General features: G+C 43.7%; 11 protein-coding genes across 13 annotated transcripts; 6 read left to right on the top strand and 5 right to left on the bottom strand.

Annotated features, from left to right (window-relative positions):
* Positions 1–30271: 30271 nt before the first annotated feature.
* On the top strand, positions 30272–55670 carry slc39a6 (solute carrier family 39 member 6). The gene is made up of 12 exons (XM_041841495.2): positions 30272–30409; positions 37657–37873; positions 38834–39503; positions 39720–39876; positions 41627–41761; positions 42067–42236; positions 42555–42746; positions 45882–45966; positions 46510–46911; positions 48214–48294; positions 48843–49033; positions 53986–55670. The coding sequence occupies exons 2-12, from the start codon at positions 37662–37664 to the stop codon at positions 54136–54138; spliced, it is 2448 nt and encodes an 815-aa protein (XP_041697429.2). The 5' UTR covers positions 30272–30409; positions 37657–37661; the 3' UTR covers positions 54139–55670.
* A 17139-nt stretch (positions 55671–72809) lies between these two features.
* crfb16 (cytokine receptor family member B16) lies at positions 72810–87498 on the bottom strand. 2 transcript variants are annotated; one of them, XM_041841498.2, is made up of 7 exons: positions 87046–87498; positions 84579–84702; positions 83466–83656; positions 80607–80725; positions 79509–79662; positions 73466–73617; positions 72810–73126 (listed from the first exon to the last, which is right to left on the bottom strand). In XM_041841498.2, the coding sequence occupies exons 1-7, from the start codon at positions 87107–87109 to the stop codon at positions 73001–73003; spliced, it is 930 nt and encodes a 309-aa protein (XP_041697432.1). In that variant the 5' UTR covers positions 87110–87498; the 3' UTR covers positions 72810–73000. The 2 variants fall into 2 exon arrangements, with proteins under 2 accessions (XP_041697432.1, XP_041697433.1); XM_041841499.2 differs by lacking the exons at positions 72810–73126; positions 73466–73617 and adding an exon at positions 74309–75207.
* Positions 87499–114919: 27421 nt separating this feature from the next.
* Positions 114920–118436, top strand: cldn15la (claudin 15-like a). The gene is made up of 5 exons (XM_041841122.2): positions 114920–115420; positions 116759–116923; positions 117374–117455; positions 117658–117771; positions 118085–118436. The coding sequence occupies exons 1-5, from the start codon at positions 115204–115206 to the stop codon at positions 118167–118169; spliced, it is 663 nt and encodes a 220-aa protein (XP_041697056.2). The 5' UTR covers positions 114920–115203; the 3' UTR covers positions 118170–118436.
* Positions 118437–134166: 15730 nt separating this feature from the next.
* Positions 134167–157724, top strand: saga (S-antigen; retina and pineal gland (arrestin) a). 2 transcript variants are annotated; one of them, XM_041841124.2, is made up of 16 exons: positions 134168–134298; positions 134754–134834; positions 135413–135473; positions 139051–139095; positions 139375–139574; positions 139763–139822; positions 140014–140081; positions 140782–140917; positions 142971–143055; positions 143504–143576; positions 145399–145536; positions 155932–156009; positions 156124–156138; positions 156296–156348; positions 156518–156527; positions 157077–157724. In XM_041841124.2, exons 2-16 carry the CDS (start codon positions 134787–134789, stop codon positions 157183–157185), a joined length of 1179 nt encoding a protein of 392 aa, XP_041697058.2. In that variant the 5' UTR covers positions 134168–134298; positions 134754–134786; the 3' UTR covers positions 157186–157724. The 2 variants fall into 2 exon arrangements, with proteins under 2 accessions (XP_041697059.2, XP_041697058.2); XM_041841125.2 differs by lacking the exon at positions 156124–156138 and having other exon boundaries at positions 134167–134298.
* Positions 157725–183788: 26064 nt separating this feature from the next.
* Positions 183789–186178, bottom strand: LOC121534546 (collagen alpha-1(X) chain). The gene is given in 4 exon segments (XM_045206108.1): positions 183789–184401; positions 184404–184888; positions 185041–185121; positions 185902–186178. Coding segments are annotated over 4 exon segments (1284 nt in total). The 3' UTR covers positions 183789–183960.
* Positions 186179–192556: 6378 nt separating this feature from the next.
* On the top strand, positions 192557–197602 carry proca (protein C (inactivator of coagulation factors Va and VIIIa), a). The gene is made up of 10 exons (XM_041841500.1): positions 192557–192660; positions 192982–193031; positions 193214–193297; positions 193947–194104; positions 194201–194225; positions 194484–194594; positions 194895–195035; positions 196052–196170; positions 196524–196641; positions 196915–197602. The coding sequence occupies exons 3-10, from the start codon at positions 193228–193230 to the stop codon at positions 197481–197483; spliced, it is 1311 nt and encodes a 436-aa protein (XP_041697434.1). The 5' UTR covers positions 192557–192660; positions 192982–193031; positions 193214–193227; the 3' UTR covers positions 197484–197602.
* Positions 197603–202381: 4779 nt separating this feature from the next.
* Positions 202382–204793, bottom strand: dusp28 (dual specificity phosphatase 28). Its single transcript, XM_041841127.2, has 2 exons — positions 203983–204793; positions 202382–202767 (listed from the first exon to the last, which is right to left on the bottom strand). The coding sequence occupies exons 1-2, from the start codon at positions 204340–204342 to the stop codon at positions 202651–202653; spliced, it is 477 nt and encodes a 158-aa protein (XP_041697061.2). The 5' UTR covers positions 204343–204793; the 3' UTR covers positions 202382–202650.
* Positions 204794–208658: 3865 nt separating this feature from the next.
* On the top strand, positions 208659–249738 carry wdr33 (WD repeat domain 33). The gene is made up of 23 exons (XM_041841502.2): positions 208659–208828; positions 211836–212063; positions 214813–214881; positions 215111–215215; positions 220158–220253; positions 220489–220640; positions 225307–225404; positions 230547–230673; positions 231120–231274; positions 231617–231695; positions 232014–232124; positions 235711–235805; positions 237027–237113; positions 237310–237449; positions 237592–237696; positions 238597–239388; positions 239721–239781; positions 243461–243785; positions 244311–244403; positions 245097–245257; positions 245419–245514; positions 245915–246115; positions 248241–249738. The coding sequence occupies exons 2-23, from the start codon at positions 211860–211862 to the stop codon at positions 248354–248356; spliced, it is 3468 nt and encodes a 1155-aa protein (XP_041697436.1). The 5' UTR covers positions 208659–208828; positions 211836–211859; the 3' UTR covers positions 248357–249738.
* A 646-nt stretch (positions 249739–250384) lies between these two features.
* sft2d3 (SFT2 domain containing 3) lies at positions 250385–252431 on the bottom strand. The gene has a single exon (XM_041841501.2). The coding sequence runs from the start codon at positions 251368–251370 to the stop codon at positions 250693–250695; it is 678 nt and encodes a 225-aa protein (XP_041697435.1). The 5' UTR covers positions 251371–252431; the 3' UTR covers positions 250385–250692.
* Positions 252432–265174: 12743 nt separating this feature from the next.
* On the bottom strand, positions 265175–277253 carry LOC121534891. The gene is made up of 2 exons (XM_041841503.2): positions 277137–277253; positions 265175–266132 (listed from the first exon to the last, which is right to left on the bottom strand). The coding sequence occupies exon 2, from the start codon at positions 266002–266004 to the stop codon at positions 265339–265341; it is 666 nt and encodes a 221-aa protein (XP_041697437.1). The 5' UTR covers positions 266005–266132; positions 277137–277253; the 3' UTR covers positions 265175–265338.
* On the top strand, positions 272562–274435 carry si:ch1073-184j22.2 (dual specificity protein phosphatase 18). The gene is made up of 2 exons (XM_041841504.2): positions 272562–272724; positions 273662–274435. Exon 2 carries the CDS (start codon positions 273668–273670, stop codon positions 274250–274252), a length of 585 nt encoding a protein of 194 aa, XP_041697438.1. The 5' UTR covers positions 272562–272724; positions 273662–273667; the 3' UTR covers positions 274253–274435.
* Positions 277254–287899: the final 10646 nt, after the last annotated feature.

Raw genomic sequence — 287899 nt, 5'->3', positions numbered from 1 at the left:
TTTGCAGTAGGGGAGTTAACCCTAAGTGCTTTGGACTATTTTAGAGATGCGGAATATTTGGTATCTTGTACCCAGATGAAGTTTAGAGTTTCACGTGTTATTAGTTGTATGAATGGGATACGCATGGTAACATCGTCCAACGAAATGCTTACTTTCAGGTTCCTTCTCGACAATGCAACAACAATAAGAAATAAGAAAAGATAAGAATACGAACAGAAAGTAAATAGAATAGAATAATACATTTTAGCATAAGGATAACACGGGAAGGCACAATTTATAGTCCTATATTTACACATGTATTGGGGAAGGGGGGATGGGGTGATGAGGGGCAAGTGTATAAATTGAGCTGTAGAATAAGAGTCTGGTAGCAGCAGTTGTGATGTGTGTGTAGCATGAATGTATACGTGTGTGTGTGTATGTCTGTGTGGGTGCGCGTGCATGAGTGAGTGCATGTGTGCTAAGGTGCAGACAACCAGAGCAGGTGGTCAGGCCAGTTCATGTGTTCAGCAGTCTGATGGCTTGTAGATAGAAACCGTATCGGAGCCTGTTGGTATCAGATCTCATGCGCCGATACCGTCTGCATGATGATAGGTCATTGATGCTGCTGCGTGCCTTCCTCAGGTACCGTTTTGAGTAGATGTCCTGGATGGGTGGGAGCACAGTCCCAGTGATGTACTGGGCTGTCTTCACCACCCACTGAAGGGCCTTGCGGTCATGGACGGAGCGATTCCCGTACCAGGCAGTGATGGTCAAGATGCTCTCGATGGTGCAGTGGTAGTATTTGGAGAGGACCTGGGGCGGCATGCCGAATTTCTTCAGCCACCTTAGGAAGTAGAGACGCTGTTGAGCACTCTTGACAAGAGTGGTGGTGTTGTTGGTCCATGACAAATCCTTGGTGATGTGGACGCCGAGGAGCTTAAAACCTGTGACTCTTTCTACTGCAGTCCCGTTGATGCGGATCGGAGCATGTTCCCTCCTCTGCTTCCTGAAGTCAACAATCAACACCTTTGTTCTGCTGACGTTGAGGGAGAGGTTGTTGTCATGACACCCCAATGCCAGTTCACTTGCCTCCTCCCTATAGGCTGACTCGTTGTTGTTGGTTATCAGGCCTACAACCGTGGTGTCGTCAGCAAACTTGATGGAGTTGGTGTCGTGCAAAGCCACGCAGTCGAGGGTGAACAGCGAGTAGAGCAGAGGAATGAGGACACACCCCTGGGGGGCCCCTGTGTTAAGAGTCAGTGGAGGAGGTGTTGTTGCCGATCACAGCCTGTGGTCTGCCCGTCAGGAAGTCCAAGATCCAGTTGCAGAGGGTGGTGTCCAGACCCAGGGCTCTGAGCTTGGAGGGAACAATAGCATTGAATGCTGAACTTTAGTCAATAAACAGCATTCTCACATAGGTGTTCCTCTTGTCCAGATGTGTTACGGCCGTGTGAATAGCGATGGAAATGACATCTTCCATGGATCTGTTGGAGCTGTAGGCTTACCTGGTTAAATAAAGGTAGGCATGGGAATAGAGCACTAATGTGTAAAACCACAGGTCTACAACCTTTTGCGTGTGGAGTACCAATTATAATTGATCCTACCATTTCTACCGGTCCGCGTGCCAGTTATGATTTATTGCAGAAATGCTAGCACTACACTTTGCAGTAGAGGAGTTAACCCTTAGTGCTTGGGAGTTGTAGAGATTGTCGTTATTTGGTAGTTAGACCCTTCATTTTATTACTTTTGAAGTGATATGGTTGTATAGTGCTATAGTAATGCTTCTACTAGATGTATAAGCAATAAAGTTAACTTGCTTAATCTGCCTTTCAACATCCTAGTGCTCTTCTCAGATAGTCAACTGATATTGAGAGATTTGTTGGTTAGAAATCAGGGGCGTTTCTAGGATTTGAAGACATTGGGGGCTTAACCCAAAGCCAGTAGGGGGTCCGGGTGCATTCTCCCCCGGCAAAAAAAAGAAGGAACTTCAACAGCTAAATGCATGAATTTGGTGCACTTTGAGATGAACATTGAGAGATTAGAACATTAAGAGATTAGATCGTTTTCAGGTAACTTGCACCTTCCCACCTGCCACAGCAGACACTGCCAGTACTCAATTACGATTGCTACTGTGGGTCTCTCTACTCTGGAACACTCACATCTACAGTGTATTGCCAAAAAGCACTCAACAACTTCAAACATAGACTCTGACCTGTCCATTGAGCCAAACTGTCCAATAAGCCTCCTCTGCCTCTCTCCATTGCTTTATCCGTGTCGTCTGTTGCTGTCTCTCTTGTCTGCCCTCTTCTGTTGCTGTCTCTTGTGTACCCTCCTCTCTCGTCTTGTCCTAGTTGTAAAAAGTGTAAAAGTAAACAATTGTTTTAATAGTAATTTCACAGGCTTTTTCACCTCACCTGCAAATTCTTTGTAAACCATGTTTTACTTTTCCACTATCGGTATTTCACCTCCTCAAATAAATAAAACTAACTAGAATCTATAGAGCAGCTTGAAGTGATACAGTCTACTGTTATAAAATCCACCTCTGTTCTCTCTCCATCTGCCCTCTTCTGTCCCTTTTTCTGTGTCTTGTCTGTTGCCGTCTCAGGTTATTGTTTGTTACTGTCTCCTTTGTCTATCCTCTTCTGTTATGGCCTGTTCTGTTCTCCTGGTGTCTCTCTCCATCATATTCTATTCTTCTGTTGCTGTCTCTGTGTCTTGTCTGGTGTGTCTCTCTCCATCACCTATTCTTCTGTTGCTGTCTCTGTGCCTTGTCTGGTGTCTCTCTCCATCATCTACTCTTCTGTTGCTGTCTCTGTGTCTTGTCTGGTGTCTCTCTCCATCATCTACTCTTCTGTTGCTGTCTCTGTGTCTTGTCTGGTGTCTCTCTCCATCATCTACTCTTCTGTTGCTGTCTCTGTGTCTTGTCTGGTGTCTCTCTCCATCATCTACTCTTCTGTTGCTGTCTCTGTGTCTTGTCTGGTGTCTCTCTCCATCATCTACTCTTCTGTTGCTGTCTCTGTGTCTTGTCTCATGTGTCTTTAGTTTTACAATCCAAAACGGTCAAGGGGATACTGGGGTAGCTAAACTTGTTTTGGGCCTGTGTCTGGGTCACCTAAATCATCTTCTTCGCCTACCATTTTCCCTAGCTGCTGCTGTTCTCATTGGTCCTCCTCCTTGGCTAATCTGAAAGGTAGCAAGGTAGAGGTGCAACATGTCATTAGTTTGTTTTAAAGGGTTACTGTACTTCCTGCTTTGGCCTCGTTTTAGATTTGGTTAATTAAGAAATGCTAGCGGCCATGACTGAATTCAAACGTGAGTTGGTTTCGGGGTGTGGCTTGATGTGGGTATCTCGTGTGTGTGTTCCCATGTGGGAAGAGTTAGACAAATTATTTAGCTAATTAGCTTCAGCCGGCTGGTGTGCGACCTGACTTTGACTTTGGATAGCCTATCTCCGGGGCTAGTTAGGGACCGTCAATAAATGACACAATGTAAATTAGACAATATTTTCATGTTGCACACCTTTTAGGTTTCTCATTAAATGCTTTAAATATTTGTATATTCATTTCTACAATTTATAGTTGGTTTGAGGTTTTGAAGTCATTGAAATTTGGAGCTATTGGAATGTTAACATATTATCCCATATACATTGTGTAATTTACTACTGATGGTCCCTAACTAGCCCCATAGGGATATCCAAAGTCAACCCAAATTTACCACAGGCATTACGATCGGGTCGCTTGCAGCTGCACTCCGAATTGCTGATTCTTGTGTGCTGCCAGCGGTGGTCATGTGGGCAGGATTGAAATAAACCCAACCTTAATTTACGTTGTGATGCGGTCACAACCACAAATCAACCAAAAATAAAAATCTGTTTTGGACGAGACTGACTTTATGATCAAAATTATCCTATTTACACTTTGTAGTCAATTTTGACACTAGAATAAATGTTTCTGACTCATGTCGATGCCACATAGGCTGTTTTCTAAATGAGAAGTTCGTTTTTAGGGGCAGTTGCTCTTTAAAGTTACTGTATACTGACACGACCAGGGCAACCCAACTGTAAAGAAAAATTCAAGTGCCTGCATAACAGCGCAACACAACTGCAAACATGACAGATAAGAAACTACATAGCCCCTAGGCTATATGAATATAAAGAGACATGAGCCCAATAAATTGACCTGTAGAATGGAATAAGTTGTATGACCTCTATAACCACGTTTCCATCCAATCATTTCATGCGGATTAATTACCTAACACATGAAAAAAGTCACGACCGGGCTGATGGAAACAGGAAATGCCGGTACAGTTTTATAAATGCCAACAGACAACGTTTGTTAGACATGGTGGGATCTTTTTGTGTCAGTAAAATGTATTATGCGAAAAATGGCGGTGGAAAAGCTTTTACGCGCATATATTGATATAATAACCATCATATCGAAGTAAACCTGTAGTCACACGATGATATGTTGTGTGGTCATCCCAGTATGACTCAGGAAAGCATGCAAAAATAGACAAAGTAAGTAGCTAAGTGAAAAAAACAAAAGCCCAATTAAATAATTTCACCAATTTAATAATGGGTAGTTATTTATTTAATTATTATTATATATATTTTTACAAATAGTTACATAGCCTATATGGAAATAACAGACATGAGCCAACCATATTTACCTGCAGAATGGAATAGGTTATAAGACCTTAAAGCGGCAATCAGCAGTAGAAACAATAGCAAAGCGGCCTCCCCACCCCTGGTTCTGTAAAAAGTTCATAGACAGAGATATGGATGCAAGGACTGACCATCCATTATATCAACATTATAGTTTTAACCACGTTTTGAGGCTATATTGTGTTTGTTTTCATTTTCTTTGTTTACAAACACTGGAGTAAAACAAGCTTATATTTTGGGTTCTGATGGGGTACCACTGTTGAACTAAGCTCATGAGGCATTTATAAGTAATATTCTATAAGAATCAATGGTTACATATCATTACTTTATACTGTAAATCCAAAAATGGAGGTAGCAACAGCTGATTGCCCCTTTATTTTTAAACCGGATTCAATATAATATTGGAGTGAAATTCAGCTTCAGTCCTCAGGGTGTCACTGGGTTACTGTCAGAAGATAATGCTTCAGTCAGAAAAACGTTCTCTCCTCTCTTCGGTCTCAGCAAGCTAGCCAGCCAGTAGATACCGAAGTGGCTAGCCAGCCAATAAACACTTCCTAATATCATGCCTTATATTAATATCCTTAGCTTGCCCATTCACTAAATATACTGTTAAATAACTCTGACTGACACCGAATAGCTTAAGAATGCTGAGCGCTAACGCTAGCTTATTAGCATTAGCCAACCCTTATGCTGAGGGACACTAGCTTGTTAGCTACCACCAACCATGCACAAACCTGTGGCTAACTCTTCTGCTACTGCTGCTGCTGCTGCAATTTGACTTTCTGGCTATTCTGCCCTCTCCACATCATTCACTGCTTCCTCAACCTGCTCAACCTGGTCGCTTCCCCCCCCCCACTCTTTTGGAAGAAGTTCCTAATATCCAGACTCTGATTGAGTGACAGGCGTTTTGCTGAGTGACGATGACATTGTAGGGGTGGGGAGGGGTCAAGGGACGTGAGCGGTCCACCACGTTGTGAAATATTGACCAATCACAGCAGGCACCCTGTCACTCCAGGGGCTTCTTGCAGTGCCTGCTGGTGCCTAGCACAGTAAATTGTATTGTTTATTTTTGTCATAAAAACGTGTCATTAAAACATTATTTTTTAAATACTGAATAGTGCAAGTGATGTGTGTTTATGGAAACTCCTATCAGACTGAACTGTTAAAAAAAGGAAAAAAAATAAGGTTCGGGCTGGATCAAAAACATGGCCTAATGATGCCACTGGTAGAAATGATTTCCTACAATATCAAGATTCAAGGCAGTTTTGCTAGATTCATAACAGTTTTATGGGTCCTTATGTGTGGGCCATGGGAGCAAAAGGAAGCGCAATCTTTACAAACCCTCATCCTATTGGGTGTGAGTTCACAGTTTGCAGTGAATGTCAATATGTCAAGATAATAGATGACAGCAAAGTGAACACTTATAGGCTACTCCAATATGTGAATAGACCTAAGCAGAGAGCTGATTACTGAGTCTGTTTGATTACTGTAATCAATTCAATTGAGACTAAGCAATATGATGTTTAGCCTCACGCTTCATGCTCTTAGTGGTTGTGGAAGTTGGCCCGATACTGCTGTTAACTTTGTGCATCACCGACTCTAACTGTAATGACCCAACCGTGTTTTAATAAGTAAATAACAGCCCCAAACATAAAATTAAAATGAACTGTAAAAGTTAATCAACTATAACAAAACATAAAATACTGAAGGCCTACATAAATGATTAATGAATCAATTTAATCTGCCCATTAAAATCGTTGGCTCATAAATGTGTCATTAGAGGCAAAATTACCTAGATACGACATTGGCACAAAAATATATTGTACAAGGTAAGAAAATGATGACACTCTGGCTACTAGGGTAAAAGTAGGACAAGTTACCAATGCTCTGTACATAGTGTTACTTTTGTTACATTAAATATTTCACATACTAAAATATTAAATTTGAAGCATAGGAATATGATCATTTGAATGGAGTCTAGTTATGCTGTTTTATCAACTACTGAGAGGGAAATCTCAATGAGGCGAAAAAAAGATGAACCGCAATCTTTATAGCAAGCCGGAGCTGACAAAATTCCCAGAGCGTATCTTTTATAATAAAGATAATTCAACTTTGGGGGCTTCAAATCGTAATAATTCCCCCGGGGTCCTTCAGCGTGTATAAAGGAATAACTGTTACAGGAGTGGGTCGCAGTTCCGGTGCGACCCACTAGGTGTCATCCTCCGACAACCATAGGCACCTCTTCACTCACAGTTGGGACTAATTATCTGCCTATTGGTGTCACCTGTGGCTATCTGATTCACCTGTGTATTTATGCCCTCACTTCCCTGTGTTCCCTTGCTCAGTTTTCTCTGCTAGTTCCTTGATGTCAAACTGTACGTGTCGGATCATGTGACGGAGTTACAGGTACACGAGAAGTGTTCTCCCTGTGTCATTGTGTTTTTCCAGTCAGTTAGTATTTCGTATTGTTTGTTGTCAGCCTGTTTTTTGGAGACCTATGTGCTCCTCATTTGTTTTCATGTATAGTCCGTTGTTTTGTTTTGTATCCTGGTCTTTAGACCATCAGTAAATATCCTTGTTTCACCATCCTTGTCTACTGTCTATCCTGCACCGCACCTGGGTCACACCTCACACCAACCCTTACAAATAACATTTTCTCCGTCGGTTACTGCTCCCCTGCAATTCTAATTGCTACCCGGTCAAACATCCGTCGGCCAAATTCAATTACAACCTGAAACCAGATTTCCTGGACCCGGTTCCAAATAGAAAAGCATTCTACTGTACTTGTGCTATGAAAATGCACAATTGGATTCATTTAACCATTGAAACAATGTTTATCATGATGACCCTCCCATCAGCAGGTTGGCATTTATTGTCATGAATCTTGCCCTGGAGGCAGCTCTGCAGAGTGGTCACTAGCTGGCACTGACACAAAGTCATAACTCTAACCCTAACCTTAAATTAACATCAAAAAGCTCATTTTAGATTTAATGAATTTACAGCCACCTTTGACTTTGCAACTGGCCAATCTAGCGGATATCACTCAGTTCTGCCTCCAGGGAATGATTTATGATAAAACGTCAACCTGCCTCCCATCACCCCAGCAAAGAAAATAGCTTTTATGTTATTGAGCACAGGAAGAAAAATCACATTTTAATGTAACACCAGACAGCTGGTTGCCAGTTTTGAACACAGCCCCTGTCTTTCTCTATTGTGACTGACAAAGGGGCTCGTTGCTCATCCTAACAGAGTTGAGGTCAAACCCAGTGTGGCTAAGCCCCAGTCTGCATGTTTGCCTTGTATTAGCCTTAATCCTCCCCACAGACGGATTCATCCAGCATGACCAGTCATTCAATATCTCATAGCATCGCAAAAATATATAAAATCGATGACCCGCTTTGGTGTATCAGGTAAACAAGAAGGAAATTGAAAGTGTACGAGACACACACATGGAGATAACAGACATTTGGCAAGGGATGTCAAATTGATGCCATTTCTAGTTGAAATCTGAGAAATATTTTATATAGTGTTATCAGTGAGTGATAATTAATTGATATAGCATTTTACTACCAACTCAAAGCACTTTAAATAGTAAGGGGGAAACTCACCTCATCCACCACCAATGTGTGGCACCTGGGTAATGCACAGCAATAATCTTAGTGCCAGAACACTAACCAAACATCAGCTATCAGGTGGAATATGCCAATTAGGAATGAGGGGGATGATTAGGTGGCCATGATGGAATGGGGCCAGGGTGTGAATTTAGCCATGACACCGGGGGTAGATCAGCTTTAATATTGCAGATAGATTGTGGCTTCCATCAATGTAATTGTCTGCATAATTTCCAAGCCCCCATATGTATATATACAGTACCAGTCAAAAGTTTGGACACACCTACTCATTCAAGGGTTTTTCTTTATTTTTACTATTTTCTACATTGTAGAATAATAGTGAAGACATCAAAACTATGGAATCATGTAGCAACCAAAAAAGTGTTGAATCAAAATATATTTTATATTTGAGATTCTTCAAATAGCCACCCTTTGCCTTCATGACAGCTTTGCAGACTCTTGGCTTTCTCTCAACCAGCTTCACCTGGAATGCTTTTCCAACAGTCTTGAAGAAGTTCCCACATATGCTGAGCACTTGTTGGCTGCTTTTCCTTCACTCTGTGGTCCGACTCATCCCAAACCATCTCAATTTGGTTGAGGTCGGGGGATAGTGGAGGCCAGGTCATCTGATGCAGCATTACATCACTCTCCTTCTTGGTAAAATAGCCCTTAAACAGCCTGGAGGTGTGTTGGGTCACTGTCCTGTTGAAAGGGGTGTTGCTGTTTATATTCAGAACCACATTCCTGTGAAGATTAGAGAGGATCTCATGTTAAATACTGTTGAAGTAATATGGCTACAGGTTCATCTGCCTCACCTAAAGCCAATTCTGGTGGGAAGCTGCTATAGACCACCAAGTGCTAACAGTCAGTATCTGGATAACATTTATGAAATGCTTGATAATGTATGTGATATCAATAGAGAGGTATACTTTCTGGATGATTTAAATATTGACTGGCTTTCATCAGGCTGCCCACTCAAGAGAAAGCTTCAAACTGTAACCAGTGCCTGCAACCTGGTTCAGGTTATCAGTCAACCTACCAGGGTAGTTACAAACAGTACAGGAATTAAATCATCAACATGTATTGATCATATCTTTACTAATGCTGCAGAGATTTGTTTGAAAGCAGTATCCAAATCCATTGGATGTAGTGGTCACAATATAGTAGCCATATCTACGAAAACCAAAGTTCCAAAGGCTGGGCCTAATATTGTGTATAAGAGGTCATACAATACGTTTTGTAGTGATTCCTATGTTGTTGATGTAAAGAATATATGTTGGTCCGTGGAGTGTAATGAGGAGCAAATAGACACTGCACTTGACACATTTATGAAATTGCTTATTCCAGTTACTAATAAGCATGCACCCATTAGGAAAATGACTGTAAAAACGGTTAAATCCCTGTGGATTGATGAGGAATTAAACAATTGTATGGTTGAGAGGAATGAGGCAAAAGGAATGGCAAATAAGTCTGGCTGCACAACCGATTGGCAAGCATATTGCAAATTGAGAAATCATGTGACTAAACTGAATAAAAAGAAGAAGAAACACTATGAAACAAGGACAAATGACATAGCTTTGGAGCACCTTAAATGAAATTTTGGGGAAAAGGCAAACTCAGCTCCATCATTCATTGAATCAGATGGCTCATTCATCACAAAACCAACTGATTTTGCCAACTACTTTAATAATTTTTTCATTGGCAAAATAAGCAACCTTAGGCATGATATGCCAGCAACAATTGCTGACACTACACATCCAAGTATATCTGACCAAATTATTAAAGACAAGCATTGTAATTTTGAATTCCGTAAAGTGAGTGTGGAAGAGGTGAAACAATTATTGTTGTCTATTAACAATGACAAGCCACCGGGGTCTGACAACTTGGATGGAAAATTACTGAGGATAATAGCGGACGATATTGCCACTCCTATTTGCCACGTTTCCAATTTAAGCATACTAGAATGTACAGTTGAAGTCGGAAGTTTACATACACTTAGGTTGAGTCATTAAAACTTGTTTTTCAACCACTCCACACATTTCTTGTTAACAAACTATATTTTGGGGAAGTCGGTTAGGACATCTACTTTGTGCATGACACAAGTAATTTTTCCAGCAATTGTTTACAGACAGATTATTTCACTTATAAGTCACTGTATCACAATTCCAGTGGGTCAGAAGTTTACATACACTAAGTTGACTGTGCCTTTAAACAGCTTGGAAAATTCCAGAAAATGATGTAATGGCTTTAGAAGCTTCTGATAGGCTAATTGACATCATTTGAGTCAATTGGAGGTGTACCTGTGGATGTATTTCAAGGCCTACCTTCAAATTCAGTGCCTCTTTGCTTGACATCATGGGAAAATCAAAAGAAATCAGCCAAGACCTCAGACAAAGAATTGTAGACATCCACAAGTCTGGTTCATCCTTGGGAGCAATCTCCAAACACCTGAAGGTACCATGTTCATCTGTACAAACAATAGTACGCAAGTATAAACACCATGGGACCACGCAGCCATCATACCGCTCAGGAAGGAGACGCATTCTGTCTCCTAGAGATGAACGTACTTTGGTGCGAAAAGTGCATATCAATCCCAGAACAACAGCAAAGGACCTTGTGAAGATGCTGGAGGAAATAGGTACAAAAGTATCTATATCCACAGTAAAATGAGTCCTATGTCGACATAACCTGAAAGGCCGCTCAGCAAGGAAGAAGCCACTGCTCCAAAACCACCATAAAAAAACCAGACTACAGTTTGCAACTGCACATGGGGACAAAGATCTTACTTTTTGGAGAAATGGTCTGATGAAACAAAAATAGAACTGTTTGGCCATAATGACCATCGTTATGTTTGTAGGAAAAAGGGGGTTGCTTGCAAGCCGAAGAACACCATCCCAACCGTGAAGCACGGGGTGTCACGATCGTTGAGAGACGGGTCAGACCAAGGTGCAGCGTGGTATGCAAACATGTTTATTAAACTCAATAAACATAACAAGAAACAACGTAACGTGAAGTCCTCAGGCTAAACACATACAAGCCTAACACAGAACAAGATCCCACAACTAAGATAGGCAAACAGGCTACTTAAGTATGATCCCCAATCAGAGACAACGAGTGACAGCTGCCTCTGATTGGGAATCACACCCGGCCAAACCTAGAATTACACATCTAGATCCTAAGCATAGAAATTCTAACATAGATCCTCACGCCCTGACCAAACCAACTAAAGACAACAGGCTTCTCAAGGCCAGGGCGTGACACGGGGGTGGCAGCATCATGCTGTGGGGGTGCTTTGCTGCATGAGGGACTGGTGCACTTCACAAAATAGATTTAGAAATTATGTGGATATATTAAAGCGTATTGAATCTCAAGACATCAGTCAAGACATCAGTCAGGAAGTTAAAGCTTGGTCGCAAATGGGTCTTCCAAATGGAAGCATACTTCCAAAGTTGTGGCAAAATGGCTTCAGGACAACAAAGTCAAAGTATTGGAGTGGCCATCACAAAGCCCTGACCTCAATCCTATAGAACATTTGTGGGCAGAACTGAAAAAGCGTGTGCGAGCAAGGAGGCCTACAAACCTGACTCCGTTACACCAGCTCTGTCAGTAGGAATGGGCCAAAATTCACCCAACTTATTGTGGGATGCTTGTGGAAGGCTACCCGAAATGTTTGACCCAAGTTAAACAATTTAAAGGCAATGCTACCAAATACTAATTGAGTGTATGTAAACTTCTGACCCACTAGGAATGTGATTAAATAAATAAAAGCTGAAATAAATAATTCTCTCTACTATTATTCTGACATTTCACATTCTTAAAATAAAGTGGTGACCCTTACTGACCTAAGACAGGGAATTTTTACTAGGATTAAATGTCAGGAATTGTGAAAAACTGAGTTTAAATGTATTTGGCTAAGGTGTATGTAAACTTCCGACTTCAACTGTATAACTAGGATTGCCATTGCATTACATTACTTTTTTTGTCAAGCAATTATTATTTTAGCAAACAATTATTGTGATTCATCCTATATTGTCCCTAACATCCTTACCCCCTTGCAACAGATGTGGGATACACACACACACACACACAGATACTCTTACACACTCAACCCCTTTCCCCCACAATCAACCATAAGCTCAGATGCTCAACGGTTGTTACATCCATTTTTACATTTACATTTTAGTCATTTAGCAGACGCTCTTATCCAGAGCGACTTACAGTTAGTGAGTGCATACATCATTTTTTATTTTTCATACCCCCATGGGAATCGAACCCACAACCCTGGCGTTGCAAACGCCATGCTCTACCAACTGAGCTACATCCCTGCCGGCCATTCCCTCCCCTACCCTGGACGACGCTGGGCCAATTGTGCGCCGCCCCATGGGTCTCCCGGTCACGGCCGGCTACGACAGAGCCTGGATTCAAACCAGGATCTCTAGTGGCACAGCTAGCACTGCGATGCAGTGCCTTAGACCACTGCGCCACTCGGACCCAACTGCGCATCCCAGAGCCCAACTCAAGAAAGGACCTGATTTACGAATGCATATACAGTTACAGTTGTTTGAGAAAGCATGCAAGTTTGAGCAAAAACTGGCAAAAATGTGAGATTTGATGAACCAATGTTAAGTCCTAGGTGATGGAGATCAGATCAAATCAAATCAAATGTTATTGGCCACATGCGCCGAATACAACACGTGCAGACATTACAGTGAAATGCTTACATACAGCCCTTAACCAACAGTGCATTTATTTTTAATAAAAAAGCAAAATAAAACAACAACAAAAAAGTGTTGAGAAAAAAAGAGCAGAAGTAAAATAAAATAACAGTAGGGAGGCTATATATACAGGGGGGTACCGGTACAGAGTCAATGTGCGGGGGCACCGGCTAGTTGAGGTAGTTGAAGTAATATGTACATGTGGGTAGAGTTAAAGTGACTATGCATAAATAATTAACAGAGTAGCAGCAGCGTAAAAAGATGGGGTGGGGGGGCAATGCAAATAGTCCGGGTAGCCATGATTAGCTGTTCAGGAGTCTTATGGCTTGGGGGTAGAAGCTGTTGAGAAGTCTTTTGGACCTAGACTTGGCACTCCGGTACTGCTTGCCGTGCGGTAGCAGAGAGAACAGTCTATGACTAGGGTGGCTGGAGTCTTTGACAATTTTGAGGGCCTTCCTCTGACACGGCCTGGTATAGAGGTCCTGGATGGCAGGAAGCTTGGCCCCAGTGATGTACTGGGCCGTACGCACTACCCTCTGTAGTGCCTTGCGGTCGGAGGCCAAGCAGTTGCCATACCAGGCGGTGATGCAACCAGTCAGGATGCTCTCGATGGTGCAGCTGTAGAATTTTTTGAGGATCTGAGGACCCATGCCAAATCTTTTCAGTCTCCTGAGGGGGAATAGGCTTTGTCGTGCCCTCTTCACGACTGTCTTGGTGTGTTTGGACCATGATAGTTCGTTGGTGATGTGGACACCAAGGAACTTAAAGCTCTCAACCTGTTCCACTACAGCCCCGTCGATGAGAATGGGGGCATGCTCAGTCCTCTTTTTTTTCCTGTAGTCCACAATCATCTCCTTTGTCTTGGTCACGTTGAGGGAGAGGTTGTTATCCTGGCACCACACGGCCAGGTCTCTGACCTCCTCCCTATAGGCTGTCTCATCGTTGTCGGTGATCAGGCCTACCACTGTTGTGTCGTCGGCAAACTTAATATGATGGTGTTGGAGTCGTGCCTGGCCATGCAGTCATGGGTGAATAGGGAGTACAGGAGGGGACTGAGCACGCACCCCTGAGGGGCCCCCGTGTTGAGGATCAGTGTGGCAGATGTGTTGTTACCTACCCTTACCACCTGGGGGTGGCCCGTCAGGAAGTCCAGGATCCAGTTGCAGAGGGAGGTGTTTAGTCCCAGGATCCTTAGCTTAGTGATGAGCTTTGAGGGCACTATGGTGTTGAATGTTGAGCTGTAGTCAATGAATAGCATTCTCACGTAGGTGTTCCTCTTGTCCAGGTGGGAAAGGGCAGTGTGGAGTGCAATAGAGATTGCATCATCTGTGAATCTGTTGGAGGGGTATGCAAGTTGGAGTGGGTCTAGGGTTTCTGGGATAATGGTGTTGATATGAGCCATGACCAGCCTTTCAAAGCACGTCATGGCTACAGACGTCAGTGCTACGGGTCGGTAGTCATTTAGGCAGGTTATCTTAGTGTCTTTGGGCACGGGGACTATGGTGGTCTGCTTGAAACATGTTGGTATTACAGACTCAGTCAGGGACATGTTGAAAATGTCAGTGAAGACACTTGCCAGTTGGTCAGCACATGCTCGGAGTACACGTCCTGGTAATCCGTCTGGCCCTGCGGCCTTGTGAATGTTGACCTGCTTAAAAGTCTTACTCACATCGGCTACAGAGAGCGTGATCACATAGTCATCTGGAACAGCTGGTGATCTCATGCATGCTTCAGTGTTGCTTGCCTCGAAGCGAGAATAGAAGTGGTTTAGCTCGTCTGGTAGGCTTGTGTCACTGGGAAACTCGCCGCTGTGCTTCCCTTTGTAGTCTGTAATAGTTTTCAAGCCCTGCCACATCCGACGAGCGTCAGAGCTGGTGTATTACGATTCAATCTTAGTCCTGTATTGACTCTTTGCCTGTTTGATGGTTCGTCGGAGGGCATAGCGGGATTTCTTATAAGCGTCCGGGTTAGAGTCCCGCTCCTTGAAAGCGGCAGCTCTACCCTTTAGCTCAGTGCGGATGTTTCCTGTAATCCATGGCTTCTGGTTGGGGTATGTACGTACGGTCACTGTGGGGACGACATCATCGATGCACTTATTGATGAAGCCAGTGACTGATGTGGTGTACTCCTCAATGCTATCTGAAGAATCCCGGAACATGTTACAGTCTGTGCTAGCAAAACAGTCCTGTAGTTTAGCATCTGCGTCATCTGACCACTTTTTTATTAACCGAGTCACTGGTGCTTCCTACTTTAGTTTTTGCTTATAAGCAGGAATCAGGAGGATATAGTTATGGTCAGATTTGCCAAATGGAGGGCGAGGGAGAGCTTTGAAATGCGTCTCTGTGTTTGGAGTAAAGGTGGTCTAGAGTTTTTTTTCCTCTGGTTGCACATTTAACATGCTGGTAGAAATTAGGTAGAACGGATTTAAGTTTCCCTGCATTAAAGTCCCCGGCCACTAGGAGCGCTGCCTCTGGATGAGCGTTTTCCTGTTGACTTATGGCCTTATACAGCTCATTCAGTGCAATCTTAATGCCAGCATTGGTTTGTGGTGGTAAATAGACAGCTATGAAAAATATAGATGAAAACTCTCTTGGTAAATAGTGTGGTCTACAGCTTATCATAAGATACTCTACCTCAGGCGAGCAAAACCTCGAGACTTCCTTAGTATTTGATTTTGTGCACCAGCTGTTGTTTACAAATATACACAGACCGCCACCCCTTGTCTTACCGGAGTCAGCCGTTCTATCCTGCCGATGTAGCGTATAGCCCGTAGCTGTATGTTATCCATGTCGTCGTTCAGCCACGACTCGGTGAAACATAAGATATTACAGTTTTTAAATGTCCCGTTGGTAGGATAACCGTAATCTTAGGTCATCCAATTTATTTTCCAATGATTGAAGATTGGCTAATAGGATTGATGGGAGCGGCAGTTTACTCGCTCGCCGTCGGATCCTTACAAAGCACCCCGACCTACGTCCACGATATCTCCGTCTCTTCCTCATGCGAATGACAGGGATTTGGGCCTTGTCGGGTGTCTGTAGGATATCCTTCGCGGCCGCCTCGTTGAAGAAAAATTATTTGTCCAATACGAGGTGAGTAATCGCTGTCCTGATATACAGAAGCTCTTTTTGGTTATAAGAGACGATGGCAGAAACATAATGTACAAAATAAATTACAAATAACGCGGAAAAAGTACAATTGGTTAGAGGGCTGTAAAACGGCAGCCATCTTCTCCGGCGCCTCCTTATCCCTGAAACACACACACACTCTGGTCCCCCTTTGTGACCATTTTCCCCAGCATCTCTGTGCAGTCAGACATTTGATTATTTTGTGCCACCAGGGCCACAATAATATGCCTCCTCTCTGATTGTCCGAGTGTGACCCCCTCCCCATGGGTTACAGCAGCCAGTGTTGCCAGCACTGCCACTACCTGGGTGGGGGTACCCCACCGGAATCCCCACCGGCTAGGTAAAAGATCATCAAGGTTCTCATTAGCAGCTTTGAGAATTACCTTGTATATTATGCTCTCCCATCAGGGGGCTCTGGCTTTGTAGGACCAACCCTGCAGGCTCAGAATCTTGAGGGGGCGATGCTGCTCTAGTAGGTCTCTGACCGCATTTATCTTTCTGTTTTGGCTGCATATAGGCAACTTACAGCAGGCCCATAAAACAGATAAGGACTTCTCTTTGGTGTATGGGTCGCTCAGGTGGGTGTATAGGGTGGGGACTGTTCCATCATGATTGGACAATAAAAAAATTAAACAATTGATGTATACTTTATTTAAAAATGTATATACTTTATTTTAAAATGTATATCCCTCGTCTGCACAAAATTGAAAGCTCTCTTTCACAACCCCTGCTCACAGACACACATTGGTTCTGGGATATGCAACCATTTCATTTCTCACTCACTTAACGCCACACTTTTCCAAACAAAAAAACACACACCACACCTTCCATCACAATACATCCACACATACCCACAGACTGTGCCTTCTATGTCTTCTGTTTGGTGTGTTTTTATCTCCACCATGTTGATTGAGTACTTTTGTGTTCCAATTAGTTATATTTGAAGATGTATTATTTTGCTAGTTATCCTTTCTTCTAATGCCATCAAATTGAATACTAATTATTTTACATCATTCCCTATCTTGAAAGGTACAGTTTAGTTGTACTATATTTTATTTAACAATTAGTTTATTTTATCTATTTTTATTAATTACAATCCTTACCATGGCTAGTATTGGGTGTTCCATTATTCGACTCCTCTATAAGAACTTTGTAATTTTTTGAATAGCCATGGAGTGGTCTTTGTGTCTCGGAACATTTGGTTGTCAATATACAGTTTATCGACTACGAGAGCTACACGCTTCCCTTTTCATCTATTCTCCTTGAAGATTGGGTACAGAACTTAGCGCCGTTCTGCAATCTCCCTCGGGAACTGATCATTCATGCCTATTTTCGTGGCAACGAGTCTTTTACCTAGGCTTTTAACCATTACTTTATCCTTAAAGAAATCAAATGTGGCAACGATTGGATGCTCATATCTCTGTCTTCTTTGTGTACACGTTCAAGTTGGATTTTATCGACAGCATCGAGTGGGATTTGAAGCGCTGGGTTGAAAGAATTCCTTCACTACATTTTCGGGTACTTCTCTTTCTTGGATACCCGTATGTACTAGATTTTCTCTCATAGCTCTAGTCTGTATGTCTAGTAAGGCTTCTCTCAGAAAGATGTTCTCCTTTTTAAGTTCATTAACGTCCGTTTCTATCTTAGTGACTGTCCCTTTTTAGCTTTTTTGTTTCTTTCTCCATTATCGTAGCTTTTCTAGCCTTATGATTTGTTTTGTGTTATTATCCAGATTGAATGTTATTACCCACCAGTATATGAAGTGCTAATATTTTGCACCACTGTGTTCAGTATGCCATCTTGTGAGGTGTGTTCACTCTTTCCATGACAGACTGACCAGCCAATGTTACCAAATAATTTGGTAGCCATCTATTCCACCCTTGTCTGGAAAAAAATCCATGACTAAAAATAGAATTGTCAATATAGCTAACTCAGTCTCTGTTTGTGTGTTGATAGCAATGATGAATGTGTATAAATCATCTATGGTTGGTTAGTTGGTTCTCAGCCAGTCTCAGCTGGCTAGCAATTTTGCTGCCAATTTTGTGATGCTAGTTAGCTAACAGCAAGCTGACAATATTGAAATGTTCATGTTCGGTATGCTTAGTTAGCCAGTCTACTAGAGATCATACAATTAGTGGGATGGTTAAATTGTGTATTGTTGTGTATTTTGTTGTAGGTGGTACAGAATCTGATTCCACCAACATGCGCTTCCAACACCTAGCTCTGCACAAGGTGAAGTTGGCCAAAATATTTACAAGCTGACAGATAAGTTAGCTCAATTTACAGTAAGCATGGCATAAACATGAATTGGGTAGTGTTTGTGTTATGGGGTTACAGGTGGTTAGAGGTAGCCTGAGGACCACAGAGAACCTTCCAGACCATCTAATCAATTTAGTCTACCCCTCTTCTCTTTTTACCTTTTCTTTGGGTAAAACTCAGGTTATCTGGAGTCATTCCACAGTGCCCTGCTGAAAATAACCCCAAAGAGGGGGCATTTTGGGTACACAAGCATGCTGGAGCGGACACACTTTGCAGTTATAGAGCACAACAAGATTGTAGGACAGAAACCAGCAAGGGACACTGAAAGGTATAAAATCAAAACTACAACAGTAATGACACAACCACCTCATTCTTCTCTCTGCAGATTCCCAAAACACAATACAAAAGACATGTCCTCAATCTCCCATACACAACCATTCATACTGTGTAATAACGGCATTCCTAAGACTTTTCACACCTTATTTAGCCCCCCCAGCCCATTCACTTTGTTGACCGATCTTTCCTCTCAAAAACAGCTCCCAATGTCCCCTCATTGTCCCTAAACAATACGCTAGCTGGGCCCATTTGGTTGTTACCTTTACCAACAAAGGCATGTTGCTCTATGTCCCTTCCACAAAAAGTGTAAAATGCTAACACCACAACCATGTCTTTCCAGGAGACGTGCAGTACCAGCAAATCTTCTGCAAGAGCACCAAACAGTTGGTGTTTCAGAAGCCCTACACCACTTTTGGCAGTATTATCCAGCTGGCCGCTCACCGCAGACAGGACAAGCCCATCGCCATTAGCACAAAGAGCCTCAGATTCCCCAGCCCACCATGCCGAGAGTGTGCAAAGTTGTCATCAAGGCAAAGGGTGGCTATTTGAAGAATCTCAAATATAAAATATATTTTCATTTGTTTAACACTTTTGGTTACTACATGATTGCATATGTGTTATTTCATAGTTTTGATGTCTTCACTATTATTCTAGAATGTAAAAAATAGTGAAAATAAAGAAAAACCCTTAAATGAGTAGGTGTGTCCAAACATTTGACTGGTACTGTATATTTCGTTTGCAAGTGCTACTGAATAAGCTCAAGTTCAACTGAAATGCACCAATTACGCATGATACACATCATTATTTTAGCCTATAAATCCATTCCAAATCTTTATCTGCCATGCACGTTCCGCTCTGCCATACGATACATGACACTGGGGCGGCATATGTTGATCTTGCCTAGGGCGGCAGAACTGCTAGGACCGGGCCTGTCCCCAATGTCAGAGTTGCTTCTACGTCCCTGCGCCAGGCATCCACATTCTATTCTGATGTCTCGGCGACATCTTCCCAGTGTGCAAACGCTTTCCATACTACAGATTCCCAACACATTTTAATATGTCGGCCAAAGGTGTGCTTGTTTACTGGGTACCTCTTACAGCTCCTCCAGCCCGGGTTGCTCCCACACTCCTCTGACTCGGGACTCCTGATGGTCCCCAAGACCTGGGTTCGCAACATGGGCGACAGGGCCACAGAGTTTTCTTATATATTCTCTTTGACAGGGTCTTTGCCTCTGCCGACTCGTCTCAGGCTGCTGTTGTTTAGAAAAGCTTTTAGGGGCTGTTTCCTGGACTCAATGGAGCAAACAATCTGGGAGAATCTCAGTTGCATACTCCTCGCGTCCTCTCTCCTAGATTCCTTCTCAAACCCCATTGGAGGAGGTCAGAGGGGTGGGACCTCTGGCTTTTATCGTCAAATGGGTTTTGAGAAGGAGGGGAGGAGAGAGGATGCGAAGAGTCTGCAGATGAGATCCCCCCCATGGCCAGCTTTATAGATAAGATAACATCTTAATAATTCATTTCCCTTTTCAAATAGCAGTCAAATTGAGTGACGTTGTCAACAAACAGAAATATTGCTAATATCTCTTCTGCTTCCTCACATGTCCCCTCTGCTGACCCAAGCTCAAGTATGTTGAGAGATACAGTGGGGAAAAAAGTATTTAGTCAGCCACCAATTGTGCAAGTTCTCCCACTTAAAAAGATGAGAGAGGCCTGTAATTTTCATCATAGGTACACGTCAACTATGACAGACAAATTGAGACAAAGATTTCCAGAAAATCACATTTTAATGAATTTTAATGAATGTATTTGCAAATTATGGTGGAAAATAAGTATTTGGTCAATAACAAAAGTTTCTCAATACTTTGTTGGCAATGACACAGGTCAAATGTTTTCTGTAAGTCTTCACAAGGTTTTCACACACTGTTGCTGGTATTTTGGCCCATTCCTCCATGCAGATCTCCTCTAGAGCAGTGATGTTTTGGGGCTGTCGCTGGGCAACACGGACTTTCAACTCCTTCCAAAGATTTTCTATGGGGTTGAGATCTGGAGACTGGCTAGGCCACTCCAGGACCTTGAAATGCTTCTTACGAAGCCACTCCTTACAGGCCTCTCTCATCTTTTTAAGTGGGAGAACTTGCACAATTGGTGGCTGACTAAATACTTTTTCCCCCCACTGTAAATGGGAGAGGCTATGGACACGTCCTAATGTGCCCTTCCCAGCTACATTTACATTACATTTTAGTCATTTAGCAGACACTCTTATCCAAAGCGACTTACAGTTAGTGAGTGCATACATTATTTATTTTTATTTTTTCATACTGGCCCCCCGTGGGAATTGAACCCACAACCCTGGCGTTGCAAACGCCATGCTCTACCAAGTAGCTAGCTAGTTAATGCTGGCTAGCTGGCAACAACAGCATGGCGCTAGTTAAAACTTGTAAAGGAAAGTGATGTTTATTAACACTGAACTAAAATATAATCGCAACATGTAAAGTTTTGGTCCCATGTTTCATGAGCTGAAAAAAAAAATCCCTGAAATGTTCCATACGCTCTAAAAGCTTATTTCTCTAAAATGTTGTGCACAAATTTGTTTCCATCCCTGTTAGTGAGGATTTCTCAAGTTGAGGGAGCATGCAATTGGCATGCTGACTGCAGGATTGTCCATCAGAGCTATTGCCAGAGAATTGAATGTTCATTTCTTTACCATAAGCTGCCTCCAACTACGTTTTACAGAACTTGGCAGTATGTCCAACCGGCCTCTCAACCGCAGACCACGTGTAACCATGCCAGCCCAGGACCTCCACATCTGGCTTCTTCACCTGCGGGATCGTCTCATGCAATAATCTTTGAAATTGTTGCATGTTGCATTTATATTTTTGTTCAGATGGGTGAGGGAGAAATAACTTGTAGTATTAGTCACCATTTGGATGTCACCGTGACATGCCAATTAGCTAACATAACAAGGTTGTATCAAAGTGCTTCCCACTGTTTTGCTACACTGGGCAGCTGTATCACGTCGCTGGTGGTAGCTAACATGGCCAATGTGTTCCATCCAATGATGTACAGTGTATATAAACCTCGGATTGCTGATTCTATGTATTGGCCATTGATAGGCTTTGAAGCCATAGGTCGGCCATATTGGCACTCCCCAGTAGGAGCAGTATGCCATAGAAATAAATGGAATGTTTCAAGGAAAGATATATATATATATATATTATTATTTTATGTTTAGCTCGTAATATAATTTCAAAGTATGCATTAAGGTGTCTGTAATAGAAAACATGTGGCAAAAACGAATGCAGACATTAATACATTCATTTCTATAGCTTCCAAAATATTTTTTACAATGGTGGGGGAGTGCCAAGATGGAGGCATAGTGGCTTCAACACAGCGCCCCCAAATAGTCATCTAGTGTATAGATAAATCACTGGTTCCATCCCACTTCATTATATTTTGAGTAGGATAGCAGCATAAATGAGAAATAGCTTGTAATATTGGTAGTATCCATCTGGATGTCACCGTGATACAGTCTACTGCTCAATGGCGAGAGTTGGCGCTGCAAGCCGGAAACACAAGAACACAGGGCACAGTGTGTCCTTCGTTCCTGCTTGCCGACTAAAGGGTGAGCATTGCTGTCCTGCAGCAAGGAGAGGGAAGTAGCTAGAAAGTGTAGCCGACCCCAATATCAAACCAGGGTGACAGCTAAAGCACATTTCTTGTTGTGATTTTCACAGAAAATGTACAACTATGGCATTGACATCAATAAAAAATATTTTAAACAATTACTCCAATAAAATCTGAATGATTCTGAACACTCTCCCAGTCTCAAGTCCCATCTTTGGCAGACACATTTCTAATTCTCTTTGAAGTTTCTAGCCACAAGCATAAACTAGCTAGTTGGGGAGGGCTCATTAGGATGACTTACTGACTGAACCGAATCCGTTCTTCCCTCTCCCCTATTTGACCTAGATAGTTTGTGTGTATGTATTGATTTGTAGGCTAGGTTTGCCTTTTTTTTATGTATGTAGTTCTGTCCTTGAGCTGTTCTTGTCTAATAATGTTCTGTATTATGTCATGTTTCATGTTTTGTGTGGACCCCAGGAAGAGTATCTGCTGCTTTTGCAACAGCTAATGGGGATCCAATAAAATACCAAACTCTTGCTGTGTGACATACATCATACATTTTGAGAAGGTTGCAACTGTGGCCCGCAATTCGGGGCGTTCCTGCATATGGGCGTCCCTGCATTGGCAGGAACCTCTCGTTATACCTCTATTCGTCCAATTTTTAAGTTAGGACAGGCATGAGGCGGGGGCACTCCAGTACAGTAGGTGGCGTTAATGCATAATAACGCTGGATGCCAGCTGCCGATAAACCCCACAGAAGACGGGCGGAGGCGAAAACGGTAGCTAGCTAGCTGTACACTGGTAGACACTGTCCTTCGCCACCGCCTGTCAGGCACTGTTTTCCTGCAGTTCTGTTAACGACGGCGAGGGCAGGCAGGAGCGAATGACACTGGGTGCTAGCTTAGCCAGCTAGTCCTAAGGAGGACACCGGTACAGAGCAGGCTGGAGCGACACTGTGTGCTAGCTAGCAAGCACTCGGTGTCGCTAACTATCATGCTAGGTAGTACTCTGTGTTGCCCCAGCCTCCCGCCTGCTGTGCTAGCGGGAGGCGGGAACGACCGGTAGGCAGTGTCCTTCGGCCCCGCATGTCGGGCACGTCTTTCTCCGGTACACAGGAGGCGACACCGGGAGCTAGCTGCAGGAATGCCCACATGCAGGAACGCCCAGAATTGCGGGCTGCAGTTGCACACAGGTTCATGTCCTAACGGTCCAGGAGCAGAAACTACAGATCACATCCTCCTTCACTGTCAAATTTATGAACATCAAAGGCAAACGCTCAGAAGAATGATCACATCCCTGGGAATAAGCTTCACCCTCTCCAATTTACTCAAAACCCGCCCAGAACACACTGTAATCCATTTAGCAATAATTTCCTTCCTCCAGTCATGTAGACTAGAGTGCAGAATCTAGAACACCTCCAGTCTCATCACACTCCAGCCCGGTAGGTGGCGGTAATGCACCTAATACTGGTATGCACACCGCCATGAAGGAGAAGGGAAAGCAGAAGTTGCACCCTATAGGCCCTTTTCACGATGACGTCATCTAACTTCCGCCTTTCCGCGTAGCAGGTTAACTTCACTTCCGTTCGCCCGTAACCTGAGACTTCTCAACGAAAATACAACTGTTGACCACTAACTAGCAAGCTAGCTACTTGAAGAAATTCCAAAAGGTACGTTTAAGTTAAATTAGTAAAGTTAAGAGTAATAATGTTTACGTATATGCAATGGTTTGTAACTTGCTAACGTTATTGTTAATTCATAATTGTTCACTGCCTTAGTTACTTAAAAGTGGGCTAACGTTAGCTAACAACAACTTAGTACCAGATACCGATAACGTTACAAGGTAGCGTTACATTGCTGCCTGGCTGTAATGTAACAAGTTTACTTAGCTAGCTATCTAACCCTTTGTTAGGCAGTTAGTTTATTCATGAATGTATAGTAACTCACCTATTCAAATACTGTTGTGCATGATAGCTAGATAAATATTGATTCCTGGTCAAAGCTGAATGTTAATTTAGCTGTTTCTTTTCTCTCGGTGTCTGTATCGCAACAGTATCCCATCCAACACCGAAGCATGGCACAATCTTCGAGAAGATGCTATTGCAGTGTACCATTTTGTTCAAACAACAAACAGAAATTCCCGTATCTGAGTTTTCACGATTTCCCTGTTGATGGAGAAATACGTGCCCGTTGGGTGAGGGCGATCAGGAGAGATGAGGGACCAAGTTTTAAGATTCTTCGTGGGAGCACCTTTTTGTTTGCAGTCAGCACTTTCCCCCTGAGGATAGATACACATCGGCCAGTGGACGGATCCGTATTAAACAGGGATCAGTGCCGTCTAGATTCCACTGGAATGATTGGGGTAAGGATAGGTAGACAGCGTTAAACGTAATACTACTGTAATCCAATAATATATTACTTGTACAAAATGTTTAATAATTTAATCCTGATGCAATATAGCTGCTACATTTTGTCATTTTAGGGACTGAAAAGTGATTACCAAAATGTATCATGACAAGCATATGGTTAATTTCACACATATAGGAGGCGGCTCACAGGCGCAGCATTAGCCATTAATACATTACTGACTCTTATCTTACGGTCGATACAAACAGCAGTAATATTAAAAAGAGGCTGCAAAACAGAAACTCGTCAGCTCATAACCTTCGCTAGCATAGGGCTAATTTAAGCTAAATAAAGATAAACACGTACCTTCATAATCAAACAGGTAACCTTCAACGAAGAACTTGTAGCCTTTATCAAGCTTCGATCTTGAAGTAAGGGACCACTTGTCAGCAAGTCGTTCTACGTCGTTAAGTCGTATTGGTGGCAGATGTGAAAGGGACTGGGTGAACTCCATAATGATGTGCTACTAGCTAAGCGTTCCTAAGCGACACCGGATGTAAACATAACCTGCATCGCGGCAGAACGGAAGTTGTCTGACGTCACGTGAAAAGGGCCTATTGCACGGAGGCAGTAGGTGGCAGTCCCGTATTTGATGGCAATGCCTATCATCAAACTCAGAAGGGCAGGAGCGATCTGACCCTGAGCTCGGGGAGAAGTGAGGGAGAAGCTGACAGCTGTGGCTAGCGATCAATCGTTGATAAACAAACAAACAAACTTTACTCATTGTGGCGGCGGTTCAGCACAGCTGTTTGAAGGGGCGCGAGAGGTCTATGGAGGCAGATAATGAAGTTTGAGGAGAGCAACATAGTTTTCAACGCTAGCGGCAGTTCGGAGGTAGAAAGTGCCGAGGAAGGGCAAGATAAGACGCAAGGGGAGCATGGAGGTGAGGAGGAGCATAAAGTGATTCTGAAGTTTAGGGAGGAAGGGGGAGTTGGGGCGATGAGTCCGATAAGGTTGACAGCTGTGGTAAAAGAGTTGATTGGGGAAGTTGTCAATGCAAAAGTGTTAAAATATTTGAGCTTGTTGGTGTTCTGTAAGGACATGGCGCAGAGGGAAAAAGCTCTCAGAGTGAAGCAAATAGGGAAGTGTAAGGTGGTGTCGAGCAGCTGGATTGATCAAGCAGGGAAGCAGTGGATTAAAGGGGTGATAACAGGAGTGCCTGTGAGTGTTAGCACTAAAGAGGTAAGGGACAATTTGAGAGGAGGTGGAGTTAGGGTAGATAGCCCGTCTATTGTTTTACACTTCAAGGATATTAGTTATTAGTTATTATGTGAGGGCTTACGTACCGAAACCTTTAAGATGTTATAACTGCCAGAGGTTTGGGCATGTGGCAACAGCCTGTAAAGAGAAAAAGAGGTGTGCCAGGTGTGGAGGAGAGCATGAGTATGGGAAGTGTGGAGATGATGTACAACCAAAGTGCTGCAGCTGTGGGGGTGCTCATAGTGTGGCTATAGTGGGTGTGAGGCTATGAAGCAGGCAGTGGAGGTGCAACAAGTGAGAGGGGAGAGAAGGCAGTGAGGGTGGTCCAGGTCCAGGGAGATACAGGTTCGAGGGAGAGATGGGTAGGAGCATCTAGACCGGGGATTATAGGGCAGGTGGCCGGCGATATGGTATACATAGATAAGAGAAAGCTGGTGACGTTCATAGCAGGAGCTATCAATAGCACTGCTAAAGTAGAGTCTAAAACAGAGAGGATTCAGCTAATAGTGAAAGCTGCTGGGAGACATCTGAGTATGACAGGGTTGACATGGGAAGAGGTTCAAGATTACCTCAATAAGCCGAGGGTGGAGTCATGTATTACTGGATGGATGGAAATTGCCAAGTGATGGAACATCTGATAGAAAAGAAAGATCTGGTGTGCCTGAATGATGGCCGAGGGACCAGGATTGATGTAGCCACAGGGAAAGAGTCTGCCTCGGACCTCACTCTGGTATCTAGTGTGATGGCAGGAATCTGTGAGTGGGAGGTATGGGAGGAGTCGACAGTAGGGAGTGATCATTACCCCATAGTATGTACAGTAGGCCGGAGGGAGGAGGAGGTGTTAGTGGAGTAGGCAGGTGGGTGTTTGGAAGGGCAAAGTGGGATCAGTTTCAGGAGCTGAGAGAGCAGGTGATGGCTCGGGTGGATATGAGAGGGGATGTGGATAGTTTGAATAACTGGGTGAGAACAGCGTTAGTGGGGGCAGCTACTGAGGCTACACCTAAGAGTTCAGGGAGGAGGAGGAGGAGGAGGAAAGCACTCCCATTGTGGACGGAGGAGTGTGGGGCAATGGTGAGGAGTAGGAACAGGGCATTTAGAGTACTGAAAAGGACGCATAACTTCCAACATCTGATTCAGTATAAGCAGGCCCTGGTGAGAACTATCCGTCAGGCAAAGAGGTCATGTTGGTGTCGGTTCTGTGACACCACTGGAAGGGCGACACCTGTGGGAGAAGTGTGGGGGATCATTAAGAGGATGAGTGGAGTCAGATGGGAGTGGGATTATTCAGTGTTGACGAGTGAAAAGGATGTGGCAGTAACAGATGAGATGATGGCCAAAGTGTTTGTCCAAGTGCATAGCTCGGCAAATTTGTCAGAGGGGGAGAGAGAGAATGAGAGAGGAGCATCCTGGAGTGCTGGATAATATAATAATATAATATGCCATTTAGCAGACGCTTTTATCCAAAGCGACTTACAGTCATAGGAGGGAGGATGTAAATTATTCATTGAATGGACCATTTACCATGGCAGAGATGAAAAGGGCAATAGGTAAGGCTGGGTTAACTTCACCTGGGAAAGATGAGGTGTGCTATGTTATGTTGGCCCATCTTAGTGATGAGTCACTGGATAAGGTATTGGTATTGTACAACAGAGTGTGGGAGGAGGGGAAACTACCAAGCAGTTGTGGTACCTATCCGGAAGCCAGGGAAGGACCCAACGAGGCCAACACGCTATCGGCCAATAGATTTAACATCACATGTATGTAAGATTATTGAACGAATGATTATGGAGAGGCTAACTTACTTCCTGGAGAGCAGGGGCTAGTATCGCCACATCAGAGTGGGTTCAGGAAGGGTAGGGGAACTATGGACCCAGTGCTCTGCTTAGAAGGCTCAGGTGAACAAGGAGACTGTTGTAGCTGTCTTTTTTTGATGTGGAGAAGGCATATGATATGATGTGGAATGAGGGGTTGTTAATCAAGCTTGATATTATGGGGGTAGGAGGAAGAACGTACAACTGGATAAAGGATTTCCTGTTTGGAAGGTCTATCCAGGTGAGGGTGGGGAAGTCTCTATCAGGCAGCTACCTGGTGGATAACGGTAAACCACAGGGGAGCGTGATTAGTCCTCTGTTGTTCTCAATCATGATCAATGATGTTTACTCTCAGGTACAGGCGGATATTGGGAGGTCGTTATTTGCAGATGATGGGGCCTTATGGAAGAGGGGAAGAAATGTGCCATACATAGTCAGGAAGGTACAGGAAGCAATTGATGAGGTAGAGCGGTGGGCATTAATGTGGGGATTCAGGTTCTCTGTAGAGAAAACTCAGTGTTCTTTACCAGGAGGAAGGTGGGAGATGAGGTATGCTTGAGGTTATATGGGAGAAACTTGGAGAGGGTGGGGGCCTTCATGTTCCTTGGTGTATACTTTGACACTAGACTGACCTGGGCAGAAGTGTAAGAAGGTGCTAAATGTGATGCGCTGTCATTTAGCAGACGCTCTTATCCAGAGCGACTTACAAATTGGTGCATTCAATTTAGGATAGCCAGTGGGACAACCATCATTTTTTATTTTTAATGGGGGGGTGGGATTACTGTTATACTATTCCAGGTATTCCTTAAAGAGGTAGGGTTTCAAGTGTCTCAGGAAGGTGGTCAGTGACTCCGCTGTCCTGGCGTCGTGGGGGAGCTTGTTCCACCATTGGGGTGCCAGAGCAGCGAATAGCTTTGACTGGGCTGAGCGGGAACTGTGCTTCTGTAGAGGTAGGGGGGCTAGCAGGCCAGAGGTGGATGAACGTAGTGCCCTCGTTTGGGTGTAGGATCAGAGCCTGAAGGTAAGGAGGTGCCGTTCCCCTCACAGCTCCGTAGGCAAGCACCATGGTTTTGTAGTAGATGTGAGCTTCAACTGGAAGCCAGTGGAGTGTGCGGAGGAGCGGGGTGACATGAGAGAACTTGGGAAGGTTGAACACCAGACGGGCTGCAGCGTTCTGGATAAGTTGTAGGGGTTTAATGGCACAGGCAGGGAGCCCAGCCAACAGCGAGTTGCAGTAATCCAGACGGGAGATGACAAGTGCCTGGATTAGGACCTGTGTCGCTTCCTGTGTAAGGTAGGGTCGTATTCTGCAAATGTTGTAGAGCATGAACCTGCAGGATCGGGTCACCGCTTTGATGTTAGCGGAGAACGACAGGGTGTTGTCCAGGGTCACGCCAAGGTTCTTTGCACTCTGGGAGGAGGACACAATGGAGTTGTCAACCGTGATGGCGAGATCATGGAGCGGGCAGTCCTTCCCCGGGAAGAAGAGCAGCTCCGTCTTGCCATGGTTCAGCTTGAGGTGGTGATCCAACATCCACATTGATATGTCTGCCAGACATGCAGAGATGCGATTCACCACCTGGTTATCAGGCAGTATAGCATATGGTTCGGCAGCCCGGACATCATTGGAAAGGCTAGATGTCATACAGGGGCAAGGACTCAGAATATTTAGTGGGGCATTTCGGTCTCCAGTGGCTGCACTACAGGTGGAGATGAGGGATATGCCATTGCAGATTAGGAGACAGCAGCTGGCAATGAATTATTGGGTCAACCTACAAGGACATGGGGTGTCTCATCCTGCACATGGGATTTTACAGGCATGTTGGGAACATGAGCGAAGACAGAACAATAGCTTTGGGTGGGTGGGTAATACCCAGGTGAAGGAAATGGGACTGTATGGAAGGGAGATTAGTCCAAAGGTAGCTATTCCTGTAAATCCACAATGGCTACTCCCGCCTCCAGTAATTGATCTAGAAGTGTTGGAGCGACTACAGAAAGATAGGGTGTTTATCCATCTGATTTGTTTAAGAGATGTCTGGATACTATGTATCAGGATTTTGTGGCCATTTACACAGATGGCTCAAAAAATCCAAGGACAGGAATGTGGGGTGGAAGTCAGGAAACTTATTACAGATCATCTGGCTGTATATACGAAGGAGCTGATGGCCATACTGTTGGCCTTGCAGTGGGTGGAGGAAGTTAAACAAGACAGAGTAGTTATTTGCTCTGATTCATGTGCAGTGTCAATGAGTCTCCAGTCCTTTAGCACACGTAGCAGACAAGACCTGCTTTATGAGGTGCTACAAACCCATGGCAGGATTAAACAGATGGGTATACAGATAAGATTTACTTAGTTTAAAGAGTGTATTGAGCAGAACGTCATTAGATACAGTCTCAAATATTTTGTTATCTTTTTTTAAGAGCAGGATTTAGTTTCTCCCTGTCTCTGGCCCACACTCCAGTACAATAGGTGGCGGTAATGCACCATAACGTTGGATGCCAACCGCCGATAAACCCCACCGAAAAATAAGAAACCCTATTGCACATTTTGGCCACCAGGCGTCTCCTTATAGCCTCTTTCCCGAGATAAATACTCTCGTCAGCACTATTCAGTACCACACGCTTCACTCGAACGAAGGGTTGGAAGAAAACGTATCCTACAAGCTCTACGGTTGTCAGGTAGGAGATACCTTGTGCTATGTTTAGCAAGATTTTAACACATGTATCAAGCGGCGGAGCATGCCGCCCGCCTTGCGTTTTTGTTTAGTTTCCGGTCTATGCTGCTTGACGTTTTCTGCACACGGCACCGTAGTTGTTGCTAGTGCAGAGTGCATAAATTCAGCTCCTGGCGCTCTCTTTTGATAGTAAACTCGGTGTATTTCGTCTCCGAGATGAATGTGGTCGTTACAAAAGACCATTTGATTGTTTTTCATTTGCTCACGATTGCCTATCATTTACACCCTGACTAGGCCGTGGCAAGGCCCGCGAGCAACCACCATATGATCTTCCTTCGAAATGCTGCATCTCTTGATAAACGATAAAGAAATATCTAGCTAATTCTGGGTACTTGCATGTTGGCTGTTGTGATAGGTGACTTGTCGTGGTCACGACTCATTGTCCCCCTCAAACTAGTAGTATGGATCTGTCGCGGTTCGTATGTACGTAGCTAGCTAATCTCAGACCCCACTGGCCCAATTTTGACCAAACGGGTGAATGATGCGTCTTGTCATGGTTGGTGCAATCCGATTTCTTTGTGACGTCCCTACCCTAAACCCCTACCTAAACTATATTAAATTTAAACCTGGATCGTATAGGGACGTACCAAGGATCCTGAATAGCAAGGACCATATTGTCATAGAGATCCAATAGTATGTGAATGTGGATCCGCAATTCGGGGCGTTCTTGCATGTTTTCATTCCTGCATCTGCAGGAACGCCCCCCATCCAGCATCCCATTGTTTATTACATGAACGTCTCCCCAAGCGGGGACGAAGGACATTGTCTACCGGTGTCCTAGCTTGCTAGTTATCGGTGTCGCTCCCGCCTGCTGTCCCAGCAATGCCCGACAGGCGGGGTAAAGGACACTGCCTACAGGTGTCCTAGCTAGCTATCCCGCCTGCTGTGTACCGGAGTCCTAGCTAGCTAGCACACGTTTTCCTTCGCTCCAGCCTGCCGAACACCTGACCTTGCTGTCGTTAACAGACCTGCAGGAAAGCGGTGGCCGACAGGCGGGGAGAAGGACAATGTCTATCGGTGTCCTAGCTAGCTACCATTTTCGCCTCCGCCCCTTCTTCTGTGGGGTTTATTGTTGGTTGGCATCCAACGTTATGTTCATTACCGCCACCTACTGTACTGGAGCGCCCCCGCCACTTGCCTGTGAACCGGAGTCCTAGCTTAAAAATTGACCAGTAGAAGTATAAAGGGGTTGCATAATTTCTGGGGGACAACATGTTTACTGTTGCCTTGTTTTCCTATTGTTTTGAAATGGCAATGCATAATTTAGCCAGCTAGCTAATTAGCTAATGGCACAGATGAAATCATCATCTTTGTTAATGGCTTGTTGTAGCTAGCTAAGTCTGAACTAGCTCACCTGATTCACCTTGGGGTTGTCGACCATTCAAGGACATTCATAGACTTGTCCCGAAGCCACTCCTGCGTTGTCCTGTTGGAAGGTGAACCTTCACCCCAGTCTGAGGTCCTAACCTGCTCCAGAGCGCTCTTCATCAAGGATCTCTCTGTACTTTGCTCTGTTAATCTTTGCCTTGATCCTGACTAATCTCAGAGTCCCTGCAACTGAAAAGCATCCCCACAGCATGATGCTGCCACCACCATGCTTCACCGTAGGGATGGTGCCAGGTTTCATCCAGATGTGACGCTTGGCATTCAGGCCAAAGAGTTCAATCTTGGTTTCTTCAGACCAGAGAATCTTGTTTCTCATGGTCTGATAGTCTTTAGGTTTGCCTTTTGGCAAACTCCAAGCGGGCTGTCACGTGCCTTTTGCTGAGGAGTGGCTTCCATCTGGCCACTCTACCATAAAGGCCTGATTGGTGGAATGCTGCTGAGATGGTTGTCCTTCTGGAAGCTTCTCCCATCGGCTCAGAGGAACTCTAGAGCGCTGTCAGACTGACCATCGGGTTCTTGGTCACCTCCCTGACCAAGGCCCTTCTCCCCCGATTGTTCAGTTTAGCCGGGCGGCCAGCTCTAGGAAGAGTGTTGGTGGTTCCAAACTTCTTCCATTTAAGAATGATGGCAGCCACTGTGTTCTTGGGCACCTTCAATGCTGCAGAATTGTTTTTGTACCCTTCCCCAGATATGTGCCTCGACACAATCCTTTCTCGGAGCTCAACGGACAATTCCTTCTACCTCATGGCTTGGTTTTTGCTCTGACATGCACTGTCAACTGAGGGGACCTTTATATTGACAGGTGTGTGCCTTTCCAAATCATGTCCAATCAATTGAATTTACCACAGGTGGGCTCCAATCAAGTTGTAGAAAAATCTCAAGGATGATCAATGGAAACAGGATGCACCTGAGATCAATTTCAAGTCTCATAGCAAAGGGTCTGAATAATCAAATCAAATCTAATTGTATTGGCCACATGCGCCGAATACAACAGGTGCAGACATTACAGTGAAATGCTTACTTACAGCCCTTAACCAACAGTGCATTTATTTTTTTATAGAAAAGTAAAATAAAACAACAACAAAAGTGTTGAGGAAAAAAAGAGCAGAAGTAAAATAAAATAACAGTAGGGAGGCTATATATACAGGGGGGTATCGGTGCAGAGTCAATGTGCGGGGGCACCGGCTAGTTGAGGTAGTTGAAGGAATATGTACATGTGGGTAGAGTTAAAGTGACTGCATAAATAATTAACAGAGTAGCAGCAGCGTAAAAAGATGGGGTGGGGGGGCAGTGCAAATAGTCCGGGTAGCCATGATTAGCTGTTCAGGAGTCTTATTGCTTGGGGGTAGAAGCTGTTGAGAAGTCTTTTGGACCTAGACTTGGCACTCCGGTACCGCTTGCCGTGCGGTAGCAGAGAGAACAGTCTATGACTAAGGTGGCTGCAGTCTTTGACAATTTTGAGGGCCTTCCTCTGACACCACCTGGTATAGATAAGGTATTTCTGTTTTATTTTTAATACATTTACAAACATTTCTAAAACCCAGTTTTCGCTTTGTCATAATGGGGTATTGTATGTAGATACTTTTTTATTTAATCAATTTTAGAATAAGGCAGTAACGTAACAAAAAGTCAAGGGGTCTGAATACTTTCCGAAGGCACTGTAATCTGTGTCCAGGAAACGGCCTCTGTGTGTGTGGTTTATTCCTTTCAATAAAGGTCTGGATTAGTTAGACCATTCCCGGTGAACAAGCAAACCATTAGGCAACTGCAGTTTTAATAGTTTCAATGTAATGGTCTCTAATGGTCTTGAATGGTAAAAGTCCCAAACACACAATGACCATGTTTACATTCTGGATAGTAGCTCATATATCCCGCTTAAGGTCTTATTCGGGATAGGTTGTTTACATTAATCTTTGATATCCCGCTCACGAGTATCCCTGTAGCCATGAATAAATAGAATATTCCTAATTTAAAATTCATATGGGTTAAATTGAATAGTAACTGAAATATGGACACTGACTGTAGGCCTAGAACCTCTCACATGTAGTACAATATAATATTAACTCCTGCAGAATTATGCATTTCTTGCAGTAAAATCATACAACTAATGTTAATTTTGTCTCAACAGGAGTGGAGAAATATAATTTATTTCAGCATCTCTTGAGAAAATGCGAACGCGCCTGTAATGTGTTATCTTTGACACTGTGTAATGCAAGCGGACAGGATTTTAACCACATTAAATATGTACAGATGACGAATTGAAGTCTTCATAATTTTCTCAGCTTTTCATCTACTTAAAACCGGTCAAACTGATACCATTTTGCACAGGACCAATCTTTCCAGTGTTTTGGAGTTGCGTTTTCTCCCCGGTCCCTAAACGAAACCGACAACTTTACCGGTGTTAACTACACATAACAAAAATATGAACGCAACATGTAAAGTGTTGGTCCCATGTTTCATGAGCTAAAAATAACATCCCAGAAATGTTCCATTCACACAAAAAGCTTATTTCTCTCAAATTTTGTGCACAGATGTTTACATCCCTGTTTGTGAGCATTTCTCCATTCCCAAGATAATCCATTCACCTGACAGGTGTGGCATATCAAGAAGCTGATTAAACATCATGATCATTACACAGGTGCACCTTGTGCTGGAGACAATAAAAGGCCACTCTAAAATGTGCGGTTTTCTCACACAACACAATGCCACAGATGTCTGAAGTTTTGAGGGAGCCTGCAATTGGCATGCTGATTGCAGGAATGTCCACCAGAGTTGTTGCCAGATAATTTAATGTTCATTTCTTCACCATAAGCCAACTCAAATGTCTTTTATAGAATTTGGCAGTACGTCCAACCGGCCTCACAACCACAGACCACATGTATGGCGTCCTGTGGGCGAGTACCCTATGGTGACGGTCTGGTTATGGTATGGGCAGGCATAAGCTACGGACAACGAAATACCGTGACGAGATCCATTTCTTTTAAGGTATCTATGACCAACAGATGCATATCTGTCTTCCCAGTCATGTGAAATCCATAGATTAGGGCCTAATGAATTTATTTCAATTGACTGATTTCCTCATATGAACTGTAACTCAGTAAAGTCCTTGACATTCTTGCATGGTGCGTTTATTTTTGTACAGTATAGATGACTAATTCTGTCAATTTAAGGGTGTTTTCACATTTGGTCCCTTTTACCTAACTTTTTGTGCAGTGTGAACACGCCAAAGGAGCTCAGAACCCTCAAAAGAGCCCCCGAACCGAACAGAGACCATTCCCTTTTTAGGACGATGTGAATGCAAAGCTCCCCAGGTTCGCTTGTCATTATTCCCGCACCACGCACTAGACTACTGCAACACTGTTTCCCCTGCCATAAACCCTCACATTAGTGCCACAAAAGAAAGATGATGATGATGATGATGTGCTGGTTCATGGAAGAAAATGTATGCTGTTTTTGGATCTTGATTAGCGATTGTCAAGGACGCACAGAAATTCCCAAATGTGTGGCGTTTTTAGTTCAGATTGTTTGTAATATGTGATCTATAGGCTAAGAGAGCTTCACAAGCTGTTTATTGATTGTGGGGTTTGAATAGTGTGAGAAGACAAATATATTTGGTGAAAATCACAACATATGGTACGAAATCTATTCTAGCTCTTAAAGGGGCAGTAGCCTACCTTGGGTGTAATTTTTTAAATTTTTATTACAGCATTATTTATTTGGCATTTATTCTATTGCTATTTATTCTGTTACCAATCAAATGTACATGTTAATAGTATCTTCTGATTACAATTATGTCTCAGATTTTAACTAAATTAAATATATTTGCTTCCTAAATGTAAGTAGTTATATCTAGCTGTCCGATAACACATTCTGATTGAATGCTTGTCCTGCACTTTGTAAAAAGCCAGAGTGCGTGTTGGGAAAAGATCTTGGTTCCTTTCTAAACATAGCGATGTGAATGCAAAGAGGATTCGGTCCACAAAATAGTTGAAGTGAATTGGCAAAAGAGTTGAATCCTCATTCAAAGGCAAGGGCAGTGTGAATATAAAGACAAGTATTGTGATTTTTTTTTTCTTCCCTGGAGTTCTTTTTAAAGAGGACTATATGTGAAAACACCCTGAGACATTATTCTGGTGAGCACTGCTTTATTTATTCTTCTGGGGCAACAAGTTATGACAGAAGAGAAGCTACATCTATCTATCTATCTATAGTTGACAAACTAATGGCCTACCAAATGTCAGAAACTTGTCTAAATTATGGGTGAAAGGAGACACTAGGCTATACGGTCCACTATGGAGTATCAGCAAAATGAATTATGGTGGATCGAACTGCGGTAGCCTACATTTTGAAGGGATTTGTTTGACGATCAGATGAAAACATCATCACACAACACCCATGATATGCGAAACTGAGCCTGCCCAGACCGCGAAAAACAACAGTAAACGGGATAAGATGTTTACATGCCACAGTATCCCGTCTAATTTCAGCATATCCCAGGCATTTTATCCGGGTTTTTCATAACCGGGATACAAGCTTTGTGGGGTTATTGTAAACAGGATATGATGTTTATATGCGTCAACTCAAAAACAGAATACTTGAGTATTCCGAATAATAACGGGATATTGGTGCGCATGCAAACTTGGTCAGAGTATAGTGTGGGATATTCAACTCTTACCCTACGAGATCCAGAGCCTGCTGGTTTTCTGTGCTATCTGATAATTAATTGCACACACCTGGTGTCCCACGTCTAAATCAGTCCCTGATTAGAGGGGAACACTGGATCTGCGCGGCACCTTCAGCATTCAGATGCTTGTAAAACGGCTTTCACAATGTCGAATCATAGGCTTTATTAGTTGTGTCAACCAATGTAATTTGCTGGATCATTTTTACCAAATGAGCTGTAGAAAATTGTTTTACTGGAGTGGTATAGCCTAACGGAGTGGACACCACATCCAACTGCTGATTGGGTTTTCAATCCTATAGATTTGATTTAGATTGTTCAGGTTCACCATAAGAAATAGTTTTGGTAGTTTTGCTTTGAACAGTCCTTTTGTATTTGTCATTTTTGGGGTAATTTCATAAAGGACAGCAATCATCTTTGTGAACTGCTTATTGTTGCATTGGTCGGAGAGCTACATACATTTCCAAACGGTCTAAACCATTTGCTTTTGAGATGGGGGGGGTAAAATCCAAAGCTGCATTATATTAATTGGCTAAGTAAATGCCATGCTAATTTCTAAAGATAAATATTGTCAGTATTGGCTCAAAACATTTTTATCTGCAAAAATGACAAGTTAATCAGTGGGTGATGGGGATTTCAGATAAAAGTGGGGGGGACAAAAAACATAAATTGCCCCCACCCCTAATCTGATAGTGGAGTGGTAAATGCTCAGTTTGCCCTATGGCTCAGCTCAGGTGCCTACACACACCATTGACATTGACACTCACGCATTCACTTAAACTCACACTACTGTGTGTTGACATTGATATGGTATGCACAAAGACTAAGATTTCTTGTGTGGGCTTTTGAATACAAAGTCTCAATAGTCTTCTGTATCATATCCTTTTCACACTACTAAGCCAAGCCGAACCGAACACTGCCAAATCAAGCTGTATTGAGATGGCCGGCAAGCCTGGTTATGCATCCACCATAGTTTCTCTATGAACCCTGCTGAAAAGGAAATATTTGAACCTGCATAGTTTGGATCAGCAGAACTACCGAAACTGCTTGCATTTGCAAAACTATTTTGAGCAATCAACTGACCTATGACCATGTTGTTCTATTTGATTCACTTTTCCATGTAGAGGGAATGGCAATGAGGAGGAACAGGAGGTGGCTAGCAGCAGCCCTGGCAATGCTGGGTCTTGCTATGTGTTGGCCCTGCTCTACTGGGGACACTGGTCCAGAGTGCACTCGTGTCACTGGGGAGACTGGTAAAAGTGGCAGTGAGTATCTGTCCACTATCGACACCCAGATGGCAGAACAGACCCAGCGGCAGCACCTGGAAGCTCTGTTTGACAGGTAAATCCTTAAGGTGGAACTCCAGTCTCCTTTTCACCTCATGTAAACACCTGATTTACTTAACAAAAGGCACATCTCAATAGGTGGTCCAGGTAAGTTATGACATCAAATATACAATTTTATTCGCCACATGCTTCGTAAACAACAGGTGTAGACTAACAGTGAAATGCCTACTTACGGGCCCTTCCCAACAATCCAGAGAGAGAAAATGGAGAAATAATAGAGAACTTTTGCCACACACGGAGGATCTATGACTATAGCCTGTTGCCGCTTTGACTTATGATTGGCCAACAACAACAAGGTACACGTGCCACACTACTCTACGTGCCACTCTCTAGCAAGAGCAGTAGCAGCATACATTATACAATTTCTCTCTCTCTCTACTGCAGCAGTCGCGTTCGGATCTGTATGGGCCCTCCCGGACAACTCAGTTAAAATTACACAAACCCAAAACCCGTGACAATCAGATCCGACCCAGAACCGTGACATTATTTAGAATTCTGGATCCGGCTCGGGTTCAGGTCTCGGGTATTTGGGTACAGGTGGATCCGTGAAGACCTGTAGTTCAGTTCTTGGTTCTCTATTGCTCCTCTATTGTTCCTTTTTAAGCAAGGGGAAGGTCAATGACATCACGGATTTCCATCAGACCGACTCCTTGAATGCCCTACTCCTTGAAGTTTGCAGTTGTCTAAAAAAAACACTTTTGCTCAAAACATATTTTTCTAGTCTATATGCACACCTTGAGCGTGTTCAATAGGGTATTACATTTACATTTTAGTCATTTAGCAGACGCTCTTATCCAGAGCGACTTACAGTTAGTGAGCGCATACATTTTCCCCCAGCAAAAGGTTTGAAAGGCCCTTAATTTTTTATTCACGTTCTGAATGTGTGAACCTGTGTACAAAGGTGATGAGAATCAGATGCATTACGCCTAAATATAAATTCTTTGAAAATGTACAGGTACGGGGAGAATGGCACCATTTCGCTGGCAGGCCTGAAGCGTCTATTGGAAAACGTGGGACTCGACCGAATACGGAAAGTCATGGTGCAACACCATGAACAACCCGACGAGGATGGAGCAGAGGGGTATCGGCGTGGACACCACAACCACCACCGTAACCACCAACACGAGGACGACCATAATGGCACACACCGTCAAAAGCACTCCCACCCCCCACCCATTGAGCCCAAGAAGGTTCCCCAGACCCCCAAGGTGCCCAAAGTAGAGGACCCCACCCCGGGGAAGAAAGTGGAGAATTTGGATGCCCACCATAACCTCTATGTGAAGAAAACCGCATCGCAGGAGATTAGCACCACCACTGCGTACACCACCAATGTCCTAGTGAAGTCCGAGGCAGTGCGCAGTCGGCGGGAAGCGGACTCTGACTCAGCCCACACTGCTAGTCTGACCACTGTCACACAGGACAGCAACTCTCTGGTCACTGAGAACCAAACCCAGCCAATCATGGTCAGGCAGGAGGGCTCGGATGACCAGCACTTAGATGACCATGACCACGATAATGACCATAATGATCACAACCATGATCATGAACACAGTCATGATGACCACAGCCATGGTCAGGACAGCCTCCACAACCAGAGTCAAGATCACATACAGGAGAAAGCAGAGGTATGATTTGGGCAGCAATGTGGCATTCGGGGTGTTTGACATACTAGTCCAACATTTGTCATTGTCCTATACAAATGTTTGTCCCATATTTAGGTGTCTAATGTGCTTGTACTCAATTTTGTCTTCCAGTTATTTAATTTGTGCTTGCTTCATATTTATTTGGTCACACGCACGCAATTTTTGTTTCATAATCTGTATCATCGTTGTATATTTTAGTGTATGAATGCCTCCAGTATCCTGTCGTCCCATGGGATGGCCAAAGGGGCCCTGTCTCTCAGTGACTTCAGCTACCTCTGTCCTGCCCTTCTCAACCAGATCGACGCCAAGTCCTGCATACTGCACGGCAACCAACCACCCCAGCATGTTGACAAAGGTATGACTATGGCTCTTTTTGCAATTGTCTGAACAATCGGACCTCTCCTCACCTCTTCATTTCATTGCACTGATCTGAAAGAACTGACCAGGGCCCGGTTTCCCAAAAGCATCTTAAGGCTAAGTTCATTGTTAGAACCTTCATAGGAGCATCGTTAAATATCCAAGCTGTTTCCCATAACCATCGTTATTAATGTTGCACTTGAAAACGCTCGTAATCTAACGCGTGCCTCAGACCACTCATAGAACAGCTAACTGCGTCGTTAGATATTTTTTTTTGCCCTCCCGCGTCACTTAATACACAGAAGAGCTCCGCTAAACATAATCACATGGTTGATCCGTCTCTCTGTGACCGCCGATAATTTCAGAACAAAGTTGACTACAAATACGAAGTTGACAATGTCTTTGCAATTAATACAGACAAGCAACATATAAAAAGATGCTTCAAATGGAAACCGAGATTACTGCATTAAAATCTAAACAGTTAGGCTATAGGTGTTTACAATAGAGTTCAATTTTGCTACATGTAGGCCACTGTCTGTAATTTCTCTCAATATATTTAATGATGTGTAGCCTAACGTGCGCAATGATGTGCCAAATCGGTGATTTAGTGAATTTCTATTGGGTAAGCATTAGAATAAGCCGCCTCTATATTTCCAGCCATAGGTTGTACTATCTCTCTAGGAGCTGATCCATCGTCAGTATTGTGAAATAATTCTAATGTTAAGGTAAGATTTGAATGGAGAAAGCTGATATGAGAGCAGAGCTCCCTTTTTTCTTTCGATCCTATCAGTATCGACACATGCTCCAACAATGCACTTAGTGACCGTTCTCTCTGTGTGATTTTTGGGAAATGCATGTTGCATCTTCGGCCGTTCCACCGCTATTGGGAAGACGGGCCCAGGTCAAAGCCAGCCTTACTATGAGCTTCCGCTGTATTGATTTCACTTGTCAGGTCTTTTCCAATCAGTGCTGTTGAAGGGGAGGAGATGAGCAGAGGATGGATTTTGAAACAATATCGACAGAGCCTGTATCTCCTCTCACAGAAAGTGTAGTCACCTTACACTGTCTAGTCAGCAAGTCGTACAAAAATGGGATCCACTTGCTAATCTAGTGGGAGTCTCTGATGGGTGCTTTGGAATATATAATATGATACATGTGCTCGCACAATGCAATAATTGTTTGAAGTGCCAATGTTTCGGTCGACCAACCTTTGTCAGAACAAAAGGGAAACTGTGCGAGCAAGCAGTGTGCTGGAACCTCTTCTTTTGAGCCTCTTGATTTCCAGTATCCTCGGTTTATTAATTATTATGTAATTATAGCTGCTTTGATTGAATTTCATGGCAAGTCAATTGGACACTCAAGTACCAATCAAGTGGTCGAGGTCTCTTGACTTTGACCTTGAGTTTCACGTGTGTTTTGGTACATTTCGATCGATATTAACTGCAAGGTTGATAATAGTGCATACTGTAATCCACACATGCTCCATTTTCTGGTCTGAAGAGTATGGTTCCTCATATGTCTCTTCTATTGGCTTGCTTTTAAAGGCACAATCTGTGACTTTAATATCCAGTCAAAGTGCTTCCCATGTACTTGTTTAATGAAGTCCGATTGTGCCTGGACAATAATGCCATTTTGAAGAAGATGTCACTCACTACAGCATAATGTAAAGACAATTATTAAAGCTATTAAGCATATTCATTTTAGTAATGCCTTATATGCATTGATCACGTTTATTTGATCCCTTCCAGTTCACAAGCATCATAATACCCATTTCCATGGTCATCACAACCATGACCATCACAACCATGACCATCACAACCATGATCACACTCAGGAGGATCACCAAGTGAATGAAAACAAGAAAGTATGCTCAATTCAAGCAGGTAAGAACCACTGTATTGTTTTGTACCAGGTTCATTTTCAGTATTATGTCCTCCCTTTTATTCTGCCTCCATTTATGTGGTAGATACGATAAATCTATTAGTTATCATGAAATGTTTTTCACTGTGCTAATTTAAATCCATTACACCAGTTTGTCTATTATACATTGGGGGACATTTTGCTTGAGCAAATAGCAGTGAGCTAAAATGTCAAAGTTTCACTTGCATCAATGAACCTTTTAATCCAAAACGGATCTGTTTGTATACATGTGCATGTGTTTGAACGTGTGTGTGTGTGTGTGTTCAAGCGTGGGCCGGCGGCTTTGTCTCCATCACCATCATCAGCCTGCTGTCCTTGGCGGGCGTGGTGCTCATCCCATTGATGAACCGCGTCTTCTTCAAGTTCCTGCTCAGTTTCCTGGTGGCGCTAGCCGTGGGCACGCTGAGCGGAGACGCCTTTCTGCACCTCATACCCCACGTGAGTCACACTAGATGACTGCTTTGGACCACTACTTATTAGGGAAGGACATGGGGGTTGTTTCTGAAAGCTAAACATGAAGTTTGGTCATTGTGACTGGCCAGTTAATCATGCTGAGCTGGACTTAAGTCAAGATCGCCATGATTGGGTGCATTAGTTTTAGCTTGCCTTCACTTTAGGACCAATTTGAATGGTCTGTACAAAAACTGCCCACCCGTTGCACTGGCGAGCGAAAACAAATGCACCTATTGGTTCTTATACGCCTTGCTTCACTCACACTCACTCGTAAATTCCCATCTCCTCCTCCTCCCCCACCAGTCTCAGGGGGGCCACCACCACCGTCAGCACTCTGTGAACAAGACGTCAGGGCACGGTCTCCACGGGGAGGAGGAAGAGGACCATAACCTGGACGGGGTGTGGAAGGGGCTGACGGCCCTGGGCGGAGTCTACTTCATGTTCCTCATCGAGCACTTCCTCACGCTGGGCAAAATGTACAAGGACAAACAGAAGGTCAGTGGGGGTGGGTGGGGTGGGGGGGGTCATCGAGGGTTTGCTTCTATTGTGTCTAATGTAGTTTTAGTCTTTGTGTTATATATTTGCTGAAATGTTTATTCATTTTTGATAATTCAGTATGGAAGCATAGGTGTGAATGCATTTGTAATGCAAAAATGAAAGATAAAAAAAATATATTGTATAGTTACAGGGTATTTCCCCTATATTCATTTAAACTCAATTTTTCACAATTCCTGACATTTAATCCTAGTAAAAATGCCCCGTCTTAGGTCAGTTAGGATCACTACTTTATTTAAGAATGTGAAATGTCAGAATAATAGTAGAGAGAATTCTTTATTTCAACTTCCATTTCTTTATCACATTCCCAGTGGGTCAGAAGTTTACATACACTCAATTAGTATTTGGTAGCATTGCCTTTAAATTGTTTAACTTGGGTCAAACGTTTCGGGTAGCCTTCCACAAGCTTCCCACAATAAGTTGGGTGAATTTTGGCCCATTCCTCCTGACAGAGATGGTGTAACTGAGTCAGGTTTGTAGGCCTCCTTGCTCGCACACGCTTTTTCAGTTCTGCCCACAAATGTTCTATAGGATTGAGGTCAGGGCTTTGTGATGGCCACTCCAATACCTTGACTTTGTTGTCCTTAAGCCATTTTGCCACAACTTTGGAAGTATGCTTGGGGTCATTGTCCATTTGGAAGCCCCATTTGCGACCAAGCTTTAACTTCCTGACTGATGTCTTGAGATGTTGCTTCAATATATCCACATAATTTTCCTTTCTCATGATGCCATCTATTTTGTGAAGTGCACCAGTCTCTCCTGCAGCAAAGCACCCCCACAGCATGATGCTGCCACCCCTGTGCTTCACGGTTGGGATGGTGTTCTTCGGCTTGCAAGCAACCCCCTTTTTCCTCCAAACATAACGATGGTCATTATGGCCAAACAGTTATATTTTTGTTTCATCAGACCAGAGGACATTTCTCCAAAAAGTACGATCTTTGTCCCCATGTGCAGTTGCAAACCGTAGTCTGGTTTTTTTATGGCGGTTTTGGAGCAGTGGCTTCTTCCTTGCTGAGCGGCCTTTCAGGTTATGTCGATATAGGACTCGTTTTACTGTGGATATAGCTACTTTTGTACCTGTTTCCTCCAGCATCTTCACAAGGTCCTTTGCTGTTGTTCTGGGATTAATTTGCGCTTTTCCCACCAAAGTACGTTAATCTCTAGGAGACAGAACGCGTCTCCTTCCTGAGCGGTATGACGGCTGCGTGGTCCCATGGGGTTTATACTTGCGTACTATTGTTTGTACAGATGAACGTGGTACCTTCAGGCATTTGGAAATTGCTCCCAAGGATGAACCAGACTTGTGGAGGTCTATAATATAATTTAATTTTTATTTTCCCATGATGTCAATGAAAGAGGCACTGCATTTGAAGGTAGGCCTTGAAATACATCCACAGGTACACCTCCAATTGACTCACATTATGTCAATTAGCCTATCAGAAGCATCTAAAGCCATGACATCATTTTCTGGAATTTTCCAAGCTGTTTAAAGGCACAGTCAGCTTAGTGTATGTAAACTTCTGACCCACTGGAATTGTGATACAGTGAATTATAAGTGAAAGAATCTGTCTGTAAACAATTGTTGGAATAATTACTTGTCATTCACAAAGTAGATGTCCTAACCAACTTGCCGAAACTATAGTTTGTTAACAAGAAATTTGTGGAGTGGTTGAAAAACAAGTTTTAATGACTCCAACCTAAGTTTATGTAAACTTCCGACTTCAACTGTGTGTGTGTGTGTGTGTGTGTGTGTATATATATATATATTATATAAGAGAGAGATATCTCTATCTCAATCAAACATTAGGAACACCTTCCTAATATTGAGTTGCACCCCCCATTTAGCCCTCAGGACAGCCTCAATTCGTCGGGCCGTGGACTCTACAAGGTGTCGGAAGTGTTCCACAGGGATGCTGGTCCATGTTAACTCCAATGCTTCCCACAGTTGTGTGAAGTTGTTTGGATGTCCTTTGGTTGTTGGACCATTCTTGATACACACTGGAAACTGTTGAGCGTGACAAACCCAGCAGCGTTGCAGTTCTTGACCCAAACCGGTGTGCCTGGCACCTACTACCATACCCCGTTCAAGGGCACTTAAATATTTTGTCTTGCCCATTCACCCTCTGAATGGCACACATACACAATCCATGTCTCAATTGTCTCAAGGCTTTCAAAATATTCTTGAACCTGTCTCCTCCCCTTCATCTACACGGATTGAAGTGGATTCAACAAGTGACATCAGTATGGGATCCTAGCTTTCACCTGGTCAGTGTCATGGAAAGGTGTTCTTAATGTGTTGTACACTCAGTGTGTGTGGGGGGGGGGTGTGTGTATGTGTTTTAACTATAGGTGAAAGCTATTATCCCTTATTGATGTCTCTAATTAAATGCACTTCAATCAGTGTAGATGAAGGGGAGGAGACAGGTTAAAGAAGGATTTTTAAGCCTTTAGACAATTGAGACATGATTGTGTATGTGTGCCATTCAGAGGGTGAATTGCTAAAACAAAAGATTTAAGTGCCTTTGAACGGGGTATCGTAGAGGCTGTTCTAAGGGCAAAAGGGGGGAGACGGTGCAACTCAATATTAGATAGGTGTTCTTAATATTTTGTACGCTCTCTCTCTGTGTGTGTGTGTGTGTGTGTGTGTGTGTGTGTGTGTGTGTGTGTGTGTGTGTGTGTGTGTGTGTGTGTGTGTGTGTGTGTGTGTGTGTGTGTGTGTGTGTGTGTGTGTGTGTGTGTGTGTGTGTGTGTGTGTGCAGTATTTCTGCCAAGACGCACTTTTAAATAGATAGTCGATTCAATGACTGGAAGTCTACAGCTAGCATGTCGTTGTGCTTATGCTAGTAGCAATGCCCCCACCCTTTCCACAACTGCTGAAAACAATCCTAGGGGAAATACTGTTCCAGCTACATGCTTCCATCATTCAGCATCTTGTATTTGTATTTCTGCTTTTGATTTCATGCATGTTGTGATCTGCAGAATTGGTTTACGGATAGCAATGAGCATTTACATAAATGTGATGTTTATCTTTGTTCTTTCCACTCAAATATTAATCTCATATTAACCAAACAACAGGTGAAGAAATATGACCAGAATGATGACAAGGTGGATCCTGAGAAACTACAGGCGCTGGAGGAGAACGACCTAAAGCCAACTGAAGGTCAATCATTGAGGGTTGTGGAGACATTTAACAAACAATGTGACAACATTCACTCTGTCTCAGTGCGTCAAAACACAGATGCAGAGACCAACAGTTTGACTTCCTAGTTTTTATCATCTTAACATTTATTGATAATGCGTGCAACCAACTTTTACTTACTTTATTTTTATGACGTCTATTTGACAGGGATAATGTACGTTAATCAGCATTTCTGTAATGCATCTGCCAGATTTAGCTCAAAGGCTAATTTTCACCAGTAAGACATTGTGTCATTGCGTCAGAACCCAGACGAAAATACCAAAGGTTTAATATTTAAATGACCATGTGTTGTGGGTTAGCAATTACCTTCGGAGCACATTGATGCTAGTGTTTGTGTGAGTTTGAATCCGACCGATGCCATTTCTAAAACACACTGTCCTCCTAACTTTGTTTCTCTCACTGTCTCTGTCCAATAAACATGAAAAATACAGAAAGGAGTGAGAATAAAAAAACACACACAAACAATTAACCCTGCCTTCTGTCGTGTCCAAATCCCCCCCAAAGACGTGAATACTAACGGCGGTGGCAACTTCGGCGACCACCACAGCGACGGGCTCCACCGGGGCAGCGAGGAAGAGGAGGTAATGCTGGCGCCCGCCACCTTGCCCGAGGGCTACGCATCCATGTCGGGCTCGGCGGCTGCCGCAATGGCCTACACAGCAGGGGACTGTGAGAACAAGTGCCACTCCCACTTCCACGACACGGTGGGCGAGGCGGACAACCTGCACCACCACCACCACGAATACCACCACATTCTGCACCACCACCACTCTCAGAACCACCATCCACACAGCCACTCGCACTCGTACTCGGAGCAACACTTCCAGCAGGCGGGCGTGGCCACGCTGGCCTGGATGGTTATCATGGGCGATGGTCTGCACAACTTCAGTGACGGTCTGGCCATTGGTGCGTTCAAGTTTGAACTTTCCCTCAATACAAGGGGAAAGCGTCTGTTTGATGATAGTGTGATAATGCTGTTTTAATGTTTTATTTTCAGGCATTTGAGGATGAGAGAAATTAGTTTCAGCTATCATAGAACATTATTTTAGTAAAGGGAAAAGGGGATACCTAGTCAGTTGCACAACTGAATGCATTCAACCTAAATGTCTTCCACATTTAACCCAATCCCTCTGAATCAGAGAGGTGCGGGGGGCTGCCTTAATCCACGTCCACATCATCGGCGCCCAGGGAGCAGTTGTTGAGGGTTAACTGCCTTGCTCAAGGGCAGAACGGCAGATTTTTCCACCTTGCCGGCTCGTGGATTCGAAGCAGCGACCTTTCGGTGACTGGCCAAACGCTCTTAACCCCTAGGCTACCTGCCACCCGTAGTAGTACTAGTCATGACTATACATGAGGATGTAGGAGAAATGAGTTTGAACCTACATTGATACAATTTTAGTCATTTAGCAGACGCTCTTATCCAGAGCGACTTACAGTTAGTGAGTGCATACATTTTTCATACTGGCCCCCCGTGGGAATCGAACCGTATTCTTAGGTTCGACATACTCTTAGGTTTGAACACCTTTTAACCATGGCTTAAGTGTTTGTTCAACAATGAGAAACGTCACTCCTTTTGTATCTGCTGTTTTGTCAAGATCTGATATGAACTGTATTACGTCTAGTTTATCACTGTTGAACAGCCATCACTAGCCGTCTACCAGGTGATGCACACTCACACACACACACAACACAACACACACACCTCATACTCATAAACACGCACGTAGACGCACACACTTGCATACACACTCACACAGCCAACGCTGCTGTCCCATGCAATAGAGACATTGAACCATTGGTCACTTCCCGTTTCACACTGTATTTAAATACTGTATCCCCCGACGTAGCTCATCATAGTATTTCTACCACTGTACATTGTATTTTAGTTACACTGTTTATACACACCGCATATTTATTTATACACTGGATTCTTGACATGGCTTACTCTATCTTGTGTAGATGCGTATAGATTGCATTTGATTACTGCTACAGTAATTGCCCCGCCGTTCTTGATTTCATGTCTTTTTTTCGTATATTTTAATTTTTAGGAGCTATTAACATAAGCATTTCGCTGCACCCGCCAAAACACCTGCTAAACTGTACGCGACCAATAAACGTTGATTTTGATTGATGTTATTAAACTCAATCTTTATGACCCATGATGAAGGGTTGTACGGTTATTTAATGTTTCTTTATGACTTATGACAGGGGCAGCGTTCACGGAAGGACTGTCCAGTGGCCTCAGTACGTCGGTAGCCGTGTTCTGCCATGAACTGCCGCACGAGCTGGGTAAGATGAAACAGCCTAACCAATACTTACAGCTATCACTTTAACCTGAGGTGGACACCTTTGATGTTGAATGAACACCCCCTCTTTTTTAACAGTAGCTGTCAAAACTGCTTTCAAAGGTGTGTTTTTCCCCAATTGCATCAAAATGACTGGGCTTATTCATGTTTCTCTCCCTGTGGCAGTAGGACTTGCAATTTGAAAGCGCCTTGAGGAATGTTTTTTTTCTCTCATCGAACGCAAAACAAAAGCTGACCAATATAAAAGTTTACAACTATGGGATTGTCTGATTTTGCTCTTCGTAAAAGTAAATGTGGACAGCTTTAGCATCTTGAAAGTGCGCCTAGGCAGAAATATTTGTTCATGTTCCATATTTTTGGGGTTTGGCAACAATTGAACGTTGGTGCAGTGCCACTGCTTAAGGAATATCGAAAAAGCACTGCCTAGGCCCTCCCCCAGTGCACTGCTCTCATTGAATTGCTGCATTTTTTTGTATCCAACTTTTCTCTGGTCCGTGTGTCCTAAAGCCATGCATCCTTCCTCCCCCATAGGTGACTTTGCTGTGCTGCTGAAGGCCGGCATGACAGTGCGGCAGGCCATTCTTTACAACGTGCTGTCTGCCATGATGGCATACCTGGGCATGATCACGGGCATCCTCATCGGGCACTACGCTGACAACATCTGCATGTGGATCTTCGCCCTCACCGCCGGGCTCTTCATGTATGTCGCCCTGGTGGACATGGTAAGTCCATGATTTTAACATTATTAACGTACATGTCTGTGTACTCGCAGGTTCTTGAAAGGACATTGTAATGAAGATGGTGTAGCCTTGTAAATGAAAGCATTATTGGCCATACTTTTTCAATGTTTTGCACAGGCCATGTTAATATTCAGTAGGGGTGTAACGGTACACATATTCGTACCGAACCGTTCATACAGGGACCTCTGTACATAAATTTAGTTTTTTATAAAAACATTAGGCCTACGCTGCGTTGTATGCCTCTTGAGTAAATAGGATCTGAAAAAACATTTCTGGCTATTCCGTTAAAACAACTAGAGCCTATGCTCACGTTGTAATCAAAATTCTGATCTTAATTGCTGCGTTTAAAACGGTCCTTTTGTGAGGCGCAGCCGGGAACTAGTTACAGTGGTGGAAAAAGTACCTAACTGTCATACTTGAGTAAAAGTAAAGATACCTTAATAGAAAATGACTCAAGTGAAAGTCACCCAGTAAAATACTATACTTGAGTAAAATTCTAAAAGTATTTGGTTTTAAATATACTTAAGTATCAAAATGAATCATTTCAAATTCCTTAAATTAAGCAAACCAGACGGCACAGTTTTTATTTATTTACGGATAGCCAGGGGTACACTCCAACACTCAGACATCATTTACAAACGAAGCATTTATGTTTAGTGAGTCCGCCAGATCAGAGGAAGTAGGGATGACTAGGGATGTTATATTGATAAGTGCTTGAATTGGAAAATGTTCTGTCCTGCTAAGCTTTACAAATGTAACGAGTACTTTCTGAGTGTCAGGGAAAATGTATGGAGTAAAAAGTACATTATTTTCTTTAGGAAAGTAGTGAAGTAAAAGTTGTCAAATATAAATAGTAAAGTACAGATACCCCCAAAAACTACTTAAGTAGTACTTTAAATGTATTTTTACTTAAGTACTTTACACCACTGACTAGTCATGTACGATGGTGAGTGGTGGGGTCGATAAACCTGGAGGATTCTCCATCCTCGTTGAAATCTCCAGTTTGGGAACGATTTGGCTTCCCAGTAGATTACAACGGCGATGGACAGAGTATGTTGCCACTGCTCAACGAGAGTAGCCTATTCAGCAGCCAACACCTCACGTTTCCACATTACTACCACCGGAGCAAAACGGAAAAGGGCGGAAAAAAAGAAACTTTGTCTCCCCTCTGCATTCAAGCAGCCCTTCGCAGCTGATTCTCAACGGGCCAAAGATATTACAAGAGCGATAGGTATGTTTATAACCGCGGATATGCGCCCATTCTTAGGTGGTTGAGAAGAATAGTGGGTTTCAGCACCTCGTGAAAGTTCTTGAGCAACGTAACAAACTTTGCCCTCTCGTACCCATTTCAGCGAACCGGTAGGACCCGCTATATACTGCATAAACAAGCTAAAGCCGACGTTGTCAATGAATTGGCCAATGCACCCTGTGTTGAGCTTACTACAGATGGATGGACCTCCAGGGCTAGCGTGCTACTTGCAGTGCCTTTGGAAAGTTTTCAGACCCATTGACTTTACCACATTTTGTTATGTTACAGCCTTATTCTAAAATGGATTTAAAATAATAATAATAATCTCAGCAATCTACACACAATACCCCATAATGACAAAGCGAAAACAGTTTTTTAGAAAGTTTAGCAAATTTATAAAAAATTAAAAACATAAATAACTTATTACATAAGTATTCAGACCCTTTGCTATGAAACTTGAAATTGAGCTCAGGTGCATCCTGTTTCCACTGATCATCCTTTAGATGTTTCTACAACTTGATTGGAGTCCACCTGTGGTAAATTCAATTGATTGGACATGGTTTAGAAAGGCACACACCTGTCTATATAAGGTCCCCTCAGTTGACAGTGCATGTCAGAGCAAGAACCAAGCGATGAGGTCAAAGGAATTGTCCATAGACCTCCGAGACAGGATTATGTCGAGGCACAGATCTGGGGAAGGGTCCAAAACATTTCTGCAGTATTGAAGGTCCCCAAGAACACAGTGGCCTCCATCATTCTTAAATGGAAGAAGTTTGGAACCATCAAGACTCTTCCTATAGATGGCTGCCTGGCCAAACTGAGCAATCGGGGGAGAAGGGCCTTGGTCAGGGAGGTGACCAAAAACCAGATGGTCACTCTGGCAGAGCTCCAGAGTTCCTCTGTGGAGATGGGAGAACCTTCCAGAAGGACAACCATCTCTGCAGCACTCCACCAATCATGCCTTTATGGTAGAGTGGCCAGACGGAAGCCACTCCTCAGGAAAAGGCACATGACCGCTCACTGGGAGTTTGCCAAAAGGCACCTAAAGACTCTCAGAGCATGAGAAGCAAGATTCTCTGGTCTGATGAAACCAAGATTGAACTCTTTGGCCTGAATGCCAAGCGTCCCATCTGGAGGAAACCTGGCACCATCCCTACGGTGAAGCATGGTGGTAGCATCATGCTGTGGGGATGTTTTTCAGCGGCAGGGACTGGGAGACTAGTCAGGATCGAGGGAAAGCTGAACGGAGCAAAGTACAGAGAGATCCTTGATGAAAACCTGCTCCAGAGTGCTCCGGACCTCATACTGGGATGAAGGTTCACCTTCCAACAGGATAATGACCCTAAGCACACAGCCAAGACAACGCAGGAGTGTCTTCGGGACAAGTCTCTGAATGTCCTTGAGTGGTCCAGCCAGAGCCTGGACTTGAACCAGATGGAACATCTCTGGAGAGACCTGAAAATAGCTGTGCAGCGACGCTCCCCATCCAACCTGAGCTTGAGAGGATCTGCAGAGAAGAATGGAAGAAACTCCCCAAATACAGTTGTGCCAAGCTTGTAGCGTCATACCCAAGAAGACTCAATGCTGTAATCGCTGCCAAAGGTGCTTCAAGAAAGTACTGAGTAAAGGGTCTGAATACTTATGTAAATGTGATATTTCAGCTTTTAAAAAATTTTATAAATTAGGAAAATGTCTAAACCTGTTTTTGCTTTGTCATTATGGGGTATTGTTTTGTAGATGATGAGGGGAAAAAACTGTTTATAAAATTTTTGATTAAGGCTGTAACGTAACAAAATGTGGAAAAAGTCAAAGGGGTCTGAATACTTTCCAAAGGCACTGCAAGTGACATCAAATTACATCACATTATACCCGAGGGGGCATATTTTTCTCTTTCTAAGAAAACATTTTAGAATAGGCCTATACAATGTCTGCGCCATGTTTAGATATTGATTTCACACACATTGCACTTTGTTTCAGTGTTGTTGAGTAATCGTGTGTTTTTCATTTAAGAAAATACAAAGTGTTGGTATACCTGATTGTTCCCTCATCAGGCATTATGATAATGCATGGAATCAGGAATACCAACACTTTGCATTTTCTTAAATGAACAAAAATATAGTACAGTAACTGTTGACATTTCCTTTTCGCGCTAAACGGAAACCATGACCCCAAAACCGCAATGCGTACCGCCCCATGGGTTTGGTGAACCGTTACACCCCTAATATTCAGGCCATACAACAGTGTTTTTAGCAGCAGTCAGTTGTCCTCCAACCAACAGAGCAACATTGAGTTTGTTTACCAACAGTCAGCACCATCTGTTATGCTGGTGCAGCTGGACTTGTCAAAAATACCCATCCCACGAAGTCAAACAGAATTGTACTTTTGCTTAGCTTTTTGCTTATCTTGCTGATAAGTGGCCCTCTGAACCATATGGCCTCTTCACACACACACACACACACACACACACACACACACACACACACACACACACACACACACACACAGTGAGAGAAGCAAGTAGGGACTGGAGCTGTCACAGGCAGCTGACTGTTGTACAACCCAGCTAAGTCCCCTCAAGTCTGACCTCTTGTGGCCATGTTAAATGTATGCGATGTCTTCCAAAGCTACAGTGCCTTCGGAAAGTATTCAGACCCCTTTGACTTTTTCCACATTTTGTTACGTTACAGCCTTATTCTAAAATGGATCAAATGTGTTTTTTCCCTCAGCAATCGACACACAATAACCCAAAATGGCACAGCGAAAGCAGGCTTTTAGGAACTTTTGCAAATGTATTAAAAATAAAAAACTGATACCTTATTTACATAATTATTCAGACCCTTTGCTATGAGACTCCAAATTGAGCTCAGGTGCATCCTGTTTCCATTGATCATCCTTGAGATGTTTTTACAACTTGATTGGCGTTCACCTGTGGTAAATTCAATTGATTGGACATGATTTGGAAAGGCACACACCTGTCTATATAAGGTCCCACAGTTGACAGTGCATGTCAGAGCAAAATCTCTGGAGAGACCTGAAAATAGCTTTGCAGCGATGCTCCCCATCCAACCTGACAGAGCTTGAGAGGATCTGCAGAGAAGAATGGGAAAGTCTCCCCAAATACAGGTGTGCCAAGCTTGTAGCGTCATACCCAAGAAAACTCTAGGCTTTAATTGCTGCCAAAGGTGCTTCAAGAAAATACTGAGTAAAGGGTCTGAATACTTATGTAAATGTAATATTTCAGTTTTTGGTTTGTCATTATGGGGTATTGATTGATGAGGGAAAAAAACAATTTAATCCATTTTAGAATAAGGCTGTAATGTGACAATGTGGAAAAAGTCAATTTACATTTACAAGCGGCTGAGTGGCATTTCAAAATATTTCAAAAATACGGATCTCTTGTGATATGGATATTACACGTCAATATCGCAATTTCGATATCAATTCGATAAATCGTGTAGCCCTACCATCATGCATTTTAAAAGCATAGGGTTGGTGTAATTATTGGATGGAGAGCGTTTCCACCGTTGTTAAATCCATTAAAGAAAGTGTAAAATTGCATACTTAGGGGAAGGGCGGAGAATGGGGATGCAGGATTTGCATGTTTACTTGATTCTATGCCTTGAATTAGAAGCTGCTTTCCCAGATAACTTCCATTCAGTACAAACCAGTGTTTGACGTTTCACAGGTCCCGGAGATGCTCCACAACGATGCTGGGGACCATGGCTTCAGCCATTGCGGCTTCTTCCTGCTCCAGAACGCAGGCATCCTTTTGGGCTTCTGCATCATGCTGCTCATCGCCATCTTTGAACACAAAATCCAACTGGAAATAGACCTCTAAACGGTTGGATCTCAAACCTGGTCTCCAAGGACCCCTGTGTTTGCAGGTTTGAATCCAAACCGAACTTGGTACTGGGAGAAGGAATAGATGAATCGAACATGGTTAGTTGATTAGAACAGAATGTAGCCTTCAGTTTGATTGTAAGCCCACATGCACAGGCATCCTTGGAAGACCAGCAGTGTTGAGAAACACTCCTCGAACTGACAGGACCAAGCGCCGTGTGTCTCAGCTGCCAAGTGGCCACATCACGAGTCAGCCATTACTGTGTCTTTACCTCTCATCTCCTCTCCTCCAAGAAGTGAAAAATAATAATGGTAATGATTAGTGTGAACATTTCTTTTTGGTCAAGATTCACCTGTTGCAAAATGTCAATTGGCATGTATTCTGTATGTGTGTTATGTTTGTCAAACCTTTTGGTGTTGCATAGCTGTCTGTCTTCCCTCAGTGTGCTTCATGTTTTATTTCTGGTCAAGATTTACAGTAAAAAAAAAAAAAATAGAGGACCACGTTTTGTTGACGGGATGTTTGGAAAAAACAAGCTTTATTTGTGGGCGTCAGAACAAGGGCCAATCCTTTTTATTTGGTTTATTTCAAACCCTTATGTCACATTCCTGAGACAAGTGAAAGCTCATTGATTGGGGAGGGCAATTGGGCAAGGAGGCTTCATGCCCAATTTCTGGGCACTGTTGCACAAGTTGTGACTTTAAACATTATAAATCTGCCAGTCGCCTTGAGCTTGTTTTAATCCCAACCTAACCCACCTCCTTGGTAACAGTGCACCACATCTTTAACTGCCCAATCAAAACTAATCAAGCCAATTTAAGGGCAGTTAATTTCACTATGCCTCTGGAATTGTATGCATAGTGTTATGCTCGGTGGGGGGAAAGAACTTAATCGGTCTTTGAAGTCTGTTACACTGTCCTCACAGAGGAAACTTGGTTGTAAATGTGTTGTAAATTATCCTTGATTTGAAGAGACTGCAGAGCTATTGCAGAGGTACTGTATCTGACAATTAACACTCTGTTGAGCATTTCCTCCCCATGAAAATAGTCTATTAGAGAAAAAAGGCTCCAAATCTCTATCCCGAAGTTTGTTCATTTAGCCAGTGTCAGTAGGATATCCAGTCATGGGACTAGATAGATACATATCTATCACAGATTGTGATTTGGAGGCCTTTTTTCGATCTGATACATGAATGAATTTTATCTTCACTAAGTTATTATAGTGGTAACTCAAAGGTCCTATGATGAATGTGTGATCTATGTGTTCAGAATGAAGCCACTCAAAGTGGTATTATGTTTTTAAGTTATCGTGCCAATATCTCATCTCGCTGTGTTTGAAAAGATAGCCAAACCTTTGTGGTCAGGAAAAATTCATGTTTTCATGTGTTTCACACACTGTTTAGGAAGAAGTACATCATGAAGGGAACCATTTTTGTATGCCATTATTTGACTGTTGTGTACTTCAGGCAGCTTTGGATGTAATATGTGTTACTTTACATTCCAGAAGAAAATAAAAGTTATTGCCTACCACCTCTTTGGCCTCACTGGATAAGTAGAGTATGACTGCACCCACAAGAATGTAACGTCAACATTGAAAAGCCTTTCGATCTGGAAGTTAAAGGTAGTTATGCTGCTAATCTGACATTGAAATCAATTGACAGAGCACCACTGAATAGGGTTGGGCAGTATTCAGATTTTCATACTGTTTCTGTACCATACCGGGTTATACGGTATTACCAGAAGTGCACACAAGGACTTGGGGGGGACTGCACAAAACAATTTAGGCAACAGGGATCTTGATCCAGGGGGGGGATTGAATGTCTGCTGTAACCAAGAAGCTTGATCTTGACACTTAGTTAGCAAACCAAATGCATTAACTGGAGCCCTGAGCTGGATATCATTTATTTGACACATCTTAGATTTCTTTGATTTTATAATTATACTTTAATCGCCCAAGCCTATCACTGAACATTGCTTCCAGAGGAAATTTGTTTATGAGTTTAGTCATTTAACTACTACCTCTTGGTGACCACTGGATGGCAGTCTAAATCCATTTACCGGTAGCAGATTAATTATTACTGAAACAGGATATAAGTGGGAAATATAAAGATCCACTCCATTTAAAAAATTGGAGGCCCCTTACACCTGATGCAAAAAAATCTAACAAAATGTATAGCGCATAGAATTAAAAAGGTATTGTCGGACATTATTCATTCTAATCAGACAAGTTTTTACATGGACGATACATTGGAGATAATATAAGGCAAGTACTGGAAACAATAGAACACTATGAAAAATCTGGGAAACCAGGCCTGCTATGCATTAGCTGACTTTGAAAAGGCGTTTGATAAAGCACGACTGGGGTTTATAAAAATACAAATTTTACATTTCCTTGTAGTTTACCAATAAACTGGTCTGATGGTGATGTGGATATACTCGGAATACATATCCCAAAATAAATAAATGATCTCACTCCAATACATTTTAATAGAAAGTTAGCAAAAATAGATAAGATCTTGCTACCATGGAAAGGTAAATACCTGTCTATTTGTGGAGAAATCACCCTGATTAACTCTTTAGTATTATCCCAGTTTACCTATTTGCTTATGGTCTTGCCTACGCCTAGCGAACAGTTGTTTAAATTATATGAGAAAAACATATTCCATTTTATTTGGAACGGCAAGCCAGACAAAATTAAACGGGCCTATTTATATAATGAATATGAATTCGGAGGACATAAATGATTAAATATTAAAGCATTTGACCTATCACTAAAAGCTTCAGTCACACAAAAAGTTATACTTAAATCCAAACTGGTTCTCTAGCAAATTAGTAAGATTGTCTCACCCCATGTTCAAGAATGGCCTTTTTCCCTTTATTCAGATTACAAACTCTCACTTTAAGTTATTTGAAAAGGAAATAATCTCCCAAATATCACTATTTCTAAAACAAGCCATAGAAAGTTGGTTGCAATTTCAATTTAATCCTCCAGAAACGACAGAACAAATAATGCAACAAATATTTTGGTTATTATTTTTTGAAAAAATGTTTTAAAAAGGTATCATCTTCATAAATTATATCATAGGTAGAACTGGTGGAGTTATGTCGCACATGCAGCTAACAAAAACATATGGAAATGTCTGCTCTACCCAAAATTACAACCAAATAATTGCATCATTACCGCAAAAATGGAAGAGGAAAGTGGAAGTGGGAAAAAGTAAGGAACTTGTCTGTCGGCCCTGCATTAAAGACCATAATTGGTTAAAGAAAATTGTGATAAATAAGAAAGTATACCAGTTTCATTTAAGGACCAAAGGATTGACAGCCGTCCCATATAGATTGCAAAATAGTTGGGAAGAGATTTTTGACGTATCGATTCCATGACAAATGGTTTATGAACTGATACGCAAAACGACACCGGATTCAAAACTTAGAATTTTTCAATTTAAATTATTATACAAAATTCTTGCAACCAATATAATGTTATTTATATGGGGGATACAACCTTCCCAGCTCTGCAGATTTTGCTGTGAAGAGACAGAATCATTAGATCATTTGTTTTGGTACTGTCCATTTATAGCTTTGTTTTTAGTCACAGGTTCAGGAATGGCTGAAGGATTGCAATATTTACCTGGAGCTAAGCCTGCAGATAGCACTACTCGGTGATCTGAAAAGTCATAGTCAATCGATCTATAATATAATAATACTTTTAGCAAAAATGTTTATTTTCAATTTACAATCTGTAGAAACAATGAGAATAGAAGGGTTCAGAACTTTTATGAAACATCACAGTACAGTTGAGAAATATATGGCAAGTAGAAATCCAATATGGATGGTGTTAAGAGATAGATGGGAGGGGTTGAATGGAGCTGAAGGTTGGGACTAATAACAACTAATAACAACAAAATAACTAATGTAAATCATACTGTGTCCATAATAAGTATATAGGTTGAGAACTTTTGTGAAAGAGAACAGTTTGGGGGATATGGCATGTAGAGGCAAACCGGATGGTTTGAAAATGATCAGAGAGGTTGAGGGTAGAGGAAGTTCAGGAGTAAAAACAAACAAAATAGAATTATTGTAAAATTGACTGTGTCCATTAAATGTATATAGTATGTATAAGCTGGAAGTAGAGGCCTAAGTGGGTTGGAAAGTAATAAAGGAAAATACATTTTTAAAAAGGATATGTGTATATACAGTGGGGAGAACAAGTATTTGATACACTGCCGATTTTGCAGGTTTTCCTACTTACAAAGCATGTAGAGTGTAATTTCTTATCATAGGTGAGAGACGGAATCTAAAACAAAAATCCAGAAAATCACATTGTATGATTTTTAAGTAATTAATTTGCTTTTTATTGCATGACATAAGTATTTGATCACCTACCAACCAGTAAGAATTCCGGGTCTCACAGACCTGTTAGTTTTTCTTTAAGAAGCCCTCCTGTTCTCCACTCATTACCTGTATTAACTGCACCTGTTTGAACTCATTACCTGTATAAAAGACACCTGTCCACACACTCAATCAAACAGACTCCAACCTCTCCACAATGGCCAAGACCAGAGAGCTGTGTAAGGACATCAGGGATAAAATTGTAGACCTGCACAAGGCTGGGATGGGCTACAGAACAATAGGCAAGCAGCTTGGTGAGAAGGCAACAACTGTTGGCGCAATTATTAGAAAATGGAAGAAGTTCAAGATGACGGTCAATCACCCTCGATCTGGGGCTCCATGCAAGATCTCACCTCGTGGGACATCAATGATCATGAGGAAGGTGAGGGATCAGCCCAGAACTACACGGCAGGACCTGGTCAATGACCTGAAGAGAGCTGGGACCACAGTCTCAAAGAAAACCATTAGTAACACACTACGCCGTCATGGATTAAAATCGTGCAGCGAACGCAAGGTCCCCCTGCTCAAGCCAGCGCATGTCCAGGCCCGTCTGAAGTTTGCCAATGACCATCTGGATGATCCAGAGGAGGAATGGGAGAAGGTCATGTGGTCTGATGAGATAAAAATAGAGCTTTTTGGTCTAAACTCCACTCGCCGTGTTTGGAGGAAGAAGAAGGATGAGTACAACCCCAAGAACACCATCCCAACCGTGAAGCATGGAGGTGGAAACATCATTCTTTGGGGATGCTTTTCTGCAAAGGGGACAGGATGACTGCACCGTATTGAGGGGAGGATGCAAGCCGCCCCCTTTTTCTCCAAACATAACGATGGTCATTATGGCCAAACAGTTCTATTTTTGTTTCATCAGACCAGAGGACATTTCTCCAAAAAGTACGATCTTTGTCCCCATGTGCAGTTGCAAACCGTAGTTATGGCGGTTTTGGAGCAGTGGCTTCTTCCTTGCTGGGCGGCCTTTCAGGTTATGTCGATATAGGACTCGTTTTACTGTGGATATAAGTACTTTTGTACCTGTTTCCTCCAGCATCTTCACAAGGTCCTTTGCTGTTGTTCTGGGATTGATTTGCACTTTTCGCAACAAAGTACGTTAATCTCTAGGAGACAGAATGCGTCTCCTTCCTGAGCGGTATGACGGCTGCGTGGTCCCATGGTGTTTATACTTGCGTACTATTGTTTGTACAGATGAACGTGGTACCTTCAGGCGTTTAGAAATTGCTCCTATGGATGAACTAGACTTGTGGAGGTCTACCATTTTTTTCTGAGGTCTTGGCTGATTTCTTTTGAGTTTGAAGGTAGGCCTTGAAATACATCCACAGGTACACCTCCAATTGACTCAAATGATGTCAATTAGCCTATCAGAAGCTTCTAAAGCAATGACATAATTTTCTGGAATTTTCCAAGCTGTTTAAAGGCACAGTCAACTTAGTGTATGTAAACTTCTGACCCACTGGAATTGTGATACAGTGAATTATAAGTGAAATAATCTGTCCATAAACAATTGTTGGAAAAATGACTTGTGTCATGCACAAAGTAGATGTCCTAACCGACTTGCCAAAACTATAGTTTGTTAACAAGAAATTTGTGGAGTGGTTAAAAAACGAGTTTTAATTACCCCAACCTAAGTGTATGTAAACTTCCGACTTCAACTGTATTTGTCCTTGAGCAATATAGATGGTGTTGTCATTCGTTAACATACATTGCGGAAAATTCTGAGTTCTCTAAGGCTCTACAGACGGAAAAAACAATCGGACCTCCTTGACATAGCATTATTCTTTCTTCATAAACTGGGCTGACTTGAAGGTTCATGGATACAAACTAATGCATCCAAGCGGGATACTGTATGTGGTGACCCAAAACAGTCAGGCGTTTACTTCATATTTTACCCCCATGGAGTGCCCGTTTGGGCAGAAGTCTCTGGGACCAAGACTAGCTAGCTAGCTAGCTAACGTTACCTTACCTTCACAACCAAGAAGAGGACATGGAGGAACAGCTTAGGTAAGAGTCCTTTTTGTCTTGTAATTTCACATTTAGAAGGTGCATTGAAACAATTAGCTAACATGTTTATATAATTTCTAGCATAGCCAACTAGCTAGCAAGCTATATGAATGATGAAATTAAATTAGCTACTCTCGAGCGGATCACTATGGCAGCTAGCTATGGCTATTTTTAAGAAAAAGCAAGACCCTATCTGGGAAGCATATCCAACTGCTCGAGCATTCTACTCAATACATTGTCAATGAGCGCTGATTTAATCAAAAGTGCATTACAGTGGCTTGGACATACAATGACATTGCAAAAGGAGGCAAATAATTAGTATGAAACCCTTTTGTCATCATTTTGATGACGCCAGATTGATTTTAGATGCAGTATAACTGTCACGCCCTGACTCAGGGGACTCTTATGTGTTGAGTCAGGGTGTGTATATTCTTTGTTGTGTATTTTCTATGTTGTTTTTCTAGTAGGTGTATATCTATGTTGGCCGGTGTGGTTCCCAATCAGAGGCAGCTGTCGCTCGTTGTCTCTGATTGGGGATCGTACTTAGGCAGCCTATTGGCACTAGTGTGTCGTGGGATCTTGTTCCGTGTAAGGTATGTTGTGTGTGCGCTACCTTGGACTTCACGTTTCGTTTGTTGTTTTGTCGTGGTGTTTATCAGTAAATAAACATGTACGTATATCACGCTGCGCCTTGGTCTGACCCGTCATTAAACGAACGTGACAATAACGTTATCTAGGCTAGTTAAGATTGAGAGGAGACCACAGAACATTTTGTCAAAAATAGCTAGCTAGCAATGCTAAGGTTAACTGTTAGCTAGCTAGCTATTTTTGACGAAATTTTCTAACTAATGACGACATGATAATGATGGCAAAGTTGTTTCCTACTAAACATTTGCCTCTTTAGCAATGTCCTCATATTTCCAGGCCACTATAGTGTTATTTATACAAAACAGTCGTTAGCCTCTATCTGTCACGACTTTTGGGCACCACTATGGCGCCGCCAGCAGAGTGCGGCTTGAGAATGCATGAATGATATGCAACCTATGAATAGCAACATTTGTTTTGCATTTGTCTATTTTACCGAGCTCTCTGACTGTGTATGTGTCTGTCTGTATGCCAGCCAGCCAGCCTGTCTGTCTGTCTTGGAGTTCCAGATGTGGCTGGAGGAGTGGTGGTGGCCATAGGAGGGCACATTTAATACTGGAGCACATGTATAAGCTCATTGTCATGAAGTTAATCTATAACAGCTGATACAAGTATCCAATTGTAGGTACTACTACAGTGCTAGCTAGCAAGTACATGTACATATGGATTTAGAGTACTATTTCATTAATGTACAGGGTTCACTTTGACCCAAGACAACAATCCAGACTAAGAATTTGCAAAAGGTAAGATCAGAATGAATACTAGTATTATATGCAGAGTGGACCTGATCCTAGATCAACACTTCTACTCTGATGGCGAATTCTCTCTCTCCCTCATCCTATCTATAACTTCAGGTTGACCCCCTGGTCTATGATTAGTAGATGTGGGTGAGTGGACATACAGATCTGGGACTAGTTTAGCAACAGCAGCTCTTCTCAACTATTGGCAAGGATTTATTTGACATCCAATCACCATGAGAGATGCTTTGTTCTGCATTCAACACTTTTATTGCAGGAGAGATGAGCAATTATCAGATCCCCCTGCTTTCGTTCACCTCTTGGTGCAGTCTGATGACCATCTCTGCAGCCAGGAAGAAGTCCGCCAGCCGAAGTAGGAGCCAAGTTCATCGCCATGCAACACTCTACTGACTGAGGTAGACTATGCTTTGAGTAGCGACTGACTGACAGGCAGGCAAAGACACACACTCACATTTGACTTGACCTTATATTGACAGCACTCTACTCACATATACCCCTCTCCCTTCCCCTCCCATTCATCTCCCGAGTGGCGCAGCGGTCTAAGGCACTGCATCTCAGTGCTTGAGGCGTTACTACAGACCCCCTGGTTCGGTTCCAGGCTGTATCCCAACTGGCCGTGATTGGGAGTCCCATAGGGCGGCGCACAGCGTCGTCCGGGTTTGGCCGGTGTAGGCCATCATTGTAAATAAGAATTTGTTCTTAACTGACTTGCCTAGTTAAATAAAGGTTAAATAAATAAAAAAAATTACATCTCCCGTCTCCACCCTAAGTGCCACGTGGTCTCCCATCTTGGTTTAGCTCCTCATAGTGGCCTCAGCTGGACCCCACAGCATTGCCTCTTGGTTTAGCCAGGTGAATCAAGAGCTTCACCCCGGCCCGGCCTGGCTTTGGCTTCCAGGTGTGTCACAGTTACAATCCCCTTTGCTTCCACCCAACTCAATTATCTACTAAGGGCTTCACATTCTTCTTGAGGCGCTCCTATTACTTTCTAAATTAAATGTTATCATGGTCGGAAGACTTACAAAAGTGAATGATTATATTCCCTCAGGGGACAGTACAAGAGACTGTAAGGGGGCTGTTGCCTGATTAGATTTTACATAAGTTATTTTTGGAATAAATTATTTTCTATATTCGTTGACAGTGCGTCTTTCAACAAAGGTTCACCTTCCAACAGGACAATGACCCTAAGCACACAGCCAAGACAAGGCAGGAGTGGCTTCGGGACAAGTCTCTGAATGTCCTTGAGTGGCCCAGCCAGATCCTGGACTTGAACCCGATTGAACATCTCTGGAGAGACCTGAAAATAGCTGTGCAGCGACGCTCAGGGTCATTGTCCTGTTGGAAGGTGATCCTTCGCCCAAGTCTGAGGTCCTAGGTGCTCTGGAGCAGGTTTTCATCAAGGATCTCTCTGTACTTTACTCTGTTCATCTTCCCCTCGATCCTGACTAGTCTCCCAGTTCCTTCCGCTGAAAAACATCCCCACAGCATGATGCTGCCACCACCATGCTTCACTGTATGGATTGTGCCAGGTTTCCTCCAGACGTGATGCTTGGCATTCAGGCCAAAGAGTTCAATATTGGTTTCATCAGACCAGAGAATCTTGTTTCTCATGCTCTGAGAGTACTTTAGTTGCCTTTTGGCAAACTCCAAGTGGGCTGTCATGTGCCTTTTACTGATGAGTGGCTATCCGTCTTGCCACTCTATCATAAAGGCCTGATTGGTGGAGTGCTGCAGAGATGGTTGTCCTTCTGGAAGGTTCTCCCATCTCCACAGAGGAACTCTAGAGCTCTGTCAGACTGACCATCGGGTTCTTGGTCACCTCCCTGACCAAGGCCCTTCTCCCCAGATTGTTCAGTTTGGCCGGGCGGCCAGCTCTAGGAAGAGTATTGGTGTTTCCAAACTTCTTCCATTTAAGAATGATGGAGGCCACTGTGTTCTTGGGCACCTTCAATGCTGCAGAATATTTTTGGTACCCTTCCCCAGATCTGTGCCTCGACACAATCCTGTCTCGGAGCTCTACGGACAATTCCTTCGACTTCATGGCTTGGTTTTTGCTCTGACATGCACTGTCAACTGTGGGACCTTATATAGACAGGTGTGTGCCTTTCCAAATCATGTCCAATCAATTGAATTTACCACAGGTGGACTCCAATCAAGTTGTAGAAACATTTCAAGGATGATCAATGGAAACAGGATGCACCTGAGCTCAATTTCGAGTCTCATAGCAAAGGGTTTGAATACTTATGTAAATAAGGTATTTCTGTTTTGTATTTGTTATCCATTTGCAAACATTTCTAAAAACCTGTTTTCGCTTTGTTATTATGAGGTATTGTGTGTAGATTGATGAGGAAAAAATTGCATTTAATCAATTTTAGAATAAGGCTGTAACGTAACAATGTGGAAAAAGGGAAGGGGTCTGAATACTTTCCTAATACACAGTATTTTGTTTTCCAACCCTCAGGAGACTATCAGAAGGGAGTGGTCAACTCCAGCAGCTCCTCTAGGTGCTCCAGCAGACCTGTGTTTTAGATCCTGCTGAAACGGTTCACTATCAGCTAGGTGAGGAAGCTCTCCCATGGAAGGAAGGACTGTTGTGGCATAAAAATGGCTGAAAGTTGCCTGGGTAGCGCCTCCTTTCTCCAAAAAGTTTAATTTTCCCCTGAAAATCTTAGTGTATTAAACCGACAACTATGGACAAGACTGTTTAAGGCAAACCATGTTTTCCTGTCATCCAGAATCTGCAATCTATTCAGGTATTAAGATGGGATCCTCCTCAGCCCCACTTTGGGTACGCTATTTTACAGTTTGCTCATTTCTGGCACTCTCCCTGCATATTTGTTATTTGCCACTACTTTATCATGCATGCACTTTTCATATTATATGTATCCTAATTTATGCGTGCAGAAATTGACGGGATTCTGTTATCTGGCCCGGGTTACCCTGGTGGGAGGAGTTTGCACCGGTTGAAAAGTGATTGCATTCGTATTGGGACCGCCTCCCGGGCGTGAGCCAGGTGCCCCGTTCAAAGCCCATGGCATGAGAGAGGGGAAGATCAGTGAGAAAGTCAATACACAGGTGGGACCATGGCCGTTGTGGAACTGGTAAAGGCTGTAACTTACCCGCTGGAGATCCGGGCTCTCTGCAACGACTCGAATGCCGTCGTCATCAGGGGGAGTGGGTAGCGGTTCTTAACCGTGATGTCGTTGAGCGCCCGGTAATCAATGCACGGCCGTTGCCCACCATCCTTTTTCCCCATGAAGAAGAAGCCTGTGCCCGCGGGTGAGGTTGAAGGGCGGATGTGACCCTCGACGAGTGCCTCGTCGATATACTCCCTCATGGCCAGCATCTTCGGCCGGGACAAGGAAAACAATCGCCCTCGTGTGGGCATGGCGCCCGGCAGGAGATCGATAGTGCAGTCGTATGGCCTGTGAGGAGGTAGACCCTTGGCACGCCTCTTACTAAACACCTCCCCCAGATCCCAATACTCCTGGGGAACGCCTGCCAGGTCTGGGCCAGTGACGGAGTCTGTAGCCGTCGTCTTCCCGGTGGCAACCGCTAGTGCGGTAGGCGGTTCGGAGTGCGGGACCTGGGGAAGAGGTGAGGACTGGTAGGTGGTCTGGGACGGTGGTTTGGGCTGATGCGTGGTCGGTTGAGACCGGAACAGAACGGGGGCAGATCCCTCTCCAGGATGAGCCGCCCCGTGGACCAGTCTATCCGGGGATTGTGGGGGACACTCCGGAGAGTCCACAATGAAAAACTGGATATCCTCCCATAGCCACCCGGACACGCACGGGGACAGTGCGCCGGGTGATGAAGCCCGACCCCAATGGCCGGCCGTCCAGGCCCATGACCGGAACCGGCTCGGAGAGGGAGAGTAACGGAACGCTCCACCCTTGGGACAGACCCATGTCCAGCAGGTTTCCCGCGATCCCAGAATCCACCCGACGCAAAGTGTGGGCCCACTTAACCCTAACGGGAGAAATATCCGGGAGTCTCTGGAGTTGGAGTTTTGGTTCCGGCTCGCTAGCACCCCTCCCAATGCTAGCGAGCCCTCCCGTTTCCCGGCTTCTCCGGGCATGAGTCGCATTGGTGACCTGCCTGGCCGCAGAACAGGCAACGTCCCTGGTGCAGATGCCTCTGCCTCCCCATCCTGGACAAGCGCGCCGCACCCAGCTGCATAGCCTCCTCCTGAGGCGTCTCCTCCCTGAATCGGCGGAAAGCCTCCGTGCTGATATTGGGAAGCGGAGGCGCGCCTTGCGTCATCCCTCTCTCGTGCGCCCTCTCACGACACCGATTGTCTACCTGCACCGAGAGGTCGACGAGGCCGTCCAGTCACTCAGGCAGCTCCCTGAAGGAGAGTTCGTCCTTCATCCCCTCCGACAGCCCCTGCGCGTAAAGGACGACCAGGGCGGCCTCCTCCCATCCTACCTCTCGAGCCCGGGTCCGGAACTCCACGGAGTAGTCCGCCACCGAACGGTCACCCTGCCTCCCGGCCTCGTGCCCCGACACCACCCGAGAGGTGTCGAACACCTTGTGTAACTCCCGGGTGAATTGGTAGGAATCAGAGCACGCCGGAGTTTGGCTCTCCCACTCCGCGGTAGCCCAGGAAGGGGCCCAACCCGTCAACAGAGTGATGATGTAGGCCACCCGGCCCTGCTCCGTAGGGAAGGAGGAGGGTTGTAGGCTGAATACCAGGGAACACTGGGTGAGGAATTCCCTGAAGCCCTCTGGACGTCCGTCATACCTCTCCGGAGGTGGTAGGTACCTGCGATGTCACAGGCGAGACTGGAGACGCCGCTGCCGCGGCTTCCTCTCCGCCAGCTGCCTGAGCTGGTTGGGTGTCCACCCGGCTCTGCACGGCGATCGTCAGCTGGCGGAGATTCTCGGTGAACTGCTGCAGGCTGCGATCATATTGCTTCAGCATAGCACCCTGCGTTGCCAATGCGCTCCGATACTGTGCTGCCTCCATTGGGTCCATATTGGCTCAGTTTTCTGTAAGGGTTGGTGTGAGGTGTGACCATGGTGTGGTACAGGATAGACAGTAGCCAGTAGGCAGAGATGGTGAAACAAGGATCTTTACTGGTGGTCCCGAAGCCAGGATACACAACAACGGACTTAACACAATAAAAGAAAGGTGGAGCAAATAAGTCTCCTAAAACAGGCTGACAGCCAAAATACGAAAGAGTAACTATGACATACTTCTCAGATCAGACACTGATTAGTACTGCTGAGCATAGAGAAACTAGCAGAGAAAACTGAGCAAAGGAACACAGGGAAGTAAGGGCATAAATACACAGGTGAACAGGTAGACACAGGTGACACCAATAGGATGATGATTAGTCCAGACTGTGAGTAAGGAGGTGCCTAAAGTTATCGGAGGATGACACCTAGTGGGTCGCTCCGGAACTGCGACCCCCTCCTGTAACATAAAGGGTTAATCCTTAGGGAGAAATCCCGACCATCCAGCAGACCCATTCTGGTGAAATTTGTTATTGAACAAGACAAAGACAAAGAAAACAAAACAACAATACATTTGGAGTAACTGTCAACCATTACCAACATATAGCTTTTCCTTTTACAGGCAGGCATGTGAAGAAAAGCAATACACATATCACTTGATGTGGGGAAAACTTCAATCCGTTTGGAGTAACTGTCAACCATTACCAACATATATTTGTTCCTTTTACAGGCAGGCATGTGAAGAAAATCAATTTCATATTTACCAAAGGGCCCCAGGGGACTTGTAATTCCCGCTTTGGACACATGACTCACATCGTGATTCATGCGTCCAAAAACAACACTGCCTAATGGTAAAATAGACTAGAGACAGGTGTCCTTCATTCAGGGGCAGCGCTCTCTCTCTGTCCTTCTCGTGGTCCGAAACACACATAGGACTATTGCTAAATGATAAACTTCTTCCTAATTCTTTTTGTTTATATTTGAAAAAAACAATGTTTCCTGTCTTTCTAGTGAGGGTGTTCAGGCCTCACCAGGAAGTCAGAACAGAGGTCAGAGGTCATTCAACCCCATTAAGTGAGTGTGTTTCCCTGTACCTCAGACATTATTTAAAGATATTTCAAACGTTCTGTGTACCAGGTTTACATTGGGTTTTTCAGTACATTTCTTATCAAGAGAATTTACATGTGTGCAACCAAAACTCTGGCAATAGAAACTCCAGAAAATTTCATTTGAGTACAGCATCCTTTCTAACCCGTGAAAAACCCACTAAATCAAAAATAAAAAGACCCCAGAGTATTAACCACAAACAAATATTCAATAATAATAATATGCCATTTAGCAGACGCTTTTGTGCATACATTTTTACGTATGGGTGGTCCCGGGGATCGAACCCACTACCCTGGCGTTACAAGCGCCATGCTCTACCAATTGAGCTACAGAGGACCACACAGGTAGGTTGTGTGTGGGTGCTGGCATGTGTGTGGAAAAAATCGTAGGGTAAACACAAACAAAATGGCCAGGCCTTACTTAATTTGGGAGCTCCCTTAACAGCTGGATCCGGGTACCTTTAACTGCTCTCCCAAGGCACTTGCCTTATGAAGCCTTTAAAAGGGAGAGATATAGAATCATTGATAAACATGTTAAAAAAAACTTGGTAGCGGACATTCCATCAGTCGTATACAGAATTATACTTCAGACACATCAGATGATACGGTGCCGTAAAGCTGAATTAGGCACCTTCTAAAGTAAATGATGGTTTATCAGCTCAATATTCGGTACTTAAAACATTTACTTGGATCTATTTCATTCTGGACACAATTCCACCTAATGGGAAAATGTTGTTGTTTTAGATGACATTAGCTTCTTACTCAAATCACTGGTGCTACCCAAACTATAGAATGTATTAATAATAATTGGAAATTATTCAATTATTCATTCCTCTGTCCCATATTCCCCCACTGTCTCTCTTACCCCCACTGTGTCCCTTACAGCCAGTTTGAGTACAGTGTGTACTGGCGGCTATCTATTGTTCCACAGGAAGCTTATCTCTTAACCCAAACACCAGATGGCTTAAACACGAGAGTAGTGAACCAGACCTTGAAGAGTGAGCGGCCTCTAATTTAAGTCGCAATGCTCAATCCCTCTGTCTTAAATCTTCAAATTACTAAAATATTGCATTATTGGATTGCTATCTGAAAGCCAATTACCATTCACTTTGTTACTTTCACTAGTCTCCATATCTGTTTCCCTCAACTTGGACTTCCTTCCCAATATGAATACCTAAAGCACTACTGCTTAAATACACGGATCACTCTCAAACAACATTCTACTTTCCCCCCTATTGCAAGGTTTAAAAAAACATGATAACTCTCTCTATATTGGAAGGCATTCTTTTCATCTTACTATACCTTCAAAAGTTACTCTATATTTATTTCAAATTTCTGTCGGATATTCACTTTCTGCTTCAATATTTATTAAATGTTTATTATTTTAAGATTCATATGTAATGCTTTGGAGGGATCAATATGTATTAACTGGGTTGCACTGTCTATCAGTCCCATGTAGATGGCATGCTCTGTCCATAATACGTCTCTACCTAGTACGTTAAACGGTTGAATAGGTGAATACAGAAAATCATTGGTTCTATTTAACAGGGTATGTGCTTATTTTAGAATGTATTTCCAGGGTGGAGGAAATCTGATAAGTTTTATTGGTTAGGGGTAAATCAAGTCCCATACAATGCTTTAACCTCATTTTCACAAAATGATCCATAAAGGGACCACTCTGAACAGACGGTCTTATCCAGAGCGACTTACAGTTAGTGAGTGCATATATTTTTTCATACTGGTCCCCCGTGGGAATCAAACCCACAACCCTGGCGTTGCAAGCGCCATGCTCTACCAACTGAGCTACACGGGACCACTTACATACATCTACCTGTGGGTGTGCAAGTTGTATATTATTATTATTATTTATATTGTTACTTCATCAGCTCTCTAGTAACCCATTATACAAATGTTATGTTACTTTATCTCTAGTAACCCATTATACATTTGTGCTACATCACAAATTCCTCCTCTACACCAGTGTTCTATTCATACAGGAGTTTAAATATTCACTAGTGTTCTATTTAACAGCATATTCGGAAATAGTCCTTTCTCCTTTCATATCTCCATACAGAATCCCTTTATAACGTTAGAAATCTTTAGGTTTTCACCTCCACACCGCAGCAACAATCACAGCGCAGCAGCCCGAGAGGTACACATATCTTTCAATGGCTTCTCCTGTCAGTGCCCACTACCTGTAGATCAATGGGAGGTGGTGGACAGAACTCCTAGATAACGTTATAGATCTAAAAACTCAGCTCACACAGAACTGGTTGGGGTATTCATTATTTTCCCTATATAAATATACCTAGTTATTCACACCCACAGCACTCCATGTGCATCTATGCACCATATATATCTTCAACGGTTCTAGCCTCCCAGAGACTGGTCCCAGACCACATAGACAGGTCAGAAATGTCTATAGACCGCTACTTCCTATATATATATAAAACAACACCGTGTTCAATAACACCATGTGCTATTATTAGTAGTCCCAGACTACGATGGGTGGTGGTGGACGGAACGACCAGATAACGTTATAGATGGAAAAACTCTCTCACACAGAACTGGAAAACTCGGCTCATACAGAACTGGAAATCTCAGCTCACATTCACACTGGAGCTAGTCCCCTGACAGCTCTCATTCACTCAGTACATTATAGCTAAATTTCTATCTCTTATTATCCCATTTTCTATCAGCTTGTTATCCATATTTCAATCAGCTTATTATCCAAATTTCAATCTTATTAGTAATCATTTCAATCAATTTATTATCAAAATGTCAATCAGCTTAATGTGTCATATCTTTTTATCCATATTTTAATGTTGTTATCCAAATTTCAATCAGTTTAATATCCACATTTCAATCCAAATGTACTAATTTCAATCCATTTATTATCCAAATTTCAATCAGTTTAATATCTCACAATCACATCCACATTCACTTTGTAATATTCCCAAACATATTACCCCATGTGCATCTTCAACAATTCTACAATTCTCTTCTTCAATACAGTGGCTTGCGAAAGTATTCACCCCCCTTGGCATTTTTCCTATTTTGTAGCCTTACAACCTGGAATTAAAATGGATTTTTGGGGGGGTTGTATCATTTGATATACACAACATGCCTACCACTTTGAAGATGATTTTTTTTTATTGTGAAACAAACAAGAAATAATACAAAAAAACTGAAAACTTGAACGTGCATAACTATTCAACCCCCCACCCCCAAAGTCAATACTTTGTAGAGCCACCTTTTGCAGCAATTACAGCTGGAAGTCTCTTGGGGTATGTCTCTATAAGCTTGGCACATCTAGTAACTGGGATTTTTGCACATTCTTCAAGGCAAAACTGCTCCAGCTCCTTCAAGTTGGATGGGTTCCGTTGGTGTACAGCAATCTTTAAGTCATACCACAGATTCTCAATTGGATTGAGGTTTGGGCTTTGACTAGGCCATTCCAAGACATTTAAATGTTTCCCCTTAAACCACTCGAGCGTTGCTTTAGCAGTATACTTAGGTGAACCTCCGTCCCAGTCTCAAATCTCTGGAAGACTGAAACAGGTTTCCCTCAAGAATTTCCCTGTATTTAGTGCCATTCATCATTCCTTCAATTCTGACCAGTTTCCCAGTCCCTGCCGATGAAAAACATCCCCACAGCATGATGCTGCTACCACCATGCTTCACTGTGGGGATGGTGTTCTCGGGGTGATGAGAGGTGTTGGGTTTGCGCCAGACATAGCGTTTTCCTTGATGGCCAAAAAGCTCAATTTTAGTCTCATCTGACCAGAGTACCTTCTTCCATATCTTTGGGTAGTCTCCCACATGGCTTTTGGCGAACACCAGATGTGTTTGCTTCTTTTTTTCTTTAAGCAATGGCTTTTTTCTGATCACTCTTCTGTAAAGCCCAGCTCTGTGGAGTGTACGGCTTAAAGTGTTCCTATGGACAGATACTCCAATCTCCGCTGTGGAGCTTTGCAGCTCCTTCAGGGTTATCTTTGGTCTCTTTGTTGCCTCTCTGATTAATGCCCTCCTTGCCTGGTCCGTGAGTTTTGGTGGGCGGCCCTCTCTTGGCAGGTTTGTTGTGGTGCCATATTCTTTCAATTTTTTAAATAATGGATTGAATGGTGCTCCGTGGGCTGTTCAAAGTTTCTGATTTTTTTTATAACCCAACCCTGATCTGTACTTCTCCACAACTTTGTCCCTGACCTGTTTGGAGAGCTCCTTGTTCTTCATGGTGCTGCTTGCTTGGTGGTGTTGCAGACTCTGGGGCCTTTCAGAACAGGTGTATACAGTGAGGGAAAAAAGTATTTGATCCCCTGCTGATTTTGTACGTTTGCCCACTGACAAAGACATGATCAGTCTATAATTTTAATGGTAGGTTTATTTGAACAGTGAGAGACAGAATAACAACAAAAAAATACAGAAAAACGCATGTCAAAAGTGTTATAAATTGATTTGCATTTTAATGAGGGAAATAAGTATTTGACCCCTCTGCAAAACATGACTTAGTACTTGGTGGCAAAACCCTTGTTGGCAATCACAGAGGTCAGACGTTTCTTGTAGTTGGCCACCAGGTTTGCGCACATCTCAGGAGGGATTTTGTCCCACTCCTCTTTGCAGATCTTCTCCAAGTCATTAAGGTTTCGAGCCTGACTTTTGGCAACTCAAACCTTCAGCTCCCTCCACAGATTTTCTATGGGATTAAGGTCTGGAGACTGGCTAGGCCACTCCAGGACCTTAATGTGCTTCTTCTTGAGCCACTCCTTTGTTGCCTTGGCCGTGTGTTTTGGGTCATTGTCATGCTAGAATACCCATCCACGACCCATTTTCAATGCCCTGGCTGAGGGAAGGAGGTTCTCACCCAAGAACATATTGATTGAACATTTTGATTGTGTCCACAATTGACTGGATGGGTTTTTGAATAACATAATATATTATTCTGTATAACAGAATATATCTCTTTCTGTTCATCTTGTTGTTCATGTTCTCAGTCATTAGTTTTCTCATGGCTGCTCAGTTCTCTCGGCTGCTCAGTTAAAAGGATGGCATTGATTGGCTCACAAAGCTCATCTTGAAGATAGATCTTGACTCTTGTGAGTGGCCAATCAAGGAGCTACAGATAGCAGGAACCGGGAAAAGAGAGCGATTACAATTGCATTTTGGTCTCCTTTGAAAGCAATATGTCTACAGGCAATGGACTCATGCTCAACTGTGCCTTGCATGGAGAGAGAGAGAGAGAGAGAGAGAGAGAGAGAGAGAGAGAGAGAGAGAGAGAGAGAGAGAGAGAGAGAGAGAGAGAGAGAGAGAGAGAGAGAGAGAGAGAGAGAGAGAGAGAGAGAGAGAGAGAGAGAGAGAGAGAGAGAGAGAGAGAGAGAGAGAGAGAGAGAGAGAGAGAGAGAGAGAGAGAGAGAATAAATAAATTATACCCAATGATTGTAGGACTGACACTCACCAGTGCAGTGGGCTGTGGCTCCTTGCGGAAATAGGCGTAGCAGGCCTCTGGCCTACAGTGGGTTACTGACCAAGAGAGAAAAAACACCAGGCCTGCCAATATCACCACGATAACAGTCACTGTAGTGGGCTTCAGCCAGGTAGGTCCAGGACCTTTGAACACAGTGACAATATTTGTGTTACTGTTATAGTAGAGAAGTATACAGCCTTAATGTAGCATAAGAGCACAATACAGTGCATTCTGAAAGTATTCAGACCCCTTGAATATTTCCACATTTGTGACCCGTTTCAGGAAACTAGGCATAGGTCGCAAGTCACAACTTTTTTTGTCAGTGGAATGTCTGGTAGAAGCAGTATGATAAGGAGATGAATAGAATTCTGCCGTTTGATTACAAATGCAGAGGGAGTCGAAAAGAGAACACAGAAGTATGAAAAAAATAAATGTATGCACTCACTAACTGTAAAGTCGCTCTGGATAAGAGCGTCTGCTAAATGACTAAAATGTAAAATGTAAATGTAAGGCTGATGATTCTTATGGCATTGCACACGATCAGTGTGAACCAGAGTGACTTGACACAACGGGCCAAGCAAGCTGTACAAACAAAACGGAAACGACACAGGACGTCTTATTTAATGAAAGGGGTTGCAGTCTGCCGTGAAGCGTTCATCCATGTATACGGGTAAGAGTCTAGTACAGTTTCAGATACTATGCCATTTCGCATTGCTAGTTATAGCCTAATGTTAGCTAGCTAACTAGCTAACATTGAACCTATTTGGTTAACTTTAGCTAGCTATGACAATCGGTTTGTATTGCTAGTACTCTATGGATTGGGATTATGGTTAATTGTTTAGCTAGCTAGCTAGTAGCTACAGAACAAGTTAAAGCGTACTGTTAGCTAGCTAGCTGATGTTAGATGGCTGGCTTGCAAGCTAACATTATGTGTATGATCTGTGTGTAGTGATATCTCAGAATGCCATTTCACATTGCTAGTTATAGCCTAATGTTAACTAGCTAACAGTGAACTTATTTGGTTAACTTTAGCTAGCTATGACAATCGGTTTGTATTGCTAGTACTCTATGGATTTGGATTATGGTTCATCGTTTAGCTAGCTAGCTAGTTAGCTACATGTCTAAACAAAAGACCCCAAGTTAAAGCTTACTGTTAGCTAGCTAGCTGACCACCCATCAAGTTAACCAGGTGTGTCTGACGGTGATTACGGCTATCTATTGTATAATAATGCTAAAACATTTGTATCTGGAATTTGTCTTTCAGCATCAGTAGTACACACCTGACTCTCCTCCACCAGTCCTACAAGGAGAATGGTCTAATGCCTCCCATCAAAAAGAGAGTTGGCCCAAGCAAGCACAGGTTACACCTGAAGCATGAGGACATGCAGCGAGTTGTGAACTTCATCAACAACTACGCAGAGGATAATGCAATAGTATTACCAGGACGCCACCCAGGACACAAATACTTTGGTGGAAAGCTCAGATCAAGCAGTACCAGCACTTCAGGTGAATATCATTTTCATTGCATTATATCCTGGGAGGTGAATTGATGTTGTGCAAGGTTGTAATGTCTTCTAATTTTTGTTGTTGTTATTTCCTGTTTTACAGCTTCGATGCTTTGGAGCCTGGTGTTGTCGCCAAGGAGCGTTCAGACTCAGTCGGGACCAGGTTTCAGCTGCTGCGCAACGCTGACATCCTTCCTCCCATAGATGGTCTGCCTGTACAAGCACCACCTGTACAAACGTATCATTTTGAGAAGATCAGGGAGTTTTGCGATGAAGAGGCTATGGACATCACATGCCCTGCACCAAAGTCAAGGGCAGGACAGAAACAGGCTCTCCGAATATAGATTCCCTTGTTAATGTGTGGTTTGGACGGACCAGTCATCAGCACTATCTGCAGTGCCTCTATTCAAATGACTCTCTCCTAACACATACGTTGCTGCTAATATTATTATTATTTTTATCCTGCTACTCAGCCACTTTACCCTTGATTGTATGCATATAACTACCTCATCTATCACTGAAATCATTATTGATATTGTTCTTGTATATTATTTTATTTATATTGACACTATCTATTTCTGATATTGCTACTATGCAAGTAACCATTTTGCTGTACCGTTTACACCTTCTGTAGAGACCCATCCACTTAGCAAGATGTGGCTGGGGGTTATAGCATTTCTTCCACATGACCCATCAATTTAGACAAGTGTGTCTGGGTAAGCGTATTTATACAATATTTGTATCTGTTTACCTGGAATTTGTCCTTATGGTAGGCTACTACTTTTACCACTTTTAGTCTAAATCTTTACTACACTACTCACTGTTCAGCACATTACCTCACATGTGAATCCTTAAACAAATGGGTGGGGCTGGCTCAAGAGGGTGTGAACAATGCTGAATGGGTGTAGACAAAGGAGAGCTCTCAAGTAGGTTCCAAAACATTCAAAGGCCATTTTCTCAAAAGTGAGTTTACAAGTTTATCAACTTTCAAAGCAGAATTACTTTCCCATTGTTCCTCAAAAATGCAGTGTATGATATACCATTTTGTAGCTCTGACTCTCAACTTTTATCCAATGTAAAAAATACAATTTCAAATTTTGCTACATAAGACTGACTTGAGCCGGCAGTCACATTTTGTTACTTTACAGCCTTATTCTAAAATGGATTAAAAAAACATTTTTCCCTCATCAATCTACACACAATACCCTATAATGACAAATCAAAAACAGCTTTCCAGAATTTTTGCAAATGTATTGAAAATAAAAAACGGATATTACATTTACATAAGTAATCAGACACTTCACTCAGTACTTTGTTGAAGCACCTTTGGCAGCAATTACAGCCTTGAGTCTTCTTAGGTATGATGATAGAAGCTTGGCACAACTGTATTTGGGGAGGTACTCCCATTCTTCTCTGCAGATCCTCTCAAGCTCTGTCAGGTTGAATGGGAGCGTCGCTGCACAGCTATTTTCAGGTCTCTCCAGAGATGTTCGATTGGGTTCAAGTCCGGGCTCCTGCTGGGTCACTCAAGGACATTCAGAGACTTGTCCCGAAGCCACTCCTGCCTTGTCTTGGCTGTGTGCTTAGGGTCGTTGTCCTGTTGGAAGGTGAACCTTCACCCCAGTCTGAGGTCCTAACCTGCTTCAGAGCGCTCTTAATCAAGAATCTCTCTGTGCTTTGCGCCGTTAATCTTTGCTTTCTGACTAATTCTGACTAATTTCTGAGTCCCTGCAACTGAAAAGCATCCCCACAGCATGATGCTGGCACCACCATGCTTCACCAGGTTTCCTCCAGATGTGACGCCTGGCATTCAGCCCAAAGAGTTCAATCTTGGTTTCATCAGACCAGAGAGTCTTGTTTCTCATGGTCTGAGAGTCCTTTAGGTGCCTTTTGGAAAACTCCAAGCGGGCTGTGGTGCCTTTTACTGAGGAGTGGCTTCCATCTGGCCACTCTACCATAAAGGCCTGATTGTTGGAGTGCTACAGAGATGGTTGTCCTTCTGGAAGGTTCTCCCATCTCCACAGAGGAACTCTGGAGCACTGTCAGAATGACCATTGGGTTCTTGGTCAACTCCGTGACCAAGGCCCTTCTCCCCCGATTGCTGACTTTGGCCAGGTGGCCAGCTCTAGGAAGCGTCTGGTGGATATCAAACTTCTTCCATTTAAGAATGATGGAGCCCACTGTGTTCTTGGGGACCTTCAATGCTGCAGAATTGTTTTTGGTACCCTTCCCCAGACCTGCCTCGACACAATCCTGTCTCAGAGCTCTATGGACAATGCCTTCGACCTCATGGCTTGTTTTTGCTCTGACATGCACTGTCAACTGTGGGACCTTATATAGACAGGTGTGTGCCTTTCCAAATCATGTCCGATCAATTGAATTTACCATAGGTGGACTCCAATCAAGCTGTAGAAACATCTCAAGGATGATCAATGGAAACAGGATGCACCTGAACTCAATTTCGAGTCATAGCAAAGGGTCTGAATGCTTATGTAAAGAAGGAATTTCAGTTTATTTATTAAAATTGTTTTAACCTGTTTTTGCTTCGTTATTATGGGGTATTGTGTGTAGATTAATGAGGAAAAAACACAATTTAATCCATTTTAGAATAAGGCTGTAACGTACGCACTGTATCCATCAGAAGGTTATGTTTCCATGATTAGCAGATTTGTTTTGCTAGAGCAGTTACAAAGTGCACAGAGATGATCAAGAATCCCAATGTGTAAGTGTGTGTGTGGTTGGTGTGTGTTTGAAATGTACAGTCGTGGTCAAAAGTTTTGAGAATGACACAAGTATTGGTCTTCACAAAGTTTGCTGCTTCAGTGTTTTTAGATATTTTTGTCAGATGTTACTATGGTATACTGAAATATAATTACAAGCATTCCATAAGTGTCAAAGGCTTTTATTGACAATTACATTAAGTTTATGCAAAGAGTCAATATTTGCAGTGTTGACCCTTCTTTTTCAAGACCTCAGCAATCCGCCCTGGCATGCTGTCAATTAACTTCTGGGCCACATCCTGACTGATGGCAGCCCATTCTTGCATAATCAATGCTTGGAGTTTGTCAGAATTTGTGGGGTTTTGTTTGTCTACCGCCTCTTGAGGATTGACCACAAGTTCTCAATGGGATTAAGGTCTGGGGAGTTTCCTGGCCATGGACCCAAAATTTCGATGTTTTGTTCCCCAAGCCACTTAGTTATCACTTTTGCCTTATGGCAAGGTGCTCCATCATGCTGGAAAAGGCATTGTTCGTCACCAAACTGTTCATGGATGGTTGGGAGAAGTTGGTCTCGGAGGATGTGTTGGTACCATTCTTTATTCATGGTTGTGTTAGGCAAAATTGTGAGTGACCCCACTCCCTTGGCTGAGAAGCAACCCCACACATGAATGGTCTCAGGATGCTTTACTGTTGGCATGACACAGGACTGATGGTAGCGCTCTTCTCCAGACAAGCTTTTTTCTGAATGCCCCAAACAATCGGAAAGGGGATTCATCAGAGAAAATGACTTTACCCCAGTCCTCAGCAGTCCAATCCCTGTACCTTTTGCAGAATATCAGTCTGTCCCTGATGTTTTTCCTGGAGAGAAGTGGCTTCCTCGCTGCCCTTCTTGACACCAGGCCATCCTCCAAATGTCTTTGCCTCACTGTGCGTGCAGATGCACTCACACCTGCCTGCTGCCATTCCTGAGCAAGCTCTGCACTGGTGGTTCCCCGATCCCGCAGCTGAATCAACTTTAGGAGACGGTCCTGGCACTTGCTGGACTTTCTTGGGCTCCCTGAAGCCTTCTTCACAACAATTGAACCTCTCTCCTTGAAGTTCTTGATGATCCGATAAATGGTTGATTTAGGTGCAATCTTACTAGCAGCAATATCCTTGCCTGTGAAGCCCTTTTTGTGCAAAGCAATGATGACGGCACATGTTTCCTTGCAGGTAACCATGGTTAACAGAGGAAGAACAATGATTTCAAGCACCACCCTCCTTTTAAAGCTTCCAGTCTGTTATTCTAACTCAATCAGCATGACAGAGTGATCTCCAGCCTTGTCCTTGTCAACACTCTCACCTGTGTTAACAAGAGAATCAATGACATGATGTCAGCTGGTCCTTTTGTGGCAGTGCTGAAATGCAGTGGAAATGTTTTTGGGGGATTAAGTTCATTTTCATGGCAAAGAGGGACTTTGCAATTAATTGCAATTCATCTGATCACTCTTCATAACATTCTGGAGTATATGCAAATTGCCATCATAAAAACTGAGGCAGCAGACTTTGTGAAAATTAATATTTGTGTCATTCTCAAAACTTTTGACCACGACTGTATGCGTACGTGAAATAGATACAAGACGTTATGTTTTGGATCTTCTTTCCATGGTACACATAATGATAAAGTATACCGTTGCCTGATCAGTTTGTGTGTTAAAAAGGCCATATCTATATCTGTCTCAAAGGACCAATTACCAAAGACCGTCTGACAAACAGTCTTTTTAACAGAATGCGTGTGTCTATGAGAGTGTATTATAATTTACAACCCACCTGTGATGGAGACACACTGTGTGTCAGTGCTGCTGCTCTTGCTGTGTGTGTCCAGATGGGCCTGGGCTTTGACGCAGTACACTGCTCCCTCCTGCAGGGCATCGATGTGGAGCAGATTCTGTTGCACTGTGATCACACGCAAGGAGGACTTGCCCTTGGAGACAGAGCACAGTTAGACGCTGCTGAAGAGAACTCAACCACTGCTTGATGTGAGTTTAATAGGAGGAGGTCATTATCATGCTACCTAGGGGGTCACCTTTGGGACCAATTCCAAACCAATCCCTTGCGCCAATCCCTAGGCATCCCCCACACAACAAGCTCCAATCTCTCTCCCACCACACAATACATGACAGGGTTTTTTCTAGATCAAAAAGGGGCTTAGGTGGTGGGTGTGTCAGGGGGCGTGGCAATGGCCGTGGTTGTCATTTTAGAAAACATTTTTGAGGCCTCCATCTTGGCGGTGTAGATACATTTTTGCATTTTTATGCCAATTTCCTGCAACTCTACGAATTTCTCCATGGAGCTGAGAAGTTTTTTTTCGTTTTAAAGCAAATTTCCTGCAATTCGACACATTTTGCATGGAGTTGAGAGAAAATGTAGCAGTTTTAAATCTCATTTCCTGAGATTCTACATATTCTGCCATGGAGATGAGAGCATTTGTTTGCTGTTTTAAAGCTAATATCCTGCCATTATATGCATTTAGCCATGGCTAATACTGTGTTATTTTGCACAAACATAACAACAAAATCAAAACTGCTAAATTCATTGTTTTTTTATTTTAAATTCTCTCTGACTGTCTAGGTAATTGTTAGTTCTCAAAGATTCTATTATAAAAAAATATATATATAGGATTAGATTAGATTAGATTATCTTTTCTACATACTTTATATCTGGTTTTAGTCATTTAAGTTTACACTGAAAGCGTTTTTCCACCACGGAAATAATTTCTTTATATTTTTTTATATTTTTTATATATATTTTTTTACACTGTTTGGACTTATACGACCCAAAAAAGTGCTTAGGCGGCCCGCCGAAGGATTTCTATGGCAGAAAAATCCCTGCATGACTATAATATACATGTAATATCCTCAGCCTTACCAACTCGCCTTTCTTCCAGATAGTCACGGTCACTCCCACGATCAGGGGAAGGCCTTTGAAAGTCACCTGAAGGGCATCACCCATGGTGGTCACGGTCATAGCTGGCACTGTCAGAATTGCTGTGTGGAAGGTGAAAGTCATAGTAAGTCACAAACATAGGCTGTGTCTGAAATCGTTCTTGCCTACTACATACTATGTGCTAACCATACTACCTAGAACATACTGTTTAGTTAAAACTGAAGAAATAGAAACATACTACGCTCATGCATACTGAGAAGGCTTCATTACATTTACATTTACATTTTAGTCATTTAGCAGACGCTCTTATCCAGAGCGACTTACAGTTAGTGAATACATTTTTTTTTTTTTATACTGGCCCCCCGTGGGAATCGAGCCCACAACCCTGGCGTTGCAAACGCCATGCTCTATCAACTGAGCTACATCCCTGCCGGCCATTCCCTCCCCTACCCTGGACGACGCTGGGCCAATTGTGCGCCGCCCATGAGTCTCCCGGTCGCGGCCGGCTGCGACAGAGCCTGGATTCGAACCAGGATCTCTAGTGGCAAAGTTAGCACTGCGATGCAGTGCCTTAGACCACTGCATCGACCACTGCGTCACTCATCTAATGCGCAATTAGGTTGTTCCCCGCCATTCGTTAATTTTGGTACAGCCTGTCAGCATTCCCTTATCTGAATACAGTGGGGGAAAAAAGTATTTAGTCAGCCACCAATTGTGCAAGTTCTCCCACTTAAAAAGATGAGAGAGGCCTGTAATTTTCATCATAGGTACACGTCAACTATGACAGACAAATTGAGAAAAGAAAATACAGAAAATCACATTGTAGGATTTTTTATGAATTTATTTGCAAATTATGGTGGAAAATAAGTATTTGGTCACCTACAAACAAGCAAGATTTCAGGCTCTCACAGACCTGTAACTTCTTCTTTAAGAGGCTCCTCTGTCCTCCACTCGTTACCTGTATTAATGGCACCTGTTTGAACTTGTTATCAGTATAAAAGACACCTGTCCACAACCTCAAACAGTCACACTCCAAACTCCACTATAGCCAAGACCAAAGAGCTGTCAAAGGACACCAGAAACAAAATTGTAGACCTGCACCAGGCTGGGAAGACTGAATCTGCAATAGGTAAGCAGCTTGGTTTGAAGAAATCAACTGTGGGAGCAATTATTAGGAAATGGAAGACATACAAGACCACTGAAAACCTCCTTCCATCAGCAAGGGCATTGAAGATGATAATCTCCCTCGATCCCTCGACGCAAGATCTCACCCCGTGGGGTCAAAATGATCACAAGAACGGTGAGCAAAAATCCCAGAACCACACGGGGGGACCTAGTGAATGATCTGCAGAGAGCTGGGACCAAAGTAACAAGGCCTACCATCAGTAACACACTACGCCGCCAGGGACTCAAATCCTGCAGTGCCAGACGTGTCCCCCTGCTTAAGCCAGTACATGTCCAGGCCCGTCTGAAGTTTGCTAGAGTGCATTTGGATGATCCAGAAGAGGATTGGGAGAATGTCATATGGTCAGATGAAACCAAAATATAACTTTTTGGTAAAAACTCAACTCGTCGTGTTTGGAGGACAAAGAATGCTGAGTTGCATCCAAAGAACACCATACCTACTGTGAAGCATGGGGGTGGAAACATCATGCTTTGGGGCTGTTTTTCTGAAAAGGGACCAGGACGACTGATCCGTGTAAAGGAAAGAATGAATGGGGCCATGTATCGTGAGATTTTGAGTGAAAACCTCCTTCCATCAGCAAGGGCATTGAAGATGAAACGTGGCTGGGTCTTTCAGCATGACAATGATCCCAAACACACCGCCCGGGCAACGAAGGAGTGGCTTCGTAAGAAGCATTTCAAAGTCCTGGAGTGGCCTAGCCAGTCTCCAGATCTCAACCCCATAGAAAATCTTTGGAGGGAGTTGAAAGTCCGTGTTGCCCAGCGACAGCCCCAAAACATCACTGCTCTAGAGGAGATATGCATGGAGGAATGGGCCAAAATACCAGCAACAGTGTGTGAAAACCTTGTGAAGACTTACAGAAAACGTTTGACCTGTGTCATTGCCAACAAAGGGTATATAACAAAGTATTGAGCAACTTTTGTTATTGACCAAATACTTATTTTCCACCATAATTTGCAAATAAATTCATTAAAAATCCTACAATGTGATTTTCTGGAATTTTTTTTCTCATTTTGTCTGTCATAGTTGACGTGTACCTGTGATGAAAATTACAGGCCTCTGTCATCTTTTTAAGTGGGAGAACTTTCACAATTGGTGGCTGACTAAAAATTCCCCACTGTATCAGCTGTTGTCAAACACATGTGGGTCTGAAAAGACAACTCTCTTCCTCAATAGTGTGCAGCAAATTCTAATTAGAATTTTTGTGTGTATTACATGATTTTCATCACAACGCAATTTTCTTTCTTCATAACACATTCGTGTACATTACACACATTTCCAATAAGCAATTTGTGTCTATTTCACAATCATCTGTGATACTGGGTTGGAAATAAGTATGATACCCTGGATTTAAAGCGTACAACATTTTTGAAATTTCACATAGTAATCGGACACTGTATTGTCATAATAATGACCGGAAGGCTGCTTGTTTAAATGTTTTGGCATTTTGTATGGCTGTTGTGCACTTGGGTAAGTGTTTTGTCTTCAGCTAATATTAGTACAAATGCTGTAGAGATGAATTAATGTTTATAATATCTCCAGTTTGTCTTAGTTTCCTTGGATGTATGAAGGAATTATAAAATGAATGTATTGACCAACTATTGCCATGGCATCAAAAAATAGTATATGGACGTAGATGTCCCACAATGCCTCACTCTCTCTCCTGTTGAAGGGCCTCCCGAGCTCAGCCCACGGTGACACACGCCTTCCGCACTCTGCCCGCACACGGATGTTGTAGTCTGAGTCAGAACCAAGGTCAAAGGTCAGGTCGCACTCAGTCCGCGTGACCTGCTGACAACCATCCGCGTCCTCCCAACTGCCATTCATGATCCTCAGCTCAAATTCCCTACAGAACGCATGGAAATACATTAGCCAGCTCATATTGACACATTATACCCAGAGCAAATGTTTATTGTCCTTTTGTTTGTCTGCATGATAAATATTTTTGACATTAATGTTCCATATTTCACATGCTTGTGGTTAACTAACCTTTACGTCTTCTCAGTTACCACCCCCTTCTTAAACCAGACGCAATGTCCTCTAAACAAATAGTGTGATGTCTCAAACACGTCAGTTTTATCAATGACCATGAGAAGGAGGCAATTATAAAAAATAAAGTAAACAGTGCAATGTTACACTTGCTAATTGTGAGCTGCAGTATTTTTTTATGTACATTTATTTTAGTCATTTAGAAGATGCTCTTATCCAGAGTTAGGTGAGATAACCACATAGCACAGTCATGGTTAGAAAGCTGCTTTATTGAGGAAAAGGTTTTCTTACTATGACTGTGATATGTGGTTGTCTCACCTAGCTACCTTAAACTGTAAGCCGCTCTGGATAAGCGTGTCTTGTAAATAAAAAATACTGCAGCTCGCAATTAGCAAGTGTAACATTGCGCTGTTTACTTAATATTTGTATAATTGCCGCCTCCTCATGGGTATTGATAAAACAGACATTTTTGAGACACTATTTGTTATTAGAGGAAATTGCGTCTGGTTTAAGAAGAGACAAATGTCACCATTGGTGCTATTTAGCAACAGGGGGTGGTAATTTAGAGGGGAGGGGGGGAATCTCATCTAATTCAATTGTTACAGGTTTTAGCCCACTGCCCGGGCTGCATTCTCAGTGTACAGTTCCCGCCAATCAGCCAGAGAAAAAGGTTGAAAGTGAAAAAGTCAGAGAAAGCCCATTTAGCAGTATTGGGAATAGCAGTATTCTCGTCAATGTGTCTGAACATTCCTGTAATGTTTCAGAAGTGATTGACTCACCCCTGGAACTGCACAGAGTAGATGATAGAACTGCAAGGAGACTGTTGACGGTGCCACTTGAGCAAGTGCCTCATGTTTACGGACTCCATGGAAATTCCCCACGGCGATGGCAGCAGCCAGGCATCTGAAATTAAACAGATAAACAGAGTAAATATAAAAACATTGGAATGTAATTAGGTGGACATGCCCACAACAGTGATCAAATCTGCTATTAAAACATAGCCCCTTGCTAAAAACAAAGATTTGCAATATTCCAAGCTGATTAAGTGTCAAGCTTTGGCTTGTGCAAGCCGGAACAGCTCGTAGGAGCAGAAGCCTATCTCCGGTTTCTGTAGCGTGAGGCAGCTGGATGTACAAGTACACCCCCTGGACAGGATGCTAATGCTGAGTGCAAAGCAACGACGCATCAGGTCCCATTTTTACAGACTTTGGTATGAGTGAGTGCTATGTGTCTATCTTTCCTTGATCAGTGCAAGTTTGACAGAATCCGGTCTTTAGGGGAATTTATGTTCTAAGCACACAGAAGGACCTGTTGTCTTGTTCACAAACACATACTGTAGATTTATGTGCACAAATGCTTTAGCACACATGTAAACACATTCACAGCATTCTAAACCCACTTGCATGCGGTTTAGCCTTGGGAAATAAGTGTTAGACATCCTGTGACACACACACACACACACACACACATACAGGATTCTCAAGTTTCCAATCATATCAGCCATGGCATTAACTGTGTTACACCCTCTCCCTCAGGCATAATTTTGTTTTTCTCCTTCAAAACATCTTCAGTGTCATCTACCTTTAATGGACATGTTGTATAGATGCACCACAGGAGGTTGGTGGCACCTTAATTGGGGAGGACGGGCTCGTGGTAATGACAGGAGCGGAATTAGTGCAATGGTATAAAATACATCAAGCGCATCGTTTCCAGGTGTTTGATGCCATTCCATTTGCTCTGTTCCAGCCATTATTATGAGCTGTCCTCCCCACAGCAGCCTCCGCTGAAAAAATCTCCTTCTCAGTCTCATAGCCCCTCTGTATGGAGAAGAGTGGGAGCGCTGCCGTGATCAAGTGTGCAATCACTGTGTTGACCGTCTCTCACTGCTAATTTGAACGTAATACAAACAATCCCGGAGTAGTGTGATCACTGCTTTTATGTTTTAAATATAGTCATCGCGTTGCCCGTTGATCGTTCTTGTTTCGACCGTAACATGACCACTGCAGACTGTTATACCAACCATACTCTGTACTAAGACCCCAACTGTAACTTAAACTTTCCTCGGACCGGAGTGGGACCGCTCCTATGACTGTGATCCTAGCACTCTTCTCGGTCCTTGTGATGGTTCCTCTGCCACACTCCCTTTGCTTTCCCGCTGTGTCTCCTGTAAAAGGCTTGCAGTGTAATATGACCTCAGAATGTGTTGCGAAAATACACAAATAGTGTTGTTACAAATATGTGTTTTTAAGTGAGAGCCATATCAATTACATTGTATGATCCGTGTGCGTGTGAGTGAGTGGTTATGTAGGTAAAGCTGTTTATAAAAGTGTGTGTTTGATTGAGAGAGTGTGATGTACTCCTGTGAGTCTAAAAGAATGCCTGGTATGGCTTGGCTGGATGCTGAGGATGAAATTATGGTTAAGCCTGTCAGACTGGTTATGATCAGTCCCTCCCATCACTGTATGTGTGTGTGTGCATGCATGCGTGTGTGCGTGTGCAGAGCTATAAAGTGTGACCATTTTGGTCTCATATGCTCCTAAATATTTAGTTGTGCGACCTGGAATTCTAATTTGGGAGCACCAGTGCACCTAGAATAAAAATCACCCAGATAATAATTGTTGTAATGAAACAGCGACCGGAGAATCATTAGTATCGTGGTAATGACTGGAGCGGAATTAGTGCAATGGTATAAAATACATCAAACGCATTGTTTCCAGGTCTTTGATGCCATTCCATTTGCTCTGTTCCAGCCATTATTATGAGCTGTCCTCCCCGCAGCAGCCTCCGCTGAAATGCACACATTGTAGCATACTCACACATTTTTAACAACCCTACAGCAGTTCTCACCTATGTTTCTGGTTTCATTTATGCCTATGAATCTGGCACATGAGAACATAAATGTATTTCCACGGTCATTGTCCACCACCTTGGATGACACACCCATATCAGGATACAAGCACACCGCACCTTATACCTCACTTTTCTGCTTCTGCTCTCTGTTTGCCATTGGTTTCATATACAGTATAACATGTAGAAATAAACATACTGTAAATAGGCTAGCTGTGATCAATAGGCTTGAGGTAGAATTTGCATCTAACTACAGATCTAGGATCAAATCACACTACCCCAATGCTAACCTTAACCATTGGGGGATGGAAATAATATCTGATCCTACATCAGCAGTTTGAGGCAACTTCTTCCAATGCTGTTAAATAGCAGGACAGTGTGTGTTGCTGCAGTACTTACAGTTTGTGACGATGTTGAGGACCAGTATTAACAGGCTGTCAAAAAATCTCCTTCTCAGTCTCATAGCCCCTCTGTATGGAGAAGAGTGGGAGCGCTGCCGTGATCAAGTGTGCAATCACTGTGTTGACCGTCTCTCACTGCTAATTTGAACGTAATACAAACAATCCCGGAGTAGTGTGATCACTGCTTTTATGTTTTAAATGTAGTCATCGCATTGCCCGTTGATCGTTCTTGTTTCGACCGTAACATGACCACTGCAGACTGTTATACCAACCATACTCTGTACTAAGACCCCAACTGTAACTTAAACTTTCCTCGGACCGGAGTGGGACCGCTCCTATGACTGTGATCCTAGCACTCTTCTCGGTCCTTGTGATGGTTCCTCTGCCACACTCCCTTTGCTTTCCCACTGTGTCTCCTGTAAAAGGCTTGCAGTGTAATATGACCTCAGAATGTGTTGCGAAAATACACAAATAGTGTTGTTACAAATATGTGTTTTTTAAGTGAGAGCCATATCAATTACATTGTATGATCCGTGTAGGTGTGAGTGAGTGGTTATGTAGGTAAAGCTGTTTATAAAAGTGTGTGTTTGATTGAGAGAGTGTGATGTACTCCTGTGAGTCTAAAAGAATGCCTGGTATGGCTTGGCTGGATGCTGAGGATGAAATTATGGTTAAGCCTGTCAGACTGGTTATGATCAGTCCCTCCCATCACTGTATGTGTGTGTGTGCATGCATGCGTGTGTGCGTGTGCAGAGCTATAAAGTGTGACCATTTTGGTCTCATATGCTCCTAAATATTTAGTTGTGCGACCTGGAATTCTAATTTGGGAGCACCAGTGCACCTAGAATAAAAATCACCCAGATAATAATTGTTGTAATGAAACAGCGACCGCAGAATCATTAGTATCGTGGTAATGACTGGAGCGGAATTAGTGCAATGGTATAAAATACATCAAACGCATTGTTTCCAGGTCTTTGATGCCATTCCATTTGCTCTGTTCCAGCCATTATTATGAGCTGTCCTCCCCGCAGCAGCCTCCGCTGAAATGCACACATTGTAGCATACTCACACATTTTTAACAACCCTACAGCAGTTCTCACCTATGTTTCTGGTTTCATTTATGCCTATGAATCTGGCACATGAGAACATAAATGTATTTCCACGGTCATTGTCCACCACCTTGGATGACACACCCATATCAGGATACAAGCACACCGCACCTTATACCTCACTTTTCTGATTCTGCTCTCTGTTTGCCATTGGTTTCATATACAGTATAACATGTAGAAATAAACATACTGTAAATAGGCTAGCTGTGATCAATAGGCTTGAGGTAGAATTTGCATCTAACTACAGATCTAGGATCAAATCACACTACCCCAATGCTAACCTTAACCATTGGGGGATGGAAATAATATCTGATCCTACATCAGCAGTTTGAGGCAACTTCTTCCAATGCTGTTAAATAGCAGGACAGTGTGTGTTGCTGCAGTACTTACAGTTTGTGACGATGTTGAGGACCAGTATTAACAGGCTGTCAAAAAATCTCCTTCTCAGTCTCATAGCCCCTCTGTATGGAGAAGAGTGGGAGCGCTGCCGTGATCAAGTGTGCAATCACTGTGTTGACCGTCTCTCACTGCTAATTTGAACGTAATACAAACAATCCCGGAGTAGTGTGATCACTGCTTTTATGTTTTAAATGTAGTCATCGCATTGCCCGTTGATCGTTCTTGTTTCGACCGTAACATGACCACTGCAGACTGTTATACCAACCATACTCTGTACTAAGACCCCAACTGTAACTTAAACTTTCCTCGGACCGGAGTGGGACCGCTCCTATGACTGTGATCCTAGCACTCTTCTCGGTCCTTGTGATGGTTCCTCTGCCACACTCCCTTTGCTTTCCCACTGTGTCTCCTGTAAAAGGCTTGCAGTGTAATATGACCTCAGAATGTGTTGCGAAAATACACAAATAGTGTTGTTACAAATATGTGTTTTTAAGTGAGAGCCATATCAATTACATTGTATGATCCGTGTGCGTGTGAGTGAGTGGTTATGTAGGTAAAGCTGTTTATATAAGTGTGTGTTTGATTGAGAGAGTGTGATGTACTCCTGTGAGTCTAAAAGAATGCCTGGTATGGCTTGGCTGGATGCTGAGGATGAAATTATGGTTAAGCCTGTCAGACTGGTTATGATCAGTCCCTCCCATCACTGTATGTGTGTGTGTGCATGCATGCGTGTGTGCGTGTGCAGAGCTATAAAGTGTGACCATTTTGGTCTCATATGCTCCTAAATATTTAGTTGTGCGACCTGGAATTCTAATTTGGGAGCACCAGTGCACCTAGAATAAAAATCACCCAGATAATAATTGTTGTAATGAAACAGCGACCGCAGAATCATTAGTATCGTGGTAATGACTGGAGCGGAATTAGTGCAATGGTATAAAATACATCAAACGCATTGTTTCCAGGTCTTTGATGCCATTCCATTTGCTCTGTTCCAGCCATTATTATGAGCTGTCCTCCCGCAGCAGCCTCCGCTGAAATGCACACATTGTAGCATACTCACACATTTTTTAACAACCCTACAGCAGTTCTCACCTATGTTTCTGGTTTCATTTATGCCTATGAATCTGGCACATGAGAACATAAATGTATTTCCACGGTCATTGTCCACCACCTTGGATGACACACCCATATCAGGATACAAGCACACCGCACCTTATACCTCACTTTTCTGATTCTGCTCTCTGTTTGCCATTGGTTTCATATACAGTATAACATGTAGAAATAAACATACTGTAAATAGGCTAGCTGTGATCAATAGGCTTGAGGTAGAATTTGCATCTAACTACAGATCTAGGATCAAATCACACTACCCCAATGCTAACCTTAACCATTGGGGGATGGAAATAATATCTGATCCTACATCAGCAGTTTGAGGCAACTTCTTCCAATGCTGTTAAATAGCAGGACAGTGTGTGTTGCTGCAGTACTTACAGTTTGTGACGATGTTGAGGACCAGTATTAACAGGCTGTCAAAAAATCTCCTTCTCAGTCTCATAGCCCCTCTGTATGGAGAAGAGTGGGAGCGCTGCCGTGATCAAGTGTGCAATCACTGTGTTGACCGTCTCTCACTGCTAATTTGAACGTAATACAAACAATCCCGGAGTAGTGTGATCACTGCTTTTATGTTTTAAATATAGTCATCGCGTTGCCCGTTGATCGTTCTTGTTTCGACCGTAACATGACCACTGCAGACTGTTATACCAACCATACTCTGTACTAAGACCCCAACTGTAACTTAAACTTTCCTCGGACCGGAGTGGGACCGCTCCTATGACTGTGATCCTAGCACTCTTCTCGGTCCTTGTGATGGTTCCTCTGCCACACTCCCTTTGCTTTCCCACTGTGTCTCCTGTAAAAGGCTTGCAGTGTAATATGACCTCAGAATGTGTTGCGAAAATACACTAATAGTGTTGTTACAAATATGTGTTTTTAAGTGAGAGCCATATCAATTACATTGTATGATCCGTGTGCGTGTGAGTGAGTGGTTATGTAGGTAAAGCTGTTTATAAAAGTGTGTGTTTGATTGAGAGAGTGTGATGTACTCCTGTGAGTCTAAAAGAATGCCTGGTATGGCTTGGCTGGATGCTGAGGATGAAATTATGGTTAAGCCTGTCAGACTGGTTATGATCAGTCCCTCCCATCACTGTATGTGTGTGTGTGCATGCATGCGTGTGTGCGTGTGCAGAGCTATAAAGTGTGACCATTTTGGTCTCATATGCTCCTAAATATTTAGTTGTGCGACCTGGAATTCTAATTTGGGAGCACCAGTGCACCTAGAATAAAAATCACCCAGATAATAATTGTTGTAATGAAACAGCGACCGCAGAATCATTAGTATCATGGTTGCACCCTTACTACAGCGGAAACTGCTAGTTTCTAGCACAAACAGTTCAAAAGATTTGTAAGGAAGCCCATTACCGGCAAGTATATATTTTTTCTATGTGTATACTATCTAAACATTTTGAGATAATGTTTCAAATTCCGAGATAGTATCTTGAAATTTCGACTTAGTATCTCAAATTGTTTTGATAATAAGTCACATTTTCGAGATACGTAAGTAAACATTTCAAGATACTATAAAAACATTTTGATATACTAAGTCGAAATTCCGAGATACTATGTTGAAATTTCGAGAAACTAACTCAACATTTTTAGATAGTAGAGCATACTTATACGATACATTTCTTAATTTGTAACATTGTGTGATTTCAGTGGTGGCATTACAGGTCCAAGATGTGGTGGGGAAGGGGTGGGTATTTCAATAAACAGTCATGGATACATCATCTCACATTTCAAAGTTCCCTGCAATATGTGTTGTACAGACAGGGGGACTAGTTTAGGGCTAAAACAAAATTGTGACATTTCTGGGGGTCCCCGATGAGAGGTTTGAGAACCACTGGGCTAACCTAACCATGCAAAACTCCGGACCCTAGTTGGAAGGTATGACATACTAATAAATCAGATGTAAAACAGTTTTATATGGGCTATGATGGGACCAGATTTTTTCTAATCAGGTCATAGGGTAAAAAAAAAAAAGCAGACAACTGCGATTGGACAAAAAAACAAACAGGACTGTTTACTTAATGCAGGGTTGCATCATGTAGGCCTTTGCATCTGTAATTGAAAAGTTACTCACACAGTATACCATCCCTATTGTGTTGATTGATCAATTCCAGTCAATTATTTTGGATCGATAAGGTCTAGCTAGCCTAGCCACCTGAAGTTTGAATGTAAACAACATTTGATCACATTCACATTTAACACAAATAAAGAGGCCTATTTTGGGCTTTAAATACATTACTTTGGCTATAAATACAGTGCCTTCAGATACTATTCACACCCCTTGACTTTGTCCACATTTTGTTGTGTTACAGCCTGAATTTAAAATAGTTGAAATTGATATTTCGTGTCACTACACACAATATGCCATAATGTCAAAGTGGAATTATGTTTTTAGACATTTTTACACAAATTAATACAAAATGAAAAGCTGATGTGTCCAGAGTAATAATAATAATAATAATATGCCATTTAGCAGACGCTTTTATCCAAAGCGACTTACAGTCATGTGTGCATACATTATTGTGTATGGGTGGTCCCGGGGATCGAACCCACTACCCTGGCGTTACAAGCGCCGTGCTCTACCAGCTGAGCTACAGAGGACCACAGAGTCAATAAGTATTCAACCCCTTTGTTTAATTGTTCTTAACAAGTCACATAATAAGTCGCATGGACTCACTCTGTGTGCAATAATAGTGGTTAACATGATTTTCTAATGACTACCTCATCTTTGTACCCCACACATACAGTGGGGAGAACAAGTATTTGATACACTGCCGATTTTGCAGGTTTTCCTACTTACAAAGCATGTAGAGGTCTGGAATTTTTATCATAGGTACACTTCAACTGTGAGAGACAGAATCTAAAACAAAAATCCAGAAATTCACATTGTATGATTTTTAAATAATTAATTTGCATTTTATTGCATGACATAAGTATTTGATACATCAGAAAAGCAGAACTTAATATTTGGTACAGAAACCTTTGTTTGCAATTACAGAGATCATACGTTTCCTGTAGGTCTTGACCAGGTTTGCACACACTGCAGCAGGGATTTTGGCCCACTCCTCCATACAGACCTTCTCCAGATCCTTCAGGTTTCGGGGCTGTCGCTGGGCAATATGGACTTTCAGCTCCCTCCAAAGATTTTCTATTGGGTTCAGGTCTGGAGACTGGCTAGGCCACTCCAGGACCTTGAGATGCTTCTTACGGAGCCACTCCTTAGTTGCCCTGGCTGTGTGTTTCGGGTCATTGTCATGCTGGAAGACCCAGCCACGACCCATCTTCAATGCTCTTACTGAGGGAAGGAGGTTGTTGGCCAAGATCTCGCGATACATGGCCCCATCCATCCTCCCCTCAATACGGTGCAGTCGTCCTGTCCCCTTTGCAGAAAAGCATCCCCAAAGAATGATGTTTCCACCTCCATGCTTCACGGTTGGGATGGTGTTCTTGGGGTTGTACTCATCCTTCTTCTTCCTCCAAACACGGCGAGTGGAGTTTAGACCAAAAAGCTATATTTTTGTCTCATCAGACCACATGACCTTCTCCCATTCCTCCTCTGGATCATCCAGATGGTCATTGGCAAACTTCAGACGAGCCTGGACATGTGCTGGCTTGAGCAGGGGGACCTTGCGTGCGCTGCAGGATTTTAATTCATGACGGCGTAGTGTGTTACTAATGGTTTTCTTTGAGACTGTGGTCCCAGCTCTCTTCAGGTCATTGACCAGGTCCTGCCGTGTAGTTCTGGGCTGATCCCTCACCTTCCTCATGATCATTGATGCCCCACGAGGTGAGATCTTGCATGGAGCCCCAGACCGAGGGTGATTGACTGTCATCTTGAACTTCTTCCATTTTCTAATAATTGCGCCAACAGTTGTTGCCTTCTCACCAAGCTGCTTGCCTATTGTCCTGTAGCCCATCCCAGCCTTGTGCAGGTCTACAATTTTATCCCTGATGTCCTTACACAGCTCTCTGGTCTTGGCCATTGTGGAGAGGTTGGAGTCTGTTTGATTGAGTGTGTGGACAGATGTCTTTTATACAGGTAACGAGTTCAAACAGGTGCAGTTAATACAGGTAATGAGTGGAGAACAGGAGGGCTTCTTAAAGAAAAACTAACAGGTCTGTGAGAGCCGGAATTCTTACTGGTTGGTAGGTGATCAAATACGTATGTCATGCAATAAAATGCAAATTAATTACTGTGACGTCACGAGAGGCTACACAGCTTTCAGCGGGATTGCTCAAGTAGTGCAAGGAGACAAGGTTCAAACAAAACAAGGATTTTATTATAGGTCTTGGGAAATTAACGAAAATATAACAAAATTCTGTTCTCTTGTGGCTCTTTAAGGGTTAACAGTTCAGGGATGTCTCTTCCACATCCAAAATCATAATTCTCACTCGCTCAGATAACTTTTCCCCAGCCTTACTGTAGTCCACGTTGCAGCTAGTGGCCAACCCAGCAAAAAGTCCTTCCAAATGTCTCTAACGTATTTCCACAGGTGCATATATCCAAAGGTGAGTATTTCCCAAAGGTAAGTATCTCCAAATCCTTATATTCCTCATGGAAGTGGACGTGCAGCACTCTTGTCCTCCAGAGAGCCCAGGTTGGAGACTGTGTCTCTTCCCTTCCCAAACCTTCAGCTCATCAGCTCCTCATTTGTTTCAGCTGCGTGGGAAGATTGGCCATAGAGGGGTGGAGTTCCCGACCATACCAGCAGATGGAGCCATAGCTGTCTGGGTTTGCAGCCACCTCAGGGGGATGTAACGTCCCTCCAGGACACAGCCTCTCGTGACATCACACATCCCCCTCCTCGGGACCGACGTCCTCGTCGGGTAAAGGCAGCGAAGAAGGCATCACGCCGGGAGAGGGCGTCCGCATTGCCGTGGTGCTTGCCAGACTGCTCTCTCTTCAACTCCTCCAACTCTAGGACCAGGGACTCAGCCTCCTGTTGTCTCTCCTTGAGTTTCTTACTGAACGCATCAGCCTTGGTTTTAGCAGAGTTTAGCTTCTGTTGAGCAGCTTTCAGTTCCTTCTCTCTCTCTGCCTCCGCACTCTTCATCTTGTTCTCCAACACCTTGTACTTCTCCTCTGCCTTCTTCTGGACCTCCTTACTACTGCGCAGGGTCTCCTCACACTCCTCGATGGTCCTGCGCAGCCTCTCCAGCTCCTCCTGTTGCTTAGGGAAGGAGCTCTGTTGGAGTTTAGCCTGGAGGATATCTAACTCTTCTGTCTTCATGTCTAACTGTTGCTTTAACAAACGATACCTCTCAGCGGTCCCCTTCAGACCAGACAGTTCTTTGTCCAGATTCTGTAGCTCCGTCTCTGTGTCGGTCTGGGCACCTGCCATCCCTATCAGAGCCCGGGCGGGGAGTGAGTAACTCGGAGGATTGCACCGGAGCCTTCCCAGGATGAGTCTTGCCTCTCCGTTTCCGAGGTACTCGGGTTATCCTCTCCTGAGACTCTCTCCAGAGTGGGTAAAAGGCTGGGCAGTCTCGTCCAATTAGGACAGGGACGGGGAGGGAATCAACCACCCCACGCCGTCGTGTGTATGGTTCCCCATGTGCTGGTCATTGTAAGTTCAGTAATGGGGTATTCTCTGGTGTCCCCATGGACACAGGAAACTGGGAGGACTTTCCCCGGGGTCAAACACGTTGGGCCCACCAAATCCTTACGCACCAGGGTGGCCCGGCTACCAGAATCCAGTAAGGCCTCCACATCATGGTGATTCACAGTTACCGGGCAGGTGGGGGGTCGATCTGGGCCGCCATCTACGACTCCCAAGAGCGAGGCAAACGGTGTGTGGGTGCGGAGCTGGAGGACTCCGCAGTGGGCATAGGTTCATCGGCTGGTTTCCCACACTGCCAGGAGATATGTCCCATCTCCCCACACCGGTAACACTGTCGAGTTTCCCCCTCCTGGTGTACTCTTCTTGGACCCGCCTGGTTTCTGGCTCCCCCTGGAGCCGGGATAAGTCCTGACGTGGCTGGGTTCGAGACCTTGGGGTCCTTTGGACGGGTTCTTCCCATTTGTGGTGGGGCCGCACTCCTGGGGTCTTTTCGGGAAGCATTCAGCATCTCCGCTGTGGCCTGGTACTTTTCCACAGCTTCCACGGTCAGATCAGCCGTGGTCAAGGCCTGTTGACTGATGAACCGTTTTTGCCTCATAAGGCAGGGCGCGTAGGTAACGATCCACCACAACGGCCTCCACCACCGCCGCTGCTGTATTCCTCTGCGGATCCAGCCATTTCCTTGCGATTCGGACAAGTTCATGCATCTGCGCCCGAGGAGGTTGGTCTGGTTGGAAGGTCCAGCTGTGAAAGCGCTGGGCCATACCAAACTTTGTGAGTCCATATCTGCTGAGGATCTCAGACTTCAGGGCATCATAGTCAGTAACCTGGTCAGGGCCCAGGTCCCGGACAGCATTCAGCGATTCCCCGGTTAGAAAGGGGGCTAACAGACCAACCCACTGTTGCTTGGGCCAGGCTTCCCTAGTGGCCGTGGCCTCAAATGCATGCAGGTATGCCTCAATGTCATCGGTAGCTCCCATCTTAGATATAAAGTCACTTGCCTTTATTGGGCGGGTATTTTGGACCACCCTCTGTCTCTGCAACTGCAATTCCTCTGCCTTCAGAAGGTTGGCTTTCTTTTGCTCCTCCAAGAGAGCCACGTTTGCTTGCATCTGGGCTTGCTGGCCAGCAACAAGGGCTTTCAATATGTCCTCCATTTCAGTCGGCGGGGGAGCCTACGGCCAACTTGGAAAACTGGGTGATCAAACCTTCGGTATCCTCCTCTGACATGCACTATTAACGCTTGAGCGTGCCTGTATTCTCCACCATCTGTGACGTCACGAGAGGCTACACAGCTTTCAGCGGGATTGCTCAAGTAGTGCAAGGAGACAAGGTTCAAACAAAACAAGGATTTTATTATAGGTCTTGGGAAATTAACGAAAATATAACAAAATTCTGTTCTCTTGTGGCTCTTTAAGGGTTAACAGTTCAGGGATGTCTCTTCCACATCCAAAATCATAATTCTCACTCGCTCAGATAACTTTTCCCCAGCCTTACTGTAGTCCACGTTGCAGCTAGTGGCCAACCCAGCAAAAAAGTCCTTCCAAATGTCTCTCACGTATTTCCACAGGTGCATATATCCAAAGGTGAGTATTTCCCAAAGGTAAGTATCTCCAAATCCTTATATTCCTCATGGAAGTGGACGTGCAGCACTCTTGTCCTCCAGAGAGCCCAGGTTGGAGACTGTGTCTCTTCCCTTCCCAAACCTTCAGCTCATCAGCTCCTCATTTGTTTCAGCTGCGTGGGAAGATTGGCCATAGAGGGGTGGAGTTCCCGACCATACCAGCAGATGGAGCCATAGCTGTCTGGGTTTGCAGCCACCTCAGGGGGATGTAACGTCCCTCCAGGACACAGCCTCTCGTGACATCACATTACTTAAAAATCATACAATGTGATTTTCTGGATTTTTGTTTTAGATTCCGTCTCTCACAGTTGAAGTGTACCTATGATAAAAATTACAGACCTCTACATGCTTTGTAAGTAGGAAAACCTGCAAAATCGGCAGTGTATCAAATACTTGTTCTCTCCACTGTAAAACTTTCTCGAAGGTCCCTCAGGCGAGTAGTGAATTTCAAACACAGATTCAACCACAAAGACCAGGGAGGTTTTCCAATGCCTCACAAAGAAGGGCACATATTGGTAGATGGGTAATAAAGAAAAAAGCAGACATTGAATATCGCTTTGAGCATGGTGAAGTTATTAATTACACTTTGGATGGTGTAATACACCCAGTCACTACAAAGATACAGGCATCCTTCCTAACTCAGTTGCAGGAATACAAAGCGTAATGTTTTGGGCAAATCCAACACAACATATCACTGTGTACCACTCTTCATATTTTTAAGCATGGGGGTGGCTGCATCATGTTATGTGTATGCTTGTCATCGGCAAGGACTGCAGAGTTTTTCAGGATAAAAAGAAAAGGAATAGAGCTATGCAAAGGCAAAATCCTAGAGGAAAATCTGGTTGTCTGCTTTCCAACAGGCACTGGGAGACAAATTCACCTTTCAGCTGGACAATAACCTAAAACACAAGGCCAAATATACACTGGATTTGCTTACCAAGACAACATTGAATGTTCCTAGTGACAGCTTTGACTTAAATCGGCTTGAAAATCTATGGCAAGACTTGAAAATGGCTGTCTGGCAATGATCAACAACCGACTTGACAGAGCTTGAATAATTTTCTTAAGAATAATGTGCAAGTATTGTACAATCCAGGTGTGAAAAGCTCTTAGAGACTTACCCAGAAAGACTTACAGCTGTAATCTCTGCCAAAGGTGATTCTAACACGTATTGACTCAGGGGTGTGAATATTTATGTAAATGAGATATTTCTTTCTTTCATTTTCAATACATTTGCAAAAATGTCTGAAAACATGTTTTCACTTTGTCATCACGGGGTATTGTGTGTAGATGGGTGAGAAATCAATTTTGCATTCCGGCTGTAACACAATAAAATGTGGAATACGTCAAGCGGTATGAATACTTTCTGAAGGCACTGTACATGACGTTACCGCTTCCTTTCCGCTGGCCAGAGGGGATCAGAGCGCATAGGCTTCCCTAGGCTACCTGCAGCTGTGGTTGTTATCAGTAGGCTACAGTTAATCAGACTGAAGCACAGATTAATTGTGCACGAGTTGACAAATCATGAGGAAAATCAGTCTTAACAACAGTGTCCCTATTTTCAACTCTTTTGTGTCAATATTTTTTATTAAACCAAATCATAAGTGTTGGGGCATATGCCAGCTCACCACAATTTTGACAAAATGAGAAAAAAAAATCCAGAAAATCACATTGTAGGATTTTTATTGAATTTATTTGCAAATTATGGTGGAAAATAAGTATTTGGTCAACAACAAAAGTTTCTCAATACTTATATACCCTTTGTTGGCAATGACACAGGTCAAACGTTTTCTGTAAGTCTTCACAAGGTTTTCACACACTGTTGCTGGTATTTTGGCCCATTCCTCCATGCAGATCTCCTCTAGAGCAGTGATGTTTTGGGGCTGTTGCTGGGCAACACAGACTTTCAACTCCCTCAAAAAGATTTTCTATGGGGTTGAGATCTAGAGACTGGATAGGCCACTCCAGGACCTTGAAATGCTTCTTACGAAGCCACTCCTTCGTTGCCCGGTCGGTGTGTTTGGGATCATTGTCATGCTGAAAGACCCAGCCACGTTTCATCTTCAATGCCCTTGCTGATGGAAGGAGGTTTTCACTCAAAATCTCACGATACATGGCCCCATTCATTCTTTCCTTTACACGGATCAGTCGTCCTGGTCCCTTTGCAGAAAAACAGCCCCAAAGCATGATGTTTCCACCCCCATGCTTCACAGTAGGTATGGTGTTCTTTGGATGCAACTCAGCATTCTTTGTCCTCCAAACACGACGAGTTGAGTTTTTACCAAAAAAGTTCTATTTTGGTTTCATCTGACCATATGGCATTCTCCCCAATCCTCTTCTGGATCATCCAAATGCACTCTAGCAAACTTCAGACGGGCCTGGACATGTATTGGCTTAAGCAGGGGGACACGTCTGGCACTGCAGGATTTGAGTCCCTGGCGGCGTAGTGTGTTACTGATGGTAGGCTTTGTTACTTTGGTCCCAGCTCTCTGCAGGTCATTCACTAGGTCCCCCCGTGTGGTTCTGGGATTTTTGCTCACCGTTCTTGTGATCATTTTGACCCCACGGGGTGAGATCTTGCGTGGAGCCCCAGATCGAGGGAGATTATCAGTGGTCTTGTTTGTCTTCCATTTCCTAATAATTGCTCCCACAGTTGATTTCTTCAAACCAAGCTGCTTACCTATTGCAGATTCAGTCTTCCCAGCCTGGTGCAGGTCTACAATTTTGTTTCTGGTGTCCTTTGACAGCTCTTTGGTCTTGGCCATAGTGGAGTTTGGAGTGTGACTGTTTGAGGTTGTGGACAGGTGTCTTTTATACTGATAACAAGTTCAAACAGGTGCCATTAATACAGGTAACGAGTGGAGGACAGAGGAGCCTCTTAAAGAAGAAGTTACAGGTCTGTGAGAGCCAGAAATCTTGCTTGTTTGTAGGTGACCAAATACTTATTTTCCACCATAATTTGCAAATAAATTCATAAAAAATCCTACAATGTGATTTTCTGGATTTTTTTTCTCAATTTGTCTGTCATAGTTGACGTGTACCTATGATGAAAATTACAGGCCTCTCTCATCTTTTTAAGTGGGAGAACTTGCACAATTGGTGGCTGACTAAATACTTTTTTCCCCCACTGTATGTTCTACTATCTCTGAATTTCTAGTTATTATCTTGACATTTCTAGTTCGTTTCGTAAAATTTTGAGTTGGTATCTTAACATTTCGAGATAGTATCTCGAAATGTTGAATTAGTATCTCAAGATTTTGAGTTAGTATCTAAACATTACATTTACATTACATTTTAGTCATTTAGCAGACGCTCTTATCCAGAGCGACTTACAGGAGCAATTAGGGTTAAGTGCCTTGCTCAAGGGCACATTTTGAGAAAGTATCTCGAAATTTTGACTTGCGTATCTTGAATTTTTTGGATAGTATCGACATAAAAAAAAGAAATGTGGCGGGAATGGACTTCCAAAGATATCACCCATATTACCACCGCAAGTTTTTGCTTCCATGTAGCGGGCCGTTCTAAAACTACTCCAGGGCCATTAACCACTTGTTTACACCTTGTTCAGTCATTTTTGTTAACTCGTTAGCTAGCTAGCTAACAACATGGTAACTTTACCAGTATATCCAAACATTTGGGGACACAGAAAGAAAGGAAAAGGGATAGTTTCTTCAGGAGATCAATGATCATAGCAATGAATGAATGACTGATCTCTTGCATGTCATTGATCACAAACTTGACGTTCTTAAAGAGACAGTGTACAATTTTCAATATAATGCATCTCAATAGGAAAATAGTGCTTTTACACAATGTAGAAACCTAATATTCCACAAATGACTTTGAAAGTTAGCCTATACTGGGCCTATATGAATTCTAGCTACTTCTGAAGCACATGTTGTGCCCTAGAAAACTAATATGTAGCCCTGTAACTACATTAGTTTATTTTAGAAAGCTAAAACGTTGATACAAATACCTGTCATGGAAACTACAAAGTCATTTCATCGATCTTATTTTCTGGTGCTCCTAAATGTTATGTTGTGCTCCACCAGTGCTACCAATGAGTATTTTTTATTTAGAGCCCTGTGTGTGTGTGTATAGACATGTCATGAACACACACAGCGATGCATTAACTATGTTTCCTGTTAGCATTTCTCTGTAAAACTAGGCCAAGTACGTGATCCACGTCAGAGTTACTGCTACAAGGTGTGAGTTCAGATTGAAGGATGCTGTTGCAGTTATTTATCAACAGGGGGGCAGTGAGACACATGTAGAGAATACCCTATGAAAGTCCCTCCTACTTCCTGGTACAAGTCTTGTACTGTTTTTGAATGGGCGTCAAGCTAATAACATCAAATTCATGAAAATGGGGTCATTTAAGATACAGTATATGCACAATTATATTCATATTTGTGGATGAATTTAACTTTACCCAATGCCTTTTATGAAGGCTTTCGTTTATAATAAAAAAAGCAATCGAAAACCTTCATGAAAAGCATCAGGTAGAACTAAATTAATTCAAGTAAAATAAATTACAATTTTGCATATATTTTAAATGACCACGTTTTTATAAATTTTATGATATAAGTTGGAAGCGTGCACCAGGAAGTAGGCAGGACTTTCATAGGGTATAGGATGAATGAAACTCAGACCCTTCCCTCTCTCCTTGTTATTATATCCTTCACACAGATTTAAAAAAAGGACTGGATAGGTAATAAGTGTCATTTTGAGAGAGTTTGGGAGAGTGGTATGCAGGATGATAAAAGGAGAGATGGATAAATTGGTGGAGTTTTTTGGTATTATTGAAGTATTTGGTTGCATTATTGGCAAAGGAGGTCAATTATTACACAATGTATTACACACACTACATTAAGGGTTGTGATTTTAGTTCCTCTCACTATTTGTTAAATTTTTGATTTCAATGAATTGTTCCAATGTACGCAATAACAATAGTAATACATTATTTTCAGCAATTTTCACACATTTAGCTGAAAGTACAAACATGATATGTGTGAACATAATCCCACATCCCATGTTTGTAGTAGTGAAAAGTACCCTTTGTTCTCATTGTACAACTATAACTGTTTGAATTTTTATTTGAAAGAGAAACAGTGAAAGAGAGAGAGAGAGAGCGAGAGAGACAGAGAGAGAGAGAGAGAGAGAGAGAGAGAGAGAGAGAGAGAGAGAGAGAGGAACAACACAGGAGACACACCAGACTTTGGACTCTGATGATTATCAACCATTAACTAGAGCCATAAAGCTATAAAGTCATAAAAACTCACAGCCCAAAAACACACACATTCACTGTCTGCCTACAGCAGAATTTTACCGCGAAACTAGTTTGAGAGGCTGGGACTGCGTCTCAAAGGGCACCCTATTCTCTACATAGGGCACTTTTGACCAGGGCGCCATGGGTTGGACACAGACAGGAGGGTGGGATGTGTGGATGACAAGTGTCATAAGTCACCTCCTCCCTGTTACCTAAGTGTAATCACATGAGTGATGAACGAAAGTATGAGCAGTTGCTGTGAGGCAGCACTTTTCTGGTCTCCTGAATGAATCATATCTGTGTCTCATTCAAACTGTGTAAAGAATGGGGGAAATAGAAAAGTAAATTTAGCAATTCTGAGACACCTGTTTTGTAATACAATATAAATAGATTATAGGTACAGTTGAAGTAGGACGTTTACATACACTTAGGTTGTAGTCATTAAAACTAGTTTTTCAACCACTCCACAAAATTAATGGGAATGTGATGAAAGAAATAAAAGTTGAAATAAATCATTCTCTCTACTATTATTCTGACATTTCACATTCTTAAAATAAAGTGGTGATCCTAACTGACCTAAGACAGGGAATTTTTACTAGGATTAAATGTCAGGAATTGTGAAAAACTGAGTTTAAATGTATTTGGCTAAGGTGAATATAAACTTCCGACTTCAACTGTATATGTGAAATGTCAGAATAATAGTAGAGAGAATGATTTATTTCAACTTTTATTTCTTTCATCACATTCCCAGTGGGTCAGAAGTTTACATACACTCAATTCGTATTTGGTAGCATTGCCTATACATTGTTTAACTTGGGTCAAACGCTTTGGGTAGCCTTCTACAAGCTTCCCACAATAAGTTGTGTGAATTTTGGGCCATTCTTACTGACAGAGCTGGTGTAACTGAGTCAGGTTTGTAGGCCTCCTTGCTCGCACACACTTTTTCAGTTCTGCCCACAACATTTCTATAGGATTGAGGTCAGGGCTTTGTGATGGCCACTCCAATACCATGACTTTCTTGTCCTTAAGCCATTTTGCCACAACTTTGGAAGAATGCTTGTGGTCATTGTCCATTTGGAAGACCCATTTGCGACCAAGCTTTAACTTCCTGACTGATGTCTTGAGATGTTGCTTCAATATATCCACGTAATTTTCCTTCCTCATGATGCCATCTATTTTGTGAAGTGCACCAGTCTCTCCTGCAGCAAAGCACCCCCACAGCATGATGTTGCCACCCCCATGCTTCACAGTTGGGATGGTGTTCTTCGGCCTGCAAGCTACCCCCTTTTTCTTCCAAACGTAACGATGGTCATTATGGCCAAACAGTTCTATTTTTGTTTTATCAGACCAGATGACATTTATCCAGAAAGTACGATCTTTGTCCCCATGTGCAGTTGCAAACCGTAGTGGCGGTTTTGGAGCAGTGGCTTCTTCCTTGCTGAGCAGCCTTTCAGGTTATGTCGATATAGGACTCGTTTTACTGTGGATATAGATACTTTTGTACCTGTTTCCTCCAGCATCTTCACAAGGTCCTTTGCTGTTGTTCTGGGATTGATTTGCACTTTTCGCACCAAAGTACGTTCATCTCTAGGAGACAGAATGCGTCTCCTTCCTGAGCAGTATGACGGCTGCGTTGTCCCATGGTGTTTATACTTGCGTACTATTGTTTGTATAGATGAACGTGGTACCTTCAGGTGTTTGGAAATTGCTCCCAAGGATGAACCAGACTTGTGGAGGTCTACAAATTTGTTTCTGAGGTCTTGGCTGATTTCTTTTGTTTTTCCCATGATGTCAAGCAAAGAGGCACTGAGTTTGAAGGTTGGCCTTGAAATACATCCACAGGTACACCTCCAATTGACTCAAATTATGTCAATTAGCCTATCAGAAGCTTCTAAAGCCATGACATAATTTTCTGGAATTTTCCAAGCTGTTTAAAGGCACAGTAAACTTAGTGTATGTAAACTTCTGACCCACTGGAATTGTGATAGAGTGAATTATAAGTGAAATAATCTGTCTGTAAACAATTGTTGGAAAAATTACTTGTGTCATGCACAAAGTAGATGTCCTATCCGACTTGCCAAAACTATAGTTTGTTAACAAGGAATTTGTGTAGTGGTTGAAAAACGAGTTTTCATGACTCCAACCTAATTGTATGTAAACTTCCGACTTCCACTGTATGCATTATAGGAGCGGCTTCATGCACACCAATTAAGTCTAATCCTGGACTAATCCAGACATGGAATCACTGGCCACTTTAAAAATGGAACACTAGTCACTTTAATAAGATAGGAACACAAGCATTTCGCTACACCCGCAATAACATCTGCTAAATATGTGTATGTGACCAATCACATTTGCTTTGATTTGAAAAATAATTTTCAATGAACATTCTCCATTTAGCTTGGTTTTTAGTCCTGGATTAGGATTAATCTGGAGCCATGAGCTATTATGGAGGTCTATAGCATTTCTTATGATGCACTATGGGGTGCTTATAGGCACTGCGTGCATGTACATTGCATTATAAACATAGAATGGCTACTGCAAAGGTTTACATTTGTGCTCAGGTTCAGTTTGGCCTCAAATACACTCTTTGACCTTGTTCTATTCTTAACCTCAGTCCTCGTCTTAAACTTGTACATTTATTTGACTTATACCCTAAAAATACCTTTTGCACTAACCTTACCTACAGTGTCTAGTGAAAGTCTACACACCCCTTGCACAGTTTTCAATTTTTGCTGCCTTAAAATTAAATCTATAATATAATATGCCATTTAGCAGACGCTTTTATCCAAAGCGACTTACAGTCATGTGTGCATACATTTTTACGTATGGGTGGTCCCGGGGATCGAACCCACTACCCTGGCGTTACAAGCGCCATGCTCTACCAATTGAGCTACAGAGGACCAAAAAGGGATTACATTCGATGTTCTTCCTACCGATCTACACAACCTACTCTACATTTAAAAAATGAAAGACATATTAAAGAAAATAGATGTCCCAGAGCTAATACTTGGTGAAACCACCTTTGGCGGCCATTACGGCTGTGATGGACAGCAATATTCAAACCTTGTCTCTCATTTTCAAGCAGATTTAAAGAGCAACTACCCATAAAAACCAACTTCTCATTTAGAAAACAGCCTATGTGGCATCGATATGAGTCAGAAACATTTATTCTACTGTGAAAATTGACTACAAAGTGTAAATAGGATAATTTTGGTCATAAAGTCAGTCTCGTCCAAAACTGAGTTTTGTGAGACTTGTGGTCATGACTGCATCACAACGTAAATAAAGGTTGGGTTTGTTTCAATCCTGACAAACAAAAGGTGTAATGGGTCCGCACTCAAAAAGATGTTGCATAAAGCTTGCTTAATATTTCAATGCATCAGGGATAGCATACACAGATGTTTCGCCTTCTTCAGTGTGTAGGTCCAATTTTATTTAAATTTAAAACAGCATTTGTAGGGATCAACCTATGAGCAGCAGGTGCTTTTAATCAGGGATGCCACTCATCTGCCAATCAGAGATGTGTCTTTTCTGGTCTACCTCTACACCAGTTGGTCTACCTGTTTACACCTTTTGTTTGTCTGAATTCGCTGGTTTTACTCACCAGCCAAGCATCTGGGAGAGTGCGATGGTCCCCTTTTGATTTGTTTCAATCCTGCCCACATGCCCACAGCTGGCAGCACACAAGTAATCATCAATTCGGAGTGCAGCTATACGTGACCCAATCGTAATGCCCGTGGTAAATTTGGGTTAACTTTGGATATCACTATGGGGCTAGTTAAAGACCATCAATAAATGACACAATTTGTTATCATTCCAATAGCTCCAAATTTCAATGACTTAAAAACCTCAAACCAACTATAATTGTAGTAATTCATATACAAATATTGAAAGCATTTCATTAGAAAACTAAAAGGTGTGCAACATAAAAATATTGCCTCAGAGATAGGCTATCGAAAGTCAAACCAACTTTGCCATGGTCGACACCACCTGCGAACACACACAAGAGACACCCACATCAAACCACACCCTGAAACCAACTCACGTTTGAATTGATGCTGCCACCACAATACATGAAAATACAGAGGATAACAAACATTGCATTCACTCAAATCAAATCAAATCAAATCAAATTTTATTGGTCACATGCGCCGAATACAACAGGTGCAGACATTACAGTGAAATGCTTACTTACAGCCCTTAACCAACAGTGCATTTATTTTAAACAAAAAAGTAAAAATAAAACAACAACAACAAAAAAAGTGTTGAGAAAAAAAAAAGAGCAGAAGTAAAATAAAGTGACAGTAGGGAGGCTATATATACAGGGGGGTACCGTTGCAGAGTCAATGTGCGGGGGCACCGGCTAGTTGAGGTAGTTGAGGTAATATGTACATGTGGGTAGAGTTAAAGTGACTATGCATAAATACTTAACAGAGTAGCAGCAGCGTAAAAAGGATGGGGTGGGGGCAGTGCAAATAGTCCGGGTAGCTATGATTAGCTGTTCAGGAGTCTTATGGCTTGGGGTAGAAGCTGTTGAGAAGTCTTTTGGACCTAGACTTGGCACTCCGGTACCGCTTGCCGTGCGGTAGCAGAGAGAACAGTCTATGACTAGGGTGGCTGGAGTCTTTGACAATTTTGAGGGCCTTCCTCTGACACCGCCTGGTATAGAGGTCCTGGATGGCAGGAAGCTTTGCCCCAGTGATGTACTGGGCCGTACGCACTACCCTCTGTAGTGCCTTGCGGTCGGAGGCCAAGCAGTTGCCATACCAGGTGGTGATGCAACCAGTCAGGATGCTCTCGATGGTGCAGCTGTAGAATTTTTTGGAAACCTGCCTAATGGTTGGAACAGCGCCGGAGAAGATGGCTGCCATTTTACAGCCCTCTAACCAATTGTACTATTATGTGTGTTTTTCCGCGTTATTTGTAATTTATTTTGTACATAATGTTTCTGCCATCGTCTCTTATAACCAAAAAGAGCTTCTGGATATCAGGACAGCGATTACTCACCTCGTATTGGACGAAGATTTTTTCTTCAACGAGGCGGCCGCGAAGGATATCATACAGACACCCGACAAGGCCCAAATCCCCGTCATTCGCGTGAGGAAGAGACGGAGATATCGGGGACGGAGATCGGGGTGCCTTGTAAGGATCCGACGGCGAGCGAGTAAACTGCCTCTTCCATCAATCCTATTAGCCAACGTTCAATCTTTTGAAAATAAAGTGGACGACTTAAGATTACGGTTATCCTACCAAAGGACAATAAAAACTGTAATATATTATGTTTCACCGAGTCGTGGCTGAACGACGACAATGATAACATTCAGCTAGCAGGCTATACGCTACATCGGCAGGACAGAACGTCTGACTCCGGTAAGACAAGGGGTGGCGGTCTGTGTATATTTGTAAACAACAGCTGGTGCACAAAATCAAATAGCAAGGAAGTCTCGAGGTTTTGCTCGCCTGAGGTAGAGTATCTTATGATAAGCTGTAGACCACACTATTTACCAAGAGAGTTTTCATCTATATTTTTCATAGCTGTCTATTTACCACCACAAACCAATGCTGGCATTAAGATTGCACTGAATGAGTTGTACAAGGCCATTAATCAACAGGAAAACGCTCATCCAGATGCAGCGCTCCTAGTGGCCGGGGACTTTAATGCAGGGAAACTTAAATCCGTTCTACCTAATTTCTACCAGCATGTTAAATGTGCAACCAGAGGGAAAAAAACTCTAGACCACCTTTACTCCACACACAGAGACGCATACAAAGCTCTCCCTCGCCCTCCATTTGGCAAAACTGACCATAACTCTATCCTCCTGATTCCTGCTTATAAGCAAAAACTAAAGCAGGAAGCACCAGTGACTCGGTTAATAAAAAAGTGGTCAGATGACGCAGATGCTAAGCTACAGGACTGTTTTGCTAGCACAGACTGGAACATGTTCCGGGATTCTTCAGACAGCATTGAGGAGTACACCACATCAGTCACTGGCTTCATCAATAAGTGCATCGATGATGTCGTCCCCCACAGTGACCGTACGTACATACCCCAACCAGAAGCCATGGATTACAGGAAACATCCGCACTGAGCTAAAGGGTAGAGCTGCCGCTTTCAAGGAACGGGACTCTAACCCGGACGCTTATAAGAAAACCCGCTATGACCTCCGACGAACCATCAAACAGGCAAAGAGTCAATACAGGTCTAAGATTGAATCGTACTACACTGGCTCTGACGCTCGTCGGATGTGGCAGGGCTTGAAAACTATTACAGACTACAAAGGGAAGCACAGCCGCGAGCTGCCCAGTGACACAAGCCTACCAGACGAGCTAAACCACTTCTATGCTCGCTTCGAGGCAAGCAACACTGAAGCATGCATGAGAGCACCAGCTGTTCCGGATGACTATGTGATCACGCTCTCCGTAGCCGATGTGAGTAAGACTTTTAAGCAGGTCAACATTCACAAGGCCGCAGGGCCAGACGGATTACCAGGACGTGTACTCCGAGCATGTGCTGACCAACTGGCAAGTGTCTTCACTGACATTTTCAACATGTCCCTGACTGAGTCTGTAATACCAACATGTTTCAAGCAGACCACCATAGTCCCCGTGCCCAAGGACTCTAAGATAACCTGCCTAAATGACTACCGACCCGTAGCACTGACGTCTGTAGCCATGAAGTGCTTTGAAAGGCTGGTCATGGCTCACATCAACAGCATTATCCCAGAAACCCTAGACCCACTCCAATTTGCATACCGCCCCAACAGATCCACAGATGATGCAATCTCTATTGCACTCCACACTGCCCTTTCCCACCTGGACAAGAGGAACACCTACGTGAGAATGCTATTCATTGACTACAGCTCAGCATTCAACACCATAGTGCCCTCTAAGCTCATCACTAAGCTAAGGATCCTGGGACTAAACACCTCCCTCTGCAACTGGATCCTGGACTTCCTGACGGGCCGCCCCCAGGTGGTAAGGGTAGGTAACAACACATCTGCCACACTGATCCTCAACACGGGGGCCCCTCAGGGGTGCGTGCTCTGTCCCCCTCCTGTACTCTCTGTTCACCCATGACTGCATGGCCAGGCACGACTCCAACACCATCATTAAGTTTGCCGACGACACAACAGTGGTAGGCCTGATCACCGACAACGATGAGACAGCCTATAGGGAGGAGGTCAGAGATCTGGCCGTGTGGTGCCAGGACAACAACCTCTCCCTCAACGTGACCAAGACAAAGGAGATGATTGTGGACTACAGGAAAAAAAAGAGGACTGAGCACGCCCCCATTCTCATCGACGGGGCTGTAGTGGAACAGGTTGAGAGCTTCAAGTTCCTTGGTGTCCACATCACCAACGAACTATCATGGTCCAAACACACCAAGACAGTCGTGAAGAGGGCACGACAAAGCCTATTCCCCCTCAGGAGACTAAAAAGATTTGGCATGGGTCCTCAGATCCTCAGATTGTAGAACTCCACTACAAGTTTGGGTCAAATCCAATACAACACAACACAGAGTGAAACCCTCTGTATTTTCAAGCATTGTGGTGGCAGCATCATGTTATGGATATACTTGTCACCAGCAGGGACTGGGGAGTTTGTCAGGTTGTAAAGAATTATGAAAGGAGGAAAGCCCAGGTAAAAAGTTATAGGAAAACCTGCCGCAGTCTTCGGAAAACCTAACCCTAGGAGTTACATTTTTCAGCGGGACAATTACACAAATTGTAATGCAAAAAGACATGAGAATGGCTTTCCAAGAGTTGTTTAGTGTTCCTGAGTTGTCCAGTCCATAGGGCAGAGAGAAGAATTTGCTGTTTTATCGCTCATCTCATGCTACTCTTCACATTTTGCCATGAGGCTGAGAGAAAATGTTGCAGTTTTAAATGAACTGTCCAGTAAAAATCTCACTTTTAAAAGTTAATAGTCTGTTAACTCATACCCAAATAATGTTGTTGACTCATCCTATACTCGTATTTGTGGCCAAAGCATTAATTGGAGAAAAAACACTTCAAAAACCCCATCTCAAACTTGAATCTCAAACAGACCGTTTAAAAAATATCCCAGCTTGGATAGAAAGTTGTTGTGCATAAAACCCGTCTATTAATGCCAAATAATACTGTCAGTCCCACCCTCAAAACACTAGCTTATTAGGGATTTTCATTATGCAGTGTACTATCTATAGCTATATACTGTCTAGCTACGATTTAGGGGCTATTTATATACTTTTAATAAAAATTACACATAAAATAGCGTAACAATAAGGAAAAAAGTAGTCGGCTTGAGGAAAATTCTGCCACTATTTATTGTTGAACTCAGCAGGTTTTGTCTGGCTAATACCCTACACAAATGGGCAGCATTATTCAAAGTAAATTAAATTACTCCCCTGGTCTCCTGAAGTCCTCCTTTTTTGTGTGCAAATTTTTTCACCACGGCCTGTAGGTTCAGGTTGCGGGCCCGACTGTTTTCTATACTGAGTATTGCCAACCCAGACAGTCTTTCCTAAGACATTGTGCATTATATGTCCATTGTGCTGCACACAATTTTAATTTAGTCTTGAATGATGCATGCCAAGATATACCAGAGATAAGGGACTGTTGATATTGCAACCACACAACTCAAACGCCGGTTCACCAGTATGAACGAAAATCGCAAACTGCTTTTTTTGTTCAGGCCTTCAAGAACTGTTGTCCAATAAATATGATAATCTGTTTGCATCTGCCAATTTACTCGCTGTCCAGTATCCAGACGACCTGTCCCCAGAGCTTCCTATACAGTTAATCTCTTTCTGTAACGTGTTGAGGCCAGCAATTAAGGAGAATGAGAGGCTCAATTAAAGATGTTACAGAACTGCTGTATTTAAAGCACTCCTCCCTTCTGCCCAGTTTCCCTGATGTTGCTATGGCAATCAAGCTGTTTTTACCATCCCTGTAACTGTCGCTTCTAAGGAGAGATCGTTTTCTAAACTAAAACTCACAAAGAATGACATAAGAAACATTAGGCTCTCGGTCTGATATGAGCTTTTGAACACCTGAGTAGCTCCACTCTCCACACTGGTGTCGTCGTGGCCTTGACCACGGCATTTGTTAGCCGATATCCCTCTTATACTTTCAATCTGTTAAATGTGTTCTTTTTCAAAACCTGGGACACTTTTTCAGTCACATTCCTGAAGCCCAAGAAACAAACACTTAGCTTCCTAGTACATATGGAAATTAAAAAGGTTTATGAATGAATTACTTTTTGCAGGGTTACTGTCAAGATGATTTATTACATTTTAAAAAATCAATGACAGGCGCATGGGCACTCAGAGCTCGTGGACCCCCCTTCCTTGCGCCAGTGCCCACACCATTCCAACACAGAAACGCTGCCTTTTAACATACTTAATAACAATTTTTGTGAAGGAAAACTATTTCACTCATATTGTAATTAATTATAGGTCATATTTCATAGAAATCTGGAAACACTGGACAATTACTTTAAAGGTAAACTTTGGGCTAAAACTAAAAAATAATGGCTTTAAATTGTATAACTGATCAACATACCAGGTAATTTAATGCAACAAATTTTTTTTTTGATTAATAAGATATTTGGTTAACAGAAGTGCCATGTCTTACCGATCTCTACAGCTTACATCCCCAAACAAATCCTGTGAAATGATGTCAACATATACTGGAGGAGTTACTAGTTAGCTACCGTATATGCCGTATCGATTATGTAGTACAATAGAGAAATCATGCACAAAGTAAAGCACGTGAAAAGCACGTGAAATATGTTTACATGTGCGCCGCACACATAGCTAGTTTCAGCAGAATATCAGGCAGCAAGAGCGCTGGTTGTAGCATGGAGCAACTCACAGAATTGAACAACATCGGTTGCCAGTAGGGTAGGTAAGATATTGCAACTTACGATATCTAGCAGTAAATGCTAACTAAGGCAACAATGGTTATGCAAACCAGGTATTGAAAAAGTTGAATCTTTCCTATGCGCAATTCAGTCATCATGCATTGTTTGAATGAACATGTCTAAAGGCTTTCCCCAAAAACCTTCCCAATTCAATGTTGACTGCAAAGTAGGCCTACCTGGCAGAATGATATCATGATGTTTTGTATCAATCGGGAGGGCATTTGTTTTGTAAACTCTGCCATCACATGTAACCTACACTGTAGGCCTACATTGTACAGTACAGAAACAATGCTAGCCAAAATATATTTTGCTAGGTGCACAATTGAATTAAATGGCAACTACACCCTCCGCCCTAATTTATGTATTTATTTTTCCCAGACCTCAAAAATGGTCTACTTTTGTGGTTTAAGCATTGTTGTGGACTTGGAACATCACATTTTTGTCGTTTTTCTCTAAAAAAGTGTGATTCTGAGAGTGAATACAGTACCTGAAAAAACTATAGGAAAACATTGAATGTTTCACACAGGGCGGGCCATATGGGAAATGTTTTACAAAATTAATATGAGTATACCCACTTCTCCAGGCACCAATGCACCACTGAAAATCAGAGACAAGGTTTGAATATTGCCGTCCATCAATGATTCCCAACTAAATTGAGCAATTTTGACAAAAACAATGGATATGAATTGCCCTAAGAGTTGTGCAAAGTTGGTAGAATCTTATTCAAAATTATTCAAAGGTGCTTCCACCAAGTATCAATTTTCAGTTTTTTTTTTTTTTTTTGTAAAAATGTATATCATTATTATTTTACGTTGAAAATGGGGAGTATGTTGTGTAGATCTGTAGAAAAATAAATCAAATGTAATCCCTTTTTTGATTTATTTTTAAGACAGTAAAATGTGAAGACAGTGCAAGAGGTGTGTAGACTTTCACTAGGCAGTGTATATCCAAACCCAAGCGAACACTCTAAACCCCACCACCCTATGGTTCTAATTTAAATTGTCCAACATAAATTTTTATAGCTGCGTTTCTTCAAAAGTTGTTCTCGAGAGAAATCGTCTCTTCTGAAACAATTACAGCCTCAAGGATGTTGAATAGCTCTAGGTTGGACCAAATGTATTCAGTCAGTCAAATTATTTAACTGAGACTGAACATAATCATGTTTATTGCTCAGGTGATTAATCCAACTTCCTATTTAGAGTACATGATCTTGTAACTTCCTGTTTTTCTGTGCAAGAGCAATACTGAGTTTCCCCAGAACCACTGAAAGGGCATTTATGGAGACGTGTCGAACAACTTAAAATGCTTTGGTGCCACACCCAAAAAGCAAAAAAAAACGTTCCTCAATTATTTAGATAGGGTGCTAGTCTACAAAGATGAGACACACTCCAAAAACGGAACCCTTCAACCGAAGAACCATATATGTGCATTTTTCATTTTCAGCTGATTACTGATTTGGTATCTCATTATAAGTTCCCTGTAATGTCCAGTGTTCTCAACTGACATGGACATGTATTGTACTGTACATTTTGTCTATTTATAGTCTGAATTTCAAGACTATGGATGATTCATATTGACTATACAACTAGAAATATTCCATGTCACCAAAACAGAGATATATGGTTCTTCGTTTGAAGGGTTCAACGATTTTTTAAATAAAAAATATTGTATGTGGTATCAAATATTTGATCCATCGTGCTCGTTCTGAGCCTATGTTGTGAAAACCTATGTTGTGAACTTGATGTAGGCGTAAGCAGTTTTGCAACCTGAAACCACAGTAGGCACACCCAATGTTTAAAAAGAGCAACGTCTTTAATACTAAACATGAAAGTGGAAGGTGAAATGATAATAACACCTGTTGATGTAGAATGACACCATTAAGCAGGCACAATAAAAATTATTCGATCATGCCCAACAATTTCTTTGCGATATAAGAGAGGGCAAACTGATATTGATAGCTGACATTGAAAGCAATCAGAGCAGGAGCGGTTGAAGATGGATTGACTATGTTACAGTTTAACCATACAAGTATTAACTATCAGCACAATGTACTACAGTGCAGCAATATATTTCATTGGTCACCAAACTCTTTTTCATCTGTGTAGTAGTATTGATGAATTCATTATGTATGGTCACCCACATTTGGAATCACAAGCACACACACAACAATGAGTAGTTGTTTCGCATAGCATTTTTGTGGCTTAGCGACAGGAGGGGAATTCATATGGTCATAAAATCATTATCTTAGTTTCATGGCAATCATTATCAAGGATATTTCAGTAGTGTTTTAATCTATGACAGTTTGTTCAGTGACCCATTTTGAATGCCATCTTCTAGCAGGAGAACATATAAATGTATCAAATGGGTCAGTTATTAATGTCAAATGAAGTCAAAGCCTGTAATATCAAAAGATGTCATAGATTTTGACAACCGATGCTGTTGTATTTATGTCTAGGTCCAATAATTGATAAAAATAATTTACTAAGCATGTATTTAGACTTCAAGACTTATTGTGACGGCACCAAAGTTTTGATTTGAGGGTTCAATTAGACAACCAAAAGATGACGAGGAGGTGCCAGATATGTCTTCCCTTTACGACAAGAAACAGACAGCATGATGTAATTCTGTCACCACAACAGAGGAAGTGACTATTCCCTTCATCATCATCGTCATCATCATCATTGTCAACACAACCTTAGGAGAATGGAGCAGAGCAGGAGGTGAGAGTATCGAGGGCCTGGTTTGGGTGTGGCCACTAAGGTCTTCCATCCTTGTCACCGTCATCATAATCAGTAGGGTTGGAGAGAAGTGGGGGAGTTGGTAGAGAGGGCCCATATGGGTGCGGCTCCGCTAACTTTATGGCCCCTGGTAGGGAGTAAAGTCCTCATGTCAGAGCCAGGGACCTGAGATATAGGAAGCACAACGGACAGATAGGGACAATAGCTAACATCCACCCCACACATCTATACCTTCAGTCCTCTGTGCATACTTTGGTAGATTTTCAAAGGTTGTTTTTGGGGTTGTTTTTAGGCCATACCCTGTCTGTAGTGTAGTGTAGTTTTTAGCGTCATTACATTTTTAGGTTTTACCTATTTGGCCCTGTAGTTCTGTATTTTCTGTGTATTTTGGGAATCCATTCCATCTCGTGTGGTTGTGAAAGGTTTCAACCATGTCGACCGCTGTGGAGGCAACCGGATTCTTCATGTGTATCGCCAGCTGGCTGATCACTGGTGCGGCTCTCGCCAACGACTACTGGAAGGTGTCCTCCGTCTCTGGCAGCGTCATCATCTCCCACAGACAGTATGAGAACCTGTGGCACGCCTGTGCTGAAGACAGCTCTGGAATCGCTGAGTGCCGCGACTTCGAGTCCCTGCTCGGCCTGCCCGGTAAGAACCAGTAGTCTAACTGTTCTAACCGTCACCACCAACTCAGACACTCCAACCAGGGAGAAAACACTTTGAAACGGAGTGTAATGGGGCAGTACAACCTGAATTGGTCTAATTCTCGTTTTCTATTGCAAAAGGTTTTTAAATGTTTTTCTTTTGGTGTGCTTTACTGAACAAGACCCAGGATTGCCAGTCTTAGAGTGACTGGCATCGTTGGTGGGGAAAGGTCAGGGCACACCTGCACCTATATCTGATATGGTTAAATGAAGATAATGTAACTATGAATAATAATGATGTCCAATTACTTTCTACCATCGCAAGAAGATAAATATATCTTTGCATTATTTTCTGTGAGGTTTCATGAAAAAGGCTAATATGAACATCCTTTGGGTGCAATTCGGACCCACTGCTTTCCTGCCTAAATGTAACTTCAAATGTAGGGGTTCTTACTTATTACAACTTTTTAAAATAATGTTAACGCTTCATGAAAGTTTCAGATAAGGTGCAGTCATAGTAGTACAGTACCCCTGGAACAAATTATGGTTAACTGCCTTACTCAAAGGCACATCGACAGATTTTCCACCTTGTCGGCTCGGGTATTCAAACCAGCGACTTTTCAATTAATAGCCCAACGCTCTAACCGCTAGGCCACGTTTGAACTCTCTTCTAGAATTGAATCTCTATTTTTCTTGTATCTTTCTCTCCTCCCAAAGGGCAGTGATGTGTGTCATAATGGTGGGCGGCCATTTTGTGTTCCTATGACAAGGAAATGGAGGGAAGCTACCACACCTTGGCCAGTGTTAAACTAGCAGTTCTAAATATAGGCATACATTCATCTGGGTTATTAGGTCTTTGGCTTTGATAGCAGTTATCTGCAATCTAAAGGGTGATTTGTAGATGTATACAGTATATTGTTGAATTGCAAAAATATCAACGACCTAATAACAACCTTATGAGTAACTGCTGAAAATCGGTGAGATTAAATTCAGGTTAGAAATTTGATGGTCTGGGATTTTTTACATTTTATTACAATACCACTATGGACATATCTTGGGATGTTTGGTTAAGTTTCACCTTTAGCATAAGTATGCTATTTTTTCATGTTCAGAATACAGTTCCTTGACATTTATAAAGGACATGTTCTCTGCATTGTGTCTATTTCTTTGGATATTTGATAGTACTCCTTGTCTTAGTCTAGTCCACCAACAAACCAGTAATTGTGTGTGTATATGTATACAGTTTCTCTCCAACTTGATGTTGTGTAGCTGATGTGTAGCTGTGTTTTAATATGCAACTCTTCCCCTCATCTCTCTCTTCCCTTCCTTCCCCTCCCCTCAGGCCATGTACAGGCGAGCCGTGCCCTGATGATCGTCGCTCTGCTCTTAGGGTTGGTGTCTATGATTGTGTCTCTGCTGGGGCTAAAGTGCATTAAGATTGGCAATGCCACGGAGCAGGCAAAGGCCAAGATTGCTGTCACTGGTGGAGGCATCTTCGTCCTTGCTGGTGAGTTCAGATTGACTACCTATGGTTGCAAAGTTTCAGAAACTTTCCCAAGGTTCCTGTTTTTCTGAAAAACCCATTAAGTTTGGAAAAGTTAACAGAATTCTATATCCCTAACTGTTCTGATATACGGTAGCCTTTCATGGTGATAGCGTCAGAGTATATATCTTTCTTGTTTTGTCATTGAGTTCCCTTTTCACGTCTTTACTTTGTTCACCGTGGTTCACTTCTCTCTCATCTTGCTATCATACCCTTTTTTTCCTTCCCCACCCCCTTTACACCTTTACCTCTTGTTTCTTCATTCTGTTTCGTTAACAGATTCCTTAGCGTTCCCTGTTCTCTCTTCCATTTTCCTTTTTCTGTCTACCTTATTCTTTCTTTCCTTTCCTTCCCTAACCTCACATCTCGTCTGCTTTTCATCTCCCTCATATAAAGTGTATTTCTCTTCTGCAGGTCTCTGCGAGATGATCTGCTGTTCTTGGTACGCCAGCCGAGTTGTGCAGGACTTCAACAACCCATACTTTGGTGGGGTGAAGTAAGTAGAAAGTCCAAGCGAAGCAACTTTTTCAGCAACCACAGAAATGTATTCATCATTACAAACCCAAACTTCAATTCACACACATAGAATGTTTGCCAAACCCTTTGATGCACATAATAATACATGGCTTCATACTGTATAAATGCACCCATAAAATGAGGTCGTTGTTTTGTTCCTTACGGATTTTTGTTGTGTGTAGGTTTGAGTTGGGCACTGGTCTCTTCCTGGGCTGGGGCGCAGCCTGTCTGTCCATGCTGGGAGGATCTCTTCTCTGCTGTGCCTGCAAAAGGGCAAAAAGTGAAAAGCCTAAAGCGTACGTCTTTTATTCAACTTCCTTCGCCTCTCATCAGTACCTTCACATACCCTGTTGTTCAGTGTTCTTAAACTCCACTCCTTGATTACGCCCCATGTTACAAAAAAATGTTCTAGCCCCACTCAAGCATACCTCATTCAACTCAAATGTGGGGTACATGAGGACTGGAGTTGAGAAACACTTTGAATGTTGTTTATTCCATTTGTTGTTTTGTCTCATTTACATTTTGTGCCTGCCACCTTTTGCTTTTTCACCTGTTGTTTAGTTTGCCTGTCCCTCTCTGACCTTCTGTTCTGTCTTTGATGTTATCCAGAGGGTACTACGCAACAAGTCAGCCTAAGACAATCTACGCACCTGCCGCCAAGTCTGATCCGGACTCCGCCAAAGCCTACGTCTAAGACGTCCCTCCCCCACCACCCCCCTACCTCCCCACCTCCCACTTTTCAACCACCCCACCACCATTGTTGACGCTCACATTTAAGAGCACCTATTTTACTGTTGTTACCCTTTTTTTGTTTTTCTCTTTCACCATGAATTTTGCTACTTGTTTTGAAGGATTTTGAGGTTGATACAAAAACCTGGAATAATTTGGAGTTATGAATTATTGGTAATGGAATTTGTTTGTGTGGAATTGCTATCCTCTCAATAAACATTCATTTGATATATGTTTTGGTGTTTGTCGTCATTTCATGCAACTAAAATGCCTTACTAAAATGCCTTACTAAAATGTCTTAATGTCTAAAGCCCACTTCAGATACATAAGATGAGACGCAATGCAGCGGTCTTAAAGGGAAACTTCACCGCTAGACATTCATTTGGGGTGTTTTTCCAGTCTCCCTACATAGTAGTAGTGATCTTAATAATGATCGCCCCATTTCAAAGCTTCCTTGTCTAGCTAACATTCTTCAATGTACAACTTTGTTCTTTTTTTATCTGAGAAATGTATTTTGAATGTAAACCAATCAGGGTTTAGGCCTGGGCATAGCACTAATACAGCAACTACTTTAGTTGTTAATGATCTTGTCAATGCTCTAGACACTAACCTGTAATGTGCTGCTTTGTTTATGGACCTGTCAAAAGCTTTTGATACTGTTGATCATGCTATTTTATTGAATAAGGCCTGAGCTCTGAAACCAGTTCATGGTTTCATGATTTTCTTAGTGACAGAACTCAGGCCATAGTGATTGATGGGGTTAAGTCTGAATTTCTTGAAGTACATAAAGGTGTACCACAGGGGTCGATTTTGGTACCTGTTCACTTCCCCATTTATATAAACACCATTGGTCAATCTATATGCGGATGATACTATTATGTATGCTATTGCCCCGACTGTTGATTTGCCTGTTTCAAAACTAGATGAGCTGGTTAAGAAGCTAAGATTTAAAGTTGGCTTTTTCTACAGAAACAAATCGTGCCTTTCTCTAAACAGTAGGAAGCAGATTATTCAGTCAACCATTTTATCTGTTCTTGGTTATGGTAATATTATTTATCAAAGTGCAGCTGCTACTACTCTTAAACCTTTGGATGCCATCTACCATAGTGCCCTTCGTTTTGTTACAGGTGACAGTTTTGATACTCATCACTGCGTCCTGTATCAAAAGGTTTGCTGGACATCGCTAACGACCTGTAGATCTCTACATTACTCCCTTTTTGTTTACAAGGCCCTACTTCATCAACTTCTGTCTTATCTAACTTTGCTGTTGAAGTATAGACACCTGAGTTGCTTAACCCGTTCAAAGGATTGGTTAACTCTTGAGGTTCCTAGGGTCTCCACCGAGCTAGGTACATCTGCTTTTAGTTTTAATGCACCGTATTGCTGGAATAAAATGTTAAATACATTTCATCTTGATGTTCTGGTGCCGTATGGCAATTTAATTGATTGGGGACTTATTTGTGGAGGAATGTAACTGTTTTTCTGGGTTTGTGATGTTTTATTTGTGCTTCCCATGACTGTGTTTTTGTATTTTAATATATATAGAGAGAGAGAGAGCGAGTTTGGCTAAAATGTGTGAATATTTATATTGTATATACAGGGCACATGTGTAAGAGACCTAGGTCTCAATATGACTTCCCTGTTAAAATAAAGGTTAAATAAAATTAAAATAAACAAAAACACAATTCTGAGTGATAATAATTATGCACTATAGCGGTATTTTGGTATTTTTTGCACCAGGAGAGTGCAACCAATGACGTCATTGGTTGATTGAGCCTGCCCACTGGGCAAAAACTGGTTGAATCAACGTTGTTCCCACATAATTTTCAACCAGAAAAAATAAATATGATGATGTTTGGAAAACTGATTCGATTTGCAAAAAGTAAGGGCATTTGTGTCACGATCGTTAGACGGAGTAGACCAAGGCGCAGCGTGATGAGTAAACATATTTTATTATCTTTAGTGATAATAACAAAACAACAAACGATAACGACTCGTGAAGTCCTAGGAACGGGCCTTACCGGGCTGACGACTCGCACCCCTGGCTTGGTGCGAGTGGCAGGAACAGGCCGGGCCGGGCTGGCGACGCGCACCGTAGGCTTGGTGCGAGTGGCAGGAACAGGCCGGGCCGGGCTGGCGACGCGCACCATAGGCTTGGTGCGAGTGGCAGGAACAGGCCGGGCCGGGCTGGCGACGCGCACCGTAGGCTTGGTGCGAGTGGCAGGAACAGGCCGGGCCGGGCTGGCGACGCGCACCGTAGGCTTGGTGCGTGGAGCAGGAACAGGCCGGGCCGGGCTGGCGACGCGCACCGTAGGCTTGGTGCGTGGAGCAGGAACAGGCCGGGCCGGGCTGGCGACGCGCACCTAGGCTTGGTGCGAGTGGCAGGAACAGGCTGGGCCGGGCTGGCGACGCGCACCGTAGGCTTGGTGCGGGGAGCAGGAACAGGCCGGGCCGGGCTGGCGACGCGCACCGTAGGCTTGGTGCGAGGGGCAGGAACAGGCCGGGCCGGACTGGCGACGCGCACCATTAACTTAGTGCGGGGAGCAGGAACGGGCCAGACCGGACTGGTGACGCACACCACTTGCTTGGTGTGAGGAGCGGGACTGGGTTTCGTCATAACCCTCCGCTCCCTCAGCTGCCTACCCAGTTCCTCTCGCTGTGCCTCTATTCTCACCTTCTCCCTTATCGCCTCCAGTAGCTCCACCCTCTGCACCACTAACTCCTGCTCCCTCTGGGCCAATAGCCCCCTTAACCTGGTGGCCTCCTCACCTAACCTCCCAATACGCCCTGTAGCTGCCTCCTGCTGCCCCGTCGCCCATGCCGTGTGCCCCCCCCTAAAAAATTTCTGGGGTTGCCTCTCGTCCGTCCGACGACGACCCTGTTGACGCCGTTGCTCCTCTCTCCGTCGCGCCTCTACCGTCTCCTTCCATGGACGGCGATCCATCCCGGCCTGGATTTCCTCCCAGGTCCAGGACCCCTGCCCGTCCAAGATCTGCTCCCACGTCCCACGTCCTTACCGGGTTTTTTCTGTGAGCTCAATGCGCACATTGCGCAGTTTTTGTTGAGAAATCAGATCAAGCCCGAACTGTGCGATGTAGTAGGGAGTTGTAGTTTCCAACAGGCCAATATTCTACTTAGTTTAGCGCAGAAAATGTGGTAATTAACTACAATGACCATTATCCATTGCGTGCCGACTTGTCTGTGTTTAGTTTACGCCTGCTACGTAAAAGAGACAAAAGAATGCGCGATGGAGAGGAGAAAATACATGATCTAAGTGACTGACAGTTGGTATTCAGCAGTCATAAAAGTATGCCTTATTTACTTTGAAGAACTACTAAAATAGTGATTTTGTCAGTCATTGTTAGCAATATAATATACACATATAATATAATATATGTAACATACACAACAACTTAAATATTTTATTAAAGTAAAGTAATGTGAATAGATTATGGTTAATAAATGATAAGCAGTAATGGGCAGTCGCTACTGTGACGAGGTGTGAATGAAGGAGTCAGGCGTAGGAGGTAAAACACCGAAGTCCAGAGTTTATACCGTTTACATAAATAAAACGCACGCAGCGTCAAAACAAAATTATCACAAGGGAAATATTCCACCTTGGCAATGACAAATGGAATCACGGCAAGCTAGCTCCCATCGGACGTCCTCCCTTAGGTGTCACCGGAAATGGACGATCAGGACCCGCTCGTTCCACCCGGACCCCGCTGCCAGCATTCGGAACTCCAGCGCGTAGTACTGTGCGGTCCTTGTCCCCTGCCTCAGATGGACCAGTCGTTCGCCCGCCTCTTGACCCTCAGGCGGGTGATCGAAAATGGCCCGAAAGAGGTGAGCAAACTCCCCGTAGTCCTCCAACGAGGCACCTCCCTCCTTCCACACCGCGTTGGCCCACTCCAGGGCTCTCCCACAAAGGCAGGAAACGAGGACAGATACCTTCTCCCAGCCTGATGCTGGAGAAATACAGCTCTAGTTGGAGCAGAAATCGCTTACATCGCGCTGCCGTCCCATCAAACGCCGGTGGCCGGGATATCTGGATCCCTCCAGGGGCTGGGGTGTAGGTGGCTGGATCCGGTTGACGAGCTGGTCTCGATAGATCGGGTCCTCTCCTCTCCAGACTCTAGACGTGAACTGGGGACCTCGGTTGGACACTATATCCTCTGGTACCCCGTAGTGCCGGAAGACGTGAGTAAACAGAGGGAACACTTATACACATACTAATTAGGGGAATGAGCACCAGGTGTGTGTGATTGACAAGACAAGACATGACAAGTGGAGTGATGAGAATGGGATCGGCAGTAGCTAGTAAGCCGGTGACGACGAACGCCGAAACCTACCCGAACAAGGAGGGGAGGCAGCCTGGGCGGAAGTCGTGACAGCTACCATCATGGGACTTTTATTAATTGTTTTATTCTGTGTTGTTACAGCATTCAACCCACATAATGCATAGCGCATTTAATTAATAAATAAATAAATAAATAATTGAAACCTAAATCGAACCGACCTCAAAAAGCACTAATTGCTCAGCACTACTAGCAATATAAGCTCTCTTTTTACACGAGGCTGTGTTGCTCAGTACAGTTCAATTTCGTGATCGATTTGGCAGTAACGGGGCTTATTAGTACCACTACAAGCTAAGCTAGCCAAGTTTAGCTATACCTAAAATGTACTGTAGTCTAACGGTATAGCTAGCTAGCTAACTAGACTAACTAGCCTTAGTACATCTCATTAGGAGCAAAACTAGATAAATGTTTTAATGACGATGACGAAGAGTAAAGGGATGACTTTGGCTTTATGACTCATGTTAGTCTTGGAGTAACTATACCTGTGTGTTGTAGCTAGCTAGCTAACGTATGTCTGTGAAATGTCTCATATTCTACATCATGCTGATACAGTAGGAATACACAACGATTGCCCATGAATGTCTAATAGCTTTTTTGTCTTTCTCTCACAGACAATACCACTTGGATACAAAGAAGTTAATGACTCTCAAGAGGAGATGTGAAAGGTCCCATAACAGCAATCTCCCCTTGTATCAAAATGACTCCGAACACCTCACTGCACCACCCAAACACACCAAATATCAGTATTCCCTTTGCAGAACTGTAGTATTTATTATAGGCATTAGTAGTATATTTTTCCGCTACTGTATATATGTCATACATTGCCATAACTGTTCCTACATACTGCTGTGTAAACTCACCTCAGTCTCCAGAGCAAATACTTTGTCTTGAATACAAGCCATGTCTACTTATTTGCTATATTGACAGACTAATCTACTGTTTTATTGAAACATGTTTACTTGCCAACAAATGAAAGTTTAAATTATACCCTGCAACATTTGTTTTAGCAGTAAGATTGTAGCTAGTTTATCCAAATACATTTCGTGAATATCACAATGAATTGATCCAGAAGTTGAAGTCAATTCTTTATTGGTTTCTGATGCAGCTGGAATCATTTAGTCACTTATATAAAACACCATTATACAAATGTATAAGAGTTAGCTATATCTATTCCACAATGCAGTTATGAGCATACTAGGCATTCTATATTATACTACAACATACAGTAAGTCTAACTGAATATGGATGTTGTGTTAGTTGTTTGTTCAAAGCAGGTTCCAGAATGGTTCAGCTGGTGAACCATGTCTTGTGTTGGGTAATGGCAGCTGGTTTAGAAGGCTTTGGCTCAGTGGCGATGTTGGCAAGGATTTTGGGTTTGGGGATCTGTGACTCTGGCTCCTTGTAGACAACCATCTGGTCCTTTCTGCAATCCACAGCTAGGTGGACAAGCCTCTCGCTGAAGTGGTGGGTTCTGGGCTCATACACTTTCTTCACCACCCACTGCTTCGACCTCTTGGAGAAGATTTGTTTGTACTGCAAGTCTCCTGGAAAGACATGAAGACTGATCATGAGGATGTGTAAAACATGAAGACTGATCATTAGGATGTGTAACCATACAAGAAAACATGTTAATCTGTAAACCAAAAAGGGTACAGTAGACTGGTATTTGTTTTGCTACACTCAGAGTCAATAATGGGGCATTGAGATGAGCTGTTAGCAAAGGTGTGAAAGTTTGAGGGGGGGCTTGACTTGTAGACAGTCTAGACGTATTGTTGTGGATGAGCACCTACAGTTGCACTATTGAGTAGAAAAGCACTGCCAACAATAGAGTGAATAGGCTAGAAGATATACTAACAGCCCCTATCCCCCATGCCAAAGAACTGACTGCAAGGGTGTGAAACGTTTTAGGAGCACTTGGCATGTAGACAGTTTAGTGTATCAGTGATTTTGTTTTCTCAAGAGGGTACTGCGCTTTCATAAATACCTTTGGCTTTCCTGGCTTGTTTCCGAGTCAGATGATGTTGAGCTTGCGCTTGTTCCCAGCTGAAAGCTTTCATCCAATGGGTCTACAGGCTCTGTACTACTAAAGCTGGTGTCAAGGTCCCGTGTAGCTCAGTTGGTAGAGCATGGCGTTTGCGACGCAAGGGTTGTGGGTTAGTTTCCCACGGGCGACCAGTATGAAAAAAAAAAAAAATCTGAATAATCTGCTTCTTACTGCTTAGAGAAAGGCATGATCTGTTTCTGTAGAAAAAGCCAACTTTAAATCTTAGCTTCTTAACCAGCTCATCTACGGCAGGTGCGTAGTCCCCTGTAGCTCAGTTGGTAGTTTGAAAATGTATGCACTCACTAACTGTAAGTCGCTCTTGATAAGAGCGTCTTCTAAATGACAAAATGTAAAAATGTAAGGTCAGCAGGATTAGTCTGTAGGAAACACAGTGATTGGCCAACGTTTTACTACCTTGTCCCCATCAATACACACTCAAACAAGGTACTATATCGACCCACCCCCCTCATGTCAATAGATCATGCATACTAAACTTCACACACAATACCCACCCCCAACAGACATCAATCCATCACCCACACCATGCCCTCCTTACTAATACCTCCTTTTCTCCAATTTAGACCCGAGTGTGTCCCGAGTGGTGCAGTGGTCTAAGGCACTGCATTGCAGTGCTAGCTGTGCCACTAGAGATTTCTGGTTCGAATCCAGGCTCTGTCGTAGCTGGCCGCGACCGGGAGGCCCATGGGGCGGCGCACAATTGGCCCAGGGAAGGGGAGGGAATGGCTGGCAGGGATGTAGCTCAGTTGGTAGAGCATGGTGTTTGCAATGCCAGGTTTGTGGGTTCGATTCCCACGGGGGGGGGTCAGTGTGAAAAATTAAAATACTCATGTATGCACTCACTAACTGTAAGTCACTCTGGATAAGAGCGTCTGCTCAATGGCGTAAATGTGGATTTCAACCCTTGCATGAACAATCAACTAAGCCTCCATAATACAGAGAAAACTACAGTAGACGATGTAGCCTACTTGTAAACACACCAACTATGACAACAAGACACGGACCATGTTTATGCCTGGCTCCAGTATATTTATTTGCTCGTCATGGAAAGATTTAGCAAGGTGAATTACACTAGTTCCTGGTGCTGAGCTTGATGTTGATGTCGCTGCAGATGTTGATGGGATCGGACTCTAAATAGAACACATAGTCACGTTAGCTTCTGCGGTAGTTAGTTAGCTAGCAGCTAGCTAACGGTTAGATAGGTCCGGTAGGCTGTAGCTAACATAATCTAAAGAAGCTAACGTTAACTTGCAAAGTTACAAATCACACCGCCAGATCGCAGCTGGCTAATTACATTGACTTGCTTTGGAATGTCTAGACAGCGTATTCTGAACGCTAGCTAGCTAGATTTTGGTTTAGATAAACAAATGTAGCTAGCTAGTTAGCTAGGTAACGTTAGCTCGTTACCTCAGCTCGACTTCTTTTCTGCTGCACTGATGTTGGCTGATCGGATGCCTTCCTCTTTGAAGTGAAGGGGAAAATCAATAGAATATCATCACTTTTCAACATTCGACCTGGCAACCCCATCAGTTGAGATTTCAGTTCCGTTTCGAGATCCTCTTGCTGAAAGTGCTGGCTACAAACACAGACATTTTGATATTCCTCCACATCAACTGGATCCACCTTCACCCAGGCGGTACTACGTTCTGAAATCGCTATGAATTCAGAATATTGTGGTTTGCTTACAACCAGGAAATGTAGATGGCCTGTTTCTACCACTGTGATGCAGAAACGCTTGCATTTGCGTGTAGTGAAGAAATTCTCTAGTTTTATGACACATGATATGTTATAACATATTAATGAACATATCCAGTGAAATAGAGCAGCAGTGAAATTTCCCTTTAAAGAGTTTAACAACAAAGTTTGTTTGATCTGAACGGTCTAGTTTTGGCTGCTAGAGTTTCCAAGATTCAACATGTTTTTCAACATGTTTTTAGCTAAAGACTTGGAATACGACAGATCCGTTTAGCCAATCAGAGAACAATGTGCTGACATTCTGTTTTAGCCAAGCAGCTAGCTAGCTATTTTGCTGCACATAGCGAGCCTAGCTTGCTGATATTTCTCTGCCAAGTCACAAAGTGTGCCCTGTTTCTGGTGCATGTATTTTATGATACTCATTTGCTATAACACCTTGCTACAAATGGCAACTTCGTTTCAAAGTTTCATCATGTCATTGTGAAGAGGCACCGTTACCGTTACCGTGGAAATAGTGGAGATGTCCAAGATGGCGTAGCAGTGCGGTCGTGTATTCTGTTGTGTCCTCGTGTAAATAGCCTGTTTTTTAGTTTTTTGTCTTTTTTTGTATATATTTCTCTATCTCACTTTCCATCCTTTAACTAAATAAACTTTCCTGCAACCTGCCTCACCCAATGTGGAATGGATTCTATTATTTCTTTATACCCTTTATACCTTTATCAAGAATCTTCAGCTGAAACTAGCCAGCTAGCCAGCTAACTAGCTACTTGCTATTAGCCACTGTTAGCGGTCTTCACCACTGTCCGTGGCCTGCACTACCTACCAGCCAGCTCTAGCCTGGATAATTATCGGCCAGTCTGCACAGCGTGCTATCGACCCAGAGCATATCGGATTTTCTGCCGGAATCACTGAATCACTGGACCTTAACACCGGATCATCGCAACTAGCTAGCTGCAACCGAATGGCTGTTGTTGGCTAATCACCGCTGTCCCAAAGCACACACCAGTTAGCCTTGAGCTAGCCTCGAGCCAGGCCCATCTCCCATCTATCTACCTCTCTGTCAACCGGACGGGACCTCCTAGTGTCGACACAGAGCCCCGCTGATCCATCATGACTGGTCTGTCGACGTAATTGTCTGATGTGGTTTCAACAGGCTTCCCGTTGCGACGACCACGAAGATCCATCTGCTAGCCCCGGCCCGCTAGCACACGCAATCAACAGCCGTGCCTCCTGCTCGCCTGTGCTGTAGCAGCCTACGAACTGCTCCTGGACTCACCTATTGCTGTTCACTGGAACTTGTGATCACTCAGCTACACAGCTGATGCCTGCTGGACTGTTCCTTTAAACGGTACCCCATCCTGTTTATCTGTTTAGCCTCAGCCCATACTTTCGTCGCCATTACCAGTTGTTGTCTTAGCTCTCTCGAATAACACCTGTGATTGTGTTATGCCTCTCTCCCATGTCAATATGCCTTGCCTATTGCTGTTTGGGTTAGTTCTTATTGTACTATTTCACTGTAGAGCCCCTAGTCCCGCTCAACCAGATAGCTCCTTTGTCCCACCCCCCATACACGCGGAGACCGGCTCAATCGGTGCCTCCAGTGATGCTATCTGGTTGCTATCTACCTCTTTCATCGTTACCCAATGCTTAGGTTTACCTCCACTGTACTCATATCCATCCATATCTTTGTCTGTACATAATTTCCTGAATCTATTCTACAACGCCCGGAAATCTGCCCCTTTTATTCTCTGTACCCAATGCACTAGAAGACCAGTTCTTAAAGCCTTTAGCCGTATCCTTATTCTATTCCTCCTCTGTTCCTCTGGTGATGTAGAGGTTAACCCAGGCCCTGTAGCCCCCAGTATCACTCCTACTCCCCAGGCACTATCATTTGTTGACTTCTGTAACCATAAAAGCCTTGGTTTCTTGCATGTTAACATCAGAAGCCTCCTCCCTAATTTTGAGTTATTCACTGCGTTAGCACACTCCGCCAACCCTGATGTTCTAGCAGTGTCTGAATCCTGGCTTAGGAAGGCCACCAAAAATGCAGAAATGTCCATCCCGAACTGCAATATTTTCTGTCTAGATAGAACTGCCAAAGGGGGTGGAGTTGTAATCTACTGTAGAGATCTATCATACTATCCAGGTCTGTGCCCAAACAGTTTGAGCTTCTACTTCTAAAAATCCACCATTCCAGAAATAAGTCTCTCACTGTTTCCGCTTGCTACAGACCCCCCTCAGCCCTCAGTTGTGCCCTGGACACCATATGTGAATTGCTTGCCCCCCATTTATCCTCAGAGTTCGTACTGCTTGGTAACCTAAACTGGGATATGCTTAACACCCCGGCCGTCCTACAATCTAAACTAGATTTTCTCAATCTCACACAAATTATCAAGGAACCTACCAGGTACAACCCTAAATCCATAAACATGGGCACCCTCATAGATATCATCCTGACTAATTTATCATCTAAATACACCTCCGCTGTCTTCAACCAGGATCTCAGCGATCACTGCCTCATTGCCTGCGTCCGTAATGGGTCCGCGGTCAAACGACCACCCCTCATCACTGTCAAACGCTCCCTAAAATACTTCAGCGAGCAGGCCTTTCTAATTTTACATTTACGTCATTTAGCAGACACTCTTATCCAGAGCGACTTACAGGAGCAATTAGGGTTAAGTGCCTTGCTCAAGGGCACATCGACAGATTTTCACCTAGTCGGCTCGGGAATTAGAACCAGCGACCTTTCGGTTACTGGCACAACGCTCTTAACCACTAAGCTACCTGCCTCCCTAATTGACCTGGCCCGGGTATCCTGGATGGATATTGACCTCATTCCGTCAGTAGAGGATGCCTGGATGTTCTTTAAAAGTGCTTTCCTCTCCATCTTAAATAAGCATGCCCCATTCAAAAAATTCAGAACTAAGAACAGATATAGCCCCTGGTTCACCCCAGACTTGACTGCCCTTGACCAGCACAAAAACATCCTGTGGTGTACTGCATTAGCATCGAACAGCCCCCGCGATACGCAACTTTTCAGGGAAGTCAGGAACCAATATACACATTCAGTTAGGAAAGCAAAGGCTAGCTTTTTCAAACAGAAATTTGCATCCTGTAGCACTGTAAAGTCCATGGAGAATAAGAGCACCTCCTCCCAGCTACCCACTGCACTGAGGCTAGGAAACACTGTCACCACCGATAAATGTACGATAATCGAGAATTACAATAAGCATTTTGCTATGGCTGGCCATGCTTTCCACCTGGCTACCCCTACCCCGGCCACCAGCTCTGCACCTTCTCTACCAGCACTACCTTCTCCGCTATGCAATCTGGTTTCCGAGCTGGTCATGGGTGCACCTCAGCCATGCTCAAGGTCCTAAACGATATAATAACCGCAATCGATAAAAGACAGTACTGTGCAGCCGTCTTCATCGACCTGGCCAAGGCTTTTGACTCTGTCAATCACCGCATTCTTATTGGCAGACTAAATAGCCTTGGTTTCTCAAATGACTGCCTCGCCTGGTTCACCAACTACTTCTCAGATAGAGTTCAATGTGTCAAATTGGAGGGCCTGTTGTCTGGACCTCTGGCAGTCTCTATGGGGGTGCCACAGGGTTCAATTCTCGGGCAGACTCTATTCTCTGTGTATATGAACGATGTCGCTCTTGCTGCTGGTGACTCTCAGATCCACCTCTACGCAGACGACACCATTTTGTATACATCTGGCCCTTCATTGGACACTGTGTTAACAAACCTCCAAACGAGCTTCAATGCCATACAACACTCCTTCCGTGGCCTCCAACTGCTCTTAAACGCTAGTAAAACAAAATCGAACGCTGCTTGCACCCGCCCGACTAGAATCACTACTCTCGGCTGGTCTGACTTAGAATATGTGGACAACTACAAATACCTAGGTGTCTGGTTAGACCGTAAACTCTCCTTCCAGACTCACATTAAGCATCTCCAATCCAAAGTTACATCTAGAATCGGCTTCCTATTTCACAACAAAGCCTCCGTCACTCATGCTGCTAAACATGCCCTCGTAAAACGGACTATCCTACCAATCCTTGACATCGGCGATGTCATTTACAAAATAGCTTCCAACACTCTAATCAGCAAATTGGATGTAGTCTATCACAGTGCCATCCGTTTTGTCACCAAAGCCCCATATACTACCCACCATTGTGACCTGTACGCTCTCGTTGGCTGGCCCTCATTACATATTCGTCGCCAAACCCACTGGCTCCAGGTCATCTATAAATCCCTTCTAGGCAAATCCCCGCTTTATCTTAGCTCATTGGTCACCATAGCAACACCCACTCATAGTATGCGTTCCAGCAGGTATATCTCACTGGTCATCCCCAAAGCCAACACCTCCTTTGGCTGTCATTCCTTCAAGTTCTCTGCTGCAAATGACTGGAACGAACTGCAAAAATCTCTGAAACTGGAGACTCTTATCTCCCTCACTATCTTTAAGCATCAGTTGTCAGAGCAGCTTACCGATCACTGCACCTGTACACAGCCCATCTGTAATTAGCCCACTCAACTACCTCATCCCCATATTGTTATTTACATTGTTATTTATTTTGCTCATTTGCACCCCAGTATCTCTATTTGCACATCATCTTCTGCACATCTATCACTCCAGTGTTTTAATACTAAATTGTAATTATTTTGCACTATGGCCTATTTATTGCCTTACCTCCATAACTTACTTCATTTGCACACATTGTATATAGATTTTCTATTGTGTTATTGACTGTACGTTTTGTTTATTCCATATGTAACTCTGTGTTGTTGTTGTTTTTATTGCACTGCTTTGCTTTATCTTGGCCAGGTCGCAGTTGTAAATGAGAACTTGTTCTCAACTGGCTTACCTGGTTAAATAAAGGTTAAATAAATTTAAAATAGTCTCAACGGCACGTCTCGTCTTCTTGATCTGAATTCCCCATCTTTAGTCAGTTGTTATCCAACACAACATTCTAAAACTAGCTAGTTTTATCTCGTCTCGTGTCTTATTCGAACTGTGTTTCAGACAGTAAGAACTAAAATACTAACATCTAAACCAGACAGCAGTTGCCAGATCCAATTTTTGACTTATACATTTATGATATGTACCCATTGATTCTTGAAGAATATAACTTATAAATGCCTCATGAGCTTAGTTCAACTGTCCCCCATCATAACCCAAAATATAAACGTGTTTTACTCCATTGTTTCTCAACAAAGTAAATGAAAACAAACACTATATAGCCTCAAAACATGGTTAAAACTACAATTTTGATATCATGTACGGTCAGTCTTTGCATCCATAGCTCTGTCTATGAATTTGAGAGTGGTTACCTTTCTCCAGCCCCATCCCTTAGCTTGTTACTGAAACAGGGGTGGGGAGAACGCTTTGCTATTGTTTCTACTTCTGATTACCGCTTTAGGTATTTACCACATAGTACATGTACGATTTAGAGAGACCGTTTGAGTGTGAGCTGATCCTCTGTAGGCCTGTACGCATGATGTGAGTGTGCGACATTTTTTGCGTCTTAAGCCCTGTTCAGATACATAAGATAAGACGCGACGTGACGGTCTTAAGGAGTTTTAGAACAAGTTTGTTTGATCTGAAGGTCTAGTTTAGGAACGTCTCATGTCGTCGGCTGCAGTTTCCAAGATTGAACATGTCAAATCCTTAGCTAAAGTCTTGCGACGAGACGGATCCGTTTAGCCAATCAGCGAACAGTGCGCTAATGTTCTGTGTGCAACCAAGCAGCTAGCTAGCTAGCTATCCAAGCAGAGAGCTAGCTAGCTATTTTGCTGCACACAGCTAGCCTAGCTTGCTGATATTTATCTGACAAGTCACAAAGTGTGCCCTGTTTCTGGTGCATGTATTTTATGATACTCATTTGCTACAACACCTTGCTACAAATGGCAACTTTGTTTCAAAGTTTCATCATGTCATTGTGAAGAGGCACCGTTACCGTGGAAACGGTCTCAACTGCACGTTTAATCTTTTTGATCTGAATGGCCCATCTCGTCTCCTTGATCTGAATGCCCCGTCTTTAAAAGAGCTGCATGGTCAATCCGACTTCAGCATCTACAGTGATACGGCCTCTGCAGAAGTCAGGACATTCATACTTCTTGCGCTCCGTGGAGCAGCGCAGAGCTGTTGTCATGGAAGTGAGTTTGTGTTTATACAGGACCTCCCGCCTCCACCTATCGTCAACCAGTCATGTTAATGAGGATCTATATGGAGCCTTCCGCATTGTTAAAACATTTTCGAGGCGCACGGCAATGCGGAGCGCAGCTCAATTTGGCCTCTGCATGATTCCGGAGGCTCCGCAATTATGTCACACCATCCATAAGGCCCCTCCGACCACATTTTCGGATCAAGCATAAATTGGCTCTTAGTCAGCTGTCGTACAACACAACATTCTAAAACTAGCTAGTTTTATCTCGTCTCATGTCGGCTGTTGTATCTGAACTGGGCTTTAGAAGCAGTAAGATGGAGTAGTGTGTTTACATGTGTGTCATTTTTATGTGTGCTTCTGATTATGCAAGTGAAAGTATGACAGAGTGTGACCAGGGGGCCATCTTGGCGTGTGTGTGTGTGTGTGTGTGTCTTGGTGTAGGTGTGTGAATGTAATCCCCAATGTAATAACAATGATTATTTTCCCCTGCAGGCACTAATCCCCTTTGCCTCCCTGTAGACCTCAGCCCTCACTCTCAGACAGAGAGAACACAGGATTACAGCTTTCTTTCTTTCTTTCTTTCTTTCTTTCTTTCTTTCTTTCTTTCTTTCTTTCTTTCTTTCTTTCTTTCTTTCTTTCTTTCTTTCTGCCTGCCTGCCTGTCTGTCTGTCTGCGTGTCTGCGTGTCTGTCTGTCTGTCTGTCTGTGTTTATCTGTCTGTCATCTCAGGAACACACAGGAATATGTTGCAGTGTACAAAGCCTCTTTTTACCCTTTCACAATTTAGCTTTCACATTGATTGAGTTAAAGTATCCTTGTTTCAATCGAGAAGGCCCATTAAACAACCCAGTGGTTAATGCCGCTGACCTGGTGTACCGAAGCCAGAGTCGGCAGGGGTTTGAATCCAACCCACTGCCCTTTCACTCAAACTTCTCCTACCTTTCCTCTCTTCTCTCCACCGTCCAATAAAAAAACGTGACTGCCCCATTTTTCAAAGGGATACTTTGGGATTTTGGCAACGAGGCCCTTTATCTACTTCCCAAGAGTCAGATTTACTTGTGGATACCATTTTTATGTATCTGTGTCCTTTAAAAAGCAACAACAACCCTCACCCACATATGCAAGACATTTCGCTGAGTAACAACACGCCTGTTTCTACTAACCAAAGCCTCGATTGAAGACTACGATGAAATGATTAGTAGAATCAGGCATGCTGGGTTGTGCATCAGTGGGATAAGGGGAGGGTGTGGGGCTTTTTATCTGCAGAACGTGAGGAAGAGGGGTAGCGCGTGACTCCTGGCTAACACTGGAGAGTGTGTGTCCTCGTGTCAGAGGGACCTCTCACACTATCTCTGTCTGTGTGTGTGTGTGTCTCTCTCTCTCTCTCTCTCTCTCTCTCTCTCTCTCTCTCTCTCTCTCTCTCTCTCTCTCTCTCTCTCTCTCTCTCTCTCTCTCTCTCTCTCTCTCTCTCTCTCTCTCTCTCTCTCTCTCTCTCTCTCTCTCTCTCTAATCCCACCCTGTGCTGAGCAAAGGGGAACCAATCCCAATCCGCTCAACTAGGTACAGTGGGCCCAGGAAGTCTGTGTGTGTGTGTGTGTGTGCGTGCACATACGTGTGTGCCGTGTGCGTGAATATATGTGTGTGTCTGCCTGTTTGTATGTCTGTAAGTGTCTTTGTGAGGCAGATGAGGCAGAGAGAGACTCACCTGATTGGTCAGGGAATACATTGACGGATACAGGGTACAAATACAAGCCCCTCCGCCACTGTTCTCCTCCGATTGTCTCCAGCTCTAGCAACACAGGTCTGTGTGTGTTTGTGTGTGTTTGCGCGCGTGCATTTTGAGCGTATGCAGTCACACTGGGGTATCGTAAATGAAACAATTTGTTACAATGATGGATAGCAGTTAGGCGGGGAGGGGAGTGATGGGATACAATCATATTGGATTCTTGGCAGGGCTGTGATGTCATATGTCAATTTGATGTTGATTTGGGGTTTGTGTGTCAGGAGGAGTTTGTATGTCATTGTGACATACCATATTATTTACAGTAGAGAGTGTTGTATTTATTAGGATATTCTATACTTAACTGTAAATACTAAGTGGTTGTTCAAAAGAATAATGGCATTAGTAAAGAGAAAGCATTGGGGATTCGTCTTATTAATTCTGTCTCTCCCTCTCTGCTCTCTCTCTCTGCTCTCTCTCTCTCTCTCTCTCTCTCTCTCTCTCTCTCTCTCTCTCTCTCTCTCCGTAACCCATAGATCTCATATTCATAGATTTTCCAGTTTGCCACCATGAGTCCCAAGAATGTAATTTTCAAGAAGATGGCCAAGGACAAGTCGGTGAGTGTGTGTGTGTGTGTGTGTGTGTGCTTATGTGCGTGCGTGTGTGTGTGTCTGTGTGCTAAGCATTATTATTAGAGCGTCATAATGCAATAATAACAAAATATAACAATATGACTATTCTTGATATTTCACACATTGACTTGTATTCGACAAGGAAACCTAACAACATTTCTGCTGTTCACTTAGCACTTACATTTCCCTCAGTAGTCTCTTTCCATAGTTGCTTGTCAAGAAGCTGTGGAAAGAGACTATTCACTCTGTGTTGTCGTCGGCAAAGTGATGGCGTTAACAGGTGACACGGATGAAGCCATGCGTATGACAGATTACATTGAGATTAGATTAATGTATTACTCCTCTGAGGTGTGTGTGTGTGGTGTATGTGTGTTAAAGGATATGCAACACATTTTCCCCAAGGTTAAACTGCTTGCAAGTGGGTTTAGAATGCTGTGAAAGTGTTTACGTGTGTTTGAGTGTTTATGTGTTGTGTGCATGCATGCATGTGCTAATGTGTTGACATCATTTTTAGTGAAGGCATCAGGTAAAGATGTGTGATTTTATGTTTTGTACTTGATCAGGTTGGAGTATACATGGCGAAGAGGGACTTTGTGGATCATGTGGATTCTGTCGACCCAGTGGGTAAGCTCAGCTTTCTTAAAACAACCCGGACGTGAACCAATCAGCAACTCAACAAGTCAAAAACAAACCAATCATTACACAGCAAACACATAACACACCAAGGGCATTGCACATCAAACAATCTAACACACAATTAATAAAATGTTGCCAGATCTAGCTGGACCTACATAACAGGCCACTTTTGAGGTCTGAAAACATCTGACAGACTTAGATTTTGAAGTGTAATGTCCCTTTAATTGAAATCCATCATTCAAATGGCTTACTGGATTCTTAGTATTGCTTTAGATAAGAGCCTTAGCAATGAACACTTTCATCAATGTAATGAATTCTTTAGAGCCTTTGGCCAGGAATCAATCGAACGCAGATGTATTTATTTTTATTTCACCTTTATTTAACCAGGTAAGACAGTTGAGAACAAGTTGTCATTTACAACTGCGACCTGGCCAAGATAAAGCAAAGCAGTGCGGAAAAAACAACAACAACACAGAGTTACACATGGAATAAACAAAACGTACAGTCAATAACACAATACAAAATCTATATACAGTGGGGAAAAAAAGTATTTAGTCAGCCACCAATTGTGCAAGTTCTCCCACTTAAAAAGATGAGAGAGGCCTGTAATTTTCATCATAGGTACACGTCAACTATGACAGACAAATTGAGAAAAAAAATTCTGGTGGAAAATAAGTATTTGGTCACCTACAAACAAGCAAGATTTCTGGCTCTCACAGACCTGTAACTTCTTCTTTAAGAGGCTCCTCTGTCCTCCACTCGTTACCTGTATTAATGGCACCTGTTTGAACTTGTTATCAGTATAAAAGACACCTGTCCACAACCTCAAACAGTCACACTCCAAACTCCACTATGGCCAAGACCAAAGAGCTGTCAAAGGACACCAGAAACAAAATTGTAGACCTGCACCAGGCTGGGAAGACTGAATCTGCAATAGGTAAGCAGCTTGGTTTGAAGAAATCAACTGTGGGAGCAATTATTAGGAAATGGAAGACATACAAGACCACTGAAAACCTCCTTCCATCAGCAAGGGCATTGAAGATGAAACGTGGCTGGGTCTTTCAGCATGACAATGATCCCAAACACACCGCCCGGGCAACGAAGGAGTGGCTTCGTAAGAAGCATTTCAAGGTCCTGGAGTGGCCTAGCCAGTCTCCAGATCTCAACCCCATAGAAAATATTTGGAGGTAGTTGAAAGTCTGTGTTGCCCAGCGACAGCCCCAAAACATCACTGCTCTAGAGGAGATCTGCATGGAGGAATGGGCCAAAATACCAGCAACAGTGTGTGAAAACCTTGTGAAGACTTACAGAAAACGTTTGACCTGTGTCATTGCCAACAAAGGGTATATAACAAAGTATTGAAAAACTTTTGTTATTGACCAAATACTTATTTTCCACCATAATTTGCAAATAAATTCATAAAAAATCCTACAATGTGATTTTCTGGAGAAAAAAATTCTCATTTTGTCTGTCATAGTTGACGTGTACCTATGATGAAAATTACAGGCCTCTCTCATCTTTTTCAGTGGGAGAACTTGCACAATTGGTGGCTGACTAAATACTTTTTTTCCCCACTGTACAGTGTGTGCAAATGTAGTAAGTTATGGAGGTAAGGCAATAAATAGGCCATAGTGCAAAATAATTACAATTATGATTTAGTGGAGTGATAGATGTGCAGAAGATGATGTGCAAATAGAGATACTGGGGTGCAAATGAGCAAATTAAATAACAATGTAAATAACAATATGGGGATGAGGTAGTTGGGTGGGCTAATGACAGATGGGCTGTGTACAGGTGCAGTGATCGGTAAGCTGCTCTGACAACTGATGCTTAAAGATAGTGAGGGAGATAAGTGTCTCCAGTTTCAGAGATTTTTGCAGTTCGTTCCAGTCATTTGCAGCATAGAACTGGAAAGAATGGCGACCAAAGGAGGTTTTGACTTTGGGGATGACCAGTGAGATATACCTGCTGGAACGCATACCATGGGTGGATGTTGCTATGGTGACCAATGATCTAAGATAAAGCGGGGATTTGCCTAGAAGGGATTTATAGATGACCTGGAGCCAGTGGGTTTGGCGACGAATATGTGGTGAGGGCCAGCCAACGAGAGCGTACAGCTCACAATGGTGGGTAGTATATGGGGCTTTGGTGACAAAACGGATGGCACTATGATAGACTACATCCAATTTGCTGAGTAGAGTGTTGGAAGCTATTTTGTAAATGACATCGCTGACATGTTTTGCAGCATGAGTGAAGGAGGCTTTGTTGCGAAATAGGAAGCCGATTCTAGATTTAACTTTGGATTGGAGATGCTTAATGTGAGTCTGGAAGGAGAGTTTACAGTCTATCCAGACACCTAGGTATTTGTAGTTGTCCACATATTCTACATCAGAGCCGCCGAGAGTAGTGATTCTAGTCAGGCAGGCGGGTGCAAGCAGCGTTCGATTGAAGAGCATGCATTTAGTTTTACTAGCGTTTAAGAGCAGTTGGAGGCCACGGAAGGAGTGTTGTATGGCATTGAAGCTCGTTTGGAGGTTTGTTAACACAGTGTCCAATGAAGGGCCAGATGTATACAAAATGGTGTCGTCTGCGTAGAGGTGGATCTGAGAGTCACCAGCAGCAAGAGCGACATCATTAATATACACAGAGAATAGAGTTGGCCCGAGAATTGAACCCTGTGGCACCGCCATAGAGACTGCCAGAGGTCCAGACAACAGGCCCTTCGATTTGACACATTGAACTCTATCTGAGAAGTAGTTGGTGAACCAGGCGAGGCAGTCATTTGAGAAACCAAGGCTATTTAGTCTGCCAATAAGAATGCGGTGATTGACAGAGTCAAAAGCCTTGGCCAGGTCAATGAAGACAGCTACACAGTACTGTCTTTTATCGATCACGGTTATTATATCGTTTAGGACCTTGAGCGTGGCTGAGGTACACCCATGACCAGCTCGGAAACCAGATTGCATAGCGGAGAAGGTACAGTGGGATTCTAAATGGTCGGTGATCTGTTTTTAACTTGGCTTTCAAATACTTTCGAAAGGCAGGGCAGGATGGATATAGGTCTGTAACAGTTTGGATCTAGAGTGTCACCCCCTTTGAAGAGGGGGATGACCGCGGCAGCTTTCCAATCTCTGGGGATCTCAGACGATACGAAAGAGAGGTTGAACAGGCTAGTGATAGGGGTTGCAACAATTTCGGCGGCTAATTTTAGAAAGAAAGGGTCCAGATAGTCTAGCCCATCTGATTTGTAGGTGTACAGATTTTGCAGCTCTTTCAGAACATCAGCTATCTGAATTTGGGTGAAGGAGAAGCGGGGGGGGCATGGGCAAGTTGCAGCGGAGAGTACAGAGCTGGTGGGTAGGGGTAGCCAGGTGGAAAGCATGGCCAGCTGTAGCAAAATGCTTGTTGAAATTTTCGATTATCGTAGATTTATCGGTAGTGACAGTGTTTCCTAGCCTCAGTCCATTGCTGTGCACACATTACTAATCTGCATTGGTTTGAATCCTGGCCGCTGTCTTGTCTAATTATGTAAATTCTAACCTATGCTGTTCTTCACTCACAATAGATGGTGTCATACTGGTTGACCCTGAGGTCCTCAAAGGAAAAAAAGGTCTGCATTTCACCAAATGTGTGCGTGTGCATGTGCATGTGGGCAAGTGTTTGTGCTTGTATGTGTGTAGAACAGGGTTGGGGTCGATTTTAATTGAAGGCAGTCAATTCAGGAAGTGGTTTGAATTTAAAATAAAATACAAATGGAAAAGCTTTTAGCTTTTTTAATTTGATTGAGAAGCCATTCAAAATAGCAGTACTTCCAGCCTTCTCGGCTAGATTTGTGACGGCTCAAACCATGACCATGTTAAAATAACCATATATCTTTGACTCCCCCTAGCGTTCGTCCAGCTGTCCTGCACGTTCCGGTACGGTCGTGAAGATATGGACGTGATGGGAATTGCCTTCCGTAAGGAGATCTACATGGCCAACCGCCAGGTGTATCCGCCCATGCAGGACAAGGAGCAGTCCACACACACCAAGATGCAGGGCAAACTGCTGCGCAAACTGGGAGACAATGCTTTCCCTTTCTTTTTCGAGGTGAGGGCCAAGGACCTAAAGAGACACCAACATTTTATTGTACATGCACATTGCAAATTAAAAACACTTATACATGTCAAGAAAAACAACAACACTCACATAGGCCTACTCGCGTCATTATGCCCACACATGAACACAAACGCCTCTCGTTCACCCTAATTACATTTTTCTTTGTGTGTGTGTTTCAGTTCCCTGATAACCTGCCTTGTTCAGTGGGTTTGCAGCCTGGCCCTAAGGATTCTGGGAAGGTAAGGGTTGTGAACCTTGACCTGGTTGTCTCTTATATTGCTTCATTCCATTATGTGATATTTGTTTATTACATTTGAAATGCATATAATGTATTTTTGTATTCTGAGAATTGTTACATTGTGACGATTGACGTATACAGCTCATATAATGTATTTCAGATTGTGAGCATGCTCTGTTGTTGTCTTGGTAGCACTGTGCTGTGGAGTTTGAGGTCAAAGCCTTCAGTGCGGAGAGCCAGGAGGCCAAAGTCCGCAAACGGTCAGTGGAGTTTTCTCTTTCCCAAATAACCACCGATCCTAACCCAAAGTCTCCACCATCGGCCCTGGAGAGCTGCTTTAACAGAAATAGCCGGTTGTGGCTCTATATCACAACAAACATTGATGGATGGTGTTACAAAACCAATAACTAGCCTACCGATGTTGTTGCACTTGCTTTGTTTAGGGGTCCTAGGCATAGTTACATGGTATGTAACTTGAATGAATGTGTGCATTTATGTGAGAAATCAGCGTTGGAGGACCATGTTGGATGCACTTGTGCCCAGGGAGACAGCCATCTTACTTTAGGCCCAGGGCCAGCTCCTTCTTGATCTCTTGGTCGGCCAGTCCAAACAGATTATTATTTGTTCAGATGGTGACAAAACATAAATATGTAGAAAAAGAAAAAATACAAAAGGAATGCCCTAACTAAAGACTCAAAAACAAACAAAAGGCCTCATGGACACCAAACAAAACCAGCAGCCTCACAGCTTTTCCAGCTGGGACACTGACGATCACATCATTGGCAGCACCTGTCTCCTTATCAACCCGGCTCAGCATCTGGGGAATGGAGTGTTGAAGTGGTAGTGAGCTGTAGCGTGCTGTCTAAACTACCTAACCTATTCCATAACAATGGTTCTTTCTCATCCCTCCCCTCCCTTCCTCTCCCCATCTCCCCTCCCCCTTCTCTCCTTCCTCTGTAGGAGTACAGTGCGTCTGATGATTCGAAAGGTGCAGTATGCCCCGGAGAAGAGCGGGACGGCCCCCTCTGTGGAGACCACCCGTGACTTTGTCATGTCCGACAAGCCCCTGCACCTGGAGGCGAGTCTTGACAAGGAGGTGGGTAGGATACCATTAGAGATAACAACACATGACTGGCCTTAGATTGTACGCCTTTGCTCATAAATGATTAGTGAAGCATCTACACTGCATTCGGAAAGTATTCAGACATTTTCCCTTTTCCCAAATGTTCTTACATTACAGCCTTATTCTAAAATTGAGTAAATAATAGTTTTTTCCTCATAAATCTACACACAATACCCCATAATGACAATGTTGTTTTTAGAATGTTTTGTAAATGTATTACAAGTAAAAAACTGAAAAACCTTATTTACATAAGTATTCAGACCCTTTGCTATGAGACTCGAAATTGAACTCCAGTGCATCCTGTTTCCACTGATCATCCTTGAGATGTTTTTACAACTTAATTGGAGTCCACCTGTGGTAAATTCAATTGATTGGACATGATTTGGAAAGGCACACACCTGTCTATATAAGGTCCCACAGTTGACAGTGCATGTCAGAGCAAAAACCAAGCCATGAGGTCGAAAGAATTGTCCGTAGAGCTCCGAGACAGGATTGTGTCGAGGCACAGAACTGGGGAAGGGTACCAAAACATTTCTGCAGCATTGAAGGTCCCCAAGAACCCAGTGGCCTCGATCATTCTTAAATGGAAGAAGTTTGGAACCACCAAGACTCTTCCTATAGCTTGCTGCCCGGCCAAACTGAGCAATTGGGGGAGAAGGGCCTTGGTCAGGGAGGTGACCAAGAACCCGATGGTCACTCTGACAGAGCTCCAGAGTTCCTCTGTGGAGATGGGAGAAACTTCCTGAAGGCCAACCATCTCTGCATCATTCCACTAATCAGGCCTTTATGGTAGACTGGCCAGACGGAAGCCACTCCTCAGTAAAAGGCACATGACAGCCCGCTTTGGAGTTTGCCAAAAGGCACCTAAAGACTCAAACCATGAGATACAAGATGATTTGGTCTGATAAAACCTAGATTGAACTCTTTGGCCTGAATGCCTAGCATCACAACCTGGCACCATCCCTACGGTGAAGCATGGTGGTGGCAGCATCATGCTGTGGGGATGTTTTTCAGCGGCAAGGACTGGGAGACTAGTCATGATAGAGGGAACGATGAACGGAGCAAAGTACAGAGAGATCCTTGATGAAAAGCGGCTCCAGAGCGCTCAGGATCTCAGACTGGGGAGAAGGTTCACCTTCCAACAGGACAACGACCCTAAGCACACAGCCAATACAACGCAGGAGTGGCTTCGGGACAAGTCTCTGAATGTCCTTGAGTGGCTCAGCCAGAGCCTGGACTTGAACTCGATAGAACATCTTTGGAGAGTCCTGAAAATAGCTGTGCAGCAACGCTCCCCATCCAACCTGACAGAGCTTGAGAGGATCTGCAGAGAAGAATGGGAGAAACTCCCCAAATACAGTTGTGCCAAGCTTGTAGGGTCAAACCCAAGAACACTCAAGGCTGTAATCGCTGCCAAAGGTGCTTCAACAAAGTACTGAGTAAAAGGCCTGAATACTTATGTAAATGTGATATTTCATATGTTTTTTAAATTATGTTTTTACATTTGCACACATTTCTAAAAACCAGTTTTTGCTTTGTCATTATGGGCTATTGTGTGTAGATTGATGAGAGGAAAAAAACAATTTAATCAATTTTAGAATAAGGCTGTAACGTAACAAAATGTGGAAAAAGTCAAAGGGGTCTGAATACTTTAGGAATGCACTGTATATAGTGTTTGTTAAAAGTGGGACCAGCGGTCGTATGTATTAAGAGTAGGAGTGCTTATCTAGGATCAGGTCCCCCCTGTCCTGTTATCTTATTCATTGTGATCTAAAAGGAAAAACTGATCCTAGATCAGCACTCCTACTCTGAGACGCTTGATACACACAACCCCAGCTTTTGCATGTGCTGGGGTTTGTTCAATGGGGTCCAACATTTCAAACATTGCTTGTATAAATGTTATGTATAGACCTTGGACAAAGCCTGGGATATTTTCAGACATAGTTCCATATGGTCATATGACCACAACTACAAAATGGCCCCCACAAGGAGCCCTCCTCTCTGACATGATTTCCTTCCCTTGCAGACCTACTACCATGGAGAGCCCATTAATGTGTGTGTCAACATCACAAACAGCTCCAACAAGAATGTGAAGAACATCATTGTCTCCGGTAAGGAAAGACCAACACATGCAGCAAACTTTACAAACTGACACATATGCGAAAGAACAAGATATCTATTCTATAATATATCAAAACTGGCAAAAGCATTACCCCACAATTTGCAAAGCACCAGATGTATGAACCCATCATATCACCCTTATTATATTGCTAAATGATTTTTGAAGCATGTATGTAGGCATTATAAATACTTTATGGGTCCTGTGTGGCTCAGTTGTTAGAGTATGGCACTTGCAGCGCCAGGGTTGTGGGTTTGATTCTACACGGGGGACCAGTACGAAAAAGTACGAAAATGTATGCACTCAGTACTGTAAGTCGCTCTGGATAAGAGCGTCTGCTAAAATGTAAAAATGTTATGAAGGCTTACTCGTGCCCTATAAGTTCAAGTCTTCAAAGTGTGACTGGAGATGTTTTTCTATCTCTATCTTTGATTTCTCAGTGGACCAGGTGGCCACTGTGGTCTTGTATTCCAATGACAGCTACGTGAGGGCAGTGGCCTTAGAGGAATCTGGGTAAGCATCCAGCCTTTGAGAGAATACATGTTTAAACTGCAATAAACCACAATGGATATTAGATTTTAACTTTTGTTTGTTCATCAGTAATAATCAGAATCAGCTATACAGTGTGACTGCATACAGTGTCTTGCAAAACTATTCATCCCCCTTGGCATTTTTCCTATTTTGTTGCATTACAACCTGTAATTTAAATGGATTTTTATTTGGATTTCATGTAATGGACATACACAAAATTGTCCAAATTGGTGAAGTGAAATGAAAACAATAACTTGTTTAAAAAAATTCTAAAAAATAAATAACGGAAAAGTGGTGCATGTATATGTATTCACCCCCTTTGCTATGAAGCCCCTAAATAAGATCTGGTGCAACCAATTACCTACAGAAGTCACATAATTAGTTAAATAAAGTCCACCTGTGTGCATTCTAAGTGTCACATGATCTGTCACATGATCTCAGTATATATACACCTGTTCTGAAAGGCCCCAGAGTCTGCAACACCACTAAGCAAGGGGCACCACCAAGCAAGCGGCACAATGAAGACCAAGGAGCTCTACAAACAGGTCAGGGACAAAGTTGTGGAGAAGTACAGATCAGGGTTGGTTTATAAAAAAATATCCGAAACTTTGAACATCCCACGGAGTTCCATTAAATCCATTATTAAAAAATGGAAAGAATATGGCACCACAACAAACCTGCCAAGAGAGGGCCGCCCACCAAAACTCACGGACCAGGCAAGGAGGGCATTAATCAGAGAGGCAACAAAGAGAACAAAGACAACCCTGAAGGAGCTGCAAAGCTCCACAGCGGAGATTGGAGTATCTGTCCATAGGACCACTTTAAGCCGTACACTCCACAGAGCTGGGCTTTAAGGAATAGTGGCCAGAAAAAAGCCATTGCTTAAAGAAAAAAATAAGCAAACACGTTTGGTGTTCGCCAAAAGGCATGTTGGAGACTCCCCAAACATATAGAAGAAGGTACTCTGGTAAGATAAGACCAAAATTGAGCTTTTTGGCCATCAAGGAAAACACTATGTCTGGCGCAAACCCAACACCTCTCATCACCCCGAGAACACCATCCCCACAGTGAAGCATGGTGGTGGCAGCATCATGCTGTGGGGATGTTTTTTATTGGCAGGGACTGGGAAACTGGTCAGAATTGAAGGAATGATGGATGGTGCTAAATACAGGGAAATTCTTGAGGGAAACCTGTTTCAGTCTTCCAGAGATTTGAGACTGGGATGGAGGTTCACCTTCCAGCAGGACAATGACCCTAAGCATACTGCTAAAGCAACACTCGAGTGGTTTAAGGGGAAACATTTAAATGTCTTGGAATGGCCCAGACCTCAATCCAATTGAGAATCTGTGGTATGACTTAAAGATTGCTGTACACCAGCGGAACCCATCCGACTTGAAGGAGCTGGAGCAGTTTTGCCTTGAAGAATGAGCAAAAATCCCAGTGGCTTGATGTGCCAAGCTTATAGAGACATACCCCAAGAGACTTGCAGCTGTAATTGTTTGCGAAAGGTGGCTCTACAAAGTATTGACGTTGGGGGGGGTGAATAGTTATGCACGCTCAAGTTTTCTGTTTTTTTGTCTTATTTATTGTTTGTTTCACAAGAAAAAATATTTTGCATCTTCAAAGTGGTATGCATGTTGTGTAAATCAAATGATACAAACCCCCCAAAAATCCATTTTAATTCCAGGTTGTAAGGTAACAAAATAGGAAAAATGCCAAGGGGGTGAATAGTTTCGCAAGCCACTGTACATACAACCTGGAAATCACCCCAAAATGTCTAACTCGGGCTCTCCCATTGGTCTAGGGATGCTGTTGCTGCTGGTGCAAGCCTGAAGAAAGTGTATACCCTCACTCCCCTATTGGTCTGCAACCAGGAGAGGCAGGGCATAGCTCTTGATGGCAAGTTGAAGCATGAAGACACCAATCTGGCATCGTCTAGCATGTGAGTATCCCGCCAGTTATCGGCAGCTAGTAAAACAAGTGGTGATGTTGAAGGAGAATCTGGGTTGTGTTCATTAGGACACACCGTAGCAAAACATTTATAATAATAATAATAATATGATAACAATAATAATAATAATAATATATATAATAATAATAATAATAATAATAATAATAATATGCCATTTAGCAGACGCTTTTATCCAAAGCGACTTACAGTCATGTGTGCATACATTTTTACGTATGGGTGGTCCCGGGGATTGAACCCACTACCCTGGCGTTACAAGCGCCATGCTCTACCAATTGAGCTACAAGATAAACGCTTCTTACTGGACAAGTTCAAATAGTACCTCCCCTTTTTCCTTCATTTCGGAGCATTTTCATTTGTTTCGTGCCTACTGAACACAACCATGGTACATTCAGTTATATTGTGTAGAACAGACAACCCAGCAAACCAAAATTGGTTCTGTGAAAGTTCCCAGAACATTCGTTAGGTCGTGGCAAATGTTCTCACAACACAAAAACTGTCCAGTCATGCTGATGATTATACAGCGAGGGAAAATTTGTATTTGATCCCCTGCTGATTTTGTACGTTTGCCCACTGACAAAGAAATGATCAGTCTATCACTTTAATGGTAGGTTTATTTGAACAGTGAGAGACAGAATAACAACAAAAAAAATCCAGAAAAACGCATGTCAAAAATGTTATAAATTGATTTGCATTTTAATGAGGGAAGTAAGTATTTGACCCCCTCTCAATCAAAAGATTTCTGGCTCCCAGGTGTCTTTATTACAGGTAACGAGCTGAGATTAGGAGCACACTCTTAAAGGGAGTGCTCCTAATCTCAACTTGTTACCTGTATAAAAGACACCTGTCCACAGATCAATCAATCAATCAGATTCCAAACTCTCCACCATGGCCAAGACCAAAGAGCTCTCCAAGGATGTCAGGGACAAGGCTGGAATGGGCTACAAGACCATCGCCAAGCAGCTTGGTGAGAAGGTGACAACAGTTGGTGCGATTATTCGCAAATGGAAGAAACACAAATGAACTGTCAATCTCCCTCGGCCTGGGGCTCCATGCAAGATCTCACCTCGTGGAGTTGCAATGATCATGAGAACGGTGAGGAATCAGCCCAGAACTACACAGGAGGATCTTGTCAATGATCTCAAGGCAGCTGGGACCATAGTCACCAAGAAAACAATTGGTAACACACTACGCCGTGAAGGACTGAAATCCTGCAGCGCCCGCAAGGTCTCCCTGCTCAAGAAAGCATATATACAGGCCCGTCTGAAGTTTGTCAATGAACATCTGAATGATTCAGAGGAGAACTGCTTGAAAGTGTTGTGGTCAGATGAGACCAAAATCAAGCTCTTTGGCATCAACTCAACATGTTTGGAGGAGGAGGAATGCTGCCTATGACCCCAAGAACACCATCCCCACCGTCAAACATGGAGGTTGAAACATTATGCTTTGGGGGTGTTTTTCTGCTAAGGGGACAGGACAACTTCACCGCATCAAAGGGACGATGGACGGGGCCATGTACCGTCAAATCTTGGGTGAGAACCTCTTTCCCTCAGCCAGGGCATTGAAAATGGGTCGTGGATGGGTATTCCAGCATGACAATGACGCAAAACACACGGCCAAGGCAACAAAGGAGTGGCTCAAGAAGAAGCACATTACGGTCCTGGAGTGGCCTAGCCAGTCTCCAGACCTTAATCCCATAGAAAATCTGTGGAGGGAGCTGAAGGTTCAAGTTGCCAAACGTCAGCCTCGAAACCTTAATGACTTGGAGAAGATCTGCAAAGAGGAGTGGGACAAAATCCCTCCTGAGATGTGTGCAAACCTGGTGGCCAACTACAAGAAACGTCTGACCTCTGTGATTGCCAACAAGGGTTTTGCCACCAAGTACTAAGTCATGTTTTGCAGAGGGGTCAAATACATATTTCCCTCATTAAAATGCAAATCAATTTATAACATTTTTGACATGCGTTTTTCTTGATTTTTTTGTTGTTATTCTGTCTCTCACTGTTCAAATAAACCTACCATTAAAATTATACACTGATCATGTCTTTGACAGTGGGCAAACGTACAAAATCAGCAGGGGATTGAATACTTTTTTCCCTCACTGAACAAAAATATAAACGCAATATGTAAAGTGTTGGTCCCATGTTTCATGAGCTGAAATAAAAGATCCCAGAAATGTACCATCTGCACCAAAAATTATTTCTCTTAAATTGTGGACACAAATGTGTTTACATCTCATTTAGTGAGTATGTCTCCTTTGCCAAAATAATCCATCCACCTGACAGGTATGGCATATCAAGAAGCTGATTAAACAGCATGATTATTACACAAGTGCAGCTTGTGGACAATAAAAGGCCACTCTAAAATGTGCAGTTTTGTCACACAACAAAATGCCACAGATGTCTCATGTTTTGAAGGAGGGTGCAATTGGCATGCTGACTGCAGGAATGTCCACCAAAGCTGTTGCCAGAGAATTTCGCTACAATAAGCCGCCTCCAACATCGTTTTAGAGAATTTGGCAGTACGTCCAACCGGCCTCACAACCGCAGACCATGTGTAACCACGCCAACCCAGGACCTCCACATCCGGCTTCTTCACCTGCGGGATCGTCTGAGACCAGCCACCCAGACAGCTGACAACCGAAGAATTTCTGCACAAACTGTCAGAAATATCCTCAGGGAAGCTCATCTGCCTGCTCGTCGTCCTCACCAGGGTCTTGACCTGACTGCAGTTCGGCTTCGTAACCGACTTCAATGGGAAAATGCTCACCTTCGATGGCCGCTTGCACGCTGGAGAAGTGTGCTCTTCATGGATGAATCCTGGTTTCAACTGTGCCGGGCAGATTGCAGACAGCGTGTATAGCGTCATGTGGGCAAGCGGTTTGCTTATGTCAGCGTTGTGAACAGAGTGCCCCATGGTTGCGATGGGGTTATGGTATGGGCAGGCATAAGATACGGACAACGAACACAATTGCATTTTATCGATGGCCATTTGAATGCACAGAGATACCGTCATGAGATCCTGAGGCCCGTTGTGGTGCCATTCATCTGCCGCCATCACCTCATGTTTCAGCATAATAATACATGGCCCCATGTTGCAAGGATCTGAAAATGTCCCAGTTCTTCCATGGCCTGCATACTCACCAGACATGTCACCCATTGAGCATGTTTGGGATGCTCTTGATCGACGTGTACGACTGCATGTTCCAGTTCCCACCAATATCCAGCAACTCCGTACAGCCATTCTGAGAACGTTTAAAGAACAAACGAAATGTGTTCTGGAAACGTTCTTGTAACATCAGGTGAACGTTTTTTGCACCCTAAAAGTGTCAGCTTCCTGCCTCCTGTTTGTCTCCGGGCCTCTAGAGGTCATCTGTGTTCCCCTCTGCCTTAGTTCTTCCTCGTGTGTCCTAATTAGCTTGATCCAGGTCACCTGTGCCTTGTTTCCCCTTGTGTATTTTAGCTGTGTGTTTTCCCCTTGTTTCTCACTTGGTTATTGAGTCCTGGCTATGTGTCTCCTGCTTTGTTCCACCGTGTCTTTCCAAGTAAGGTTTTCTAAGTTATCTTTAGTTTGTTTTTCTCCCCTCGGGGAGTTATTTTGTTTTGCCTCCTGTTTTGTTAATATACCTCTTTCTGAGAAGAACTTTTGTTGGACTATTTTTTGAAGTGCAAGGAACCTTTGTTTTTACATTAAATCTACTTGCCTGGAGTATTGCCTTGGGTGTTTCATTTGGGTCCTACTACACCTCCTCTGTGGCTAAGGGGTATTACCCCCAGCTCTCCACATCTGAGACCGGAGTTCAAGCCCAGCATTGTGACAGAGTAACCAAGTCAATCATGGACCCAGAAACACTCAGTTCCCAGGACCTGTTGGCGGTGATCACTCGACATGAGGCTTCTTTCCAGCGCCATGAAGCCGTTCTCAGCCGACAAGAGGAGCTGATGGCTAGACATTCTCAACTCCTGGCCGAAATGATGAGTTCCCTTCACCAGCTCTTTGAACGCCTCCTTGGTCCTCTCTCCCTTCCCCCAGGTCACCTCCCAGTGACGACAGGCCTTCTCGGTTGGCGGAGCCCCGACTACCACCTCCCAAGCCCTTTTCTGGGGATCCAAGCTCTTGCCAGGGTTTCCTCACCCAATGCTCCCTCACCTTCGAGCTCCAACCCTCAAGTTTTCCCACAGACCGTTCCAAGATTGCCTACATCATTACCCTTCTTTCAGACAAGGCGCTCGCCTGGGCCTCTGCGGTGTGGCAGTCCCAGGAGGCCTGTTGTGACTCCCACGCTGCATTTGTAGAAGAGTTCAAGCGGGTGTTCGATCATCCTGTCAGTGGGCGGGAGGCTTCCAAGCGCCTACTGTCTCTCCGTCAGGGCCCCGAAGCACGGCAGATTTCGCCATTGATTTTCGGACCATAGCAGCAAGGAGCGGATGGAATGATGAAGCGCTGAGGGTCTGCTTTCAGGGAGGGTTATCTGAGCCCCTTCAAGATGAGTTAGCCACCCGAGAACCAGCTGGAGATCTCGAGTCCCTCATAGCCTTGGCCATCCGCCTGGACAATCGTCTAAGAGAGCGGAGAACGGCTCGCCGCCAGGTGTCTCAGTCCCAAGTTCCTCGGAGCAGCTCTGTTTCTCCTGTTTGGACTCCGTCATTCAGAGCTTCCCCGGCTCCGGAACTGGTCCAGGATTCCCGGAGAGCATGCAGTTAGGCCGTTCCAGGCTTTCTCCCAACGAAAGGGAACGTCGCATGAGGGAGCGTCGGTGCCTCTACTGCGGGGTTGCCGGCCACTTCCGCTCCACTTGCCCCGAGCTTTCGGGAAACGCCAGTCCCCGCCCAGCTACAGGAGGGCTGTGATGGGGAGAATTAGAGCTCCTCCTACTAACGCTGTCCTGGCTATTCCAGCCACTCTGTCCTGGGAGGGCCACCAGCATCGGGTCCAGGCTATGATCGATTCCGGTGCCGCAGGTGATTTCCCTGGATGTAACCTTGGCTAAGGAACTTAAGATCCCTACCCAACTACTTCCTCATCCCCAGGCAGTTACAGCCTTAGATGGCAGACCTCTGGAACCAGGAAAGGTTACAGAGGCGACTCAGTCCCTGCGACTTACCATCTCTCAACACCAGCAGGAGGAAACCTTCTATCTCATTGACTCTCCCGAGTATCCTATAATCCTGGGTCACCCTTGGCTATGCAGACATAATCCCCAGATCGACTGGTCTACTGGCACCATTCTAAGCTGGGGTCCCACTTGCCAACTCACATGCATGCTTCAGAGTCCCTCAGCCCCTAGTACCCAGTTTCAAGAGTCTGTTGACGTCTCCCTAGTCCCCAGTGTTTACCATCGGTTCAAGGCTGTGTTCAGCAAGGCCCGGGCTACTTCCTTACCGCCTCATCGCACGTATGACTGTGCCATTGATCTACTCCCTGGGTGCTGCCCTCCTAGAGGTCGGATCTTTTCCTTGTCCTCCCCCGAGCACGCAGCTATGGACACCTACATTAAGGAGTCCTTGGCAGCCGGCCTCATCCATGCCTCTACTTCCCCGGCTGGGGCGGGCTTCTTTTTGTTGAAAAGAAGGACGGGGGTCTTAGGCCTTGTATTGATTACCGGGGACTCAACAAGATCACGGTTCGGAATCGATATCCTCTTCCTCTCATGGCCACTGCTTTTGAGCTGCTTCAAGGGGCTTCCATTTTTACTAAACTGGATCTCCGCAATGCTTACCATCTCGTGCGGATCCGGCAAGGTGACGAATGGAAGACGGCGTTCAACACGCCCACGGGGCACTATGAATATCGGGTGATGCCGTTCGGGCTCACCAATGCCCCCCGCAGTATTCCAAGCCCTGATCAATGATGTTCTCCGGGATATGCTTAATCTGTTCGTCTTCGTGTACCTGGACGATATCCTCATCTTCTCGAGGTCACTGAAGGAGCATGAGGGGCATGTTAGCCGGGTTCTCCAGAGGCTCCTTGACAATCACCTCTACGTTAAACCTGAGAAGTGTGAATTTCATGTTTCTCAGACTCAGTTTCTCGGGTTTATTGTCACTCCTGGGCACCTAGAGATGGATCCCAAGAAGGTCGAAGCGGTCCACAGCTGGCCCACACCTACCACGGTCAAGGAGGTTCAACGGTTCATTGGCTTTTCTAACTTCTATCGGAAGTTCATCAAGAATTTCAGCTCGGTGGTAGCCCCCTTGACGACGCTTACCAAGGGAGGAGGGACCAAGATTCACTGGGGTCCGGAAGCAGCAGGGGCCTTCGAGGATCTCAAGCGCCGCTTCACGTCTGCTCTGATTCTGGTGACTCCTGACCCAGAAAGACCTTTCGTGGTGGAGGTGGACGCCTCAGAGGTGGGGGTGGGAGCCGTCCTGTCACAGAGGGGTGAGGATGGGAGATTACACCCTTGTGCCTTCATGTCTCGCCGCCTGTCTGAGGCCGAGCGCAACTACCACGTGGGGGATCTAGAGTTGCTTGCAGTAAAACTGGCCTTGGAAGAGTGGCGCCATTGGCTTGAGGGGGCTCAGCACCCGTTCCAGGTTCTCACAGACCACAAGAACCTGGAATATCTCCAACAGGCTAAGCGGATGAACCCTCGGCAAGCACGATGGTCCCTTTTCTTTAATAGTTTCCAGTTCATCCTGTCTTACCGACCTGGCACCAAGAACGTCAAGCCGGATGCCCTGTCTCGAGCCTATTCTCCCGAGGTACAAGAGAAGCCCTTGGCATCGATTATTCCGAGGTCTAGGATCGTCGCACCTCTTCAGTGGGAACTAGAAAGAGGGGTACGAGAAGCCCTTGTCCATGAGCCCGATCCAGGCGGTGGTCCTGCCGGTCGCCTGTACGTTCCTCTCTCTGTTCGGGCCCGCGTCTTGCAGTGGGGTCATGAGTCGCCCTTGACATGCCATCCAGGCAGTGCTCGCACACTGGAATTTCTCCGACGGCGGTTTTGGTGGCCGTCCATCAAGAAGGACGTGCAGGTCTATGTTGAGGCCTGCCCGGTGTGCAACCAGGGAAAGTCGACACGCCAGCGACCCCAGGGACTGCTCCATCCCTTACCTATTCCTCGAAGGCCATGGTCACACCTTTCTCTGGACTTTGTTACGGGACTTCCTCCATCCCAGGGCAACACCGTCATCCTAGTGATCGTTGACCGGTTCTCTAAGGCTGCCCGGTTTATTCCCCTGCCCAAGCTGCCCTCGGCTAAGGAGACTGCTGAGCTCCTCATGAACCATGTCTTCCGGATATTTGGCATTCCCCTGGACGTGGTCTCTGACCGAGGTCCCCAATTCTCGTCCCGGTTTTGGGGGCCTTCTGCAGGCTTATTGGGGCCACAGCCAGCCTATCGTCGGGGTTCCATCCAGAGTCTAATGGCCAAACGGAACGGATTAATCAGGATCTGGAGACCACCCTGCGGTGTATGGCGGCCAGTAATCCCACGTCTTTGGCCACCTATATCATTTGGGCTGAATATGCCCACAACACCCTCCAGTCTTCAGCCACCGGATTGTCCCCCTTCGAATGCCAGTTCGGTTACAACCCTCCATTATTTCCAGAGGAAGAGGCGCAAGTTGGTGTTCCCTCGGCCCAGCGCTTTGTCCAACGCTGTAGGCGGACCTGGAAGAAGGCCAGGTGTATCCTCCTTCGGACCTCCCAGAGATACCAAAGTCAGGCTAATCGACACCGCCGGACGGCCCCTAGTTTCCGAGCTGGTCAGAGAGTTTGGTTGGCCACTAAGAACCTGCCCCTCCGGGTCGAATCCAAGAAGCTTTCCCAGAGATACATCGGCCCTTTCCGCATAGCTAGAAAGGTTAACCCTGTTTCGTATCGTTTGGTTCTGCCTCGCTCCCTTAGAGTTAACCCCACTTTCCATGTTTCACTCCTTAAACCTGTCTTGTCTTCTCCTTTTGCCCCCCCCACGCAGACCCCCGCCACCTCCCAGGATGATTGACGGCCAGCCAGCCTACACAGTCCGCCGGATACTGGACTCCCGGAGGGTCCAGAACTCTCTGCAGTATCTGGTGGACTGGGAGGGCTACGGGCCAGAGGAGCGCTCCTGGGTTCCAGCCAGGGACATCCTGGACCCAGGTTTGATCCGAGATTTTCGCACCCTGGGGCCGGGGTGTTCTGGAAGGAACGTCAGAGTCGTTCCTAGAGGAGGGGTCCTGTCAGCTTCCTGCCTCCTGTTTGTCTCCGGGCCTCTAGAGGTCATCTGTGTTCCCCTCTGCCTTAGTTCTTCCTCGTGTGTCCTAATTAGCTTGATCCAGGTCACCTGTGCCTTGTTTCCCCTTGTGTATTTTAGCTGTGTGTTTTCCCCTTGTTTCTCACTTGGTTATTGAGTCCTGGCTATGTGTCTCCTGCTTTGTTCCACCGTGTCTTTCCAAGTAAGGTTTTCTAAGTTATCTTTAGTTTGTTTTTCTCCCCTCGGGGAGTTATTTTGTTTTGCCTCCTGTTTTGTTAATATACCTCTTTCTGAGAAGAACTTTTGTTGGACTATTTTTGAAGTGCAAGGAACCTTTGTTTTTACATTAAATCTACTTGCCTGGAGTATTGCCTTGGGTGTTTCATTTGGGTCCTACTACACCTCCTCTGTGGCTAAGGGGTATTACCCCCAGCTCTCCACATCTGAGACCGGAGTTCAAGCCCAGCATTGTGACAAAAAGAAACGTTGTATAATCATCCGCAACAACTGGACAGTTTTTTGTGTTTTGGGAACATGTCCCCATAATGTTATTTCTTATTATTTTTAGTCATTTAGCAGACGCTCTTATCCAGAGCGACTTACAGGAGCAATTAGGGTTAAGTGCCTTGCTCAAGGGCACATCGACCGATTTTTCACCTAGTTGGCTCAGGGATTAGAACTAGCGACCATTTGGTTACTGGCACAACGCTCTTAACCACTAAGCTACCTGCTGTTCCCACAACTTAATGAAACATTCTGGGAACCTTTTAAAGAACAGACAAAATGTGTTCTGGGAATATTCTTGCAACATCAGGCGACTGTTTTATACAAACATTGTATAATAATAATATAATATAATAATAATATGCCATTTAGCAGACGCTTTTATCCAAAGCGACTTACAGTCATGCGTGCATACATTTTTTTTTTTTTGTGTATAACCATCAGCACGACTGGACAGTTTCTGTGTTATGAGAACATTTGCCGCAACCTAACGAATGTTCAGGGAACCACAGAACCAATTTTGGTTTGCTGGACAACCATTACTGGTACATTGTGTTATTACCTGGAAACCTAATGAGAACTTTGGGGGAATGTTCTGTGGTGGTTGCTATAGATGTTGTGCACAGCATTTTAGTGAATGTTTGGTGAACATTCCAAGGATATTTAATTTAAAACCTAAAACATTATTTGAATGTTTTTGGGATGTTATCATCCCAATGATAGATAAAACCCTAACTAGAACATAATGGGAATCTTATGGAATGTTCTGGGAATGTTCCCGGTTTGCTGGCATTTATCTCTGAGCAAGTACATTTACATTTTTACATTTTAGTCATTTAGCAGACGCTCTTATCCAGAGCGACTTACAGTTAGTGAATACATATTTTTTTATACTGGCCCCCCGTGGGAATCGAACCCACAACCCTGGCGTTGCAAACGCCATGCTCTATCAACTGAGCTACATCCCGGCCGGCCATTCCCTCCCCTACCCTGGACGACGCTGGGCCAATTGTGCGCCGCCCATGAGTCTCCCGGTCGCGGCCGGCTGCGACAGAGCCTGGATTCGAACCAGGATCTCTAGTGACACAGTTAGCACTGCGATGCAGTGCCTTAGACCACTGCGCCACTCAGGAGTACAAGTAATCATGTTAGCTCAATTCATGTCATTTCTATCTGCAATGTTCAGGGCATTGCTTCCTGAACTCAAACTTTATCCCTTATTGAAACATAATAAAGTGTGGTATTATTAGCATACTACAAAGGCAACACAATAGGGCGATGCAAGTTGCCTTTTATACGGCAGGGCTCCCGAGTGGCGCAGCAGTCTAAGGCACTGCATCTCAGTGTTTGAGGCGTCACTACAGACCCCCTGGCTCGATTCCAGGCTAAATCACAACCGGCCGTGATTGGGAGTCCCATAGGGCGGCGCACAATTGGCCCAGCGTCGTCCGGGTTTGGCCGGTGTAGGCCATCATTGTAAATAAGAATTTGTTCTTAACTGACTTGCCTAGTTAAATAAAGGTTAAAAAAGATAAAAATACTGGTGACTTAATTTCACGTCTCAACTCTCTTCTTGCTTCATTTCCATTCCTTTCCCTTCATTCCCCCTCTCTCTCTCTCTCTCTCTCTCTCTCTCTCTCTCTCTCTCTCTCTCTCTCTCTCTCTCTCTCTCTCTCTCCCTACAGTGTTAAAGAAGGTGTGCTGAAGGAGGTTCTAGGAATCCTGGTGTCATACAGAGTCATGGTTAAGCTCATTATCGGCGGGTCAGTACACTGTGTGTGTGCGTGTGCGTGCGTACGTTGGTGTTTGGGTTTATTATTGGTTATGTTCTTCATCTTGTAGATTTAATACGTTTTTTGTCTTTTATGCTTTCGTAGAATAATGGGATCTAGGTATGATTGCTTTATCTTATTCAGCTACTGCACTTACACTCTTAACAATGCAATGAGCATTACTCATGTGTGCACCTCTGTGTGTGTGCATGTGTGTTTGTTATGGTTGCTTATATTATATCTGCGGCTAATCTCTAGCCTATCTGTTTTACTTCAGTGAGGTGGGAGTAGAGCTGCCTCTCACACTGATGCACCCAAAACCTGACCTAGGTACAAACATTTTTATTTCACGATCTGCATGTGAGTGGGCATGAGTGCATGTGTATTTTGCATTTTTCTGAAGCTTTCAATGCAATTGATCTGTTGTCACTAATATCACTCCATAGTACCCAACCCATGAAATCTAATCACTCATGTTGTTATCTTTTGCCTTCTGAAGTGAGGGAAAGGTAAAACTGGATTATCTTTCCTCCATGTCTTGCTTAGTAGTCATATGTGATTACATGATTGATCAACTGCGATTATGATCCCATGTACATGTTCACCTCTTTGTTCAATGAATCCGTGGAGGGTGTCATATTCTGAACATGTACCTGGACCCATTTTATCTCTCAATCGGACTGTTCTTCTGTTGTTTCTCTCTGTCTTTCAATTCTTTCTGTCTGTATTTTCGTTTATTTCCAATCACTGTATGTCTGTTTGTCTGTCTGGCTGCCTACCTGTCTGTCTGTCTGTCTGTCTGTCTGTCTGTCTGTCTGTCTGTCTGTCTGTCTGTCTGTCTGTCTGTCTGTCTGTCTGTCTGTCTGTCTGTCTGTCTGTCTGTCTGTCTGTCTGTCTCTGTCTGTCTGTCTGTCTGTCTGTCTGTCTGTCTGTCTGTCTGTCTGTCTTTTCATACACCTGCCTTCTTGCATATCTGTCTGTCTGACTGTCTTCTTGTCTCACCACGTCTCTGGCTTTACGTCTGTCCATTTGTCCATCCACACATTTCTTGGGAGCAGCGAGCTGGAGGAGGAGATGGTGTTTGAGGAGTTCAAGCGCTCCTACCTGAAGGGGATGGCCGACGATGAAGAGGAGGGCAACGTGTCTACAGGAGACGCAGCTTCCTGAGAAGGGCCCCTCGCCGCCGGCCAGGCAGCCTGGTCACAGCACCCCTTGTGGCCGCATCAGTACTCCATGCAACGAAGACAGAAAACGGGGATAGTATTGAGTAAAAAGTGTAACGATTGCAGTCAAAACAATTGTGGTTAGGTGTTTGAGTCACCCTTAGAGGTAGATTAGAACATTGCTGGTGGATGAGTTATAGTTTATTCACAAAGCTTAGGGGGTCTGTATTTCAGCCTCACCATCAGTAGACTCTTTCAGCTTTGCTATCTGCAGGATTTCACTCAATGTCTTATGGTCACCGTGAGCACAGGGTAATGTAACATCCATCTGAGTCTTTAATAAAGAGTGTGGCAGCAATGTTGTGAGGTGAATGGCGGCCATTTTGAGTCATGTAAAAGCTGCTCTGTTACATTGACTATTATTAGTGTTATCTAGTAGATACAAGTGTAATGCACTAGATAATTGGGCATATCATTGTGCTTGCAGTGAAAACCAGCTCTCTTGTACTTGTGTTATGGTATTAAAAGCTACAGATGTTCTCACAAAAGCTATTGTATTACATTTTCATAGCATCCTTTCATACAGGGAAGATACATTGTCAACGCAGGCTTTACTCAAGCCTATACCATTAACAGCGGGGGTTGCGTTAAAAATCTACCTGGGAGGCGCACGCTTAGAAAAAAAGGTGCTATCTAGAACCTTAAAGGGTTCTTTGGCTGTCCCCATAGGAGAACCATTTGAATAACCCTTTTGGGTTCCATGTAGAACCCTTTCGACAGAGGGTTCTATATGGAACCCAAAAGGGTTATACCTGGAACGCAAAAATATTTTACCTGGAACCAAAAAGGGTTCTCCTATGGGGACAGCTAAATAACCCTTTTGGAACCCTTTTATGTAAGAGTGCAGTGCTGCCTTACAGGTGTCGTTGAAGGCCGATTTGTCCCTTGTTCTTCAACAAGTCACACATAAATAAGTATGAAAGACACAAAGAAGGACGCACGGTCAAACCAATCAAAAACAGACAAAAACCAAGAGTTGACATTTTATTTAGGCGAGGAGGAGCAATATACAGAACAAAACACAAGCAACAACCGAAACATCAAATCACAAAACAACATACTGTATCTACCTGTATGATAATACATCATCAATCACTTTAGACACTGTTGAGGAGCATACATCTGTTCCAAAAACCACCTGTACCAAATGTCATATTAGCCCAATGTCTCCTAAAGTGCAAGGATACTTTTTCACAGAACAAATTATTTTGCCATTCAGGAACATGCAGTTCAATCTGAGGTCCATACACCATCAAAACATGTTTCAATACCCTTCTGCTTTCACTGAGTCTCAATTCACTCAAATATAGTGTAAGTCGAAACTCGGGGGTTACTTCACGATCTGTGTACGGTTCGGTCAATCAATATCTGAACTTAAACAACTAAGACGGATAATCATTTTGACTGCATTAATGTATTTTTCTTATGTCGTCCACAAGATTTAATTAATGAACAAAGACGGTGTGGGCGTAGAGAGGAAGGTCTGTAACAGGATATGTGTGCTAGCTGTTTTCAAAGTAAAAGCTGTGAGACTATCTGACGTTACCTGACCATCGGTCCAGCTAGCTAGCTTTCACCAGCTTAGTTATAAATAAGGGCCACCAACAAGTAATGTTAGTTAGCTAGCTAGCTAACTAGCTAGCTGACTTCCTTCAATGCTTGGTGGCTTTACTGACAGACAAGACAGGGAGCTTATATTAAAAGCCACCAAGTATCGAGCTAATGGCTAAAGCTAGCTAGCTAGCTATCATACCAAACAGGTGTGTGTGTGTGCGTGTCTGTCTGTACACTGTACAAGGATCGTTCAATACTATCCAGCCCCAGCTAACACGGCTTGACATACTAAGTTTTGACCATCACCCTCTCTCTGCCATCAGGTGAGTATGAATTAATTATCAACAATTGTCTATTTTAAGTCATTCCCTCCACCTAATAATGGCAGAGATGAAAGGAATTAAGATGCATTGTTCAACCATTCAATTATTCTCAATTGTAATTAGTGAGTATAGGTGAGTATATCTGTGGAGAAATAGGTGTGAATACTGAGTATGCCTGTGTATGGCCACCACTACACCTGCACCACTGGGTGAGATTGAAGCTGGTAGTGTTGACAGTGACACTACACATATAGGCAGGCACAACACTTCTGCCATTCCCTGCCTTGCATGGTATGTAGAGAAGAACATCCATAGACATGGAGCTACTGCAGCAGCTGGACCACAGGTAACACGCATGCACAGGAGTGGATGAGCAGACAAACAAACACATGGTCATAGTTTCCAGATAGAAAAGCTTAAAGTCTGCATCGAGAATCTTATGAGATTTATTTCTGTGTGTATGTGTGTGTGTGTATGTGTGAGGTAAGGGGGCAGAGTGTTTCCCCCGATGTGCTCGGTTAGCGGGTATGTATCTGTAGGCCCTAACTAACCTGTGTGTGTGTAGGAAGTGAAGAGGCAGACTGTGTTGTACCCTCTGTCCTCTCTGAAGGGGTTAGTGTGAGGGCTCTAGCCTGCTGCTCCCTCTGAGGAAGAGCATCCTGAAAAACATGACCTTCCTCTCCTTTCAACAGGACACACATCTCAACCTCCACATATGTGAGTGTGCGGGTGTGTGTGTGTGTGTTGCGTGTGTGTGTGTGTTTGCGTGTCAGTTGTTGTAGTCTGCCTTACTCATAATACTCATAAAACTGTGTGTGTTTTTTGTGAGAGACGAGTGTTTCCACTGTTCTATGAAGTTGATGTGCGTTCTCAGTTGTGCGTTTGACTTAATCTCATTCCCAGACACTTCCGCCCAAATGCACGATGAGTCTGGTGGGCCAACGCGTCAAACTGTGGTCAGAGGGAGCTGGGGTGCAGTCGGCAGACAGCAGATGGTGGAAGTGGAGGTGTTTGGGTTGGAGAGGACGGTGGACTTAGTGGACGACATCCCAGCCACTTCTCAGTGTTGGCACTGCTACTTCCTACCTAATGAGTCAGTGGACATCACTTCTACTTATACAATCAATCAAGCAAATTTATAAACAGCTTAATTTTTTTAACCAGCAGCTGTCACAAAGTACTTTTACAGTAACCCAGCCTACACCAGGGGAACCCGGGACATACAGGGCACCACTGTTCCTGACATCTCTTTCTCCCTGTGTGATGACATATCCTGTTCCTGTTTATACACCTGACCAGCTGAGTGCAGGTAGGCTCTCCCGTCAACATGAGGATCCTGCTGCTCCCGCCCAAAATACACACGGGCACACAGACACACACACACACACACTCATAGGAATGCTCGCCTATTTAAATGTTTGTGTGTATGTGTGTTGTGTGTCAGAGTTAAGAGATGATAAGCCAGCATTTAAGAAGAGGCGTCTGGTGTGGGAGGAGGACATGGAGATGCACTCCAAGTTCCTGGACAGAAAGGTGACATATTAGTCTTAACATGACACAAGATGAGACCCAGATGCAGACACAGGAGGCAGATGGTTAGAGTCTCTGATGTTTATTAATATATAAGGGGCAGGCAAGAGGCAGGTTGAGGACAGGCAGAAGTTCGTAAACTGGGTCAGAGTCAGATAGGTACAGGACGGCAGGCAGGCTCAGGGTCAGGGCAGGCAGAATGATCAAAACTGGAAGAACTAGAAAACAGGGACTAAAGCGAACAGGAGTATGGGAAAACCACGATGGTAGGCTTGACGAGACCAGACGAACTGGCAACAGACAAACAGAGAACACAGGTATAAAAACACATGGGATCATTGGGAACAATGGGAGACACCTGGTGGGGGGTGGAGACAAGCACAAGACAGGTGAAACAGATCAGGGTGTGACAAGTCTTCCTTACACCCTACCATTACCCCCTACTCTCACCTAGCCGCTTACTCTTAACCACTAACCCCTACGTTTCCAACATGACCTGACCTGTGTGTGTGTTACAGGAAGAGTTGAAGGCGGAGCATGCCTCGTACCTGCGGCAGCACGGGGAGCTCCTTGCCATGTTGGCTGACTTCTTGCAGTTCCTTTTACTACGAAAACCGAGCGACGTCTTCTTGTTTGCCCTCGAGGACTTCTCCCCTTTCGCCTCCCGCCGACCTCCAGGGGGCAGCTTCAACACCTCTCCTTGACAACACACTGTAGCTGCGTCTCAATAGTCTAGTAGCTACCTCTCACAGGCACTTTAGTGAGGACAACGCTCTTCTGGTTAGCACTTGTCATTATTATGTACAGAGGCCCTCGAAATCATCCAAATATTAATGCTTTTATGGATGTTTGTGATACAGTTTTTACCGTTCTACTGTTATTGTTTGTATGAGCTTCACTGAAACAAATTCCAAACAACTCTGTTTGGCAATGGCAAGAGTTACAGTTATGTCAGTTGGTGTGAATAAAATGAGATGTATTTCATGTTGTGTATATTTTCCATGCTTTATTTCTGTTAAGAACTTTATTCTCGAGTGTGATGAGCATCCTGTCGGGCTGTATCACTGCGTGGTATGGCAACTGCACCGTCCGCAACCGCGGGGCTCTCCAGAGGGTAGTGCGGTCTGCCCAACGCATCACCGGGGGCATACTGCCTTCCCTCCAGGACATCTACAGCACCTAGGGTCACAGGAAGGCCAATAAGTTAATCAAGGACCTCAGCCACCCGAGCCACGGCCTGTTTACCCCGCTACCATCCAGAAGGCGAGGTCAGTACAGGTGCATCAAAGCTGGGACCGAGAGACTGAAAAACCCAGTACAGTACCCTGACCTGAACTTTAGTCACTGTTACTAGCCGGCTACCACCCAGTTACTCAACCCTGCACCTTAGAGGCTGCTGCCCCTATGTACATAGTCATGGAACACTGGTCATAATGTTTACTTACTGTTTGACCCACCTCATATGTACATTGGCACTGGAGAAGATGGCTGCCGTTTTACAGCCCTCTAACCAATTGTACTATTATGTGTGTTTTTTCGCGTTATTTGTATTTTATTCTGTACATAATGTTTCTGCCACCGTCTCTTATGACCAAAAATAGCTTCTGGATATCAGGACAGCGATTACTCACCTTGTATTGGACGAATATTTTTTCCTCAACGAGTCGGACGCGAAGGATATCCTACAGACACCCGACAAGGCCCAAATCCCCGTCATTCAAAGGAGAAAGAGACAGAGATATCGTGAACGTAGGTCAGGGTGCCTTGTAAGGATCCGGCGGCGAGCCAGTAAACTGCCGCTCCCATCAATCTTATTAGCCTATGTTCAATCATTTGAAAACAAATTGGACGACCTAAGACTAAGGTTATCCTACCAACAGGACATTAAAAACTGTAATATCTTATGTTTCACCGAGTCGTGGCTGAACGACGACATGAATAACATACAGCTGGCGGGATATACGCTACATCGGCAGCATAGAACGGCTGACTCCGGTAAGACAAGGGGTGGTGGTCTGTGTATATTTGTAAACAACAGCTGGCGCATAAAATCTAATACTAAGGAAGTCTCAAGGTTTTGCTCACCGGAGGTAGAGTATCTCATGATAAGCTGTAGACCACACTATTTACCAAGAGAGTTTTCATCTATATTTTTCGTAGCTGTCTATTTACCACCACAAACCGATGCTGGCACTAAGATTGCAATCAATGAGCTGTATAAGGCCATAAGTAAAAAGGAAAATGCTCATCCAGAGGCAGCGGTCCTAGTGGCCGGGGACTTTAATGCAGGGAAACTTAAATATTTTCTACCTAATTTCTACCAGCATGTTAAATGTGCAACCAGAGGGAAGAAAACAGAGGGAAAAAAACTCTAGACCACATTTACTCCACACACAGAGACGCGTACAAAGTTCTCCCTCACCCTCCATTTGGAAAATCTGACCATAACTATCCTCCTGATTCCTGCTTATAAGCAAAAACTAAAGCAGGAAGCACCAGTGACTCGGTTAATAAAAAAGTGTTCAGATGACGCAGATACTAAGCTACAGGACTGTTTTGCTGGTCTGATGAAACAAAAATAGAACTGTTTGTCCATAATGACCATCGTTATGTTTGGAGCAAAACACCATCCTAACCGTGAAGCACGGAGGTGGCAGCACCATGCTGTGGGGGTGCTTTGCTGCAGGAGGGCCTGGTGCACTTCAGAAAATAGATGGCATCATGAGGAAGGAAAATTACGTGGATATGTTGAAGCAACATCTCAAGACATCAGTCAGGAAGCTAAAGCTTGGTCGCAAATGTGTCTTCGAAATGGACAATGACTCCAAGCATACTTCCAAAGTTGTGGCAAAATGGCTTAAGGACAACAAAGTCAAGGTATTGGAGTGGCCATCACAAAGCCCTGACCTCAATCCAATAGACATTTTGTGGGCAGAACTGAAAAAGCGTGTGCGACCAAGCAGGCCTACAAACATGACTCAGTTACACCAGCTCTGTCAGGAGGAATGGGCCAAAATTCACCTAACTTATTGTGGGATGCTTGTGGAAGGCTACCCGAAACGTTTGACCCAAGTTAAACAATTTAAAGGCAATGCTACCAAATACTAATTGAGTGTATGTGAACTTCTGACCCACTGGGAATGTGATGAAATAAATAAAAGCTGAAATGAATCATTCTCTCTACTATTAATCTGACATTTCACATTCTTAAAATAAAGTGGTGATCCTAACTGACCTAAGACAGGGACTTTTTACTAGGATTAAATGTCAGGAATTGTGAAAAACTGAGTTTAAATGTATTTGGCTAAGGTGTATGTAAACTTCCGACTTCAACTGTATATACTGTATTCTAGTCAAGGCCTATCCTATATAAATATTGCTGTACATATACCATTCTATCCTACGTATTCTACAGATATACTACATATTCTATGCATATGCTGTCCATAACGTCTATACATCCCATCACATACAGTGGGGAAAAAAAGTATTTAGTCAGCCACCAATTGTGCAAGTTCTCCCAATTAAAAGATGAGAGAGGCCTGTAATTTTCATCATAGGTACACGTCAACTATGACAGACAAATTGAGAGAAAAAATCCAGAAAATCACATTGTAGGATTTTTAATGAATTTATTTGCAAGTTATGTATGTAGACACTTGCTCATCGAACATCTCACTGTTGCCACAAAGTTGGAAGCACAGAATCTTCTAGAATGTAATTGTATGCTGTAGTGTTAACATTTCCCTTCACTGGAACTAAGGGGCCTAGTCCGAACCATGAAAAACAGCCCCACCAAACTTTACAGTTGGCACTATGCATTGGGGCAGGTAGTGTTCTCCTGACATCCGCCAAACCCTGATTCGTCCGTCGGACTGCCAGATGGTGAAGCATGATTTATCACTCCAGAGAACGCGTTTCCACTGCTCCAGAGTTCAATGGCGGCGAGCTTTATACCATTCCAGCCGACACTTGGCATTGCGCATGGTGATCTTAGGCTTGTGTGCAGCTACTTGGCCATGGAAATCCATTTCATGAAGCTCCCGACGAACAGTTATTGTGCTGACGTAGTAAGTGTTGCAACCTAGGACATAAGATCTTTACGCGCTGCGCGCTTAAGTACTCGGCGGTCCCGTTCTGTGAGCTTGTGTGTCGTAACACTTCGCGGCTGATCTGTTGTTGCTCCTAGATGTTTCCACTTCACAATAACAGCACTTACAGTTGACCGGGGCAGCTCTAGCAGGGCAGAAATTTGACAAACTGACTTGTTGGAAAGGTGGCATCCTATGACGGTACCACTTTGAAAGTTACTGAGCTCTTCAGTAAGGCCATTCTACTGCTAATGTTTGTCTATGGAGATTGCATGGCTGTGTGCTCGATTTTATACACCTGTCAGCAACAGTTGTGGCTGAAATAGCCGAATCCACTAATTTGAAGGGATGTCCACATACTTTTGTATAAAAAGTGTATATATTTAAATTGATCGTCCTAATATTTATTTATTAATTCCATTCTTTTACTTTTTAGATTTGTTGTGTATTGTTAGATATTAGTGCACTGTTGGAGCTAGGAACACAAGCATTTCACTACACCCGCAATAATATCTGCTAAATATGTTTATGCTGTCACGAGTTACAAAGCCAGAACCCAGAAGCAGACCAGGACAAGGTAAGTTGAAACGAAGGTGAGTGTTTATTTACAAAGTCAAGAGTGATGCTGAATAATCCAGGGAACAGAGCGGGCGGCGTTGATTAGTTGTTGGGGGTGCAGTGGTTGATCCAATCATGGCTCGGCAGCCGCCGACCACCAGGCAGAGGTTGGATGAAGGTTCCGGACGAGTGACTGCAGATGGAACAAAACGGAGGTAAGTAAACAACAAACCAACAAGGTGCAAAACAACAAAACTAACGCTAGAAGCTCTAAGACTGATACTCTGGTAAACCTACTGTTCATGGCTAACGATCCGGCAGGGAATGGATGTTAGGCCAGAGCCTAAGAAGGGTGATGATCAGGACCAGGTGTGCAGATTGCTGATGGGATGCAGGTGCGGAACTCAAGAGAGCTCCCCGGAGCGTTCCAGAACCCTCGGGAAACTGGAGATCACGAGCAGAAAAACTAGTCCACAGACAGGACCCGACTCAGACTGCCGGGATCGTTACAGTACCCCCCCTCCGGCCGAACGCCACCGGGCGGACTCCCGGAGCGCCAGGATGGAGGCGGTAGAAGTCACGAATGAGGTCAGCATCTAGGATCTGTCGCCGCGGAATCCAACTCCTCTCTTCAGGACCATACCCCTCCCAGTCCACGAGATACTGGAAACCCCGGCCCCGCCGTCTGGAATCCATGATGCGTCGCACCGTGTAGGCAGGACCACCTCCGATCATCCGAGGAGGAGGAGGAGGAGGCGGAGGAGGCAACAGAGGACTGAGGAAAACAGGCTTGAGGCAGGAGACATGAAAGGTGGGATGGACTCTGAGCGTCCTCGGGAGTTTGAGTCGAACTGCCACCGGATTAATCACCTTCTCCACCACAAACGGACCAATGAACTTCGGTAACAACTTCCTAGACTCAGTCCGTAAAGGAAGATCCCGTGTGGCCAACCAGACCCTATCTCCGATGGTATAGGTGGGAGCGGGGATCCGGCGACGATTCGCCTGGAGCTGATACCGGTCCGAAACTCTAAGGAGTGCCTTTCTGGCCCGATGCCAGGTCCGGTGGCAACGACGAATATGGGCCTGAACAGAAGGCACTGAGAGCTCCTTCTCCTGAGAAGGGAACAAGGGAGGTTGGTAGCCATACAGGCACTGGAAGGGAGACATCCCAGTGGCAGATGTAGGGAGAGTATTGTGGGCATACTCAACCCAAGGCAACTGAGAGACCCAGGAGGTGGGGTTGGAAGAGGCCAGGCAGCGTAGCGTGGATTCCATCTTCTGGTTGGCTCTCTCCGCCTGACCATTAGATTGGGGGTGAAAACCAGATGTGAGACTGACTGTAGCTCCAATGGCCAAACAGAAGGACTTCCAGACAGCAGAGGTAAACTGAGGGCCACGGTCGGAAACGATATCACTGGGCAAACCGTGGACCCTGAAAACCTCCCTAACCAGGATCTCGGACGTCTCCGAGGCAGAGGGAAGCTTGGCAATTGGCACAAAGTGGGCGAACTTGCTGAATCTGTCCACGATAGTCAGAACGACCGTGTTCCCCTCAGAAGCGGGCAACCCAGTGACAAAGTCCAGGGCCAGATGCGACCATGGTCGCCGGGGAATAGGAAGGGGGTGAAGTAGTCCAGAGCTGGGCCGATTGGTACTCTTATTCTGCGCACACACTAGACAGGCAGCAACATAACCCCGAGTATCCTCGGCCATGGCAGGCCACCAAAAACGTCTGCGAAGAAACGCCATCGTCCGAGCCACGCCAGGGTGACAAGCCATCTTGCTGGCGTGGGTCCATTTGAGCACCGCAGGACGAACCGACTCAGGCACAAACAACCGACCGGGTGGACCGTTACCGGGACCGGGCTGCGTCCGAAGGGCCGCCATCACCTCCTCCTCAATCTTCCACCTAACAGCTCCCACGACGCAGTTCCGGGGGAGAATTGTCTCGGTCTTGGACCCACTCTCCTCCGTCTTGGAGAACATCCGAGACAAGGCGTCCGCCTTGCCGTTCTTAGATCCAGGTCGGAACGTCAGGGAAAAATTGAATCGTCCGAAAAACAACGACCACCTGGCCTGACGGGAGTTGAGACGTCTAGCCGATTGCACGTAAGCAAGATTCTTGTGGTCAGTCCAGACAATAAACGGTTGCTCCGCCCCCTCCAACCAGTGGCGCCACTCCTCCAAGGCAAGTTTCACCGCGAGAAGCTCCCGGTTACCCACATCGTAATTCCTCTCCGCAGGCGAAAGGCGACGAGAGTAGTAGGCGCAGGGATGGAGTTTACTGTCCGTGGAGCATCGCTGCGACAGGATGGCGCCAACTCCCACATCAGACGCGTCCACTTCAACGACGAACTGACGGGCCGTGTCCGGTTGAGAGAGAATCGGTGCGTTGGTGAATCGCCTCTTCAAATCCAGAAACGCTCGATCCGCCTCCGGATTCCACTTGAAGCTCCTGATACTGGAAGTCAAGGCAGTTAACGGAGCGGCCACACGGCTGTAATCCCGGATGAATCTGCGGTAGAAATTCGCAAACCCCAAAAATCTCTGGAGCTGCAATCTCGTACCGGGCTGGGCCCATTCCAGAACCGCTCTAACCTTCTCCTGGTCCATCCTAATCTCCCCCTGGAGATGATGTACCCGAGAAAGGATGTCGTGTGGGCGTGAAACTCGCACTTCTCGGCCTTCACGAACAGGCGATTCTCCAACAATCGCTGCAGAACCTGCCGGACATGCTGGACGTGGTCGGAAGGTTCCTTCGAGAAGATCAGAATGTCATCCAGGTAAACAAACACAAAGAGACCGATCATATCTCTCAGGACGTCGTTCACCATACTCTGGAATACCGCTGGAGCATTGGTCAGTCCAAACGGCATCACCTGATACTCGAAGTGACCCATCGGTGTATTGAAACCCGTCAACCACTCGTCTCCCTCTCTGATCCGGACCATGTGATACGCATTGCGTAGGTCTAGCTTGGTGAACACCGTAGCACCCTGTAAGGAGTCGAAGGCAGAACTCATCAAGGGCAGGGGATACTTGTTCTTGACCGTGATGTCATTCAACCCCCGATAATCAATACACGGTCGAAGAGAGCCATCCTTCTTACCCACAAAGAAGAATCCTGCCCCCAGGGGTGATGACGAGGGACGAACGAGACCAGCAGCTAGGGACTCCTTGATGTAGGTCTCCAAAGCCTCACGTTCAGGGCGGGAGATACTGTATAACCTTCCCTTGGGGTAGACAGCTCCAGGGAACAGGTTGATGGCACAATCATATGGTCGGTGGGGGAGGGAGTGACAGAGCCTTCTGCTTACTGAACACTTCCCCCAAATCGTGATATGTCTCGGGAACCAGGGACAAATCTGGGGGTTTAGCCTCAATCACCTGACTGGGAACCGAATGGGGACAGGCAGTCTTGAGACAGTTAGCATGACAATCAAGGCTCCAACTCGTTACCTTGCCCGTCACCCAATCGAACGTGGGATTGTGTTCCTTCAGCCAGGGGTATCCAAGGACCAGAGGAACATGGGAAGACGGCAGAATGAAGAATGAAATCATCTCCGAATGATTCCCCGACAACAGCATCTTAACCGGTTCAGTCCTCATCGTGATACGTGCCAGACTACTGCCGTTCAGAGTGGTCGCTTCAATGGCTTCCGGCAATTGCTCCTTGGAAAGCCCCAGCTGTTCCACCAACTCGGCATCAAGAAAGCTTCCATCGGCACCTGAATCGATAAAAGCGTTAATCGCTAAGCTCTGATTCCTGTTCACAAGGGTAGCCGGGAAACGGGGTCTGACAGAGGTATTGAGAGGTCGAAACTGGCTCGCTAAAAGTCCTCCCAACTTTAGCGAGCCGCGCAGTTTGACGACCGCCGGGAACAGGTGGCGAGGTAATGTCCCGAACCACCACAGTAGAGGCAACAGTTAGTCCTACGTCTGAGTTGGCGTTCCTCCTTGGTTAACCCGTGCCGCCCTACTTGCATTGGTTCAGAATCGGGAGACAGGACCTCTCCACTAATCCTGTGTGGTGGACGATGATCGACGTATTCTGGTCCAATCCCCGACCCGACTGGAACCTGAGAAGCTGATCGATTGGACGGACCCCATTGCTTCTCCCTCCTTCGCTCACGGACTCGATTATCCACCCGAATAGACAAGGCTACCAAGCTGTCCAGGTCACTAGGCTCCGGATAGGAGATCAACTCATCCTTGAGCTGCTCCGACAGACCCTGGTAAAAGGGCCGCTTGCAGAGACTCCTCATTCCACCCACTCTCCACAGCCAACGTCTTGAACTCGATCACGAAGTCGGCCACGCTGCGAGTTCCTTGGTGAAGCGAAAACAGGCGCCTAGCTGCGTCCCTCCCTCGGACGGAATGGTCGAAGAGCTTCCTCATCTCGGCCGTGAACCCCTGGTATGAAGCCATGCAGGGGTCTTGTCGTTCCCAAACGGCTGAAGCCCACTCCAGCGCTCGACCACGCAGCAACTCAATCACAAAGGCTATCCTAGCCTTGTCTGTGGCATAAGAGTAGGGCTGTAGATCGAACACTAACCCACACTGCATAAGGAAAGAACGGCATCTTCCCAGCTCCCCCTCATATTTATCCGGCGTCGGAACCTTGGGCTCACGGAAGGACACAGCTCCAGACGCGGCAGGCGAGATGGGTGAAACCGGTAGTGGATCCTCCACCGGAAACTTGCGCTGGTTCTGGACCTCCGTCAGACCGGGTAGAAAGGTTCCGAACTGCCAACGAGATCTCCTGTAGCTCCGTGCTATGATGGCCCAACATCTTCTCCTGATGGGTAATGGCATGGCGAACAGAGTCCAGGTCCGCTGGGTTCATTACTGGCCGGATCGTTCTGTCACGAGTTACAAAGCCAGAACCCAGAAGCAGACCAGGACAAGGTAAGTTGAAACGAAGGTGAGTGTTTATTTACAAAGTCAAGAGTGATGCTGAATAATCCAGGGAACAGAGCGGGCGGCGTTGATTAGTTGTTGGGGGTGCAGTGGTTGATCCAATCATGGCTCGGCAGCCGCCGACCACCAGGCAGAGGTTGGATGAAGGTTCCGGACGAGTGACTGCAGATGGAACAAAACGGAGGTAAGTAAACAACAAACCAACAAGGTGCAAAACAACAAAACTAACGCTAGAAGCTCTAAGACTGATACTCTGGTAAACCTACTGTTCATGGCTAACGATCCGGCAGGGAATGGATGTTAGGCCAGAGCCTAAGAAGGGTGATGATCAGGACCAGGTGTGCAGATTGCTGATGGGATGCAGGTGCGGAACTCAAGAGAGCTCCCCGGAGCGTTCCAGAACCCTCGGGAAACTGGAGATCACGAGCAGAAAAACTAGTCCACAGACAGGACCCGACTCAGACTGCCGGGATCGTTACATATGCGACCAATAAAATTGGATTTGGTTTGAAAAAGACTATAAAATAAATCACACAAATACAAAGCTATATTGTATGCTCCCACATTTTTTCAAATTACATTATTTTATACTAACACAATTGCTCAGAGAAAGAGATTTTATTTAACAAGTAATAATGTCAAAAAGGCTCTGGGCTTTGGTCTCCTTGGTGCAACGCCAGGGTGACCTGGGTGACCAGGTGACCTGGGCAACCTTGAGCTACCCTACCAAAACCAACTTCTCTGGATTTATTTTGCTTCTGGGGAAGAAATGCATATTTCAAAACTGGAAAAACTAAAATAACAACTCCATACAGCATTGACACCATCTGATCATTAAATATGTACACGTGGAACAAATCACAATGTCAACAACCCATCAAACAGCTGCATTCATTAAGGTCTGGAATACATTACTAGCCCATCTGAATCTCATCTCCAACTCTCTCTCTCTCTCTCTCTCTCTCTCTCTCTCTCTCTCTCTCTCTCTCTCTCTCTCTCTCTCTCTCTCTCTCTCTCTCTCTCTCTCTCTCTCTCTCTCAGAAGTCAATTAATAGCATTCTCACGTAGGTGTTCCTCTTGTCCAGATGGGAAAGGGCAGTGTTGGAGTGCAATAGAGATTGCATCATCTGTGGATCTGTTGGGGCGGTATGCAAATTGGAGTGGGTCTAGGGTTTCTGGGATAATGCTGTTGATGTGAGCCATGACCAGCCTTTCAAAGCACTTCATGGCTACAGACTTGAGTGCCATGGGTCGGTAGTCATTTAGGTAGGTTATCTTAGTGTCTTTGGGCACAGGGACTATGGTGGTCTGCTTGAAACATGTTGGTATTACAGACTCAGTAAGGGACATGTTGAAAATGTCAGTGAAGACACTTGCCAGTTGGTCAGCACATGCTCAGAGTACACATCCTGGTAATCCGTCTGGCCCTGCGGCCTTGTGAATGTTGACCTGCTTAAAAGTCTTACTCAAATCGGCTACGGAGAGGGTGATCACATAGTCATCCGGAACAGCTGGTGCTCTCATGCAATCTTCAGTGTTGCTTGCCTCGAAGCGAGCATAGAAGGGATTTAGCTTGTCTGGTAGGCTTGTGTCACTGGGCAGTTCGCGGCTGTGCTTCCCTTTGTAGTATGTAATAGTTTTCAAGCCCTGCAATGTTTACATTTACATTTTAGTCATTTAGCAGACGCTCTTGTACAGAGCGACTTACAGTTAGTGAGTGCATACATTTTCATACTGGCCCCCTGTGGGAAACGAACCCACAACCCTGGCGTTGCAAGCGCCATGCTCTACCGACAAGCGTCAGAGCCGGTGTAGTACGATTGAATCTTAGTCCTGAATTGACTCTTTGCCTGTTTGATGGTTCATCTGAGGATATAACGGGATTTCTTATAAGCTTCCGGGTTAGAGTCCCGCTCCTTGAAAGCGGCAGCTCTACCCTTTAGCTCAGTGCGGATGTTGCCTGTAATCCATGGCTTCTGGTTGGGGTATGTACGTACGGTCACTGTGGGGACGACATCATCGATGCACTTATTGATGAAGCCAGTGACTGATGTGGTGTACTCCTCAATGCTATCTGAAGAATCCCGTAACATATTCCAGTCTGTGCTAGCAAAACAGTCCTGTAGCTTAGCATCTGCATCATCTGACCACTTTTTTATTGACCGAGTCACTGGTGCTTCCTGCTTTAGTTTTTGCTTTGTGGTGGTAAATAGACAGCTACGAAAAATATAGATGAAAACTCTCTTGGTAAATAGTGTGGTCTACAGCTTATCATGAGATACTCTACCTCAGGCGAGCAAAACCTCGGGACTTCCTTAGTATTAGATTTTGTGCACCAGCTGTTGTTTACAAATATACACAGACCGCCACCCCTTGTCTTACCGGAGTCAGCCGTTCTATCCTGCTGATGTAACGTATAGCCCGCTAACTGTATGTTATCCATGTCGTCGTTCAGCCACGACTCTGTGAAACATAAGATATTACAGTTTTTAATGTCCCGTTGGTAGGATAACCTTAGTCTTAGGTCATCCAATTTGTTTTCAAATAATTGAACATTGACTAATAGGATTGATGGAAGAGGCAGTTTACTCGCTCGCCGTCGGATCCTTACAAGGCACCCCGACCTACGTCCACGATATCGCCGTCTCTTTCTCATGCGAATGATGGGGATTTGGGCCTGTCTGTAGAATATCCTTCGAGTCCGACTCGTTGAAGAAAAAAATATTTGTCCAATACGAGGTGAGTAATCACTGTCCTGATATCCAGAAGCTCTTTTTGGTCATAAGCAGAAATATTATGTACAAAATAAATTACAAATAACGCGAAAAAACACACATAATAGTACAATTGGTTAGAGGGCTGTAAAACGGCAGCCATCTTCTCCGGCGCCATCTCAACAATTGTTCATGTCTTATGTGAAATGTAGGTCTTGGTTCTGTAAAATGTCAAAAATGTTGTGTTTTCAATGATGTATGTTCTTCACTTGGTGTTAGTGTATGGAGGTGTATTACTTGTATTTCACAGAAATTCTAGAAATAAAAAAGAAAAAGAAAACACAGTTACCGCTAAAACACACAGCAGCACTAACTAGCAGCAAATCTCTCTGTTGTGATTACAAGGTATCCCAGGGCCTCTTGAATGGACCATAATTGTAATTTACTGTGTTATCAAATGGTACTGACACGTCAGGATACTCTGACCTTGCTGTGTTCTCTTAAGATGAGAAGGGATCCGTCCCAAAGATTGATACCCTGGTCAATGTGGTCTTCCCTATACATGTCTGCCGCTACCATGGCGCAAGGCATAAGCTCGTCCCCAATCTTTTTTGGGCATCCATCCTCTGCCAAGTGATTGGGTATTCCTTTGTTTGCGAAATAATAAGATGGTACACCAAAAAATAAGCAATGTTAAGATAACCATTTGAAGTCAGCAAGTTCAAGAGTTACAGTATACAGTGGGGAAAAAAAGTATTTAGTCAGCCACCAATTGTGCAAGTTCTCCCACTTAAAAAGATGAGAGAGGCCTGTAATTTTCATCATAGGTACATGTCAACTATGACAGACAAAATGAGAAAAAGAAATCCAGAAAATCACATTGTAGGATCTTTAATGAATGTATTATTATGGTGGAAAATAAGTATTTGGTCAATAACAAAAGTTTCTCAATACTTTGTTATATACCCTTTGTTGGCAATGACACAGGTCAAAAGTTTTCTGTAAGTCTTCACAAGGTTTTCACACACTGTTGCTGGTATTTTGGCCCATTCCTCCATGCAGATCTCCTCTAGAGCAGTGATGTTTTGGGGCTGTCGCTGGGCAACACAGACTTTCAACTCCCTCCAAAGATTTTCTATGGGGTTGAGATCTGGAGACTGGCTAGGCCACTCCAGGACCTTGAAATGCTTCTTACGAAGCCACTCCTTCGTTGCCTGGGCGGTGTGTTTGGGATCATTGTCATGCTGAAAGACCCAGCCACGTTTAATCTTCAATGCCCTTGCTGATGGAAGGAGGTTTTCACTCAAAGTCTCACGCTACATGGCCCCATTCATTCTTTCCTTTACACGGATCAGTCGTCCTGGTCCCTGTGCAGAAAAACAGCCCCAAAGCATGATGTTTACACCCCCATGCTTCACAGTAGGTATGGTGTTCTTTGGATGCAACTCAGCATTCTTTGTCCTCCAAACACGACGAGTTGAGTTTTTACCAAAAAGTTCTATTTTGGTTTCATCTGACCATATGACATTCTCCCAATCCTGTTCTGGATCATCCAAATGCACTCTAGCAAACTTCAGACGGGCCTGGACATGTACTGGCTTAAGCAGGGGACACATCTGGCACTGCAGGATTTGAGTCCCTGGCGGCGTAGTGTGTTACTGATGGTAGGCTTTGTTACTTTGGTCCCAGCTCTCTGCAGGTCATTCACTAGGTCCCCCCGTGTGGTTCTGGGATTTTTGCTCACTGTTCTTGTGATCATTTTGACCCCATGGGGTGAGATCTTGCGTGGAGCCCCAGATCGAGGGAGATTATCAGTGGTCTTGTATGTCTTCCATTTCCTAATAATTGCTCCCACAGTTGATTTCTTCAAACCAAGCTGCTTACCTATTGCAGATTCAGTCTTCCCAGCCTGGTGCAGGTCTACAATTTTGTTTCTGGTGTCCTTTGACAGCTCTTTGGTCTTGGCCATAGTGGAGTTTGGAGTGTGACTGTTTGAGGTTGTGGACAGGTGTCTTTTATACTGATAACAAGTTCAAACAGGTGCCATTAATACAGGTAATGAGTGGAGGACAGAGGAGCCTCTTAAAGAAGAAGTTACAGGTCTGTGAGAGCCAGAAATCTTGCTTGTTTGTAGGTGACCAAATACTTCTTTTCCACCATAATTTGCAAATAAATCCATAAAAGATCCTACAATGTGATTTTCTGGATTTTTTTTCCTCAATTTGTCTGTCATAGTTGACGTGTACCTATGATTAAAATTACAGGCCTCACTCATCTTTTTAAGTGGGAGAACTTGCACAATTTGTGGCTGACTAAATACTTTTTTCCCCCACTGTATGTAGAACTTCACTTCATCCAACTTTATACTACCACGTATCCTCCTCCTGCTATCCCTAGTCAATCCTATTCATATCATGTCTTGTGCTGCAAAAGTGAGTATAATTTCCAAAATAGATGTCACTCCACAGTACAAAAAGTTTTGTATCCCTACTTTGTTAGTTGTGTGTTGTTGGTTCTACAGCAGGGTAAGTGGTACGTCAGGCGATGTAACCAAGGGCCACAGCTTGAAACTAGATGTAGTAAGCCTCCCCCTGGCAGTAGCATCTCCACTACCCAGACCCTTGCAGTACCTGCTCATGGTAACACATATGGTAACTCGCTAATTTACGACTCAGGCTAAACTGCTTGCGATCTTGCAGCAGCAGTGGGCCACAGAGGTGTAATGTGCATGCCCAACCACTGCCCCAGCTATGGGTTAATAGCCAATTAAAGAGCTCCAAGCATCAAAGGGTGGAGTAGGACCCTGAGCTAAAACGGCCAACAGTAAATGTCAAGAGGATCTGAATCCCCTGATTTACTCTGATGCTCCAGGACTTGGGGAGATTGAGGCAAAAAAGATGGTAACTGTTGCCCACTAGTTTTCCAATTGTAGAAAATATAAATGGTATTCTTTATTCCTATCCTTATATCCATTGATATGACTGGTTCCTATCAGTTATTCATAGAAATGCACCTGCGCCATGTAGGTAATTAGTCCAGACTCCTTAAAGAGTAGGGTTATTGTAAGTACACATGTTATATAAGGAAAGGATTTATCTGCAAATAAGCACACAATGTCATATCTAAGGTCTAGACTGGATTGTATCAATACTAATATGTTGGGTGTAGATAAGGCAATGGAGCTTAGATGTACAGTGCCTTGTAAAAGTATTCATCCCCGTTGGCGTTTTTCCTATTTTGTTGCTTTACAACCTGTAATTTAAATGGATTTTTATTTGGATTTCATGTAAAATAGTCCAAATTGGTGAAGTGAAATTAAAAAAATAACTTGTTTCAAAGAATTCGAAAAAATTAATAATGGATAATTGGTGTGTACATATGTATTCACCCCCTTTGCTATGAAGCCCCTAAATAAGATCTGGTGCAACCAATTACCTTCAGAAGTCACATAATTAGTTAAATAAAGTCCACCTGTGTGCAATCTAAGTGTCACATGATCTGTCACATGATCTCAGTATATATACACCTGTTCTGAAAGACCCCAGAGTCTGCAACACCACTAAGCAAGGTTCACCACCAAGCAACACCATGAAGACCAAGGAGCTCTCCAAACAGGTCAGGGACAAAGATGTGGAGAAGTACAGATCAGGGTTGGGTTATAAAAAAATATCTGAAACTTTGAACATCCCACGGAGCACCACTAAATCCATTATTAAAAAATGGAAAGAATATGGCACCACAACAAACCTGCCAAGAGAGGGCCGCCCACAAAAACCCACGGACCAGGCAAGGAAGACATTAATCAGAGAGGCAACAAAGAGACCAAAGACAACCCTGAAGGAGCTGCAAAGCTCCACAGCGGAGATTGGAGTATCTGTCCATAGGACCACTTTAAGCCATACACTCCACAAAGCTGGGCTTTACGGAAGAGTGGGCAGAAAAAAACTATTGCTTAAAGAAAAAAAGAAGCAAACACGTTTGGTGTTCACCAAAAGACATGTGGGAGACTCCCCAAACATATGGAAGAAGGTACTCTGGTCAGAGACCAAAATTGAGCTTTTTGGCAATCAAGGAAAACACTATGTCTGGTGCAAACCCAACACCTCTCATCACCCCGAGAACACCATCCCCACAGTGAAGCATGGTGGTGGCAGCATCATGCTGTGGGGATGTTTTTCATCGGCAGGGACTGGGAAACTGGTCAAAATTGAAGGAATGATGGATGGCGCTAAATACAGGGAAATTCTTGAGGGAAACCAGTTTCAGTCTTCCAGAGATTTGAGACTGGGACAGAGGTTCACCTTCCAGCAGGACAATGACCCTAAGCATACTGCTAAAGCCACACTCGAGTGGTTTAAGGGGAAACATTTAAATGTCTTGGAATGGCCTAGTCAAAGCCCAGACCTCAATCCAATTGAGAATCTGTGGTATGACTTAAAGATTGCTGTACACCAGCAGAACCCATCCAACTTGAAGGAGCTGGAACAGTTTTGCCTGGAAGAATGGGCAAAAATCCCAGTTGCTAGATGTGCCAAGCTTATAGAGACAAACCCCAAGAGACTTCCAGCTGTAATTGCTGCAAAAGGTGACTCTACAAAGTATTGACTTTGGGTGTGGGGGGGTGAATAGTTATGCACGTTCAAGTTTTCTGTTTTTTTGTATTATTTCTTGTTTGTTTCACAATAAAAAAAATGTATCTTCAAAGTGGTAGGCATGTTGTGTAAATCAAATGATACAAACCCCCCAAAAATCCATTTTAATTCCAGGTTGTAAGGCAACAAAATAGGAAAAATGCCAATGGGGGTGAATACTTTCGCAAGCCACTGTATTGAAGAAGAGAATTGTAGAATTGATGTGCAAAGCATATAGAGACATACCCCAAGAGCTGTAATTGCTGAAGATGGCTCTACAAAGTATTGACTTTGGGGTGGGGTGGTGAATAGTTATGCACGCTTATGTTTTCTATTTTTGAAGATGCTGGAAGAAACAGGTACAAAAGTATCTATATCCACAGTAAAACGAGTCCTATATCGACATAACCCGAAAGGCCGCTCAGCAAGGAAGAAGCCACTACTCCAAAACCGCCATAAAAAAGCCAGAGTCCGGTTTGCAACTGCACATTGGGACAAAGATCGTACTTTTTGGAGAAATGTCCTCTGGTCTGATTAAACAAAAATAGAACTGTTTGGCCATAATGACCATCGTTATGTTTGGAGGAAAAAGGGGGTCGCTTGCAAGCCGAAGAACACCATCCCAACCTGAAGCACGGGGGTGGCAGCATCATGCTGTGGGGGTGCTTTGCTGCAGGAGGGACTGGTGCACTTCACAAAATAGATGGCATCATGAGGAAGGAAAATGATGTGGATATGTTGAAGCAACATCTCAAGGCATCAGTCAGGAAGTTAAAGCTTGGTCGCAAATGGGTCTTCGAAATGGACAATGACCTCAAGCATACTTCCAAAGTTGTGGCAAAATGACTTAAGGACAACAAAGTCAAGGTATTGGAGTGGCCATCACAAAGCCCTGACCTCAATCCTATAGAAAATGTGTGGGCAGAACTGAAAAAGCGTGTGCGAGCAAGGAGGCCTACAAACCTGACCTTAGTTACAACAGCTCTGTCAGGAGGAATGGGCCAAAATTCACCCAACTTATTGTGGGAAGCTTGTGAAAGGCTACCCGAAACGTTTGACCCAGGTTAAACAATTTAAAGGCAATGCTACCAAATACTAATTGAGTGTATGTAAACTTCTGACCCAATGGGAATGTGATGAAATAAAAGATTAAATAAATAATTCTCTCTACTATTATTCTGACATTTCACATTCTTAAAATAAAGTGGTGATCCTAACTGACCTAAGACAGGGAATTTTTACTAGGATTAAATGTCAGGAATTGTGAAAAACTGAGTTTAAATGTATTTGGCTAAGGTGTATGTAAACTTCCGACTTCAACGGTATTGGGTGATTACATCAGAACCAAAGCAAAGTAGCAGTTACTGAAATGATCACATTCGAGGATAAAGTTGTTAACAGAAAAAGCATGGAAAATATACAAGACATGAAATAAATAATTTTATTCACACCAACTGACATAACTTGAAGGAGCTGGAGCAGTTTTGCCTTGAAGAATGGGCAAAAATAGCTATGCACGCTCAAGTTTTCTGTTTTTTTGTCTTATTTGTTGTTTGTTTCACACCCAAAAATATTTTGCATCTTCAAAGTGGTAGGCATGTTGTGTAAATCAAATGATACAAACCCCCAAAAATCAATTTTAATTCCAGGTTGTAAGGCAACAAAATAGGAAAAATGACAAGGGGGGTGAATACTTTCGCAAGCCACTGTAAATAGGGGAACATTCCTAATAGTGTGTGTCTGTGTGTGTGTGAGTGTGTCTGTGTACCTGTGTATGTTTGTAAGTAAGTTTGCTGTTCTACCTGGAAATTAATTCTGTCCACATAAATCAGTCCCTGATTAGAGTGGAACAATGAAAAAATGCAGTGGAACTGGCTTCAAGGTCCAGAGTGTAGTTTGAGGGCTCTAGTATATAAACTCAGCAAAAAAAGAAACTTCCTCTCACTGTCAACTGCATTTATTTTCAGCAAACTTAACATGTGTAAATATTTGTATGAACATAACAAGATTCAACAACTGTGACATAAACTGAACAAGTTCCACAGACATGTGACTAACAGAAATGGAATAATGTGTCCCTGAACAAAGGGGGGGTCAAAATCAAATGTAACAGTCAGTATCTGGTGTGGCCACCAGCTGCATTAAGTACTGCAGTGGATCTCCTCCTCATGGACTGCACCAGATTTGCCAGTTCTTGCTGTGAAATGTTACCCCACTCTTCCACCAAGACACCTGCAAGTTCCCTGACATTTCTGGGGGGAATGGCCCCAGCCATCACCCTCCGATCCAACAGGTCCCAGACGTGCTCAATGGGATTGAAATCCAGGCTCTTGGCTGGCCATGGCATAACACTGACATTCCTGTCTTGCAGGAAATCACGCACAGAATGAGCAGTATGGCTGGTGGCATTGTCATACTGGAGGGTCATGTCAGGATGAGCCTGCAGGAAGTGTACCACATGAGGGAGGAGGATGTCTTCCCTGTAACGCAGAGATTTGAGATTCTCTGCAATGACAACAAGCTCAGTCCGATGATGCTGTGACACACCGCCCCAGACCATGACGGACCCTCCACCTCCAAACCGATCCTGCTCCAGAGTACAGGCCTCGGTGTAACGCTCATTCCTTCGACGATAAACGTGAATCTGACCATCACCCCTGGTGAGACAAAACCGTGACTTGTCAGTGAAGAGCACTTTTTGCCAGTCCTGTCTGGTCCAGCGACGGTGGGTTTGTGCCCATAGGCAACATTGTTGCCGGTGATGTCTGGTGAGGACCTGCCTTACAACAGGCCTACAAGCCCCCAGTCCAGCCTCTCTCAGCCTATTGCGGACAGTCTGAGCACTGATTTACATTTAACATTTTAGTCATTTTAGCAGACGCTCTTTTCCAGAGCAACTTACAGTTAGTGAGTGCATACACTTGTGATGGAGGGATTGTGCGTTCCTGGTGTTACTCGGGTAGTTGTTGCCATCCTGTACCTGTCCCACAGGTGTGATGTTCGGATGTACCGATCCTGTGCAGGTGTTGTTACACGTGGTCTGCCACTGCAAGGATGATCAGCTGTCCGTCCTGTATCCCTGTAATGCTGTCTTAGGTGTCTCACAGTACGGACATTGCAATTTATTGCCCTGGCCACATCTGCAGTCCTCATGTCTCCTTGCAGCATTACTAAGGCACGTTCACGCAGATGAGCAGGGACCTTAGACATTTTTCTTTTGGTGTTTTTCAGAGTCAGTAGAAAGGCCTCTTTAGTGTCCTAAGTCTTCATAACTATGACCTTAATTGCCTACCGTCTCTAAGCTATTAGTGTCTTAACGATCGTTCCTCAGGTGCATGTTAATTAATTGTTTATGGTTCATTGAACAAGCATGGCAAACAGTGTTTAAACCCTTTACAATGAAGATCTGTGAAGTTATTTGAATTTTTACGAATTATCTTTGAAAGACAGGGTCCTGAAAAAGGGACTTTTCTTTTTTTGCTGAGTTTACATTGCATTCGGAAAGTATTCTGACCTTGACTTTATCCACATTTTGTTACGTTGCAGCCTTATTCTAAAATTGATTAAATATGGTTTTAATCTACACAAAATACCCCATAATAACAAAAACATTTTTGCAAATGTATTAAAAATAAAAAACAGAAATACCTTATTTACATAAGTATTCAGACCCTTTGCTATGAGACTCGAAATTGAGCTCAGGTGCATCCTATTTCCATTGATCATCCTTGAGATGTTGCTACAACCTGATTGGAGTCCACTTGTAGTACATTAAATTGATTGGACATGATTTGGAAAGGCACACACCTGTCTATATAAGGTCCCACAGTTGACAGTGCATGTCAGAGCAAAAACCAAGCCATGAGGTCGAAGCAATTGTCTGTAAAGCTCTGAGACAGGATTGTGTCGAGGCACAGATCTGGGGAAGGGTACCAAAACATTTCTGCAGCATTGAAGGTCCCCAAGAACACAGTGGCCTCCATCATTCTTAAATGGAAGAAGTTTGGAATCAAGAAGACTCTTCCTAGAGCTGGCCGCCAGGCCAAACTGAGCAATCGGGGGAGAATGGCCTTGGTCAGGGAGGTGACCAAGAACCCGATGGTCACTCTGACAGAGCTCCAGAGTTCCTCTGTGGAAATGGGAGAACCTTCCAGAAGGACAACCATCTCTGCAGCACTCCACTAATCAGGCCTTTATGGTAGAGTGGCCAGACGGAAGCCACTCCTCAGTAAAAGGCACGACAGCCCGCTTGGAGTTTGCCAAAAGGCACCTAAAGGACTCTCAGACCATGAGAAACAAGATTCTCTGGTTTGATGAAACCAAGATTGAACTCTTTGGCCTGAATGCCAAACATCATGCCTGGAAGAAACCTGGCACCATCCCTACGGTGAAGCATGGTGGTGGCAGCATCATGCTGTGGGGATGTTTTTCAGCGGCAGGGACTGGGAGACTAGTCAGGATCGAGGGAAAGATGAACGGAGCAAAGTACAGAGAGATCCTTGATGAAAACCTGCTCCAGAGCGCTCAGGACCTCAGACTGGGGTGAAGGTTCAGCTTCCAACAGGACAACGACCCTAAGAACACAGCCAAGACAACGCAGGAGTTGCTTCAGGACAAGTGTCTGAATGTCATTGAGTGACCCAGCCAGAGCCTGGACTTGAACCCGATCGAACGTCTCTGGAGAGACCTGAATACAGCTGTGCAGCGACGCTCCCCATCCAATCTGACAGAGCTTGAGAGGATCTGCAGAGAAGAATGGGAGAAACTCCCCAAATACAGGTTTGTCAAGCTTGTAGCGTCATACCCAAGAAGACTCGAGGCTGTAATCGCTGCCAAAGGTGCTTCAACAATGTACTGAGTAAAGGGTCTGAATACTTTTGTAAATATACTGTTTCCGTTTTTTTTTCTTTATACATTTGCAAAAATGTCAAAAAAAACGGTTTTTGCTTTGCCATAATGGGGTATTGTGTGTAGATTAATGAGGGGGAAAAAACAATTGAATCCATTTTAGAATAAGGTTGTAACATAACAAAATGTGGAAAAAGTCAAGGGGTCTGAATACTTTACGAATGCACTGTACAAAGCCATACCACGTAAGGCAGGGAATGGCAGAAGTGTTGTGCCAGCCTCAACACTGCCAGCTTCAATCTCACCAAGTGGTGCATGTGTAGTGGTGGCCATACGCAGGCATACTCAGTATTCACACCTTTGTCCTTTACAGATATACACACTATTTATAATTGAGAATATTTGAATGATTGAACAATTGATAGATCCATCCTAATTCCTTTCATCTCTGCCATTATAAATGGAGGGAATGACCACCTATAGCTAGCTACCTACACCATATAGACAATTGTTGATACTTAAGTCATTCTCACCTGATGGCAGAGAGAGGGTGATGCTCAAATCTTGGTATGTCATAGCTGGTGCTGGATAGTCTTGAACGATCCTTGTACAGTGTACAGACAGATACACACACACACCTGTTTGGAATGATAGCTAGCTAGCTATCTTTAGCCTTTAGCTCGATGCTTGGTGGCTTTTAATATAAACTCCCTTTCTTGTCTGTCTGTAAAGCCACCAAGCATTGAAGGAAGTCAGCTAGCTAGTTAGCTAGCTAACTAACTAATGTTACTTGTTGGTGGCCCTTATTTATAACTAAGCTGGCGAAAGCTAGCTAGCTGGACCGATGGTCAGGTAACGTCAGATAGTCACACAGCTTTTACTTTGAAAACAACTAGCACAAGTATCCTGTTGCAGCCCCTCCTCTCTACGCCCACAACGTCTCTGTTCATTAATTACATTTTGTGGATGACATAAGAAAAATGTATTCATGCAGTCGAAATGGTTATCCGTCTTATGCTGATTCATATTTTTTTGACAATAGCTCTAATGATGAATCCAAAAAATATTGCTCTTATTATCAGAACGCTAATATCATAAACATGCGTGTAGCGAAATGAAGTTGGATTTTTGTATCCAAAAGCAGATAAGTTAAAACTAGCTAACTGAGATTGTGTTAAATGGAGTTTATGTGTGAATGTGGAGGTCACAAACGTCCAAGGATAACATTTCCTAAATTGGCACTTTGCAAGAATAAGTGATTTTACTAAACAACACAATCATAAACACACTCACTCATTAAGATAAACAAATCAGTCAAACAAATAGGTCGTTTTGTGGGAAATTTTACTTTGAGATCAAAGTTTAGCTTCATTAATGTTATAGAAAACTACCCAGAGCTAACAGGCCATTCGAAATGGCTTCTGATTTATAGAAGGTGCTGTGTTGGTGTTTCCTTTGAGAACTTTGTTAATGTATGTGTGTGTGGATTGTGTGTCTTCATATTATATGTGTGTGTAACCTGTGTCTGTGTAACTGACTCTCACTGACTAAGGCGATGGGGTGGTGGTTGGCCCCTCTATCTGCCCCCAACTATAGTTCCCCTCGTCACCACTTGGAGCGCCTGCTGGAGGAAAGTCTCGGAACAAGGGCAAGTCGCAGGAGTCGGGGTGGAGCAGGAAGCCAGAGAAGGTGCTTCTGCTCTCGTTGTCAGCGTACATGCCGTTGGTGATGGTGTCCTTCACCTGCAGCCACACCCGGTCGCCCATGGCCAGGTGGAGCACCACCTGTTGGCTAGCGGTGCCCAGATGGGCTGGCTCCGTGGTCTTCACGATAGGGTTGAAGTTATGGAACAGACCCACCTTCAGCACCTTGCTGAACACCACCAGGTGGTAGCTGAAGACATAGGTGCCGTTCACCGGTGCCCTGTAGATGCCAATGGTGGGGTCGAAATGAAACTGCCGGTTGGTGATGACTTGGGTGAACGGCACGGGCTTGTCCGGTAGTGGGTAAATTGTGCCGAGCGCGGCGGAGAATGAGGACTGGATGGTTGGCGAGCACGGCCGGGAATGCCCATCATGCCGAGTTCGCCCTGGTTGCCCTTTTCACCGTTGAGGCCCACGGCACCCTGAGGGCCCACCTCACCCTGCTCTCCCTTGGGCCCTGGGATCCCTTGTTGACCGTCTGCCCCGTCTGCTCCATCTGTGCAGTTGCACACGCCCTCCGCTCCCAGTTCACCTTTCTCACCATCCGTCCCGGGGACCCCAGGGGCACCCATGTCCCCTGTGTCGCCCTTGGGCCCCGTAGTCCCTGGAGGGCCAGCTACCCCGGGGAGACCCCTGGCTCCAGCCGGTCCGGGTATCCCTGGTTGTCCTGCATGGCCCTGGACACTTTCACAGGACGCAGGGCAGGTCCCTACCTCTCCCTGGGGCCCCATCTCTCCCTGTGGACCCTCCAGACCCTGGTCCCCTTTGTCCCCTGAAACACACGGCACACAGCACACGCACACACACACACACACACACACACACACACACACACACACACACACACACATAGATGAGATCTAAAGTTCCAAAGTTGGATGCTGGAGAGATTAGTTTATGTTCTGCATCTGTTGTTTGACTAACCTTTGAAGCCGCGGGCCCCCTTAGTGCCGGTGAAACCCATTGGCCCAAGCTCGCCCTTCTCATTTTGATCTCCCTTCTGACCTGTAACAGAGAGGTATAAAGTAAGAGAAAGAGAGAAGAAAGTTGCAAATCATTTTCTGCAAGCTTGGATTACCGTCGCTGCTCAGATATGGAACAGTGCACAGCTTTTTTGCTTTTTTTTTAGTCTTAACAGAATTGACAAGTATCACTTACCCTTCAGTCCTTGGCGGCCCACGAACCCAGGCCGACCTCTGAACCCTGTGAGTCCTCTCCTCCCAGGACTTCCTGGAATACCTTTGTGGGTTAAGAACAACGACGTAAACAATATGTAGCTAGCTAATATACTGTATTTAATATATTATATCTATGCTTGAGAGTGGCAGAGAGAAAAACAGAGAATGAGGCAAAGACAGTGGATGCAGCTAGTTGTATCGTTTGTTAAGATGGTGTGTAGACCTAAAATACTGCCAGAGCAAAAGAAAAGGTCCACACTTCTAATTAGGGTGAAAAAACCCGAAATGTTTTTGATCCATTTGAGACAAACCATATTTTTTCACCTTCATTTTAAGAGAGTGTACATTTCTTTTTCTACTTCTAATGGGACTACCATAAATACAAATAAAATAAAGGTACTAAATAAATGAATACTGTTCTATGCCTATCTACATACCCTGGCAGGCCCCTATCTCCGCTGTCTCCTTTGGGTCCCACGCTGGCCTTGCAGCGGGAGCAGATGCAGAACCAGGGCACCTGGTCCATGGGGGGCGGCACTGGCACCTCCAGCAGTGTCTGGCAGTATGACATGTCTAGCATGTCCGGCTCCGACCCGGCCTCACCTACCAGCAGTTCGCCAGTTCGCCAGTTTCCCAGTCATGTTCATGTGAGGGTTGGGTGGCATGTTCATGTGAGGGTTGGGTGGCATGGAGAAGCCAGGATTGGGGTAGTCGGAGGGGAGCATGGGACCGTTGCGGGCATTCATGTTCTGGTTATTGGTGGGCATAGGGTAGTCAGGCATTGGGTACATGTGGAGGTCAGTAGGGGGGATGGGGCTCTCGTCGGAGCCTGGGGACGGGAGAGGGGGCATCTCGTTGTATCCCCCGGGGGGTGAAGTATGCATCGCCGAGGAGATGGTGGAGCATAGGAGCAGTCCCAGCAGACTGGTCGTCTTCTAGAGAGAGAGAGAAAGATAGAAAGAGAGAGAGACAGAAAAAGAGACAGACACACACACACAGATCCAGAGAGACAAAAAGAGAGAGACAGATAGGGAACGAGAGAGTGAGAGAGATATTTCCAGTTGTTTTCATGACCTTTCAACAGAACTACTTAATCAATTTTATTTCTTCAAACAATGACCCAAAACTTGTTTTTGATACAAAATGGGAAGAAAAATACAGTGGTATCTCATCGGGCACAAACTGGTTAAATCAACGTTGTTTCAACTTAATTTGTCAACGTATTGTGAAATGGAATCTATGTGGAAAATACATTGGATTTGAAAAAAGTCCTCAAAAAGTTGTTTGGAGGGTGAAACTTCAACCACAGGATTATGTCATCATGGTAACCAATTTTCAACATAGACAAATCTTGTATAAAATATGTTGAATTTGTACATTTGAAACAATGTCAGATCTTCAACTTTATATCCACTATCAGAAAAAAACAATAGGCTGGGCAGCACCTCCTACTGGACAGTTGATCTATCTACAGCTATCCATTTGGTTTCTCATCCAGGGTTTTTACCAAGCCCAGCTTTGATATTTGTCACTGACTACTACCAATGTTCTATCATGAGAATGATTACTGAGAGATCTCTTAATAACTAAATAGATAAAGAATAGGACTAAACAAATCAAACTTTATTTAAAGTGCATTTAAAGTTTGATTTGATTTAGTCCCCGATTATTTGATTGAGATGGAGACATGAATCCAACATATCAATTATTAATTTGTAGACAAACTGGATATTGAACTGTGTTTGGTTGTCAATGCAACCATATATCAACATTTGAAGAAGCTGTATCTTCTGCTTGGATAGTTCCATCTGTGCCACGGACTTAGTCTGGGTTTAATTCCAGTTTGTCTACAAATTAATAATTTATATGATGGATTCATGTCTCCATCTCAACCAAAAATCTCATTTAGTCCTATTCTTTAACTTATTTAAAGTGCATTTAAAGTTTGATTTGATTTAGTCCCTGATTATTTGGTTGAGATGGAGACATGAATCCAGCATATTAATTATGAATTTGTAGACAAACTGGAATTAAAGCCAGACTAAGTCAGTGGCATAAAAGATACATCTCCTTCAAATGTTGATATTTGGTTGCGTTGATAACCAAACACAATTCAAAATCACTTTTGCAATACAGTAAATAGCATAAAGTTCAGGCTATCTTACAAACTAATGTACCACTATTTATTCAACCTTAAAATGAGTAACACACCCATGGCCACATTTTGAGATTACTGTAAATGTAATCTTATGTAATCATAGAAAGCGTGCATGTTCAAGATAGCATGCAAAGGTCGCAGGTCTGTGGAGCTCTTCACAATTGCTATAATAATCTGTGCAGAATCTTGAACAGCATTCATCACTTGTTTTAATGTAATCTCAAATGCAATCCAGGTCATTTGGTTGTGCTATTAGATGAAGCACGGTGATAACACAATAAGTTGTTGTAAAAATATCTGACATTGTATTCCCATTTGAACTTTGTTGTGCTTTTAAATGGTTGAAAGCGCAGTGATAACACATTCAGATGACAACTAAACCAAAAATCAGATATGGTTTTTCCATTGACATTTGGTTGTGCTACCTCCCGAGTGGCGCAGTGGTCTAAGGCACTGCATTGCAGTGCTAGCTGTGTCACTAGAGATCCTGGTTCGAATCCAGGCTCTGTTGTAGCCGGCCGTGACCGGGAGACCCATGGGGCAGCGCACAATTGGCCCAGCGTCGTCCAGGGTAGGGGAGGGAACGGCCGGCAGGGATATAGCTCAGTTGGTAGAGCATGGTGTTTGCAATGTCAGGGTTGTGGGTTCGATTCCCACGGGGGGCCAGTATGAAAAATGAAAATAATGTATGCACTCACTAACTGTAAGTCGCTCTGAATAAGAGCGTCTGCTAAATGACTTAAATGTAAATGTTAAGATGGTTGAAAGCATAGTGAAAAAACATTAGAATTCAACAAACTTCTGGCTCTCTTTTTGAGTGTTTGAATAAAGGTTGAAATCTCATTGATCAACGTCTCAACCAAATATTACCCACATTTCCACACTGAAATTGCATGGTGTGCCCAGTGGGATGTTTTCAGTTAACCTACACCATACTTAATCTTGTTTATTGAACAGTTATAATAGTGATTAGTGACTAATGTACTTTTGTCCTGAGAATTATCCACCAATCCCTTACCAATCACTGTACGCTCATGTCTAACCAATTTATTATGAAGACTATCATCTACTACAGATAATGCAACAAAACAATTTCACTTCTTACTATAGGACCATACAATCCCTATCAACCAATAACACAGAACCTTCATCAATCACCAATACACTTATCAACCAATCAATTGTGCCACTCATCCATAAAACTGATCACTCATTCACGACTCACCAATCCCATTGGTCAATACTCAGTTCGCTCAGTTTCAGTTCGCTGCAGCTAGCGACTGGAACGAGCTGCAAAAAACACTCAAACTGGACAGTTTTATCTCCATCTCTTCATTCAAAGAATCAATCATGGACACTCTTACTGACAGTTGTGGCTGCGTCGCGTGATGTATTGTTGTCTCTACCTTCTTGCCTTTTGTGCTGTTGTCTCTGCCCAATAATGATTGTACCATGTTTTGTGCTGCTACCATGTTGTGCTGCTGCCATGTTGTGATGCTACCATGTTGTTGTCATGTTGTGTTGCTACCATGCTGTGTTGTCATGTGTTGCTACAATGCTATGTTGTTGTCTTAGGTCTCTCTTTATGTAGTGTTGTGGTGTCTCTCTTGTTGTGATGTGTGTTTTATCCAACAACAACAAAAAAATGTATCCCAGCCCCCGTCCCTGCAGGAGGCCTTTTGCCTTTTGGTAGGCCGTCATTGTAAATAAGAATTTGTTCTTAACTGACTTGCCTAGTTAAATAAAGGTTCAATAAAAATAAATAAAAATACCCATACAAGAACAGCCCAAACTATCAACGGTCAAACCAACAGCCTTGACTCACTGGTAATAGTCTTTTGAAGTTTTCCATTTTTCAAAAGACTATTACCAGTGAGTGCTCCGTGCAGGTTTTCAACCACCACAGATACCCTTTTCACACTACCTTGCCGTTTCAAACCAAACTGTGTTGACTTATTTATACATGGTCCTTTTCAGCAAAGTTCCAGCAACTATGGTGGATCTATATAACTAAGCCAGCTCAGTACAGCTTGGTTTGGCTCAGCTCGGTTCTGCTCAGTAGTGTGAAAAGCCCCAAAGATCCCACTCACAATTTAAAGAGTTGCACTCACCATTCCTTTGGAGTCTTGTGTCATCATGTGCAGGATGAAAGATATTAGTGGAATGATGATCAGGACAGAGGCATTGATCAATTTATAGGCCTCGCCCAAAACAACACTTTCAATCCACCTTGCACCCTCTAGACCTGCAGACAAAGCATATGAGGGAGGAATGGAGGGTGGGAGGAGGAAGAGATACTTCATTGTGCTGTGTACAGAGCAACTAGGGCTTCTACCTGTAAAATGACCTCATTAGCGATCAACAGCATGGTCCACAAAATTATATAATCAAAAGAATAGAGGGGTAAAAAAAAAAGAGCGAGAGAGGCGTCACCCGTGTTGCTACAGTATATTCCACCCTCTTCCTTGTCCCATGACTCCCTCCACCTTGCTCTCTCTTCACTTTTCCTCTCACCTCTCACTCCTCTCCCTCAATGTCACTTTTTCCGTCTTCCTCTCTCTCTCCATCTCCCTTTCCCTCTCATTCTCTGACTCTCGCTCCACTCTCCGAGGTTTCAGAGAAGGTGTTGATGGAGAGATAAGGAGCTCAGACAGAAAGCAGATATATTTCAGACAGCTGGGTCTGTTGTAACCAGCACTCCATAGACACAAGGGGCTCCACTGGCCTACTTCAGCTCATGTGTCTGTTTCTGGACTGGACTGCTTCCTGAAACCAAGACTGTGGCCCCCTAACAGGAAATGTCAAGACCCCCCAATATAGACCTGGGCCCATATTCATATAGCATCTCAGAGTAGAAGTACTCATCTAGGATCTGTTTAGCCTTTTAGATCATAATGAATAAGATTGGATGGACAGGGGGTGACCCTATCGTAGATCAGTACTCATACTTTGAGATGCTTTATGAATACAGGCTCTGATAAATCACATTGGAGCGATTGCAGTGTGTGGTCTCTTGTATAATATTTTTTTTATATCCAGGACTTGCTCAAAGACATTGGTATGTCTGTAATATTTCCCAATATCCCGCAATATAATAAAATATTGTACTGACACACTTTGCATTTTATTGAGGAAATGTGTGTTGAAGTCTTGTTTAAAGTAAGGGAAGGGCGACATGGTCTTGTCTTTGGGTTTTTCAGAGAAAATGAAACTTTGGTAGAAATATGATTAATGTTTAATTAATGGTTGACAAATTAATTAATGGTTGACAAGGGCAATAGTTCAGAGAATTTGTGTGACAGTTATACGCAAGAAAACACCTTTTATAAAATGTCTATACGGATTAATAATGTTATGTATATCAATAATGTTATTTACATCATATAAGCATAATTAAAGATGCACTATGCAGAAATCGCTCCACCCTTTTCCTGGTTGCTAAAATTAAACTAATTTCAGTTTATGTAACAAAACAAGCAAGTATAGTGTAGATAATCATTGTACCATCCAAACCGCAGTGAAATATATTTTCCGTAACCCAAAATATTGTATTTTCAGCTGTTTGAAGCTGGTGTACAAAACCGAAAGTAAAAGACGCAAAAACGAGCGCGCATAGAACAGATCTGCCGCTTGAACAGATCTACCGACTTGCTTTCAATGAGAATGACAGATCTGTAACTCACATTTCTATGTGAATTTTGTTGGGTCGCCCAAAAAGTTACAGAATTGTAGCTTTAATATATTAAGTCAAAGTAAATCACGTATTTCACGAGTTGAGGATTTATGTCTTACAATGTTGGCATGGATTCCATCGTGTGCTAGATTTACGATCAAATCTGCGCGTACACATTTTTTGGGTACAAATGAAGCCCCACCAATGTGCTTCTCACATGTTCCAGGGAAACAGGATTAGGGTGGACCGGTAAACTGGTCTGGGACACAACACAGGCCCCTAGCGACCAAACCCCTGACCCTGTTACCTGTGAGGGACCGCTTAGCGGGACGGCCAGTTCCGTACCCATGGTGTCCTGGGGAATAACCACACCCTTCCCTCCAAACACCTTTGTTCCCCCCCTGCAGAACTCTATTATCCAGGCCGGTTCTGTAATGAATCAACAGTGTGGATACAACAGAAACCTGAGCCATAGAAACAAGGCCCGTGCACAATGAGGATAATGGAGGATGAATGGCGACCCCAATAACTGGCCTCATTTCCACACTCTCAGACACAAATACAGGCCAACCGAAGGTGGCATGCTGTTGTCAATGTGCCTCTGTGTTCTAGTACCCTCTGCGCTTTCTCAGCTTGGTGCCATTTGAACAGTACAGCGATGGTGTACAGTATGTCTGTGTGTGTGTACTCGTGTGTGTATGTGCGTGTTCGCATACATTTATTCAAACTTTTCTCTGTGCTCTATTGTTCGTCTATATGTAGGCCTACGTGTTGAAGTTTCAAGTACTTTGAGCTTTAAATTGAGGCTTCCTAAGCTATTGTGTTGAGAAGGACAGTAGGATTTTAAGAAGGCTACTTGATGCCTTCCCTCTTTCTGAGGGTGTGAATTTGCATGGGAGTGTGTGTTACATAATTGAAAAATGAGAGGTATCATTCATATATGAGTTTGTCCATTTAGCATTGTTATCCACCATTGACCCAACTTAACATAATTTTTTGAAAGTATTGGTAACCCTTCATATGAATACCCTCTCCGTTATGCATTATAAGCACATTCACAATGCCTTATGAGCTATGTATAATGCACTATCAACAACAGAGATGCTAATAGCTGCTCATAAACATCTATAACTACATTCATAAAGTATTATGAGCAGGGAGCATAATGCTTGTTTGTACTATTTTGCATATATTGTATCTGTTACATGTTTCTTACTTAATAACTATTAATGATTTAATTGAATTTTGTACATTATACTGTATAACAAGATGTATGTACAGTACATATTAATGATTAAGTTTGATTTAATGTATATGACCTTAATTCATGTGTACTCATGTGTGCTTGCTTGTGATTGTGCTCATGTGTGCTTGCTCAGGTTAGAATGGGAGGTGAGTATTGTATTAGGGAACACTGACTGAGATAGACAGTAGTAACACAGACTGTGAACTCACAGTAAACATCTGAAGTTAGTCATTAACACAGTTTAAACATCACATCCCGTCAGTCCTGTCCCGGCCTTGTTTCTGAAGATGTAAGTAAAAAAATACCTTTTGTGAATCCTTTGTTTTGACATTTCTCTTTTTCATCGGACAATTGTCTGTTTTGATCAATTACATGTTTTTATTAGTTGATGGCATGGTCATGAGGCAATGCTAATTCACTCCATGGGCATTTATCCCTCCTCCTATCATTTGGACAGGGCCATGTTTGTAGAGATTCCACAGTCGCTAATCGTATCTTTATAAACATTGCATGAGGAAAGATGCAACCAAAGTAACCCAAAGCATGGGGAATTAGCGCACCAGTTTGTATTTCTCTATGTATCACTAATATTTGAATCTCTGTTTCTTAGAGAAGAACATTGAACTGGAGATAATTGAGTTTGTTGGTCTTTACTATCTGGTATGGGACCTCTATTTTTATTTAGCAATAATTCATTTGGTTTTATGAAGATTTAGATCTTATACCAATATAACTTGTTAATACTGAGTGTACAGCTACTGTGTGAAAATCAGATTAACGTAAACATAAATCTCTAAGCTACCATTTGCAAATGCTTAGTTGACAGTTTCCATTGGCTGCAGGGTCTGTAGATATCATGGGCAAGATTTTCCTCTGTGTGACTGCGGCTCTCGCTTTGTGGTCGGCTTCTGCTCTCAGCACATCAGGTAATAAATGTATAATCTGAAGACCCAGTAGCACGTTTTTCATGTCCACCACTAATGTGATGCAATCACCTGTAAGGTCACACCTGTATACGGACAAACATTGCTAAAAGTTTATGTATTTTTGTAATGTTTCTATATAGTATATAATAATACTGCATGTGCAAGAGGAATTGGAGACTAGCATTGTAGTTCCTAATATCACGGGAACTACAAACAGTTCTGGTGCCTAAAGAGTTACATTTCCTGAATGCTTGCTGTGGTAGGGAAATGCTAGAGTGCCATGTTGCACAAGCACATTGAATAACATTCTAACCTTACAAGACAGTTTTAATCATTTAGCAGATGCTGTTATCCAGAGTGACTTACAGGAGCAATTAGGGTTAAGTGCCTTGCTCAAGGGCACATCAACAGATTTTTCACCTAGTCGGCTCAGGGATTAGAACCAGCAACCTTTCGGTTACTGGCACAATGCTCTTAACCACTAAGCTACCTGCCACCCCCAGTTCATTGAGTTCTAATATCAGTTGCCTTTTGCAATGCAAAGCAAAAATGAGCGTTTCATATTGGACAAGTCCATGGTAGTCCTCCCTGTTATAGCCCGTTTACCTCCTCTTAATGCCAAATGAACACACCTGGTTTTGTTTGTCAGTGTTTTCCAGCGGTCCTGAGGCCCACATGCTCCTGCGCTCCAAAAGGGCCAACACCTTCCTGGAGGAACTGAAGCCTCCATCGATGGAGCGGGAATGCGTGGAGGAGAGATGTGAGTTTGAGGAGGCAAGGGAGATTTTCAAAACCAGGGAGGCCACGGTAAGCTGTTTTTAATTTTAAAAATGGTGTATACCATTTATCAATTCTGTATGGCGAAGGAATAATAGACTTTGACAGTCTTCTACTTGTTTTCAGTTGGAATTCTGGACGGTTTATACAGGTCAGTGAAGTCTTTTGTTCCGAATAGACTCATACATCCTTCTAACTGCCTTGAATTTTATACATTTTATGTTGTACATTATGTAAACACATTGGCAAACATGCATATTGGGGAATCAGTTCAATGAACAAGACAGAGCTCTACACAATGTTTAAACTACAATCAAATGTTTTCTACCAAAACACCTTCACTCTCGGTCTCCCTGTGTCAATGTACTGTACCTCTCAGGGTTACATCTGTCTTTGGTGTGTATCTTAGATGGAAATCAATGCATTTCAAACCCCTGTGTGAATGGGACCTGTGTGGACCGCTTCCAGTCCTATGACTGCAGCTGCAATCCAGGATTTGAGGGAAAACACTGCGACCAACGTGAGCCCCTGACACCACTGTCTTTGATATGTTTGCACCTGTGATGTTCTTGACTTTTGAGTGTTTGTTATGTCTCTGATTGGGTGTAAAACATACTATATTTTTCTGTGATCAACTTTTTGTTTTCTAATATATGAGAAACAAACATTAACGTGTTTGTTATGTCTGTGACGTGATGTGATACTATTTTCTGATGTGTGTTTTGTCTTGGAGAGTACTTGTTATGTCTCTGGTTCTGGTTCTGTTTCGTGTGTTGGTGCTTCTTTGTGTTTTGGCTTTGATACTGTCTGTTGTGAATAGCTAGCACAGCCACTAATTGCGCAATAGCCAACGGTGGTTGTGACCATGAGTGCCAAAACAATGAGGATGGCCGGAGACGTACCTGCAGCTGTGTCCAGGGATACCGTCTCCACCTGAACTCTAGACAATGTGTCCCCAAAGGTAAGAATTACTCTGGGGCCCTGTCTAGAAAAAACTCTGGCTAGGGGAACCATGCCTGGCTCTCTTCTGTGGCACAGGGAATTCTCCTCACACGGGACACCATTAATGTAGGGGATTGTCTAATTTGTAAGTATGTGTTATAGAAATGTGTACGAGAGTATACAGTGTTTCGGAATGTTCATCCATGTGTGTCTTAAGCGGAAAAACTCGGGTAGGTGGAGAAAGCAGAGAGAGGCGGGTGGAAAGGACAGGGCAGGCAAAGCAGTGACTGTATGAAATGACAAAATGTTTTTGTGTTTTGTGTGACTACTGTGCCCAAATAAATCAAAATAGAGACAGGTTCTTATTGAGCGAGGCATCAAAGCGAACAACCCACCCACCCTGGTTCGGTTGGGTCATTATAATTCAAAACAATGCATTCTAAAATAAATCACACACATCAGTGGCGGTCAGTGCCATTTAAGATGAGGGAGGACACATTTTGCTTTCAGTCCTAGATTAATTATCTGATCCTTTGATTGGGTGGATAACATGTCAGTTCATGCTGCAAGAGCTCTGATAGGCTGGAGGACGTCCTCTGGAAGTTGTCATAATTACTGTGTAAGTCTATGGAAGGGGGTGAGAACCATGAGCCTCCTAGGTTTTGTATTGAAGTCAATGTACCCAGAGGAGGACGGAAGCTAGCTGTCCTCCGGCTACACCTTGGCGCTACCCTACAGAGTGCTGTTGAGGTTACTGTAGACCTTCTTTGCAAAATAGTGTGTTTTAATCAATTATTTGGTGACGTGATTATATTTAGTATAGTTTTATCTAAAAAGGATAACTTTTTTAATGTTTTACCATTTTTATTTTTATGAAATTCACTGAGGAGGATGGTCCTCCCTTCCTCCTCTGAGGAGCCTCCACTGACACACACGCCTCGCCCACTCACCTTTGGCGAGTTTATCATATTAGTGTGTGACTGCTTGTGCTTTAGTGTACAGTACAGTCTCTCTCCGTTCCTCTCTTACCTTTAGGTCACCACTCCTGTGGGCAGCTACTGGTGGCCAAGACCTCCTACAGTAAACCCATTCAAGGACTACTGCCCTGGCTGGTAGGGGGAGAAATGGGCAAGAAGGGGGAGAGCCCCTGGCAGGTACCATCCATACATTGATCCATACACTATCCATACATTGATTCTGTTTCAGTACCCATCCACTACAACTGACATAAAAAGTAGTCTAGTGTCAAGATGATTCCACTTCCCAGCCAGTAAAGGGAAAAGAAAGACACCATGTAATTTCCAGATTTGCAGGGCAATATTACATTTGTGGTTGAAACATCTAACTGGATCTACACAACCAATGACGTGGGATGTGGAATCATATTGACATTAGACTACGATGGAAATCTGAAAACATCTGACGAACATACATTTAGGAGTGTAATACTGCTTTAAAAAGTAATGTACTGTATAAAGTTGTTTGTGTGTGTTTGTGGGTGTCTTAGGCTCTTGTGTTGAATGCAAGGGGGAAGTTTCACTGCGGAGGGGTCTTAATTGATGAGAACTGGGTCCTCACCGCAGCCCATTGCCTGACCAGTAGCCTTCGCTTCAGCGTCAGACTGGGTAAGTCACATTATACCTTCATCACTTCCCCGATACAATTATTATTACAAACACCGGCAGACCAATCCTTCTCACCTTCTTCTCCCTATACACAGCCAGTTTATGGTAGTTTTCAATAGGGCATGCAAAGGAAAACATTTAAAACCTATTGCAATGGAAAATGAGTGTTTCTCATCAGTGACTGTAAAACACTTTATCCTATGTTGCTGCAACCAGCTCTTTATCACTGATTATCCATATTTAACTTTCACTCCTCTACTATTTCAACAACAGGTGACTACGAGCGCTATAAGCTGGAGGGCACTGAAGTCACTGTGCCGGTGATCAAGACCTTCTCTCACCCGAACTACAACAAAGAGACGGTGGACAACGACATCGCCCTGCTGCGCCTGGACTCTCCTGTCACCTTCTCCGAGTACATCCTCCCGGCATGCCTCCCTAGCCGCGCTTTGGCCGAGGGCGTGCTCCACCTCAATGGCACACGCACAGTGGTGACGGGTTGGGGCAAGGAGGAGCAGACCTCCCAGCGCTTCACCTCAGCCCTCAACTTCATCGAGGTGCCGCTGGTGGAGCATGAGCTGTGTGCCCGTCACATGGTCAACAACGTGACAGGTAACGTTCTGTGCGCCGGTGTGATAGGCCGGCGGGAGGACGCGTGCGAGGGCGACAGCGGCGGCCCAATGGTCACCTTGTACCATAACACCTGGTTCCTCATCGGCCTGGTGTCCTGGGGCGAGGGCTGTGGTGACGAGGACAAACTGGGCATCTACACCAAGGTGTCCAACTACAATGAGTGGATTGAGAGTGTGCGGAAGGGGTGGTACAAGGCCCCTGAGCCCTAAGACAAGTCCCTCTACATTTCAAATTCCTTCCCTCCATCCACCCTACTGAGTCTATCCACCTGGGTACAGGTTAGATATCTAACATGCTTTGTGAAATAAATCAACACATTCTCAAGTTTCACAGTTGTTCTTTCATGTTACTTTGCAGATTCATTATTTTGTCATCTTTACAGACAAAGGTACAGTAGAATACTGGCCTTTGGTATAATTCACAGTTCATATTCTTGGTCACACTTTATTTGGATAGTCCCATAAAGATTATCTACAGATGGTCATACTATGAACAAACTATCTGTTGATAAGCAACTGCTTGCTAAGGTTAGGGTTACAAGTTTAGATTAAAGGGGTAAGGGTTAAGGTTAGGGTTAGGTTAAGGGTTACGTTTAGGGTTAGGATAAGGGTTAAGGTTAGGGCTAGGGTTAGTGGATAGGGAGTTGAAATGTTGTTGACAGTTATTGAACATCTGCTTTACATCTACACGTCATCTACTTGGGACTATCCAAATAAAGTGTTACCTTTTTCATTGCTGCCCTGCTTAACAACAGATAGGACACAATATGTCAAACTTTTTTTCTGGCAAATCTACGTTTTCCTATGAGATTTACAGTGATATACTTTCTTAAAGGGATTGTAGTTGCCTAATATTCATCCCTAGTTCATACAGAAGCCATTTTTCTATTGGCTATTTCTACCTCGTTGTAGCACATCCAGTAGAATGGTTAAAGGCCAGCACTTGTACAAACAGTTGTTCACGAAATTCACAGATATACAGTCTCATAGATATACAGTCTCAATTATCATATGGTTGATTTCTTCTCTCTAGTCTAGATTTTTTTTGTCTCTTGTCTTAATATTTTTTATGGCTTAAACATGTCAGACACATAGCTTCAGTAAAGTCTCAAATCTTTTAGGCTACATAAGCAGCACCTAGCACCTGAGATACACATAATACATGTAATACCAAAGACAGGTCATAGATTAACCTATAGCAATTAACAACATTAAACAACACTGACAAAGTGTCTAAAAGTACCCAAGATATACATTCAACAGACACTCTTATCCAGAAGCAATTAGTGCAAAGTGCCTTGCTTAAGGGCACATCAGACAATTTTTCACCTACTTGGCTCAGGGATTTGAACCAGCAACCTTTTGGTTACTGGCCCAACACTCTAAACCGCTAGGCTACCTGCCGCCCCATATGTATGGAAGGGGAACATCTGATCATGGTTGCAAACAGGTTTACCTAACGTATGCTGGGATGCACTCACAATAACAAAAAATATATGTACGTGACCATATAAGCACCCCAACAGCCAAATCAAATCAAATTTTATTGGTCACGTACACATATTTTGCAGATGTTATCGTAGGCACAGCAAAATGCTTATGTTTCTAGCTCCAACAGTGCAGTATACCTAACAATACAAAACCATACACAGAAATCCAAAACATTTAAAGAAATAAATTAAGAAATATCAGAACAAGCAATGTCAGAGTCCAGAATATATATATATATATATATATATATATACACTACCAGTCAAAAGTTTGGACACACCTACTCATTCAAGGGATTTTCTTTATTTTTACTATTTTCTACATTGTAGAATAATAGTGAAGACATCAAAACTGTAGTAACCAAAAAAGTGTTAAACAAATCAAAATATATTTTATATTTGAGATTCTTCAAATAGCCACCCTTTGCCTTGATGACAGCTTTGCACACTCTTGGCATTCTTTCAACCAGCTTCACCTGGAATGCTTTTCCAACAGTCTTGAAGGAGTTCCCACATATGCTGAGCACTTGTTGGCTGCTTTTCCTTCACTCTGCGGTCCGACTCATCCCAAACCATCTCAATTTTGTGGAGGCCAGGTCATTTGATGCAGCACTCCATCACTCTCCTTCTTGGTAAAATGATGACAGCTTTGCACAATCTTGGCATTCTCTAAACCAGCTTCATGAGGAAGTCACGTGGAATGCATTTCAAATAACAGGTGTGCCTTGTTAAAAGTTAATTTGTGGAATTTCTTTCCTTCTTAATGCGTTTGAGCCAATCAGTTGTGTTGTGACAAGGTAGGGGTGGTATACAGAAGATAGCCCTATTTGGTAAAAGACCAAGTCCATATTATGGCAAGAACAGCTCAAATAAGCAAAGAGAAACGACAGTCCATCATTACTTTAAGACACGAAGGTCAGTCAATACGGAACATTTCAAGAACTTTGAAAGTTTCTTTAAGTGCAGTTGCAAAAACCATCAAGCGCTATGATGAAACTGGCTCTCATGAGGACCGCCACAGGAATGGAAGACCCAGAGTTACCTCTGCTGTAGAGGATAAGTTCATTAGAGTTACGAGCCTTAGAAATTGCAGCCCAAAAAAATGCTTCACAGAGTTCACGTCACAGACACATCTCAACATCAACTGTTCAGAGGGGACTATGGGAATCAGGCCTTCATGGTCGAATTGCTGCAAAGAAGCCACTACTAAAGGACACCAATAAGAAGAAGAGACCTGCTTGGGCCAAGAAACACAAGCAATGGACATTAGACCGGTGGACATTTGTCCTTTGGTCTGGAGTCCAATATGGAGATTTTTGGTTCCAACCGCCGTGTCTTTGTGAGACGCGGTGTGGGTGAATGGATGATCTCCGCATGTGTATTTCCCACCATAAAGCATGGAGGAGGAGGTGTTATGGTGTGGGGGTGCATTGCTGGTGACACTGTCTGTGATTTATTTAGAATTCAAGGCACACTTAACCAGCATGGCTACTACAGCATTCTGCAGCGATACGCCATCCCATCTGGTTTGAGCTAAGTGGGACTATCATTTGTTTTTCAACAGCACAATGACCCAACACACCTCCAGGCTGTGTAAGGGCTATTTGACCAAGAAAGAGAGTGATGGAGTGCTGCATCAGATGACCTGGCCTCACAATCACCCGTCCTCAACCCAATTGAGATGGTTTGGGATGAGTTGGACCACAGAGTGAAGGAAAAGCAGCCAACAAATGCTCAGCATATGTGGGAACTCCTTCAAGACTGTTGGAAAAGCATTCCAGGTGAAGCTGGTTGAGAGAATGCCAAGCGTGTGCAAAGCTGTCATCAAGGCAAAGGGTGGCTACTTTGAAGGATCTCAAATATGGTTACTACGTGTTTGTGTTATGTCTTCACTATATGGATGGACCATTTCAGTTTGTCAGTGATGTGCACGCGCACGCCGAGGAACTTGAAGCTTTTCACCCTCTCCAGTTGATGGATATGGATAGGGGCGTGCTCCCTCAACGTAAACAAAGTGAAGGAGCTGATCGTGGACTTCAGGAGACAGCAGAGGGAGCACGCCCCATCCATATCCATCGACTGGAGAGGGTGAAAAGCTTCATGTTCCTCGGCGTGCACGTCACTGACAACCTGAAATGGTCCATCGACATAGACAGTGTGGTGAAGAAGGCGCAACAGCGCCTCTTCAACCTCAGGAGGCTGAAGAAATTTGGCTTGGCCCCTAAGACCCTCACAAATTTCTACAGATGCACCATTGAGAGCATCCTGTCGGGATGTATCACCGCCTGGTAAGGCAACTGCATCGTCTGCAACCACAGGGCTCTCCAGAGGGTGGTGCGGTCAGCCCAACGTATCACTGCCTGCCATCCAGGACATCTACAGCACCCTGTGTCACAGGAAGGTCAAGAAGATAATCAAGGACCTCAGCCACCCAATCCATGGTCTGTTCACCCCACTACCATCTAGAAGGCGGAGACAGTACAGGTGCATCAGACTGAAAAACAGCTTTTATCTCCAGGCCATCAGACTGTTAAATAGTCACCACTAGCCGACCTCCGCCCAGTACCATGGACTGAACTTTAGTCACTGCTACTAGCCAGCTGCCAACCAGTACTCAACCCTGCACCTTAGAGACCGCTGCCCTAGGTACATAGCAATTGAACACTGGTCACTTTAATCATGTTTACATACTGTTTTACCCACTTCATTTGTATATACTGTATTCTAGTCAAGGCTCATCCTATATAACTACTGCTGTACACACCTTTTCAATTCATATACTGTCCATAATGTCTATACACACCATCATATACATATATATTTATATTCCGGACTGACATTGCTTGTTCTAATATTTCTATATATTAAATTGTTTGGATTTGCGTGTATTGTTTTGTATTGTTAGGTATTACTGCACTTTTGGAGCTAGGAACATAAGCATTTCGCTACACCCGCAATAACATCTGCAAAATATGTGTACGCGACCAATAACATTTGATTTGATTTGATGCTTTATCTACTCAATAGCAACCCTCTATTGTAGCTTGTTGTATTACCTGAGCACAGGTCATTGCACCTGCTCTACATTCGCTGCTATAACTAACGTTTAATGGCTTAAGACTCTTTCAATTCCTGCAGAGTTTAGATTCAGTATTGCTCAAATAAATATTTAATGTGTGGCGGAGAAGAGTTTCTGAGCTGAAGAGATTTCAACACAAAAAGTCTGTAGTAGTACATCTCCACAAAGCAGTCCATCGGGTTTGTCATGTTTTTGACTCTATTCCATTGTAATACTTCCCTCTAGAGGTTAAAGGTGGCACTGCAACAGTCTCTGCTGTGTTTGTACAGGTGTATATAAGTGCGGTCAATAAGTATAGAGCCAGAGTAACACTCTCTATGCAACCCATGGAAATATACATTATTGTGACATATTATTAAGAGATTGGGTTGCTTTATGAACCAGCTGTCCACCTCTTTGGATACAATGCTAGTTTCCCAGACACAGATGTCCTTTAAAAGTGCTATATATATTTTATTTTTTTTGTCATTTAGCAGACGCTCTTATCCAGTGCGACTTACATGAGCAATTAGGGTTAAGTGCCTTGCTCAAGGGCACATCAACAGTTTTTTCACCTAGTCGGCTCGGGGATTAGAACCAGCAACCTTTCGGTTACTGGCAAAACACTCTTAGCCACTAAGCTACCTATAAAACTCATGTATCATTAAACCTAGTCCTGGATATAAAATGGAGATTCTCTATTGACCATGGTTTTTAGTCTAGGACTAGGCTTAATCTGTGTCCGGGAAACCGGCCCAAAGAGTTTCAGGACTGTCGGCTTAGGGTGGAGAGCTGCAGGGTCCTAGAGGGCGAGGAATATGGCACAACGTTAGGTTGGGGCGTTGTCCACCTCCCCCCGCCTCTTTTTCAGCTCTTGCTCATATCTTTCCAGCTGGGCCCAGAATCCCGAGTTGGGGTCCACCACTGAGCGAGAAGTCCTCACTTTCTGGAGAAGAAGATGAAGAAACAGAGTGTATAATGGTAATCAATTACCTGATCAGCCCTGGGACATACATACTGTAGCTGAATCACACAACACATTGGGTGCATCTCAATACTCTAATATGACTTCCTCTCCTCTCCTCCTGATGCAATGACATTAAAGAACTGGGCAGATATTTAAAGCAAGCAAAGTCTTGGTAAGCATCCTTGAAACAGCTTTTACTCAGTCGTGGTTAATTTCAGATCATTGAAAATGAAAGAGAGGAGAAGGAGAGGAGACTAAAGGCATCCTCATGCTTCCCAGCCGAAACAGTTTTGAAGAGTGTGCATATATTATGATGACATTTTGTGCCGTTTTTGTTCGTTTTGGACTTCGGTAAGTGTTTTTTCGGCTGTTTGGGCACACCACATTTTTTCTCTAGGCAAGTCGAAGTCTGTAGCCGAAGTCTACGCCCCTTCACATTTACATTTACATTTACGTCATTTAGCAGACACTCTTATCCCTTCGTCGGTGATTGGACAACAAAGACAATAAAGTCTTTGTTGTCGTTCAATTTGAGATGACTCGTTTTCATGCACATTTTTTCATTGAGAAATACTGCACCAAACATCTTAGATTTATAATCGCGCAACTAAGATCTCCTCAGCAAAAAGATCAAAAATTAATGACAACTTCTTGAGTTATCTTAGGTGAATTCTGACTATTTTGAGGAAGTCTATACTGGCTACAGCATCTCAAAAAGGACAAACAGTACTATTGCCGCTTTTTGTCTCGTTGTTCAAGTGAAGGTCTTTTTGGGGGAGCATGCGAGCACACTCGTTCGGTTCGCCTAGCCGAGTTTGGCTAGGTGCCAGCCAAACTGAAGCATGCTGATGCCTTAAGAGGAAGCCACTTTGAGATGCACCCATACGGTTTACAACCACAAAAACAAAGACAGACAGAAATCAGCTGATTATTCTACTTTACATTAGAGACTGAGTTTGGGTGAATTCAATTTAAATTCAGTCTATTCAGGAGGTTAATGGAAAAGTCCCAGTTATTGTCAATGAGGATTTTGAGGAGTCACTTCGTGAATTGACAGAGCTATTAACCATCTCGCCCTGGAAAGAATCACAATTACAATAAAATGACAATTAGACCAAAACGTCTTGCCATCTTTAACCCATCACTCCCATCCATCCCTCCCTCCCTCCCTCCCTCCCTCTTTTTGTCACCTACCGTAAACGCGTCAGCCAATGAGAGCTTGCGGTACTTCATGAGGTACGCCACGCAGATGGTGGCAGAGCGGCTGCGGCCGTTCTTGCAATAGACGACGGTGTGGCCTCCCTTGGATGCCTCGTCCCGGATAGCGTCGGCACAGCTGTCGAAGTAGCGGTACAGGTCCTCAGTGGGGTCGTCGTAGACGGGCACACGCAGCGCAGTGATGCGTGACGCCTCGGGGAAGGGCTGCTGCTTGGACACGTTGATGCACAGCGTCACTGCCTCCTGCTGGATGAGGTCGTCAGTGCAGGCCGAGCGCGCGTTGCTGATGAACAGCGCATTGGTGACCTTGCACAGCTGGAGCTGCGGCTGGAGCATCTTCGACAGATGACCTTTAACCCTGGTGACACGTCGACCTTTGCTGACTAACCCTGCGCTGCGCTCACACGCTCACTCGCACGAATGTCAACTTTCCTTTCTCCTATTTCACATGTACACATGCACTTGCATACAACACTTTCGACTTGTATCTTTCCCACAAACACTTCACATTGACATTGATACAGAAGGCTGCAATGACATTCTCACACTACACACAAATAAATAACAGTAGCCTACACACTGCACACAAGTAGATTCACACTTTTCACATGCACCCCCTAATGACAATACAAACACATGCAATCACACTTCCAGTGACATTCATTCATTCCACAAACATACATACACTCACTAACACCGCCTACGCACTTGCTCTCTCACTAGAACACACTCTTCCTAGGGAAACTGCCTCTCCTTCAGGCTATGGTATGTGGGGGTTGTCGTGGCAGTCAGCTCTGGCCATCTGACTCTGTCCTAATAGCAAGCTATATTTATTGTAGGGGTTAGGTAGGTCCACGGTCAGGCACTCCCTGGGTCCTAACACCAGTTTAGTTCACGTTTGAAGGCTCCACAGTGATTCGTATTCTATGTGATGAGCTGGGGGTAGATTTAATAGAGTAGATGGTATTTTTTAGTGTAGTGATCATGCAGTGTGCACCCACACACATATGCACAACACACACAAATTTGAAGAGTAGATCAGAGAAGAGATTGAATTATATCAATTAAAAGAGGAGAGTATAAATTCACACAATGGGGGATATGAAATATTTAAAAAGCACACATTTGAAGGTGCTTATGTGTGATGGAAAACACATGAGTAATACAACTCATTATGACCATAAACACACCGGTATTCCACAATCATAAATTCACTGATATCCTAGGAACTAATCAGAATCACATTGATTCAGAGACATGGACACACACAGACTTAGTGCCAGTCTGTGCAGCTGTCCTGTTTGCTGTGTCACCACCACGCTATCCTCCTGCTTCATCATCACTGGACTTTGGAGGTCAAACTCTGACTGACTCAGCAATTGCCTGATGCCTACTCCAGCCCATCCATAGCTTACAGTATGTCTGTCTGTCTGTTTGTGTGTGTGTGTGTGTGTGTGTGTGTGTGTGTGTGTGTGTGTGTGTGTGTGTGTGTGTGTGTGTGTGTGTGTGTGTGTGTGTGTGTGTGTGTGTGCGTGCGTGCGTGCGTGCGTGTGTGTGTGTGTGTGTGTGTGTAGTGAGATGGCAGACTGTGTTGTACCCTCTGTCCTCTCTGAAGGGGTTAGTGTGTGAGGGCTCTAGCCTGCTGCATCCTGAAAAACATGACCTTCCTCTCCTTTCACCAGGATACACACATCTCAACCTCCACATATGTAAGTGTGTCCGTGTGTGTGTTGTTTTAGTCTGCCCTAAACATAAAACAGTGTTTTCTGTGAGAGATAAGTGTTTCCACTGTTCTATGAAGTTGATGTGTGTTCTCATTTGTGTTTGATTTAATTTAGTTCCCAGACACTTCCACCCAAATGCGCGAAGAGTCTGGTGGGCCAATGCGTGCGCGAGAGAGAGAGGAAAAGAGAAGCACTGATCTCAGTTGTCTGTAGGTATATTTAGCTGAGAGAGAGAGAGAGAGAGAGAGAGAGAGAGAGAGAGAGAGAGAGAGAGAGAGAGAGAGAGAGAGAGAGAGAGAGAGAGAGAGAGAGAGAGAGGTATGAAGAGGCTAGAAACCAAGTTCTGTAAAATACTAGCTTCAAAGAGTACAGCTAGGTTGATGTATAGGTTTTTGCAAAAAATGGTTTTGGGTTTAAAAACTATGCCACAAAATAACCATTATACATTGGGACATTTCTACTTTACTCTGGGCGGATTCGATTATGCTGAGCCGCTGGGCACTGGTCTATGGCCTGTGACTTGAACAGCAAAAGTAGTGAGGGAGGAGCGCCCTTCCCAAATCAACAGTAATCTCTCTGCACCGCTCAGTCATGTAGTCAACAAGGCAGCATGGTGCATCGTCTAGAAACATACAAACACATAAAATATTTGTTTGAATTTTTAAACTAGTTTTCATTGGGAAGGCAGATTATGCGTTTTTATCAAAAGCAATCACTTTTGCATGTGAAAACACAAAATCCTACTCATTACTCCACATGCTTAATTACGTCACTTTTGTTTTGAGCCGACTTCGCAATGGGCTTTGAATGGGGCACCCGGTTCCAAAACGAATAGAATCAACTTTCTGCCCTAATGAAAAAAAGATTGCAGTATAACTGCAGTATGCTGCAAATACTGCATCCAAAATAACACCGTTTTTTTACTGCAGTAATTTTGCAGTGTAACTGCAGTTAGAGTTATTCTGCAATTACTGTGTCCAAAATACCACAGTTGACTGCAGTTACTGCACTTTTACTGCAGTTTCAAAGGGTGTGTTCGTAAATTCAATCTGGAGTGCCAGAGTGCGCTCAGAGTGTGCTCTGGGCAGTCGTAAATTCAGAGCATTGTCAGGTTGTCTGTTTGTCAATTCAGAGCGTTTTGCTCTCGGAGCGTTCAGAGCGCACACTGGATGCTCTGGCCGAGGAGTAGGGTTGATCCGAGCGTTCTGACCTCACAACGGCAGTCATGCACCCAAGCTAACAGGCTAACGTTGGCTAGCTTGCTAGCTACTTCCAGACACAAATGAGAGAACACCTCACTCTGACCATTTTACTCGCCCTAGCAGAGCTGGTTAGGCTGTTTTCATGTTATCTAGAGCGTTGGTGACTGTAACTGTGCTGCTGGCAACAATTTAATTACGCTTATTTGCTGACGTTTACTGACACCGGCCACATTCAACAGGTGTTGAGCGTTCATCAGTTATTCTGCGCTCTGGCACACTGAGACGACAGTGCTCTGAAATCGGAGTAGATAGCCAGAGTGAATTTACAAACGCACCCAAAACTGCAATATTATTTTGTAAGGGCGCCGGTGCAACAGACGCCTACCCGAGCGCCCAGTCCAGATTAATCGAATTCCCTTATTATTATTATTATTATTATTAGTAGTAGTAGTAGTAGTACCAGTACCCTAATCCTCCTCCAGTAGTTGGAGAGGCTACAGAAAGATAGGGAGGGTGTTGATCCATCTGATTTGCTTAAGAGACGTCTGGATACTGTGTATCAGGATTTTGTGGCCATTTACACAGATGGTTCAGAAGACCTAAGGACAGGACGTACTGGGTCAGCATTTGTAGTGCAGGAATGTGGGGTGGAAGTCAGGAAACGTATTACAGACAATCTGGCTGTATATATACGGCGGAGCTGATGGCCATACTGTTGGCCTTGCAGTGGGTGGAGGAAGTCAAGCCAGACAGAGTAGTGATTTGCTCTGATTCATGTGCAGTGTTAATGAGTCTCCAGTCCTTTAGCTCACGTAACAGACAATACCTGCTTTATGAGGTGCTACAAACCCATGGCAGGTTGAAAAAAAAAATGTATGCACTCACTAACTGTAAGTCGCTCTGGATAAGAGCATCTGCTAAATGACTAAAATGTAAATGTAAATGATTAAACAGATGGGTATTCAGATAAGATTTACTTGGGTTCCAGTCCATGTGGGGGTGGAGGGGAACGAGGCAGTAGATGAATTGGCTAAACAAGCACTTAGTAGTGGGGAAGTTGATGTTTAAGTTTCAATGAGCAAGGCAGAGGCAAAAATACTGATATATACAGTGATGGTGCAGAGATGGCAGGAGCAGTGGAGTAGAGATAATAAGGGAAGGCATTTATTTCAAGTACAGAGGAAAGTCGGGGAGGGGAGGACGGCAGGAAATGACAGAAGAGAGGAGGTTATTTTTTACAAGATTAAGGGTGGGACACAGCCAGTTGAATAAGACATTAAATGTGATAGGAAAGCATCCAACAGGAAAGTGTGATTACTGTCAGGAAACAGAGACCGTGAAGCATGTATTGCTACAGTGTGGGCAGGATCAGAGGGAAAGAGAGAGGATGAGATCTAGTATGAGGGAGAAGGGGATACAGGAAATGAGTTGAAAGAGTATATTGACTAGAACGTCATTAGATATAGTCTCAAATATTTTGTTATATTTTTTAAGAGCAACGGGGCTGGCAGGTAGGATTTAGTTCATCCCTGTCTCTGGCCTACACTCCAGTACAGTAGGTGGCGGCAATGCACCATAACGTTGGATGCCAATCGCCGATAGACCCCACTGAAGAAGAAGAATAAGAATAAGAAGAATACCCTAATTACGCGATGACGTTAGAAACGCCCACCACCGGCGTAATGTAGTCAGTCGTGTTTAAAAAAAAAAAAAAAAAAAAAAAAACTGAAGCAGGAGAACGCGCCGAAATGGAGGCCGGCGTAGGTGGCTAAACACGAGAAGTGACAAACCGATACATTTTCAATAAACTTTGAGGCGCTTATGATTCTCAAAAAGAGTATCTCTGAGAAGAATCTAGTTATCCATAGCTAGATAACTCTGCATTGGATATTGTTGGTGAGTTTCTAAGCATCGCGTTGTTGTTGTAAAGACTACTTCCACCGGGCGCCATTTAATTACGTTGTCAAGTCAGGAACAAAACATCGATTTGAAGAGGAACGGATTGTGATGTCTATTTTCGTGTTAGACACAAACCTTGAAATAGCTTACTGTCTATCCATACACCGTAAACTAATCCCTTAATAGTTTGGCAGCTAGCTAACGTTTTTCTTTGTTATTCATATTGACCCACGTTAGCGTGTTAGCTAAGCGTTAGCTAGCAAGCGTTAACGTTAGCTGGCTAGCAGCCACCACCTCGTCCATTTCAAAGGCTAGTAATGGCTTGTTGACATCAACTTAACTAGTTAGCTAACTTTAGGCATAGTTTCCCCCACATAAAATACAGTTGGGGTCATAACTATTGCAGTTGGTCAACAACTTGGATAACAATCCAACCAGCCAGTGTAACTTCACGTTAACTTAGCTAATCAGCCGCGCACTGGTTGCCAGGATCTGTGCGCTAGCTAGCATTAGCTGGTTAGCTAACTAGCATAGAAACCTCTGGTTAGCTAACTAGCATAGAAACCTCGTGTGCTGCTGGATAACGTTACCGTGGCAAGAAATTCAGACTCCCATAGAACTGCAACAGTAGCTAGATAGCTTAAACATTTAGCTAGCTGTCTTGGTAGCTAATAGCTAACCAACCGCAGTTAACTACCGGTAGTTAGCTACCGCTCTGACTCTGGACATAATAACATTGCGGGTAACGTTAGTTAGCTAATCAGTTAGCCTAGAAGTTGACTCCAGATAGCTAGCTACCTCCCAACGACGCTGGCTTTGGACCCGGGCTAGGGGTACAAATACAGTTGTTTGAATAGTTGCATATGTTGCCCCCACTAGGTAGCTAGTTAGTTACTTTTCTCAATTAAACTGCTTTATAACTTACTTTTGGACATAAGTGGAAGTTGTCAATTGTACAAATCCAACAAGGAACAATTGCACACAGTGTAGCACACCGAATCACTGCATATTTCCTCACTAGTGTCCTGGTTATAATGGTCTGTCCTAATGCACAAAATAAAGTGGATTTTATTATGGCCACATGTTGGGGAAATGTATTGAAGAGAATGATGACATGAGAAATTGTCAATTGTAGCTTATTTGAAATGAGTCATTTTGTGATGTTTCTGAGCCTAATGTTAGATAAAAGGTATTACTGTCAGTGGGTTCTGTGTTTTTATTACCACATTATGTAAAATGTCTGTTTACTCATTTAGTTATTTACATGTGAAAGTGTAATGAAATGCACTTTGATTAGCCTTGATACAGTTTGTTTGTTCTTTATGCAAGGCAACTCTTAACTGTGTTCATTCATTGTCATGCCAAACACGTTTCATGCCAAACATGTATGACATTGATGAAGGAGTTGGCTACAGTATGGGACCAGAGCGTTTTGGAATATTGCTTCATTGTCCATTTATTATAAGTGGTCCCACTCTCCGATAAACATATCTTAGTGTCGCTTCTAGTTGTAGGATGTGTTTGTGTTTTGATGGTGGCTGGTCTTTTTCCTTTATGTAAAGCCAGCCTTATTACTATGCTGCATGTAGAGGGCAGCAGGGAGTGTTTTCTTTGACGTCATTGAGATGTTTTCTACAAATGTGTGTACAATGCTGAATGTTGTTGCTATAGTAGGCCTATAGATAGATTTGCCTAAACTGAGTTTGCTCAAAGTTCACTCAGGTACTGCTTACATGCGCATACATGAATGTCATGACTGACTGTTGCATTCCTGTTTTGAATTGTGCTCATGGCAGGCTTGCTGTACACCTGTGTTCACCATAGGTTCAATGTACAGCTGAATAAGCTTGTGCACGGTAGTATGACAGAACAAAGTTTAAATGTAACCTATAATTGATGCTTGCAAGATGGTATGACTGAAGCCATGTTTGTTTTGTTTCCTGTGTCTTTTGTTATGAAAGACGGGCAAAGGAAGTCTGGAAACCTGTTGCAACAACACCCCTTTTGCCACTCATTAATTTAGACTTGCCCATATTTGCAAGCTCACCAATCTAGAACTCCTCTGAACTGATTTACATGTCAAGCAAGTAAATGTTGTGTCTTTGTAATCACATAGGCCTAATTGGTAGAAGTTGCCCGTCACTGCTGGTTCAGGATTATATGTTTTTATTGACCTAAATAGTAGGGCTGTGAAGATACCAGTATTGCAATATTGTTACTTTTTCCATGGCAAAAGTGAAAACACGAAGCAGACCAAACTCTTTGATTCTTTAAAAACCTGCGGTATGTAAAATACTGTGCTATAGCTTGGAAAATAAATAAATGTGACTCTGGATGACAACATAATGATGTTTGTTTCCAACATTAGGGCTGCTTTCCTAAATAAATTTAAATCTACTTCGTGTTTGTTTTCTTGCCACGGTACTAACGAGTATCATGATACTGGTATCGTCCCGGCCCTACTAAATAGGCCTAATTTAAGGTTGTTTGGGGTTGGATAGTCCGATCCTAGATTTGTCTAGGACTAAGATCACTACCCACCTGTGGTGTACGTTCTCAGTTTCAGATGTGCCTGTCCAGTCAGGGGAGGTGTCATGTCTTATTGTTATTTGAAAAGACAGAACTCTGCAATTAGACAGCATCTACTTATGAGTTGACTGTTCTGATAAATGTATATTGTGGGTGTTTGTGGTGATAAAGCTTCTTGGTAGAGAAATGTTGCAAATTCATGCCTAATCAGTTACATGGGCCGAAGCTGAATTTGTCATCTGTAGTTACAGTATAATTAATCTTCTAAATAATGGCTGCACAAACCTGTTAGACCCAATTAGCTGAGATGACTTTTGTGCCCTTTCGAAATAGATTTAGTATGGATATTTTGAAGAAGCACTGCCCAAGTATTTTGTGAGAATACTGCATTGTTTAGCATCTTATCTCTGTACTCATGACATATTTACTTTTCAACTGCCTCTCACCTCCACCCCCCTCTTCCATCTCTCCCCAGGTTTAGAGGAGCAGCAGATTGACCATGGCGACGGACACCAGCTCCCCGCCACGGTTCTTCCACATGCCGCGGTTCCAGCACCAGGCGCCACGGCAGCTCTTCTACAAGCGGCCCGACTTCGCCCAGCAGCAGGCCATGCAGCAGCTCACCTTCGACGGCAAGCGCATGCGTAAGGCTGTCAACCGCAAGACCATTGACTACAACCCCTCGGTCATCAGACACCTGGAGGTAATGGACGTGAGATGAAGCATCAGTTTTATTTTTATTTTGTGATCAAACTTTTGAGTTCTCTGGTGGCCCACTCAATGAACACATTTTTTCCAGCCACCACAGCACAGTCTGTTTCTAAAGAAACTGGACTTTGTGCACAGAGTAATGGCGTTGCATTGGATAGCAGCCCAGGGCTCAACATTAACAGTTGTCCTATTTTCCAAGACAAGTAAAAAAATACAAAATAACAAGCAAACAAGAAGAATATAGATTTAATTTGTCTGAATGGACAAGTAAAAAAAAAAAAAAACTTTATTCCGATCAGAGGCCAACATTGGAATAATATTCAAATCTATTTTTCGTGTAGGCCTACATAAATAAAAAAAGCCTGCATGTTGAAGTGTAGGTAATATGCAGGTGATATTGGCTTATAGCCTCATGTCCAAACCGATGCTGACATGAGGGAGGTGGCAGAAAATGTAGCCAAACTTTAATAAGACTTTTAATTACGTAAATGTAGACTAAACGCCGGTCATGTTTGACAAATATAATGAAAGATCGAATCCTACTACACCGGCTCTGACACTCGTCAGATGTGGCAGGGCTTGCAAACTATCACAAATTACAAAGGGAAACTCAGCCACGAGCTGCCCAATGACGTGAACCTACCAGAAGAGCTGAATGCCTTCTATGCTCGCTTCGAGGCAAACACTGAACCATGCATGAGAGCACCAGCTGTTCCAGACGACTGTGATCATGCTGTCCGTAGCCGATGTTAGTCAGACCTTTAAACAGGATAACATTCACAAGGCCGCAGGGCCAGACGGATTACCAGGACGTGTACTTGGAGCGTGCGCTGACCAGCTGGCAAGTGTCTTCACTGACGTTTCTCTTCCTCAATAGTGTGCAGCGAATTTTACTAGATGAAAAGCCGAAATGCATACTACATTTCCGAAATGTTACATATTCTAAAGCTTAATTTTTGCGCATGCCTAAAATGACTACCTTTTAGAATGCAAGTATGGGTATTCGGACATGGCCAGTTTCTAATATCCACACGCAGGCATGACCATGAGCGCAGAGAGCTGTACTTGAGCACTCACTCCCACGTATGTACAGTGCATTTGGAAAGTATTCAGATCCCTTTACTTTTTCCACATTTTGTTACGTTACAGCCTTATTAAAAAATCCCCCCCCAATCTACACTCAATACCCCATAATGACAAAGCAAAAACCGTTTAAATTTTATTTATTTATTGCAAATTTAAAATAAAATGATATTGCATTTACATAAGTATTCAGACCCTTTACTCAGTACTTTGTTGAAGCACCTTTGGCAGCGATTACAGCCTTGAGTCTACTTGGGTATGACGCTTCAAGCTTGGCACACCTGTACTTCGGAAGTTTCTCCTATTCTTCTCTGCAGATCCTCTCAAGCTCTGTCAGGTTGGATGGGGAGCGTCGCTGCACAGCTATTTTCTGGTCTGTCCAGAGATGTTCAAGTCGGGTTCAAGTCTGGGCTCTGGCTGGGCTACTCAAGGACATTCAGAGACTCGTCCTGAAGCAACTCGTGCGTTGTCTTGTCTGTGTGCTTAGGGTCGTTGTCCTGTTGGAAGGTGAACCTTCACCCCAGTCTGAGGTCCTGAGGGCTCTGGAGCAGGTTTTCATCAAGGATTGCTCTGTACTTTGTTCCGTTCATCTTTTCCTCGATCTTGACTAGTCACCCAGTCCCTGCCGCTGAAAAACATCCACACAGCATGATGCTGCCACCACCATGCTTAACCGTAGGAATGGTGCCAGGTTTCCTCCAGACGTGCCACTTGGCATTGAGTTGAATCTTGGTTTCATCAGACCAGAGAATCTTGTTTCTCATGGTCTGAGAGTCCTATAGGTGCCTTTTGGCAAACCAAGCGGGCTGTCATGTGCCTTTTACTGAGGAGTGGCTTCCATCTGACCACTCTACTACCATAAAGGCCTGCTTTGTTGGAGTGCTGCAGAGATGATTGTCCTTCTGGAAGGTTCTCCCATCTCCACAGAGGAACTCTGGAGCTCTGTCAGACTGACCAGTGGGTTCTTGGTCACCTCCCTGACCAAGTCCCTTCTCCCCCGATTGCTTAGTTTGGCCAGGCGGCTAGCTCTAGGAAGAGTCTTGGTGGTTCCAAACTTCTTCCATTTAAGAATGATGGAGGCCACTGTGTTCTTGGGGACCTTCAATGCTGCAGACATTTTTTGGTACCCTTCACCCAGATCTGTGCCTCGACACAATCCTGTCTCGGCGCTCTACGGACAATTGCTTTGACCTCATGGCTTGGTTTTTGTTGTGACATGCACTGTCAACTGTGGGACCTGATATAGACAGGTGTGCGTCTTTCCAAATCATGTCCATTCAATTGAATTTACCAATCAAGTTATAGAAACATCTCAAGGATGATCAATGGGAACAGGATGCAACTGAGCTCAATTTCGAGTCTCATAGCAAGGAGTTTGTATACTTATGTAAATAAGATATTTCTGTGTTATTTTTAATGCATTTGAAAAAATGTCTAAACCTGATTTCGCTTTGTCATTATGAGGTAGTGTGTGTAGATTGATGAGAAATGTTTTATTTAATCCATTGTAGAATAAGGCTGTAACGTAACAAAATGTGAAAAAGGTCTAGGGGTCTGAATATTTTCTGAATGCATCGTATTTGGCTGAAATGTATGTGAATGCAAAGACCTTTGTCCCTTTTTTCATGGTTCCTTAAATGCTTTTTTCTTGACTGCAGAATCGCTTGTGGCAGCGAGACCACAGAGATTTCCGTGCCATCCAACCAGATGCAGGATGCTACAATGATGTAAGTATGGACAGATACTAGGCTTATATGATTTACAATTAAAACAGTGATTTTGACCTTCTGTTGTCCGTGAGCCAGTAAGAAAATATGTTATCAATGAATCCGTGTCAGGGTGTTAGCAAGTCCCTCTTCCTGGCTAGATTTGATGTATTTTGTACCCATTTTTAGACAATATGCTGAAATGTCTCTTTTTTTCTCTCATCTCCCTTTATTCCTCTGGCTCTTGTAGCTGGTTCCTCCTGTGGGCATCTTGAGTAACCCCATGAACGCAGTAACCACAAAGTTTGTCCGAACCTCCACAAACAAAGTAAAGTGCCCCGTCTTTGTCATAAGGGTAAGTCTCTCCTCACACACTTTCCTCATTTGTTCAGGGCAGATTACTTGTATCACTCTGAGACCATGTGAAGCCCATAGTGCATGGGTATCACTCAATTCCTGGAGGGCTGTGTGTCGTCTGGTTTTTGTTATTCCATTTTGTGTCCAATGAAGACCGAGACAACCAGGTGAAGGGAGTTCCTAACTAATCACTAGACAAGTTTCCATTGAACCGGGTTTATTCGATGAAAGCAAAGTCTCAAAAAACATTGCGAAATGTGAAATGGAAAAGGCAGCTATAGGAGAAATTATAGGAGAAATGTTCTAAAGATGGGCAAAGTTTGTATCTGTTAGACGGATGGATTTTCTTTTGTCTAACTTTCTTTATTGCGACAAATGATGGAAAGTGTTTTTCTAAATAAATGATCGCAGAATAATTTTGAAGGTATTTGAAGATACGCGTGTATCTATAAAGCGCCAGTCCACATTGAAATTAAATGTTTATTGCTTGCCAAATCAATTTTTTCAACTATAATAATGTTGCTTTGCAGTAGAAGGATTGTCCTGACTTTCAAGAATGCCTGAATATCTTCGCCTTGCTTTTCTGGTTGGCTGGATGCAAGTTTCACCTTCCAATTAGGGCTGGGCTATATGGCCTAAAAATCATCTCTATTTTTTATGTTTTGTGCTTATGGGAGATTCACGATATACAGTGCATTCGGAAAGTATTCAGACCCCTTGACTTTTTCCACGTTTTGTTACGTTACAGCCTTATTCAAAAATTGATGGAAAAAATATACATTTATCCATATACACACAATACCCCATAATGAAAAAGCAAAAACAGGTTTTTAGAAATGTTTGCACATTTATAAAAAAATAAAAAAAACGCAAATCACATTTACGTAAGTATTCAGACCATTTACTCAGTACTTTGTTGAAGCACCTTTGGCAGCGATTACAGTCTCAAATCTTCTTGGGTGTGACTCAAGAAGCTTGGCACACCTGTATTTGGGGAGTTTCTCCCACTCTTCTCTACAGATCCTCTCAAGCTCTGTCAGGTTGGATGGGGAGCGTTGCTGCACAGCTACTTTCAGGTCTCTCCAGAGATGTTTTATCAGGTTAATGTCTGGGCTCTGGCTGGGCCACTCAAGGACATTCAGAGACTTGTCCCGAAGCCACTCCTGCGTAGTCTTGGCTGTGTGCTTAAGGTCGTTGTCCTGTTGGAAGGTGAACCTTCGCCCCAGTCTGAGGTCCTGAGCGATCTGGAGCAGGTTTTCATCAAGGATCTCTCTGTACTTCACTCCGTTCATCTTTCCCTCGATCTTGACTAGTGTCCCAGTCCCTGCCGCTGAAAAACCTCCCCACAGCATGATGCTGCCACCACCATGCTTCACCGTAGAGATGGTGCCAGGTTTCCTCCAGACGTGACGCTTGGCATTCAGGCCAAAGAGTTCAATCTAATCTTGGTTTCATCTGACCAGAGAATCTTGTTTCTCATTGTCAGAGTCCTTTCGGTGCCTTTTGGCAAACTCCACGCGGGCAGTCATGTGCCTTTTTATTGAGGAGTGGCTTCCGTCTGGCCACTCTACCATAATCTGATTAGTGGAGTGCTATAGAGATGGTTGTTCTCCCATCTCCACAGAGGAACTCTGGAGCTTTGTCAGAGTGACCATTGGGTTCTTGGTCACCTCCCTGACCAAGTCCCTTCTCCCCCGATTGCTCAGTTTGGCCAAGCGGCCAGCTCTAGGAAGAATCTAGGTGGTTCCAAACTTCTTCCATTTAAGAATGATGGAGGCCACTGTGTTCTTGGACCCCTTCAATGCTGCAGAAATGTTCTGGTACCGTACTGTAACAAAAAGGGAAGGGGTCTGAATACTTTCCGAATGCACTGTAGAGCTTGATTTATAAGAGAAAAACAAAACCATTTCTCTAAATATGCTTTGTTGCACAATTAAACATCAATACACTACATTTCAAACAATCTGGAATAATCTAATGAAGGCTTGTAAAATTATACGTAGGCTAAATATAAGCCTTGAACCATAACACCCACTAATCATTTAATTATTTGATCAATATAGTTTAACCTGCTTTTTTTCAATAATCACTGATCTGGCTTTCAAGTCTGTCTACGAAAATGCCCTTTTTACAAATGTAAATAGAACCGTGCACATTGCACATCCACTAATAATGACCAACTTCTGGTAGCAGGCATATGAGAAAACGTATACAGGTCTCATAAACAATCTCTCAAGCACAAGCCCACTGCTAGTGAGTAGCCAGCTAATCTTTATACACTGCTCAAAAAAATAAAGGGAACACTAAAATAACACATCCTAGATCTGAATGAATGAAATAATCTTATTAAATACTTTTTTCTTTACATAGTTGAATGTGCTGACAACAAAATCACACAAAAATTATCAATGGAAATCAAATGTATCTGGATTTGGAGTCACCCTCAAAATTAAAGTGGAAAACCACACTACAGGCTGATCCAACTTTGATGTAATGTCCTTAAAACAAGTCAAAATGAGGCTCAGTAGTGTGTGGCCTCCACGTGCCTGTATGACCTCCCTACAACGCCTGGGCATGCTCCTGATGAGGTGGCGGATGGTCTCCTGAGGGATCTCCTCCCAGACCTGGACTAAAGGATCCGCCAACTCCTGGACAGTCTGTGGTGCAACGTGGCGTTGGTGGATGGAGCGAGACATGATGTCCCAGATGTGCTCAATTGGATTCAGGTCTGGGGAACTGGCGGACCAGTCCATAGCATCAATGCCTTCCTCTTGCAGGAACTGCTGACACACTCCAGCCACATGAGGTCTAGCATTCTTGCATTAGGAGGAACCCAGGGCCAACCGCACCAGCATATGGTCTCACAAGGGGTCTGAGGATCTCATCTCGGTACCTAATGGCAGTCAGGCTACCTCTGGCGAGCACATGGAGGGCTGTGCGGCCCCCCAAAGAAATGCCACGCCCACCATGACTGACCCACCGCCAAGAAGACGAGCACAGGGCGCCAGTGGCGAATTTGCCAATCTTGGTGTTCTCTGGCAAATGCCAAACATCCTGCACGGTGTTGGGCTGTGAGCACAACCCCCACCTGTGGACGTCGGGCCCTCATACCACCCTCATGGAGTCTGTTTCTGACCGTTTGAGCAGACACATGCACATTTGTGGCCTGCTGGGGGTCATTTTGCAGGGCTCTGGCAGTGCTCCTCCTTGCACAAAGGCGGAGGTAGCGGTCCTGCTGCTGGGTTGTTGCCCTCCTACGGCCTCCATGTCTCCTGATGTACTGGCCTGTCTCCTGGTAGCGCCTCCATGCTCTGGACACTACGCTGACAGACACAGCAAACCTTCTTGCCACAGCTCGCATTGATGTGCCATCCTGGATGAGCTGCACTACCTGAGCCACTTGTGTGGGTTGTAGACTCCGTCTCATGCCACCACTAGAGTGAAAGCACCGCCAGCATTCAAAAGTGACCAAAACATCAGCCAGGAAGCATAGGAACTGAGAAGTGGTCTGTGGTCACCACCTGCAAAACCAGTCCTTTATTGGGGGTGTCTTGCTAATTGCCTATAATTTCCACCTGTTGTCTATTCTATTTGCACAACAGCATGTGAAATTTGTCAATCAGTGTTGCTTCCTAAGTGGACAGTTTGATTTCACAGAAGTGTGATTGACTTGGAGTTACATTGTGTTGTTTAAGTGTTCCCTTTATTTTTTTGAGCAGTGTATTTAAAGTCTTGCCAACTTGGATCTATTTGCTTGCTCAAAAGGTAGAACAGTTGAACTGTTATGAATACACCCTCCTGTTCGTCTCCAACTGTTTGAACAACACAGCCTGTTCACTTTGTTTAGATGTTGAAATCAAGTGGCCAAGCTACCTGGAGAAGAAGATGCTTATTTCTCAGAATGTGAACGAGTTGCTAATCCCGTATACAAATGCATTTTTTTATGCTCATTGTACATTTGTAAAACAGACTATACAGCTAGCATAAGTCTGTGGCTATAATGCTGCTAGTGATACGTGGTGCCAAATGCGACAAACTGAGCATTCATTTTCCTCAATCATGTTAATTCTTGATACTCCCGTCTTAGTAGGGACTGCTCTGTTCTAAATGTTGGGAGTTGAGACATAAAAAGGGTATCGTTACAAAGGTTACGTTCTCCTCTATTACATGTTGGGACATACCTTAAATGCAAATAGCAAGTTGAAACTGCTTGTTGTCAGAGAGGAAGAAGTGATTTTCCGTCTCTTTTTTTTGTGAGTGGCAGGGGGAGGGGCTTAGTGTCTGTGTGTGAGTGGTAAGGTGCACAGAAGGAGCGATGGAAACCAGACCAAAAAGACAAAGACTTATACCTTGATTCTTGCGATACAGGCATTTGGAACATCATGCTAAAACATACATTCAAATTAATCAAATTAATTTGATATATCACCCAGCCCTACTTACAATTATTTCAGAAGAACAGGAGGGCAAGTTTTACCATAGCACGGACCGTGGCGATACGTTGTCACATGAGAATGATTAGAATATGGCAAATATTAGTCAATTCTTGCATTCTAGGGGGGGGGTGTCATTACATCCAACTGTTTTTATCGACAACAGTTACATGGAAATGCACCGTAGCAGCCAATTGTTGCATCTATTTTCTATGCCAACTTTTTAATGTTGCCAAAAAATCGACAATACTTTGGACAAGTTTATGGAAACATAGCTCATGCCCTTAATTGGTCAATCAAGTACATGGGACGAGCCAAAACCCACACACTCGGCCCACCAGGAATTTAGTTTTCTGCAGAATATAAACCGGCACTTCAGAAGGTGATTACTAAGGTCTCACTTATCTATTTTTGTTCCATTTTTCATTACCCCTTTAATTTATCCAACTGTTCCTCCCTTTCTCTCCGTATCTCCTCGTCTCCTCCATCCCTCTCCCTCGTTCATAGTGGACTCCTGAGGGGAGGCGACTTGTCACAGGAGCCTCCAGTGGGGAGTTCACCTTGTGGAACGGACTTACCTTCAACTTTGAGACCATCTTACAGGTAAAAATTGAATCCACCCTCCTACAACACTTTATCAATGAACTTAAAAATTCAGAGATGTTTTTTGTTGTTGTTGAAAGGTGTATTCAGCCGGCGGAGCCAAAGGTTATGGTTAGGCATGGGGTTGGAACCACAAGAAATGCGGCGGTTGTATATCCACTGTCTTCTAGCCCCTGTGTTTTTGGTCCTGGTGCTTTCTCTGACGCTACGTCTGTCTCTCCTCTACTCCCCTCAGGCCCATGACAGCCCCGTGCGGGCCATGACCTGGTCTCACAACGACATGTGGATGCTGACGGCCGACCACGGCGGCTACGTCAAGTACTGGCAGTCCAACATGAACAACGTCAAGATGTTCCAGGCTCACAAGGAGGCGATTAGAGAGGCCAGGTCTATACACAATCTACCATTTTCTGTAGTTAACCCCAGCCTATTACTGTTGTTATTGCTGTTTCCCCTGAAAATGATTGATAAATGTACGTCTGTGCTGTCGCAACACTGCACTGATCTTTTTTATATTTCTCTTCTTATTGCCTGTGGCTCATGATGAGTTGTGTATCTTGATTTTTTCTATACATAACTACTATGTACAGAAAAGGTTGATTTTCACGGTCTTGTTAAATAAAGTGTTGATCTATATCTATACTCAAAAGGTATTGACGCACGTTAAGACTACTGGTTTGCATAGATGAGCCCAGAGGGACAGAGTTATACCGAATAAAGTGGAGAGGTTGCACCTGATGTTGGGACATAGGGAGGTTTGAATGTGGTGCACTTCCACAAGGGGGCAGTATTATCCCTCTTATGGACCTTTGGGGAAGGCGTCTCACACACACATAAGGTCACTCCATCCACACACTTTGCCACGGTCCCGTGGTTGGTTTGAAGTTTTTTGAGATGTAGGCAAACGCATGTCTACAATTCCCACCTTTTGGATCCACCAATATTGCCACCCCCATGTTGTCCGCCGTTGAATCTATCCCAGTGACAAAACCCACATCCACAAGTGACCCCATAGCTTCTTGAATAAAGATAATTTCTGTTGAACACACAACCAAATTGCCTCTGGGGTTAGAGTAGTTGGCCATCACCCTTCACTTTGAATTTCCACGCAACCCACAAGGTCGCTTTGACCACCCACCTTCCCATCACCCCAATTTCCCTGGTATATTGAAAGTTAAAGATGCACTATGCAGAAATCGCTCCACCATTGCCTCGTTGCTAAAGATTCTAATAGTTTGCTTAATTGCAGTTTGTGACAAAACAAGCAAGTATAGTGTAGAGAATCATTGTACCATCTAAACCGCTGTGAAATATTGCATTTTCAGCTGTTTGAAGATTGTGTACAAAACCGAAAGTAAAAGATGCAAAAACTAAACTTAAGAACGGGAAGCATAGAGATGGCACACGTTGAACAAATCTACCGCTTCTTAGACTTGCTTTCAATGAGTGACAGATCTATAACACACTTTTCTATGTGCATTTGGTTGGGTCGCCCAAAAAGTTACATATTGCAGCTTTAATATCTAAATTGAATGGGGCAGTGGAGTTAGAGATTTATTTAATAAAAGGTTGCCATTGTGTATATTTCTACCTTTGGTGGTGGTTGCCTTCATGGAGCTTTACGAAAATATTCAATAAAGATCATGAATAGGGTTTTATGCTGGGTTTACCTCGTGACCTGTAACATAACTTAAAGCTTCACTCTTGAATACATAACTTCTCAATGCCACAACTTATTTTCTTTGACTGTTAATGTTTGAGGGGCACTTTTACTGTCTTGTTGTTAATATTTAACGTGCATTGAATCTCCAGGACCAATTGAAAATGAAGCATCTTAGGGCTGTGGCGTAGCCCTGGGAAAATTATGACAGGAGGAAAAGGGCACTGACATCATACAAGCATTGATGGCTGTGCTCCAAAACTGAAGATTGCAATTAGGGAACTAGTCAAGAAGTTCCTCAGGTGTCTCTTGTGTCAGGTGTAGGCTGTCTTTGCTGTTGGTATGAGTCACGTTTGGGCCTAGTACGTTAGTTCATCACTACATTACAACTGTTGCGTCAACTACAGACAGAAACATATTATCTGATTGACTAACAGGAATGCACTACCTCATGATGCTGTAAAAAAAATAATATAAGTTTGTCTGTTTTCAGACCTAGGCCTAAGCTCTGCAAATCTGGAAATGATATAGTGCCGCTGCCTATCATTTCCATCATTTTGTAAAGTGTATATTGCTTGATCTATAAAACAGATCACCTTGGACATATCTCAACAGAAGTCCACTTTTGGTCAAATACTACGGCTCTGTAATCTCACCCTAGACAGCCCAGTTACATTTTCCCCTAGCTTCTACTTCTTTGTGTGCACAAATCGGATTAGTTAATGCATTATGGCCAACGTTTCACAAGGTCTAGTGGAGGGCAAGGCTGAGCTTTCGCCATATTGGCTTCACCTTTCTGATCACCTCAGTCTGTAAACACTGAAGGGAATAGGAATAGCAATGGGACTGGCCAAGAGTTGTTGAAGATTATGAATGGCTTGCAGATATTGTGCATGTTAAGAAAGGCAGGTTTAGATTTAGTTTTGAATTTCAACAGAACTTCAATTTTTAGCTGGCTTGCTTACTGTTGCTTTAGTGTAAGGCCAAGACAAATGCAGTTATTGTAGGTATTGGTAATTTGTGGTAGAGTATAGATGGTAATGCTTGTGTAAACTGAGAAAGATGAATTTAACTTGGGTTTACGTCTAGTGTGAAGATTGCTTTTGGGTTACAGTTTAGACCTGATTGTGTCTTTAAAAATAAATAAATGGTTATACAGGTGTACACTACATGACCAAAAGTATGTGGACACATGCTTGTCGAACGTCTCATTCCAAAATCAGGGGCATTAATATGGAATTGGCCCCCTCTTTGGTGCTATAACAGCCTCCCCTCTTCTGGGAAGGCTTTCCACTAGATTTTGGAACATTGCTGCGGGTACTTGCTTCCATTCAGCCACAAGAGCATTAGTGAGGTCGGACACTGATGTCGGACGATTAGGCCTGGCTCGCAGTCGGCATTCCAATTAATCCCAAAGGTGTTCGATGGGGTTGAGGTCAGGGCTCTGTGCAGGCCAGTCAAGTTCTTCCACACCGATCTCGACAAACAATTTCTGTATGGACCTTGCTTTCTGCACGAGGGCATTGTCATGCTGAAACAGGAAAGGGCCTTCCCAAAACTGTTGCCACAAAGTTGGAAGCACAGAATTGTCTAGAATGTAATTGTATACTGTAGTGTTAAGATTTCCCTTCACTGGAACTAAGGAGCCTAGCCCGAACCATGAAAAACAGCCCCAGACCATTATTCCTCCACCAAACTTTACAGTTGGCACTTTGCGTTGGGGCAGGTAGCCCAGATTTGTCCGTCGACTGCCAGATGGTGAAGTGTGAATCATCACTCCAGAGAAGGCGTTTCCACTGCTCCGGAGTCCAATGGCGGCAAGCTTTACACCACTCCAGCTGATGTTTGGCATTGCACATGGTGTTCTTAGGCTTGTGTGCGGCTGCTCGGCCATGGAAACCCATTTCATGAAGTTCCCGAGGAACAGTTATTGTGCTGACGTTGGTTCCAGAGGCAGTTTGGAACTCGGTAGTGAGTGTTGCAAACGAGGACAGACTATTTTTACGCGCTTCAGCGCTCGGCTTTCCCGTTCTGTGAGCTTGTGTGGCCTACCGCTTCGCAGCTGATCTGTTGTTGCAAATCAATCCCAGAACAACAGCAAAGGACCTTGTGAAGATGCTGGAGGAAACAGATACAAAAGTATTTGTATCCACAGTAAAACGAGTCCTATATCGACATAACCTGAAAGGCCGCTCGGCAAGGAAGAAGCCACTGCTCCAAAACCGCCATAGAAAACCAGTCTACTGTTTGCAACTGCACATGGGGACAAAGATCGTACTTTTTGGAGAAATGTCCTCTTGTCTGATGAAACAAAAATAGAACTGTTTGGCCATAATGAACATCGTTATGTTTGGAGGGAAAAAGGAGGTTGCTTGCATGCCGAAGAACACCATTCCAACCGTGAAGCACAGGGGTGGCAGCATCATGCTGTGGGGGTGCTTTGCTGTATGAGGGACTGGTGCACTTCACAAAATAGATGGCATCATGAGGAAGGAAAATTATGTGGATATATTGAAGCAACATCTCAAGACGTCAGTCAGGAAGTTAAAGCTTGGTCGCAAATGGGTCTTCCAAATGGACAATGACCCCAAGCATACTTCCAATGTCGTGGCAAAATGGCTTAAGGACAACAAAGTAAAGGTATTGGAGTGGCCATCACAAAGCCCTGACCTCAATCCTATAGACAATTTGTGGGCAGAACTGAAAAGGCGTGTGCGAGCAAGGAGACCTACAAACCTCCTTGAAAATGTATGCACTCACTAACTGTAAGTCGCTTTGGATAAGAGCGTCTGCTAAATGACTTAAATGTAAATGTTGCTCCAAGACATTTCCACTTCACAATAACAGCACTTACAGTTAACCGGGGCAGCCCTAGCAGGTCAGAAATGTGACGAACTGACTTGTTGGAAAGGTGGCATCCAATGACGGTGCCACGTTGAATGTCACTGAGCTCTTCAATGTTTGTCTATGGAGATTGCATGGCGGTGTGCTCGATTTTATGCACCTGTCAGCAACGGGTGTGGCTGAAATAGCTGAATCCGCTAATTTGAAGGGGTGTCCACATACTTTTGTATATATAATGTAGGTGTAGTTACGTTTTGGGTAGATACGTTCTAGTGTAATGACTCAACGTGTTAGTTGTGGGGCAAGACTGTTTGTTGAATGAGATAGTATTTGTCTTGAGTTTCCATCACTGGTCAGGTCAAGTTTTGTGAATTTTGTTAAATGCCAAAACACAGCTAGAGGGTGAGGTTGCTGTTGTGCCCAGGAAATGCCCCCTAAGTGGTTGTACTGTACTAAGTTGTACTAGGATTTGACCCTGTTGTAAACCCTGGGAGCCCAACTGTGTCTTCCTGCATTGTTGATTGTCTTCCTGCCTCACTCTGTCTTCAGTTTCTCACCTACGGATAATAAATTTGCCACTTGCTCTGACGACGGAACCGTACGCATCTGGGACTTTCTACGCTGTCACGAGGAGAGAATTCTCAGAGGTATGTTTTCTGTTGAATACACATACAGCTGTACCTAATTGATACACCTCACTGAACACTGACTCACCCCCGAAAACATGTTCCTTTACTGTACCCATAAGTCTGAACCATCCATGAACACAAACCTTGGTGAATGAATAGGTAGGCCTATCCCAACACCAACTAGGCACGTTGCACGAGCATTTAATTGCATCAATTGTATTTTATATAATATAGCTATAAAGGCTAAAGCTAGTTCAGTTTCCAAACATACATGTCGTACATAATGTATTTACATTGTGAGGTTGGTTAGTAAGAGTTATTCTTCCTATAGCTTTTGAATTAGTGATTAGACTTAGGCTCTGCAGTACAAAAGCATTGATGTTCAGCATGCTATCATTAGCATATTTATTTATTTCATGTTTATTATTTTTGTTACACCATAATTATGGCGTTCGATAAACCGTAGCTAGGTTTTTGAAGCTGCAGTTACAGTTCACACCACTATCTGCAGTAATGAATAGCTGCTTCTTTTCATCTAGCTAGCTAGAAGTGTTTAGTGTTAGGGCAATAATGCTTATGTTGGGCGGTCATCTCCTTTAATATCAGAATTGCAAAATGATTCACTTTTAAATTAAAAGGGAATTTAGTATTTTGCACCTTAATGTTAGATGGTTTCTTAATGTTTTCCTTAACATTCCTTTATGTTTGATGGTTCTTCCCCTGAAAGTAGTCTATGGGCCAGGAGAAACTGTAATCCATGGTTTGTTTCTTTTTTTTTTAACAGCTACCACTAACTTGAGCTAACTTTTGCCACGTTAGCTAAAAATCAATGGGAGGAATGGGGCATGCCTGACTCATTAAAAATGTAATGGCCAAATAGCTCAATCATTTGGTTTGACGTTACTTAAAGGTGATTTTTTGTTGTTGCCGGGAACCACATGCGATCACTCCCAGTAGATTTTTAGATAACGATAGCTAAAGTTAGCTGAAGTTTAGTGGCTGTTTAAAGAAACCGTGGATTACATTTTGTACTGGCCCATCGACTACTTTCATGGGGAGGAACCATCTTACATTAAGTTGTGAAATACTGATCTTCCCCTTTTAATGTTTATCTTTCAACATCATTACATGCACTAATACAGTACATTCGGAAAGTATTCAGACCCCTTGACTTTTTCCACATTTTGTTACGTTACAGCCTTATTCTAAAATGTATGAAATATTTATTTTTCATCAATCTACACACAATACCCCATAATGACAAAGCGAAAAGAGGTTTTTAGAAATGTTTGCAAATGTATTAAAAATAAACAAACACTACCGTTCAAAAGTTTGGGGGTCACTTAGAAATGTCCTTGTTTTTGAAAGAGAAGCATTTTTTTTGTCCATTAATATAACATCATAAAGATCAGAAATACATTGTAGACATTGTTAATGTTGTAAATGGCTATTGTAGCTGGAAACGGCTGATTTTTAATGGAATATCTACATTTATGCTATATAAGGTCCCACAGTTGACAGTGCATGTCAGGTCATAAACCAAGCCATGAGGTCGCAGGAATTGTCCATAGAGCTCCGACAGGATTGTGTCGAGGCACAGATCTGGGGAAGGATAGCAAAAAATGTCTGCAGCATTGAAGGTCCCCAAGAACACAGTGGCCTCCATCATTCTTAAATGTAAGAAGTTTGGAACCACCAACTTCCTAGAGCTGGCTGCCCGGCCAAACTGAGCAATTGGGGGAGAAGGGCCTTGGTCAGGGAGGTGACCAAACACCCGATGGTCACTCTGACAGAGCTCCAGAGTTCCTCTGTGGAGATGGGAGAACCTTCCAGAAGGACAACCATCTCTCCAGCACTCTAACAATCAGGCCTTTATGGTAGAGGGGCCAGACGCAAGCCACTCCTCAGTAAAAGGCACATGACAGCCCGCTTGGAGTTTGCCAAAAGAAACCTAAAGGACTCTGACTATGAGAAACAAGATTCTCTGGTTTGATGAAACCAAGATTGAGCTCTTTGGCCTGAATGCCAAGCATCATGTCTGGAGGAAACCTGGCTCCATCCCTACGGTGAAGCATGGTGGTGGCAGCATCATGCTGTGGGGAGGTTTTTCAGCGGCAGGGACTGGGAGACTAGTCAGGATCGAGGGAAAGAGGACCAGAGCAAAGTACAGAGATCCTTGATAAAAACCTTCTCCAGATCGCTTAGGACCTCAGACTGGGGAGAAGGTTCACCTTCCAACAGGACAACGACCCTAAGCACACAGACAAGACAACGCAGGAGTTGCTTCGGGACAAGTATCTGAATGTCCTTGAGTGGCCCAGCCAGAGCCCGGACTTGAACCCGATCGAACATCTCTGGAGACACCTGAATATAGCTTGACAGAGCTTGAGGGGATCTGCAGAGAAGAATGGGAGAAACTCCCCAAATACAGGTGTGCCAAGCTTGTAGCGTCATGTCCAAGAAGACTCAAGGCTGTAATTGCTGCCAAAGGTTCTTCAACAAAGTTCTGAGTAAAGGGTCTGAATACTTATGTAAATGTCATATTTCCGTTTTTTATTTTTTATAAATGTGCAAACATTTCTAAACACCTGAGTTTGCTTTGTCATTATGGGGTATTGTGTGTAGATTGAGGGGAATAAAAAAATATATATATTTTAGAATAAGGCTGTAATGTAACTGTGGAAGAAGTCAAGGGGTCTGAATACTTTCCGAATGCACTGTAGGTTGAGCAGGATTATTAGTGATGGTATACTATATTCACAGGAACTGGTTTCAGTGCCCCATACTCTTGTATATTAGTGCATCATAAGAGTACACGGTTTGGTGTGTTCTTTTCTGTAGTGTGTCTGTCTTATGTCAGGATCTTGATGGTTCAGCATGATTCACAGTCACGTCAAGACATCAAGTCTTTGTTGCATAAACACCCTAGTCAGGAAAAAAACATTCCTCCTTGATTACATGCTTTGGTTTCTTTTAATAGTTGCTGGGAAGGGATAGCCTGGTTGCCAGTCTCTGTTCAGCTATTACATTCCACTCCTTGTAATTTGTCTTTGGCACATGACACGGAGTACAAGGGGTGGAATGTTAGACTGGTACCCAGACTTTTGAAGGGATTGGGGGTAATTCATTGTAGTGCATGTTTGCATCCTTGTGCAAATTTAATAATATGCTTCCAGCCAAGTATGAATAAAGCAAACATCTTGTTAGTTAATATTATGCTAATATGTTCACAGTTGCAGTCTGACAATTTGTATACGTTAACTATTCACAGGCCATGCAGAAAGTTTAGGCCTAATCTGCAATTGGCTTAATTCACAGATTCTGTACCGTGTGTGCAAGTTTACTTGTCGTCTGACTTCGGTTAAGGCCCTTAGGCTTGCTTTTTGCCTTGCAATAAACAAAATAATTTTTACTATTCTCATTGAAGAATAATGCATAAATGATCTCTTAGCCTACTTGAAAGCAGTTTGTCTTGCTTCTGTTTTTTGTTGCCTTTCAATAAACTAAACTTTACTGTGCTCATTGAAGAATAAATGCAGAATTGTACTTTTCCTTGAAACCAGTTTGCCTTTTCTTTTTCCTCTAGTAGACACCCTGATATTTTGAATATAAGCTAGTGCATTACCGTTGGTTGACAACGGTTGTTTTGATTTGTGCTATTGAGAAGCCGTATGTGAAGTAAAACTAGAGCTTTGCACGCTATACTCAAAGATTTTGTGCAAATCTTCCATTAATTAGTCTGTGTTGCCTTGAGTGAATTGACTTTAATTGATCTATTTCACTACTCCCTTAGTTTTGTTTCCACTATAAGAAATGGATTGGTGATGCAGCTATCAATTCACCCATTTGTCAAATGTTCTTATACAATTAATGTGCTTTTACAGCAGAGATGCCTTGCTGCACTTCTAGGTAAAAATGTATATAGTACTATATCGTCAAAAGGCAAAATACAGCAGATTTTAACTGAACTGAATGTGTTGTCTGGTGTAGTAAGGGAACCACAAAGCATTTCATGTGTTAAGTGAGCTGGAGTTGATTCAAACATTAACAGTTATGAAGGACTGAGCACACTATTTTCAATGTAACTTGTCTTGCATTTGTATCGTTTTGAGTTAATTTGAGCAGGTTTTTAAAAGCTATCAAACTAAGCTAATTGGAATGTGTCAAGCCGTGATTATCTAAGATGTATCTTAGACTGTGAGGATGCTGAATCGCAGGGTATTCAATCTAGTGTATGTGGCCAATTATTCACTTATTTACACACACACACAAGCACTGTCAATCTGCACCCATTAAAGCCAGACAAAGTGAATGATGTCCTCTCTCACCCGCTCCCCATGTTCTGTTTTACATGGAAGTACATTATCACAAGCATATGTCTACCTGTGCACATACCCTTGAAATGGAACCCCTGTGTGTGCTTTCATGTAAATATTTAGGCTGAACGGGTTACACACAAGAATGCACTGCTTACAATCACTTGACTTAAACTGTCATAAATCCCCACATATTTGTTTGTAGAACGTTAAACTGCACTTGGTGATGTGAGGTAAAACAAAGGCAACGTTTATTTGGTGTCATGTAGTGCTTATGTAGACCTGAAGAAGGGCTTACTTACTACTTGTAGACTCAAAAGGTACAATTGTTGTGAGTGCCTAACACCCAGAGGAATTGGCTTAGTTTTTAAATTAGTAATTTGTCCCAAATTGTGACAAGGTCAATCAGTCATGTTATCACCAATGGCTTATACAGTCATCTATCTCCTATCACACATGTACACATTGTTAAACCTTGTTGGTGTCTCAATTATGTTTGGTCACCTTTTGTCCTCTTATTTTTTGTCTATTATTCTCACACACACTTTGTAATCTACCGGTATGTGTAATTACTTTGGATTTTGTCTGCTACCACATCTACTATTTTAATAATAATGAATGCGCATTGGTACAAGTATATTGCCCAAGTTTTATGTGTACTTACCCAACAGTGAGTGAAGGTGGGATTGAGTGACTCCCCTACACACACACATGCTGTATCTTTGTCATACACCCGTAGATCGCACCACCTCTTACATGCACGTACAAGTGAACTATTGTATGTTTGTCCTGTCTTTTTGCCTCGAACACACCTACAGATACTAAAGGTGATCTTCCTCCACAGGTCACGGAGCTGACGTGAAGTGTGTGGACTGGCACCCCACTAAAGGCTTGGTGGTTTCTGGGAGCAAAGATAGCCAGCAGCCAATAAAATTCTGGGATCCCAAGACCGGACAGAGTTTGGCCACACTGTGAGTTTTACCCAAAGGCAGCGGAAGTGGCATAAAGCACCTCATCCCCAAAACCCAGAGCCCCCTGAGAAATGATCTAACAAAATGTGGTACTTCTCGCTAACAATTTGTGCTTTCTTGTTAAAATTATGTTGTTACCATGTAGTTTCTCAGTAGATGACAGATGGTAAGGGAAGCTGTAAAATAGTTCCATCCTTTTTAAAATGCTTGAGGCAACTTGGAGGACAGAAAATAACTTATACCCTTTTTACACTACTGTGCCAAGCTGAACCGTACTGTGCTGGCTCGGATATTCGTCCTTTCCACACGGTTCCGGCAGCAACTGGATGCACAACCATGCCAGCACAGTACAGCTTGGCTCAGCTTGGCTCTGCTTAGTAGTGTGTAAAAGGTATCAGTCCCTTACTGTCTCTCTCTCCCCATCTTTCCCCCTCCCTCTCCGTCAGTCATGCCCATAAGAACACGGTGATGGAGGTGAAGTGGAACCTGAACGGTAACTGGCTGCTGACAGCGTCCCGCGACCACCTGTGTAAACTCTTTGACATCCGCAACCTCAAGGAGGAGCTGCAGGTGTTCCGGGGCCACAAAAAAGAGGCCACAGGTATGCTTTGGCTTGACTTACTTGACTTGGCCTATTCCATTTAGCACTTAGTTCAGCAAATGGCCTCTGCTGTAGCTAGACTGTTAGAATGTTATGATGCCAAATGTTGCTTGGTTTATTTACACTGTGTATGCATGTGCGTGTATGTGGTTGAAGAACATGAGTGTTGCTATTGATTGTTTCTGCTGTGTGCTGCTCTGTCAAGGGTGTGAATACGTTCTCTATCGTTTTTACTGGTGTGCAGGGGAAACTCCTTGAGTTGACAGACCACTTTTAATTGTTGTGGTGATCCTGAGTTTGAGACATTACAATGTGTGTTAACCCTTTGTCTCCTGTCTCCAGCTGTAGCTTGGCACCCTGTCCACGAGGGCCTGTTCGCCAGCGGAGGCTCGGACGGATCCCTCCTCTTCTGGAACGTAGGGTAAGAGTGACAGCTCAACCTTCCAATCGACACACAGGATCTCATTTCCTCTACCAATCACTGGCCAAAGGCTTGATTCCTTTGCCTGACTGTCATTTCAATGAGCAAAGTAAAACATTTATGATAGCAAGCGTTAATCGTGTGTAAGAGGCAATGCTCATAAATGTAGTCTGGATACCTCTGAAAGTGAATAATTCCTACACAAAGCCTATATTCATGACATTATAGTTGTTACAAAGGACTGGGTTCATTACCAATTATGACTGTTTCATGTCACATCCCGCTCTTAACATGTATTCCTACTGTGCTTTCTGTCAGGGTGGAGAAGGAGGTGGGTGGTATGGAGATGGCCCATGAGGGCATGATCTGGAGCCTGGCGTGGCACCCACTCGGGCACATCCTCTGCTCGGGATCCAACGACCACACGAGGTAAGCTAACAAGTTACATACAGTGCATTCGGAAAGTATTCAGACCCCTTTGACTTTTTCCACATTTTGTTACGCTACAGCCTTATTCTAAAATGGATGAAATACAAAATGTTCCTCAATCTACACACAATACCCCATAATGACAAAGCGAAAACTGTTTTTTATAAATTTTTGCAAATGTATTACAAATAATAAACAGATACCTTATTTACATAAGGATTCAGACCCTTTGCTATGAGACTCGAAATTGAGCTCAGGTGCATCCTGTTTCCATTGATCATCCTTGAGATGTTTCTACAACTTGATTGGAGTCCACCTGTGGTAAATTCAATTGATTGGACATGATTTGCAAAGGCACACACCTGTCTATATAAGGTCCCACAGTTGACAGTGCATGTCAGACCAAAAACCAAGCCATGAGGTAGGATTGTGTCAAGACACAGATCTGGGGAAGGGTACCAAAAAATGTCTGCAGCATTGAAGGTCCCCAAGAACACAGTGGCCTCCATCATTTTTAAATGGAAGAAGTTTGGAACCACGAAGACTCTTCTTAGAGCTGGCCACCCGGCCAAACTGAGCAATCGGGGGAGAAGGGCCTTGGTCAGTGAGATGACCAAGAACCCGATGGTCACTGACAGAGCTCCAGTTCCTCTGTGGCAATGGGAGAACCTTCCAGAAGGACAACCATCTCTGCAGCACTCCACCAATCAGGCCTTTATGGTAGAGTGGCAAGACAGAAGCCACTCCTCAGCTTGTAGTGTCATACCCAAGAAGACTCTAGGCCAGGGTTCTTCAATCCTGGTCCTGGAGGGCCGAAACACTTCTGTTTTTTATTTCTACCTGGTAGTTAATTGCACTCACCTGGTTTTCCCAGGTCTGAATTAGCCCCTGATTAGAAGGAGAGGATGAAAAACAGAGGTGTTTCGGCCCTCCAGGACCAGGATTGAAGAACCCTGCTCTAGGCTGTAATCGCTGCCAAAGGTGCTTCAACAAAGTACTGAGTAAAGGGTCTGAATACTTATGTGAAAGTGATATTTTTAAAAACTTGTTTTTGCTTTGTCATTATGGAGTATTGTGTGTAGATTGAGGGGGAAAAAACAGTGTAATTAATTTTAGAATAAGGCTGTAACGTAACAAAATGTGGAAAATGTCAAGGGGTCTGAATACTTTCCAAATGCACTGTATACAGAAGACATAGAGAATCACAACAAGAGACGTGCAGTAACTCTACACCCATACCAGAATATATAATGAACAAAAATATAAACGCAACATGCAACAATTTCAAAGATTTTACTGAGTAAGTTCATATAAGGAAATCAGTCAATTGAAATAAATAAATTAGGCCCTAATCTATGGATTTCACATGACTGGGAATACATTTACATTTACATTTTAGTCATTTAGCAGACGCTCTTATCCAGAGCGACATACAGTTAGTGAATACATATTTTTTTATACTGGCCCCCCGTGGGAATCGAACCCACAACCCTGGCGTTGCAAACGCCATGCTCTATCAACTGAGCTACATCCCTGCCGGCCATTCCCTCCCCTACCCTGGACGACGCTGGGCCAATTGTGCGCCGCCCATGAGTCTCCTACAGATATGCATCTGTTAGTCACAGATACCTTTTATTTTTTATTTTAAGTACGGGCGTGGATCAGAAATCCAGTCAGAATCTGGTGTAACCATGATTTGCCTCATGAGGTGCGACACATCGCCCTGGCATATAGTTGATCAGGCTGTTGATTGTGGTCTGTGGAACGTTGTCCCACCACTTCAATGGCTGTGCGAAGTTGCTGGATATTAGCGAGAACTGGAAGACACTGTCGTACACATCGATCAAGAGCATCCCAAACATGCTCAATGGGTGACATGTCTGGTGAGTATGCAAGCCATGGAAGAACTAGGAAATGTTTAGCTTCTAGGAATTGTGTACAGATCCTTGCATTATGGGGCTGCGCATTATCTTGCTGAAAAATTAGGTGATGCCGGCAAATGAATGGCACAACAATGGGCCTCAGGATCTCGTCACGGTATCTCTGTGCATTCAAATTGCCATTGATAAAATGCAATTGTGTTTGTTGTCTGTAGCTTATGTCTGCCCATACCATAACCCCACCGCTACCACTTTGTTCACAACGTTGACATCCGCAAACCACTCGCCCACACGATGCCATACACGTCGTCTGCGGTTGTGAGGCTGGTTGGACGTACTTCCAAATTCTCAAAACGACGTTGGAGGCGGCTTATGGTAGAGAAATTAACATTCAATTCTCTGGCAACAGCTCCGGTGGACATTCCTGCAGTCAGCAGGTCAATTGCACGCTCCCTCAACTTGTTGTGTGACAAAACTGCACGTTTTAGTGGCCTTTTATTGTCCCCAGCACAAGGTGCACCTGTCTAATGATCATGCTGTTTAATCAGTTTCTTGATATGCCACACCTGTCAGGTGGATGGATTATCTTTGCTAAGGAGAAATGCTCACTAACAGATGTAAACATTTGAACACAACATTTTAGAGAAAAATGGTTTTTGTGCGTATAGAACAATTCTGGGATTTTTTATTTCAGCTCATGAAACATGGGACCAACACTTATGTTGCGTTTATATTTTTGTTCAGTGTAGACAGGGAAGCAAGACTAAGGTTGAAGATAGGGGTGTAACGGAATCCGGTTCAAAGGTACGAGCACATCGGTCCGTGGGACTCTAAACCGATCCTAGCATGTATCAGTCAGAAAACCAATTATAACTTTACGAACAACTGGTTCACTAAAGTTTTTTACTCGCATAACTTTATTTTTACCTTCCGAAAATTCTGACTGAACTGGGGCGTCCTCTCCTATGTGTAACTGTGTATGACAGTAATTGATCTACAAGTCATCTTGCATGCCGAGCCACCCCAATACCTGTCATTAGCCTTTTGTAACATTTCTACGCACGGTGCACAGCTTCCCGCGCTGTCCAACAAGAGGTAGGCCTTAATGCTGAATGGGAAAACTAATGTCTAAATGCAACAAATGTTAGTGCATCGAATTGCACCGAATCATTTTCAACTAAAACGTATCTTTCCTGTATCATGTCAGAGACAACATGGCTCTTGAATAGTCTTGAAAAGGGAAGATGCACACCCCTGTTGATAGACCTTCCTCCCGTATTTCTATTGTCCCATGGTTTGCTAATGACTGTTGGTAGGTTTTGGGTTTGACGTCCTCGTTGGCCGTATACTGAATGTGTCGCGAGGGTGGCAGATAGCCAAGGCTTAGAGTGTGGGGGCCATTAACCGAAAGGTCTCTAGTTCGAATCCACGAGCCAACCAGGTGAAAAATCTTTCTGTGCCCTTGAGCAAGTCACTTAATCCTAATTGCTCCAGGGTCGCCGTTGATAATGGCAGACCCTGCCCATGACCCCACTCTCAAAGGGTGTCTCAGGGGAGTCCTATTTCCAACTGTATAAACCGTTGGAAATAGGACAAACATTAAGCACCCACATTATTATTAATTATTATTATTTCGGATGTGTCTGTTCCGATGTGCTTTGAAGTGTTCCCTGCATGATTTCTATCCCCATTCATCCCTTTCTCAGTAAATTCTGGACGAGGAATCGGCCAGGGGACAAGATGAGGGACAGATACAATCTGAATTTGTTACCTGGGATGTCAGAGGATGGAGTGGAATACGGTATGATATGTAGGAATATTGTGTGTGAGGTGTAAGTATGTACGCTGTGTGTGTTTTTGAATTTGTCTGTGTATAGGGCTCCACAGTGGAGGTGTCATAATACCCAGAAAACCTAGCGGTCAAACAGGGAAATGGTTCCAATCATTTTTCCACAATTCATTTTTCCTGTAGGGAATTTTAGAAACACTTAAAATAACAAGAACCTATATCGCCAGGCACTCCTTTTTGGAATAAGCCCACCTTATCTCCAGTGTTTAATGACCAGACCTTTAAGTCTTGGCTCCAAAGTGGCATCATGAATTTTGAACGTGTACTATGATGGATCTCTACTGTCATTAAATCAATTACAAGAAAGATTTGGATTATCCAAGGCCGATTTCTTTAAGTTCTTACAACTCAGAAATCTTATTTAATCGCTTCAACAGAATCTGGATGAACCAAAGGCATCTAGCATAGAAACAATACTGAAAGAAGCTGCTACACCAAAGAAGTTGATTGCCAAGATATCAAGGGTTGATTGAAACTACCTGATTGTTCAGAACCTAATAAGGGGAAAATGGGAAACTGAGAGGAACCATTGGTCACAGATATGTGAAAATGCTCATACCTGCTACTACAACCTAAGACATAAACTACTGCAATTTTAAGATAATTCATAGGACATTGCATGCACTCCTGCCAGAATGCATGTAATGCACCCAGAAATGTAATCTCTGTTGGAGATGCAAAAAGCACAAAGGAACTATATTGCATGGTCTTGAGATAGACGGACACCATTTTGGGATAATGTACAGGTTGTGCTATAATTTCATTGTGTCTAGGAATTTATATCCATCCATCTCCATGATTATGTCTGTTGGGAAATGTAAATATTGGTGAACAATATCAGAGAAAGTTTTGTAATCTAGGTCTAATTGCTGCAAATAAAATGTATAGCCATCAGTTGAAAAGCCTTATATTCACCCTCAATAACAAACTGGAGGACTGAACTATCTACTTAAACAAAAGTTAAACAAAAAAACAGAAATATTTGACAGAATTTGGAAAACATATGTTGATCACCTTAAAGAAGGTTTTGTATAGTGGGCATTTTGTTTTTGTGTTTGTGAGGTCCTGTAGAAGAAATAAAAAAAGTTTGAATTGCAGCCAGACATGTTTGTCTGGTCAAGGTTACATGGTGTCACCATTTGACTTGTGTTTCTGGGTCTGTTTGTTTTCCAGATGATATGGAGCCAAACAGCCTGGCTGCCATTCCTGGCATGGGGATCCCCGATCAGCTCAAAGCTGCCATGGAACAAGAGGCAAACGGTGAGGACACACACGTTCGCACTTCTCAAACAAATCTTATCTAAGTCACAGAGAGGGGTTACGTTTTAGTTTTGTAGTTGAATTAGCTCTAACAATGTTGCAGCAATTGGCTGTGACTTCCACGGTCTATGCAGTTCCAGTAAGGTTGGAGTGGTAGATTGGTGGACTATGGGTAACGTAGTTTGATTTTCTCAAGATAAAGAGACTGCACCTGAGGAGGAGATGAGCATCCCAGGTCTGGATTGGGGGATTGAGGAGATTTTACAGAAAGACCAGAAGAAAGTGCCACAGAAGAAGGTCCCCTATGCCAAACCCATCCCTGCCCAATTCCAACAGGTAACTGTTTTGTTTACATTAATGTTGACATCAAGAAAAAGAAGCAAGACATGGGTCTGTTGTGAGTAAATTAGTATTTGCTCTGTGACATCTGTCACTCTTTCTCCCTTCCTTTGTCTCCTCCCCCCTTTCCTTCCTTCAGGCCTGGGCAGATAATAAGGTACCTCTCGTGCCACCGGGAGGAGAGAAGAAAGAAAGGATGGATGAGAAGAAAATGGATGGGAAGACCAACCCGATGATGCTAGAGGTGAGAGGTCAGAGGCAAAGTGCCCGCTTTGAAACAAAGAAATGCGTGACGAAAGTGTCAGTGACAAAAATGTGTAAAATGAAAGAGCGATTGCAAGAGAAATACATTTTAGGTCAATGGTCAACAAACCTAGCCCTGCAGTGCAGCTACAGTTGTTTGTTTCAGCTTAAAATAATAATCTATCTACATTTGGGCCTTACCTTGAGTTGTGTCTGAAGGCCCATGGTGACAGAATCCACAATAATCTATTATTTACTTCAGGCTAGCATCGTCAGATTTCATGAATGGATACAGCCGAACCGATGTTAGCAAAGCTGCACTGTAAGCCGAAACTCCCTCAAAAACACTTCAAACTGAGTTCGGTAGTTAGAGGTAGCAGGGAGGTTTTTTACGTGCATACTGCTGAATTAATCGCTGGAATTTGGTTACTCCGAACTAGAGCGAAGTCCTCACATAGCCACAGAGCATCTGTATGCGTCTTCCAGTGATGACGTCGTCCCCCTGGAGCAGGCTCTTAGACCGGTATTGCTTTCCAGATGTGATCAAAACTGACCGGTAAACATAGGAAAAGCATAAAAAAATTAGAATTGTATTGCAAAAATAACAACATTCTCGTGGGGAAGAAAACATGGACAGGTTCTTGCGAGTTTCGACGCTACCAAACTTAGTTTGAGGACGTTCCAGCTTGGCTGTTTCCATTCATGAAATCTGACGAAAATAATAGATTGTTAGAAGTAAATAATAGATTATTATGGATTATTTCACCATGGGCCTTAAGACACAACTGAAGGGAAGTGTAATTTTACCCAAATATAGATTTAGCGTGAACTATCCCTTTAAATGATATGCTGAATCAGGTGTCTTATTGCTGGGATGGAACATATCTTATTTTCCCCCTAGCAAATGAAGATGGACCGTATGAATCAGATGGACGGGAACATGCCTCCCCCAGGAGGCCCACAAGGACCCATGCCACCTTTCCCTGGCCAGGGAGGACCCATGCCCCCACCTCCACAGGGCTTCCCCCAGTCCATGCCCCCTCAGCAGATGCCCCACAACATGGGGCCCCCCATGGGCCCTGGCGTCATGCAGGCTCCGTTCATGCGCCCGGGCCAGATGGGTCCCCCTCCAGGGTCCCAGCACCACCAGGGGCCTCCTCAGGGCATGATGGGTCCCCCGGACCTCCACGGGCCCCAGGGCATGCAGAGGCACCCCGGCCCCCACAGAAACATGGGCCCCCAGGGGCCTCATGGCATGCCTCCTGGACCCAGAGGGATGCAGGGGCCCCCCGGAAACATGCAGGGCCCCCCACCGGGAGGAATGATGGGGCCCCCTCCTCGAGGCCAGGGGCCTCCGCCTCAGGGGGGCATGATTCCCCCTCAGGGGAATATGATGGGCCCACAGGGACCCATCCAGGGCGGAGTGGGGATGGGGCCTCCCATGCAGAACCCTCCCAGGACACACGGCAACATGCCAGGCATGGGGGGCATGCACGGGATGGGCAACATGCAGGGGCCACCTCCGGGTGGGATGCACGGGCCCCCACCGGGTAACATGCAAGGACCACCCGGCAACATGCAGGGCCCTCCTGGAAACATGCAAGGGCCCCCCGGTAACATGCAAGGACCCCCAGGCAATATGCAGGGCCCACCAGGCAACATGCAGGGGCCTCCGTCCTACATGCAGCACCAGGTGAGATTGTCAAACTAGCTGTAAAACAAAATAAATGTGTTGAAAATATGAAGGTAGGCTCATTTCATAAGAATGTGGCAAGAGCTTTGGTTGAATCTAAAGAGGTAAATGTTCATCTGGGTTGGGTAGTTCAGTGGCGGTAATTGTAGCAAAATTGTATTGTTGGTTAGCCAACTTGCTAGCTACATTGAGTTCAAATTCAATACTTAAGCAGTAGGGCTGTTTGTGTGCAACATGAGATGATGCAAAATGGTTCAATTCAATGCTTGTTGAAACGCCCCTTTGTGTTGTTTACAAAAAGTCTCAAATCCTAAAAACAACATTTCTCACAGGTGGGCCAAAACACTGGCCCCATGATGCATGCGATGGGACAGCAAGGACCCAATGGCAAAGGTAGGAGAACACAAATTCTCATAAGTAAGATCAAATCTAAGTTTATTGGTCGCTTACACAGATTTGCAGATGTTATCGCAGTTGCAGCGAAATGCTTGTGTTTCTATCTCCAACAGTGCAGTAATACCTAGCAATAAACTATATGCACATAATCAACAAAATACAAATCTGAAATTAAGCAATATCAGAACGAGCAATGTCCGAGACCTGAATATAAATACACTACATGGCCAAAAGTATTTGGTCAACCCTTCAAATTAAAGGTTTCGGTTATTTCAGCCACACCCGTTGCTGACAGGTTTATAAAATCGAGCACACAGCCATGCAATATCCATAGGCAAACATTGGCAGTAGAATGGCCTTACTGAAGAGCTCAGTGACATTCAACGTGGCAGCATCATAGGATGCCACCTTTCCAACAAGTCAGTTTGTCAAATTTATGCCCTGCTAGAGCTGCCCCGGTCAACTGTAAGTGCTGTTATTGTGAGGTGGAAATGTCTTGGAGCAACAGCGGCTCAGCCGTGAAGTGGTAGGTCACACAAGCTCACAGAACGGGTACTCCGAGTGCTGAAGCGCGTAGCGCGTACATATCGTCTCTCCTTGGTTGCAACACTCACTACCGAGTTCCAAACTGCCTCTGGAAGCAACATCAGCACAAGAACTGTTCTTCGGGAGCTTCATGAAATGGGTTTCCATGGCCGAGCAGCCGCACACAAGCCTAAGATCACGATGCGCAATGCCAAGCGTCAGCTGGAGTGATGTAAAGTTTGCTGCCATTGTACTCTGGAGCAGTGGAAATGTGTGTGAAGAATCAGTGATGAATCACGCTTCACCATCTGGCAGTCCAACGGACGAATCTGGTAATAAAGCTGATTGTGATGAAACTGTCGCTATAATAAAACTGGCTCTCATGAGGACCGCCACAGGAATGGAAGACCTAGAGTTACCTCTGCTGCAGAGGATAAGTTCATTAGAGTCACCAGCCTCAGAAATTGCAGCCAAAAGAAATGACAGAGTTCACAGAGTTCAAGTAACAGACACATCTCAACATCAACTGTTCAGAGGATACTGTGTGAATTGCTGCAAAGAAACCACTACTAAAGGACACCAATAATAAGAAGAGACCTGCTTGGGCCAAGAAACACGAGCAATGGACATTAGACCGGTGGAAATGTGTCCTATTGTCTGGAGTCCAAATTGGAGATGTTTGGTTCCAACTGCCGTGTCTTTGTGAGATGCGGTGTGGGTGAACGGATGATATCCGGAATGTAGTTCCCACCGTAATGCATCGAGGAGGAGGTGTTATGGTGTGGGGGCGCTTTGCTGGTGACACTGTGATTTATTTAGAATTCAAGGCACACTTAACCAGCATGGCTACCACAGCATTCTGCAGCAATACGCCATCCCATCTGGTTTGGGATTAGTGGGACTATCATTTGTTTTTCAACAGGACAATGACCCAACACACCTCCAGGCTGTGTAAGGGGTATTTTTTTCCAAGAAGGAGAGTGATGGCGTGCTGCATCAGATGACCTGGCCTCTACAATCCCCCGACCTCAACCAAATTGAGATGGTTTGGGATGAGACAGACCGCAGAGTGAAGGAAAAGAAGCCAACAAGTGCTCAGCATATGTGGGAACTCCTTCAAGACTGTTGGAAAAGCATTCCAGGTGAAGCTGGTTGAGAGAATGCCAAGAGTGTGCAAAGCTGTCATCAAGGCAAAGGGTGGCTATTTGAAGAATCTCAAATATAAAATATATTTTGATTTGTTTAACACTTTTTTGGTTACTACATGATTCAATGTGTTGTTTCATAGTTTTGATGTCTTCACTATTATTCTACAATGTAGAAAATAGTAAAAATTAAGAAAAACCCTTGAATGAGTAGGTGTGTCCAAACTTTTGACTGGTACTGTACGTACGTACATACAGTGCATTCGGAAAGTATTCAGACCCCTTCCCCTTTTCCACATTTTTTTACATTACAGCCTTATTCTAAAATTGATTAAATTAATGTATTTCCTCATCAATCTACACACAATACCCCATAATGACAAAGCAAAAACAGGTTTTTAGAAATGTTTGCAAATTCATTTAAAAAAAAAAAGATCCTTGATGAAAACCTGCTTCAGAGCGCTCAGGACCTCAGACTGGGGCAGAGGTTGACCTTCCAACAGGACAACGACCCTATGCACACAGCGAAGACAAAGTAGGAGTGGCTTCGGGACAAGTCTCTGAATGTCCTTGAGTGGCCCAGCCAGAGCCCGGACTTGAACCCGATCAAAGATCTCTGGAGAGACCTGAACATAGCTGTGCAGCGACGCTCCCCATCCAACCTGACAGAGCTTGAGAGAAGAATGGAAGAAACTCCCCAAATATAGTTGTGCCAAGCTTGTAGTGTCATGCCAAAGAAGACAGCTGTAATCGCTGCCAAAGGTGCTTCAATAAGTACTGAGTTAAAGGGTCTGAATACTTACAGTGCATTCAGAAAGTATTCAGACGTTCCCTTTTTCCACATTTTGTTACGTTACAACCTTATTCTAAAATGTATAGAAAATATTTTAAAAACTCAGCAATTTACCCATAATGACAATGCGAAAAAAGGTTGTTAGAAATTTTAGCAAATGTAAATATAAAAAACAGAAATACCTTTATTTACAAGTATTCAGACCATTTGCTATGAGACTAGAAATTGAGCTCAGGTGCATCCTGTTTCCATTGATCATCCTTGAGATGTTTATACAACTTGATTGGAGTCCACCTGTGGTAAATTCAATTGATAGGCCATGATTTGGAAAGGCACACACCTGTCTATACAAGGTCCCACAATTGACAGTGCATGTTAGAGCAAAAACCAAGCCATGAAGTCGAATGAAATGTCTGTAGAGCTCAGAGACAGCATTTTGTCGAGGCACAGATTTGGGGAAGGGTACCAAAATTAACATTACATTTTCTGCCAACCGCTCTGGTGGACATTCCTGCAGTCAGCATACCAATTGCATGATCCCTCAAAACGTGAGTCATCTGTGGCATTGTGTTGTGTGACACAACTGTTGCATTTTGTTGTGACAAAACTGTTGTATTTTAGAGTGGCCTTTTGTTGTCCCCAGCACAAGGTGCACCTGTTTTAATGATCATGCTGTTTAATTAGTTCTTGATATGCCACACCTGTCAAAGGAGAAATGCTCACTAACCGGGATGTAAACAAATTGGTACACAACATTTGAGAGAAATAAGCTTTTTGTGCGTATGGAACATTTCTGGGATCTTTTTGTCAGCTCATAAAACATGGGACCAACACTTTACATTTACATGCGTTTCTATTTTTGTTCAGTGTATATACATATAATGGTGTGTAAAGACAGTATATGAATAGAAACGGTGTGTACAGCAGTAGTTATATAGGATGAGCCATGACTAGAAAATAGTATATACATATAAAGTGGGTAAAACAGTATGTAAACATAATAAACATTACTAAAGTGTCCAGGGAAGATAACTTTTCAAACACATACTGTAGTACGGAATACAGTTGATACCTACTGGCATAAACACTTGGGGCCGGTTTCCCAGACACAGATTAAGCCTAGTCCTGGACTAAAAAGCATTCTCAATGGCGATTCTCAATTGAAAGTGCTTTTATGTTTTGTCTGACTGTTTTCTCTCTGAATTCTCCCAAGGAGATACCCGAGGGCCTCCCAATCACCACATGGGTCCTCCACCTGGGGGACAGGGCGGCCCTGGGGGCCCTGACCAGGGCTCTGGTTCTTACTGGGGAGACTCTCAGCAGGGGCGCCGATCCTCCGACTTCAATGAAGGTGGCCAGGACTTCCACGGACGGGGAGAGGAGAGCTGGAGGAGAGGGTCCAGCCAGGACTACCAGGGAGGCCACAGAGGAGGAGGGGGAGGGCAAGGGGGAGGAGGGGGGAATGGGGGAAACTGGGGCTCTTCTGAGGAAAGATTCCCCCGCGATGGGGGAGAGTTCCGAGGCCGAAGGGATGACCGGTGAGCTTACCTTGCTTTTCGGTTGTGACCTTTAACCTCACGTCTGTCTTTACTTATGTCCGTGCCGCCAACTCTACCGGCTCTCTAACCTGCATCTTTGTACTTGAAATCTCACCTAAGCTCTCATACAGTGTTTACCTGTACCTCTACACCTTAAACCATACAGTGTTTACCTGTACCTCTACACCTTAAACCATACAGTGTTTACCTGTACCTCTACACCTTAAACCATACAGTGTTTACCTGTACCTCTACACCTTAAACCATACAGTGTTTACCTGTACCTCTACACCTTAAACCATACAGTGTTTACCTGTACCTCTACACCTTAAACCATACAGTGTTTACCTGTACCGCTACACCTTAAATCTCACCTACTTTTTCATCATTCTCATCTTAACCGCAACCTTCGTCTTTCAAACCTACCTTTGCTCTGACCCTTAACTTACTATATTAGTGGCTCTATGGGTTGCTTCCGTCTCGGTTTGCTCAAACTCTGGGCTTATATGCGTGTGTGCATGTCAGGTTTGGTGGTTATGGGGGTCCAGGAGAGGAGTTTGACCAGAGGCAGAGAGACCGACTGCCTCCACCGAGGCATGGCCAGGACTCAGACGACACGTGGGTCTAACTATTAACTTGCCTACTAACTCACTGACTAAATGTCCTACTATCTCGCCGACTAACGTTCCTACCAACTCGCCACCTAGCTTTTCTACTAACTCACAAACTGTCCTAACTGGCAACCTAGCCTTCCTACAAACCCATCTACTAACCCGCAGACCAACTTTCCTACTAACTACATACTGTCAAAATACACTGTAAAAACTAGAACACAGACATTATGCATACCAAGGCCAGGATTCAATCCAAGTCACGTTATAGAGCAGCGCATTATAACAGACTTTAAAAGGACATTTACGCTTGAGCCGACATGTGCATAGTTCACCCTGAATGCGATCTCCGCGAACGTCTGGGAAAATGAATTTAAAAGGTGCATTGTCGGCTGTCTAGTGCACTGCTCTTTAACGCATCTTGGCTTGCCCAAGTTATCTTCATAGTGGATGTTTCCTCTAATAACAGCAGCTGAGGTTGTGTTTTGTATCATGTATTTTGACTAGCAGTTGCAGTATCACGCATCACACTGCTGAGTGTAAGCACAATCATATGTGATTTGTTTTATAGCCTTTACTTAGTGTCCTAAGGTGTGAACCTCTCTTTTTTTAAATAAAGGGTCTAGCATGGACAGTGGGACATGGATGTTTCAACTGGCCTGCTGTATCTCCACTTAAACGGTGTCCCTTTTCTGTGCAGGTACAGAGGGGTTGGACAGGGTCGCCCTGGGGGGAGGGGGTTCCCTGATGAGTTTGGTGGGCAGGAGGAGAACTTTGACGCCTCAAATGAGATGGCCGGAGGTTGGGACAACGGAGGGAGGGGGAGACCCCCCCGAGGAGGGGGCCCACCCAGAGGAGGAGGTGAGACCAGCTGAGTTTGTTGTCCGTCCTTCTTTTATGATCTGTCTCTGTCCTTATCTAGTTCTCTCTCTACCTCTTTCTCGTCTGTCTGTATCTGTCCATCAATCTATGGGTGCTATCTTTCATTCATCCGTCGGTTGTTACCTCAGGAGGTGGTGGAGGTGGACGCCAGGGCTTGCTCCCCACCCCTGATGAGTTCCCCCCACACTATGAGGGAGGCAGAAGTCAGGAGGCCTGGGAGGGCGGGCAAGATCAAGGTAAAGGGGCTGTCTTATCAAACCAGGGTAGCGTGGCAGGCCAACAGCTCCCAACTCTAGCCATAAGGAAATAATAGCGTAGTAGGCTAACCCTTACAGAAGTCATGGCTAGCAGCCAGTCTCCCTCGTTAAAGTTAGTGAAAGGACTAATCAATGTATATGGCAGCCCCAGAGGATTTTTAGTGTGACACTACTAAGGAATTTATTTTTTAGGGGTTCATTTTGACAGCTCAGCGCCAGGTTATGAAATAAATGGTGCCACAAGTATTGTGAGGTAATAGTGTCAGTTTTATCCACATCTCCCCATTTTGACCCTGTTGGGCAATTACTCTGTGTTCATGTAATTGTGTGTGTGTGCTTCTGTACGTGTGTGCTCCTGTTTGTGCCTGTGTGCTCCCAGGTCACGAGGCTTACAGAGAAGGTCAGCGCTCAGAGCACGGCCCGCCGCACGACAGCCCGTCCCCTGCTAGCCGTGAGCGCTCCTCCTCCCTGCAAGGCATGGACATGGCCTCGCTGCCCCCACGCAAACGCCCGTGGCACGACGGCCCGGGCACCGGAGACCAAGACTCCCCGGGAGCAGGGGTAGAGGACAGGACAGCAGGTATACAGGGGAGAGGGGTTAGGGGTGGTATTTGTGTGTGTGACTAAGAGAACTGGAGGGCTTTGTGTGTGTGTGTGTGTGACAATGGCTGATGCTAAGGCTGTGAGTCATGTATCCATTACTTGTCATGTCATGGTGACTTTGAACTACTAGCCTATCCCCCACCATGTCTTCTTTATTTCCCTTACAGTGCATTCGGAAAGTATTCAGACCCCTTGACTTTTTCCACATTTTGTTACGTTACAGCCTTATTCTAAAATTGATTAAATCAAAAAAATCGACACACAGTACCCGATAATGACAAAGCGAAAAGAGGTCTTTAGAAATGTTCGAATTTTTTTTTTACATAAGTATTTAGACCCTTTGCTATGAGACTTGAAATTGAGCTCCGGTGCATCCTGTTTCCATTGATCATTCTTGAGATGTTTCAACAACTTCATTGGGATTCCACTTGTGGTAATTGATTGGACATGATTTGGAAAAGCACACACCTGTCTATATAAGGTCCCACAGTTGACAGTGCATGTCATAGCAAAAACCAAGCCATGAGGTCGAAGGAGTTGTCGATAGAGCTCTGAGACAGCATTGTGTCGAGGCACAGATCTGGGGAAGGGTACCAAAACATTTCTGCAGCATTGAAGGTCCCAAAGAACACAGTGGCCTCCATCATTCTTAAATGGAAGAAGTTTGGGACCACCAAGACTCTTCCTAGAGCTGGCCGCCCGGCCAAACTGAGAAATTGTAACTATTTTGCACTTTGGCCTATTTATTGCCTTACCTCCATAACTTACTACATTCGCACACACTGTATATATATTTTCTGTTTGTATTTTTGACTTAATGTTTTGTTTACCCCATATGTAACTCTGTGTTGTTTTTATCGCACTGCTTTGCTTTATCTTGGCCAGGTCGCAGTTGTAAATGAGAACTTGTTCTCAACTGGCTTACCTGGTTAAATAAAGGTGAAATAAAATAAAAAATAAAATTGGGGGAGAAGGGCCTTGGTCAGGAGGTGACCAAGAACCCGATGGTGACTCTGACAGAGCTCCAGAGTTCCTCTGTGGAGATGGGAGAACCTTCCAGAAGGACAACCATCTCTGCAGCACGCCACCAATCAGGCCTTTATGGTAGTGGCCAGACGCAAGCCACTCCTCAGTAAAAGGCACATGACAGCCCGCTTGGAGTTTGCCAAAAGGCACCTAAAGGACTCTGACCATGAGAAACCATATTCTCTGGTCTGATGAAACCAAGATTGAACTCTTTAGCCTGAATGCCAATCGTCACGTCTGGAGGAAACCTGGCACCATCCCTACGGTGAAGGATGGTGGTGGAAGCATCATGCTGTGGGGATGTTTTTCAGCAGCAGGGACTGGTGACTAGTCAGGATCGAGGGGAAGATGAATGGTGCAAAGTACAGAAAGATCCTTGATGAAAACCTGCTCCAGTGCACTTAGAACCTCAGACTGGGGCGAAGGTTCACCTTCCAACAGGACAACAACACTAAGCACACAGCCAAGACAACGCAGGAGTGGCTTCGGGACAAGTCTCTGAATGTCCTTGAGTGGCCCAGCCAGAGCCCGGACTTGAATCCGATCTAAAATCTCTGCAGAGACCTGAAAATAGCTGTGCAGCGACACTCCCCATCCAACCTGTCAGAGCTTGAGAGAATCTGCAGAGAAGAATGCGGAGAAACTCCCCAAATACAGGTGTGCCAAGCTTGTAGCCTCATACCCAAGAAGACTCAAAGCTGTAATCGCTGCCAAAGGTGCTTCAACAAAGTACTGATTAAAGGGTCTGAATATTTATGTAAATGTTATATTTCCGTTTTATAACATTTGCAAAAATTTATAAAAACATATTTTTGCTTTGTCATTTTGGGGTATTGTGTGTAGATTGAGGTGGGGGGAAAAAAAGAATGTAATACATTTTAGAATAAGGCTGTAACGTAACAAAATGGGGAAAAAGGAAAGGGTTCTGAATACTTTCCGAACGCACTGTATTGAGATTTCTATAATCTGTCTTTGCATGTCATACTTTGTTGGTATTAGGGTGGAGGTTTTATGTCCTGATTTGAAATGGAATAGAGTCCAACCCCAGTCTCTTGTCCCTCTGCTGCTCTCTCCAGGCCGACCCCCCCAGAGAGAGGAAGGCGGCGGCTACGGGCCCTCGTCCCGCGGCGGGAGAGGGGGTTGGAGGGGGGCGCCCCGCGGGGCCCCCAGGGGAGGAGGGCGTGGCCGGTAGGACTGAAGGAACAACTCACTACCAAACCTACACTCTCTTTCCCCCAATCCCCTTCTCCCTGCTATTCACCCCCGCAAAGAGGACAGGGACCAAAAAGAGACACACAACCACTACCGCCACCTCCTGTCCCCCAGATCAGTGGATCATCTCTGGGCTCAGACTACACCTCTTCAGGCCTGTTTGTAAGGCTGGAGGATGGATTGTTTACTGTGTGTATAGGGGCCTCTGTGGAGTGGAAAAGGGCCTTTATTGCTGAATGTGTCAAGCCTCAGATCTCTCACTACAGGATGGACGAGTTGCTATCTTTACATTTGGATCCTTTAGATGACAGATTCCGCCCTATGGCTCTTTGCCACACTCATTCTGATTGGTCGCTGCAGGTGTTGTCTAGTGGCCTGATTTGGACACAGGATGGGTATGACAAGCTGAAGCAATCACTGATTGGTCGATGTTTCTGTTCCAAGTTCAGACGTGGGCCACATAACAATGTTTTTGTCAGTGTGGTTTGAACAGGCAAGAAACCTGGGGTTTATTCAGGAGGGTGCAAAGTTTAGAACATTGCTGACAGGCATTGATAGGATTCCTTATTCTGCATTAGAGAGAATTGTCTGTTCTCCTCAACATATTTCTGTCTGAACGTTTTGTAACGCTGCACCCTCCTGAATAAACCCCTGGACACACTTCATGTGATAATGTGAACGGCCCATAGTTTCTCTCTTCTACATGCACTGTACCAATCACACATAATAGAGAGGAGAGTCCAGGATCTTACGCAATTTGACACAACATTGAGCTTTGCAGATAGGAATACAATGCACAGATCAGACAACTCTTTTTCGTTTGTTTTGGGAAGAATAGAGAACCATGTCCCCTCTGTACATTACATTTCTATCTGAAAATGTTCTGAGACTGTGGCGCCACACTGAATACGCCCACCATTTCAAGATTCATTATTCCAGGAGAGGATTTGGTCCTCGGCTATAAGCATGCATCCCAAATCCTGATTCCCTATATAGAGCACTACTTTTGACCATGGCCCATAGGGGTATGGTCAAAAGTAGTGTACTATATAGGCACTAGTGCATTATATAGGGAATATGGTGCCATTTGGGATGCACAAAGGCCTGTTTGTCACTGGTAGTTAACAAACGGAACAGGGCGTTGAATGTGTTATTCCCCCAAAGTCCTCGGCTCCATTTATTTAAATTCATTTTTAAATGTCCAATAATGGAGAGAAGAAGAATCACTGTCTCATTGCCGGGCTCCCCTGAATATCGAGGCGGCCTTCCTCTCTTTCTAAATGTACAGTTTGTCATGAGATTGTCATATTGCTTTTGTCCATTTTTTGTATGAGACTATAATAGAAATGTGTGCAAAATGTCGCCCTCGTTTCTGGTCTTTAATTATTTGGGATCCTGTGCAATGACTGAGTGGGGGGGAGTATGTACTTGTACACCCTTTGCCTGGTCCTAGACCTGTTTGTGCTGTCTTGCCAACCCCCTTGGTCATGTTTGGAGTGACAATGACCATAGAAGTCAAGACATTACAAACACATCTGGGACCAGGCTAGTAGTAGGCAATGGCGTTCCGTAGACTTATGTTCAGCAGGTCACGTAGTGCCCATGTCATCACATTAACCCGTTAATTCACAGACACTGTTGCAATGACTCAAGCATATTCCCAATCTAAAGGAAAGGCTATATTATATCAGAACCTAAGACCATACATAGCCTTTTCGGTTACTTTCAATAATGCGTCTTAACTTCCTCCTTTAGGTCATCACTTATCTGACATAGTAAGATAAAACCTCAAGGAAAGACGGGAAATATGCATTTGAAAGTAGCCAGACCAGACCTGCGTTGAATAGACTTTCAAATAGCTTACCGTTTTAGAAATACTTTAAGTACCCTTGCCTGGCATGCAGAGTTGGTACTTTTGGTGCTATTCTATTGGTCCTGCACCAAGTATTTCATCCACACTAGGCCAATGTTCTATCCCTTGGTTCAGGACAGAAAATACATTCCATGATAAGGTTGTACCACAGTACATTTTATTAGTCAAAACATAAATAGAAAAAAATACATGAGGCTTCATAGTTCTCTGCTGGTCTGTTCCATTTTAGTCTTATTCTGAGATATTATTGGGCATGTTGGTACATCAGAAGTAAATGACAAAAGAAAACAAGGATTTAACACCGTTGTCAAGGGCCAGTCATTATGAATTTTTTGTTTTTCAAATTGGTCTGTGAATTGCTGAATGTTTTGCTAGTGTGCTCACAAGTCAGTCAGTCATATTCACAACAGAGGGCAAAAATCCGTTCGGATTAATTGAAGTGGTTAAATTGGCATCGTTTTCCCCGTGACAGTCCTTTTGATAGCAGACATTGCCATCCCTCCCATTAATCGAATACCTGCGCTACCGCCCGGCAGCAAAGAGACTATGTACCCAACGATGACGGCAACCTGGACAATGGCTCCGAGGGCAGTGAGTATGGTGTTGTGAAGCCTGAGCGCTGCGTAAAGTGTACCTCCAAGAGAACACAGATACACCACCGCGCTGGGAGTCGGCCTCGCTATGAGCTTGATGGGTCCCCGCAGTATCGCTGCTCCCAGAATCGCGAAGAGAGAGCCGAGAGACCAGAGAAGGGCGAATTTGCGCGCATACAACAGCAACAAGGGTGCGTACAGGGCGGACAGTCCAAAGCACAACGCCGAAAATGCAATACACACTCCGAAAGCGACCAGTCGTTGCAAGCGACTCATTCCCGGTAAACATGGGTCTGGCTCCGTAGACCACGGCCAGGAATAGCCGCTGCCCAACCCATGGCCCGTCGAACCTCCGCCGCGACTGCTGGAACCAGAGAACGGGCTCGACCAGCTTCCGAACCAGCTCCCAGCTACTGAGGTGGATTCATCGATATCTATGGTCGTACTTGAGCTGGACTGAGAGATCGTCATGGCACCGCCTTTAGACTGGGCCAGATATTCTTGAAGACTTCGATTTAATTCGGCCATAACTTCTCGTCAATATGTATGTCGACAAATTTCCTCTGTGCGACACTGAGTGTTCTGCCAGCAGCACAAATGATGACGTTACTTTCGTATGGTATTGACGAACCCTTCAATATTTACATTGTGGATAACTCATTAAAAAAATATTACATTTTAATCAGTCAAATTTTATTGTGCTTATAACCAAATGCAAAAAGGATTTTATGAAAACAATTAGAAATATGCTTCAAACAGGTATTCTTTAAGACCACAATCGAAAAATATAAAATTCGGATTAGAACATTCACTATAGAGCTCGCCAGGTTGTAGTCCTAAAACCCGGAAATAAATTAGCTCTGGTTCGTTCAACCATCCCTATGTGGAAAGAATAGGGTTTTGGAATAAACACTGAAAATAAGGTTTGAGGTTAACACAGGCTTATGATATCGTATACATTTTTTTATATGAGATAATAGAAGTCAGTTAACATGATCTTTATGTGCCCTTGAGCAAGGCACTTAACCCTAATTGCTCCTGTAAGTCGCTCTGGATAAGAGCGTCTGCTAAATGACTTAAATGTAAATGTTTATGAATTATGAAGCCTTTGTGATTCGTTTTTATTTTATTACATACGTTCTTCCAAATTCACAATAAGTGACATTAGCTGATGAAGATGATCTCATAGACAAAAATATCTCCTAAACCTGTGTTTACCACAGACCTTATTTTCTGTGTTTACACTTACAAAAACGCCATTCATTTTCCTTATAGGCTTTGTCCAGCGAACCATGGCAGAGTTACGCCGTGTGCACACATTTTGCGTCATCACGTTGCCGTACAGTACATTTTACGCAATTGTCGCAATTCATGCCATGCTCAGGGTTGCCATGTGTGCAGTTTTCCTGTACTCGGCGTACTTTGAAAAGGATGTCCTGGGTGAAAATGTATTGATCGCGAGTTGTAGGTTTTTGGCCTACATCTAAATTGCACCGCCATGGCAATTTCTTAAACATATCAACTACCAGTCAAAAGTTTAGACACACCTACTCATTCAAGGGTTTATCTTTCTTTTTACATTTTTTTATGATGTGGTATGATGTAAAGACATCAAAACTATGAAATAACACATGGAATCACATAGTAACCCAAAAAGTGTTAAACAAATCAAAATATATTTTAGATTCTTCAAATAGCCACCCTTTGCCTTGATGAAAATGTATGCACTCACTAACTGTAAGTCGCTCTGGATAAGAGCGTCTGCTAAATGACTAAAATGTAAATAACAGCTATGCGCTCAATTGGCATTCTCTCAACCAGCTTCATGAGGTAGTCACCTGGAATGCATTTCAATTAACAGGTGTGCCTTCTTAAAAGTTAATTTGTGGAATGTATTTCCTTCTCAATGCGTTTGAGCCAATCCGTTGTGTTGTGACAAGGTAGACAAGGTAGAGGGGTTATACAGGCCCCGTGTAGCTCAGTTGGTAGAGCATGGCGCTTGCAACGCCAGGGTTGTGTGTTCGTTTCCCACGGGGGCCAGTATGAAAAAAGTATGAAAATGTATGCACTCACTATCTGTAAGTCGCTCTGGATAAGAGCGTCTGCTAAATGACAAATGTAAATGTAAATAGCCCTATTTGGAAAAAGACCAAGTCCATATTATGGCAAGAACAGCTCAAATAAGTAAAGAGAAACGACAGTCCATCATTACTTTAAGACATGAAGGTCAGTCAATACGGAACATTTCAAGAACTTTGAAAGTTTCTTCAAGCGCAGTTGCAAAAACCATCGAGCGCTATGATGAAACTGGCTCTCATGAAGACCGCCACAGGAATGGAAGACCCAGAGTTACCTCTGCTGCAGAGGATAAGTTCATTAGAGTTAAATGCACCTCAGATTGCAGCCCAAATAAATGCTTCACAGAGTTCAAGTCACAGACACATCTCAACATCAACTGTTCAGAAGGGACTGTGTGAATCAGGCCTTCATGGTTAAATTGCCGTGTCTTTGTGAGACACGGTGTGGGTGAACGGATGATCTCCGCATGTGTATTTCGCACCATAAAGCATGGAGGAGGAGGTGTTATGGTGTGGGGGTGCTTTGCTGGTGACACTGTCTGTGATTTATTTAGAATTCAAGGCATACTTAACCAGCATGGCTACCACAGCATTCTGCAGCGATACGCCATCCCATCTGGTTTGGGCTTAGTGGGACTATCATTTGTTTCTCAACAGAACAATGACCCAACACACCTCCAGGCTGTGTAAGGGCTATTTTACCAAGAAGGAGAGCGATGGAGTGCTGCATCAGATGACCTGGCCTCCACAATCCGCCGACCTCAACCCAATTGAGATGGTTTGGGATGAGTCGGACGGCAGTGTGAAGGAAAAGCAGCCAACAGGTGCTCAGCATTCCAGGTGAAGCTGGTTGAGAGAATGCCAAGAGTGTGCAAAGCTGTCATCAAGGCAAAGGGTGGCTATTTGAAGAATCTCACATCTCAAATATAATTTGCTTTGTTTAACACTTTTTTGGTTACTACATGATTCCATGTCTTATTTCATAATTTTTATGTCTTCACTAAAATTAAGAAGTAGGTGTGTCCAAACTTTTGACTGGTACTGTGTGTGTGTGTGTATATATATATATATATATATATATATATATATATATATATATATATATATATATATATATATATATATATATATAATATATATATATACATACATATACACATACACAGTGGGGAGAACAAGTATTTGATACACTGCCGATTTTGCAGGTTTTCCTACTTACAAAGCATGTAGAGGTCTGTAATTTTTATCATAGGTACACTTCAACTGGGAGAGACGGAATCTAAAACAAAAACCAGAAAATCACATCGTATGATTTTTAAGGAATTAATTTGCATTTTATTACATGACATAAGTATTAGATACATCAGAAAAGCAGAACTTAATATTTGGTACAGAAACCTTTGTTTGCAATTACAGAGATCATACGTTTCCTGTAGGTCTTGGCCAGGTTTGCACACACTGCAGCAGGGATTTTGGCCCACTCCTCCATACAGACCTTCTCCAGATCCTTCAGGTTTCGGGGCTGTCGCTGGACAATACGGACTTTCAGCTCCCTCCAAATATTTTCTATTGGGTTCAGGTCTGGAGACTGGCTAGGCCACTCCAGGACCTTGAGATGCTTCTTACAGAGCCACTCCTTAGTTGCCCTGGCTGTGTGTTTCGGGTCGTTGTCATGCTGGAAGACCCAGCCACGACCCATCTTCAATGCTCTTACTGAGGGAAGGAGGTTGTTGGCCAAGATCTCGCGATACATGGCCCTATCCATCCTCCCCTCAAAACGGTGCAGTCGTCCTGTCCCCTTTGCAGAAAAGCATCCCCAAAGAATGATGTTTCCACCTCCATGCTTCACGGTTGGGATGGTGTTCTTGTGGTTGTACTCATCCTTCTTCTTCCTCCAAACATGGCAAGTGGAGTTTAGACCAAAAAGCTCTATTTTTGTCTCATCAGACCACATGACCTTCTCCCATTCCTCCTCTGGATCATCCAGATGGTCATTGGCAAACTTCAGACGGGCCTGGACATGCGCTGGCTTGAGCAGGGGGACCTTGCGTGCACAGCAGGATTTTAATCCATGACGGCATAGTGTGTTACTAATGGTTTTCTTTGAGACTGTGGTCCCAGCTCTCTTCAGGTCATTGACCAGGTCCTGCCATGTAGTTCTGGGCTGATCCCACACCTTCCTCATGATCATTGATGCCCCACGAGGTGAGATCTTGCATGGACCCCCAGACCGAGGGTGATTGACCGTCATCTTGAACTTCTTCCATTTTCTAATAATTGCGCCAACAGTTGTTGCCTTCTCACCAAGCTGCCTGCCTATTGTCCTGTAGCCCATCCCAGCCTTGTGCAGGTCTACAATTTTATCCCTGATGTCCTTACACAGCTCTCTGGTCTTGGCTATTGTGGAGAGGTTGGAGTCTGTTTGATTGAGTGTGTGGACAGGTGTCTTTTATACAGGTAACGAGTTCAAACAGGTGTAGTTAATACAGGTAATGAGTGGAGAACAGGAGGGCTTCTTCAAGAAAAACTAACAGGGCTGTGAGAGCCGGAATTCTTAGTCCGTATTGCCCAGCGACAGCCCCGAAACCTGAAGGATCTGGAGAAGGTCTGTATGGAGGAGTGGGCCAAAATCCCTGCTGCAGTGTGTGCAAACCTTGTCAAGACTTACAGGAAACGTATGATCTCTGTAATTGCAAACAAAGGTTTCTGTACCAAATATTAATTTCTGCTTTTCTGATGTATCTAATACTTATGTCATGTAATAAAATGCAAATTAATTCCTTAAAAATCAAACGATGTGATTTTCTGGTTTTTTGTTTTAGATTCCGTCTCTCACAGTTGAAGTGTACATATGATAAAAATTACAGACCTCTACATGCTTTGTAAGTAGGAAAACCTGCAAAATCGGCAGTGTATCAAATACTTGTTCTCCCCACTGTGTATATGTATGTACAGTGGGGAGAACAAGTATTTGATACACTGACGATTTTGCAGGTTTTCCTACTTACAAAGCATGTAGAGGTCTGTACTTTTTATCATATGTACACTTCAACTGTGAGAGACGGAATCTAAAACAAAAATCCAGAAAATCACATTGTATGATTTTTAAGTAATTAATTTGCATTTTATTGCATGACATAAGTATTTGATCACCTACCAACCAGTAAGAATTCCGGCTCTCACAGACCTGTTAGTTTTTCTTTAAGAAGCCCTCCTGTTCTCCACTCATTACCTGTATTAACTGCACCTGTTTGAACTCGTTAACTGTATAAAAGACACCTGTCCACACACTCAATCAAACAGACTCCAACCTCTCCACAATGGCCAAGACCAGAGAGCTGTGTAAGGACATCAGGGATAAAATTGTAGACCTGCACAAGGCTGGGATGGGCTACAGGACAATAGGCAAGCAGCTTGGTGAGAAGGCAACAACTGTTGGCGCAATTATTAGAAAATGGAAGAAGTTCAAGATGACTGTCAATCACCCTCGGTCTGGGGCTCCATGCAAGATCTCACCTCGTGGGGCATCAATGATCATGAGGAAGGTGAGGGATCAGCCCAGAACTACACAACAGGACTTGGTCAATGACCTGAAGAGAGCTGGGACCACAGTCTCAAAGAAAACCATTAGTAACACACTACGCCGTCATGGATTAAAATCCTGCAGCGCACGCAAGGTCCCCCTGCTCAAGCCAGCGCATGTCCAGGCCCGTCTGAAGTTTGCCAATGACCATCTGGATGATCCAGAGGAGGAATGAGAGAAGGTCATGTGGTCTGATGAGACAAAAATAGAGCTTTTTGGTCTAAACTCCACTTGCCGTGTTTGGAGGAAGAAGAAGGATGAGTACAACCACAAGAACACCATCCCAACCGTGAAGCATGGAGGTGGAAACATCATTCTTTGGGGATGCTTTTCTGCAAAGGGGACAGGACGACTGCACCGTATTGAGGGAGGAAGGATGGGGCCATGTATCGCGAGATCTTGGCCAACAACCTCCTTCCCTCAGTAAGAGCATTGAAGATGGGTCGTGGCTGGGTCTTCCAGCATGACAACGACCCGAAACACACAGCCAGGGCAACTAAGGAGTGGCTCTGTAAGAAGCATCTCAAGGTCCTGGAGTGGCCTAGCCAGTCTCCAGACCTGAACCCAATAGAAAATCTTTGGAGGGAGCTGAAAGCCCGTATTGCCCAGTGACAGCCCCAAAACCTGAAGGATCTGGAGAAGGTCTGTATGGAGGAGTGGGCCAAAATCCCTGCTGCTGTGTGTGCAAACCTGGTCAAGACCTACAGGAAATGTATGATCTCTGTAATTGCAAACAAAGGTTTCTGTACCAAATATTAAGTTCTGATTTTCTGATGTATCAAATACTTATGTCATGCAATAAAATGCAAATTAATTACTTAAAAATCATACAATGTGATTTTCTGGAATTTTGTTTTAGATTCCGTCTCTCACAGTTGAAGTGTACCTACGATAAAAATTACAGACCTCTACATGCTTTGTAAGTAGGAAAATCTGCAAAATCGGCAGTGTATCAAATACTTGTTCTCCCCACTGTATATATATACAGTGGGGGGGAAAAAGTATTTAGTCAGCCACCAATTGTGCAAGTTCTCCCACTTAAAAAGATGAGAGAGGCCTGTAATTTTCATCATAGGTACACGTCAACTATGACAGACAAATTGAGAATTTTTTTTCCAGAAAATCACATTGTAGGATTTTTAATGAATTTATTTGTAAATTATGGTGGAAAATAAGTATTTGGTCACCTACAAACAAGCAAGATTTCTGGCTCTCACAGACCTGTAACTTCTTCTTTAAGAGGCTCCTCTGTCCTCCACTTGTTACCTGTATTAATGGCACCTGTTTGAACTTGTTATCAGTATAAAAGACACCTGTCCACAACCTCAAACAGTCACACTCCAAACTCCACTATGGCCAAGACCAAAGAGCTGTCAAAGGACACCAGAAACAAAATTGTAGACCTGCACCAGGCTGGGAAGACTGAATCTGCAATAGGTAAGCAGCTTGGTTTGAAGAAATCAACTGTGGGAGCAATTATTAGGAAATGGAAGACATACAAGACCACTGATAATCTCCCTAGATCTGGGGCTCCACGCAAGATCTCACCCCGTGGGGTCAAAATGATCACAAGAACAGTGAGCAAAAATCCCAGAACCACACAGGGGGACCTATTGAATGACCTGCAGAGAGCTGGGACCAAAGTAACAAAGCCTACCATCAGTAACACATTACGCCGCCAGGGACTCAAATCCTGCAGTGCCAGACGTGTCCCCCTGCTTAAGCCAGTACATGTCCAGGCCCGTCTGAAGTTTGCTAGAGTGCATTTGGATGATCCAGAAGAGGATTGGGAGAATGTCATATGGTCAGATGAAACCAAAATAGAACTTTTTGGTAAAAACTCAACTCGTCGTGTTTGGAGGACAAAGAATGCTGAGTTGCATCCAAAGAACACCATACCTACTGTGAAGCATGGGGATGGAAACAACATGCTTTGGGGCTGTTTTTCTGCAAAGGGACCAGGACGACTGATCCGTGTAAAGGAAAGAATGAATGGGGCCATGTATCGTGAGATTTTGAGTGAAAACCTCCTTCCATCAGCAAGGGCATTGAAGATGAAACGTGGCTGGGTCTTTCAGCATGACAATGATCCCAAACACACCGCCCGGGCAACGAAGGAGTGGCTTCGTAAGAAGCATTTCAAGGTCCTGGAGTGGCCTAGCCAGTCTCCAGATCTCAACCCCATAGAAAATCTTTGGAGGGAGTTGAAAGTCCGTGTTGCCCAGCGACAGCCCCAAAACATCACTGCTCTAGAGGAGATCTGCATGGAGGAATGGGCCAAAATAGCAGCATCAGTGTGTGAAAACCTTGTGAAGACTTACAGAAAACATTTGACCTGTGTCATTGCCAACAAAGGGTATACAACAAAGTATTGAGAAACTTTTGTTATTGACCAAATACTTATTTTCCACCATAATTTGCAAATAAATTCATTAAAAATCCTACAATGTGATTTCCTGGATTTTTTTTCCTCATTTTGTCTGTCATAGTTGACGTGTACCTATGATGAAAATTACAGGTGCCTCTCATCTTTTTAAGTGGGAGAACTTGCACAATTGGTGGCTGACTAAATACTTTTTTCCCCTACTGTATATTTAAAAAAATTTGTGCAAATTTATAAAAAAATGGAATCATCACATTTACATAAGTATTCAGACACTTTAATCAGTCCTTTGTTGAAGCAACTTTGGCAGCAATTACAGCCTCGAGTATTCTTGGGTATGACGCTACAAGCTTGGCACACCTGTATTTGTGGAGCTTCTCCCATTCTTCTCTGCAGATCCTCTCAAGCTCTTGCAGGTTGGATGGGGAGCGTCGCTGCACAGCTATTTTCAGGTCTCTTCAGAGATGTTCGATCGGGTTCAAGTCCGGGCTCTGGCTGGGCCACTCAAGGACATTCAGAGACTTGTCCCGGAGCCACTCCTGCGTTGTTTTGGCTGTATGCTTAGGGTTGTTGTCCTGTTGGAAGGTGAACCTTTGCCCTAGTCTGAGATCCTGAGCGCTCTAGAGCAGGTTTTCATCAAGGATCTCTCTGTACTTTGCTCCAGTCATCTTTCCCTCGATCCTGACTAGTCTCCTAGTCCCTGCCGCTGAAAAACATCCCCACAGCATGATGCTGCCACCACCATGCTTCACCGTAGGGATGGTGCCAGGTTTCCTCCAAGTATGACGCTTGGCATTCAGGCCAAAGAGTTCAGTCTTGGTTTCATCAGACCAGAGCATCTTGTTTCTCATGGTCAGAGTCCTTTAGGTGCCTTTTGGCAAACTCCAAGCGGGCTGTCATGTGCCTTTTACTGAGGAGTGGCTTCCGTCTGGCCACTCTACCATAAAGGCCTGATTGGTGGAGTGCTGCAAAGATGGTTGACCTTCTGGAAGGTTCTCCCATCTACACAGAGGATCTCTGGAGCTGTGTCAGAGTGACCAATGGGTTCTTGGTCACCTCCCTGACCAAGGCCCTTCTCCCCCGATTGCTCAGCTTGGCCTGGGCGGCCAGCTTTAGGAAGAGTCTTGGTGGTTCCAAACTTCTTCCATTTAAGAATGATGGAGGCCACTGTGTTCTTGGGGACCTTCAATGCTGCAGAAATTTTTTGGTACCCTTCCCCAGGTCTGTGCCTCGACACAATCCTGTCAAAGGGTCTGAATACTTATGTAAAGATAATTCTGTTTTATTTATTTTTATAGATGATAAATTATATATATAATACAACAACTATAGAATATATTTTTATTGTGTGTGTGTGCATGTACTGTACTGTAACTTAATGTATATTATTCTGTTATTTTCTTGTCAATACAGAGGGGGACAGCACAATGTTCAGGGCCAGGATGTTCTCAGCCTTTCTCTCCCTTTAACAGGATGTTAGACCTTAGTTAGTTAGTCACAAAAAACATCAAGAGCTATGATGAAACTGGCTCTCATGAGGACCGCCACAGGAAAGGAAGATCCAGAGTTACCTCGGCTGCAGAGGATAAGTTCATTAGAGTTACCAGCCTCAGAAATTGCAGCCCAAATAAATGCTTCACAGAGTTCAAGTCACAGACACATCTCAACATCAACTGTTCAGAAGGGACTGTGTGAATCAGGCCTTCATGGTTAAATTGCCGTGTCTTTGTGAGACACGGTGTGGGTGAATGGATGATCTCCGCATGTGTATTTCGCACCATAAAGCATGGAGGAGGAGGTGTTATGGTGTGGGGGTGCTTTGCTGGTGACACTGTCTGTGATTTATTTAGAATTCAAGGCACACTTAACCAGCATGGCTACCACAGCATTCTGCAGCGGTATACCATCCCATAGTGGGACTATCATTTGTTTTTCAACAGGACAATGACCCAAAACACACCTCCAGGCTGTGTAAGGGCTATTTCACAAAGAAGGGGAGTGATGGAGTGCTGCATCAGATGACTTGGCCTCCACAAACACCCTACCTCAACCCAATTGAGATGGTTTGGGATGAGTTGGACCGCAGAGTGAAGGAAAAGCAGCCAACAAGTGCTCAGCATATGTGGGAACTCCTTCAAGACTGTTGGAAAAGCATTCCAGATGAAGCTGGTTGAGAGAATGCCAAGAGTGTGCAAAGCTTTCATCAAGGCAAAGGGTGGCTACTTTGAAGAATCTAAAATCGAAAATATATTTTGATTTGTTGAACAATTATTTGGTTACTACATGATTCCATGTGTTATTTCATAGTTTTGATGTCTTCACTATTATTCTACAATGTAGTACATTTAAATACATTTCAACGGTACGATTTGATTAGTGTAAAGTTAGCTAGCTACATAGTTGTCTTGGTATCAAAGACAAAGGTGTAGTATAGAGAAACTATCGAGGTTAGCTAGCCAGCTACATTTTCAAACAGTCAACACCGCAGCCACTGCTAGCTAGCCAACATTACCAGCTAGCAGTACTGTATCATTTTAGTCAATGAGAATTTTGCAACGTAAGCTTCACTTTCTGAATATTCGAGATATGTAGTCCACTTGTGTAGCTAGCATGACTGACTTTGTGCTAGCTAGCCAACGTTTAATTACTTCTGCATTATGAAAGGAACTAGACACGGACATGAATGATCCATTGGTAGTTTGTTGTAACCAAGTATTGGTGCTAAACCGTGTGTTATTGGATGCTAGCATGCTAGTTAGCTATGGCGTCATAGGATACGGTGCCCTGGGCGGATTTCACAGAAGAATACTGTACCAGGTTAGCTAGCTGAATAAACTAAGTTAGTCTATTCCTGGAAACATTGAACTACTGTAGATTACAGCAATTATAATTTCTGAAGTGGAAGTTGGAAGAGTTGTATTTTAGTGTTTCAGTGAAAGGTTAGTGAGGGAGGCCTCGTTTCCCCAGTTTAGGTCATTTCATTCCGATCTCCTTTGCATTAGTGTAGCCTTTTCTGTAGCATGTCAACTATGTGTCTGTCTATCCCTGTTCTCTCCTCTCCGCACAGGCCATACAAACGCCTCACACCGCGTGGCTGCTGCCTCTCTAACCTGGTGGTCCCTGCATGCACGACCCACGTGGAGTTCCAGGTCTCCGGCAGCCTCTGGAACTGCCGTTCTGCGGCCAACAAGGCAGAGTTCATCTCAGCCTATGCTACCCTCCAGTCCCTCGACTTCTTGGCGCTGACGGAAACATGGATTACCACAGAAAACACTGCTACTCCTACTGCTCTCTCCTCGTCTGACCATGTGTTCTCGCATACCCCGAGAGCAGCGGGGCGGTGGCACAGGAATCCTCATCTCTCCCAAGTGGACAATCTATCTTTCTCCCCTGACCCATCTGTCTATCTCCTCATTTGAATTCCATGCTGTCACAGTCACTAGCCCATTCAAGCTTAACATCCTTATCATTTATCGCCCTCCAGGTTCCCTTGGAGAGTTCATCAATGAGCTTGACGCCTTGATAAGTTCCTTTCCTGAGGATGGCTAACCCCTCACAGTTCTGGGTGACTTTAACCTCCCTACGTCTACCTTTGACTCATTTCTCTCTGCCTCCTTCTTTCCACTCCTCTCCTCTTTTGACCTCACCCTCTCACCGTCTCCCCCTACTCACAAGGCAGGCAATACGCTTGACCTCATCTTTACTAGATGCTGTTCTTCAACTAATCTCACTGCAACTCCCCTCCAAGTCTCCGACAACTACTTTGTATCCTTTTCTCTCTCGCTCTCCTCCAACACTACTCACTCTGCCCCGACTCAGATGGTAATGCGCCGTCGCGACCTTCTCTCTCTCTCTCCCGCTACTCTCTCCTCTTCCATCCTATCATCTCTTCCCTCTGCTCAATCCTTCTCCCTCCAATCTCCTGATTCTGCCTCCTCAACCCTCCTCTCCTCCCTTTCTGCATCTTATGACTCTCTATGTCACCTATCCTCCCAGCCGGCTCGGTCCTCCACTCCTGCTCCGTGGCTTGACGACTCATTGCGAGCTCACAGAACAGGGCTCCGGGCAGCCGAGCGGAAATGGAGGAAAACTAGACTCCCTGCCGACCTGTCATCTTTTCACTCCCTCCTCTCTACATTTTCTTCCTCTGTTTCTGCTGCTAAAGCCACTTTCTACCACTCTAAATTTCAAGCCTCTGCCTCTAACCCTAGGAAGCTCTTTGCCACCTTCTCCTCCCTGCTGAATCCTCCTCCTCCTCCCCCTCCCTCCTCCCTCTCTGTGTATGACTTCGTCAACCATTTTGAAAAGAAGGTTGACGACATCCGATCCTCATTTATTAAGTCAAATGACACCGCTGGTCCTGCTCACACTGCCCTACCCTATGCTTTGACTTCTTTCTCCCCTCTCTCTCCAGATGGGGGGGTGGGGTGGGGGGGTTAGAAGGATTACTTTATCCTATCCCAGGTGTTCCTTAAAGAGGTGGGGTTTCAAATGTCTCCGGAAGGTGGTGAGTGACTCCGCTGTCCTGGCGTCGTGAGGGAGCTTGTTCCACCATTGGGGTGCCAGAGCAGCGAACAGTTTTGACTGGGCTGAGCGGGAACTGTGCTTCAGCAGAGGTAGGGAGCCAGCAGGCCAGAGGTGGATGAACGCAATGCCCTCGTTTGGGTGTAGGGACTGATCAGAGCCTGAAGGTACGGAGGTGCCGTTCCCCTCACAGCTCCGTAGGCAAGCACCATGGTCTTGTAGCAGATGCGAGCTTCAACTGGAAGCCAGTGTAGTGTGCGGAGGAGCGGGGTGACGTGAGAGAACTTGGGAAGGTTGAACACCAGACGGGCTGCGGCATTCTGGATGAGTTGTAGGGGTTTAATGGCACAGGCAGGGAGCCCAGCCAACAGCGAGTTGCAGTAATCCAGACGGGAGATGACAAGTGCCTGGATTAGGACCTGTGCCGCTTCCTGTGTAAGGCAGGGTCGTACTCTCCGAATGTTGTAGAGCATGAACCTACAGGATCGGGTCACCGCCTTGATGTTAGCGGAGAACGACAGGGTGTTGTCCAGGGTCACGCCAAGGCTCTTCGCACTCTGGGAGGAGGACACAACGGAGTTGCCAACCGTGATGGCGAGATCATGGAACGGGCAGTCCTTCCCCGGGAGGAAGAGCAGCTCCGTCTTGCCATGGTTCAGCTTGAGGTGGTGATCCGTCATCCATACTGATATGTCTGCCAGACATGCAGAGATGCGATTCGCCACCTGGTTATCAGAAGGGGGAAAGGAGAAGATTAGTTGTGTGTCGTCTGCGTAGCAATGATAGGAGAGGCCATGTGAGGATATGACAGAGCCAAGTGACTTGGTGTATAGCGAGAATAGGAGAGGGCCTAGAACTGAGCCCTGGGGGACACCAGTGGTGAGAGCACGTGGTGCGGAGACAGCTTCTCGCCACGCCACTTGGTAGGAGCGACCGGTCAGGTAGGACGCAATCCAAGAGTGAGCCGCGCCGGAGATGCCCAGCCCGGAGAGGGTGGAGAGGAGGATCTGATTGTTCACAGTATCAAAGGCAGCAGACAGGTCTAGAAGGACAAGAGCAGAGGAGAGAGAGTTAGCTTTAGCAGTGCGGAGAGCCTCCGTGACACAGAGAAGAGCAGTCTCAGTTGAATGACCAGTCTTGAAACCTGACTGGTTTGGATCAAGAAGATCATTCTGAGAGAGATAGCAAGAGAGTTGGCTAAAGACGGCACACTCAATAGTTTTGGAGAGAAAAGAAAGAAGGGATACTGGTCTGTAGTTGTTGACATCAGAGGGATCGAGTGTTGGTTTTTTGAGAAGGGGTGCAACTCTCGCTCTCTTGAAGACGGAAGGGACATAGCCAGCGGTCAAGGATGAGTTGATCCGTGAGGTGAGGTAAGGGAGAAGGTCACCGGAGACGGTCTGGAGAAGAGAGGAGGGGATAGGGTCAAGCGGGCAGGTTGTTGGGCGGCCGGCCGTCACAAGTCGCAAGATTTTATCTGGAGAGAGAGGGGAGAAAGAAGTCAAAGCATAGGGTAGGGCAGTGTGAGCAGGACCAGCGGTGTCATTTGACTTAATAAATGAGGATCGGATGTCGTCAACCTTCTTTTCAAAATGGTTGACGAAGTCATACACAGAGAGGGAGGAGGGAGGGGGAGGAGGAGGAGGATTCAGCAGGGAGGAGAAGGTGGCAAAGAGCTTCCTAGGGTTAGAGGCAGATGCTTGGAATTTAGAGTGGATATATTGTAAAGTGGTTGTCCCACTGGCTATCATAAGGTGAATGCACCAATTTGTAAGTTGCTCTGGATAAGAGCGTCTGCTAAATTACGAAAATGAAAACGTAAATGTAAATGGGACTGCACCAGCTGGAGAGAAGAAGTAGGTGGTCAGGGTCTCCCTCACTCGATTCGCCTCCCTGGTGGCATAGTTGTCTCCAGCACGAGTGACCTCTCACAATCCGCCGCTTGGAACGCCCACATCCGTCCGTGTCGACCGCTGAGACCTCAGGGACCCCTGGGATGTTCTGAGGAAGTTGTGGAGGACGCGGGTAGCCTTCACACAGACCTCGGTATTCTCCGGCTTCAGTGTGAGCACCTGCCGGTACATCCGCCACAGGGCAGAGAAGGTGCCGAAGGTGTACTCCACCACCAACCTGGCCCGAGACAGCTGGTAGTTGAAGATCCTTTGAGGACTCCCTGGATCCTGGGGTCCTGCGTAGAGCCTCATGAGGTTGGGCTTCAGGGGGAAGGCTTTGTTTCCCACAAAGACATAAAGGACTGGTCCCAAGTGGTCTGCAACTGGGAGCGTGGCTGGTGGTGGGATCCCCAGAGTGCCATCTTGGAGAGCTCGGCCGAAGGCAGACTCCCTGAGAGTCCCTCCATCACTTGCCCTGCCATTGGCACCGATGTCGATGACTCTGAACCAGTAGTTTGCATCGACCAATGCCAAGAGGACGATGGAATAGGTCCCCTTGTAGTTGTAAAACTGGGACCCAGAGCATGGTGGTGCCTGGATAACCATGTGCTTTCCATTGATTGATCCAAGGCAGAGAAAGTTCCACTTCTCCTTGAACTCTTCCGCAATGGCCCTCCAGTCTTCCTCCTTGGGGACAGGCATGTACTCCTGAACCAGACCATCCCAGATGGCTTTCGCCACTGTGGACACAATGCTCGCCCGCCACTGTGGACCAACCAACACGGTAGCTGAATGCGATGGTCCGGAAGGAGTCCCCAGTTGCAAGGAATCTGCAAAAAAGGGAACAATGTTGATATTATGTTGATATTATATTATTTAGCCTACCCCCTGCTACATTCATTCAATCTAAACAGTAGGCCTACTCTGTTCATCATGGCCTCATTATAAATTAAAATCTGGTAAATAAATTTTTTCATCCCTGTTGTATTGTATTGTAGGCTATACCAAACTCATTATAGGCTAGTACATTTCCGCTTCCAATGTCGATAATTTAATTTACAATTGGCAATTTTGTAATCAGCAGCCAACTATTCATTAAATAAATAAATAATGAGGGTAAACAATTTACCCGATGCTTGCTCCTATCTTGGTGAGGAGGTCAAACTGATGAGGACATAATAAGTACTATATAAATGAACATGCACAGTGTAATCATGTGTGTCAAATATGTCAATTGAAAAAACGATGTTAAAAGCACTGTGTGAGAGTATCCCTAACCTTACCAATCGACAAAGGGCCTTGATTGGCTTGGCAACTGTAACAAGGCGTGATGTGCAATGAAAACATTTTTGGAGGGGGATAACGTTTCTTTGGGACCTGATACAAATAAATGTTTCTGCGGTGTTCCCATGAAACGTGTGTAGAACATTCATATCTTATATTCTGAGAACATGGCAACCATGTTCTGTGTATGTTTGGTGGGGCATTGATGGAATATTCTCCTAACCCACAGAAAACTGGACATATGAATGTTCTTGCAACATTCCCATGAAGCGTGTCTAAAACATTAATATTTTAAATTCTGAGAACATGGGTAAGTTCTATTTGACATTAAGGGAATGGTACCTTGGAAACAATCCCTGTATCATGGGAACATTCCTATGAAAATGTTAGTTAATGACCTTAAGGGAACGTTCTCTAAAGTTGTGGGAACGTTTGTTGTTAGATGGAAATGTGATGCAGTGAATGGAATGGGTGGAGTAGAAAGTGCTGCTGGGTATTTAGACCACAGTCCCCCAATAAATAACACCATATATAGATTCTACAGTCCCTACTGAGTAATCCCAACCCCACTTCGGCACATTTTGTTTTTTCTCTATAGGCCAATATGTAATTTATAGTCCTTTATACAATGGCTGGATCTAATCCTGAATGCTGACTTGGTTAAAACCGCATTCCAGCTCTATTCCACAAGTTACCACCGGCTAAATCTATGACGTTAAAATGCCTATTAACTCTGTTCCATCTGACTGCACAATCCACTGTCTCATCAACCCAGCCAGGCACTTTATAAACTTCATCTCCACTATAAAGAGCATCTAGACATTATCTCACATTTCTTTTAGACTAACATTTAGTTTTCAACAGCGGAGATTTGAATAAACCTTGCTATGTATCTCTCCAACATAACATTGTTTCAATATTCAAATTCGTTCTCCAGCTGTCCCATAGTAATGCACGTGTCGGGAGTCAGGACGAGACAGACAGACAGGCAGCGTTTCTCAGCCAGTCGAAATCATGAATCAGCTGCCATCATTTTCATTGATATATACAAAGAAATGTCAATTGAAAAAAGGTCAAACGAAACAAAGTGCAGCTAGTTTGCAGTCTTTCCAGCTTCAGTTTGATGTGATTGTGTAAGCTGTGTTGTTGGCTAGCTACTCTGAACAATAGTGTCCTGACGAGTGAGCACATTTTCTATGCCAGGCAAAATCGCGCCTCATTAGGTCATTGTTATGGATGTATCCAAATAAATGTCACTAGAAAACAGCTTAAACAAATGCAAATGCAGTTTTGACGTGACTGTAAGTCAGCCGTAGTTGGCTAGCTAGCAAGCAAGGGATAAGAATGTTGCCAGCCAGTATGGCAATGGAACACTTAGAATGAAGACTGGGTCGCGTCCATAGATACAGAACAAAAAGACTGAACGACTGGGTCGCGTCTCTAGCAACCGAACCGATAGAACGAACGACCAGCCGGCTTGGGTAGTAACCCTAGATTTGTGTCGGGACTATATCTTGTGGAAGGATGAAATAGTATGAGTAAATTCATAAAAATAACGTTTTTAATGAAAATGTGTCAATCATTGGATATGTTGGTAAACCATTGTATAAAAGTGATAATGACCTCAAACACGGCTTCTCGGGCATTATCACTTAAATAGTGTATTGCATTGGGACCAATGGAGTGGGCGGAGTAGAAAGTGCTGCTGGTTATTTAGCCCACAGTCTACCATGAAATAACACCATATTTAGATTCTACAGACCCTACCAAATTATGATAAATGTACTATATTACGTATTGGATCACAAAACAATACAATTTTAACATTACCATGTAGTTTACCAATAAAATGGTCTGATGGTGATGTGGAAATACTCGGAAATACATATCCCAAAAGAAATAAATGATCTCACTCCAATACATTTTAATAGAAAGTTAGCAAAAATAGATAAAATCTTGCGACCATGGAAAGGCAAATACCTGTCAATTTGTTGAAAAATCACCCTGATTAACTCTTTAGTATTATCCCAGTTTACCTATTTGGTTATGGTCTTGCCTACGCCTAGCGAACAGTTTTTTAAATTATATAAAATATTCAATTTTATTTGGAATGGCAAGCCAGACAAAATTAAACGGGCCTATTTATATAATGAATATGAATTCGGAGGACAGAAATTATTAAATATTAAAGCATTAAAGCTTCAGTCATACAAAAGTTATACTTAAATCCGAACTGGTTCTCTAGCAAATTAGTAAGATTGTCTCACCCAATGTTCAAGAATGGCCATTTTATTCAGATTACAACCTCTCACTTTAAGTTATTTGAAAAGGAAATAATCTCCCAAATGTCACTATTTCTAAAACAAGCCATAGAAAGTTGGTTGCAATTTCAATTTAATCCTCCAGAAACGACAGAACAAATAATGCAACAAATATTTTGGTTAAACTCAAATATACTAATTGATAAAAAAACTTTTTTTTTTTACAAAATGTTTAAAAAAGGTATAATCTTCGTAAATGATATTATCGGTAGGACTGGTGGAGTTATGTCGCACATGCAGCTAACAAAAACATATGGAAATGTCTGCTCTACCCAAAATTACAACCAAATAATTGCAGCATTACCGCAAAAATGGAAAAGGAAAGTGGAAGGGGGAAAAAGTAAGGAACTTGTCTGTCGGCCTTGCATTAAAGAATATAATTGGTTAAAGAAAATTGTGATAAATAAAAAAGTATACCAGTTTCATTTAAGGACCAAAGGATTGACAGCTGTCCCATATACAGTGGGGGAAAAAAGTATTTAGTCAGCCACCAATTGTGCAAGTTCTCCCACTTAAAAAGATGAGAGAGGCCTGTAATTTTCATCATAGGTACACGTCAACTATGACAGACAACTTGAGAAAAAAAAAATCCAGAAAATCACATTGTAGGATTTTTTATGAATTTATTTTCAAATTATGGTGGGAAGATGTAGATTGCAAAATAGTTGGGAAGAGATTTTTGACGTACCGATTCCATGGCATAGTGTTTATGAGTTGATACGCAAAATGACGCCGGATTCAAAACTTAGAATTTTTCAATTTAAATTATTATATACAATTCTTGCTACCAATAGAATGTTATTTATATGGGGGATACAATCTTCCTAGCTCTGCAGATTTTGCTCCGAAGAGACAGAATCATTAGATCATTTGTTTTGGTACTGTCCATTTGTAGCTTGTTTTTGGACACAGGTCCAGGAATGGCTAAAGGATTGCAATATTTACTTGGCGCTAACCCTGCAGATAGCACTACTGGGTGATCTGAAAAGTCATAGTCAATCGATCAATAATATAATAATACTTTTAGCAAAAATGTTTATTTTCAATTTACGATCTCAAGAAACAATGAGAATAGAAAGGTTCAGAACTTTTGTAAAACATCACAGTACAGTTGAAAAATATATGGCAAATAGAAATCTAATATGGATGGTGTTAAGAGAAAGATGGGAGGTGTTGAATGGAGCTGAAGGATGGGACTAATAACAACAACTAATAACAACAAGATAACTAATGTAAAGCATACCGTGTCCATAATAAGTATATAGGTTATAGGTTGAGCTTTTGTGAAAGAGCACAGTTAGAAAAATATGGCATATAGAAGCAAACCAGATGGACATCATGAAAATGATCGGAGGAAGTTCAGGAGTAAAAACAAACAAAATATAATTATTGTAGAATTTGACTGTGTCCATAAAATGTATATAGTATGTATGGGCTGGAAGTAGAGGCCTAAGCGTTGTTGTTCACTAGTTTACTCCAATTGGGGAAGGGGTGGTGGGGTTGGAAAGTAATGAAGGGAAATATCATTTAAAAAAGGATATATGTGTGTGTATGAATGTATGTGTGTGTGTGTATGTGTGCATGTGTATATACAGTGGGGAGAACAAGTATTTGATACACTGCCGATTTTGCAGGTTTTCCTACTTACAAAGCATGTAGAGGTCTGTAATTTTTATCATAGGTACACTTCAACTGTGAGAGCCGGAATCTAAAACAAAAATCCAGAAAATCACATTGTATGATTTTTAAATAATTAATTTGCATTTTATTGCATGACATAAGTATTTGATACATCAGAAAAGCAGAACTTAATATTTGGTACAGAAACCTTTGTTTGCAATTACAGAGATCATACGTTTCCTGTAGGTCTTGACCAGGTTTGCACACACTGCAGCAGGGATTTTGGCCCACTCCTCCATACAGACCTTCTCCAGATCCTTCAGGTTTCGGGGCTGTTGCTGGGCAATACGGACTTTCAGCTCCCTCCAAAGATTTTCTATTGGGTTCAGGTCTGGAGACTGGCTAGGCCACTCCAGGACCTTGAGATGCTTCTTACGGAGCCACTCCTTAGTTTCCCTGGCTGTGTGTTTCGGGTCGTTGTCATGCTGGAAGACCCAGCCACGACCCATCTTCAATGCTCTTACTGAGGGAAGGAGGTTGTTGGCCAAGATCTTGCGATACATGGCCCCATCCATCCTCCCCTCAATACGGTGCAGTCGTCCTGTCCCCTTTGCAGAAAAGCATCCCCAAAGAATGATGTTTCCACCTCCATGCTTCACGGTTGGGATGGTGTTCTTGGGGTTGTACTCATCCTTCTTCTTCCTCCAAACACAGCGAGTGGAGTTTAGAACAAAAAGCTCTATTTTTGTCTCATCAGAACAAATGACCTTCTCCCATTCCTCCTCTGGATCATCCAGATGGTCAATGGCAAACTTCAGGCGGGCCTGGACATGCGCTGGCTTGAGCAGGGGGACCTTGCGTGCGCTGCAGGATTTTAATCCATGATGGCGTAGTGTGTTACTAATGGTTTTCTTTGAGACTGTGGTCCCAGCTCTCTTCAGGTCATTGACCAGGTCCTGCCGTGTAGTTCTGGGCTGATCCCTCACCTTCCTCATGATCATTGATGCCCCACGAGGTGAGATCTTGCATGGAGCCCCAGACCGAGGGTGATTGACCGTCATCTTGAACTTCTTCCATTTTCTAATAATTGCGCCAACAGTTTTTGCCTTCTCACCAAGCTGCTTGCCTATTGTCTTGTAGCCCATCCCAGCCTTGTGCAGGTCTACAATTTTATCCCTGATGTCCTTACACATCTCTCTGGTCTTGGCCATTGTGGAGAGGTTGGAGTCTGTTTGATTGAGTGTGTGGACAGGTGTCTTTTATACAGGTAACGAGTTCAAACAGGTGCAGTTAATACAGGTAATGAGTGGAGAACAGGAGGGCTTCTTAAAGAAAAACTAACAGGTCTGTGAGAGCTGGAATTCTTACTGGTTGGTAGGGGATCAAATACTTATGTCATGCAGTAAAATGCAAATTAATTACTTAAAAATCATACAATGTGATTTTCGGGATTTTTTTAATTACAGACCTCTACATGCTTTGTAAGTTGGAAAACCTGCAAAATCGGCAGTGTATCAAATATTTGTTCTCCCCACTGTATATATTCTTAAATTCCATTCCTTACTAGATTTGTGTGTATTGGGTATATGTTGTGAAATTGTTAGATATTACTTGTTAGATATTACTGCACTGTCGGAGCTAGAAGCACAAGCATTTCTCTACACCCGCAATAACATCTGCTAAACACGTGTATGTGACAAATAAAATGTGATTTGATTTGATGTCACTGTCTCTCCTGGTAATTCCATCCATAACCTAAAATACATCTGCAAATGCCATTCATTCACTGACGGGACTTCTGTTAAACAGAAAGTGGAAAGTTTATGGTAAACTGTTCACTGTCTTCAAATGTTATGTAGCCTAATAGTGTTTTTCTTTCAACTGTAGAAACTGTTGATAATTGAAATTATAGATATAAATCAAATCAAATTTGATTTATATAGGACATTGGTGTGTGTGTAGGTGGCTGGAAATGTGGGCGCACGTGACAAGGTTTTCAAGAGCTGTACCCCAGCTGCCGTGGAAGTCTAAAATTAAACTCTCTCTTCATTGGCCATCAGGCCCAAAGCCTATTTAAGGATGTGTGCTTGTGCTTGTGTACCTATGTGTGTTCCCCAACGAGGGTTCGCTTCTCGAGGCCAGAACTCTTCAAAACCTGAGAGACAGATCCAGACATACAGAGGCATACAGGGACCAGGTAAGCCACTAGACACACAAACGCGGGCGGCAGCTGCGACAAACATAGTCTTACAACACATTACACAACACATAGGCTCACTCCTATGAAACGTGACTGAGAATTACACAAGCTTTGTATACTGTGGCAAGCATAAATAACTCTAAAACATTTAAACACACAGAGCTTTTACTTTATGCATATGACACCGTTGCGTCTACATCTAAGCCTACCTTCTAAAATGTTCATGGTATTCAACCACAATATCTTTCTAGTCACGCACATGAGATGCTCATTTTACTGCGAGTAAAGGATTGTGAAAGTGTGTGGCAGCTTATGTCGATGTACCTGCAGTGTTGATGAATGGGTATTCATAGAATAATAGAATGAGGCTTGGACAGATTGGTTCTTACTAACTTAACATCCACTTTGTTCAAAAGGTTGTCTTGGTACTACGTAAAAAATGTGTGTTGGACTCAACATTTTAGTAATGATGATCTCTTACTAGGTTGTATTGATGTAAAGGAAGTGGTCACCAAGCCTGGTCCTAGAGAACAGGTTATGCTTTTGAAACAGCCAAAATACCGGATTCAACTAAAGGTCTTGATTATGTACTTAGCTCTATGGCTTTGGTTGCATTACGTATGCTAGTACTGAACTGGAACAAAAGCCTGCACTCCAAGACCAGGGTTAATGACTACAGCATATTATGGATCCCCCACTCAGGTCCTAAGAGGTAGTGTAAAGGTGTTGTTCCTCCCAGCACACACCCGTTTCAAATAATCAATAACCATTGTGTAAAATCATGGTCTGAACATTATTTTTGGTCTGGACCCAGATAAGCTGATGCAGGTGTTACCAAAGCTTGCACACCTGTAGCTCTCTATGACCGAATAGATCAGAGATCTCAGAGTATATTGTATTGGTAATGGTGTGTTTGTGTGTGTTCCCCTCGCAGGCAGCCATGTCAGTGTCTCAGATCACCCCCACCCTGTTCCTGAGTGGAGCAGACGCCCCCCTCAACCAGGCCCTGGTCTCCCGCAAGGGCATTACCCTCATCGTCAATGCCACCCTCAACCACGCCTGCCCTGTCTACCCAGGCGTGGAGTGCCTGCGTGTGCCCGTCTCCGATCTGCCCACCGCCCGTCTAGGCGACCACTTTGACCGTGTGGCAGAGCGTATCCACAGCAACCGGACGGGTGGTACGCTGGTGCATTGTGCGGCTGGCATGAGCCGCTCGCCGGCCCTGGTCATGGCATACCTAATGCGTTACCGGGGCGTGACTCTGTGCCGGGCCCACGCATGGGTGCAGGAGAGTCGGCCGTACGTGCGGCTCAACGCGGGTTTCTGGGCGCAGCTACTAGAGTTTGAGAAGAGGCTCTATGGGAAGAATACGGTTAAGGTGGCTGCGCCCATGCCGCCAGTGGAGCCGCCCCCATCGCCATGGACACTGCGGTCATCATGGACACAGCTGTTGCCCGGGTCACCGTTGTTGTCATCTTCGTCGCAGGCCAAGAGGTCAAAGAAGGGTAGGCTTGTAAGGAAATAGTAGGGAGGGAAAATGTCCTTCTCTGTCTGAAGATGTGAGGGAAGAACTTACAGCCCTACTGCCTGAGAATGTAAACCGAGGAAGCAGACTTGTCCCCTGCCTTGATGTGATGAGGGAAATATAGTACATTAATAATGTATGTATGTACACTGAACCCAAATATAAATGCAACATGCAACAATTTCTAAGATTTTACTGAGTTACAGTTCATATAACGAAATCAGTCAATTGAAATCAATTCATTAGGCCCAATTTATGGTTTTCACGTCAGTATTTGGTGTTACCACGATTTGCCTCATGCATCGCGACACATGAGTTGATCAGGCTGTTGATTGTGGCCTGTTGAATGTTGTCCCACTCCTCTTCAATGGCTGTGCGAAGTTGCTGGATATTGGCGGGAACTGGAACACGCTGTCGTTCATGTCGATCCAGAGCATCCCAAAACTTGCTCAGTGGGTGACATGTCTGGTGAGTATGCAGGCCATGGAAGAACTGGGACATTTCCAGCTTCTAGAAATTGTGTACAGATCCTTGCAACATGGGGCTGTGCTTTATCATGCTGAAACACGACAATTGGCCTCAGGATCTCGTCACGGTATCTCTGTGCATTCAAATTGCCATCGATAAAATGCAATTGTGCTTGTTGTCCGTAGCTTATGCCTGCCAATACCATAACCCCACCGCCACCATGGGGCACTCTGTTCACAACGTTGACATCAGCAAACCACTCGCCCACACGAAGTCATACACGCTGTCTGCCATCTGCCTTGTACAGTTGAAACCAGGATTCATCCTGAGACAATTTCTGACAGTTTGTGCCGAAATTATTCGGTTGTGCAAACCCACAGTTTCATCAGCTGTTTGGATGTCTAGTCTCAGACGATCCCTTAGGTGAAGAAGCAGGATGTGGAGGTCCTGGGCTGGCTTGGTTACTCGTAGTCTGTGGTTGTGAGGCCGGTTGGACGTACTGCCAAATTCTCTAAAACAACGTTGGAGGCGGCATATGGTAGAGAAATGTACATTAAATTATCTGGAAATGGCTCTGGTGGACATTCCTGCAGTCAGCATGCCAATTGCATTGTGTTGTGTGACAAAAGTGCACATTTTAAAGTGGCCTTTTATTGTCCCCAGCACAAGGTGTACCTGTGTAATGATCATGCTGTTTAATCAGCTTCTTGATATGCTACACCTGTCATGGGACCAACACTTTACATGTTGCATTTATATTTTTGTTCTGTGTATAAATATATATTTTTTATTAAGGATATTGGAATTCCAGATAGGAATGAGAGGGGGAGATAGATGAGGTGAAAGACAGCGCAGAACAAGGACATGGGATTTGAAAAGGCAATTTGTGGTCCAGAGTTGGCAGCAAGGAAGAATGTGGACAGCAAATCTTCTGCCTAAAGTAATGGGGGAATTGTTATGGCCATCTGTCTGCCTGTAAGGGGAGTTCAAGTTCATTTAAGTCATTAACATTCAACAATTGATCTTTGAATTGTGTGATGAATAAAACATTATACTAGTAGAAAAACACAAACAACAATGCAACACACATTTAGGGAACTGTTGCGTGTGTTCACTGGTGTGGAATCTTGTTCCTATGAGTGTTCCTAGGTACTTACTGAAGTTTAAAACTGTACATGATGGTGGAGTAAGATCTTCTTCACATTCACATTATCTCAAGGATGTCCAGTAAGGACTAAGGCTTGTCCTACAGGTGTTTTGAGTAGGCTTTCTTTTGTTGCATTTATGTAATTTGCAATGCACTGTTTTATTGCTGGATATGAACATCCAACCCTTTTAAAGTTAAAGCGTGTAAAATGTGTAGACGTACCCATGACATTATGTTTGACGTCATTATATTTAAGGAGGGCTTTTATGTACAGGCCTTTGTTCTTAATGTTTACAGCTCAACACCAGGCTCTTTCTGCAGTGGGGTGGTTTTGTAACTCAGGACCCATTATCAAACATGTTTTAGGGTGATTCTACGCCAGTGGGAGTGAAAAATATTTTGGCTATCGCAGATTGTTCTGGTAATTATCACATAGAAACTTCATTAGGAGGAAGGATGTTTGAAATGTTTTGTAAATTTGAAAATCATGATGAAAGTGCCAATTTTATGCCCTTTGTAGACCTATACATGCCTCTGTAAGACCTTATATACATGATCCAGACATCTTGGTGTCATTGTACTCCTTATATTGTAGTGTGCTCTAACATATAGAGTATGTCTAGATTCTGAAATACAATGCTCACATTAATGTATTCAACATAAAAAATATGAATATAAATATCTCAAAACGACCCTTTTTGATGTTGTTAATTTGTACACAACTTCCATAAATCCAATATCCAACCTAGCAGGTCTCACTGAGGGTGCTTTCACATATCTCTGTATGATCTGGATCCTGGAGCGTTTGGTACCCTATACATATGTGAAACGTAAATTAATCCTGGCCCAAACGAATCCTGGAACCTGCCTGGGCTGTGGGTCCAAGATCCAGGACCAGGGTACCAGGTATTGTGACACAGCAACACCCTGTGCTGATGTTCACGTGTTGTGAAACTTTTAAAATACAGGTTACAACAGGAGTGATATATACAGGAGCGATATTCATTATTTTCTGTTGGTTATTAAACATTTGTTATCCAGTTAACGTTAGGTAGACATATGTTAACTAGCTGAATTAGCTAAAAATATATATATAATAAGGGCAAAGGGGCGACATGGACTGTCTGTGAAACCGAGACCTTACTGCAGATCTGGGGGAGAGTATCAAGGCTGAAATGGCAAAGACCCACAAAAATACGCCAAAAGGCTACTCAGGGAATCCAGAGCAGTGTACGACAATTTTTTAAAATATAACTACGCTCACAATACCTTTCAGCGAGGGATGCACTCAGGAAGTCGGAAAGCTCGGCAGATGAAAAGTGCTAGTGTCAATATTTTTATATGATTGACAATATCATTGACAGTCCTGTGCCTGCTGCTGCAAGTTAAAGTCCAAACCAGACACTGAACAGTTCGTCATCTGAAATTGACGATTCCTTCCCCAGTGGTAAGTTGACAATAGGCTATGCAAAGCAATGGTACACTGTAAGTTAACGTGAGCTAGCCAGCAAAAAATAATAACAACGTTAGGCCAGGTAACATTAGCCTGTGATTAGTCCACTGATGATGCACACGGCCATTGCAGACAATATGTAGGCTATGCAAAGCAATGATACACTATAGTAATGATACACTGTAGCAATGGAATGGTGCATAGCAATGATACACTGTAAGTTACCAGTAGCTAGCTAGTTAAATAATAACAGTAGGCCATGTAATGTTAGGCTAGCAGGTGAATAGTCCCATTGATGATGCACAAGTACATTGCTTACAATACATAGACCTTCTCTCTAACTAACTAGCTCAGTCACATTTCAGGAGAAGAACAGCGAAAGGCAGCTTCAGCAGTGAAAATAAGATCTTTCTTACTGTGTTTCAGCAGCTGGCAACACATTTGAATGTGTGGCAGGGGCCCCTGTCCTACCTCACCAAAGCTGTCTCCCAACAACATAAAGCAGGCCCAACAACACAGCGTGGTATCCCCCCACAACACCATTTGGAGCCTCAGATCTGAATCACCTTTACACCATTGAGAACAAGCCGTCAACATCCACCACGACCACATATTTACATAATTTAGCAGACGCTCTTATCCAGAGCGACTTACATTATTTTTTTTCATACCCCCTGTGGGAATCGAACCCACAACCCTGGTGTTGCAAACGCCATGCTCTGTCAACTGAGCGCCCTGGACGACGCTGGAACAATTGCGCTCTCTAGTGGCACAGCTAGCACTGCAATGCAGTGCCTTAGACCACTGCGCCACTCGGGAGACTATCATTGTCTGTAGCTATCCATTGCAGAACTTTTGTCTTATCTGATTTGATCAAATACATATAATTCGATCATAAATAATATATTATTTATTTGATCAGATTTAACGAACATGAATTGATGAAAATATGTATTATATAACAATTATGTTTATGTTACATAATAAAAGCACGTTAATAATGTAATAGCCAACGATTGTGGTCCTCTGTAGCTCAGCTGGTAGAGCACGGCGCTTGTAACGCCAAGGTAGTGGGTTCGATCCCCGGGACCACCCATACACAAAAAAATTTATGCACGCATGACTGTAAGTCGCTTTGGATAAAAGCGTCTGCTAAATGGCATATTATATTATTATATTATTATTGTCATCTTGAATAGATAAGGCCCCTGAAACCTACTTTATGAACATGGATTACTTAAATACTACACTGAACAAAAATATAAATGCATAAATGGTCAGATGAGCTTCCCTGAAACGGTTTCTGACAGTTTGTGCAGAAATACTTCGATTGTGCAAACCCACAGTTTCATCAGCTGTCTGGGTGGCTGGTCTCAGATCTATCCCGCAGGTGAAGAAGCCGGATGTGGAGGTCCTGGCTGGTGTGGTTACACTTGGTCTGCGGTTGTGAGGCCGGTTGGACGTACTGCCAAATTCTCTAAAACGACGTTGGGGTCTGCTTACGGTAGAGAAATTAACATTAAATTATCTGGCAACAGCTCTAGTGGACATTCCTGCAGTCAGCATGCCAATTGCACGCTCCCTCAAAACTTGAGACATCTGTGGCATTGTGTTGTGTGACAAAAGTGCACATTTTAGAGTGGCCGTTATTGTCCCCAGCACAGGTGCACCTGTGTAATGATCATGCTGTTTAATCAGCTTCTTGATATGCCACACCTGTCAAGTGGATGGATTATCTTGGAAAAGGAGAAATGCTCACAGGGATGTAAATAAATTTGTGCACAACATTTGAGAGAAATAAGCTTTTTTTGCGTATGGAAAATATCTGGCATATTTTGTTTCAGCTCATGAAACATGGGACCAACACTTTACATGTTAGGTTTATATTTTTGTTCAGTATATGTTGTTTTTCTAACACAAAAAAAACAAGCCAATGAAATATTTTGTTCATTTAATTCAATTGATTGTTTGCACAGCCTACACATTCTGTTTGATTGTTAAAATACAGGTTAATTGTAATGTACAATGTGAAATTCTATTTGACAATTTTGCTTGTAATAACTTAACAATAAACTTCAGCAACTGATGATCTTGTGAATGCTTTCCATGTTCTATTTTAAATCCTCTCAAATACTGCTCTTTTTCAGAATCCCAGTTGAATCCCAGTTGTCCTGAACGCACTGAAGTCGGAAGTCAGAGATTTCCGAGTTCCCAGTTGTTTTGAACACGGCATTACATAATCTATTCTTGGTTGCACCTACGTCACTCTGTCGCATCACACCATTGTATTGAACGTTCTCAGCCAGAGTTCAGAACAACCGAGAACTCCGATCTCGGAAATCTCTGACTTCCGACTTCAGTGCGTTCAAGACAACTGGGAACTCGGAATAAAACGAGCTCCGACTAGGGAAAAACGTTTTGAACGGTCATCCAACTCGGAATTCCAAGTCGGAAACTCAGGCATCTTTCTAGAGCTCCAACTTTCCGACCAGAAGATCACTGACGTCATGATTTGACCTCGTTTTTTTCTGAGTTCCCAGTTGTCTTGAAAGCACCATATTACCTGGTTTGAGGAGTTAGCAAGGTAACTTTGGTCAACTCTGAGTTCAACTCGTAATAACCGGTACCACGAAATTGGTTCACATTTTAGCCAGGTAAATTTATTCGGTAACGAATCCTTCAGAACTAACCTGCTCCAAGGCAGGCTAACACAGGGCTAACTCCATTTATCCTGAATGAAGTGTCTCAGCCACAAATGGACCAATTAAATCAGATTCCCGCCCTCTTGCAAATTTGCACCATCATCCCCTTTATTTGAGGCAGAGAATTTATTTAATATTTTATTCATCAAATGTCTTTTTGTGTGTTAAAAATAGTAATATTACACATTTAGTAATGCCAGAATGCATTAGAAACTTCAAGCACAGTAAAACTTTTGAATGACGTAATACAATTATTTTATCGATAGGAGTGGGAAAAAAGTTGATTGTGCATTGATAAGCACACCAAAGACGGCATTAACAATTAGTCATAAAATAAAGACGTCACTTCTAAAAGCCTATTTCACACCATAGCCTGCTAAATTTGCAAGATAATTTTTATTTCAGAAGAACTTGCTGTACTTGGGGGATGTGAACCTTGTGGTGCTCCACCCGATGTGTTTAAACCACTGCCAAATCTGACATTTCCTGACGTTACATCTACCTTATAAACCCTTTTACCATACACTGGAGTGAGCCTGAAGGCGTACAAATGCACTGATGCCTTTTAATGATGGGAAGTTCGGCTCATTTTACTGACTCAGATCCTTTTAAAAGAGCACATTTTTCGACTAATTTCGTTCATTTGAGTCAGTAATGCCCAGAGCACGCAGGACTCCCTACCGGCGAACGATGAACTGAAAACTCGAAAGAGTCATAATTCTACAAGCCTCTCGTTCACATTTTGTGCACCATAGGGGACTTATTGGAGCTGTCATTTGTGACAGCGACTTGTAAAAGTGTGCTTTAAAGAATGTACATTTGTTGATTGCTAGGTATACAGTACAATTATTTCTTTATACATTTGAAACTAAGTTTAGTTGTGGCGTCAACCGGACTAGATTGTGAATAACCCTTGGCGGAATGCATTGCTTGACTGCCGTGGGGTGATATTAATTTAAAACAATTTTTCTCGAGTTCGAGTTTGTTGAGCAGAGGCTACTTATTTTGGTTCTACAAAGCTGTGTCCATCATAACATTCAATAATCAATGAATTGCATTCATTCTTGCCAGCAGGTCAAACTAACGACTAAAATGAACGAGTCACTCAGAAAAATGAATCATGACTCTCGAGTCAGTTAAAAGAGTCGTTCAAAAAGAACGAATCGTTCGCAAACTGCACATCACTAACGCCTTTAGATATTTCAGTGCTGGTTGGATGAATGAGCCACGGATATGGCATATGGAGGACAGGAAGATTTCCTTATCGCAGGCAAGGTAAGTTAAGAAGCTACAATCTGTATGTTTCAGGAGAGAGTCACAAACTAAACTATGAACAAACAAGTCCCATGCTCCTCATTCTCCCTGCTATCTGTCAGTATGGCCCATAGGACACCAACTGTCTTGCTCTTCTGTTTTTGAGAAGCATGTGTAAAAGTGTTGCTGAAAAGCAGGGGTTCTCCACTGGGGTCCCGCAGTCAAGATTGTGCTCAAAAGAAAAAAAATCAGTCCATGGCTTACATCTAGATTCAATCTGTATCGCGGAAGATCTGGACGCTTATAAGAAATCCCGCTATGCCCTCCGACGAACCATCAAACAGGCAAAGAGTCAATACAGGACTAAGATTGAATCATACCACACCGGCTCTGACGCTCATCGGATGTGGCAGGGCTTAAAAACTATTACAGACTACAAAGGGAAGCACAGCCGCGAGCAGCCCAGTGACACAAGCCTACCAGACGAGCTAAACCACTTCTATGCTCGCTTCGAGGCAAGCAACACTGAAGCATGTATGAGAGCACCAGCTGTTCCGAATGACTATGTGATCACTCTCTCCGTAGCCGATGTGAGTAAGACTTTTAAGCAGGTCAACATTCACAAGGCCGCATGGCCAGACGGATTACCAGGACATGTACTCCGAGCATATGCTGACAAACTGGCAAGTGTCTTCACTGACATTTTCAACATGTCCCTGACTGAGTCTGTAATACCAACATGTTTCAAGCAGACCACCATAGTCTTGCTCTTCTGTTTTTGAGAAGCATGTGTAAAAGTGTTGCTGAAAAGCAGGGGTTCTCCACTAAGATAACCTGCCTAAATGACTACTGACCCGTAGCACTGACGTCTGTAGCCATGAAGTGCTTTGAAAGGCTGGTCATGGCTCACATCAACACCATTATCCCAGAAACCCTAGACCCACTCCAATTTGCATACCGCCCCAATAGATCCACAGATGATGCAATCTCTATTGCACTCCACACTGCTCTTTCCCTCCTGGACAAGAGGAACACCTACGTGAGAATGCTATTAATTGACTACAGCTCAGCGTTCAACACTATAGTGCCCTCAAAGCTCATCACTAAGCTAAGGATCCTGGGACTAAACATCTCCCTCTACAACTGGATCCTGGACTTCCTGACGGGCCGCCCCCAGGTGGTAAGGGTCCTCAAAAAGTTATACAGCTGCACCATCGAGAGCATCCTGACTGGTTGCATCACCACCTGGTATGGCAACTGCTCAGCCTCCGATCGCAAGGCACTACAGAGGGTAGTGCGTACGGCCCAGTACATCACTAGGACCAAGCTTCCTGCCATCCAGGACCTCTATACCAGGCGGTGTCAGAGGAAGGCCCTCAAAATTGTCAAAGACTCCAGCCACCCTAGTAACAGACTGTTCTCTCTGCTACCGCACGGCAAGCGGTACCGGAGCGCCAAGTCTAGGTCCAAAAGGCTTCTCAACAGCTTCTACCCCGAAGCCATAAGACTCCTGAACAGCTAATCATGGCTACCCGGACTACTTGCACTGCCCCCCCACCCCCACCCCATTTTTATGCTGCTGCTACTCTGTTAATGTCACGCTCGTATACGGAAGATACGGACCAAGGCGCAGCGTGGTAAGCGTACATTTTATTTGTAGTACACAACACGAACAAAACAACAAACGATACGTGAAGTCCTGAGGTTACATACAACAAACCTTTACGGAACAAGATCCCACACCGACTAGCGCCAAACAGGCTGCCTAAGTATTGTCCCCAATCAGAGACAACGAGATACAGCTGCCTCTGATTGGGAACCACCCTGTCCAACATAGATCTAAACGATCTAGAACAAAACATAGAAAACTATAACATAGAGACTCCACACCCTGGCTCAACATTTAAGAGTCCCCAGAGCCAGGGCGTGACAGTTAATTATTTATGCATAGTCACTTTAACTCTACCCACATGTACATATTACCTCAACTACCTCAACTAGCCGGTGCCCCCGCACATTGACTCTGCAATGGTACCCCCCCTGTATATAGCCTCCCTACTGTTATTTTATAACACTTTTTTGTTGTTATTGTTTTATTTTACTTTTTTATAAAAAAATAAATGCATTGTTGGTTAAGGGCTGTAAGTAAGCATTTCACGGTAAATGTCTACACCTGTTGTATTCGGTGCATGTGGAACATTTGATTTGATTTGATTTGCTATAGCAAAATTGAAATTTAAAGGCAATGTTCCCTCGTTCGCATAGACTGCGTTCACAGTATACGCTGTATATGTCGGTTCAATCAGAGTTACCTTTACATTTAAATCACTATATATTCACCGATTCAATCTAGCCTTGAGTGAACAAATGCACACTTCTGGAGAAGGGTACAGAATCAAACAGGAAGGGAAAAATTGCCACATACAGGCTTTACAGGGAACTGAAATGTAACATTTGATCTGTCCCCCCCTGCCCTTATCCCTCATTATGACCAATATGCAGTTCCTGAGATCCAAAAGCCAACTGTTGCTCATGGATTGACAGACTAGTCTCTTGCTCTGTTGGCTAAGACGTTTGGCTTTGAGTGGCGTGTGGTGTTGTACAGAAGGTTCACTCAGGGCAGAACAGAATGCACTCTGTTGTTAAATGCTATTGCTCTAGACAGAAGATGAAGAGGATGAATTATACGCGTAACAAAATGTGTAGTTAGAGAGAGAGAGATTTTACCTGTATAGTAAACCCTCTAGGCTGACAGCTTGGTAGGCCAAGCAATTAACAGCAAACAACTAGGAGCAAAGTTAGTCTATGTGTGTGTTTATTGTATTTCTGTATGATTATAATGAGAACATGCTTTCCCGAAAGCCATCATGAGGTAAGTACCCACTGGGCACACCACGTCATTTCAATGTGTATAATTGGGTAATATTTGGTTGAGACGTTGATCAATGAGATTACAACCTATATTCACCCACTCAAAAAGACAGCCAAAAGTTAGTTGAATTTCCAATGTGTTATCGCTATGCTTTCAACCATCTAAAAGCACAACTAAATTCCAATGGAAAAACAATGAGATTTTTGGTTTAGTTTTCAACCCACTGCACTTTCAACCGTTTAAAAGAACAGCAAATGGGAATACAATGTCAGATATTTATTTTCTTTGTACAACAGATGTGTTATCACTGTGCGTCATCTAATAGCAGAACCAAATTCCCTGGATTGCAGTTGAGATTACATTAAAAGTACATGGTGCAAGTGATCAATGCCGTTCGAGATTCTGCACAGATTATTAGAGCAATTGTGACGACCTACGCATGCTATCTTGAACATGCACGCTTAATAACGAGAGCTTCAAGTTCCTTGGTGTCCACATCACTAAGGAACTATCATGGTCCAAACAAACCAAGACAGTCATGAAGAGGGCACGACAACGCCTACTCCCCCTCAGGAGGCTGAAAAGATTTGGCATGGGACCTCAGATTGTCAAAAAGTAGTAAAGCTGCACCATCGACAGCATCTTGACTGGTTGCATCACCGCTTGGTATGGCAACTGCTCAGCATCCGACCGTAAGCCGCTACAGAGGGTAGTGCGTGCGGCCCAGTACATCACTGGGGCTGAGCTTCCTGCCATCTTCCTGCCATCCAGGTCCTCTATACCAGGCTGCTACCATCTCTGCTACCGTCAGAGGAAGGCCCTAAAAATTGTCAAAGACTCCAGCCACCCAAGTCATTGACTGTTCTCTCTGCTACCGCATGGCAAGGGACCAAAAGGCTCCTTAACTGCTTCTACCCCCAAGCCATAAGACTGCTGAACAGTTCATCAAATGGCTACCCAGACTGTTTGCATTGATCCCCTTATTTTTTTCTTATGTATTCTTATTTTTTTGCAGTGACTGTCTTGCACAGGCACAATGTACACTCACTGGACTCTAACCACACACACACACACACACACACACACACACACACACAAAGCACACACACACATGCATATTGACGACACACACACGCACACACATACTTTCACATTCCTTCACACTCACATATGCTGTTGCTACCCTCAGTTTATTATCTATGCATAGTCACTTTACCCCTACCTACATATGACTAACCCGTAACCCTGCACATTGACTCGGTACCAGTACCCCTTGTATACAGTATATCCTCGTTATTGTTATTTTATTGTGTTACTATTTTTCCTTTAGTTTATTTAGCACATTTTTCTTACTTACTTTTTAAAGACTCTGCATTGCTGGTTAAGGGCTTGTAAGTAAGCATTTCACGGTAAGGTCTGTTGTATTCGGTAAATATCATTTTATTTGATTACATACAAAGTCATGTATAGTTACAGTAACCTCAAATGTGGTCATGGATGTGTTACTTATTTTATTGTTGACTGTTACATTAGTTTGTAAAATAGCCTTAACTTTAGGCTATTTACTGTATTACAAAAGTAATATTGAATTGTGTTTGGTTGACAATGCAACCAAATATAAACATTTAAAGGAGATACATCTACTACTTGGATAGTTCCGTCTGAGCCACTGGCTTAATCCCATTCTTTAACCCCCTAGAGTCAATCTAAGTAACATAATTTAAAAATCCCCATCAAAATCCATCGGTTTAAACTAGAGATAAATGTTTTTTTTTGCATTGGATGCATCCGCCTGTCGCACTTCTGCATCTGCGGTGAAAGGTGGCAGAGTTAGAGCAGTGTTTGTCAGACCATGAGACATCCTGAAAACTAATTCTCACAAAAAACGTCTGTAACGTCTGAACGGTTTGATTGACTCTCACGAACACAATGGTGGTCTCCGTTTTGCTGTACGACCCCCACAAGTGTCAGGGGACTAATCTGAAGTTGGTACCGTCGATGTGCCAACTGTTTGTAGCGTCCGAACCGTTTGGGCTACAAATTAATGTGACACCACTGTGGAAAGGGGAGATTCACGTTTTGCTCTACGCTCCCTACAAGTGTCAAGGGATTGAAGGTAACCGGTACCGGTTTTAAAAAATGAATGGAAATATGAAGGTAGTTTTGTGCCTACCCAAAAAAGGGGTAAAATATGTGGGGAAAAAAACTAAACATATTTCCTGAGCTTCCTGATATCTCCTAAATATAGGACAGACACTTCAAAACCTTGTTCCTTTTGATTTATTTTTTTACTGTCTTTTTTGCCATTTATGAATGTGTTATTCAATGTGTTTAATAATAATAATAATAATATGCCATTTAGCAGACGCTTTTATCAAAAGCGACTTACAGTCATGTTTCTCTGGGCTATGGTAGTAAAGGCCAAATGCAATATTTTATCAAATATTTTATCAAATATTTTTTAGGTTTTCTTGGTTAAATCCCTACAGGAACTGTCACTATTCTCGAGGGGAGGAAGAAGAGGAGGAGCAAGGCCATTGTCATTGCTGGGCCAAGGCAGTGAGGGCTCTGTTGAGACTGGGAGGCTGCTAGTGCTAGCTGCTGCATAAATAAGTCTACTAGCTTCCACCTGCGAAGGTGTTTCGTCAGTCGAGGACGAGCTGGTAGCTTTGCTGATATGGTTATTTTCGGTACTTTGGCACGAGCTTGATCAGATAAAGCTTTTTTGCGGCGTTTTTGTGCACCACTTGGTTTTGCCTTTAATTTATCCATCTTGAACAACTGAGAAATTAGATGCATGTAAACTATATTGTCTGTCTGACTCACCTACTACCCATGTGGATTGGACAACACAAACACTTCACTTGCTACATGTGAAAATTAAAAAGAAGGGTTTCTATTGAAGAGGGTGCTGCAGTGGATAGCTGGCGTTTGTTTTTTTAGCTGATCTTTACTGTTTTTGTACATTATATTTCTGCCATCATTTCCTATGACCTGTTACGTCTACTCCCGCTCTCCACTCCGGCGCTCGACGTCACCTGTCTACTAATCACCGGTCTTGGCAACCCATCTTTACACACACCTGGCAACCATCATTACGCACACCTGCGCCCTATCATCAGTCACACCTGGACTTCATTACTACCTTCATTACTTACCATTTATCTAGCACTCTGTTTTGTCAGGCATCAGGTAGTATTGTTCGCGTTTCCATGTCAGACACTTCTCTTGTTTTGTATTGTTCCATGTACATTATTATTAATCTCACTAACTGCACCTGCTTCCTGACTCCCTTTGTCTACATTACAGAATACTACCTCAACAAATGGAAGCAGTTAATCAAGACATCTCCCAGATGGTCAGCGAACAGGGACACCTACTTTGTTAACACTACGACCAGCTGGCTCATTTGGGAACGGCTATGGATGATGTCCTCCGCGTTCTTCAATGAGTCAACATTACTCAAAGGGCATCATCTCCAAACAGCGGAGGATTCTCTACCACAAGTCGACTCAGCTAGCAAGTACCCCAGCCCATCCAGCAGTCCATCCTGGTCAACAATGCCCGATTGTCCCTCCCAGACAAATATGACAGGACTCCATCGAAATGCCGTGACCTCCTACTCCAGTGCTCCCTCTATTTCGCTCATCAGATGGGAGCCCCCACCACCGAGAGGTCCAAGGTTGCCACGGTTATTTCTCTGCTGACCGGACAGGTGTTGGAGTGGGCCACAGTCGTCTGGGAGAGAGGA

Source organism: Coregonus clupeaformis, chromosome 21 (assembly GCF_020615455.1).
Source record: "Coregonus clupeaformis isolate EN_2021a chromosome 21, ASM2061545v1, whole genome shotgun sequence".
NCBI classification, from domain to species: Eukaryota; Metazoa; Chordata; class Actinopteri; order Salmoniformes; family Salmonidae; genus Coregonus; species Coregonus clupeaformis.
The sequence above is the reverse complement of the archived record's forward strand: the minus strand, read 5'-3'. Positions and strand labels throughout refer to the sequence as shown.

Bases quoted from the DNA above. Each gene is read 5' to 3' on its own strand.
- slc39a6 (XM_041841495.2), top strand. From the start codon at position 37,662: ATGGCAATGAGGAGGAACAGGAGGTGGCTAGCAGCAGCCCTGGCAATG. The intron at 37,874-38,833 runs GTAAATCCTTAA...GAAAATGTACAG, and splicing joins CTGGAAGCTCTGTTTGACAG to GTACGGGGAGAATGGCACCA. The intron at 42,237-42,554 runs GTGAGTCACACT...CTCCCCCACCAG, and splicing joins TTCTGCACCTCATACCCCAC to TCTCAGGGGGGCCACCACCA.
- crfb16 (XM_041841498.2), bottom strand. From the start codon at position 87,109: ATGAGACTGAGAAGGAGATTTTTTGACAGCCTGTTAATACTGGTCCTC. The intron at 84,703-87,045 runs GTAAGTACTGCA...GTTTAATTTCAG, and splicing joins CCTCAACATCGTCACAAACT to ATGCCTGGCTGCTGCCATCG. The intron at 79,663-80,606 runs GTAAGGCTGAGG...TCTGTCTCCAAG, and splicing joins TCTGGAAGAAAGGCGAGTTG to GGCAAGTCCTCCTTGCGTGT.
- cldn15la (XM_041841122.2), top strand. From the start codon at position 115,204: ATGTCGACCGCTGTGGAGGCAACCGGATTCTTCATGTGTATCGCCAGC. The intron at 115,421-116,758 runs GTAAGAACCAGT...CCCTCCCCTCAG, and splicing joins GTCCCTGCTCGGCCTGCCCG to GCCATGTACAGGCGAGCCGT. The intron at 116,924-117,373 runs GTGAGTTCAGAT...TCTCTTCTGCAG, and splicing joins AGGCATCTTCGTCCTTGCTG to GTCTCTGCGAGATGATCTGC.
- saga (XM_041841124.2), top strand. From the start codon at position 134,787: ATGAGTCCCAAGAATGTAATTTTCAAGAAGATGGCCAAGGACAAGTCG. The intron at 139,823-140,013 runs GTAAGGGTTGTG...TTGTCTTGGTAG, and splicing joins GCCCTAAGGATTCTGGGAAG to CACTGTGCTGTGGAGTTTGA. The intron at 140,918-142,970 runs GTGGGTAGGATA...CTTCCCTTGCAG, and splicing joins AGGCGAGTCTTGACAAGGAG to ACCTACTACCATGGAGAGCC.
- proca (XM_041841500.1), top strand. From the start codon at position 193,228: ATGGGCAAGATTTTCCTCTGTGTGACTGCGGCTCTCGCTTTGTGGTCG. The intron at 194,595-194,894 runs GTGAGCCCCTGA...TGTTGTGAATAG, and splicing joins GGGAAAACACTGCGACCAAC to CTAGCACAGCCACTAATTGC. The intron at 195,036-196,051 runs GTAAGAATTACT...TCTTACCTTTAG, and splicing joins TAGACAATGTGTCCCCAAAG to GTCACCACTCCTGTGGGCAG.
- dusp28 (XM_041841127.2), bottom strand. From the start codon at position 204,342: ATGCTCCAGCCGCAGCTCCAGCTGTGCAAGGTCACCAATGCGCTGTTC. The intron at 202,768-203,982 runs GTAGGTGACAAA...CTTCTTCTCCAG, and splicing joins CATTGGCTGACGCGTTTACG to AAAGTGAGGACTTCTCGCTC.
- wdr33 (XM_041841502.2), top strand. From the start codon at position 211,860: ATGGCGACGGACACCAGCTCCCCGCCACGGTTCTTCCACATGCCGCGG. The intron at 214,882-215,110 runs GTAAGTATGGAC...TGGCTCTTGTAG, and splicing joins ATGCAGGATGCTACAATGAT to CTGGTTCCTCCTGTGGGCAT. The intron at 230,674-231,119 runs GTGAGTTTTACC...CCTCTCCGTCAG, and splicing joins GGACAGAGTTTGGCCACACT to TCATGCCCATAAGAACACGG.
- sft2d3 (XM_041841501.2), bottom strand. From the start codon at position 251,370: ATGGCCGAATTAAATCGAAGTCTTCAAGAATATCTGGCCCAGTCTAAA.
- LOC121534891 (XM_041841503.2), bottom strand. From the start codon at position 266,004: ATGCCTGTCCCCAAGGAGGAAGACTGGAGGGCCATTGCGGAAGAGTTC.
- si:ch1073-184j22.2 (XM_041841504.2), top strand. From the start codon at position 273,668: ATGTCAGTGTCTCAGATCACCCCCACCCTGTTCCTGAGTGGAGCAGAC.